Source organism: Neolamprologus multifasciatus, chromosome 23 (genome assembly GCF_963576455.1).
Source record: "Neolamprologus multifasciatus chromosome 23, fNeoMul1.2, whole genome shotgun sequence".
Taxonomy (NCBI): Eukaryota; Metazoa; Chordata; class Actinopteri; order Cichliformes; family Cichlidae; genus Neolamprologus; species Neolamprologus multifasciatus.
In genome coordinates this window covers 5,929,221-6,209,236 of record NC_140460.1, presented here as the reverse complement: position 1 = coordinate 6,209,236, position 280,016 = coordinate 5,929,221, and the positions used below count along the sequence as shown (strand labels likewise).

The 280,016-nt window shown below is 40.3% G+C and overlaps 3 protein-coding genes across 5 annotated transcripts; 2 read left to right on the top strand and 1 right to left on the bottom strand.

The window, feature by feature from the left end:
- The first annotated feature begins 6,709 nt into the window (after positions 1 to 6,709).
- tm6sf2b (transmembrane 6 superfamily member 2b) lies at positions 6,710 to 18,171 on the top strand. The gene is made up of 11 exons (XM_085152485.1): positions 6,710 to 6,806; positions 7,036 to 7,156; positions 8,508 to 8,611; positions 10,801 to 10,898; positions 11,380 to 11,483; positions 12,127 to 12,209; positions 12,635 to 12,759; positions 13,423 to 13,524; positions 15,345 to 15,437; positions 17,060 to 17,179; positions 17,826 to 18,171. The coding sequence occupies exons 2-11, from the start codon at positions 7,077 to 7,079 to the stop codon at positions 18,060 to 18,062; spliced, it is 1,146 nt and encodes a 381-aa protein (XP_085008611.1). The 5' UTR covers positions 6,710 to 6,806; positions 7,036 to 7,076; the 3' UTR covers positions 18,063 to 18,171.
- A 5,380-nt stretch (positions 18,172 to 23,551) lies between these two features.
- On the top strand, positions 23,552 to 35,881 carry hapln4 (hyaluronan and proteoglycan link protein 4). The gene is made up of 7 exons (XM_085152484.1): positions 23,552 to 23,843; positions 24,952 to 25,069; positions 29,965 to 30,154; positions 30,412 to 30,584; positions 31,891 to 32,006; positions 32,372 to 32,558; positions 34,125 to 35,881. Exons 1-7 carry the CDS (start codon positions 23,841 to 23,843, stop codon positions 34,514 to 34,516), a joined length of 1,179 nt encoding a protein of 392 aa, XP_085008610.1. The 5' UTR covers positions 23,552 to 23,840; the 3' UTR covers positions 34,517 to 35,881.
- A 17,114-nt stretch (positions 35,882 to 52,995) lies between these two features.
- Positions 52,996 to 255,124, bottom strand: ncanb (neurocan b). 3 transcript variants are annotated; one of them, XM_085152483.1, is made up of 17 exons: positions 254,748 to 255,124; positions 214,378 to 214,460; positions 197,694 to 197,923; positions 197,420 to 197,588; positions 192,724 to 192,898; positions 188,876 to 189,003; positions 184,060 to 184,353; positions 182,264 to 183,133; positions 174,411 to 175,610; positions 145,909 to 146,025; positions 115,745 to 115,858; positions 90,704 to 90,862; positions 81,633 to 81,715; positions 81,272 to 81,416; positions 71,034 to 71,216; positions 63,177 to 68,706; positions 52,996 to 61,601 (listed from the first exon to the last, which is right to left on the bottom strand). In XM_085152483.1, exons 2-16 carry the CDS (start codon positions 214,448 to 214,450, stop codon positions 68,570 to 68,572), a joined length of 4,077 nt encoding a protein of 1,358 aa, XP_085008609.1. In that variant the 5' UTR covers positions 214,451 to 214,460; positions 254,748 to 255,124; the 3' UTR covers positions 52,996 to 61,601; positions 63,177 to 68,569. The 3 variants fall into 3 exon arrangements, with proteins under 3 accessions (XP_085008609.1, XP_085008608.1, XP_085008607.1); XM_085152482.1 differs by having other exon boundaries at positions 254,754 to 255,124; XM_085152481.1 differs by lacking the exon at positions 254,748 to 255,124 and adding an exon at positions 220,291 to 229,898.
- Between the last annotated feature and the right edge of the window lie 24,892 nt (positions 255,125 to 280,016).

Genomic DNA, 280,016 nt, shown 5'->3' with positions numbered 1-280,016 from the left:
CTCCTTCAGCCTGGATCTTTAAGAGGATTTTTCCGTTAAAAGGGAGTTTTTCCTTCCCACTGTTGCCAAGTGCTTGCTCATTGGGGCATGTGTGATTGCTGGGGTTTTCTCTATGTTACTGTATTGTCTTTACCACACAGTATAAAGAGCCTTCAGGTGACTGGTGTGATTTGGTGCTATATAAATAAAACTGAATTCTTAAAGTATGCCACTTTAAACGGTCTTGTTAGGCACTACGTGCATTTGTTTTGTTTCAGCTACAGTTTTAAGAACTAGGTTTAATCAGATTCTTTATTTTCATATATTAATTAATTAACCTATTTTACAGTTTTTCCCTTCCATGGACCAACATTCTGTGCACAATCCCAAGTATTACTCCTGAAACTGCTGATAATCATAAATGTAAGAAAATTTATTGCTATGTTTTTATGCAGTAGTTTTTTGATATTCATATGCCTTTTTGTGAGGTTATTGATCCAGCCGTTGACTTTCTACAAACATGCTCTAATTTTGCATCTTTGTCATGAAATAACCTTCAGCGCACATTAAAGTTGAATGTTTTTTATCTCCATGGGAGAGTTCAGAGCTCTCATAAAGACTTCTGTAACCAGAGAGTGTAACTGCTATTTATAAGCCAGACCTTGTATTTGTGTTATTTTGACTGATTTGTTTTATTTTGTTTGATGTGTTTTGATGTTACATTTGATTTTTAACAGTTGGTCTCAAGGGACCTCCTGATTAAATAAAGGTGTAATAAATAAAATGAATAAGAAAAAGCACTCCAAAAGCAAAACACCTCTTCCACAGCAGCCAGCTCACTGGACAGAATTCACTTTTAGGGAAATAGTATTATATTTTTATAGACATTTTTTATATATTACATTCATTATATTAATTCATTTAGTTGTCTTTGTTTATTTTAAAAGCACTTTAATAAGCCTGTAGTGAAAACATTTTATTTTTTTAAACTTTAGTAAAAACTGCAAAAAACAGTGCAAAGTGCAGGTTTATAGTGGGGCAAAAAAGTATTTAGTCAGCCACCGATTGTGCAAGTTCCCCCACTTAAAATGATGACAGAGGTCAGTAATTTGCACCAGAGGTACACTTCAACTGTGAGAGACAGAATGTGAAAAAAAATCCATGAATTCACATGGTAGGATTTGTAAAGAATTTATTCGTAAATCAGGGTGGAAAATAAGTATTTGGTCACCTCAAACAAGGAAAATCCCTGGCTCTCACAGACCTGTAACGTCTTCTGTAAGAAGCTTTTCTGTCCCCCACTCGTTACCTGTATGAATGGCACCTGTTTGACCTCATCATCTGTATAAAAGACACCTGTCCACAGCCTCAACCAGTCAGACTCCAAACTCCGCCATGGCCAAGACCAAAGAGCTTTCGAAGGACACCAGGAAAAGAATTGTAGACCTGCACCAGACTGGGAAGAGTGAATCTACAATAGGCAAGCAGCTTGGTGTGAAAAAATCAACTGTGGGAGCAATCATCAGAAAATGGAAGACATACAAGACCACTGATAATCTCCCTCGATCTGGGGCTCCACGCAAGATCTCATCCCGTGGGGTCAAAATGATCATGAGAACGGTGAGCAAAGATCCCAGAACCACACGGGGGGACCTGGTGAATGACCTGCAGAGAGCTGGGACCAAAGTAACAAAGGTCACCATCAGTAACACACTACAACGGCAGGGAATCAAATCCCGCAGTGCCAGACGTGTTCCGCTGCTGAAGCCAGTGCATGTCCAGGCCCGTCTGAAGTTTGCCAGAGAGCACATGGATGATACAGCAGAGGATTGGGAGAATGTCATGTGGTCAGATGAAACCAAAGTAGAACTTTTTGGTATAAACTCAACTCGTCGTGTTTGGAGGAAGAAGAATACTGAGTTGCATCCCAAGAACACCATACCTACTGTGAAGCATGGGGGTGGAAACATCATGCTATGGGGCTGTTTTTCTGCCAAGGGGACAGGACGACTGATCCGTGTTAAGGACAGAATGAATGGGGCCAAGTATCGTGAGATTTTGAGCCAAAACCTCCTTCCATCAGTGAGAACTTTGAAGATGAAACGAGGCTGGGTCTTCCAACATGACAATGATCCAAAACACACCGCCCGGGCAACAAAGGAGTGGCTCCGTAAGAAGCATTTGAAAGTCCTGGAGTGGCCTAACCAGTCTCCAGACCTCAACCCCATAGAAAATCTGTGGCGGGAATTGAAAGTCCGTGTTGCTCGGCGACAGCCCCAAAACATCACTGCTATTGAGAAGATCTGCATGGAGGAATGGGCCAAAATACCAGCTACTGTGTGTGCAAACCTGGTAAAGACCTATAGTAAACGTTTGACCTCTGTTATTGCCAACAAAGGTTATGTTACAAAGTACTGAGTTGTATTTTTGTTATTGACCAAATACTTATTTTCCACCCTGATTTACGAATAAATTCTTTACAAATCCTACCATGTGAATTCATGGATTTTTTTTTTTTCACATTCTGTCTCTCACAGTTGAAGTGTACCTCTGGTGCAAATTACTGACCTCTGTCATCATTTTAAGTGGGGGAACTTGCACAATCGGTGGCTGACTAAATACTTTTTTGCCCCACTGTATGTGCAGGTGTAAGGCATTCATTTCATTGTTTAGTAAAATTAGTTAAAATTTTTAGTAATAATCTTTTTAATGAACAAAAGGTTTTGATCAAGGTTTATTTTGTTTCCTAAAAAACAAAACAAAATGTATTCAGCAACATCGTACATCTATTCAAATTGTCATGTATTTTAACAGTTATAACCTCGTTCTGTAAATTAACAGATTCATAATAAAATCAATAAACTGTACTCGAAATTATCCCATGCCAACCCATTCTTTTCAGTCTGAAAACCTATTGTCATTTTTCAGTAACATTTCGAGCGTTTAAGAAATGGGTACTTCATCATGCTCAGAATAATACACTTCAACAATGTGTGTGATGTGGGTAAAGGTGTGTATTGTGTTGACAATACACAGAACACTTATAAGAAACATATAAGGTTATACGTTTTTTTTGTCAATTTTGGACCAATAAATTATTAAGTTGACCATGAAGACCTTCTTGGGTATAAGGCAAATTTTAATGAACTGTTAATACAACTGTACACAGCTATAAAGTTTTAGCTGAATTAATTTAAAGCTTTTAAAGCTGTCTTCTTAACAGAGAATGGATGCACACAGATACTACCAAAAACGTAAACTCCTTGGCGCAGGTAAAAATGATAAATCAGGAATGCCGTGAAGGAATCTCTTGAAATTTAGCACAAACGTTTGTTTGTAATGTAACGCTGCCTAACTAGATTTTGGTATACAAAGGTAAAAGTGTATGTACTGCCTAAGACAACTGGAAAAGTTCAAACTGTCACAGGTACTCTTGCTCAGGTTCTACCTCACCATTCATCACAACAGCTTTCACCACTTTATTGTTTGGCTCCTGAAATACAGTAAACTGGGTGATGGGCAGTATAAATACTTGGTTGCCGGTTACTCCATTTAACAGATGTAAACTCTTCCCGGAAAAAGAGGGCAAGGGAAAGGTCATCAGAAAGTTGGAGCTCTGACAACACCTTCATCCTTTTTCTCCCCCAGGACATAACCATCATAGAGCACAATATTTAAACAGTTTCCATGTGTTGTTAAAACATTTATGCAATATAATCTAGGCTAAATACCTGCAGTCCTGCACTTTTATTCTCTTTGTTTCACTTAGACTGTAGGGTAAATTATTCTGTTTAGTTTATTTTGTCATAGCGTGCATATATTTTGCTTTTAACTTATCTCTTTGTTGCTCTTTTGTTTTTAACTATGAAATAAGGTCTAGGCAAATGCAGCTGAAAGATCAGCATCACTTCACATAACACGCTTTTAGCCTTTAGTCATGCACTGACTACTCATGCATTGTCATTCCTATATGTCAGAATCACCTTTATTAATCTAGCATAACCTTTAAATAACCTTTTTATTACAATCAAACAAAGGTATCACTTCATATGAGCCTGGACAGACATGGACATAAATTCCAACCTGACTGGCTGGCAAGTGGCATATCAACCATGATGTCACACCACTTTCATTTCAGCAGATCTATCAGACTACTTCCCCACGGACAGTTATTCTGTAAAAGCATGTTTCATTTAAGATGTGAAATGGAGTACATGCTCTTCTCCCTCCTGCAGGTCACTCTTTCATTTTGGTATCAGTCTGTCCATCCTGTGATATTGAACAACGGAGCTGGAAGAGATCCAGTTGTTTCCAGCAAACACACATTGCCACAGCCTTCCTGGTAAAACTGCCTTCCTCTTATTCCCAACAATAGAGGTTGGTGGGAAGCAAAGGGCGATGTGTATGTGTGTGTACATTTGTTTGTATTCAAATTCACTCTTCTTTTCTTTTCTTTTTTTTCTTTTCTTTTCTTTTCTTTTGGAAAGATACTGGCAGGGTGGTGCTCTTTTCTTTCTGTCAAGTATTCTTGTTCTCTCTTGTGTTAGCGAGGTGGTGGTTGATGATACAGTATGTGAAAGCAAAATAAAACCATCATGATGCATTCTAGGTGCAGTTTTACAGTACTTTAGCTCATCTCTGAAGGTGTTTCCACTTAAGACAGTTACTCATTCCTCAGCTGATTCACTGTCCAGTAACAATAACTGCAAAGTCCCCGTTTCTGCCATAATACTCTGAGCAAATGCTGACTGATGTGTGCATTATTAATAAAAATCTGCTCTATGTCAAAGTTCAAAATGAACTGTAGTTTCTCAGAGTTTATTTGCACACAAACATAGCAGGATTTTATTTTATTTTATTATTATTATTATTTTTAGCGTTTGGCTCACCCTAGTGGAATTTTTCTGACAATGCTTTCTTTGACGTGAGCTGGATTATAAAGTTCGAGACCTCAAAAGGCCAAGCCGTTGTGCAAAAACACATAAAACCAGGCCACGGCGCACAGGGTAGTGAGGATTTGGCTCTGTTGAGAAATTCTGATAATTAGTAGAAAAAGAACTGCGGAAACATTTCCTGTCTACAGTCTTGACTGTATGTCACAGATTAACGGTCTGCAGCAATCCTTCTTTGGACAGGACTATAGGAATGCTACGGCTCTTTTCTGTTCTTTCTTTCTTTCTTTCTTTCATTCTTTCTTTCTTTCTTTCTTTCTTTCTTTCAGTTTTTCACATGTTTCTTGAATGTACACGCCTTGAACCACTGTTTGTTATGTTGGAGTCTGTCTTTGAAAAATGTGGAGTGGGTTGGTCTCCATTGGCATTTCTCTTTGGTGCTGATACAAAAAAAAGAGGCGTCAAAATGGAAGCTGCTAAATTTTGTGGTGGGCCAAGCAAAATATTCTCTATATAAAAGTAGAAAGGATAAGATTGATAATTTTTCTGGGAAAAGGGTTGATACTTCTTTCATTTTGCTGGTTAAGTATAGAGTATAAAGCAGAGTTTCAGTTTTACTCGTTGATGAATAATTTAACAGAATTTTCTTCTCAGTGGTGTGTTAGGAATGTGGTGTGTTCTGTTATAGATGGCCATTTGTACTTCAGCCCTTTGTTCATGTGACAGTTTTGTTTTTTGTTTTTTTCCCTTTATGACAACACTTGTGATGTCTTGATGTTTATTTATTGGTAATAAATGTGTTTTTAAAAATCAAATCTTTCTTTCTTTCTTTCTTTCTTTCTTTCTTTCTTTCTTTCTTTCTTTCTTTCTTTCTTTCTTTCTTTCTTTCTTTCTTTCTTTCTTTCTTTCTTTTTTGAAAATATACAACTCGTTGAAAGCAGATGACTTACTTAAATAGAGCTCGGTGTATGCAGTCCTGTTTCAGCAGAAACGTGAATGTCACTCCCTATCTGATATGACGTTAGAACAATGTTAGAATCAAATGCGCAGAAGATACAAACCTCCCAATTAGGGTCTATTTTCTTGTGGGAAGTTTGCACAAGTTCTCAAATGCTATTTGATGTGCGGACATTTTCATAACTTTAGAGTGTAGAGGGTTCATTAATTGAAATCAAATTGTGATTTAGCTTTTGTTCATATTCAATTCAATTCAATTCAATTCAATTCAATTTTATTTATATAGCACATATATAGATCTAAAAAAAACAAAACAAAAAAACAACAACAAAAAAACATACTTGAAATGTGCAATTCACTTGTATTTTTATTTTTATTTTTATTCCTATTTATGATATTTATCCCCTTTGTATATTTTATCTATATATGTCTTTGTATTTATATATGTGTATATATGTATATATATATAATATTCTAACTCTGTAACTTCTGTCGGTGCTGTGCTTTTTTGGAAACCAAATTTCCCAGAGGAACCCACCCGAGGGATTAATAAAGTCTATCTATCTATCTATCTATCTATCTATCTATCTATCTATCTATCTATCTATCTATCTATCTATCTATCTATCTATCTATCTATCTATCTATCTATCTACCAAATCACAACAACTGTCGCCTCAAGGCGCTTTATATCGTATCAATTCAACACTGTTGTATTGTATGTCTGAGTATAGAGAAGGCATATTTCATATAACTAAGCATCACATAATCAGTATACGTAAGCTGAAAACGTTGCATGGCCTAATATGGAATGTAGGCCTATTCTCTAATACGACTTATGTAAATCTCTGACAAAACCAAATTGCCCAACTTTCCCCCCAAAAGCTTCTTTGTTACCACTCATTCTTTCCCCAGTAAATGCCATGTCTGCCTCGGGCCAGCAGTAATTTGATTAATTCACTAAACGGTAGCCAGACGGTAAGACCCTGCTCTCCTTCTTTTCCATTTATTTCACTATTAAGGTTTCATTTTAAACGATACTTTGTGGAACTCATTCATCTAACTTCGCTTAATACCATTTAATTTCAGTTTTCAAGTTAATAATGCACTGATGTTATTAATATTGGCTCAGTCGACTATTTGATTTGTTTTTATTGCTGGATGAGAATGCTATTCACTTATAATTGCATTATATTTTCATCCTTAGTGTGAATCCTGCAGCGAGGGCGCTGAACAGCTATCGAAGAGATGGAGATTTTTGTCTTTCTATTCTCATTTTCCGCCCTTGGCATCCTCTATGCCATGAACACCATCTCTGAGCTTCAAGAGTAAGTCATTAAATTTACTGATTTCTTATCACCTTAATACATACAGTCTTTCCCATGAAATCAGTGTAACACGTTATATATTATTCACTCACAACACATGGATTTTTAAACTATGAGAATATTTGTTAATATACAGTAATGTTAGAAATCCTTCCAGTATCACTGGGTGACAGCTGGTATACTTTTTTACCACTAGAGGACTCTGTAAGCTTAAAACTCAAACTACATTAGTACTGGTGACTGTTTTATACAGTATGTATAACAAGCTGAGGAATCCTTGACCATATTCAACCCCGTACATTCTATGACATCAGTTTAAAGAGTGTATATGCTAGTTGTGCAAACTCTTTCAAGCTAACATTTCTTGAAGGGAAAGGAGAAACTAAAAGGGAGCAAATAGAAGGCAGAGTTTGTGGGCATAATGATATGACTGATATGATGATGGGGGTAATTGCTTTTCTAAGCTCTAAGGAATCACGTTCTCATTCAAGGCGTATCTGTTGTGCCTGTTTATTAGGATACTGTCTTTATAAGATTGTCAGCAGCTGATGGATAAACATTATAATGCTTTAGACTGAATAAACAAAGATGGTGATAAAATGCATGTTTTAGTCTTCCCTCACCCACAAAGCATTTCAGCAGAATTTTTTATTCTTCCTATGTGAATATGTCTCCACACAGACATTTATTTATTTATTTATTTGCCCATGTGGACACTGACAGTCAATATGGACTGCGCAGACGAGTTTGATAAATTACTCTTGACATACAATACGCCTTGTGCTCTTCCACTCCACAAACAAACGGTATTGTGTGCATAAATCTTCCTGTACTGTTGAATTGCAGGGGTAGCTAGGGAGCTTGCCTTTGGTCTCATAGCATTTGTTTTCCTTCTGTGAGCACACACTGTGAGTTTTGTGAGGATGCAATGTTGTTTACTAGGAGATACCTTGAGCACATTAATCTTTTCCAGTGTAAGGCGAGGTACCTTTGACCAGTAAACATGGAGGGCAATGCTGAACTAACATGGCCTTAGCTTGCTGCATCCCACACCTCTGCCTATGATTGATTAAAGTTTGTAAAGATGTGCTTTTAGCTACTACACCAAGAGAAATGGCAGATGTATACTGACTGTGGGAAAGTACGTACGTATATATATATATATATATATATATATATATATATATATATATATATATATATATAGATAGATAGATAGATATATAGATATAGATATATAGATATAGATATATATCAAAGATAGCTTGCTATCTAAAAGTATCAGCAGTGAGATTGTGTTAAAAATATGGATATTTTCTTATGTAACAGTGACATTTCTCTGTTTCCACAGGCCTTATGTGATTCTGGAGATTGGTGTTGCTGTGCTGGTGATTGTGTTTCTGTTCTACTTCCTCATCACTCGTGGCAACGCACCTAAAGACTTCTTATTCTTTGGTAATCAACGCAAATATGTGCATTTCCCAACTTACTTGCGTTGCATTTCCAAATACACTATGGAATTTTAATGACTGCTATGCATTGTTCCAACTCCCACAAAAGGATTTACAGAAGCGTGAAAACATGAATTGTATTCAGTGTGATTTCACCTGATATGTTAAAAGCAGCTTAGACTGATTAGGCTCAGAGCAAAGGTTTACCAGGCTTTTCTAAAGCGTGACTGACCCAAACGCTCCCTGCAGACTGACAACCCTCACAGCTCTTGCACTTACTTAACCTTTTAGCTATTCTTTTGAAGTTTTTGATTGCTTCTTAAGAAAAAAGGTCACAGCTATTTCGTAATACAGGACACGGTCGTTGCTCCTGTATAGTAGAATCTGGATTGCCCTACTGACTCAGTCTGAACAATTTGAGGACCTTTGTATTCACTATGGTCATATAACAATAGCAGCTTGTGCACTTTTCCTGCAAGTTTAAAGAATTCTAAAATATTTTGTGCTGTAATGTGAATTAGTGTGACCGGTCAAATTGAGCTTCCTCTCTACCCCAGGGTTCCCCCCTCAAATTGATCCCTGCAGCAGATGCTAGGGGCTAGGCTATTTGGGCGGAAATTTTAAACTATTGGCAGTAGGTGCTCAAGGCAGTGCTGGTATTGTCTATAAGAGCCAAAACATTAAATGAAAAGAAGTGGCAGGCTTTTCTCATTGCTAGAGGGCCACAATCTCTCTGCTATATCACCTCTTAGATCTCAGAGATAAACCTAGTGGAGCTCCTCAGGATTACACGAGGGAGACAATATGTGAAACAGTGGTTTCTGTATAGAAACACAGCTTCTGCAGTGCCCAGGTGGTAGATCATTGCAATGGCTTTCACAGGTGTTCTCTTTTAATTGACTTAAACTGCAGACGTGTATTTTTTTCTATATATCAACGATTATACCCACTTTATCCTGTACAGGGGGCTGTAGCCTGCACATATTAGTACTGGGCAACATGGAAGTTTGTAACTGTGATCCAGATAGTCAGCTAACTTACAATGAAACAATACAATAAAGTAGAAAACCAACAAAAAACCTAATAAACTTGAGGCTGTTCATAGATGTTTGAGAACCTGGAGAATAACCACACAAACACAGAGACAATTTGGAAAATCCACACAGAAAGGCTCTAGTTGATCAGCAGACTCAAACCCACAAGCACTTGCAACAGTGCACAATGCATAAATGGAAGTAGCAATCTAATCAGCAGTACAGTATGTACAAACAGCAGTTCGCAATGTGTAGAAGTTGGCTGTTGTATTGTATAATAATTGCTATGCTGTGCTGTAGAATAGCAATCATTTATTCTGTCACAATAACTCTACCAGATGGTCTACCAAAAGTCATGCTGCTACTCAGTGGCATTCACAATCACATCATTTCCAAGCCAATTAGATCACACCTAAGATAAAATCTGGACATCTGGAAAGGGAGTTGCTGGTCAATTGTTTTATAATGAAACATACTGTGTGCAAATGATACTGAAGGGCACATTGCATTCTGTTATTTTAGTGCTGCAATATGGGTCTAAAGCAACACTTCAGACTTTGTAATTTCTCAAAGAGAGCTTGGATAGAATGTAAACTGTAGTATTAATAATAGTTCATAACAACAGCGTTATTGTTACAGTTTATATTAATAGTAAGCCCTCCATGCCAATAATGTGTATGTGTGGCTTCATTCTTAAATATTGTTTGCTAGACGTGACATTTCAGTTCTCCTGGGTCTTTAACCTAAGGACAGAAGTCTGTTCACCGTGGACTCGATTTAAGCACGCCTACAGTCTGCCTCGTTGGTCAAGACTTAATTTTCTCCCCAAGCTGTTCCATTAATCAATCACCTGCCATTTGAAGGAAAACCTTTTAAATAAAAAAAAAACAATGAAAAAGGCTCAGAAAATCTAGAAAGATTTGATGTCATGTTCTAATATACTTTTTCAGGTGTCAGAATATGCAAAAAGAGTAACTTTTAAAATTATAGTGCCTTCAAAGCGAGCAAAGCTGCTTAACCTTCCAAGTTTTTCAAGGTTCTAAAGATATTGTAACACTTACACACATACCCAGGCACAGAGCTGAAATAACAGGGCTTCTGGTATGAAGCACACAGGTTAGCCTTTTAAATATCCATTAAATCATTTTTTCCCCCACAGTTTTTGCTGAGTTTTCCTTCACGTGTATCATTGACCTAACAAGTGCTCTGGAATATGATGGCATTATTTCTGGCTTTATGGAGTTTTACCAGAAGACGGTAGGTTTTATTCTTATTCTTATTATTCTTATTTATTAACATTTAAAATTCTGAAATTCTAAAAAAAAAAAACCACCCAACAAACACTGATCAAAGCACAAATGGGGCGATCGTGACTCAAGAGTTGGGAGTTCGCCTTGTAATCGGAAGGTTGCCGGTTCGAGCCCCAGCTTGTCTCGGTCATTGTGTCCTTGGGCAAGACACTTCACCCGTTGCCTACTGGTGGTGCCAGTGTCCGGCAGCCTCGCCTCTGTCAGTGCGCCCCAGGGTGGCTGTGGCTACAATGTAGCTTGCCATCACCAGTGTGTGAATGTGTGGATGACTGGATATGTAAAGTGCTTTGGGGTCCTTAGGGACTAGTAAAGCGCTATATAAATACAGGCCATTTACAAATAACCATGCTAAGCAAACATGATAATGCATATGACATTTGCAATGCATGCTGTGAGGTATGTACTTATGTACAAATTCTGTGTTTCAGGGAGAGCCCTATCTGGGAACGTCGTATGGCATCATGATGTGTTACTGGGATGGAATAGCACACTTTATCATGTACCTGATGATGATCAGCAGAATAACAGACAGGTGGGTGATGCTAAAGTCACATCACATAATGTCTGCATTAAATGACAATAGAGAGAGATCTACAGGGTAGGGTCCCTTTCAAAATGCGAAAACACACACAGGATGGTATGAAAACTGTCTGTGTATACAGTCTAAAAGCAGTAGGAATGCATTTCAGTGCAAAGATAAACTTTTCTTTTACAGCATAAGTCAAGCTTCAGGCGTATCTTTTTCCTGTATTTGAGCTTTTCTAAAGAAATAGTAACTGAGCCAATGATGCGTTTCACTTTAGAAATTCATGGGTGGATTTATCACATAAATCCCAGACAACGGCTCGAGAAAAAAAGATTAAAAAAAATAAATAAAAAAGAAAGCCTCCTCTTGAGTGAGTTAGTCATAAAGTGCAGCCAGTGAGTTCAAGAGTTCAGGGGGAGCACTGCCTTGGGGATGGCGCTATCATGGATATTAAATCCTCTTTTAAACAATGTCAGCCTTTTGTCACTTTAGAAAGTGAGCTAGGCATTGTGTTATCTGTAGGATGGATATAAGAAGTTCTCAAATATCATTTATTTAAACTTACCCAGCCTTGAAATTTAACATATAACTTTCCATCTCATTTGATCTCTTTGGTCTTTTTTCCTGTATTTTTCTTTTTCTCTCACAGGAAAGCCTACCGCACTCTGGGCCTGTTCTGGGCTGGCTCTTTGTGTGCCAACATGAGTGTGTTTATTGTCGGGATAGTGGCAGGTGAGCCGCATCTTCAATCCGCTTTCTGTCTGTCCCACGATGACAAGCTTTAATCAGGCAAACATCTGCCCTGCCTTGTACCATCAGTGTCACAGTTCAGCCTGCCAACTAAACACACATGCCCCGTGTCTCGCCTGCCGTCACAACCTCACAGAACAAAGCAGCAAACAGACTTAAAGCATCTGTTGTTGGCATTTCAAACTGCATACATAAGCGTCAGAAGCCCAGACTTGTCTGGAGGCAACGTGATGTTCTCTCTGTTATGTTAGCATCGATACGCTGCACGTCTCTCTTTTGCCTCGAGTATCACAATTGAGGTTTTAATAGAAAGCTTAATTGCTCGTTTACATTAAGATGTTTACAGGCGGTGTTTGTATGGTTAAGTGCATGCTGACAATAAGTGTCTATCTTTCTCTTTGTGGCAGGTAAATATGGGTCAGAGATCCATCCAGCCTTCTGGCTCAATTTTCTCTTTCTTTTGATGCCTGTGTTGGGAGCAATCGTTCTATTCACTCGGCCAAAAGATAGACCGCTCATTGGTGGATACAATGTAAGTACAGAACATGAATAATTAGACATTTATACGATTGCGGAGGGCTTTAGAGGTGCATTGTTGCTCAGGTGAATGTGATCCAAACAATGAAAAATCAGTGCGACTGTTAGTGTAGTTAGAGTGGTGTGCTTGCTGAATCTGTTAGTGTTTTAAAAACAACTATAATTTCTATCATATTATCTAGTATTTTGTTCCAGTTGAGTCTTAAAGGGCCTCAGTTCTGCAGATTTCCAGTTCCATGTTATCATTGTTGGACTGTACTAGAATTACCTAGCATAACTCACAGTTAAAATAATGCTTCTTATTCTGATCCCCAGTGCATTCCTTCTGTGAAACGAGCTATTTTAACTCACTGGCACCATTCCTTTAACTCAGCTTTCTGCTTCCATGCTATCCTCACAGTCAGAGTTGATACAAAAAACATAGATGAAACTCAACATTTAGACACCTGAGCCATGATTGTTTGATTGCACATTTATATCTTAGCCAGGGGGAAGTTGTATTTGAGCTATAACTTGTTGTGGTCTTCATTTTAGTTCAAGTTAGGCTGACTTAATTTAAAGCACCTGCAATCAATACTTTTCATAGTGAAGGAGAAGGAAGTGAATATATTTGTTTTGAGTCCTCTTCACATATCGACAAATTCTTAACATTCCACAGGCCCAGCACGCTCAGAGCCTGAAGCTGATCTGGCGTCCTTTGGACATCATTCTGCTGGCTCTCCTGTTAGCCGCCATGGCCTTCACCGTCCTGAGAGGCTTGGTTAGTATGTCACATCTAAAATTCTAAAGAGATTTTAATGAAGGACTACAACTGTAGTTTTAAAAGAAAGTGAAAAAAGACAACAGGTGATAAGAAGCATCATCTTATTAGAAAAGCTGGAGTTAAAATAATAGTATTTTATAAGACATATATAATATGTAGGTTATGAAGTGCTTGTCAGGTCACATCTAGTCATATGATCTTTTCCCCTGGATTCAGTGCATCTCGTTTCTTTATTGGTCTTTTCTGTGACTGACTTAAAATAGCTCAGTAATCATACTCCTTAAGCCTGGCAATACAGCAACTACCTATGTAAATCCACATTAATTGACACTGATCACATTTCCTCCTTCACATAACCAAGAGTCCAGTTTATTTTATGCTAAAAGCTCTAAAAAAGTAGGCATATTAATATTTATAGAAGTCGACCAGCTCTTGTTATTACTGCAATGTCGATACTTCCAGGTCACTTCACTCAGTTGGGAAACTTTCTAAACAAAATTGATTGTTTTGGACACTCCTGCTCAAGGTGCAGTCAAACAACTCTGACAGCTTCTTCACTCCTGGAAGACAGACAGACTTAAAAAGAGGGTAGACAAGGGAGTGGGAGATTTAGAGACGGTGTGACACAGTGCAGGCAGAAACTCACGAACCCCTCAGTATACAGTGAATAAACATGTTTTCCAAAATGTCAAAGAATTCCTTTAACCATGCTCAGTGTGTTATTCCGTTTAGTCACATTAACAAATCTTCTCTGGATGTTCATTTTGTTATTTTGACAGGGGAAGAGAATCGTTCAGATCTACACATTGGTATTTTACGCTCAGTGTTGGGGAGTAACGGAATACATGTACCGCCGTTACGTATTTAAAATACAAAATATGAGTAACTGTATTCCGTTACAGTTACCGTTTAAAAAGGTGGTATTCAGAATACAGTTACTTTGTTGAAATAAATGGATTACACGGCGGTACTTCCCTGTTTCATATTGTCGCGGGTCAGGCCTGTTTTGGTTTTGTTTGACAGCTACGTTCTGTTGTTCCAGGTGGCAACGTTGCGGTTGCCATGGTTACAGGGTAACGCTCTCTCTCTGCGTGTTTCCTGGGTGAGAGAGGCCTTTTTGTTGTTGTTGTTGTTGTGCTAAGCTAACAGGCAGAATGCTACAGGTATAGCTCTAAAGAATGTAGCATCATGGGCAGTGTAGTCCGTGCTGCAGGGAGAATGGACTGCCATACACGTTATGTGTCTGTGAGCACGAGGAGGGAGAAAAAGGAAAAGCACGAGTTATTGTCGAGCAAAAACGGGAGCTGGAAGCATGTAAATATAATAATAACCACTGCAGCCAAGAAGAGTGCCCGACGAGCCCAGGTGTAAGCTATTAAGACTCGACTGTGTTGTGTTTTCAATAAGTTCCGTTGGAGCAGCCTTTCAACGTCTCTCGCAAGCAAAGTTGACCCACACAACAAAGTAAAGCTAGTTTTCGGCTACGAGCCCGACATGGAACCCGACGTATTAGCCAGAGGTCCCTTTACTACGGTTCGGAGCCGCGGACCTTCAGTAACAGTAATAAATCACAGCAATAGTACATTCATGTAGTTGTAAACAGCATGATAATATATTAAGTAATCCAAAGTATTCAGAATACGTTACTCTCATTGAGTAACGTAACGGAATACGTTACAGAATACATTTTGGGGCATGTATTCTGTATTCTGTAATGGAATACATTTTAAAAGTAACCTCCCCAACACTGTTTACGCTGTTCTCTTAAACTGAACTACACTGTAAGGTTTTTCTATCATGTTGTTTGCTCTCTGTAGGTGGCTCTGGACTCTCCACTTGAAGCCTGTTCCATATACCTGAAGCAGTATGAACCTTACCTGAAGGATCCTGTGGGCTACCCTAGAGTTATGGTGGGTGTTTTATTTTCTCACCACACTCAGCCTTTCTGCCTGCCGTTGCTGGAACACCTGAAAGCTCTTCTCCAGTCCATTTTAAATAACAAGCCACATAATGGACCTCTGCTTTCATGGATCTCACTATGAGCGTGCTGGAAGCTTGCCCTTATCTCCCCCCACTCTTTCAACTCGCAGCTGATTACAAGGCCCTTTTTCATCATTACAGCAATAACGAGCGTGGGTTGAGAGGCCAGCGGATCTTTGTGTCTGTCTTTCATTTGGTTAAGATGGATAACATATTATTACTTTGACGGGCATTGGTCTGCTGTCTTTTTATTTTCTTCCTCTGACCCTGTGTAGCCGTGGGTTTTGTTGTGCTTTGTTTGGCATACATGGCTTTGTCAATAGGTTATCCAAAGACCTTGTCTGGACTGCAGTCCAGGCACAATTGAGAGTCAATGATCAGACAGATGAACCGCATGCTGAGAACTTGATAAGGTAATCCCTGCCCAAAGCCTCCCATCAGCATCTCGCTGGGCGGGAGGAAGATGCGTGTGCAGCATGTGGAAGTGCGTCTTGTTTAGCAATGCTCGCAGATCTGTGTTTGTGTGTGACTGCCAAGGCTTTGTGGGCATGTGCAAAGAAATCAAATGAAGTTTGGCTCACTGGGCAATCCTGCTCAGTTTCTGAACTAACTGACCTCTTTATTCATTGATGATGATGAATGATATGCGACAGATTACTGTGGCTGCACTAAGAAGGCATTTTAACAAAAGACTGAAGGGCATATATGATTGGCTTTCAGGCCCCGAGCTCAACTCATTAGAATTCATCTGGACCTAAGACCGAGAATGAAAGGAAACCGTTCACTGGTAATTTGAGGCTTTTATAAAGTGGGAAACAGGCTTTCATGCACCAAATATTTTAAGTTGAAGGTCAAGACTCTCTCTGTAACGACCCTTGTGTGGAAATGGTAATTTGTGCTGAGGGTGAAAATTTGCGTTAGAGAGCATGCATAGCTGAGACGCAGCAAAACACTGCAGTGCTAAAGTTAACGATTTTAATGATTTCAGTATTTTCTTTTGATTATTTTTGTCTCTTCGTTTTAATTATTGAATTAATTGTACATTCATCCAATGTATGCAGTTCAACTGTGGGATAAAAGGTTAAATTAACCCCCAGGATATAACTGGAAGGGACAAAGCGGAGTATTTTAATTGTGATACCTGCCAATACTAATTCTCTTAGGTTTTATTTCGATTAGTGCTACTTTTCTGCAGCACATTAAAGGGCGCTCTGTGTTTGCATTTTGAGGCTTAAGCAGCCCTCTTTCTGTATTCACTGTGAGTAGCTGAAGTGCGATGTGGGCCAGTGGAGACTGAGGATGTACTGTATTAATTGTCTGCTGGACTGTTGGTCAGGGCTCAACAACAACACTGACTGACAGTGATGGAATAATCTTTCAGCTCTGTTGGGCACATCCAACCATATCCTGTGCAATATATCCTGGAATATACAAGATATTATAGAGAGAGACTACCTACTGTGAGAAAGATACATTTTTAGTATTGTGAAATATGATATGAAATCATATTATTAGACTAATGGTGCAAGCTTTTTTTTTTTTTTTACCCTAGATGCTGCACCTGTTCTTTTATGCACTACCCCTGCTGGGTGCTTCTGTTTATGGTCTCCTCAAGCCTGGGTGCACATGGATGCCGGACTGGACCATCTTTCTTGCCGGAGCTATGATCCAGGTAACGCCACCAGAGGACAGACAGTAAATAAAGAAAATTGCTATGAATACATAGGTCATACAGGTCTTTGCATACTGACGCGAGATTCACTGACAGTTTTCTGCATTGGAAGCTGCTGCGATAATTGCTGCCTCTGACCTATTACAGTTTTCCATCTGCCGTTTATGTTAAATAGGAAGCGGTCCAACACATGTCAGGGCAATTAACTCCATCTAGTGAGCTTTCATATTTCTAAAAATGACCTGGTCTACATTTATCCTTTGAAGCATATTCTCTGTAACAAACAAGCTGGTGGTGCTTTCTCTCCATATTGCTCTGACAGAAAGATTGGAGCCATGAGAAGAGAAACTACTAGATTAAAGCCTTTTTGCACACTCTCTGTCTTCTAAGCCAACTCCCAGTTAGACATAAAGATGGCATTTTCAGATGTCGTTTATCTTTTTTGTTAGTAGCTTTATCTTGTGTATTTTAATAGACTAATAACAGTGGAAAAAATAGTTTAGAATTTTTGGAAAGAAATACTGAGGCCTCAAGTTATCTGTCATGAGTGTGCAGAGAGAGTAAGAGACGAGTAAAAGCTGATATGTAAAGTAATGTCCTCCTATATGCAAACAGTTTGACCTCTTATTTCTCTTTCTCCTTTCAGTGCCAGTGGACCCACATCGGGGGATTCCTCCACCCTCGCACCACAGCGCCGTATCGCATTCCAAGTGATGCTTTCTGGTTGGTGCTGGCAGCTAACTTGGTCTATGCAGCCACTCCCGTCCTTGTGGCCCTGCGGGTCTACACCAACCCCTATTTCTTCCTAAAAATTGCTCCCTTCCCTGGGCAAACAGGTTTGCCAATCAGCGAAGAGAAAGACACCAAGTATAAACTGAAATGATCATTTTTAATCTTCTCTGACCTTTGGAGGTAATTACTTATCTGATGATTCATGAAGAACTTTGAAAGGCCATGTTTCAAAATGCCAAAATACAACTTATTTTGCTGAACGTCTGTGGATTTATTGGTTATTTCTTTGCTTTCAGCATCTTTTCCTCATATTATATGCATAAACAGTAAAACCACAAATTGGTCAATGTCAATACCATCATCTATACATTACCATGGCAGCAGAAAGCTTGTATAGGAAAAGCAGGAGTATTTGGAGCCACTTGGATGTATACTGAGACAACTCATCAGCTCACGTTTTTGGAGTGCCATAATAGGGGTTAACTCGTTTAGTTTATAGTAATATATTTAAGTAAGTAACAGGTTGAATTTAATTAAGATAATGTGCCTACATGATGAAATGCAGACTTCTTCTTCTTCTTCTTGTGTTGACAAATATTGCATAGAGTAAAATAAAGTGGAGAGTAGAGCAAAACGTCAATGTTCTGTCAGCTACTGAACGTGATGTGGCAGCTGGTGCATAGAAAGGTATCAAATGAGCCATCCGCTGATTTGAACTGTCACAGATCAGCCTGTGGGCTGAGCTTAACTACAACAGCTTGAACTAAAGCTTTATTCAGTTTGCTGAATTACACAAAATTAGGTACAGATATCCATGGCCTCAAAACGATGAAAATAATCGGCAATGACAATCATTCGAGTTTTTCTCAAAAAAAAAAAAAAGGAAAAAAAAGCCAGTTCATTAAAAATGTACAGGGTCCACAAGATCAGTGCACTACATCAGCCCAGCTTCTATGGACTTCTGCGCCCTCTGTTTACTTATATTTGGCTGGTTCTTTGAAAATTAGCTTTTGTAGAAAACTGATTTGATTTGTAATTCAGTTCAATTCAATTTATTTATACAGTGACAAAATCACAGCAACAGTCGCCTCAAGGCATTTTATATTGTAAGGTAGACAATACTACAATAACAAATAGAGAGAAAAACCCAGCAATCATATGACCTCCTATGAGCAAGGACTTTGGCGACAGTGGGAAGGAAAAACTCCCTTTTAACCAGTAGAAACCTCCAGCAGAAGCAGGCTCAGGGAGGGGCTGGTTGGTGTGAGAGTCTGACTCAATGCAGAGATTCAGTATCATATTACATCTGTTTACATAGATTTAATTTGACAGATTCACTGTCTACTCTGCACAGAATAACCGACATACCTCTTTCTTTACTGGCAGAGTACCTTTCGAAGGTTTGCCGATATGTTGCAATTTCAAGCACAGTTTCACTCCAAGCACCGTGTGGGTAGTTTTAAAGTTACGATTGGGAGATGAAGAATTAAATATTTGCTGCACCTGATGATTTTACTCATCGTTCTGGAGGGCATTTTTGCCATTTAAAAAAATGACACGCTATGACCTGTAAAAGATACAGACGTGCAGCAGGACAACGCTCAAAGAAAAACAGCCGACTCTTCAGAGAGGTGCAGAGCTGAGGCGTTGGAGTCATAACACAGTCCAATCTTAACAAACAGAAAACATGTAAATAAAAAAGACTTACATTTCCTGAACATACCATATTCCCTCACAAATACAAACCCTTAAATCTGCTTAAGATATCAGAGAAGAGAGAAGTTTCAAAACTTGTATAACAATAATATTTGATAGTATTTTTCAAGTTCCAAGTATTCCATATGGTACTTCTCTTTACATGCAGGGGCTGCTAAGAACTAATTTTTGATATTTTTATTTTGTCACAGATGCTAAAATACAGAGAGCAATGATACCTATTTGTGTGGACTGAATCTAAATAAAACCATTATGGTGAAAAGAACACTGCACCAGTAATTTAACTCATGTTTGGCTCTTTTATGAGATCGACTGATGATCTGATCAACTTTATACATGTTTCAAAGTATGGAAAAACTTTTTATTATATTTTCGCACAAAAGTGAGATGTCACACTGAGCTAACTGACATCTTGCAGTATGCTATATAACTGAGACTCCATATGCTCACCTTTTCCCACCCAGCGTCACTGGAGCCAGGGCAGATCATTACTCTGGGACTGAGTGGCAAGGATGTGCCGACAGCTGTTGTCACTCAGTCACTCTGGTGAATATACACAACTAATTTTAAAAAGACATTCGTTCTCTCAGAATAGCAGGAACACGAGACACGCCTCTACTGTTCTGCATTCTGTCTGATCCTCGGTGCCCAAATTGCCAGCTTTTCATTCCATATCTGTTTATGTTCCTTGATCCCCTTTGTTTCCTTTCTGCTGATTGATGCTGCTGTGTGTTGGAAGTGTGTGGGCGGCTCAGTAAACAGTCTACTCTCATCATTGTCTTTTACAAAGACATCAAATGAATGACTTATGATTCGTGTTGTTTTTGTTTTGGGGAAACAAACACACTTCAGTGACCACCGGGCTGGCTGGAGGAGGTTTGCTGACATTTAATTAGAAGAAAGACCATTGTTGAGGTCCCTGCCAGTGTTATAACTGTGGGTTCTCAGAATGAGAGGCTTAAGAATAATTATCACTTCAGCATGTAATGGAATTCACAAAACTATCTGCCAAATATTTTCAATAACTCGATGCTTTGAATGCAGTTCAGTCACATGAGCGCAATGAACAGCGTTTCTTGACAGAGATGAAGGAGTTATTTATGTGGCTAGATAAAGCTTTTTGAAACAGCAGTGCAACCTTTCTTTCCATCCCCACCCCATCAATAACTGTAGCCCACTCACAAGTAATTATCCCTCGTACTTTGCTAAGCAATAGGCCAGCAGATAGGGAGAGAGGCAAACTCATTTAATTCGCTCTCGCTCAGCAGCTTTTTTACATGCTGAAGTGTGGCATCGTTCCTGCTTGCACATTCGGTGCATTCTGTGTGTATGACACAGGCTTTAAATCAAATGCGGATACTCCAAACAGCCCTCTAATCCCATGATGGGCGTCACAGGGGATCTTTGCTGCAGATGTCTGCTCGGCTGTGCAGGAGGCCCAGGAGAGGTGTGGAGCAGTGAAAAATACAACTAAGCAATCCATACTGCAGGCATGGAAGGACTTCCAGTGAAGTATCGTGGTAAAATATAAATATAAATGTATATGAATGTTTTATGAATGCATGGCAAAACTTAAGTTAAATAACCAATTAATGCATGGCTTATGATAAAAGGAAAGTTTTACAGTTTACATAGAGCTACACAAATATTACCATGCCGAGTCAAAACACATCAAGTACATGATCAGCATGTGTTTCCCTAATCTGAACATGGTCCACTCGTTATTTGGTCCATGCATTTAATATGAACACAAACAAATAGGCTCTATTTGTCCTCATGACTCAAGCTCTCTGACTATTTATGAGACAGTGGTTGGTAACATGCTGCATACATGAAAAGGCATCAGTTAACTAACATATGCTTTGACTACGAACTTGATTTTTAGCTTAGCGATATCTGCCATAGCCATCCCTGCCATAGTAGGCACAAAGAAAACAGGTGACTCCTAACTTTGATAGTACTGATTTTCTTGAAATTGGTTTCAGAAAGTAGGTTTTAAATCCACAAAATCTAAGTCACTGAATCAATGCTGATGGACATTTTTAGCCAATGGTTGTTCAATTTCATTAGAGAAAATTACCTCCCCTCTAGGTAACAGTTAATCTTAGAGAAAACCTTTAGTGTTTTAACAGTATCAGAAAAAGAATGCCTGGAGTGTAGTTTCCAGATTTTAATAGATTTGTAGGAGGATCATTTTTCTCTTCTCTGCTCTGAGGTCCCCGAAAACGAATAACTTCCATGCAAAAGCCTTGTTAAAATTCCATGGATACAGGGCAGAGAATATTTTGTTCATTTGAGGATAATACATCATTGAAGAGCGGGTTAAAAAAAATGCATCAAACAGCCTGTTAATGCTTTTGGTAACAGCCAGCTGTTGGCTCATGGCTGAAAGCAAGCTGTCAGTGTTAATGCTGTCAACCTTCAATTTTCCCCATAAATCATTATTTAGTTGTTTGTGTACAAATTTCCCCTTTCCTTAATTAATTTATTTATTTTTTGCATCTTATACTGATGCGGTTTTGATACTTCAGGGAGTGGATGGGCACAAGTCATGCTTAAAAAAGACTTGAAAAATCCCTGATTCCAATAATGCGAGGTCATTTTGGAAGAAAAGAGACAAATTTATAACAAAACTCTGAACATTAAGAATTGATGTATTTTTGGTGGTTTGACTGTGATGAGAAGCTACCTCATAGAGTAGAATCCCAAATGAAGGCAGGAGACATTGACTGGACCCCCTAGAGCAGGGGTGGGCAATCTCAGTCCACGAGGGCCGGTGTCCCTGCAGGTTTTAGAGCTCACCTTGGGTCAACACACCTGAATCACATGATTAGTTCGTTACCAGGCCTCTGGAGAACTTCAGGACATGTTGAGGAGCTAATTTAGCCATTTAAATCAGCTGTGTTGGTTCGAGGACACATCTAAAACCTGCAGGGACACCGGCCCTCATGGACTGAGATTGCCCACCCCTGCCCTAGAGTCAAGACATGGGAGATGGTGGTTGAGCATAAGAAGCAGAAAGCTGAAGACTTTGGATGAGATCCTTTGGAAAACTTGGATGGGGTGGACATGAGAAGGGGGGAGGCTTACTCAGCAGTCTAAAAGGGACAGTCACCGATTACAATCAACATAAAGAATTAGCTTACAGAGACACGCAATTGGACTTAATTGGTGATACTGAAATTTTGAATTTGACAGAGGATATGTGGAGAGAATATGAGAGAACAGAGCTTCCTATGACAGACTTATGCACTTCTGTTCTTAACCAATTTATTCCACTGGATGAACAGAAAATTCATGCAAGTCTGAGGGACAAAACTTCTTCTTTGCAGCTGTCTGATAACCTTCATCTTCAAAACCTTCAAAATTCAGTCAATGGACAGCAAAGGCAAAAACTTTGCTTTCAAGTGAAGTTTTATACCGTCATCTGATTCGTTGCAATTTTGTCTTTAGATCATGCACAGTAATTTTAGAGAGGTCTAAAGCTTTTACCTGTGGGCCCGGTCTTTGAACCCACACTGTAAAGGTTTTTAAACTAATTTAAACCACCTTCAAATAGTTGGAGCCATATTTGAATTATATTTAATTATATTTCATGATATGCTCTGAATTCTGTAAGAACAATTCAAATTCCTTGTGTAATGGTATGTCATTCATGTTAATTAGTGGACCTTCAATGCAACAAGAAAAAACCCAACAACTTGAGCTCAAAGTGCGCTCTTTATTACCTTTCTCTTACTCAGCCATAAAGTTATCTAAGTGAATTTGATTTGTCTTGAATACAACAATCCATGTTAATTCTCAGTCAGCATTTCATGCAAACAGTTTCTATTATTGATATTGATCTTGAAAAGAAACATTGGTTTGCCTGAAAGTAAATAAGCTTTCACCACATTAACTGAATCAATGTGACAGTCGAATAAGTGACACTCTAATTGGCTTTATAATGCAGAGAAGACGTATCCACGCACAGTGCACAATCAAATATGTGCTGCGTCATCGGAGGACTGCGGGAACGACCCACAAACACTGGTGGTTCCCCTGCAGAGTGAGAGAACAGCAATGGGACTGGAAACAGAGCGAAAGGTGGGGGGTGGTGGGTGCAAGAGAGAGGTGAGTGCTGCTGCAGATCAGCGTTTAGCCTTGCTGAGGAGTTAAACGCTTCACAGCATCACATCGTCATCATCCAGGCATTAATCCTGTTGTGATAGCCATGGTAAGTTCATACACTTCTATGCTTGGATAGTATGGCTCTGCTCGGCAGTTCTGTGCGCTACGTTACCGTGCAGCTGCAGGGATGATCATTGGACTAACCTTGAGAGAAATGATGCAGCAGGGCTGTTTATAGTGTGCAATGTGCATGTAAAATAGCTGCTTTAGTTACTCTGCTTCACTGAGGCCTGAATTCATGTTCAGAATTTATGCGGTGCACCAGAGCTGTTTCATAGGAAGTGATTATTCACAGGTGACGGTGACATTGCAGACCTCTAGCAGTGCATGCAGTGGCAGCATTTGCCTTGACCCCTTTAAGATGACTATTATAATGATTTTATTCCATACACAATGAAGTGAAACTCTGACCTCTGCATATGCAGAGTGGTTTGCATTGCGCCATCCCCTCGACCAATCATGGATATATTGATGCAGCAGAAACACTGGTGTCACATGCTGGCTCTGTCCATAAATTACACACTCTCCTGTGCAACAATAGCATTCAGGGAGAACTGTGTTTATTATTTATTTATTTTTAGCAAAGTAACCCTTTTGTGGTACCTGCCAGAGAACAGGTAATAACAGTCCTTATGTCTAATGTGTATGATAACAACAACAAATACCACATTTATGTTTTTCTTCAGTAGCTGCCATGATTTTTGTGTTGTTCCTGTGTGTAGCCTTTTGTTTACTAGCTGGCTGCCTCTGATCCAGGGCTTTTCACTGAAAAAAAATATTTAAAAATACTTCCAGTTCTTAATTGAGACACATGGCAGTGCAGATAAAAAATAGCAAACAAGCTATAAGTTTAAACTATGCTGTGAGAACTATGCTTCTCTTTTATGCTGTGACTGTGAGCTAAAAAATTGATTAATATAATTGATTGTCTGTTTTCAGCCATTTGGTTACCAGCTTTAGTGCAGAGCATTTAAACAGGCAATATATGCATTTTCTGGTTGAGTTTTATCATTGCCAGAAAGTGCTAGGAAATGTTGATTTTATCCTACTTGTTTAGGATGTCAAGCTCAACTATTACCATACACCGCCAGCGAGTTGTACTAAGTTGTTTCTGATTGCGCTGGTTGTCATGTATGAGCTGTCCTTTCTTGCAGTTCTCAAAGGAGCTCCAGCCTCTGATCTTTGTGGCATTTATCCTGACTTCTGCTCTCTCGGTATTGTCCTCGCCTGCTGCCATAGAGAAAGGAAGGAGGAAAGTGGTGCATGTTCTTGGTAAGACCAGTTAACACTTTCATTTGCATGAACAATTACACTTCTCCAAGGTGAGGACATCTTTATTTGCATTTATCTGCTCAATAACATGAATGATATGTAGAGTTTCTTCAGGATTATTATTATTATTTTTTACTAAGGGAGTAATAAAAAGTTGGTGGAAAGGTTACTGGAAAAATCTGAACAGCATTCTCAGCTGGGTTATCTTAGAGTCCAAGCAAAATAGACTTCTTTAACTTTTTATGGGCTTTGGGATCCAGAGCTCTCCACTAACTCTCCAAACTCAGTGTACTGTATTCACATCAATATATAATATGTTCCACATCCCACAGTATTTTGTACAGAATTTCTTGGCAATTGCGATTTTATTCATTCATTTCTGTGACATTGGGCTGTGCAGATAAAACCTCCTTGGCCATTTTGTAACAATGATAATCTTCACAAGCAATGCTTTCACTTTTGTTCATTATCAGAACTGTGAGCACCCAATTAAACACTGCCCACCTGAGGACCGAGATAAACGTTTGTCTTGTCAGAAAAATAGAGAATGTCAAAGATTAGACTATTGACTGCAGTACTTCTGGTTGTCTATATTATCTTCAGAGTAAAAGCGAAAAGGATATATTTTCTCTTGAAATAAAACAGGTTAAAATAATTGAATTCTTGCTGTTGTTCAACATAACGTTTATAATTTTATTTATTCGTGTAGTTTATGTATTACAGACATGCTGGTACTTCGTGAATTTATCAGCTTCTAGATACAAATAGGTACAGGTATGTGGAGCACACTCACTCTCAGTTCATGACAGCAGTCATGGGGTGAAAGTGAGGGTACATCCTGAAAAGGTTGCTGTCTGTTGCAGTGCTAACACAGAGAGGTGGACAATCATTCAGGCTCACACTGATACCTACGGCCAAAATAAAATGACAAATTAAGCTAACAAACATGTCCTGGGATTGTGGGAGGAAGCCAGAGTACCTGAGGAGAACCCCCTAAGAGAGATCCACACAGAAAGACCACTGGTGACCTTTCTTGCTGTGAGGTGAGGGTGCTAACCACTGTGTTGCCCTAAAACACTTTGATACTCTCCAAGTGTTTCACCAAGTGTGGCACTGTGGATTATGGCCAGACATCTCCACTTTGGTCTTGTTTGTTCAAAGGACATTGTTCTTGCAGTCTGTTCACATGCAGCCCTGCAAACCTAAGCCATGATGCAACGCTCTTTTTAGAGCAAAGTGGCTTTCCCCTTGCAAACCTTCCAAATAGGCCATAACTGTTCAGTTCGCCTTTTCATTTAGTAATTGCCCTTTCACAAATTTTACATTTGACACGCAAACTGAAGCCTGTAGAGTTTGAGATGTGTCTTTTGTTTTGCACATTCTGACTTCGGGGTGAATTTGCTGGGATGTCCACTCCTGGGATGATTGACAACTGGCTTGATTGTTTTCTACTTCTGAATAATCTTTGTCACTGCAGAATGATGGACTTCAAATTGCTTGGCAATGGCCTTATTATTCTTCCCCGACTGATAGGTGATAACAATTGCTTCTCTCTTTCGTTCTTGGCATTTCGTTAACACACACCTGAATGTTCCAGACCAGCAAGGTGCCAAGATTTGATTTTATAGAGATGCTCAAACGTTTTGATGATCATTTAATCAAGTGTATTTTATTAGCAGCACCTTGTTGTGACTTTCCCGCTCAGTTCCCATGGAAGCAGTAACGGTGAATAGTTTTTCACACATTGCTTTTGCATTTAAACAAACAAATAAACGATTAATGACTATTTTTAAATGCAATATGCCACATTTTGTTGTTCATCTGAGGTTTTATTTACATAATCTTTAGGCCTGTTAAGGACAAAATGTTTCTTTTTTTCTGTCCTGACATGCAAAATCCTAAAACTGAAATATGACGTACTTTATGTTTCATCAATTCCTATTCCTTTTAGGTTGTTTCTAGACTGGACATTTTAAAACATGATGGAAAACTTAAGTCAGTCGGGTACTGGCTCCCTTGAGTCACACACTTGCTTTCTACTCTTTTTCTACACTGTGTTTAGACTAGAAGATGAATGAAATACTTAATGTTGAAATCCTCTGTAGGTCTAAAATCTGATCATCTCCAGAGGAGTGGTTTATTTGAAGAATTTCAGTCAGGCTTTTTCAGTTCATCACAGCACAGAAACAGCATTAGTGAAGTTTACAAATGATCTTCTTATGGAATCTGACAGTGGACTCATCTCTGTGCTTTTCCTGTTAGACCTCAGTGCAGGTATCACTCACCACATCACTGACCATAATGTTTTACAGGTTACGTGCTAAAGGTGTAATTATGTACTTCCACAGGATTCGGTACTGGAACCAATTCTATTTTCATTAAACATGCTTCCCTTAGAAAGTATCATTCAAAGGCATAACATACATTTTCACTGTTATGCAGATGATACTCAGCTTTATCAATCAATGAAGCCATACTACACAAAGCAAATCATTAAACTACAAAAATGTCCTAAATATTTAAAGATCTGGGTGACCTGTTTCCTGCCTCTGAATTCAGATAAAACTTAGGTTATGAACTCATCCCCAAAAAACTTAGAAACATGGTGTCTAACTAGATGCTTACTCTGGATGGCTTTACCTTGGTCTGCTGTAGCACTGTCAGTAACCATGGAGTTGTTTCTGACCAGGACTGCTTTTGCGTTTGTGCAATGTCTTTAAGATTAAAAACTTTTCTCGGGGTGATGCTGAAACTAGTTCATGAATTTATTTATTTCTAGGCTGTACTTTTGTAATTTACAATTATCAGGCTGTCCTAAAAATATCCTTGAAAGGCCTTCAGTTTAGCCAAAATATTGCAGTGAGAGTACTGACAGGACTAGAATTTCTTCCATATTAGCCTCTTCATTGGCTCTCTGTTAAATCTTTCTCCTCACATACAGGGTGTTGAATGATCAATAATCATCTTATCTTAAAGACCTCACGGCACCATATCACTCTATCAGAGCACTCTGCTCTCAGATTGCGGGTTTTCTTGTGATTCCTCTGTAATTAGAAGTAGAATGGGAGGCAGAGCCTTCAACTTTCTGTGGAACCAGCTCCCAATTTGGATTCAGGAGACAGACACCCTCACCACTTTTTATAGAGTAGGCCTAATACTTTCCTTTTTGATAAAACAAATAGTTAAGGCTGCATCAGGTGACCCTGAACCCTCCCTTAGTTATGGTGCAATAGGCCTAGGCTGCTGGGGGCTTCCCATGATGCACTGTTTTTTCCTCACTCACCTCTTTTCACTCTGTGTATGTTTATAAAACACTTTGCATTTCATCAATTGTCATTATTATTTTCTGGCTCTCTTCCACAGTATTGCCTGTACTGTCTCCTTTCCCTCATCCCCAACAGGTTGAAGCAGATTTCAACAGATGAAAAGCCATGCTTTCATGGCTGGCTCTGCCTATTCTTCCTGTTAAAAGCGAGTTTTTCCTTCCCACTGTTACCAAGTGCTTACTAATAGTGGGTCATCTGACTGCTGTGGTTTTCTCTGTATTATTGTAGGCTCTTTACCTTACAATACAAAGCGCCTTGAGGCAAGTGTTGTGATTTGCCACTATTTAAATAAAACTGACTTGAATGATTAACACATTAAATTATGATTTACAAGCATAAAGTAGCCAAACAATGTTAATTTAAAAAAAGGTGAAGTGAAGATGAAACAGCAGGAGGGTTAAAACATTTGTAGATCCCCAGAGTAAACAATGTGACCCTTTTTAAAAGTGACTGATGAATAATGCGCTTAAAGTTTTGACTAAACATCACTTGATGCTTTTATTTGTGATGGTGATAAACAACTTTGCAGAGACCAGTAAGTAGTGACAGGACTAATTGCCGGCTGGCAGGGATAATTGTAGGTGCCTTTATCTGGTCACAACATAGCAGAAAACCTTTTGCAGCTGCTCATTAAACATTTTAAATGTTTACCCCACACATGTTGCGAGTCTTTGGTTGCCTAGATGTGCGTGCACACAGAGCGTCTGAACAAATGTCTGCCAAAAATGCTAAACGGGTCTTGTTATTGTCCATTTGGAGGAAGAGGACTGTGGTTACCATTAGTCTTGGGTCATTTTGGTGAATCGCTCTCTGCAGAAGTGGAGGTTAAAATTGTAGAGTGAGTAATGGCGCGATAGAGGCAGACAGGAAGATGAGTGTGCTGCTTGCTGGACTCTTCGATAGGAAAAAAACGTTCTCCTCAGTTGATATGCTCAATTACCGTAGCAGTAATGTGATGGCACAAGTAAACAACACACGCTTTATTAGCCGATGCTGATTCAATTTTTGCAGGCATCTTAGAGAGATAAGCCTCACAAATAGATTCACAGACTGAATTTCATGATTACGGTTACAAGTATGGGTCGCATATTTCCCAAAATAGACTTCTGTTTAGTAATAAGAAAAACAAATATTAGCCACAAACCTGCATATAAAAGAATATATTACTAAAAATCTTCCATCAGTAGATTTTTAACGCCTTAACGCCCACTCACACCCTGGGCCATCTGACCTCAGGAATTCGCATGATAAGGTGGGGCCAGGTTTCACAATGAACTCACCCGAAACTCTGGCTGATTGGGACCCACACCCAGTTCCACACCTTGGCTCAGGCGATTAGAGGATCATCAGGGGGTCCTTTTGTCCCTCTGTGGGGGGACACTCCCACTAGGTTTATATCTGGGACTCTCCACCATTTGACCTTAGAACTGAAGAAGCTTCTCGGATGAGAGGTGAAACGTCTTCAAGTAACTTAAAGAAGTCCAGACGCTTTTCTTTGCAAGCTCCTTTGACCATCAGTAGCAGTGAAATAAACTGAGCCAATTTTCCCTGCTTCTTCTTTTCTTTCAGAGGACGACACTGGAGCCGTGATTGTGCAGACTGCCCCTGGTAAAGTGGTGACACATCGGGGTGGCTCCATCACTTTGCCCTGCAGATTCCATCATGAGCCGGAGAACGTCGATCCTGCTCGCATCAGGATTAAATGGACCAAAGTGACGGACACGCTGCAGTTCGAGGACGTCTTTGTAGCACTGGGAAAGTAAATTCTGCATCCTTATTCTCAGTTGATTCATCTTGCATTACTTTTGTTTTAACTAATTATGATTTCATGATTTTTTTTTTCTTCCAAATTTGCTTTAGTTGCGCTAATTTTATTTTAGATAAGATGCACTGACATAATAAACTCGGTCACACACAGTTTATCTTCCAAGTATTTTCTCAGGTTGGAGCATTTTTCAATCATTTTGCTAACAGCAGCTGTTTTGAGGACAATGAGCGTCTTTCAAATCTCTCCAGGCAGCAGCGTGTGTTTGGATCGTATCGTGGCCGCGTGTTTCTGGAGCAAGCGGGACCAGGCGACGCATCGGTGATCATCCAAAATGTCACGCTGGAGGACTATGGACGCTACGAGTGTGAGGTCACTAACGACATGGAAGACGATACAGGATTTGTCAACCTTGACTTAGAAGGTCAGGCTCCGGGCCATTTGTAGGAGATTTTGTTGAAATGTTCAGTTTATTTGAGTTCACCACATTGCACACTGTTATACTGTGAGACTTAAATGCCATCTTATATGTATGTACTCTTTTTAAAGTCACTTTAAATTATTTTTTAGTTTGCTTTGTTGAATTTGAAGATGAAGATTTTTGTTCTGTTATATAATGATATTATTATTAAATACTGTTATTTAAATGTATGCTTATCTTATTGATTTATGATTTCTAATTTGTTTTTGTCTTATTAAGTTAACTGTCATACTGCATTTTATTTGATTGATCTATACATTTTACTTATTACTTGTTACTCTTCTTTACAGCATTGCTTCAGCTCATTGTTTATGCAGAGTCATCTGAAGGTGCTGCCCCCCCCCCCCCCCCCCCCCCAGTCATTCTGTTGTAGATTTGCTAATATCCTTGGGATCACTGGCTCAGTTTTATTGTCCAGTTTTGGCCCACCTTCAGCTGCCACTGATCTTTGATATGCAGAAGTGTGCATGATGAGTGCTCGGGTCCTGTGGTTGCAGGTTACAGTGTCCACTCATCACCACTCCACTACCGTGTTTTACAGTTGCCGTTTGTTATGTTACGATGTGTTTGGTTTTAGAACACTAGAGACTTTCTCCTGGAGACCCTTCCAAACAACCCATTCAGCATACTAACCGAGGCCTGTAGAGTCTGAGATGTAGCTCCTTTTTTCTTCTTCTTTCTATGAACATTTTAGGGTCTGACCTTGTGGTAAATCTCCTAGGATTTCCAATCCTGGGAAGATCAGCAACTGTCTTGAACGTTTTCCAGTTGTGAATAATCTTTCTCACTGTACAATCATGGACTTTAAATTGCTTAGAAATGTCGTTATTATCCTTTCAAGACTGATGGACAGTAACAATCCCAGTGTGTTAACACACACCTGAATGCACCAGTACAGAAAAACTGCCAACACTATTTTTATAGAGGTCCTCACGCTTTCTCACGATCTGTTAATCAAGTGCACCTGGCTGCAACTTTGGCTTTTAATTCCCATGAAAGCATAAAGGGTGCACCTTGTGTTTTCCAGGACAGCACATATCTCTTCACTTTCTCTCTTCATTATTCATTTTTTCACATGACTTTATATGTCTGTGATGTTTAAATTAATTTTAATTGCTGTGACAAAGGAATTTGTTAACTCTGGAATAACTAAATACCTAAAATAAATCTTATAATTTTAATGTCTGTATGAAATTCAGAAAAAACTAAAGACATTTACAGCTTCCTACTTTGATTCTGTCGCCTGTAGGAGTGGTCTTTCCCTACTATCCCCGTGAGGGGCGCTACAAGCTCAACTACTACCAGGCTGAGGATGCTTGCAAAAAGCAGGATGCCATTCTAGCTTCTCATTCTCAACTGCACAAGGTGAATACACATACTTTAATTGAATTAAACATGGACGGTATCTCATACTGAGAAGGTATTGCTAGTTAAGATGCATAGAGATCACACCATCCAGAGTACATTAGTCTACAGGTACTTTTTTAGTTATTACAATATGCTTACTTACTGGTGTCATTAACTTTTTAGAGCAGTAGTAAATCTGGAATTAAGAATATGGGGATCAGGAATTTTACTGCAGGTCAGTCCTCCAACTCTTAGAGGCTTTATGGAATAAAGTCAAGTGCAATGGAGTTATGTCACAGGAGATAAACTGAATTTGTTCCCTTCTTTATAATTTCTTTAATCCCTTAGTTCGACCCACTGACCTACATTATCTTCTTCTGCAGGCATGGCTGGAGGGACTAGACTGGTGTAATGCTGGATGGCTGGAGGACGGCTCAGTTCAGTACCCGATCTCTCATCCCAGGGACGAGTGCGGACGTAAGGACGCCCCGGCTGGTGTTCGAAACTACGGCTATAGGCACAAAGAAGATGAGCGTTACGATGCTTTCTGCTTCACTTCCAAGCTCAACGGTGAGAGATGGAGATACACGACGTACATGACAATACAACAAATAAGCAGTGCTATCCAGTATCTGTGACATGATATTAAGAAAGAACAAAAGCTTTCAAGTGCTACTTTGTCATGCTGCTACTTTTAAAAATAGGATGTTTCATGAGTGGTAGACCAGGGGGAAATGAGATCTCTGAGCTATCCCTGTGATCTTTGAGGCCTTAGGCCATTGGTTTTAAATCAGGGTATGTTGATTCAGCCCTGCTAGGGCCACAGTGTCCTCTGGGTAGAAAGCCTTGCCTTTCATCTCCCCCTTCTTTGATTTACATCACATTCCCACAGAGTCTGCACATGCTACCTTCACGTTCACAAGCCTAAACAAAAAAAAAAAGAAAAGTAAAAGAGTTTTACTGGAGGAAAGGTATGTGTAGTCCCGGGTCAGTCAAAAGTTATTCCACAAAGACACCTTGGCTTAGAGTAGACAGTATATAAAAACCCCACGTTGATTATTATAAGAATAAACTGCTATACTCAGATTTGCAACTGGCAAAATATTTCTTGTTGGGGGAATAGGCAAACAGAAAGACTAGAAGTTAAATGTACCTGCCAAGGAATAGTATAACTTTCTAGAGTTTATGCTGGTATGTAGCCCCTAAAGAGTTATAGATACTGAGCTTCACATTTAACCCTTAGTGAGAAGAAGTTCAGCTTGTTGAACTATTCAGCTGCTGTGGTTTGAGTCTGCATCCATGTTTATGAAGTTTTAAAAACAGTTAAAAATAATTGTATTGAATCACAAACTGTTTTAAAATAACCAGTGCCTTTCCTTAGTGAGAAAAAGGTGGTTTGACAGAAACCTTAAACAATTGCTCATGGCTTCCCTTGTGTGTTAATTACTGTGGACAGTCTGTTGTGGGCAGGAGGTTTGAGCAGCGGTTGTGACCGATGCTGTGTCTCGGTCCAGCTGAAATGCATTTACTGAAAGTCCACTGGGGAAATATGAGACAATATTCTGCCTCTCTAATAGCCACCAGTCACATAAACAAGCATAAAATCAATAACTGAGCCAACTGCAAAGCTGCGCTCGCTGAGATGATTTTCATAAACCGTTGGCTTTAGAAACCAGCAGACGTTTATTCGTGGTTAGATTGTTTATTCTGCTTTCTCAGGTGAAGGTACTTGTGATTCAGCTCAGTTCAAACTAGTTAGCTTATCAGGATACCGATTTCTGTAATATACTGCCAGGCGAAAAGTCTCCTCAGAGGTATGATGAAAGCAAAAATTGAAGCATTTTAAGAGTAATTTTAGAGTTCTGCCTGCTGATACAGTATTGCCTTTCGATTTTTTGAGCAGCAGCCCAGACGGTTGTTGGAATGACTTGATATTCTGAACACAATCAGGCAGAGAGGCCAGGAAAACTGTGAATATCTACCCTCAGGGCTTAGCTTGTCTCTGGGGCTTCCTTCTCTCATTCGCTTCTCTTCTGCCCCCCTGAACAATGCACTGACTCTGTTTTCCTTCACCTTTTAACACGTTCTTACAACAAACAACTTTCCTTCGCCTCTCTCTTTTTTTTCCCGCCTTAGGCAAAGTGTATTTCCTCAAGCGCTTCAAGAAGGTGAACTATGCGGAGGCGATTAAGGCGTGCATTCGAGACGGTTCGGTGGCGGCCAAAGTGGGTCAGCTTTATGCAGCGTGGAAGTTTCAACTCCTGGACCGCTGTGAAGCAGGATGGCTTGAGGATGGCAGCATTCGGTACCCCATAGTCAACCCCCGTTCTCGCTGTGGAGGATCCCAGCCAGGAGTCCGAAACCTTGGCTTCCCTGATAAAAAATTCCGCCTCTACGGAGTCTACTGTTTTCGTGAAAACAAGGATGAAGCAGCGGGTGGAACTGGGAAGACAAAAAGCACTATAGAGAGTTTGACAAGGAGGAAGAGCAGCAACAGCATCCCCGTGAACGCCACAAAGGTGATTTAAAGTAGGAAGACTGAGAGCAGGAGGGGGATGCAATTTCGGATTTGACTGTCGCCTAGCAGCCAGATTTCATTCATCGCATTTTAAAAAAAAGCAAAAAAACACTCAGAGACAAGATGCACTCATTTGCAGAATTGCCAGAGAGAATAACAAGGCTGTGTAAAATTAAGGATGACATCTTTATAAGGGTGATTTTCCTTTCGTTTTGAGTCATTCAGCTATCACAAGTGACTGTTAGCACATCTGTACCCGGAAAACTGCAAGAATTAATAGCGGCTTGATCATCACTCAGATCAGAGAGTCTAACATAAATGATCTTGTTTACATGTGTGAGTGAATCATGCTTTGGACCCCGCTGTGATCCTGATGCCAGGGTGAAAATATTCATTACTGAGAGAGAAATGGGATGAGCTGCATGGCAGGCAGAGAAAAAAATATCCAAGATTCACAGTTTTTTTTGTACCTGCCTATATCTGATTGGTTGCTTGGTGAGCAACCCTCTGCACAATGTCATTAAGACCTCCCAATCTCATCCTCAGAGCTGAGGAACAAGTAGTAAATGCTGAACTAGAATAATTGCACTTTAAACACATAGTCCTTTACTTAAGGCAGCACCTTAAGGAAAACCTAAGCAAGCATGTATTGTTTGGCTGCGAGTAGATCACAGGGCTGAATTAACACAAATACAAGCTACAGTAATTGCTGTTGACTGCACAGAGCCACCGATTGCACTGTCATTGCTACATGCAGTGATCTTTATAACTGAGGATGTTTGCAACTGCTGAATGAATGGATATTCAAGAAGAAAATAAAAGTTTTGAGAGTCTCGGTTTGAACTTGTGTCGGTGCACTTCTTTCCCTCAATGATGAAATCTTTCTGAATTTGGGTGAAAACTAAAATGAAATTTTCAGACAGAAGCAATGTAGTAAACACTGTACATGTAGACTGCTTAGTTGAGTAGTGTGTGATACTCAGCAGGGCAGTAGTATCTTAAAATTTTACAAGTTGTGCATTCACCAGAAAGGAAGATGTCAAAATTTGAACATGGTTGTCGAACTCGCTGCTGTATTTTGCTTTTATATTTACAGCTTCTTGCCGTTTTAGCCACACATTAAAAACTTCTACTAAAGTGAGGGTGATAGTTACCACGCATGAATACCAGACAATAGCAAAACAGACAACAATGCTGATCCCTGAAAAAAGTCTGCTGCTGTTAACTAGCTACCTAGAATTGGCACTAAAATCTACATTACATGCAGTCATACCTGCCAGTGTAACACACTCTTTACAACTCAAAATAACAGACCCAGGCATAAGTATGGAACAAAGTCATTTAAAACATTGCTTAATAGCCATGATAGTGAAAAACATGTTAAGATCCCTCACAGCTACAATTCTCCCATATTGACATTTATTAGATGCAATATAGTTGTATGTGTCTTCACAGCTTTAACTCTTCTGAGAAGGCTTTCCACAAGGTGGAGTGTGTTTATGGGAATTTTTGTTCCAGAGGTGCATTTGTGAGGTCGCACACTGATGTTGGACAAGGAGGCTTGGCTCTCAGTCTCCGCCCTAATTAATCACAAAGGTGTTTTATCATCTTCATGTCAGGACCCTTTGTAGGCCAGTCAAGTTCTTGCACACCAAACTTGCTCACCCATGTCTTTATGGACCTAGCTTTGTGTACTGGTGTGCTGTCTTGATGAAACAGGAAGGGGCTGTCCCCAAACTGTTCCCACAAAGTAAGAAGCATGAAATTGTCCAAAATGTATCCAAAAATATGCTGAAGCATTAAGAGTTTCTTTCCTGGAAAACCAACCCCACACCATAATCCTCCCTGCACTAAACTTTACACTTAGCACAACGCAGTCAGACAAGTACTGTTCAGCAGTTTCGTCATTTGACTGCCAGACAGAGAAGCGTGACTCTTTGCTCCAAAGAGCACATCTCCATTGCTCTAGATTCTAGTGGTGGTGGACATCACTGCATCCAACGCATTGCACTTGGTGATGTAAGGGTTGCTCAGCCATGGAAACCCATACCATGGAGCTTTCTACGCACTGCTCTTGAGCTAATCTGAAGGCCAAATAAAGTTTGGAGGTCGGTAGCGCTTGACTCCTTGGAAGGTTGGAGATCTTACGCGCTATGTGGCTCAGCATCTGCTTACACTGCTCTGTGAATTTACATGGCCTTATATTTGTAGCTAGATGCTGCCATTCCCAGTCGCTTCCACTCTGTTATAACACCACTAACAGCTGACTGTGGAATATTTAGTAATGAGGAAATTTCATGACTGGACTTGTTGCACAGGTGGCATCCTGTCATGGTACCGCACTGGAATTCACTGAGCTCCTAAATTCCCAGTCTTTACAAATGTTTGTAGAAGCGGTCACATTCCTAGATGCTTAATTTTGAACACCTGTGCATATGAAAGTGATTGGAACACCTGGATTCAATGATCTGGGTGGCTGAGTGAATACTTTTGGCACTGTGTGTTCTGTCTGCCATTAAGACTAAACAAAGAAAAATAAACCTGATAGTGGTGGTGGAAGAAAAAAACAGAAGAGCAAAGTTCATACCATTAAATTTCCACCCAACTTTTCCGTTTCCAGTCTCACGTGAGACTTAAGATTTTGACTTTTGTGTTCATAATCAATTTTGTGGGTGTCACACTAATGTTTTTTGTGCTTTTGTCTTCCTCGCACGTTTGATTGTTTGCCAGTGACAGAAGCTGCTGAGCAGCGAACACAGCTCTGAGCGGAAGCATGTTGGCACTGCACCAACATAGCAGAACAAACCATGTCATCGTCATAGCAACAGGCAGCTTGTAATTAAGTCAAGTTCATGGCAAGTCCAGCACTATGAAATAAGTGCTGTCAGTGACAAGCTGGAGGTGTAAAAAAATAATCACCTCTGTTTGCTACATGTTGACGTCTTTGAGATGACGTCAATCATCAAAGGTGAAGATTCTAATGATTTGCTGAGCACTTTACCCAGTCCCATTAGTTTGTTCTACTTTTGACATTAGGCAGAGCCACTAAATTAATGAGCAAAGTCCTACTTGATTAACTGTGGCATTTATAATTTATGAAGGATTGCGCATTCTGCAAATCAGTACTGAAGTAATTCAGCTGGGTTTTTTTTATCGTGCTCGGGATTGTGACAGTAAGCCATTTGATATTTACAGTGGATGGCATTTAAACAGCATCTCGATTATGTAAGAGTGAGGTCACTGTAAATAAGAGGCAATATTTTAGACTCTGACTGCCAACTCTGAAATGAAATGTGCACACTATGCTTTTGTGAACATAACAGCAGTAACTGTAGCCACCAATCAAACCAATTTTGTGACACCAGCACAAACTACAGACACAACAGGCCAGGCAGGCGAAAGTTTGACGAGACAAAATGGCAAAGCTTTTTTAGAATCCCTTTATTTAAAATGAAAGAACAGAAGTGAGCTTTCAAAACAAACCAGAAAAAAAAAAACCCTACTCAAATTTTTGAACCGGTTTGCTCAGAGTATGACCGCCGTACTGCTTTCATTTCATAAGGTCCTTTCACCCCCTTTTCTTTTGAGCATGAAATGAAATTAGGTGACCCTGTAACAACAGAACTGCCACACAGTGAATACAGAGGAACGAGCTGGTGCTGGCTCTCATTTATCAGCCGGTGACAGAAGTCAGGGCCTCCGAACAGCTCTGAGATAGAAGCAGAAGGGTGGGGTCAAGTGACAGAAAAGAAACACGAGAAACAAAATGAAACGATATAGCTGACGTACACTGATATTACTGACACATGCGCCTCACGGGTGTTTACTTGTAAGCCTGATTACACTTTTCCCTGCACAGCTGTATTCTTCCACCTCGGACGTTTTAGACCTTTACCATTTCTTTAGGCCATTACATCAGATGTTCCCTTTCACTAGTGATGCAGGGGCAACAAAGCACCATAAACAATAACTCGTTTACATTTGAGTGGGCAGGCACGCAAAATACCTCAGCCCTGAAGTGCAGCCATAGTTAATATTCTTAATTACATCTCTGTTTGCTCTGTGTAAATATACACTTACTAACTACTTCATTCTCTCCACCCGTTCAGGTGCTCGTTTACATACACATCTAATCAACTACTCCCATGGCAGGAGTGTAATGCATTTAAGCATGTAGATATGAAGCATAAAGTTGATTCAAGTGACTTTAAGTGTATAATGCATGGTGGTGCGGTTGTTAGCACTGTTGCCTTGCAGCAAGAAGGTCCTGACTGACTTCACAATCTGGCCGGAGCCTTTCTGTGTGTGTGTTTGAATGTCCTCCTTGTGTTTGTGTGAGATCTCTCTGGCTTCTTTCCACAGTTCAAAGACGTGCAATTAGCGTGGCTAGATTAACTGGTGATTCTAAATTCCCCATAGATGGTGTGAATGTGAATATAAACAGTCGTGTTAGCCTTGCGACAGACTAGCAATCTGTCCGGGGTGTACCCTGCCTCTCACCCCGTGATTATGATAGCTCCAGCCCCCCTCCCTCCGCGCAACTCAATTAACCAGAAGAGCATCGCTTTACGAAAAACACGTCAAACTGTGACACAGATGGGTTACAACAGTCGAGTGTAATTTCTGTCATCTAAGAATTAAGGCTACACTTTACTTGGGCTCACCGAAATTGGACGGCAAAGATTGGAAACTTGATGAGTCTTGATTATTGTTGCAACATTGATATTGGAGTGTCACAATTTGGCATAAACAGCATGAAAGCATGGCTCCAGCTGGCCTTGTATCAACAACTCAAGCTGCTGTTGGTTGTGTAATAGTATGTGTGATATTTTCTTGGCACACTTTGGACCCCTTAGTATTAATTAAGCATCAGTTAAACAGCAGAACCTATTTCTTATGACCATGTCCGTCCATTTATGCCCAGAGTGTAGCCTTCTTCTGATGGCTGCTTCCGACAGGATAATATGCCATTCCACAAAACTCAGATCATCTCAAACTGTTTTTTTGAACTGTACTCAAATGGCCTCCACAGTCACCAGATCTCCATCCGTTAGAGCACCTTTGTGATGTGGTGGAGATTTGCATGATGGGTGTGCAGCTGACAAATCTGCAGCAACTGTGCGATGCTATAGTGACAACATGGAGCAAAATCCCTGAGGAAAGAGGGTTTCCAACATGTTAAACGTGTCCGGTGAGTGCATAAAATGTAAAAATGGTAATAAAAAAGATGACCTGTATCTTTTTCTAATCGCATTTCTTACACATCATCAGGTAAATGAATGATGTGACAGGATTTCATAAGCACATTTTAGATACTTACAATGATATTTCATACAGGCTACAGTATATAAACAACAATAATAATAATGATAAGACTTTATTACCAGTGTTGGGAAGGTTACTTTTAAAATGTATTCCATTACAGAATACAGAATACATGCCCCAAAATGTATTCTGTAACGTATTCCGTTACGTTACTCAATGAGAGTAACGTATTCTGAATACTTTGGATTACTTAATATATTATCATGCTGTTTACAACTACGTGAATGTACTATTGCTGCGATTTATTACTGTTACTGAAGGTCCGCGGCTCCGAACCGTAGTAAAGGGACCTCTGGCTAATACGGTGGGTTCTGTGTCGGGCTCGTAGCCGAAAACTAGCTTTACTTTGTTGTCTGGGTCAACTTTGCTAGTGAGAGACAGAGAGAGGCGTTGAAAGGCTGCTCCAACGGGACTTATTGTTTTTGGAGGAAAACACGAACACGGTGTACAGTCGAGTCTTAATAGCTTACTTACAACTGGGCTCGTCAGGCACTCTTCTTGGCTGCAGTGGTTATTATTATATTTACATGCTTCCAGCTCCCGTTTTTGCTCGATGACAGCTCGTACTTTTCCTTTTTCTCCCTCCCTCGCTCACAGACACATAACGTGTATGGCAGTCCATTCTCCCTGCAGCACGGACTACACTGCCTATGATGCTACATTCTTTAGAGCTATACCGGTAGCATTCTGCCTATTAGCTTAGCATAACAACAACAGGCGCTCTCTCACCCAGGAAACACGCAGAGAGAGAGAGAGAGAGCGTCACCCTGTAACCATGGCAACCGTAACGCTGCCACCTGGAACAACAGAACGTAGCTGTCAAACAAAACCCAAACAGTCCTGACCCGCGACAATATGAAACAGGAAAGTACCGCCGTGTAATCCATTTATTTCAACAAAGTAACTGTATTCTAAATACCACCTTTTTAAACGGTAACTGTAACGGAATACAGTTACTCATATTTTGTATTTTAAATACGTAACGGCGGTACATGTATTCCGTTACTCCCCAACACTGTTTATTACCAAGTCTGGATTTTATTAAAAGACATATAGGGTAATAAGAAAAGCTTGTCACATTGAGATTAATTGCTCATCTTGTCCACTGATATCTCTTTTTCCAGCTGCAGAGATGATCCATTGTACCTCCTTCCTTTATTAAAGCTTTCTGTGACTGAAGTTAAATTCATTATTCATAAACCTAAAGGCTGGCAGTGCAGCAGTTCTTAAACTGAAGACACAACTGACACAAATTGAATTATTTTAAACATTACAATAAATTAACGCTGATGATCCAATATAGCTCATAATCTTTATTGATAGAGCTTTTTAAAATATAAATGTTCATGCTGGGCAACAGCTTGATAAGAAGCAGAATTTATCACAGCAGCATGATGTTCATCGCTCACCTGTGGGTTACATATCAGCAGGTTGTGGCATGAAATAGAAATCCAATTACGTTAATCGTTTGTTTTCCAGAATCTTCTGCTGCTGTGTCACTTTCAACTGTAGGAAGGTATTATCACCTTTCCTCTCATAAAAAGGGGTATAAAAGAAGCACTGAAGCTTTTTTTTGTTACTTTCATACAGTGAGAATTTCACTGTCGCGCATTATCACTGCTGCACAGATATTGAGTCACTTGATTCTGAATGAAGCAACCTGGTAGTAAAATTGACTATTTGACAGAAATGTCAGTGAGTCGCAAACACTAAATGTTACAGGGTAAATACCATATTGTACTGAGGGATTGATTTCACCTGCGCTGAGGACGTTGGTGACCCTACCATTTTTTCACACTTGACTTTCCACATTATTGAAAGGTGTATTAATGGTGGCTGCAGTGTTCTTATTGGAGGTCCTGGGTTTGTGCATGTTGGTGCTGTATTGACTGTAACTAACACCTAACTTATAATAAAATCAGTTGGTTCATACTTCAGCACACTTCAATCACTAGTGGCCACTTTGGTATGGGGTTCATTACAAATGAGGAGGACCTTAACAAAGACTTGTACAGCTCCTGAAGTTTTTGAGGTGAAAAACTGGAAATGTAGGACTTTTTCTGGGTTTTGTGTGTTATCTATTTTATTGTGGCAGCATCAATCTGAACCAAAGCCAAGTGTTTCAATTTAAGTCTTCATCTGTGAGATCAGACATGCTGGCTTACAAGCTGCTTTATAACAGACCCATTGCACTCCATAGGTCAGTTACATCGCAGTTGATCAGGCTCATCTATATCTATATCACTTACCTTTACCTGTCCCCACTATTTTCCTCTCAAATTAGCACCATCTTGTGGTCTGCTTCATTGGCACACTGTGATGGACTCATCTAAAGAATTTTTGGTATCTATCCCATTTAAACATGAAAGTATAAGTTCATCAGTACAAACTCAGGTCATAACAAAATATTTGACACTACCTTTGTTAATACAGGGTGTTTCAAAAAGAATCACAAAGTGCTTTAAAGGGGTAATAACTGGAACACACAATGTGCTGTTAGAAAGAGATTTGAGTATTTCATGTGGTGTAATAACAGTAAAAAACATTTGGAATGTAAAAATATGGGATGAGTATGACTATCATACGGACATATGCTATGTGTCCAGAGGGAAACACATTTATTTAATTAAATTAATTTTTATTTATACAGCGCCAAATCACAGCAACAGTCGCCTCAAAGTGCTTTATATTGTAAGGTAAAGTCTACAATAATACATACAGAGAAAAATCCAACAATCATATGACCCCCTATAGGCAAGCACTTTGGCGACAGTGGGAAGGAAAAACTCCCTTTTAACGGGAAGAAACCTCCGGCAGAACCAGGCTCAGGGGTGGGCGGGGCCATCTGCTGGAGAGAGCCAGCGATTAATAACAAGTACTAACCCTTTAACACTTGTGCAAACTGTAGGTTTTTAGTGTAAAACTATATATTTATGTTTGTTTTTTTAATTTTTACATCAAGTTTCTATGTGAATTATTGAAAAAAGCCTTTTGATACACTCTCTATCTAGCCTTTATACTCCCTCCTTGCTTATGGGGGTCACATTTTTCAACCTAGCTTCCTCTTCAATAAGATATTTTGTGGAAAATTATCACACATTATCTACTATCTACAGAGCTCCACCATGACATGGGTGGATATAATAATATTCCATGGCTGCAAGTTCATAAGATGTGGGAAAGTGATAACTAAATTAGGATCCTAATAATGGTAGACCACATATAAAATCTGTTGTTTACTGACCACACAGGACAGGTTTCATAAAGTTTTTATTACACAAAGGATAAACAGAAGATTTAATCAACGTTTATTTAACACTGGCAGGAGTTTTAATGAGATATTTGAATAGTTATCATGTTGTGAGATTATTCTAACATACAGTTATTGAAGTCTTTACATGAGGCTTCAGCTTGACACAGACTTTAAGCTATGCAGTGCAATCCTGAGGAACTTCAACACAGAAACTGTTATTTTGGCAGGTCGGGGCTGTGAAAGAGTATACCTAAAAAAAAAAAACTCCACACAGCCTACAGGTGCCAGATGTTAGAATTGAACAGATGAGAAAAAGATCTGAAAGTACAAAGGAAAGGAAAATAAACTCAAGAGAGAAACCAGCCGTAATGACATCACAAAAACTGAACAGCAATGCAGCAATGAGACTGAGACAGGGATCCAAAATAAGATCACACAAGAATCCAACTCTCACAACAACACACAATCCAAAACAACCCACCTTAGGGATCATGTCATGTCAAAAAGTTGTCACGATAAAGAAAAAAAATGAAGAACCACAATAACCATTAAAAATCAGCAGACAGATATGCATATAAGCAGATGTTCATGGATGTACTAGAGACAGTGTTAGTCATGTTACTGATGCCATGAAGAAAAATCAGTTTAAGTTACGACCCAAATTCTCAAGCTGTAAAAAGAATGCAGTGTTTTATTCTCAATAAGACATAAAACATATTAAATGTTTAAAATGCAAAAAAAAAAAATAAGGTCACTTTGAATTTGGTGGCAGTAACAGGGCCATATTTACCACTGTGTAGCATCCTGTCTTCTTTTAACAGTCTTATTTGTAATGATGTCATGATACTCCAAATATTTTGGTAAATAATGTGGTGAAAGGTCTGGACCACAGGCAGCCCAGTTGTGCAGCTGGACTAGATGAAGCTATGCTGTTGGAATAGATGTACTATCTGAATTAGCAGCGTCTTGCTGAAATATGAAAGGCCTTCTATGAAAAAGATGTCACAAAATCTGTTTATATATTACTGATGTTGCATTTCCAGAAGTGTAAGCTGCCCGTTCTATAGGCACTAATGCCCACCCGTACCATGAGAAATGTGGGCTTTTGAACTGAGAGCTAATGACGAGCGGTACCATCCCTTTTCTCTTTCTGGACGATGGGATGTCCATGTTTGTCTGACCACAGAACAAATCTTCCCTCAACTGTTTCTTGTTAGCATCACTAACTTTTCCAGACTTTTGTTTCCCCACATCAACATCTCTGCTTTCTATGTTGTACTGTCAACAAAATATGGGTTTATGAGATGTACAAATGACTGCAATAATAATAATAATAATAATAATAATAATAATAATAATAATTAGAAGCAATCAATATGCATATTAGAACTTGTGCTTACTTGCCAGTTTTTACAGTTTGAATGCTGCTTCACCCCCTAATCGTTCAACTCTTCTTCTCTGCACCATTTTTGAAATTTATCCAGGCCTCATCTTTCATAATAACTGTGCAGATCTAACCCAGTGTGCTCAATAAATATGCAATATAAAGATATAGGCATAATTTAGTTATAATGTGGCCATAGCTTATTAACTCAAGGCTTATCAACTTAAGGCCACAACTTAATTGTCCATAATAACCTTCATTCCCATTCATAACTACTGTAATTATTAATCTTATAGCCAGATTATAATATTTTACTACTGATAGCATGTCATCACTGGGGCTCTGTGGACTACAGATAGTGTGGTTATATCCCTGAAAACGGCTTGCTGAAGGGAAAACTTGACCCTTCTGCTGCTGGCTTTCATCTTCCAAAGAAACTACAATCCTGCCCTGTTTTCTCACCATGTGCTGTGCCAGTGTCACAATAAATAACAAAGAAACCTCTCTACTCTCTTTGGAAGCTTATTAATGCTTTCGTAATATATTCCATGATTAGAGGGAATCTAGTATCAGAAATTTTCTACAAATGTGTAAAGACACCATTCATTTATTGACCTTTGACATTACAAGCAAAGATTAAACTGATGCAATGCCCCTGAGACGATCCCCTTAGGTGTTAGTTATATTTTTTATTAATCACTTCTCAACATTTATATGATTTAAACCAACATGACCCCATATTCGTGCAACATGAGCCCATGGGAAATAGATTTAGAAATTACCCAATCCTCCTGAACAGTCTCTCATAGTGCCTTGGGTGTTCTGTGTGTAATTCGGCAGGAGAATGCTGGTGATACGTATTATGCATCAGAAACACTTGGTTTTTGGAGATGGTTAATTGGCTAAATTGTGAGTGCTTTTCCTCGAGAGTGAGGGGCATTTTTAACAGGCAGCAGTGTTCAGTTTAATGAAAGCGTTAACCATCTAATGGAGTGCACTGCGGCTAATGAAAGGGAGAGTTTGCCCTGACATCTACAGATGCTTTTAAGGCTAGTGAATTTTAGTTTTACCACAGTCCAGCCTTCAACTTTACATTGGCTGCTCTCTGTGGTAGTGAGCTGTCAAGCTCAGTCATCAAGAAGTGAGAGTCATGCTGATTTACTTGCTGGGTCCTTTCAGCTCTCCCGGATTGGGTCGAAAGAAAATAGCAGGAGGGTAATGAAACAGTCTGAATGTGTGTGTGTGTGTGTATAGATGGACAGAGGTGAGGTGTTAGTTTGTGGGTCTGTTTGGAAGAGATGACAGAAAGGAGACAGCCTCAGCAGAAACACAAAGTCAGAGGAAATGACAGCGTGAATGGCAACAGAGAGAATAAGGGGAGTGGAAGAGAGATAGGTGGGAGGAAAAAAAAAGGTTTTTTGGGAATGAAATGGAAAAAAAGAAAAAAGACAGATAAGAGGAAAAGGAAGGAGAGGCTGAAAAACGTTTGGAATGCAGAGCGATGGGGAATGCAGGAAGATTCGGGTATCTGGCCTTGCAGTGGCATGCAGAAATTGGCAAGCCAGTGAGCTATTGTGGTCCTGCCTGAGAGAGAAGGACTTGAATGGATCCAAGTACACAAACTGCTCAGCCTTAGTCATGATGACGCCTAGTATTCACCCGAAGGCCTGCGTGCACTTTGATCTTTCACAGAAACTTTAAGTGACTTTCCTAAAGAGGCACAAAGAATCCAAACTTCTGAGCTAAAAGCTGGAGAGAAATGACTAAAACTTAAGTTTTGTTAAATATCATTTGGCATAGGTGCAGTTAGTGGGGTTAGGTTAACTGCTGATTCTAAAGTGTCTATAGATGTGAATGCGAATTGCTGTCCGTTTCGCTGTGTTAGGTCCGTGACAGGCTGGCAACCATGAACCCTGCTCCGGGTCCAAACGACACTGCGTTTATTAAGGCTCTTGGTTTTTAGCGAGTTTTAATGAACAAGCCCTGAAAAATAGTCGGTGAGCACTGCCGGCCTCTCTGGGTTTCTATTATCGCTATTCAGCTGCAGCACATTTTAAAGCTGTCGCTGCTGTTTAGCTTTTCGTCTTCATTTATGTCCGAAGTGGCAGCAGAGATGTACGTGTTAATGTTTCAGAAATCCCTCAGTCAGAATATGGTGTATCATCTTTAGCTAAAACTAGCAAGCTAACTCCCTGCTAACTTCTACCCATGTTAAACGTCATAAATCCTGCTTTTCATGAATGCTCGGATGTTAAACTTAATTGTTACACCTGGTAGAGCAGCCACACTGATCATTTTATTAAAGATGAAAGAGTTTTTAACTCTCAGTGATGCCGCAGTGTTTGTTTCAATTTGGGAACTGTAGAGGATTTTGGACCCAGAAATGGCTAATCATGTCAGACTTCAAAGGTTGGGTTGTCTTTTTTGTTTAACACCTTATTCTTCCTCATAGCACTGCTTATGGCAGTAGCTGTAACTGCAGGCCTTGGCTAGCCTTTGTAATGAAAAATTGTAAGACTGCTACTTCTCTGTCAAGCTGACCTTACTGAATGAAAGGCTTCATACTGTCTTACTTTGTCTATATGTAATCTTTCATGCTGATGTACGAGTTAAAGTGTTATAATGGAATTGTGACCACGGCAGACCACAAGTCTCTTCAAATATTCCAGGTTTACATGGTCAAAAACCATGCACACTTCCGTTATACTCTGTACTGTTGTTTGAACTCCTTGTAAAGACAAACTAGCTGTGTGCCCTTCAGTTTATCTCCACAACACCTTAAGCAGAGATCAGTAAAATCTGGTAAACCCACTTTTATTCAACCAGCTGTGCCAAGTGGCATCCCATGAGGCAGTTTATCAAAGTTTGAGAAGTAACCGTGAGCAGTGTTGGGGAGTAACAGAATACATGTACCGCCGTTACGTATTTAAAAAACAAAATATGAGTAACTGTATTCCGTTACAGTTACCGTTTAAAAAGGTGGTATTTAGAATACAGTTACTTTGTTGAAATAAATGGATTACACGGCGGTACTTCCCTGTTTCATATTGTGGCAGGTCAGGCCTGTTTGGGTTTTGTTTGACAGCTACGTTCTGTTGTTCCAGGTGGAAGCGTTACGGTTGCCATGGTTACAGGGTGACGCTCTCTCTCTGCTTGTTTCCTGGGTGAGAGAGGCCTTTTTGTTGTTGCTGTGCTAAGCTAATAGGCAGAATGCTACCGGTATAGCTCTAAAGAATGTAGCATCATGGGCAGCGTAGTCCTTGCTGCAGGGAGAATGGACTGCCATACACGTTATGTGTCTGTGAGCGAGGGAGGGAGAAAAAGGAAAAGTACGAGCTGTCATCGAGCAAAAACGGGAGCTGGAAACATGTAAATATAATAATAACCACTGCAGCCAAGAAGAGTGCCTGAAGAGCCCAGTTGTAAGTAAGCTATTAAGACTCGACTGTACACCGTGTTCGTGTTTTCCTCCAAAAACAATAAGTTCCGTTGGAGCAGCCTTTCAACGCCTCTCTCTGTCTCTCGCTAGCAAAGTTGACCCAGACAACAAAGTAAAGCTAGTTTTCGGCTACGAGCCCGACACAGAACCCACTGTATTAGCCAGAGGTCCCTTTACTACGGTTCGGAGCCGCGGACCTTCAGTAACAGTAATAAATCACAGCAATAGTACATTCACGTAGTTGTAAACAGCATGATAATATATTAAGTAATCCAAAGTATTCAGAATACGTTACTCTCATTGAGTAACGTAACGGAATACGTTACAGAATACATTTTGGGGCATGTATTCTGTATTCTGTAATGGAATACATTTTAAAAGTAACCTTCCCAACACTGACCGTGAGAGTAAGTAAGTAAGTAAGTAAGTAAGTAAGTAAACTTTATTTATTAAGCGCTTTTCGCAGACAGACAATCACAAAGTGCTGTACACAAATATTAAAATAAACAGTAAAATCAATAAACATTATATACAATGTAAAAGATCAAATATAAATAATGTAAAAATATAAAATATGTAGATCAACGAAAGGCTTGTTTGAACAGAAGGGTTTTTAGCTGTTTTTTTGAAAGAATCCACAGAGTCAAGCAAACGTAATTGTAGTGGCAAACTGTTCCACAGCCTTGGTGCAACAGACTGAAAGGCTCTGTCCCCTTTTGTCTTCAGTCGTGTACGGGGAACAACTAAGAGACTCTGAGTCTGTGAGCGGAGATGACGAGCAGCAGTGTATTTTATAAGAAGCTTGGATAAGTAATCTGGAGCCTGGCCATTTAGTGCTCTGTATGTTAAAACAAGAATTTTAAAGTGAATTCTAAACTCTATTGGGAGCCAATGTAAAGAATATAAGATAGGAGTAATGTGAACACGCTTGGTAGAGCGAGTCAGTAATCTGGCTGCTGCGTTTTGTATGGCTTGGAGGCGAGAAAGAGATGATTTATCCAAGCTAGTAAACAGGGAGTTACAGTAATCTAATCGTGATGACACAAAAGCATGAATGAGTTTTTCCAATTCAGCTGAGGAAACCATGTGTCGCAGTTTAGATATGTTTCTTAAATGATAGAAACAGGAACGAGACAAAGATTTTACATGGGAGTCAAGGCCCAGAGAAGAGTCAAATATTACACCGAGATTTCGAATATTTGACTTGACAGATGGACAGAAAGAGGCAAGAACCTGACTGATTTTAGAATGTAGCTCAGGAGGAGCTATGATCATGGTCTCGGTCTTGTTAGTATTTAGAACGAGGTAGTTGCTTGAAAGCCAATCAGAAACCTGGGTTAAGCACTGGACTAGGGTGGACAGCCTATCCAGCTGATGAGGCTTAAAGGACACATGGAGCTGAATGTCATCAGCATAAAAATGATAAGACAGGTCGCTAAAAGATTGAATGATACCAGCTAAAGGAAGCATATAAAAAGAAAATAGTAATGGACCTAAAACTGAGCCCTGTGGGACACCACAGGTCAGGGCAGCAGTGTTAGAGGAGAACCTATCAGTCCTAACAGAAAAGGTCCTGTCTGATAAATATGAAGAAAACCAGTCTAGGGCAGAGCCAGATATACCAGCCAAAACCTTGAGCCTGTTAAGTAGGATTTTGTGGTCGATGGTGTCAAAGGCAGCGCTGAGATCAAGCAAAATGATCACAGAACAGTTCCCTGCGTCAGATGCCATTAACAGATCATTATAGACTCTTAAGAGAGCGGTCTCTGTAGAGTGCTGCTTTTGAAAGCCAGACTGAAAAGGGTCAAGGATGTGTATTTTACATAATAGAGACCTGAACTGATTTTCAACAATTTTTTCAAGTAATTTACTTACAAATGGCAATTTTGAAATAGGTCGGTAATTACTAACAGAGGTAGGATCAAGATTCTGTTTTTTTAACAGAGGAGTTACCTCAGCATGTTTAAAATAAGATGGAACACAGCCTTGCCTCAGTGAACTGTTGATGATGGATAGTAATGTAGGACCAATGCTGGTGATAGACCCAGACAGGACAGAGGGAGGTAATGTATCTAAGGAGCATGATGAGGATTTCATTTTACCTAAAACTATAATTAGGTCATTTAGTGTGATTGGAGAAAAGGAGGTAAATGATCCAAGACAGCAAGGGGTATCTTCATAAGGGGAGGCATTGGAGGAAATTGTGGATTTCAAGTCCATCACCTTATTTACAAAGTAATTAAGGAAAGTATTACAATCTTCATCAGAAAGCAACAGAGCATGCTGGGTTGGAGGAGAAACAATACTGTTGATGGTATCAAATAGAATTCTTGAATTATTTTTGTGACGATTTATAAGCTTATTGAAGTAAGAGGATCTGGCCTCTTTGACTGATTCATTATATAGGTAAAGTAGTTCTTTGAAGTGATCACGATGGACAGTCAGACCGGTGGACTTCCACAGACGCTCTGCTTTTCGATAAGAGCGTCGAAGACCACGAGTCTGATTATCTAACCATGGTGTCCGGGAATTAACAGAGCAATAACTGGTTTTGAGAGGAGCAACCTGATTTAGAATGGCAAGACAGTGTTCATTAAAATAATTAGTTAAAAGCTCAACCTCGTTAGAGGAACTTTTAAAATTAAAAAGAGAAGAAAACTTTAAAATGACAGAGTCATCAATAAAGCGCCTGCGCCTAGTAGAACCTTGAGGATGGGACTCTGAATTAACAGATACAGTAAAAGAAACTGACTTATGGTCACTAAAAACAACTTCATTTAAATTCATGTGGTCAAGGGAAACACCATAGGTGAAGACCAAGTCCAGAGTGTGCCCAGCCGTATGAGTAGGCCCTGCTACATGCTGAACAAAGTTGAAAGAGTCCATAATGCTCAGGAACTCCTTAGTGGTACTGTTTGTTAAGTCATCCACATGAATGTTGAAATCTCCAACAATGATGACCTTGCCCATTTTAATAGTGGAAGTTAAAAAGTCTTGTAGGTCTGACAAAAAAGATGCAGCAGACCCAGGTGGACGATAAATAAGAATGCCGTATATGGGCTGTTCTCTTCCAATTTTTATCATAAGCATCTCAAAGGAGTTGTAGCAGCTTGAAGAAATCATCTGGCATAAAAAAGTATTTTTAAAAATTACAGCTGTTCCACCTCCTCGTCCAGATATCCGAGGTGCACAGAGAAATGAGCAGTCAGCGGGACAAAGCTCTAAGAGATGTGAGACTTCATTCTCACGCTGCCACGTCTCAGAGATAAACATGAAGTCAAGCTTCTCAGAGCAGAACAAGTCATTTAAAATATAGGACTTATTGGCGATTGAGCGGGCATTAATTAACATCCATTTAAGGCTGCGACTCACCAGGACAGGGGTAGAGTTTCCAAGGACAGAGTCCGCGCTATGCGGTAAGCCGCGCAGCAAAGCAGGGTTCCTGCCGCGATGAGGCTTGGCTTTCCAAGCTTTCAGATGACAGCCTGGGTGGTAAACATAGTGGGCTGTGGGGATTAATCCAGTTCCGACAAGTTCCAGCCGAATCTCACCGGTAGCAACCCAGGAATAAAGCCCCCGAAGGTCCATCTCTTTCCGAAGACGACGGAGCAGGACGTGAAAGCCGGCTCGCTTCCCTCGCTTTCTCCGACGAGGCCTCTGAAGCAAAAGTGAGCTGACCGGCAAGAGTGGAGGTAGACCTGGTGCTGCGTCGCGCTCTAACGGCGGTAGGAAAACAGCCTCGTTTCGTTGACTCTGAAGGCTATCCATTGCAGATTTGATCGCTAGCAACGTATGACGATCATAAATCCGAAGGGAGGTGACACCAGAAAAAACTGTAACAAAAACACATGCATAGCATAAAAAATAAACAAACACACGGACGAAGGCAGCGGCACAGCCAAACACAGGCGCCATCTTGACCTTCGACCTTCGAAAGTCTTACAAAAAACTTTAAAACACCCTAATGTGTGAAGTGGGTGCGCTTCCATCAGTTGTAAAGATTTAACATCAACAATAAAGACTGACGCAGATGTTATTAAACCTGTTCTAAAGAGTCTCAACTGCAACTTTACCAACTCAAATGTTAGGAGAGATGAAGCATAACAAAACCTACACGCGTTAGTCATGCTAGTAGTAGGTGGCCCCTTCAGTGAATGTGTCATGCTTATCAAAAAAAAAACAAAAAAAGAAAGAAAAAGAATACAAATGATGCGCTTTTATAACAAATATAGCCTGCAACCAACACAGTAAGCTCTAGGGAGAAAATGGTTAGCAACAGAAAGAAAACTTTACTATACTGATCAGAACTGAGCAACAGAAACTAGTTATGAGCATTTCAGGTCATCCATCCATTTATGCATCCTGCTAACAGAGGGCTGCGGCCAGCACTCGGTCGTAGAGCATATTTAAGTTGATGTTTAACTATTTCGTGATTTGATTCATTTTCATGGATTTTATTATAGGTTCTGGCTTCTTTTAGTTACACAATTATACAGTCATACAATACTGATTTTTAACAGTAATGTAGTAAGTGAATGTTAATGATAGCTCAACCCATTCATACCCATTAAAACACTTGTGCTGAAAATTGTCTTTCAATGTTTACATGTCTACAGTCCACCAGACACTGCTTTTGCAACTGTCGCTGCATTTTTCTGCTTATTAGATATAGGCAGTGTTGGGAAGGTTACTTTTAAAATGTATTCCATTACAGAATACAGAATACATGCCCCAAAATGTATTCTGTAACGTATTCCGTTACGTTACTCAATGAGAGTAACGTATTCTGAATACTTTGGATTACTTAATATATTATCATGCTGTTTACAACTACGTGAATGTACTATTGCTGTGATTTATTACTGTTACTGAAGGTCCGCGGCTCCGAACCATAGTAAAGGGACCTCTGGCTAATACGTCGGGTTTGTGTTGGGCTAGTAGCCCAAAACTAGCTTTACTTTGTTGTCTGGGTCAACTTTGCTAGCGAGAGACAGAGAGAGACATTGAAAGGCTGCTCCAACAGAACTTATTGTTTAAGAGGAAAACATGAACACGGTGTACAGTCAAGTCTTAACAGCTTACTTACAACTGGGCTCGTCAGGCTCTCTTCTTGGCTGCAGTGGTTATTATTATATTTACATGCTTCCAGCTCCCGTTTTGCTCGATGACAGCTCTACTTTTCCTTTTTCTCCCTCCCTCGCTCACAGACACATAACGTGTATGGCAGTCCATTCTCCCTGCAGCACAGACTACACTGCCTATGATGCTACATTCTTTAGAGCTATACCGGTAGCATTCTGCCTATTAGCTTAGCGCAACAACAACAAAAAGGCCTCTCTCACCCAGGAAACACGCAGAGAGAGAGCGTCGCCCTGTAACCATGGCAAACGTAACGCTGCCGCCTGGAACAACAGAACGTAGCTGTCAAACAAAACCCAAACAGGCCTGACCCGCCACAATATGAAACAGGGAAGTACCGCTGTGTAATCCATTTATTTCAACAAAGTAACTGTATTCTAAATACCACCTTTTTAAACTGTAACTGTAACGGAATACAGTTACTCATATTTTGTATTTTAAATACGTAACGGCGGTACATGTATTCCGTTACTCCCCAACACTGGATATAGGCTTCTTTACAAATAAAGACTGTAAGACCAAACAAAACATGTGCAGAGTTACAGATTAACCAACCCGACAGTGGAATAAACATTTCGTTAATTAGAAAATTAGAGAGGAAAATACATAAAGTTTGCTTTGTAGCGATAATTAAATATTGTGGACTGTTATAATGTTGCCGTTTTTGGCACACTTTTCTGTACACAAGTACATTGACTAGAGCATTACTGCAGGACTTTCACTTGTAATGGAGTATTTTGTCACGACCGGTGTTGTGCCAAAGTAGGTATCCCCGACAGAATTTGTTTCCCCTGTGCTGGGAGCACCAAGAAGTACTGATGTTTTCATTTTGTGAAAAAGTGAAAAATTAGTATCGTTACATTACCATTCAGTTTGAGAGTTACAACAGAAAATTATATATTTATTGCTCACGGGTATCAGATGGGATTATTTTTAACAAACCATTAACGTTTTGGCTGATAACTATTTTTATTCTCCTATAACTTTACTATATAAAGAGCTAAATCCTCCAAAGTTTCAGGAGTAATGCGTCATAATAAGAAGTGTTTGTGAACGAAAAATCAGCAATGTGGGATACTGTTTGTCCGTGATTTACACAGGGGGAACAAATTGTGGCAGGATCAGCCTGATATTATTTGTATCCCACTATAACTTCGTTGTATAAAGAGCTAACATCTCAAAAATGTCAGGAGTAGTTAGTCATTATAAGAAGTGTTTGTAAACTAAAAATCAACAATGTGGGATACCATTTGTCCGTGATTTGGACAGTCCAGCGTGTACTCCCGACGCAGGGGAAACAAATTCTGTCGGGGATACCTAATTTGGCACAACACCGGCGAGGAATGTTTGAGAACGCTGGTCTTAAGAGCCTCCCAGCAAATTACACACAGGTGCCACAAACGAGGGGTGTGATGACTCTGCCCAGTGATGGATTTACTGGCACGCAGGAAAATCCAGCACTCACCCGGACCATGACAATTTTTTTTTACTTTACTATAACTACAAATACCAAACTAACTTGCTGAATATTAACCATAAAAAAAGGTAACAGATCACCCTTATATTATGCGCAGAGGGATTAAGTTTTGAATATTCATTCTGAATTATAATCAATATAAAAAATGGATATAGCTTCTGGGTCTGAAAAATAAAGCCAACTGGAAGTGCACTAAACCTGCAGTTTTTTCAAAAGCCACCAGGAGGTGTTAACTGTGGCTGCAAAAACAATCTAAGTCCTGCAGAAATGCAGGGACAAACAGCCCTCTGCCCAGAACTCTTTCCTGTTGACTTTATGGGCCTTTCTAGGTGTCAGAAAGGAGGTTTATCCAGAATATGCTCACTGGTTAATGATTCAAGAGTGAGATGTGATGACAGTGAAAAGGCTCGTCTCGAGGCTACAGACCCAGTGGGTGATGTCGCAGTAGCTATGCCTATCTATTATACTTTTCCATGGTCTTAATTTGCAGCTAATAGCTGTCAGAGAAATATAATGAGCTACATTACATTGGAGAAAATGCACTTAGTTGCTTCCCATGTTTGATGAGAGTTGAGATGTGCTAAAACAAGCTTAATCGAGCCAGATTTCCCGATCATCAGATGGGGTCATATAACAAAACACCGCACAGCGTATACACAGCTGGTAGAGCAGAATGCGTGGTCGCCGGTGTATGAAAGACCTGGCTCAGACTGATGATTTTGCTGGCATTGCTCCTCGGCCCGACTTATGCACACACACGAACACACAATCGCACACACACAACTGTAAAAGAAGCCGTTAGAGAGCTGACGTGCCGCCATCTGCGGCGCGCCATCATTAAGACGGGCCTGAACGCAGATTCATGAGCAAAGCTATTCAACAACCTGGCCGCAATAAAGATGAGGAAGATAAACAGGGTTAAGATGCACATTAATCTTTTTTTGATCTGGATAAGCAGTTCGGTGTTCATGTATATGTGCGTTCTTGCCTCGAGCCTTTTATGTTAATGTGTAAGATAAAAACAGACAGTAATTATGGGAGAGGCGGGGTGGAGACGGAGTAAGAGACTGTCAGGCCTGAGATGATGCTAAACCCCTTGTTGCTTTTCATAATCTTCTTGAACTTTGGCAGTGTCATTAAGCGATAATGCAAGATAATGCCAGAGATCCGCATCGATTCGCCATGCCTGCCAGATGAGGCCAATATCGACCCAAGAACAAGGTTAGGATGAGAAGTCTTTTCATGCCTTATCTGTTCATCTCAAAGCCAAGTTGTATCGCTAGAAATAGCACAAATCTGACCTAAACAATAATGCATTTTAATGTCTTTTCGGAGAAAAATCTTCTTGTAGGACCCTCTGTATGTTTTTATAAGCCTTATGGACACTCGGCTCAGAGTGTGTAGGTGCATACTGGTCCTCGGAGCCAAACATTCGAGGGCTTTGGATGAAATTTAAGCGATTTTTTTGGAGCGCCGCTCCAAGTGCCTGTAACCAATCTCTCACTACTGCACAGCAACAGAGGAGAGCTGAAGGTCATTTTTAGCTTTGAATTGAACAGAAATTCCCGGTAAGCACTCTTAATGAGCACTGTCCTTGGAACTTGAGCTGAGTGAAAAACATCAGCGAACGCGCCTGAGCAGGGAGCGTAAAAGAGACGCTACGTTCAAAGTGACTGATTGTCGTCGGGAAACCGAACCCAGCAGTGTGGATTCTTCCGGTGTTTCGGAATAATAATGAAATGAGTGAGTCACATATCAAAAGAGTTGAGAAAAATGAGAAGAGCAATGCAGGGAAGAAATGCAGAGAAAGAGACCGAGGGAGCGAAGATGAGATTGGCTTCTTACACAAAACAGTGTTGTGAGGCAATGAAACCATGCATTGATAGGAGAGCACTCATCAGAGGAAGTTCAGGTGAAGTGAAGGTCTCCGAGGTTAGATGGTGCAACAGTAGAAGTATTCACAAACTGCTTCCAAAACAAAATCCCTCCCACTCATTCGAATTCCCCTTTCACCTTCTTCCTTCCTTCCTCCTACCTTTGATCCTCCTCACTCGTCTGTCTCCTCCTTCTTTTCGTCTTTTCCTCCTACGCTTTTTCACTTGTGCCACTGAGGGATTCGCCCTTGGCAGCCTACTCTGTTGCCTCAGCCAGAACTGAGTTGGAATATTAAGAAAAAAAAAATGAGGCCAAAATTGTATTAGTTTTATTTGTGTCTTGGATGTGAGGAAAATATTTCGTCTCATCTAAAGATATTTGGAAAGGATGTCCTGAGCACATTATGGTCAGCGAGGAGCAGATGGAGCTTAGAGCAAAACTGAATCTCTCACATATAAACGAACACAATGGTAACTGGAGAGGACACACTCTGATGACACACAAGCAAAAACGTTCAGTTTGGTTTTTCCAGGAATGAATTGGACACGGTTGAGACCGTGGACGATAAAATAATTCGACAAAAACCGAGGTTACAGCCATTGGATACATTCGTTTTTCAGCACTTAAATATTTCTTACAGAAGGCTTTTACATCAGCACAGGTTTTGGACTGAAAAAGCTTAAAAAACTCCCATTTCCATTTTTAAAGGACAGCATCATCTACTAAACATTCACCTTCTCTGCTGTTGACCTGTGACTCAGTAACGATGTAACTGACACAATCTCAGTCTCAGTCTCCAATTGTTAACAAGCACAACCTCTTGCAAGCCTGACTGAACAACTGAAACCATCCTTGTGTGTCAAGGAGCTGCCTTTTGGAGAATGTTGTAATTATATGAGAGATACCATAATTTACTTAATAGCCTATCCAGAAAGTCTATGGCCCAAATTTTGTGAATGAAATTCTGGAAAAATCAGGAGCCACCCCTCATTTCTTTATTAGTATTTGCAATTATTTAAAGTGGTCTGGAGCCACAGTTCTCCAGGCTTGTTGGAGGGTTTTCAAATGTCTTTTTTGGACATTAGCTATTTTTTCCATTTGTTTTCAGTGGATCTTTATACATTAAAATTTCAGAGCAATGTTTTTTTGTTTGTTTTAGGTTTTTTTTTTTTTGTAAAGCACTTAACACTGAATCATTCAATCGTAAAAAGGCACCTAACACAAATGACGTTCATCTTTTGAACCATTTGTTTCTTTAGCTGACTCTACAAAGAAAAGAAAATAGACAAAGATAGCATAGTGTGACAGGAATAAAATAGTATTTTTGTATCAACAATGTGATTTCCAAAGAGCTAAAAGTAAAACCCTGGCACATCTCAGCATGGTGTGGAACATTTTGGTTCAACTTGTTAGTCTTGGTAATAATGTCAAACACACTGCCAGTTAGGGATGGGTATCGTTTAGGTTTTATCGATACCAGTACCAAATCGGTACTTTTGAAACGGTGCTGGAACCGGTGCTTAAAGAATGGAGAACACAAACTTTGTCCAAAAACCTGTCATGTTTAGCTGGTTTGTTGTAAAAAGATAACAATGTTAGCCTTTTCTGCATCTATAGGGGATATATGGTATCACTCTTGGCTGGAAGCAGTGCTTAATCAATGGAAAAAACACAAACTTTGTCCAAAAATCTCTCATGTTTAACTGTTTTCCACTTTTTCTTTGGTCATTTTAGCCTTTTTGGCCAGGGTGAAGGGAGTATCTGCCATCAAACAAGAAGACAGCCGCATGTAACTACCACGGTGTTTGCTAGTTCACCTTACATGCGTAAATTTAATAACGTGGTTAGCCTACTCAATGTAAATTACACACGAACAACATTAAGCTACTCACGCAGAGAAGAACGGCTGTTGCTGCATCATCATCCTCATCATTTCTGCTACACTGGCAGGGCTAGGGGCCAGGACTCTCCTCTTTGGGTTTTTGGGGGATGTTGCTAACTCCGGGTCCAATAACAGGCACCACACCCACAGTAGATGTGCCCGGTGTGAGGTCTTGCAGCAAGCTATCAAATACGGCGCATTTCTCGGCTTTTAAAAAAAAACGCTATGCGTCGCCAGGTGTTTCATCAGATTTGAGGTGTTACCTCCTTTGCACAGTATCACCTTAAAGCACTTGTTGCAGGCTGCTGAGTTTGCATCTTTTGCTGTGAAGTACAGCCAGACTTTTGACCGCTTCGCCTTGGGCATTTTTTATCTGTAGCTCTGCTCTAAAAGAACGTACGTACCTGGGCCCGCCTACTACGCTTGCAAAGGTAAAATGATTGGCTAGAATCCAAAGTGTGTAACATTTCAGGAAAAAATAAAGCACCGAAATAAAGCACCAAAATAAAGCACCGAAATAAAGCACCAAAATAAAGCACTGAAATGTGCACTGCTTTTCGGTCTGGTTACTACCGTTTACCCATCCCTACTGCCAGTACAGTAAAAGTATGCATGGATATATAGAAAAAAAACTGTTGAATATTATCAGTCATGGATTGGCCTCCCCAGTGAAGCAGTTTGAGATCATGTTGAGAGAGAACGTAACAAAAGGCAGTGAACATTAAAAGAGGAGTTCTGTTGAGCTCCTCAGAACTTCACAAACTCTGTCTTATATAAACGGCATTTCTATTTACGTTAGCAGATATTTCAATAACTTACCTTATGTATTCCTTATTTTCCAAGGAAAATAACAAAGAAATAAAGGGTTACTCAAGACTTTTGCACATTACTGCACATGAATGCGACAGTGGGAAGGAAAAACTCCCTTTCAACAGGAAGACGTCTCCATCAGAACCACGTTCAGGGATGAGTGCCATCTGCTCTCTCTGGTGAAGCAAGAGAGAAGAGAAAAGAAAAAGGAAAGCACAGAGAAACAGGAGAAAAGCACAAACAACTGGAGAGAAAAGACTAAATTTGACACGCTGCAGTGGTATGCGAACACCTGGACAGTCATAAGAGGTGAGTGGACAAGACATGCTTGTCGTATCGCCGTATATCACCTCAAGTTCTGCAGCAGTCTGAGCCTGTTGCTCGCAGGATCATCGCCAAGGGATGATTCAGGGTCACCTGATCTAGCCCTAACTACAAGCTTTTTCAAATGGTAGGTATACGTGTCATCATAGATAAAAAGAAGCCCTCCAAAATAAGACGCTGGCTTTTTACATTTATATATAGTCTCTTCCTCTACAGCCATTTAGCTCTCTCCCCTTTTTCCAATATAAACCAGCCAGTTTATGGCTGCTTCATTCACCAAACGACAAACTATTTTTTAATAAACATATATATGTTTTAGGGCTGGATGGCTCATTTGCCACATCTACCTTCAAAGGCTTTTTCCTTTAATATTTGTTAGTTTTTAAAAATGAATTTACAGTTTTTAAAAAAAATCTTACTTATCACCTAATGTTTTACTTTTTATTTTGATTAGTAATTATTATACGAACAAAGCGATTAATATAATTTGTATTAAATCCTCTTTCAACACATCAAGGTGGCTTAGAAAGATTCTGATTCTGGTCATTTGCAGTGATGAACAGTGTACTGCACATAAATGACAACATGCTAATAATAATGCTAATAATAATGCTAATAATGCTAATAATAATAATAATAATAATAAAGAAAAGCTTGATTCAATGCAAAATAAGGTGCATACAGTTTTTTAGTAATTCAAACACAAATAACCACGCTGAGCAAGAAGTTAACGGATCCAAACAAGGGTTTCCTTTAATGATCATTTGTCTCGTAAAGAATATAATACAGGGACAGGACTGGAATTCATAAGAACATACATCAATAAATATGGATAAATACTTGTGGACCACATTCACACAGCTGTAGATGAGCCCAGCGTCAGCGATATTGTGTCTGTGCTCACAGTCGACACGAACACACACAGACTGAAGTGTTGTGCAGGGAACGAAGCCAAAGAAGTGATGTTTGTCAGTTTGGCAAACTATTACTTTGCTTCCATCTCTCCCGTTGACCGAGCGCCTCTTGTTTTTCTGTTGCAGCGGTATAAACCAGCAGCGTGTGAGCAGACGAGAGGAACAGAAAGCAGGCGATGGGTTTTTCATCCACAGAGGCTGTGTGAATATGGCCCAGAGAGGCTAAACAACAAACACACCCAGAGTTTAAATGGATTGTTCTAACAAAAAACTTTGAGTATTTATATCACAGAGGAGAAAAGGGAGCATTTTCACTGCTTCCTGCTTTGCGTTTGTCATAATCCCACTGTAACATATCTCCATTCATCCATCCGTCCCAACCATTTTCTTTACAGTGATAAATTGTCTCAACTCAGCATCAGACAGAGCTGCGATGTTATACAAATACCAGCAGTGCGGTTTCCACTATGTTAGATAAGTGATGCAGCAGTCCTCAAGAGGGAGGCGAAAGTTTAAAAAAAAATCCTCATGAGATAGTTATGAGAGTAGTAGTATGCATATGGGACAGGATACTACCTGGAGTGTCTTATGGACACATAGGAGTGCTATAAGCTACACCAGTCTGTTTTCCTGTCATTTAAAAAACGCTCAGCAGTCAGTCAATGCAATTGTACCGCCGATGCCATCGACGGACTTAATAAGAACCCAGGACAGACAGCCTAATCACGAAATCAATAGTCTGTCTGCGTGTGATTGAGGAAGGACAACAGCCTCTAATGCTCTTATCAGGCTGTCATGACTGATGAGTGTCCTGTTCAAATGCATCAGGTCCAGAGAACAGAAAGATGTTACAATACATGCGGGAAAGAAGAGTTCTTGGTTTCCTTCATCCCCACAAACATATGCTCTTTGTTATTGCAAACAGGCGGTAGACTTGACTTTGACCTCTGGCTGCTTCAGTCTGCAGGTCAGGGTGTCCTAGCCGTAGTCTCGCTAGTGTGTGAGTGCAGATGTGTGAATGCTTTATGTATGGAATGAGCACTTTATAAATGTGTGTTTGAATGGGTGAAAGCAGCCTGTTGCACAAAGCGCTTTAAGTGAAAATCGCTGCAATATGATTAATAGCTCTGATCATTCCTCAGAAAATTCATTTGTAACACTAACAGGCATCACAGTACTATTAGGCATTTAACTGATTAATCCTCGAAGTATGTGCAAAGTGACTGATGCTTTCCATTTACACTATGAGTTGCTTAATTTTACAGATGTTAAACTCTTAAACAGTTTCTTAAACCTGCTTCTTAACTCAGATAAAACTGAGGTCATTGTACTCGGTGCTGAAAAGCTTAGAAATATGGTATCTAACCAGATTCTTACTCTGGATGGCATTACCTTGGCCTCCAGTAACACTGTGAGGAACCTTGGAGTCATTTTTGACCAGGATATGTCCTTCAATGCACATATTAAACAAATATGTAAGACTGCGTTCTTCCATTTGCGCAACATCTCTAAAATTAGAAATATCCTGTCTCTTAGTGACGCTGAAAAACTAGTTCATGCATTTATTACTTCCAGGCTGGACTACTGCAATTCATTATTATCAGGATGTTCAAAAAACTCACTGAAAAGCCTTCAGTTAATCCAAAATGCTGCAGCAAGAGTACTGACAGGGACTAGAAAGAGAGAGCATATTTCTCCTGTTTTGGCTTCCCTTCATTGGCTTCCTGTTAAATCCAGAATTGAATTCAAAATCCTGCTCCTCACATACAAGGTCTTAAATAATCAGGCCCCATCTTATCTTAATGACCTTGTAGTACCATATCACCCTATTAGAGCACTTCGCTCTCGCTCTGCAGGCCTACTTGTTGTTCCTAGAGTATTTAAAAGTAGAATGGGAGGGAGAGCCTTCAGTTTTCAGGCCCCTCTTCTGTGGAACCAGCTTCCAGTTTGGATTCGGGAGACAGACACTATCTCTACTTTTAAGATTAGGCTTAAAACTTTCCTTTTTGCTAAAGCATATAGTTAGGGCTGGACCAGGTGACTCTGAATCCTCCCTTAGTTATGCTGCAATAGATGTAGGCTGCCGGGGGATTCCCATGATGCATTGAGTTTTTCCTTTCCAGTCACCTTTCTCACTCACTATGTGTTAACAGACCTCTCTGTATTGAATCGTATCTGTTATTAATCTCTGTCTCTCTTCCACAACATGTCTTTATCCTGTCTTCCTTCTCTCACCCCAACCGGTCGCAGCAGATGGCCGCCCCTCCCTGAGCCTGGTTCTGCCGGAGGTTTCTTCCTGTTAAAAGGGAGTTTTTCCTTCCCACTGTCGCCAAAGTGCTTGCTCATAGGGGGTCATATGATTGTTGGGCTTTTCTCTGTATCTATGAAGCGCCTTGAGGCGACATTTGTTGTGATTTGGCGCTATATAAATAAAATTGAATTGAATTGAATTGAATTTAACATCACAATCACAGTATTGTAAGATCGCCATCTTACAATACTGTGATTGCAGCCATTCCCCAACTCTCTGTGAATGGTACTCATGGCCATTGATCAGCGGTCTTTGATCAGTGGGTTTTGGTCAGTGGTTGTTGATAAATGTTCATGAGAATTTGCATAACTATGATTAAGGAACTGACCTCACAGCCCATTGTTCCTTCACTGGGCTGGTTTCAGTCATTATGCAAATGTACTGTTTATAAGATTGGGGAAAACTGCAGTCAGCTGAGACTGAAGAAGTCACTTGGATGAGTGTACGAAACGTTTCTCCCAGAAAACGCTACGTCCAGATGAACAGATTCAGCTTTTGGAGATTTATTTTCCTGGATGATTGAGAATGCATCAAGACTTCTTAAACAGTTGTTTTTGTTTTCTCGACTATAACAGAACTACGATGGCGTTGGTTTTGTAGCGCTTGAAGCGTCTTGAAAAACTAAGCTTCAATGTCTTTTCCTCAGAAATATTTTTTCTATAATCAAGATAGCCCTGGCAGCAGTATCACTGTGCAAAAGGAAGCACGCATATATCTGTGACGAGAGGTTGTGCCCATGACACTGTGACAGGATGTAAACATTAGTGATCCTTTAGCTGAATACTAATGCAGCTTCCTTTAATTTAGAGGTATAGTTTGGCAGACAAACTGATACAGGATGTGTTTCTTTTAAGTAATTAACAGGCAGTGACTTCTGCAAAGAAAATACATTGCTGCCATGTTTTTCAAATGCATAGTTTGTCATTACAAGTTCCATTTAATTCTAGAGAGAGAAGGCAGCCATCTCTCAGTTGCAGATAACTACAGAACTGGGTAAGTCAGACCATATGCAATCTGAGAAGGATAGTGGAAAAACATGTATATTTGATAATGGGGTGAACTATGCCTTCAAGTCATCATCCTAGAAAGATTTTCTCTCGTAACGTTGTTTTATTATCTGCAATTTCATGCTGGGATATTAGATTTTTTTTCCTCCACGTACACTGGAAATTACATTGGTGTTTATGAAGGCTGCTGCACCCGCCTCGGTCACACTCTTCCAACTAGGCACGTGCTTCATCAAAAACATGTACAACAAATTTAACCGAGCTGCGCTCCCGCTGTCAGCATTCAGACAGAGGGCAATCAGACAGTCACAGCCACAAGCACAAGAAGATGCCACTGCGCTCCCATCAATCCAATGCTTATCTCATGTATGCGGAACTCAGTAAGTGGGTAACAATTACGATAGGTGGCTACGCCTGAGAAGAGGCCTTCTGGCTGCGAAGACGTTCAGCGTTTTCCCCCCCCCCGAGGCGTGGTGCTGAGCCAAGAGACAGCTGGCAGAGACCGCTGTTAACTCATTCATCTTCATAATTAACACTCACAATTATAAGAGTTTGTCGCTTTCTGTTTGCCTGCCCTCGGGGCGCTGACTAGAAAGCCCGACGAGGGAAGAGGAGAGGAGTGCGAGTGGAGGAGATTAAAGGAGGAGTCAAAAGCAAAGAGAGACAGACACTGTTTGAAATTTCAAGAGGGAAAGTGTGGCTGTTTGAATTCATTGAAAGATTTTTTTTTTTTCCTCCTCTCTGCCGGTGAGAAAGGTTAACCACCTTTAAAAGACCAGCTCAGTCCCAGCGGATGTGCAAAAGCTAAATTGTTCATTACCCTCGGTCCAGAGGGCGAAGCTCTGCGTTAAATTCAAACGGATCTTTTATGTGCTGTCTATTATACTTTTGACTTCTCTCTTTTTTTTTAATAAAAAATGGAACATTATCAGTAGAAATTCCACACACATCAACCTATCAACTCATGTGGGATAGAAGATTTAAATTTGTTTTCTGCATCTCGTTTGGACGGCCTAAAAATCTCTGCAGAGGCGATGAAAAATTGACAGTCAGACTCTCCTTAAACACAAACGTCTAGTCTTATTAACCACTAGAAGCTAGCTTGTATTCATTTCCTTATCACTTTATCGCATTAAAATTTAGTCCTGTCACACAGCTCAACCTTTACGCAGCTGTAATTAAACCGTCCCTGTGTGTCAACTCTGATTTGAATTAGGTCTTCGCTCTGCCCTTTTATTCATCCGCTTTCTTTTATCAGTCTATTTTACAGGAAAGACAGAAAAAAAGAAGTTTGTGTCAGTCTGACATTGTCGAGTGACAGCTGTTTGACAGCTATGACAGTTCTTTGGGCTTCCTGTCTGTCACTCTTTACTTTCCACTCGCTGTCCGTCAGCAAAACCCTCCCCTTGTCATGGCTGCTCTGGGGTTCTGCAGATAATGCAACTTGTTAATTAGGCATGCAGCAGATTAATTAAACTGATACAGGGATCTACCATCACTATTCTTCTCCATGTGGAGGAGCGTTGTCATTGCCAAGGTGAGGGGAGATAAACAAAGGCGGCGGGGGGGATTTCTGTGCGCAGGATAGATTTTCTTACCTCAAGTGACTTTATATAACCCGATCCTGGTTTAGTGTTTTCACAAGATGCGCGAGATGCTGCCGAAAACCCTGAGTCTACGCTTTCTCCACTAAAAAACAAGTTAAACTGAATTTAGGTGTGCTTATTGTCCACTTCCCGACAAAGATGAAAGGTACTAAAGTGTATAGGTGGCGATGATAAAAGTATAACGAGATAGCGAAACGAGGGATAAAAGTGCTGGGGTGTAATCCCAGAAGCTCTAACCCCAAGTGCTGGCTTTAAAAAACAGCAATTTAACCTGGCAGTAAAGGGGAAGAAAAAGGGAGCAAAGTGCTTGTTCTATCCATTTCAATCCCCTCTTTAAAAGAGGAGACACGACAGGGGCGAGCTCAGGTGTGAGCGGCTGCGAGACTCCAGAAATGGCAAGCCTTAATCTCTGCTGATCCTTTATATCGTCATCCACTGGGACCTCAGCCATTGTCGGCGTCTTCAGCCATAACGCACACATGCGGCATCCACATAGACAGACACGAGACGAGCAAGAGCCTGTTGTCTCCGTCTCCTCTGCATCATATTCATCCTCATACTCTGCACAAAGCTCTGATTCATGATGCAACAATCTCAGCTTGTTGTCGTGCTTGTTTCCCACTACTTGCTCAATTCTTCCTGCTTCAGAGGGCTGGTTAAGGTTGAAGACCACACTACAATTTTATCTGTTTTGATTTTATATAGTTTTGTTTGTTTGTTTGTTTGTTAATTAGTTAGTTTGTTTGCTTGTTTTAATCAATTTTAAATCATGCTTTTTATTTGTTTTTGTTTCTAATGTCTCTGTAAAGCACTTTGAATCACCTTGTTGTTGAATTGTGCTATACAAATAAACTTGCCTTGCCTTACAAAAATCTACATCTTCAGTCCTTTAATCTTTAAACCTTGTTCTGAATGTCAGTATTATGGCAACGGATCAATTGATGATTGCAGTGACAAACACAGACAAAAATCACTAATATTTTCAGAGCATCTGGGAGATTGAATCTTTGTAGACCCTAACTTTACTTTGTGGTTCAGTCTCATCAGCACTCTTTCCACAAGCAGCAACTGGCTGTTTTCAGTAAAGTAATAATAATTAAAAAAAAAAAAACCTAATGAAATGATACAAATCTAGCAGACAGACATGTTGTTTTGCTTGACACGTAACTTTTAACTAATCACTGCTAATAATGCCCTACAAAGGCTGGATGTTTAAAAATTGAGACAAACAAATCCCGAACTGTTACCAATGGACTGTTGTCTCACTGCAGTATGGCTCTTGATTTGAACCTCATAGTGAGCGTGGGTGTCTACGTGCAGTTTGGATGTTCTCCCTGTGCCAAACTGGTGTGGATGTGAGAGGGTGTGGCTGTCTGTGTCTCTGTGTTAGCCCTTTGATGGGACATGTGCTCAGAGTACCCTGGCTCTACCCATATAACACCTGGGATAAGCTTATTTCCAGTTTATCTCTGTCTTGTCAAACCAAAGTTACTTTGAAGATGGCAACTGAGTGCAAATGGTCACGGGCCAGATTTCAGTCTTCGAAACAACTGTTTTAAAGGCAGCGAGGTTGCAAGTTAATTGCAAACTGTCCCAATAATTTTGTTGTCCCTGTTTTCCCTAGTGTGACTGTAGCATAAGCTGGACAAACAGTTAAAAAAAGTGGATGGTTTTAAAACATATGTTTTAAACTACCTGGGAGTGAAGATTTAAGTTTGTTTCTATAGCAACATTTTCCCATGTATTAATGGCCAAATCAGCGTTTTACTTTTCTCGACCTGTTGTCCTGATGAGCTTGATCAGGATGCACGTTGGCAGATTTACGAAGAAGATTTAAATAAATAAATGTTAGTTAAAACAGATTGATGGCGAAAATGAGTTGGGATCTGAAACAGTCCACTCTGATCTTCTGTGCACTGTGTTTTTGTGATATATAAAAGTGTGATCTCACTGCCATGTTTGCTAATCATTTGCACGTCTACATAAAATTCCATCCATCCATCTTCATCCACTTTATCCGAGGCCGGGTCGCGGGGGCAGCAGCCTAAGCAGAGAGGCCCAGACCTCCCTCTCCCCAGCCACCTCCTCCAGCTACATAAAATTAACTGCAAAATTGAACAATAGGACAACATCACTCAGAGAGGGACTGAATAATACTTATGCACCTAGCTAATGCAGTCCTTGGTCTGACACACCCCAATATGAATGTACCCATACTTTTGTTGAATACACAATGCAGTAAAAACAGCAGTAAACCTTCAAAATAAAGGCGAAGCAGATACGTGAGAGGCTCTTCACCCTGCTGCATCACCTTGATTAATTCACAGCACACAATCCCACAGCAGCTCAAATTGTGAAAAAAAGACAAAGCAAATGCGGGACTGCTGAGCTGAGTTGAGACAAGCTGACATCAAACGTTCAGATTCGCCCTCTACAATGACAGGTGTGGATGTATGACGCAGCAGGAGGTGTTTGATATTGTTCAACACTTCTGAAAAGTGACTGATGTGTGATGCGATGTGCTGAAACTGCAATGGGAAGGGATGCGATTTCCATTTTCCTCTGGGGTCAAGCATCTGATCTAAAGTAATGGTCTTACACTGACAAGAAGATACAACGCTAACAATTAAAAGAATTCAATTACAACTGCTTCTGAATGAAAGAAAATCAATTAAATCTGTTTCGGAACAACTCGGCGTCGCTTTAAGTCAAGTACAGTGCCTTACAAAGAGCGAACCAAAAGCAGCAGAGTCAAGAAATAAACACTGAGTGTTTGTAAAAAATAACTATGTGTTCAACAGACAAAAGGCTCAAGTCAACAACACAATGTCTTCCTTGACTCGTCTGATTTTGATACAGCAAATTCGATGATGTAATCCCTATTTAGGAACTTCTCTCTGAAGAATGTTCAGTGTGGCTCTCAAAGATGTGTTTTTTTTTAAAAACAGGTCAGCGTAGCCCCATGTTTCAGGTCATCGTTGAGCTCGAGGGGAGAGTAAGTGGGTCAAGAAAGAAGGTAGGTAAGAGACAGCGAGGGTATGACCAGAACGTCGGACCGAGAAAGGAAAGTAAAAAGAGTACAAAGGGATTTATTATTGTCCTGTTGATGCAGTTGACTATGATACAGGCTGACTTGGAGAGCTAAGGGTAGGACAATGCAGTGCGGGACAAGGCCGGAGGGAGGCGGCTTGGTCAGAGAGTTTTGGGCTGTTATTGTGACGAACTGTTTGGGGAAATGGGGACGACAGGGAGACAGGCAAACTGCAGCTGGCAGCAGAGGAGAAAAGGGGGGGAGGGGATGATGGTTTTTTTTGGTTCAGAAGCGGGCGTGGTTGTGACCCTGGCCTCCCTCTCTGCCGTGGTGGCCTCCCTCTCTGTGGCTGTGCCTCTTGTGCTTTCTGCGCTCTCTCCTGGTCTTGTGGTGGTGGCGCCGGTAACGGTGAGCTCGCCGGGCTGGAGGAGCAACCAAAGTGGAAGAGAGAAGTACGTATTAAAGGAGTAATTCAGTATGTAATGAGATGAAAGTGAAGGGTAGAAAACTGATGCAAGCGGGAGATGAATCACTGACAAGCATCAGAGGTTTTGGAAACCAGGTAAGATGCGAGAGAACAGATCAAAACGCAGGAAGGTCAAAATGTGCAGATGGTTTAACTGTTTCCACCACACTGAGGGAATCTGTTTTATCTCTCATTGAGTAGACTGGGCGCCTTTAGCAAGGGCACAATGAGCTAGCCACCCACTCACTGCCTCGGTATAAGCTTGTTCCTGGTGTGTACTGCCAAATTAGATTGCGCCGTCTCTTTCTGGGTTTGCCAACAAAGAAATGTCGTCTGCAACGAATGATAACAACATCATAACTCTGGGCCATAAAAACAACTCTGTCCAAAGATAAAGAGTCATAAGCGAAGGAATCTTTATCGCTTTGAACAGAAGTTACATTATTTCAGTATTTCATCATTACTGTCACACTGCGAGCAAAGCGAAGTGAAATACAAGGCTCAGTTTGTTGAATATTTCATATAGACCAACCGGCCTATGAGGAAGAGAAAATGATGGCGAAAAGTTATGACTTCAATTCGGTATATTCTGTCGTGGTTGGTGTGAGCAGTTTAAAAAATCGATAAAAGTAAAGTTTATTTTAAAGAAGATAAGGTATTTAGTGAAAGGAATACCCGGCAGCAAGTGTGATATCATCACAATGTCATCACTATCATCACTGTGCAGGATTATTTTGTGCAGATGTTTTACATGTGCAAAACAACAGTACTGTGGAAAAGTTTTGAGCCACTTGAGCCATTTTAAAGTTGTAGCTGTAATTTTCAGCTCTTAATGAACGTCCACCAAAATTTTTCTTTAGATATTGACTGTATTTTCTTTAATTTTCAGTATTGTCTTGTACCTGACCCTTTTTAGAGGACTGCGCTTTTGTTTATCAAACCACTTAACACCTAACACCTGACCTATTAATCATTCAAGCAGAAAAAGACACTTAACTCAAGGGATGAATCGGTGATGTGTCTACACACAACACGCAACTTAACAAAGATCCAATTTTAAATTACAATTTCAGACACCCTTTGTTACAAGCGGCATGTAACCTGTCCCTACTTCTTTAGTTTAATCTACACAAAATGCCAAAAATAAAAATTCAAGTTTTGTTTTGATTTGACCAACAAAGTGACTTTCAAAGAGTTTTAGCTGGAAAGCTGTCAGTATATTCTTAAAAAGTTGGGGAAATTAAACAAGTGGAGTACAAAGAAAAACTCTCACGTCTAAAAATTGTGAAACAATAGTATATGAAGGCCAGGTCCTTAAGAAATAGGAAGAATCCAGCAAAGACCTGATACAGGACCTGAAAAATGCACCGTGGCCTTTAACTGACACATCTACTGTTTACTGAAGCCTCATTAGAAATGGTCTCAACTGAAGGGTGGCTGTCAAGAAGTCTTTCTTAAGGAAACGACACGCTGGTATTTCAGCCAGTTGTGTTGGAGATCTTGTCAAAATTGATGGAATTATGAACAGGAAAAGTACCCCGAGTTCCCAAACACACTTCCAATGCAGTAAAAATATATGTGGGCCGAAAAACACATAATGGAAACCTTGAATTGGCTTCCCCAGATTATTAGTGAAGCAGTGTGGGATCAACTCGACAGGGGACGGAAAAAAAAGCATCCAACATCCAAAAAGGAGCTTTAAATGTCCTTCAAGAATCCTGGAGAGTTACTGCTATTTAAAGAAATTACAAGAAAGCTGGCTAATAGAGTTCAGGCTGTGTTGAGGAATAAAGGTGGTTACACCAAGTATTGACTTAAAACTGCATAACCGCTATTTTTGCATCATATACTGCGTTTCCTGTATTTGTTTGCAGATCAGTAAATGACTGGACCTTTCTTTCTTTCTTGCACGTGTGTTGATTTACATGAAGCTTCAACCTGTTAGAATTAGTTTTGAAAAAGTCAACAAAGGAAAAGTGGGAAAAAAAACTACCTCGAGCACAAAACACTTCAAAGAACACCCTGCGACTTCTAAGCAAGCCCAAGGGACTAAAAACTGCAATTATCAATAATGAGAGCGGGGATGGAAAGCCCGAGAATACACAAAGTGACAGCAGCTCCTGGGGGCTGTTGATGTTTGGGGTTCAGTCTTTTTTTGGTGTGCATGCTAAAAATATTAATAATGATTAAAAAACAAACAAAACAGAAATGTGAAAATGACCTAAAATATTCTGTAAGTCTTGCTGTTTACCAAGCAGCCATATTCTCTCTGTTAACACTCACATTTTATGCAGATGATTTTAGGTCGGTCCCACTTGCCGTTAGCACGACACTTAGCAGTGGGCACGTGCCGCTGCAGGAAGCCATCGGCGCACTGGTAACGCGCTACTGAGTGGATGTCATAGTGGGTACGCTTCCGACCAATCAGGAAGGCGTTATCCACAGTTGGAGGGGCCCCGCAAAGCACTGTAGAGACAGAGAAATACAGAATATTAATGAGGTTAGTTAGTTTTATTGTAATTACTTACAATTCTTGCTGTGTCATTAGTATTTATTAATCAAATAAGATTCTTAAAAGGTTCTTATCATTGTTTTCCTTGTTATTCTCTGACGTGATCAGCTCAAGTGATCCCTATGAGCAACAATCTCAGGCTTCAGAGTCCTCCGAACGTTCGGTTTCAGGCTATTTTTATTCTCTTGGCTCTGTATGACACCAGTGAGAAGAGATATCCTTAATACGTTCCTCTTAGGCACACAGCTCTGAGTGGGATCACAGAAACCCCCTACCTGCGATTCAATCCTTATTTTTAAGAGGAAGTTCAATCAAAAGAAAGTTGCCTCAAACGGAGGGAAAAGAAATGAAAACATTTTATTTTATTTGTTCATTCGGAACAGTGAAGCAGTAGGGATGAAGAACACGGAGCTGGAAATGACCATAATAAGTCGTCTTTAAACAGTAATGACTTTAACCTGGATTCACCCCATTAGTGTGCTTCACTTAAACATTTCAGGGTTCCAAATGGTGTTTACATTTAGATTTTACGGACACATCCCACACACGGCGGGACTATGACTTGGTTAAAACATTTTTTGAAAACCGCTTCGATCTGTGGATTTAGCATCTGTAGGATAGGGTGTCTGTCAGCGAGTGAGTAGGTGGGATTCAAAGTAACACAGCATTTTAGACACATAAAAGAGAGGAGGCAGAATCAGAAAATTGTTTACTCAAGCTGAGACAGACAGAGAACTGACACTCTGGTCAGAGACTGACAGGATGGACAAGCCTCAGGGAGCCACTCAAACAACTTCACCAGTTTTTTTTTTTTTAGCTCTCCCGTCGGGGTGTCAGTCTGCAGTGGTCGGGGCTGACTTCAGTCCTATCTTTCAACACAATGCGCAACAAAATAATGGAAAAACGATGGTTAGGTTTTAGTCATTAACTCCATCTGATCCATTATGTAAATTATTAAATTAACTAGATAAAATATAGACAAGCTGTAGTTTTAAACTTTTCCATTTACCACTGGGGGAACTTAATAATTTCTATGACAACTAATGAAAAAAAAAGTTAAATATAAACTACAGTGCAGCACTATTTCGAACCCCCAACTGATATTACTGGTACTATCAGTCCCCACTATGTCAACCTGCCTTCGTCCCAGAGTTGAAACCCAGCTTGAGGTCCTTTCAGACAGGAAACTTAAAGTCAGCTTTGATGGCCCCTGACTTCATCCTTGGATGCCATTTGCACAGTTCAGCAACAAACCAGTCAGGAGAGGACTTAATCAGCAATCAGAAAATGTTTACAGTCCTTAATTCCCTTGTCTGTGTCCTAATACCTCTTAAATTCTTAATAAGGGAAAGCAATGCCATTAACTGTGATGAAGGGTTTAACGTCACATTTACAGTTTAATACACTGTGGATGGAAGGGGCAATAAGCACTTCCCCCTCACTTGAGACTATTGCTGTCTTGACACAAATGAAAGGCTAAAAGGTAGCTTTCCATTAGCCGTCACCTATGTACGCTGTTGAAAGATTTCTCAAAGTGCAGACAAGCTAAGTGAGATTGCACTGAAGTAGGTATAAAATAAAACGTCAAAAAACTCAGGAAAGGGAAATGGAGCTGGAAAAGGTGTTTTTTATAGTGAAGAGTAGAGGGCTGCGAGTGAAAGGCAGCTGGGTCTTAGAAAAGCCCATCAAAAAAACCTATAAAAAACACCAAAAGCACCTGTTCAGTGTTTTAGGACGTGTGATTGGTAAAAGACTCATCTTTGCTTGCATGACAATGAATCATTTTAGAAACGTCTTCATAGTAAAATCCATATTTGAAGCATTGTTTGTCATTGCAACATCTAAAATACGCTTAGTGTCTTCACTAAATATGGATAAATGTAAAAACTGCCACCTGATTGGTTGGTCTGACGGCTCATACAACTACGTAGCATTAATTCAAGGTTAGGATGAGTAACCTTTACTATCAAATGCAGGTTTCCTCCCAAATAATATCACTGCGGAAGCCTATTAATTATTAATTAGCCTATCAACATTACTCGTGGGTGTAAATAATTAAAAGCTGCAGTGATTTTGGCTCTTTAACTTTGCATTTCCATTAAAATAATGTCATGTTTTTGCTGTATTTTAGCAATTACAGATAAAACAGAATGAAAATTATTTACTTTTTAAATGATTCTTATTAAAGATAAAACAGAACAGCTGTGAGATGAAGGGGGAAAAAAATCTTTATGTAGACACCGCTTTGCATCCCTTGAGTGCTGTTTGTATATCAAATTTAGAGGAGGCTACTTTGATTATAAATAGAACATAAAGAAGCCTTTTAGCTTTAAAACAGTTCAAATAGAAATAAACTATAATATATCAAATAAACATGTTGTTGATCATGTTTTTAACAGCATTTCCAATCAAAGCAAACAAATCTTTTCAATAAACGTTACATTTTCTATTTCCCCCTTATCAGAATGAATAAAACTATATGTAAAATCACCATTATTCATATTCATATTTATCAATAAAAGAGCCGGATGTGGTCCAGAGCCACAGGTTCGAGATCCCTGTTCTAAGTCAACACTGGAAGTTAAGAAGTTACGCAGTATATCTGCATGTGTGTTGTGAAAATATCTATAGTTATTTTCTTAGCCGATTTTCTTGTGTTGCAGGGGGGCAGTCAGTGTGAGTCATGCGGAAAGCTGCAGACAGCTGCTGGGTTCCTCTAGTTGGTTCCTTTATGGCCTCAACACATCCGCACACCTACTGGCAATCATGTGAAAACAAATCAGAGAGATGTGCAAATGTGTGTGTTTTCTCTGCACAACACTATGGGAATACGTCTCACACAGAGTTATGTTCAAACTCAGTTTTGTTTATTAAGAAAGTCTTAATAAACACTGACAGCTGCTCAGATCAACTGAGCTAATGGTTTTGTTTTGTTGTTCACTAAACAGAAATACACCACAGGTAACAAATCTCAGTCAAAGTCCACTTGGATTTACAGCCTGTGGCCTCGGAGAAGGCATTTGACTGCGTCCTTCAGGGTGTCCTGTGTGGGGGGGCCTTTTGGGAGTGTTAGGCCCAGTCGTACAGGCTATTCAATACCTGTAGAACCACAATGGCAGTAAGTGATGGCTGGACTTTACTAGGACTGCGCTTTGCCACAGATTATGTTTAGAATTTCTAGGCACACACAGCCAAGGAGTGAAGAATGTCAGGTTTGGTGGTTGCAGTATCTTCTATTGCTTTTTGCAGTCAGCCTCTGTTGGAAAAGGATGACTGTTTTGGGTTGGGAAAGAGTTGTTGCCTCTAATGGAAAATTCAAGTATCTTGGGATCTTCATGAGTAAGGGAAGTAGATTGGAGATTGACTGATGCAATGTGTGCAATAATGTGGATGCAGTATCTGTCTGCTGTGGCAAAGACAAAGCTGAGCGTAAATGATTTTTTACTGGTCGATCTATGTGCCGATTCCTCCCCTCACCTATGGCTACAAGCTTTGGGAGTGACCTCGGATGCATCTGACTAGGATGCATCCTTAACCTCCTGGCATATCCACATATGTGGATATCACATTTTGGGTTGTCTAGACCAAAATACTAAATGTTGCGCTACAAGGGCCTGATATCCACTTACGAGGACATTATGCTTCCACTGTTTTATCGAACTTTAAAACAAATGTCCTCATATATGGATCTCATTTTTCTCAGAAAGAAAAATCAGACAGTTCTTTGTTTTGTTTTTACATTCATCAGGTCCCAATCAGCCCAAATAGAATAGAATAGAATAGAATAGAATAGAATAGAGAAATTAAAAATGCATGCCATGAAAGAGTTCGGGTCTTAGGAGGTTAATTTCTCCTAAGTGAGATGTTTCGAGCACGCCCAACTCTGAGAGGTCAAATGCACTGCAACTTAAGAAAACACCAGGAAATAGAAAAAAGCTGCAAAAGCACACAAAAGAGAATAACAGTGTAAAAAGGAAGCAGAGGGTTCATTAGTGTTGTGTAGGTGCAGATAATGTGCGTTTTAATCAAGTCTGTGCATCCCAAACATACAGATATTAAGAAGCAAATAACACAAAACTGCAAGTAGGATTTTCTTTCTCCATTTTGATTTAAATTAAAAGGAGACTATTTGAAAAAAAGTAGCTTATAGCCAGTGTTGGGGAGTAACGGAATACATGTACCGCCGTTACGTATTTAAAATACAAAATATGAGTAACTGTATTCCGTTACAGTTACCGTTTAAAAAGGTGGTATTTAGAATGCAGTTACTTTGTTGAAATAAATGGATTACACGGCGGTACTTCCCTGTTTCATATTGTGGCGGGTCAGGACTGTTTGGGTTTTGTTTGACAGCTACGTTCTGTTGTTCCAGGCGGCAGCGTTACGGTTGCCATGGTTACAGGGTGACACTCTCTCTGCGTGTTTCCTGGGTGAGAGAGAGCGCCTGTTGTTGTTGTGCTAAGCTAATAGGCAGAATGCTACCGGTATAGCTCTAAAGAATGTAGCATCATAGGCAGTGTAGTCCGTGCTGCAGGGAGAATGGACTGCCATACACGTTATGTGTCTGTGAGGGAGGGAGAAAAAGGAAAAGTACGAGCTGTCATCGAGCAAAAACGGGAGCTGGAAGCATGTAAATATAATAATAACCACTGCAGCCAAGAAGAGTGCCTGATGAGCCCAGTTGTAAGTAAGCTATTAAGACTCGACTGTACACCGTGTTCGTGTTTTCCTCCAAAAACAATAAGTTCTGTTGGAGCAGCCTTTCAACGCCTCTCTCTGTCTCTCGCTAGCAAAGTTGACCCAGACAACAAAGTAAAGCTAGTTTTCGGCTACGAGCCTGACACAGAACCCACCGTATTAGCCAGAGGTCCCTTTACTACGGTTCGGAGCCGCGGACCTTCAGTAACAGTAATAAATCACAGCAATAGTACATTCACGTAGTTGTAAACAGCATGATAATATATTAAGTAATCCAAAGTATTCAGAATACGTTACTCTCATTGAGTAACGTAACGGAATACGTTACAGAATACATTTTGGGGCATGTATTCTGTATTCTGTAATGGAATACATTTTAAAAGTAACCTTCCCAACACTGCTTATAGCTTTAAGCAGGTAAGCAGTCTGGCTTGGTCAGACAGCGTTTCCTTGGAGGGCCGCTTGCAGGCCTTGACCTTCTGCTGTGTTCCTACAGGCATGTCCCTGTCGAGAATATGTGGGGAGTTTGGGGGAAGTTTGTTCTTGGTCAGGAAGGGTTGGCGAGGAGAGCTATCTTCTTCTTACCTTCTATTTTCTCTCTGAATGGCTAGACTCATCATCAGACCAAACAAACGAAACAAATGATATTACACTGGAAATATGTGCACTATTTTCCAGCAAAATTCATAAATATCTGTTCCTTTGAATTATTTGAAAGGCTTGTAGGTCTCACACTAAGGTGGAAGCTGGTAAAGCTTCTCTTGCAAATACAAAGTAGAATTCAGAAATAGCAGGTTTGTGTGTATTACACAGTGGCTATGTTACACCCCAGTGGACACATGAACTGCTGAAGGCACTGACATCAACCTATTATTTCCCAACGCGCTCACAGTGTCTGTATGTCATGCAAAATTAGATTTCCCCCCTCTGTAATAAGCCATAAAAAACTGAATAATTTTATAATACGTACATGTCTTGTTGTAGGTAAATTTCTTCTCATCCTTGCTAGAAGAGCTTAGAGGCAGATGACTGTGTGACATTCTTGTCACCGTAATCCAAATGTAAATGTTGAACTCAATCAGTTTTGCTTTTTTCCATTTTTTCTTTATCCCTTACTTGGATAACGTTGACCCAGCAATCAAATATTACATCTGAATGTTGAAACAAGTTGAATCAATCCTACAAAGAGCATCACTTTTAGTAAAAAAGGCCAGAGGTATAAAGATATAGATATATATATCCTTCTACAGAGGTGGCAAAAGCACAGACTTCCTTTAGTTAAGTAGCTAAGTAGTAAGGTAAGTGTGTTAAAAATACTCAAGCAACTTCTTTACTCAAGTAAAAGTGGGAAAGTACAGGCTCTGAAATGGCCCCAAAGTAAGAAAGTAAAAAGTCGTCCTTGAAGGACAAAAATTAACTGAATGTTCCTCTATAAAACTGTAAAAAATATTAGTACATGAGAAATAATATTCCAACCCAAATTAAAAAATAGAGTACAGTAAAATGAGTAGAGTCAAAGTACTAATACTGTACTGTCTTATGAGATGACTGCATCAGGTCTTTTTGCTTAAATAAAATAAATCATCACCATCTGTACAACACGCCACCCTAACTGACCCCCCAAGCAGCTGATCAAGATGCCCGATTGGCTCGTGTGATGAGAAGACAATCAGATCACATGAGCTGGGGTAATTAGAAATGAGTCTCAGCATGGAGCTGAGAACTCCGCTGATACGATCAGACAGTACATGGGGGTTACTTGAGTGAGTGAAAAAGAGGATGACAAGGAAGCAGGGGAAAGATGAAAAGATGCTGGTGATTGTAAGTGACTGATTAAGGTCAGAGGTGGGCTGTATGCCTGGGACTTGTGACAGTGAGCAGCAGAGGTGCTGCAACACCTTGCTCACAAGGGAAACAGCTCTCCTTTGATACACCAATATAGCAGCGGCCCGTTTTCTGTACGTGTCTCCACGATCAACTGGCTGATCCAACATCTGCTGATCCTATTTTCCAAAAGCACACATAAAGACTTGAAAAGAACAACTCAATCCAACTCCTGAGAAGACCGCAGACTCCCACGGTCATATATTAATACTCAAACTTATAATACTCAACTCCATGATGGGAGGAAAGATGACAGGGGGGACAGTGAGACGGATGATTTGCACAAAATTGAAATCACAGAGCAGAAAAAAGGGCGGTTGGCAAGATTGGTTGAGACATAAAACCTTTGAAATAATAGTGCGCTTACAGAAATGAATGTTGTTTACAGAATTCCCTTTTCTGCTACAGCAAAGCCAGCAGTTAAACCAAGAACAAAAATATACTCAATCTAAGGTAAGAGAGGTAAGAGAGCCTTTGCATAGGCCTCAGAGTAAAGGACAATACAGAAAAAGACTGTTGAGTATGAGGATCAGTCACAGACATGAAGTTTCAACCAAAAGCAATTAAATGTGACAAAGATGTTTTCTTTTGAAGTGCCACAACTTTGTAATTATCACTTTTGCACTTTTTCATTTATTCCTTAACATTTCAATCAGATACCAGCACATCATGTACCGGGGAACAGATTAACCAAAGAACTGTCTATCCATCAAAAAACACATATAATCAAGAGAAAAAGAAAGTACGAGTTTCAATTCTGTGAGGAAATAATAGAACAATCTGGTCCTTACCAGCTATTGAATTGGTTCTACTAGCTGTTGAATCAGGAAGACTTTTCACACACTGGTTTTGCATTTAGTATTTGTAAGATAAATGATGACACACTTCACAAGGCTATATTAAATTCTCTATACCTGGTACAAATAAGCACAAATGGTTAGGTTAATTTGATATGATGACCATCAATGAGGTTTTCATGTTAGGTTTTTCAGTTTAAAGTCAGCTTGTAGGAAGAGCAGGTGACAGGATCTAACAGAGGCAAGAGAATCCAGGTGTGAAACTCCAAAAGAAACGTAGGGACATGATAAAAACCGCGTTTCTAACAGAGAAGATCAGAATGCTTTAAATGTTGTAACAATGCAACTTAGAAGTAAATCAAGTGTGATAAAAAAAAAGCACAATCAACAAGACACCTTCATGTTTTCTTAAAGCAAAGCGTAAGCATTGCCTGAGATTGAGAGGCAATTAACACCTGAAATAAAGAGCAAGCCAACATATCGATGATTTGCAAACATATAAGAAGTACTAAAGTTATCAGTCTATTAACACTATCTGAAAGGGAAACGATAAACTCTTAACTCTAAAGTGTTTAATAAAAAAAGACTATCGCCTATCATGATTTATAAAATTTTGCACAACCACCTCGGTGTTCACTACTGTCTCAGTACTGCAGTCATCTTTAACCCATGATGTAACTTTAATAGTCGATGTGAAAAAGGTGAAAAAGAGCTCTATTTACATTTTAAATCTTCAAGTCACATAAATGTTCGGTAAATGCAGACCATTTGCAAAAACCTCCAGGATCATTTTTTTTTCAAATGCAGCTGCCAGTGTCTTCTTGTGCCCCAGTATTGCTCTAAACCAGCCTAGCTTACCTATTTATTAGGGGTGCAACAATACTCGATATTGAACCGTTCGATACAGTACTTTCGGTTCGCATATGTATCGAACAATACAATTTTTTTTATTTATTTTATCAACTTTTCTTCTGACGATGCTGTCTGTGTTAAGCGCTCAGTGGATCTGTGTTCGACTACTCCGCCTAGGCAGCACTGTCGATTGCAGATCCATTGAGCGCAGCGCAAGCTAGCAAGACGCAAGAAGCTAAGCTCATTGCAACATGGCAAATTGAACCTCCCCCACCCTCATTCAGATCTGGCGTTTGGAACTATCTTGGTTTTCATGTGAAGCATGACCCTGATGGTAAGCACGTCAAAAAAGTAAAACAGTATGTCGGATGAGCCACGCAATGCTCAATTGGTGGGAACTAGTGCCTTAGCGCAGTTAGCTTGTTAACGTGTTGATGCCATCCAGCCCCACGCACGGGGTGATCCGCGGTAACTCATTAATGGAGATTTGCAGCGTTATGGCGTTAATGTCATTTTAACGAGATTAACGCTGACAGCACTAGTGGGAAAACAACGAATATGACTGCACATTTACTCCGACATTATCCTAGTGCAAAGACAAGTGGAAGCAGACAAAAACAACAACGTTAGCACATGATTCTCCTTATGGGGACCTGATATGTTTAATATGCTGCTGAGAATATAGCCCAGAAGAAGCGTATAGTATAGCTTTTATTTTGGAACGAGCCATTTCTCTGTAATAAACTCTTTTCCAAAGATGAGTGATTTCTCGATCAGATAGATTTATTTTTTTTAATTATTTTGTTGTTTCAGCAACATTACATTTAAAAACTGTACTTTTGAGTTAAAATATATATTTATAATTTTAATAAATGACAAATTAAAAAGGCATGAACATTTTTTTGTATCAAAAAAATATTGAACCGTGACACCAAAGTATCGAACCGAACTGAACCGTGAATTTTGTGTATCGTTGCACCCCTACTATTTATATGTCAAGCCACCCGCTCTTGATCATAAGTTTGACCTGTATGAAAAAATAAGCTCTAATATGCTCTCAGAGGAACATGTAGAAGCCTAAACTTAGATGGGACAGCTGAAACAGGAGACATGAAGAAGAGGTAGCAGCGTATACAATGATAACTAAAACAGCACATGGGTAAAGAAAAAATCGAGTCAGGACATGAGCCGTGTGTGGAAAACTTGGTAAAGTTGATGCTGGTGGAGGATGACAGGACATCAGAAAGAGAGGGCTTGTAAGACGCAAGCAGTGTGACTCTAAGGTATGCAGAGTGACTGAAGAGGCTTGGTCTTAATCTCTTGCACCCCACAAAGATGTGTGTAATGTAAAGTATGACACAGTCAGGATATTCAGAATCACCTGAAGGTACGTGCGCTGTCAGTCTCTGTGCTTTGATAGAGACGGCGTGCAGCATTTTCGAGCTGCTTTACATAAAAAAACACAGTCTCAAGAACTTTTCATCACCTTTCTATTTTGTGATTCTATTTTAAAGGCTGTACAGGATTTGAAACTAAAGAGCTGACAGCAAAGCGCGGTGAGCTGTACATCCTCATTCTGTCTCTGCCTTCTTCAGTCCGATCCCTTGCCGCCTCGCACTTCATATCTGACATTTCTCACTCTTTGCAACCTCTTCCTCTTTTTCCAATTTACATCTTGCTGCTCTCTGCCTCCTCACCTCTTTTCTCAGTCATCTTTATCAACTGTTTCAGTTGCAGAAAACTCTCCTCTCCTCTCCTTCCCCCCGTGTTGTTCTCACCTGTTCCCTTCTTGCAGACGTAGGGCAGATTGTAGTTGCAGGGCACGTCATTCCATTTGCCATTCTCATGAGCAATCATCACCACGCAGTCTTCTCCTCCAGCAAAGAAGTTGTCTGGCTGGTTTTCACGCCAGTTCTCATATTGCTGCACAAATACACAAGCAGACAAGGTTAAAGAAACAAACCTGAGCAAACGTGCTACTTTTTTTTTTACTACAGGCAGTGGAGAAAACAGTTTGTTGGGAATCACGACAGCTGCTACAATGAGCACATAAAAATTTACTCTGCAACTCCAGAAGCTTTAAGTATGCTGGGATCAGCAGCTGACTACAAAACAAAACAAAAATAGCTGGATCCTCACCAGGTCCATCTTGTCAGTCCACTGAAAATCATCTTCTACTGTCCGATCATTTAGCCCAATCCAGGTGTTGTCATGGCTTAGACCTGAGTAAGAAATTGCAAACAAAAAAATAAATACAGAAAACAGTAGAGCACTACATACGGTATCCAAACAATAAAGACACATATGGGGCAATTCAATGTATTTCTTGACATCTATAGATAACTATTACAACATACTACAAAGAAATTGTTAGGAATGACTTGTTGTTCTATAGTTTACTGTATAAGTACATGATACGCACTCATTTCTCCCAAAAAATCCTTTAAAAACATTTGTCATGAGGCTGTGACACATCACAAACCCTGATTCAGGTGGGAAACTGATCACTTTGTTGTGTGGAGCAACAAAACACCTAATCAGCAGTGCTAAAAATCCAGCACCTAAAGAAGAGAGACTATTGCCAACTACTCGTCATATGACTTTATCTGCACTGGCCTCATTCTGAGGACATTACCTGCTGGAGAAAGTTTGTACCAAATAAGCTGGATCTTATATAGAGGCAGACTGTTCATTGGATAGTGTGAAAGTGTCTGCTGAGGTGATGAAGGGAAGCCATATGCTTTTTGTTTTTGAAAGAGTGTTGCAACACAAAACAAGCACACAACCCAAAAAAACGTGCTAGGTTTGGTCCAGATGTTGCAAACGGGGAGCCAAAAGTGCCTTGGTCCGACAATACAAGTGGATAGCATAGAGGGTATTTTGTGCTGATATAAATACAGGTGTTCCTTGAAAATCTGGATCTCCCTCTGCTGTCTCTTGAGCATAAAGAGTTTTAAAACCACTGGTCAGAGGTATCACGCTAAAAGAGATGAAAACTACAGCTATATAAAGTTTTTGCAATATTGAGCTGTGGATTTTTGTAGGGTTTCTACCATAATTATTAAGGACAGTGGAGCAACTGCTGTCATGAGTTGATGCTATATAAATAAAACTGAACTGTACTGAATGGATTGTGTTTATTGCATTAGAAATATGCCTCATCGGGGCCTTAGTTTAAATGACTATGAGATCATGCTGTAGTATAGGCATGTCCAGACCCTTGGTCAGAGCTGGACTGGCCATCGGGCATACTGGGCATTTGCCCCAGTGGGCCGATGGTGATTTTTTGTTTTTATGGTATTTTATGTTTTGTTGTAACGGTATAAACAATGAAAGCTGTTGGATTGGCCAGATGCTGGTCGATGTGTAAAAATAACTCAGTTGTTTGGTGGTGGCTATGGCGGAGCTTCCACAGAGGCCAGCAGGTGGATGAGGGAAAGGTGAGGCAAGAGGAGGAGAGACCCGAGGCGGCCGCCGGTCCGAGTGTCAGGTGAACTTCAGGTAAGAAGTTATGACCTGCAGTCTATCTGGGTCAGATATGAACCAAATTTAGGTGGAGTTTATTTTCGATGTGCTAAATTGTTATAGTCAGTCACAATTACTCGTACTGCGTACTAGTTAGCATGACGGAGTTTCTATACAGCTGGGTGGGTGCTATGATGTTAATGATAGTGAACTTTATTTTAGTCATAAGGTTAGTTAGTTAAGTTGCCAACCGTCCCGTGAAAAAAAACCCTTCCTTGTAATCGGAAGGTTGCCGGTTCGAGCCCCGGCTTGGACAGTCTCAGTCGTTGTGTCCTTGGGCAAGACACTTCACCTGTTGCCTACTGGTGGCCAGTGTCCAGCAGCCTCGCCTCTGTCAGTGCGACCCCAGGGTGGCTGTGGCTACAATGTAGCTTCCCATCACCAGTGTGTGAATGTGTGTGTGAATGGGTGGATGACTGGATGTGTAAAGCGCTTTGGGGTCCTTAGGGACTAGTAAGCGCTATACAAATACAGGCCATTTACCATTTAAAAACTGAATCATCCCGTATTCAGAGAAAGTATTACGTGTTTTGTATTGAGCTGAAAAGGAACACAGTTTGTCCCGGACTTCAGCTAGAATGGAAAAAGACACAAAGCTGGAGTTATTCTGCATCATTACGCTGCACAGCTGCCTCTTTTTTCTCATTCCCTCCCTCTCCTGTTGCTACTTCAATCATGAAACTGATCAATGATCAGCTGATCGGCTTTTCTCTCTTGTTTGTTTATCGCTCACTTTGCGCCAGAAAGAGGAAACCAGCGGAGGTCGCGTTAAACAACAGCAGCACGTTTAAGCTTGATCAGCTGTTGTTAGAATTTATATAATATTAATTTCTAGTATCAGCTGATGTTTGCTGGAGCCACAGCTGTAAAAGCTGCTGGTCATGATATCGGTTTGGATATGTGGTGAGAGGGAAACAGAAGAGTAAACCAGGAGAAGTCCTTACTGAATCATCAGAGCTGAACAGGTGATGGAGAAACAGGTTTATCTTTTAGGTGACATGAATGAGTTGAAGGGAAGTTATGAACTGTTTCTGAGAGACAAAAAACACCAGGATCCTTTTCTACGTAGCTGACAGCTGGTAACTGTGCAGGGGCGGGTCTAGCAAAGTTTTGCCAGGGGGCCAGGTAGGGTATTAACAGGGAGAGGGGGGCACAAAGAAATACTTCTCTTTCTTATTCTCATTTAAAATATCTAGTTTTTAATAAATAATTATCAGAATCTTACAACCAAAGTTTGTATCTGATGTAAAATCTATAGAAATCATACATATACCAACAAGGCAGTGTACGTCACCGTCACAACAGCGTTTGTGTCACGGTCCTGGGTCGGTTCGACCCAGCATTTTGAGTTTCTTATGTTTTGGTTTATTTTTGCATTATGGATTAGTTTTTATTCTCTGGTGATACTGTTTTGATTATAATTATATTCTGATTCTTTTGTTATCCGATGATGATGATGATGATGATGATGTTGATGACGATTATTTCTGGTTTAGGTTTTGTTATCTTGCCCTCATGTTTGGTTTAGGTTGCCTGTGCTTATTCTTCTCTGCCCGTATGTCCCTCTGTCTGTCCGTGACATCATTATGCCTGTTTACGAGTCTGTGTCTCTGTCTGTCGTGTGCTTCCTGTTTTATTTTGTAGGTCTGTGTCCTATGTCAGTGCGTTCAGCTTTGTGCTCTCCCTGTCTCGTCAGTGTAATCAGTGTCAGCCGTGCCTCCCAGCTGTTTCCTCTTCGCCCCGTTCACCTCTCGTATTTAGTGTCTGTGTCTTCCCTACTCGGTGTCGCGTCGTTAACGTCTGTTCACCCTTGCTTCCTCTGAGTGTTCCGTTTGCCAGCCAGCCTACCTGCCTAGTTATTCTGTTTTTCCAGTTTAGTTAGTGTTTTTCTGTTCTGCTTCTTACCAGCAATAAAGCTGTGTGTTTTGACTTACTTCCGCCTCAGTGAGTCCTGCATTTTGGGTCCTCTCTTCCTGCCTGCCTACACACAGACATGACAGTTTGTTTTCATTCAAAGGCTTTATGGCTTTTCTTATAATACCTGGTGGGCCGGTCTCTAGTCAAAATGCCCGGGCCAATTTTTTTGGTGTAAAACAGTGGAGGGCTTTGTAGTATAACTCAGGGTACTCTTATTCTTCTTAGTGCAGGTTTCACACATGAGCTTGACTCAAGCTTGACAGTCCTGGAGCTGGCTGACCTCAGATGAATGATGACCATTAATAGAGATATATTAATTCTGTCTACGGTGTACGTGAGATGAGATTTTTGTTTGTGTGAAAGGATATTTCCCTAATGGTGTTTTGGGTTAATCTCATTTGTGTGTGTGTGGGTGTCTCTGTGCGCAGTAGGCCAGCCATGTGCATGTGCACATACTGTATGTAATGGAATTTCAATCATGGTCAATCTGATTAACATCATTACCAGGCCCATTAATCTTCCTAATGGCTGTGATCCTCTTATTGCAGGGGTGGAGACGTCCATTTTCGAGGCAATTAAACACACTTTTTGGTAATGGTGAGCAAATAGGAGAAAGATCAGTTCTAGGTGGGTGGTACTGTCTTTTCTTGGCATCTGCTCGGGACAGACGGCTGATCCAGAATAGCTTGCTGCTGCTGATCAGGTCTTATTACAACACAAGTGGCTGTGGAGCTTGCCAGAGGGCAAAAACTTAAGAATAAAGAGATGAAGCTTTATGGGGTACCAAAGAAAAACTGAATGGATATTAGCATGGTAATGCTGACTGGCACTAATTAAACTGCTCTATGTGGCCAAATATTTAAGTCCACAATGAACATGAGTGGAAGAGCCAAGGAGCTGTATTTAGCTCTTCAACTGTTTGGCTTCATTTAAAATAGGATTTGCAAACAATTCAGGACAACAGGAAAGGACACCAAACACCATAATTACATACTAAAACAACCACAGCAACACATCTCGGGTTCTCTGTTCATATTACAAATATAGAGCATGATCATTAACTTCTCAGCTGACCACCTGCACACGTGGGTCTGTCATGTGCACTGGATAATGGGATGGATTTACCTGTTACTACCACACACCAAATCTGGCTGTTGGTACTTCGTGGCTTGTGTAGCCACTAGGTAAGTAAGTAAGTAAGTAAGTAAAACTTTATTTATATAGCACCTTTCAAGATAAAAATCACAAAGTGCTTCACAGAAGCTAAAACCTAAAAATAAAAATCAACCAAAAGCAAGTTTAAAAAGATGAGTTTTTAGCTGTTTTTTAAAAGCGACCACTGAGTCCACAGATCTCAGGCTCAACGGGAGAGAGTTCCACAATCTGGGGGCCACAGTTCCAAAAGCTTTGTCGCCTTTTGTTTTCAGTGTGTTGGACAGCAAGCAAGCCCTGGTCATAGGGGTGGGTTTTTATAATCGATTTATCGATTAAAATCGATTCTGCCTTGGATAACGTAAAATCGATTCATTAAAATCCTGAATCGATTTTTTAATATAAATTTATTTTGCCCGAAATGCCAGAATCTCTGGTGAAATCTCACAAAATTTCAACAACCACCAAACAGCTAAGACAGTAAATGAGAGCAGGAACACGGATTCTGCACAAAGACTTAAACACACAGCGCAACCCGCGGATCAGAATCAGTGATATGTCGCCTTTCTCACCTGACCGCACGGACACGGTCGGGGCTGAAAGCCGACAGCTCGCTGATTCTGATCTGTCGGTGGGTCCGCGCTTTGTGTTCACGCCCTTTATGCGCTGATTCTAAAGCTGTTAGTTTTATCTCTCTCCAAACAATATTGACCAAACCAGCAGCAAAAGAAGATCCAAACTACACTTCACATAAACATCGTCATGTATTCACTCTTACTTTTACTGTTTTGCTTCAACCACGATGCACAGCTCTCTCTCTCGCTCTCCCCCTCTCTCTCTCTGTACTGTTTTCTGCATTATTCGCTTGCTTGTTACGCACAAGTCTACCGTTGTTTACAGCGCTGTCGGCCAATGGTTTTTTTTTTCGTTTTATATACTTCCGAAAAGAAAACCTAATTTCTGCCGTTCAATACTGAACAAATTTAAACTTTTTAGAATTATGCAAAATGCAAAACGCTTAGCCGTGTCTCTAATAAAACCGCTGTAACTTCAGAGGTAATGTTCATGTGTTGATTAATGGTTTTCTTTCGTTTTTGATGTACTGCAGAATATTTTTATAAAATCCCAGGCCAGGAAAATCGCCTTCATGTTTTTCTATGTTTTATCCTCAACTACTTTGACACAAAGGCATCTGCTGTGACGCTCACACCTTTGATAAAGTCTTGCGTGTGTCAGCTTCCTTTTTATAGATACAAAAATATGTAACTGTACTGATCTGAATTATAATATTTCTGACTGTCAAAATTTCCCAGATTCAAATCGAAGTGAATTGAATCGAATCGAATTAAATCGAATCGTGGATCGAATCGATTCGGGACCTTGTGAATCGGAATTGAATCGATTCTAGAAATCAGTGACGATACCCAGCCCTACCTGGTCACATGACCTCAGGGACCTGCTGGGAATGTATGGATGTAAAAGTTCACTTATATATGTTGGTGCTTGTCCATGCAGATCCCTGAAAGTCAAGGTCAAAACCTTAAACTGGATTCTGAATTTAACGGGGAGCCAGTGCAGCTGAATCAGCAGGGGTGTGACGTGGGAGTACTTGGAGGACTTGGAGGACTTGGTCAGAAGCTTTGCGGCAGCGTTCTGAACAACTTGCAGACGCTCCAAAGAGGCTTTACATAAACAAGTAAACAAAGAATTACAATAATCCAGACGAGATGAAACAAATGCATGAATGACAATTTCTAATTCGGAGCGCGATACAATGGGACTCAGCTTAGGAATGTTTCCTAAGCTGCTCCAAGTGATAAAAACAGGAGCGAACCAAAGATTTTACAGGTAACAAAAGCTCAACACTGCCCCTAGCATCCTGGAGCACTTCCGTTGTGTTTTGTATGTGCTTCGGAGTTTCTACGTGTTTTGTCTCTAGGGTCCCCCATAAATATACTTTTATTTATTTACTCCACATAAAATGTAATAAATAAATCATATAATAGAAAAACCAACTAGTCACATTTCAACTTTTAACAATTTAAATTTTCAGCTTTTTCCTATTAAACAAATTTAAAGTGAAACAACACAAAACACTGCAAACCACAACACACTCTGTCATATGGGCCTACATGAATACATTTTCTGAAAATAGTTGTGGATGTGACGTTGTTGTCCCTGGCTCTCTTTCTCTCTCTTTCCCTCCCACTCTGTTCCTGTGCTACTGCGAGTGTAACTACCGCCCCTCCCCCCTCTAACCAGCGCAACCACAAGGCTCGCGTGCGGAGGGAAGCGGAAAAAAGTGCGAGAGAGAGAGGGTGAGAGAAAGAAAAAAAAATAAACAAACCGCGTCGTTCACTTCAAAGAGTCGGCTCTAAGAGCCGTTTTGTTCGCGACCGACACATCACTAGAAGCCAATTCTGGGAAGTAATGGCATGCACCTCAATACACACATCCTCCATTACGACCTCAGCCTTGACAGTCTTCAGTGGACAAAACTGTGAATGTCTATTTTGGACGCTGCAGATTCTAACCTAAGAAGCTGTTGCTTGGCCTCTGGATTGTACACTGAGATACAGAGCTAATCAACAGGGATGAACCTTGACACAAAAGTCACTCCGTCACACAAGGTTATGTTTGCTGTCCCAGTAGGTTGATGTCTGTGGTAAAAACTCAGATCTATATACCTGATTAGTCAGAATGGACCTTGTTTAAGTGCTCTAAAAATAGCAGCTATGCTGGAAGCTAACTGGAGGTGCATGAGGAGATGACCTTGAATAGATAAGTGCCCATGAAAAGAGATGTATGATGATATTTTGGTGATGTCACACACCTTTTTTGTATGCCATTCATGTAACTTAATGCTGTCTACCACCTAAAATCCTAAAAATCTTTATGTTAAAAGATATGGATCATACTCAGGTAGTCATAAACCTTTCCAAGGCATGTGCTTGTTTCACATACGTAAAACTCAGAAGTCCTAATAATTGTAATTAAATCAATTTTTATCCAGTTTTTTCCTATTAAGTTTCAGGTTATGGATTCATTTGCTTTGGTGAAGCTACCACAAAAGTTGAAAAAGATAACATTTGCAGAAAGAATATAGCACTATCAATATCACTTACTGTACAGACACTTATATCAGGGCCTGCAGGGTCAACTCACTGCAACAAATGGTGATATAGATTTATTTAGCTCAGACTTTGCTCCTTAAGGCTGTTTTCAACGGCAGCAAAATCAAGTCCTTTAAGGTCCGTCCACAGCTGAACTATAGCGATATTTAATACTGAGGTAGGGAAAACATAAAAGGGAAGGTCAGGTGTCATCTCCAAGTATGACAATAAAGTACAAAAGTAGATATCACTCACTGGCCTCTAAAAGCTTTGTGCAGGAGGCAAAGGCAGCCATCCAAGTGACAGCAGGTTAGGCTATTATTACTAAATCAGTACTATCATTTAAACTGAGCAATGTCTTCTTTAAAAGTGACTGGCGATTACAAGTGTCACCGGATATTTCTGACATATAGCGACGTGAAATAGAAAGCGTGAGGATGCCTATCTAAATCTTCAGATGTCCTCAACACTGAAACATAAGAATCTTCAGTTGAAAAATGGAAGCATTTTATGTCGATGTTACCACAAGTGGACAAGTTTAAGTATCTCAGCGTCTTGTTCACAAATGTGGAAGGTGTAGAGTGGATGATTGACAGACGGACTGGTGTGGCAGTGACTCAGAAACTGTTGATTGTGTTGAACACAGAAAGCGAGCTATCGATTTATATTCCTACCTTCCTCTATGGCCATGACCTCTGGTTAGTGACCAAAAGAACAAGATCGCAGATACAAACAGTGGAAATGAGCTTCGGCCAAAGGGTGTCTGGGCTCAGCCTCAGAGATACGATGAAGAGCTTGGTTATTCGGGAGGAAATCAGCAGAGAGCTACCTCTGCATTAGTTCAGTTGGTTTGGACCTCTAAATAGGATGTACTTCCTGGGCACCTCCTGGATGCCTCCTAGCTAAAATGCTTCCTGCATGTTCTACTATAAGGAGGCATACAGAGGATAAACTGAAGAAATTATATGTTTTGGCTGGCTTGGAAACACCTCACTGTCCCCTTGGAGGGGATGCCTAGGGAGAAGTAGGTCTTGGCATCTCTGTCCCTGTGACCCAGACTGTGGCAGAAAATAAATGGATGAATGGATGTGGGTATCATAAACAATCATAAACTAAGTGGACGGCTATGCTGCAAACAGAACTGCACATAGGCCTCAGCTCCTGACAATGAACATGGTAAACATGAGGCGGAAACACTAGGGAGGTGGCATCAGCATGGTGCTGCTGTTACTACGCTGTTGTTAGCATTTAGCTCCTAGAATGGCTGTGTCAAAGTTGCTAGAGTCTCATTAACCGAGCTTTCAACTTGGAGATTTTATATCCACCTAACCTCGGGCATGCTCAAGTGAGCTGTCATCTAACATTGCAGAAAAATAGCAAGACTCATTGGCCCTTGAACGTCCAAATTTGTCTTCCTAACTTTAGTTTTTCTGCAGAGTAACAACATCAGACAGAGCTGCACTCGGTGCCAAATCTGCTATTGTCCCGTTTCTCCTTACTCACCTCTGATGAAGTTCTGCTCAGCCACACTGTGGATACTGGCCAGGTGGCCATTGTGCTCCCTGCAGTCCTTTTCAGCGTCCTCCCAGGTGTGTCTGCGTGTGAAATATCTGTAGCAGTGGCCGTGAAACTTCCTCCATGTGTGCTCGCAGCCTTCGGTGTCTGCGGATATGTGGGAGGGTAGTGAAAGAGAAGGGGAAGATAATTGAAAAAGACAGTTATTAGTCAATTTAAATCCACATGGGAAGACAAGTAAGATTTTTTTTAATTGTTAAAACACCCACATGGTGCTGCACGGGAAAGAGGTAGGACGATTTGGGCATTAAGAGAGGGAGACCATCATTAATTTAGTGTTTATGTTTGCATCCACGCACAACATGTTCCTGTTCTGCAGCAAAAAACAAACAAACAAAAAAACCCTACATGGTGTTGCTGTTAGTGCCCTCTGTGACACCCCTCTCTGCCTCCTTGCCTCCATTTCTGGCTCTGCTGGTGTCTTCTCCTCTTTGATTTGCCTCGGACTTTTCATCTACAGCAGAGGCAAGTCGCTGGTGAGACAGCTTAGTCCAGTGAAAGGGCGTTTTAATCTATTCAAATGACAACAATCCTTAGAAATTGCTTCCAGTGTGCAGTGCTCGCTTGGTAATTAAGCCCTGTCACAGCCCTGTCAGCACAGTGTCTGTCCCTCCCTCTCATCCCCACCCCCCCAAACCCTTCCTCCTTCTTTCCCTTCATCTTTCCCATCTATTCTCTCCTCATCTCTCTGGGGGTTAGCTGTGCAACTGTGAGTTGTAATGCGGTGTGTGTTTGGCTTCTCATTTTACGCTTTGGACTGTGCACGCGCGCATGTGTGTCCGCGAATATACGTGTATAAGTTTAAATGTCATAGTTGATGTGGTTCAGGCTCGATCTGTCAGTTGAGCCACCTCCAGTTTTCCCTCATCCTCACCATCTCTCGTGCCCCTTCCCTCTTTGTGAGGATCAGGGAAATGGCCTCAGCTTCTCCCCCCAACAAATGTGAAGCGACACCAGTAAATTGGGCAGTGCAAATTGGGCCGTATGGGGCCCTGCTTAGTATGCAGAGAGATGCTGTCTTGGCCATGGAAAGAAGAGGGAGAGCAGAGAAGAGAGAAGACAAGAGGAAAGGAGTCCGTAATGAAAGCTTTTCTTTACAGGAATATTAAAGAAGGGCTTCCAAACCTTTGCCTTTTATACTGTTAAGCTCTCCTCCTTTCAGAGTGTTCAGGAACATTGAGGTACTCTGCTGTGAAGTGCAATGACGCAAGTTCACAAAACGCAATGCACTGGGTCACCGTAACACCGCCTCCTCAGGTAGAGCTACGTTTTTTTTCTGAAAGTGAAGTTTGGAAAAACTCTCCTTGAATTAATATAAAAGTCCAAACTTATGAAATACAGAACCATTGTTTCTTTTTTGCTGCTTAATGCATTAGGTGACTCAGAAGATGACAAGTATCTCTTCTGAGTGTTAGAGTGACAAACTTACTGTCAGTCAGCCACAATAACGAGCAAAGTATAAAACGGCTGCACAGTGTGCAAACTCCTACAGTCTACCCACCATGCAACAACATGTTACTGGATATTTGTACTTTAGGCTTAGAAGATCATTTCTTTATCGTGTCTCAAACAATAAACATAGAGCAGTGCTATGTCATTAAAATAATAGACAGATGATCATGTTGGCTGAATGCATGTGCACGTGGGGCCAGAAAGAGATGCAGAGAAACGATTAATGACAATAATGTTTGCACACAGTATGTCGGTGAAATTTGTCATGGCAAGTGCCTGTCCAATTATCTGACTCGTTAAAGCCCCGGTGGCACTCTCCACTATTTAAAATTCAACATACATCCACTGGCCTCTTTGACATGCATTCATTCAACCCCTTGCAGGAGGCCTGAAGAAAATCGGTTCCTACATAAAACAAGAAGTCCATTCTCTAAAATGAGTTGTAGTCACACAAAGGTCAGACACATATCTGGGCTGCTAACAATATGTTTTTACTGGGCTGAGTATAAAATGGCGTCAGAGCCCAAAAGCCTCCATCAAATGTCTGATCAGGTTCATCGCGTTGTGTTGACTTACTAATAAAACAGGGTCGGTTTTTTAAAGGATTTCATATGGGCAAGGCTGATGTTTTTGAATATTCATCATTTGAAAAAAGCCGACCCACTTTGTTCTTATTTTAAAGTCTAATATGTTGGTTACGGCAATTACGAAAAAAACCCCAAAAAACATCCAAAATCTTGTCACAGCAAAGCGCACATGGATACACTGGGCAGGATGACTAATGCCTAACCCAAAGCAGATCATCTTTAAGGAAGACAGACTAAAGGAAGTGAGATTTGAGCGTCCACAAGACATGGATCAACATATACTTATTAAAACGAGAAGATTTAGCACTTCCTTACATATGAAATGAGGTTTAAAATGCCAGCTGTTTGATGTGAATCATTAACCTACAAAAAACATCTCTATATAAATACATTTTAGTCACAAAAAGTACAGCAGCGAATCTTCAGACCACTGTTTTCCTTGAGTACTTGCTGGGAGAGTATAATTTAGATACTTGATGATTTATCCTATATTTGAGATAAAAATGGCCTCCTTGTCACACTTTGCAGCATCTTTTTACTATTTATGGGTTGTAGCATTACCATCTTCAAACTCAACCACTTGTTCAATTTTTTTCAATTTTTTTTTTTCAAATGTACAACTTTAAAGTTTTGTGGCAAAAGCATTGATTAAATCTGTCCACAGAAAGATATATTCACACCTGCAAAAGCACAACCCCTCCACAAGAAATGGATCTATAGCAGCATAGTCCCCAATCCCCAGGCCGCAGACCGGTCCGTGAGTCATTTGGTAACGGGCCGCGAGAGTTGAGGCTCGGGTGTGAAATTTATGGTTTTCAGGGTTTTCATTGGTCGTTATCATTATTTTTTTATCGTTAACTCAGTTTCACTGGGTCTTTTTCTAGTGTGTCATGAATACATCTTCTTTTTTTCTGGTACCGGTACTGGTTTTATTTTGTTGTTTTTATCCGTGACACCTTAAAGGTCGGTCTGTAAAAACATTTTCGGACATAAACCGGCCTGTGGCACAAAAACCGCTGGTCTATAGTATCTCTGGATGTGTCAGAGCCCAAAATCTTCCATCAAATGTCTGATCAGGTTTATCGTCTTGTGATGACTTACTCATAAAGCATGGTCATTTTATTAAAATCATCAAGAGGACTGCTTTCCAGATTACCCTGGTTTTGTTTAACACTGACTTCTGGGCAGTGGTGTAAGATGAGCACACATTTGGCTACTACTGTATTGTAAATGATGTAAATGTGGAGTATCACCTCATTTCTTTTCCTGCTCAAATGTCTCTTGGTAGTCTGGGGAATTAATCTGATGACCTCAAAACGCGCTAATGACATGAAACCCAATTAGCCATTTTAACAGTTTCAGCCTCCTCTGGGCAGCTCACTGGCTCTCTGGTCCGCCCCGCTGCTTCAGAACAAGATGAGCCCGGCTTTAACATCACGTTTGGATTTATGTGGAGGTTGTTGCTCATTTTAGAATGAATTGGCTTTCACATTATGGGGACTTAGTGCTGCTGGTTCTTTTCCTTTACAAACAAAAAAGATGGTAAAAATGGTTTTGTCTCAATAAGTGAAAACCCTCACATGTAAGCTCAGCTGACACTCTAAGAAACACTATTTAACCTAAAAATATAACTTCCTGGCTATCACTGATGAAAAAATAAGAATCTAATGGCTTTTGCTTTTGAGGCATCTTTGAGTGAAATCCACTTTAAAGCTCTTGAGAACAGAAATGTTAAAAATCACTAATGACTGCAACAGAGAGCAAAGGCAAGGGATAAAGGTGAGAGAACTGAAGTCCATTAACAGCACTCTTCTTGTTACAGAGCATGAAAAGGCATTGGCTGGTAGAGGCAAAAATAACTTGTTGATTTGCACAGACCAGTTGAAAGTGTTCATAAATCTGTCTGTATATAAAATATAAAGCTATCTCTGTCTTTTACTTTCATTCAAAATAAAGATGACTAATGTGGTCGTTTAAATTTTTTTCATGACTCATAAAAAGTTTCATTAAGTATTATGAAGCTCAATGAACTCAAGATCATACAGTAAAAACAGAAAAAGAAAAAAAGAAGCATAAAACAGCAAAATACCCCCGACAAACATTTGTCTTTAATTCTTGGTTCCCTAAGCCTGCATGTTTATTAGTGATAGGACGCCAATAGCCTTTCCCCCCCCTTAATGCTTGCTTAAATAATCTTCAAAGGAAAAAGAACAGACTGCTCAACCAACAGAAGGCCTGTGTGGAAAAGCTTTTTCATTTGTTTGGATATGGCTATGCTGTTGATGCTGCACCCCTGGGCTCCAGCCAAACAACACAGTTGAATAAGTTGAACCTGGCTCAACTTTTTCTGCAGTGCAACCCAGTGTCATCTATAATCAGCCAAATCCATGCAGCCGCACATCCCTGGTGCATTACTTTGTAACTGTATCTATATTTCTTACCACGTGGGTGAGACCAAAAGATAAAAAAGTTCCAAAAAGTTGCAAAATGCTGTCACAGAGCTTTCACATGACTGACTATGCAGTATTTTGCTGGCATAAAGCTACTATATGAATGTTTGATGCAGTATTTTATATACAGTCTATGATGAGCCCTAAGGAAGGAAAGGGATGGATTAGGGATGCTTCGCAGGGGACGTGCTGAATTCTCCAGCCGTCCTTCGTGCAGATAGTACACTTCTGAACACACAAAGTCGATTAGCATTTGCCAGCACAGTGTTATCTTTGGTCTTCTGGGACCAAAAATCAGTCACTGCTGCTGTCATTTCCTCTGCTGACCGCAAACACACTCTTTCACTCTGTCATCACATCCGCTAGCTACCTGCACAAAGTGTTTACCCACATGGCAGCTGGTACATTGTATTACAATCAGGAGTGAGTCCAGTTTGGCTCATGGAAGTGGAGAAAGGGTTGTTATCTACAGGAACAGGGACAGGAGAATCAGGGTAGGTGTCACAAAGAGAGAGACAAAACACACACACGCACACACACACTGACTGACTCACACACATTCTGCTATAGGGTCCACAGTGGGAGTCAGTGAGTATTTAAGGTTACCGTTGCTCCCAATTAGGCATTAACCAGTCATTTTAGAACAGGGGCTTTTCATAGGCTTCTACATAGGCTTGAGAAAAAAAGTGGAGTCTGAGGAGAACGAAAAACGGGAGCTAAGAAAGCAGTGAGCCACAGTGTGGGAGGGCAGAGAAGAGAGAGACAGAAAAAGAAATCGAAAGTAAAGCAAGACAGAGAGAAAGAAAAAGGAGAGATCAAAAATAAACAGGCATGTTTTCTCCCCCTCAGATCTTCAACCTAGTCTCTGCTGATTTCTTCTCCCACTCGCTGACAGTGAGGCTCAAAGCCAGACATCACATCAACCTCTTCAAATATTTAGACATTATTCAAGTCGTCTTCTTTTTCCCGTTTTCCCTCTGTCAGGAGGAGGGAGACGTAGGGGGTACATTTCAGCGATTAATATTCCCACAGACTTTAGTGAACAGCAGTTAGGAAATAAAAGGCCATACGCTTCCAAGTTGACTGATTGGGTCGTTTATCCACATCACCAAGTGATACTTCTGCTGCTACTCGCCTCTTTTAGATCTCCTGAATGATGAAACGCCATGTGCTCACGTTTGCGCGTGTTTGCGTGTGCTGCCATTTTGTGTTCTCCCCGTTTGAGACTTTGAAGGCTGACAGGCCAGTGTTGCCATTTGCAAGAGGGCAGAAGACAGGAGTCCAGAGAGAGAGGGAATGAGTGAGAGAGACGGCGAGAATCTGCTGATAAAGGTGAGAATGTGACGAGAATGTGCCACTGGCTGAGGAATTAATAATGGGCATTATGAGTGCTGCATTGATTAATGGAACATTCTAATAGTGTGATTCTCACAATTAGGAGTAATGGATGTTACAGTAAAAAAAGCTTCAGAGTGCAACATGAATGACTGATGCCAGTCTGAGCGCTCATTCTGCATAATTATCCCATAGATGTGTCTTTGCAGATTGATGCTGATGTAGGAGGCTGAGGTAAAAGAGAGGGCAGCAGGAGCCTTTAGACGGAAAAGGCAACAATTCACACAGCAGGCACACAGCTGGTCCGTTTTATACGGGTGGGCACAGTGTGCACTTAGCATATGATGTTAATATATCGGTGTACATCCATTGTCTGCATCTTTGCCAGTGTTATTCTAAGAGGAGTAGGCCGGTAATGGCTTTAAAGGCTTGCAGCTAATGTAAAGCTTAAGGTAGGTAAACACACCTATAGCAGGTGACAGGTCACATTTTATTACTGTATAATACACTTAAAAAAAAAGAAGTATGTACTGTGTAATTTTTACATTTTTGCCTGCCCAGGCTGCTGCATCACAACTGGTTGCCTGCTTAACTAGTGAATTAAACTGGTGCCCACATGCATTAATTAACAAAGTGTAATGTTTTGGGGTTTTGAATGCCTTGAGAATATAAGTGAATTTGGGCTTCTGTTGAGTTTCTATTGTTATTCCAAGTGTTTCAATTCTGTGTTTGTTGGGTTTTGATTTCTTTATTCTGCTACACTGTAAGCTTAATTCTCCATAAAACCTTTGAGTCCCTGACTCCTGTTTTGCCTTATGTTTATTATGGTCAGGGGTTTCACTTTTGCATCCTGTTTTAGTTTATGTTTTTGCTACGTTTAGTAGCAGCTTAAGTTCCCTCTGTGTTTCTTCTGTTGGCAACAATATCAACCACTTATGTAGGTTATGTTATACAGAGAGATTTACCTCAGAAGTCTAAATCAGACGTTAGTATTCAAATAAACAATGGACACATGTCAATGTTTAAATGAAAGAAGTTATTTGCAACTAAATCACTAGAGAGTTACCACCCTATCTAAGTTTTTTCTAGTTGTTTAAATTGTGAAAATTGCTACCTGACTGGTTGTTAAATCATGTCAGTTTACCTCTATCCGGTCGTTAAGTCTGACGTCACTAGCCGTGTCTGGGCCTAAACTCCGCTGCAGGTCCATATATCAAACAATCACTGTGGCATTACTGAGAGTTGAAAAACTGTCTAAAGTCTTTCATCTTTAATAAAATGATCAGCGTTCTGCTCTACCAGGTGTAACAATTGAGTTTCACATCCAGACATCCATGAAAACGGAATTTATGACATTTAACTGAGTTAGAAGTTAGCAAGAAGTTAGCTCGCTAGCTTCTATCTAAATACAATATAGCATGTCCTGACTGCGGGGTTTTGGAAAAAAATTAAAACGTACAGCTCTGTTATCACTTCCAACATAAATGAAGACAGAAAACTAAACAGCAGTGACGTTTGTAGGGTTACTGAAGTTTGGCTAGCTGGTATATAATGATGTGCTACGTGACCGCTAGCAACACAGCTATGTTAGCATAATATAAACAAGCTAACTTTTTTTCCACTCGATAAAAGTTAACGTGAGTGTTCTCGGTGGTCAGGAACAAATGTAATCGCATGGCAGGATGCTGTAAAAGGACCAAACTTCAGCCAGGAGAACAACTGAGATAATCCATCCACAATACGAGGTTAGTCATTCATATACTGCTGCATGGGCTGGGCTGTAGTTACATCCTAAGGTTTTAAAAACTGAGCTTAAATAAATGATTAGCAGTAATAAAAGCCGAGGGAAGTCAACAGTGATCACTGACTGTTTTAGGAGTTTTTTGAGATTAAATAGAAGAAAATACAAAACATTAAACATGTTAACAACACAAAAGCCATATTAAACGCAGACTACTTTAGGCCCGGAAGTAGGATTCATCACGTCATCACTTAACGACCGGATAGCAAATGTCAACAGCAGTGTTTCACAGTATAGCCTCTTTTCCATTACTACCTATTCGAATCGACTCAGCACAGTTCGCTACAGTTTTCAGGGTTTTTATATTACGTCATAGTACCTGGTAGCAGGTACTTTTTTAGTACCTGCTTGGCTGGGGCTTCAAGCGATCCAAACAGGTACTAAAATATGACCGACTGCATGCCACTGATTGGTTAGTCAGTAGAGTCACTAGATGAGTCATGAGTGTCTTGTTCATGAAAATCAAAACTGCCATTTCTGAAATCCGGCAATGAGGGAAATAGCTACAAAAAAACAACACCATGGTCCCCGAGTCTGACGAAAAGCCACAGACCGAGCAGATATATTCTTGCTTTTACGTCCACCTTTGTGGTAGTGTTTGTGTTGTATATTAATTACGTTGCGGGATGCTTATCCATGTTGCTATGACAATGACCATTAGGAAATACTAAACTGTAATGGAAAACCAGTCGATTCGAGTTGAGTTGTGGCGAGTCAATCCGAGTAGGTACCAAATGAAAAGTCCTTTTTAAGCATTCCAAACTAAATCACTGATTAAACATATTAGCAAAACGAAAATGTTAAAGACACAGCTTAAAAGAATAAAAAAAAAGTAACACATTGGGAAAACCTGAATAACTAACAGTGATTCAAATTGTACACACAAAGATCATCTTAAAAGTTTAGAATATTAATTAGAAATGGTATGTTTTAATCAAGACCTGAGTACTATTATTAAGGTAGATGACCTCATCTTGAGGAGAGGACTTCTAAAAGCTGCTGGTCAACTTACTTTAGCAGATTAACTGTGCTTAGAATTGTAGTTGAATTTCAACATTCTGATCAGCAGCATTCCCAGCAGTAGGAAGCAAAAAGCTCATCCAAACCCAGTGTTTAGACTAGAGAAAGAATAAAACATAGCCAACGTGATGTCATTGACTGGTTTTGGACTCTGCCTTTTTAAAGCTTCAATGCTTCTTTTTCTAGAGCCAGAAGTTACCTTATGAAAAGCTAGCATTAGTTAATCAGACATTACTAACAAGTTTGATTAGCCAGCTGCATCCATAAACCGTTTAGGTGCAAAGTACAGATATACATATAACTCTACAGTCAAAATAGTTGCGTCCACTTCAGTGACTCCAATTACTGAAGATAAGATGTGCCAATCAACGCTGCCTCTAGTATCCAGGTGAATGAGTTATAATTTTGTTTAATAGATCCCAAAGCCTTTCTTGTACCAGAGTGTAAATGTTTTTTTGAGTGCTGCAAAGCTGAACATTTTAACTTAGGCGGCTACTGTTTGGAGTGAACCTCCAGTGGCACATGGAGGAACTGCAGTTTTTGCCACTTTTTTTTTAATTAGCTCTTGAAGTTGCCCTTTGTCTTAGACAGAGAAAATTAGCACTGGAAAATTAGTACCGGAGAATCTCTCCTAAAGAGACAGATATTGGAAACCGTGGAGAGCCTGTACAGTGGCCACTGGGTATTTTTAATGAAGTGTCCTAAAACCATTAGCCGTGTCAGCTGGATGTATAAACAGGCATCTGTTTGCTAATCATTTGTTAATCAGCCTCAAATGAACAAAATAGAGTTTAAGAGAATTGCCAGGAATCACACAGCCAGAAAAATAAAACTCTACAACTGAATTATGACTTCAGCACATTTGTGTTTTAACTACCATCTGAAAAACCACATAAAACATTTTGGGAAATTAGACCAATAAAAAAACCAAACAAACAACAGATTGGTTATTATTGCGTACAACACAGGAACACAGTGACTGTCAGATGTTTGCACTGAAGTAGGGGAAGAGACCTGCCATTATGTTCACACTGAAAAGCACCCACCTGGCTCTATCAAAACAAAGATCTGATGATTGCTTTTACAGTGCAGGGAAATAATTGATTTCCTGCTGAATTTTTAAGCTTGCTCACTTACAAGAATATCATCAAAAATCTAGGAAAAAACCCACATTAAATAAAAGTGATAACATTATTTGCACATCAATGAGTGCAAATACGTATTTTATCCCATACAACCCACCCAGAAATCAATAAATCAATTGATTACAAATACAGCTGATCTCAGCCTATGTTTCTAAAAACACACCTGTTCCTAATATCTGTTTCTCTCATTACGATTTCTCCAGTACCATGGGCAAGACCAAAGAGCTGTGAAAGGATGCGATTGAAGACTTGCTCAAAGATGGAATGGGCTACAAGACAATCAGCAGGAAGATTGGGTGAGAAGGTGACAGCTAGGGATGGGTACCGGTATCCGGTGCCATGATGGCACCGGATACCGGTAACCAGACCGAAAAGCAGCGCACATTTCGGTGCTTTATTTCAGTGCTTTTTTTCCTGTGATACACTTTAGATTCTAGCCAATCATTTTACGTTTCCGAGGATAGTAGGCGGGTCCAGGTACGTACGTTCTTTTAGAGCAGAGCTACAGATTAAAAATGCCCAAGGCGAAGCGGTTAAAGTCTGGCTGTACTTCACAGCAAAAGATGCAAACTCAGCAGCCTGCAACAAGTGCTTTAAGCTGATACTGTGATACTGTCAAAGGAGGTAACACCTCAAATCTGATGAAACACCTGGCGACGCATAGCGTTTTTTTTAAAAGCCGAGAAATGTGCCGTATTTGATAGCTTGCTGCGAGACCTCACACCGAGCACATCTACTGCGGGTGTGGTGCCTGTTATTGGACCCGGAGTTAGCAAAATAGAAAATCCCCCAAAAACCCGAAGAGGAGAGTCCTGGCCCCTAGCCCTGCCAGTGTAGCAGAAATGATAACGGATGATGATGCAGCAGCAGCCGTTCTTCTCTGCGTGAGTAGCTTAATGTTGTTCGTGTGTAATTTACGTTGAGTAGGCTAACCACGTTATTACATTAATACATGTAAGGTGAACTAGCAAACACCGTCGTAGTTACATGCGGCTGTCTGCTTGTTTGATGGCAGATACTCCCTTCACCCTGGCCAAAAAGGCTAAAATGACCAAAGAAAAAGTGGAAAACAGTTAAACATGAGAGGTTTTTGGACAAAGTTTGTGTTTTTTCCATTGTTTAAGCACTGCTTCCAGCCAAGAATGATACCATATATGCCCCATAGCTGCAGAAAAGGCTAACATTGTTATCTTTTTACAAAAAAACAACTAAACATGTGAGGTTTTTGGACCAATTTTGTGTTCTCCATTCTTTAAGCACCAGTTTGAGCACCGTTTAAGCACCGGCACCGTTTCAAAAGCACCGGTTTGGTACTGGTATCGGATAAAACCTAAACGATACCCATCCCTAGTGACAGCTGTCAATTATTTGGAAGTGGAAGAAGTATAAATGACCATAGGGTAAGAATGAGAAAGGTGGTGGACAAGCCCAGAACTACATGGGAGGAGTTTGTAAAAGATCTGTAGGCAGTTGGCATCACAGTTGCCAAGAACACCATTGGTAGCACACTACACTGTAATGGATTGAAATCTTGCAACACCCGCAAGGTCCTCCCGTCTGTGTCAAGTTTGCCAGTGAACATCTAAATGGTTCAAAGAGGCTTGGGGAAAAGATGAAACTATAATCTAACTCGTTAGCATCAACTCGACTCATCGAGGAAGAAAAATGCTGAGTATGACCCAGAGAACACAGTGAAGCACTGAGATGAATTCTCTCTTAATTAAAATGTAACTATGATAAAATATGATTGTTCATTACATTATAAGAGAGAAAACTTACAAATTCAGCAGGGGATCAAATAATGACTTCCCCCATTAAAACCAAATTAGTTAATAAAATGCATATTACTTGAAAGTAATACCCCCAAGTGACTGGTTCTGTGTTATTACTCAAAGGTAATGCTGTGTGAAGAGGTACAAACCTGGAACCTGCATCTGTGGTTGAAATTCAGGGTAAATTCCTACGTGGAAAACTTTCTGTGCTGAAAATGAACTCTGAGATAGCAACAAATGAAAGACAAAAGAGATTGTAATACTGCAAGGCAGGCTTCAGAACTTCAATATCAGAGTACAATTTTCTTGGGAATATCAGAAAGAAGAAGAACAGAATCGCGGTAAACCTCCAGCGCACCTCAAAGTATTACTTTTTACAACCTTCCATCCGAAATGTTCATTAATGCACACCACTGGAACACACTTCCTCTCTTTTCATCTTTTCTTAGCACCTGTTCAGATGCTTCCTTTCTGTTTCTGCTCTCTTCTCCACATTTTCTTTCTCTTCAGCCTGAACTTTATTTCATTCGGGGAGGAGGATAATAGTTGCTTCAGGAACATTGTTTAATTAAGCACCCTGAATGAGAAAAAAATTACCTCTCATCTCTCAAGGTTTACTGCTTGGAGATAGAACTGGCAAGTGTTGAACACACTAGCATATGGAGTGAGAGCAAGCCTCGCTATTGCTCAATTTGAAAAGCCTCTGCCAGGATTAGGCAAAACCTCAGGGATATTCTATGTGAATACCTGCCTCTGTGTGCGTTCACCTGACTTTCTCACGTTTTCCTTCAGGAGATTGCTGTGGGCGAGGTAATCCAAGAAGCTTCAGCTCCCTCACTTCTCAGTCTTGCACACGTCTTGGTCGACATATTATTTGAACGCTTGGATCTTCATTAGCGGTAATCGCCTCTAAAGACCCACAGGATGCACAAAATTTAATTATGAGTCAAGCTTTTCGCCAGTTTAGACAGCAGCAGTATTGTCAGAATCAAAACAACGCTGTGTCCATTCAGACGTCTCTGTTCTCACCTGAACAAGAAGAGGCTGACCTTAAACAGCAAACCAGGGCTTGTTTACCACACGTCTAGCCAAAGTGCTGAGGGTACAGTGGCAGACCAAGACTGTAGAGACAAATATTCTCCAAGTTTCTGGAGGGCTTAGGCTCTGAAAATGCAGGTTGAAGATGGCAGTGGTTCTCTGCTTTAATATAGTCAAGGAAACACTATTAACCAGGTCTACAAATATAATATTATCTTTACTTTAGTGATCCCCCTAAAATTGTTTTTTTTAATACTCTGAATAACGAAAAGAACCAGTAAAAGTTTCCAGAGCAGTTTAGGGCAACCCTCAAAGTCACAAAATAATAACTCACCAGAAACAAATGCAAAATGTCAGAAAACTAAATCATATTTCTGACATGAAGTTCACTGAAGTTTAGAAGAAATGATGAAGACAGACATCCACTATCACTCATTTCTCCCCCTCCCTCTGCAGCTGATGTAGCAAGCACCCGCCTAATGCAGCTGAAGAATGAGTGGGGGTGGCTGCTGTTTTAGCCTGGAGCTAAGTTTAAAACAATTTAGAAAATTTGAAGCAGTTTAGTCACACACAGGCAGCTTTCATTTTAGATCGTTTTTTAACAGTTCGTTTTAACCTAGTGGTCTTTTTGAAACACGTAAGTGCAAGTTTGTGACCATTATGGGACTGGAGGAGATGCTGTAGCTACTGGCCAGCTTGAACTTGTTCACACAGACCAGTCTGTTAGGCAAACAATGTAAGCTCATACAATAAAAAGAGGACATTAAGTACTTGTTTAGAAGGGTAAATAAAGTTATCATTTGCATAAAGTCCATTACATTTATGCCTGTCACATAAATGCAGTGGAGTGGATGGCAAAGTAGTTAGAAATACAGTTCATCACCATTTGGATGAACATTTGGGTCTGGGTTTTACTCACAAAGGTTGTGATGATTGCACTCACAGTAACAAGTGTAGCTGTAAACTTTCAGTACACTCTGCTTGTCTCAGTCAGAGAAGAAAGGCTGCAGCTCCGCCACGAATTACACCAAGACACATTGTCTCTATTTGTTTGTCTCAGACGCAGTGAAAATACACCGCAACACTGCACTTTAGTGTTACAATAGTAGAGAAAACATCTGAATTGACCTACGGGATTTCCAGAATGGAATCATCTTGCCAAGAGGCCAGTTTGACGTGATGAAGACGAACTGGCCTGGGATGGGCAAAACCTGGCATGAATCTGACTCAGAAGAAATCTGAATGTGTGAATAACTTTATAGATTTTGTATTATTGCAGCACGTCAAAGAAAAAAATAGATATAACTGCATCACAATCTCTTATGCTGTGAAGGTCCGAGGCTTGAACCCAGGCCTACTACTCGTTAGTCATACAGCGTTTGGTCACCTGCTCACCACTGAAGCAAACCGTCGCTTCCCTGTGATTACTTTTTTGACTGACTTTTGCAACAATGCCTGACCTCGTCATCATACAAAGCAGTCTCCTTCATTTTAAACTTAGAAAATACTATACATTTCAGAGAGTACGGAGCCCCACAGGGGACATGGGAGAAAAAAAAATTAAGAGATCTCGCAAAAGTTTTAGCCACATTCTTTGGAGGACGCCAGCTCGAAGCCAACCGGGAGGTCGAGGCACGATGTGCTGGGAAAGTGGTGTTCCTCCCGGCTGTAGTAGGTCTCGGCCTCCCGTTAGCTTTGTGATAGTGGGTGTCAGATCTCCGAAAACATCGGAGCACTTTTGCAAATATGTGATGTCTTGTAAACCGAGCAGGTATCTGACGTTTACACAACTACATTCACGCCTCAAAATATCTTAAAAGTGTATTTTGTGACCCAGAAAGAGTAATATTACAACTAAGTAGCTGCCGCCATTGTTGGAATTCAACTTTTGCGAGATCTCGCAAAACTTTTGCAAGATCTCGCAAAAGTCCATCTTAATTTTTTTCTCCCATGTCCCCTGCGGGGCTCCGTACAGAGAGCACTATTAATAAAATTAAATAAAAATAAAACAAAATCTGAGATACTGGCTTTTAAGTTCCATGCATTCATTAGCCTTCAAAAACAATTTGCACTTACATAATTCAATTTAAATGCAGGAAGGTGTTTGGGGTGGAGGTATGGGAAGCATCAAAGCCATTAAACCAGTAGGAATGTAACTATGTTAAACATAAATAAAGTACTTGAGTGAATGTACTCAGTTTTACTTTATTTCCATCTTATGCTGCTTCCTGCTTTTACTCCACTTCATTTTGAACACAGTTACTGCACTTTGTACTTTTTCTTATTTTAAAGCTTTACTTAGTATTATGCACCATTACAGATCAGGTATTTAGAAATACATTAAAATCCTGTTTTTTGATTACACCTTTCATACAATAAATCTGAAAGAATGACCTAGAAATCCATTATACCAGTTTTCTACACTGATTTAAATATTTCTTAGGATAATGTTTGCAGTTATTGACCTTTTGTACATGTAACACACAGAAGGAGGTTTTCTGCATCTGACACTTTATCACAACTGTAAATACTTTTTATGTGAAATTGCTGCTTGGTCACAGTGTGCATAAAGCAGGCCACTCGCTCCCAAGGAATTCACTGGATAAAAGACAGTTTAATCATCAGTCTCCCAGATTCAGATTACACATTTTACACACTCACATACAGCTCCACTGGGAAATTCAGATTTTTAGTTTAGGGATGCAGTACAAGTGTAAAAACCAGGTAATATCTAATGCAGCAACCAAGATGAGGAGCAAAGGTCTCCTCTGTTTTTATCTCCAAACCATCAGAATATTAGTCATTTTCAGTTTAGCCCAAGTATGTTTTCTATACTTCTAAAAAATACTTTCTAGTAGTAATACTCTCCAAAAGCCCGTAAACAGACGAATGTATGAAGTTGCATGAAATTATGAATAGATTGTGCTTAAAGCACATTAACAAGAGGATGGGTTAGGCCACTGAGGTTAGTGAGGTGGTGATAGTGGACCTAAATCATTAGGTGCAGAATGTGGGTAGTTTTTTTGGGGACGACGGAGGAAAAATATTCCCCCCACAATCCTTGTAAAAAAGTGCACAAATAATTATCCCTCCTAACTCAAAATTACAAGATCTGTTTCAGTGTAAGGAAGAGAAAAAGGTAAACTGGTATAAGAGGAAATTAGTTAGTGTGAGGAAGTGATTTAAAAACTTGAGCAGTGACAGATCGACTGGAGGACTGCACCTGGTGCTTTCTGAGACACTTCCTACTATTAGTCGACTCAGACTGCTCTGCTCCTCATTAGCCGCAGTGTGTAGGCTTCACTAGATTGTCTGCTTCCAATCTGCAGCACTGGTGTTGCTGTTGGAATTGACATATTCAAAAGTCTTCATAGCTCTCTGTCCCAGATTCACCTGGCATCCTCTTTGCCAGGTTGTGCTCTACTTTGCTTCCCCTTCCCTGTAATGCTCTGAGTTTTTGTTTTCCTGTCAGAAACAACTTAGTATTTCAGGTCTGTGCTCGTATATGTAATGTATGCTTGTGTGTGTTTGACAATGTGTATGCCAGTCGAAAAGGTGAGCCAACCTGTCTGGAACAATTTGACTTCCACTGAATTTATATTGGATTTCAATGAATGGTTGTGGCATGTGATGTTTTTGCTGCACCTTCTGATGGCTGCAATCATCACCAACACACCTCTGGGAGAAACCTCTGGCATGCTCGTTTATGTGCTCAACCAGCACTCACCGGTCACGCTTTCCACTAACAGCTGTGCAGCCTACTAAGTTGTAGCACGTCCTTCCAAAAACAACACAATACATATTAATGATCTGGCGTACGAGGAACAGAAAGGGGTGTCAGAGAAGACGGATGACATGCGAGCCACTCCTTGCCGGCACGCTGTGTGTTTAGGGTGGCAGCAAACACATTTCTCAAAGATAACCAAGCAGTGACCAGACATCTTGGGATTAATTAGCAACACAATCCTTTTAAGGCAGGCTTTTTATTTCTAATTTGTAGATTATTGTTCTATAAAGGAACACTGAGAGGGGGAGGCAGAAGGTATTTCCAGTGGATTGGATTTTAAACTTATTAAGCTGTTGGTTTTGTAACTTTGTTATGTGTCACACTGACTTCACTGCCTGAATGAAAGTGTTCAGCTGCAATCTAAGCAGCCATTTAATGAATAGACATGCAGGAAAACATTGCATTTAGATGGATACAGGGATAGGTAGAGTGTTTTGGCTGTTTTGGGATGTATGTACACATTCATAGACTGTTGTCAGGATCCGGGCATGCACTGTTTTTGTTTTTTTCATTTTCCTTCCTCTTTCCTCTCTTTCCCTTTTTCTGACTCTGTGTTCTCAAGCTGAGAGGTGGGTCCATCTGTGCTTTGCCTACAGGTGGAGCAATCCGGTCGCTCAATTGCAACGCATTCCCTAATCAAACTTTGTGTTTTTAAGCACTGACCGTAGCTACTGCTCAAGATTGTGAGCAGTGGTGGGATATTGGTTCTCCCAGTTTAGTCTTTGCACTTGCATTTTTCTAGCATGTAACACTTTCTCCATGCCTGTTTTCCAGTTACCTGAAATGTGTATGCAGGTTCATTGGAGTTGTTTCCCACATTCCAGTAAGAAGTGCAGAATACAATGCAGCAGGTTACGTACCTCCATCCATGCTGGAATTCGTTCCACAGTGGAATCAAACTGTTTGTCAACTACCTGTCCACCCTCCAGCAAATTCACCTTCAGTCACTTGAAAACTTGACTGCTTGCTTATAAGCCTCCCAACACCACCTGCTTCCATCTTCACAAAAGGTCACAGGACTAATCATTGTTAGTCTTCAGTAACTGTTATAGTTCCCTGGTCCTTGCTAACTGCCTGTTTCCATGCCTACAGAAACCTCCAGAATTTCCTGACAACACTGTTCTTAGTTTAACAGTCCACCTGTCCATAGTTAACTCCTTCAGTTCTGTCAATAAATCTTTTAATCCTCCTAGCTGTGGTCTGTGTCTGCTCACTGGGACTGGAAAATGGAAAAATATGGCAAAAAAATAAATAAAAATAACAGTGTGATAGCACCCATTGGTTTGTGGACTTCATTTTTAAGGCTTCAAGTGTAGGATAGAAGCCATTTGCCATTTGTATTTTGTCTGGAGTAAGAGAGCAGCTACATGTAATGCTAGCATGCTTAATTGAGTCCAATGATCTATCAGGTGAAACCTAGTAGACTGTAATTGGCACCCATATGTCACACTAAGTGACCTGCCAGTAATATTGCGTAATTTCAGTCCTTCATAAAGTTTTAATTGGTGAGTTATGAAAATATCATCCATTGCTCGGATATATTATTTCAGCTTCAAAACTGGGAATCAATAATGATTAAGTTGCTTTGGGAATGCATCACTGTTTTGAAGCCATCACTGTGGCTACATCAGCCTTTTATATGCAGTCAATTAGGGAACAGTTTCAAGTGTGTGAAACTGCAGTGGGTTTTTTTTTTAGCACTTTGGCTTCATATTTACAGCCTCAGTCTTGGTCAGCATGTCAACAATGAAAACAACAAACAGAAAAAAAGAGGGAATCTGAGATCATTTATACTTTTGTGCGTTTTTTCTTTTTGAGGATTGATGTAATTTGTTTTTTTGATATGCAAAGTGATGACCATTTTTGGTCCTCATTCTCTTCAGAGGCCTGTTGATGGGTTAAGAGTAAAGTTCTGGCTCATGTTAAGCGAATGTGAATTCTGGATAATGTCAACGAGGATCCTCACAAAAGAAACGCTAGCACATGTGAGTGTTTGGTGGCTGAGTAAAGGTAGTTTAGCTGAAAGATCTGTAACTTCACAGCTCTGTGAAACTTCACACACACACACGCACAAAACAGCAGATGCACCCAAACAGACACACTGACAAAGATGCGCTCACACAGGCAAAAACACAAACACACACTCGCAGAGCGTAACAAAGACTCCTGTGGTGCACCGGAGATGAGAGGCGCAAAAGGATGCCAGAATCGCAGGGAGTGACAGCAGAAAGGTAGGGAGAGGAAACAACAAAAATGAAGCTGACATGAAACACAGGTGTGTGCTGTAGTGGAATAGTAAAGAAACAAATCCACACTCTCAGTTGTACACTTTATGTCGTTTTTCTCCCTAGAAAGATGTAGGGAAAAGAACCGTGGAGCGAATTAAAAAAAGCAGACAGCAGGAAAGAAGCTGATGGGAGTTAATTCTCTGCCCGTCACTTTTCACTTCAGTCAGGCCAAGCAAGATGTGGTTTCTGCCTCCGCTGATTAGGCAGTGAGCCAAATTACAGCGGGACAGACTCAACAGCGCAACGCGAGTGAAACAACTGACTGGTGTCTTTGTTAAGCTAAGCGCAAACCTCCTATTCTTTTTTATCAAATCTCCTTTCATTGCTGGCAACAACAAAAAAATCTGCATAAGTATGGATTGTTAAGTTATTACACAGCAAATCCTGCTAGAGGCTTTACGAATGACAAGATTATCAACAATGTCTCTGAAATCTAAGGCTCTACAATTTGTTTCAAGAAAAAGAAGTAAAATGTGAAATGTAAATATAATTGCTAAAATTGCACAGTAACAAGCCTTCTCCTTCTCTCTCGGCACATTCACTGGAGGATTTCAGCCCTGTCAACTTACTATTATTGACTCTCAGATTGGATCACCATGGTAACAGGCCGGAGGAAGCCTGCAGCTGACTGGATCTACCCTGCATCCAAGGCTGTGAGCTCACAACACATAGACCTGAACGTGTACAAGAACAGACACACGTATGCACACTTGCACTGAAGTACACACAACCAACGAGACAGAAAAAAAAAACTGGACCACTTTAGTGAGACGGGGACCAATTGGATGACATTTAAATGGATGGAAGCTTCGGCGGAACAAATGAGTTCATTTCTGCCGTTTCTGTCGCAGTTCAGACCTCCCTCTGGATATCAAACTGAGATCACGCTGAAATGGCAGAGCGACGCCTGTTGCGAATCGCACTTTTCACAGCTGAATCCCACATTTCTGCGAGTGCAGAGAAGCGAGAGATAAAAGCGACAGGAAAACAGAGACTTTAGATTTACACAATCAGTCCTGCTGCTCCCAATCAGCCATGAAGGCAGCAACGCAGCAGGTGAGGAAACGTACGCAGAGCTCCTGTGCATGTCAAACGACAGGTGCACTCAGGTACTCTCTGTGTGGCAAAGAAAAAAAACTACACTTTTTCTCATATGTCTTATAGATGTTGAATATTGAAGGATATCGAAGTCTAATTCGTGAGATCAATCAAGCATTTAATAACCAACCCTGATTTGAAGAAGCTCTGCATATTTATGGGACTTTTAAACTATGCCTAAATGTTTTTGTTTGTTTGTTTATTCATGATCTGCACCACAGGAAGTGAATGAATATTAAAGAGACAATCATAAGCTAAGGGAAAATTACAAAATGCTGTGACCAAAGTAACATTTTCTCCGGTTAAAGATCAAAAAGAGGCAGATGAGAACTAATGAAAATACAGGCACCAGTGAGATTAAAGGCAGCATTTAGAAGATTTAACACAGCTTGTGAATGACATTGTTGGACTTTCAAGAAATATATTCAAGTCAAAACGCCCTAATGTGGTATTGTAAAGGGTTTACAAAACTCATTTGAAACTTTCCAAAATAATCTCAATAACATCAAACATCTGTGACATTTATTAAAATCAACAAATATGACTTTATGTACAATGCCAGTCCTGGAACAGCTGATGCTTAGACTAATGTTAGCTAACATACTTATTTTTGACAACTATAACTGCACACAGTCCCAGCATCACTTCTCACCAAAGCTGCATCCTTCCAACCACTTTCATCCAAACACCAGCCTTCTGATTTTACTGTTTCTTAGTAAAGCAAGCTGTGGCACCAAAGTCTCCATTATTGTTTACATCTGTGTTGGTCTGAGATAATGCTAAGCTCAATGTTCTGTAGTGTGTGTTGCATTGCTTTCAATTATGCTGTGTGTGCTTTTTCAAAAAAATAAAAACTATAATAAGATTTTAAATCCTGGGCGGACTGCTTTACAAAGTAACGTGTTACTGTACTAAATTAACAATCACAGTTCTGTTACAATTATGCCAATATTCATTACAAATGATCTTCAGTTGTCTGCATGATAGGTAGCAAAAAAAAAAATGTCAAAGGTGCATTTTCTCCTCTGCACAATTACACTAAAATCAGCTGGTTTCAGTTTGTGTGAAAGAAAAAGGAACATGGTAGATCAGTCTATGACTTCTCAGGAGCACAGATATGGACAGTACATTTATTTTTATTCCACAAAAGGACGAGTGTTATGGTAAATGGCAAATCACACCCAGGGCAGAAACAGCTGCATTATACTAACACAAAATGGGCTCATTGCAAACATCTGCACAGACAGAATACTATAACAGTAGGTGAAGAACCCAGAGTGATGTTTAGTCTGTCTGTATGCAGACCCGAGCACAGCGGCCACAGCCCGATCTTCAACAGGTAACAAAGCCAGTGGTGAGTGACTTTGACACAGCCAACATATTGCAGCCTCCATTTTTACATAGTTCAACTGTAGAATTGCTGTGGCAACAACTTTGCTACATCAGAGTTGTTGCCACACCCATTTGCTCATAGGGGGGTCATATGATTGTTGGGTTTTTCTGTGTATGTATTACTGTAGGGTCTACCTTACAATATAAAGTGCCTTGAGGTGACTGTTTTTTGTGATTTGGTGCTGTATAAATAAATAAATTGAAGTTAGGGCTGGGCGATATGGCCTAAAATCTATATCGCGATATAATTTGAAGCACGTGCTGTAACGATATATATCGCGATATATTCTTTTCTTCTGTATAACGTATTTTCCACAGTATAAGGCACACTTAAAATCCTTTAATTTTCTCAAAAATTGAGAGTGTGCCTTTGGTATGAATTCTGGTTGTGCTTACTGACTTCTAACCGATTTCTGCGTGCAGAAATCTGTTAAAAAATGTTTTAGTACAACTTTGGTAAGCCACACTGCTTGATGGATTGTCAGAGCATTACAGCTGCCGTAGGAGGAGCTTTGTGGAGTAATCTGGGTCCAAAACTCCGTCTGTTTCAGGTCCCAAAGTCAAACGAACACAGAGTTAAAAACGGTCTAAATTCTTTCATCCTTAATAAAATGATCAGTGTTGCTGCTTTACCAGGTGTAACAATTAAGTTTAACATCCAGGCATCCATGAAAACAGAATTTATTAAATTTAACGGAGTTACAAGTTAACAGGAAGTTAGCTTGCTAGTTTCCACCTAACATGACATACCATGTTCTGACTGAGAGATTTTTGAAACTAATTAAAACTTTCAGCTCTGCTACCACTTCCAACATAAATGAAGACAGAAAACTAAACAGCAGTGGCGTTTGCAGGGTTACTGAAGTTGGACTACCTGGTATATAATGTTGTGCTACGTGATTGCTAGCGACACAGCTATGTTAGCATAACATTAGCACAGTGAAGCTGGAGGATGAACGCCAACTTTTTTCCACTCGATAAAAGTTAACGTGAGGGATTCTGGTGGTCAGGGACAAATGCAATCGCATAGCAGGATGCTATACACGGGGCAAACTTAAGTCAGGAGAACAACTGAGATTATTCATCCACAATACAAGGTTAGTTATTAATATACTGCAACAACATGGGAATAGAACAGCTGCGAGGGAATTCAACATTAATGAATCAATGTTACGGAAGTGGAGGAAGTGCAGTTTTTGGCTTTCCCCATATTTCCAAAGTGCTTCATCTCTTTGCTATGACTGTCGCCCGGCATAATTTGCAGATGATAATGGTTGTAACCGCTGCGATGCTTTCGACCAAAACCGGCGCAGCTTGATGACATCATCAACATGCGCTATCGCGATAGAGCGATATAGTCAAAATATCTATCGTTGGCCATATTTATATAGTTTCTATCGTATATTGTTTATATCGCCCACCCCTAATTGAAATTGAATTGAAAGTTAAATTGAAATCTCTTTGGGCTGGTTTTCAACTTTTATATTCAAACTTAAACACTAAAAGAAAGATTGTAAGCATGTTCTCATTGGGATAGGCATTTGATTCGGCATGTGGCTGTAGGCTTACATTGTTAACTTGTAATAATATGATAGTGCGCTTTAGGTTATGTTAAAGAGTGACGCACAAATAATGTCACATGAAGCGTAAAAAATGACTGCCTCTAGGGAGTAATTAAATAACGTAATGCATTCGTTTTCTTTTAATAATTATCTCAGTGCAGAAAAGAAAAGGGACTAAGAGTTTAATAGATAAACACCAGTGTACACTTTAAGTCTTACTTTTGATGTACAGAAAAGCACCTACATAAGAAAAGAAAAGAGCTAATTCGTGAGCAGAAATGTTACAGTATAAGTCAGTATACAGTAGTCAATATGTGTCAGTGAGGACTAGAGTGTCAAACTGCTGTGGAAACGAACCTGCACGCTGTCAAAGAGCAGAGCTAATTTGGAGCTTTGTGTTCTTGTTCTGCTTACATGTCATTACTTTTCTTTTTGCAACCTGCCAAAACCAAAACTAAAGTTTTCAACATTTAAAATGTCCATTGTGCTTCATTCTCTTCCCACTCTTTGCGCAGCATCGATTGTTGTTCCCTCAAAGTCCCAGATCAGAAAAGAGTAGTAAAAAGCAAAAGAGACCAGAAGCCAAACTTGTATTAAAAGAAAAGACACATCTTCAGAGACACAACTCTTCTTCTGAGATAAGGTCAAAGGTCAACCTGAATGTGCAGGAACTTAGCTTGGCTGCCTTTAATTAAGCACAAATTTCTAAGTGTCCCTCTACCTAAAACTCGTCAGCTCAGCTGTCTTCATTGGTTTCCACTTTTTAAATTTAATTGCGCTATCTTAAGGCTCATATTTTAGGAGATTCACAGTTTGCTTTACACAGTTATTGCCCACCTCAATATCTCAAATGTGTTTTCTTTGCCAATACTTGACATCCCAAGTTATTACATCATCACAAATGAGCCAATTTACCTATGAGAAATCCCTGGTTGCACTGTATCGAGTATACAGAGACAACTAATACTAGGTTATTTTGATGCTTAAGAAACCCTGAAATTTATCATGATTCTCAGGAAAGTTAATTGGGATGTCTTTCTAATGATTTCTAAGAAAATCAGCATTTGTTTATTTAGACAAGCATCTGCCTGAGAGACTACAAAGGGACTTATGCAATAACTGTAATTTGTTTTTAACCTGAGACATGGTGAAGGCCGTACACATTTCTTCTCCATTTTTATCTTCAATTCTGGTTTCATTTTCAGTCTCAACTGTCAGCATTATGTGACATTGACCTCTTTAGACTGCAGTGATTGTACGGTTCTTACATTAGAAAATATCCAATAATATGTCTGTCATAGAATCTGGGTAAAAATCTGTTCAAAGCAAACCCTAATGCAAACAGTAGCTGTAAGTACTCCTCAGTGCTGTTCTGCAGTGACATGTAGGCCACGTTTCCATGAAATGCCCCCTTTCTCACATGGGAATTCCCATAATGAGAAACAAAACCAGCTGGACGCAGGTGTTCTCTATAAACCCAATACATTATGCCACAGGGCTTCCCTGTCTCCGCCTCCTCTACTTCTTTGTCTACATTCACCCCCTCCTTCTCCGTTTCCTCTATCTCCTCTGTCTTCACTGACACATAACTCATTAACTCCATCTTCCTAAATCTACCTTTGTCTCCACATACTGGTCTTAAACCATCTTCTTATTCTCTTTTGCATATACACAGAGGAATACCCAGTCTTCTTTTTTTATTATCCTCGCTTGTTACCTTGCTTCTCCACCTTCATCATCTCTTCCTTTTGGTCCTGCACAGCCCTGTTTTTCTTCTGTATTTATTTTGCATTATCCTCATCCTTTCAACAGCACAATATTACTAACATTAGGAATATGCTGTCTTGAAATAATGCTGAAAAACTCCCTTTATCATTTTTACTACTGTAATTTTGTATAACCAGGTTGTCCCTGAAGCCCCTTTTAAAGTTTCCGGTTGATCCAAAAATTAAGGTAAGCTAAGAACTAATAGAAATTAGAAAGAGGGAATGTATTTCATCCCTGTTAAAGGCAGAATTAAGTTTAAAATTCTTTGCCTGAAGTACAGGCAGTACCGGAATGATCAGGCTGCACCATGTCTGAAAGCCATCAGGCTCCCACATTATCCCAAAAGTACATTTTATTTTAAAAATATACAGACTAAGTCTTTCCTTCTCCAATCTCTGCCACTGCTCCACACATGCAGCGTTTACTAAAATGAACTAATGAGTAAAAGGGGAAGCAGTCCCATTTGCCACTTTACCTTTTTCGCAAGTAGCGCCACCATAGCTGGGCAGACAAAGACACACAAAAGAGTTGATCTCATCGATGCAGGTTCCTCCGTTCTGACATGGATTCGACTGGCAGTCATCAATGTCTGCAGGGAGAGAGAGAACATGAGGAGCTGAGTGAGATTAGACAGAAACATAGACGTATAAACAGCACTTTCCAAATGGCTACTTTTCTAAACTACCTGCCACGGCTTGTTATTGAAAAAAAAAACACCCTGAGAGATCAAACTTTTGCAGAGATTAGAGCTGTTTCTGAGAAAGTTATAATTAAAGCGAATTGATTGAACTTCATCAGCGAGCGGTTTGGGATGCACTGAAGCGCATGATGCTAATTGCAATGTGTTTGCAGGACGTGCCGCAGTTCTGCTGTCAAACTTGAGCCAAAAGAGAGAGGGAGAGTACGGTGGAAGCTATGAAGAGAGACAAAGCGGCATGGAGGAAAACGGAGAAAAACAGTTAAAATGAACTTCCAACTTCAGCAACAACACTGCTCCCACTCAAAAGTTATCTCGCAAGCAGCTATGAAAACATGTATAATAATGCAATCTAAAATTTCTTAAAGTGACCAGAAACAAAATGCCGAAGCCATCGCTTAGATGTGATATTAAAACAAGTTTAGATGTTTGTGCACACGCATATCCAAATTCACACATATTTCACAGAGGCGTTGCCCGGGTGAGAGTTCCCATTCTGTTGAAAAATGGTAGCTGTATTTCTCTGGCTGATCTGTGCCTGGGGGCAAAATCATTAAAACTGCAGCTGGTATCCCACAGTCCACTGCCATCACAACAACTGAGTGAATCCCTGGAGCTCTGGCAAGAGGTCACAGGAGGGGAGGAAAGGTGAAGGGAGAGGAGGGAGGCAGCGGAAAGACAGAAGACTGAGGGAAGATGAGAGGATAAAGAAATACTGACAAACATGGAGAGGAGCAGAGTTAGAAAGGAGAGGTGATGAAAACAAGGCTGGGTGGAGAAAGCCATTCGGAGAGGTGATACGATTCTGTGAGTCTGGGAAGTTGGCAAGTTTCAGGGTTGGATTACAGCGGCTTTGCAGGCAGACTCTGTTTGGGGCGGAAGAGTCTGTTTGGATAAAACAGCATGACAGCTTCATTGCTGGTGCCCCGCTTTGGGCTGGCTGGTATCAAAAGCTGAATTTGATGCAGGAGGTAGAGACCCAGCCAGAGGAACCGGAATGAGATGCTCGGTTTAGTGTATCACTGGAAATCCGTGTATAACTGCGTCTGTCTGAGTCACGACGGGGTGGAAAAAGAAAGTACACGAAGAAACAAAATAACAAAGCAGAGATACGCAGAGAGTAAACACTTCCCACACCATTAAAATGAGCTTTAGGTCTGGCACAGATAATCTGACATTATAAGTGGGTGGCTGGTCCAAATTTTAAGGGGCAGTGAATGGAAAGGCTTTATCATTCTTTGGCTTTAAAGCAGCACATCGTTTATTTTTGTATCCTAAATGCTCAGGAACTTATCAAGAAGTTTGATATGTAAAAGCTTATTATAAGTGCATATGAGGGCAAATTTCATTGAAATAAAAAAACTGATGTCACAGTGATGTCAACAGAGTTGTCTTGGCTCAGCTCTTTTGCTTAAATTTCATTCAAATTGGAGGTTTGATCTTTTAAAACAAACAAACAAACACACCAGTGTCACTGGATTATAGTTCCATATATGGGAAAGCGAAAACCTATTCCGATCGATTCCTGGTGAAGTATTGCAAAGAGTTATCAGAGTTAGTTGTTATACAATTGATTTTACTGTGCCAGTAATCAAACTATACTATCATCGCTCATCTTCGCCGTTTTTGGTTTGAATATGTCTTTTATGACTCTCACAATCTTTAGAAAGTGCAACACTAAACAGCTGGAGACTGCAGCAGGACTGTTAAATGCTTTATAAACTGCTAAACAGGATAGGACGGATCGATACTAACAACCCGAATGGCATGTGAAGTACTGGACTAGCAATGCAACCTATGTTCAAGGTTCAAGGTTATTAGCTGTCAAATAACCTAATGTGAAATCAATAAAGTTAAAATTAACAGCAAGTACCCACAGCCACATATGCTTCAGAGAAATGATGATATACAATAAGATACTACGATGAAAGCCTCAAAGTATAATGATACAATATTACTGTATAGTCCTCTACTAAAAAAAAGAAGTTTATTTATATCTGGCTTGCTTTTACTGCATTGGCAGTGTGTTTTGGATGGCTGCTAAAAATAAAGCTGTTGAATTCATGGTGGATCAAAATCTGAAGAATGGCTTCTTGACAGCCACCCTTCCACTGAGACCATTTCTGATGAGGCTTCATTGAACACTAGCGCGATCAACTAAAGCACCAGATTTATATCTTCGCCCCCGTGTCAGGTCTCAATTGGATTTTTGGGGGGCTTTAAAATACTGTTTATCTGTTGCAGATTTTTCTTTTTTTTAGGCTTGCCGCATCTTTTTTCTTTTTTGTCCTCCAGTTTCCAAGTGTCCAGTTTCCTCTGATTTTATAAGAACACACTGCACAGTGTACTGAGATATGGTAAGTTTTTAAGCTATTAGCTCTTTGGGAATTATCTTACAATTTTAACAGTATGTCTGTAAAAGTGTGTTCTCGCTGGCATTTGTTTGCCCCTGGACTAAAGTGAAGGACTGGACTGAAGATGAGTGAAAAAGTGACCAAAGTCCAGCTTGGAAAAGCCCAGAGAACTATTGTTCGAAACCACATTTAAAAAATTAACGCTGTCTCCTTAGAAGCCAAAATATTAATAAATGAGGGGTGATTCAAGACTTCTGCACATTATTGTAAATGTGAGTTAAACAGACAAACAAAAAGTCAGCAGGTCTCTCTTTGCTTTCGCTGTATGAGATAGCAATACGCACAAGGCCTCAGCCATTGTGAACGGCAAGATAGTGAAATCAGTCATAAAGTAGACAGGGCCAACTCTCAGTGTAACACTCACGATCAACACTGGATCACTCATTTAAGTCACCTGGATGAGTGACAAACGTTTCTTCCAACGCTACATCCAGATGAACAGAATAAGCTTTCTTGGATTTCATTACCTGGATGATTGAGCATGCATCAAGATATTTCAGTGTAACAGAAATTCAAAAGCTATACCATTTGCTGTATCATAAGAGAAAATACAGGCAAAATGAAAGAAATGTTACAGCAGTATCTCTGTGCCTTTTCCTTCATCACTACAATATAATGCCCCAAAGTAAAGGTTAGTAATACGCTACCAAGATTAGCAGGTGAAATTTAGCTTGTATCTAAATGAGAGATCAAGAGAAAAGAGTGAGACAGTTAAAAGTTAACCTATAAGATATAGTAGGGGCGATCGTGGCTCAAGAGTTGGGAGTTCGCCTTGTAATCGGAAGGTTGCCGGTTCGAGCCCCGGCTTGGACAGTCTCGGTCGTTGTGTCCTTGGGCAAGACACTTCACCCGTTGCCTACTGGTCAGAGGGCCCGGTGACGCCAGTGTCCGGCAGCCTCATCTTGGTCAGTGCACCCCAGGGTGGCTGTGGCTACAATGTAGCTTGCCATCACCAGTGTATGAATGTGTGTGTGTGGATGAAATATAGGCCATTTTACACATATGATCTCTAAAGCAGCATTGGATATAGTCTGACTTTACCAGCTGGAAACTGGTATCATAAACACTAAGGCTAAAGGCTAAATATGGTTACACAGAACTGAAAACTGTTTAATTGAAAAACGTGAGTTTAAGTATCTTCAGTGTAGCTGAATGCAAACATAAAATGTATTTGCACAAAAAATGCTAATTTGAACTGATCTCTCAGAAACTCCAGAAAATGTCTCTCCTTCCACAGCCACATGAACCAATAGATGAGCAGGTTGCCAGTACAGCTGTTCAAAGAAAAAAAAAGCACCCTAATATGAGCCAGCATCTGGTCTCATTAAGCACTGCAGAAGAGAGCTAAGCCGAAGACTCAAGGCACCCCTTGGATTTTAGGAGCAACAGGGTCAATAAAGTACAGCTCTGAACATGAGCTATTAGTGGGGCCACAGTAGACGACAGATATTTTTCTCAGTTGAGAGCCAAGAGCACAGTGGATATTAATAGCTTCATGTTGTCAGGTTCACAGAAATCTGAAGAAATTTATGGACAAAATGCTTTTATTGTATATACACTCACTGGACGATTTATTAGGTACATCTTGCCAGTACCTGGTTGGTCCTCATTTTGCCTTCAGAACTACCTTAATTCTTTTGGCATGAATTCAACAAAATGCTGACTGTGGAGCTCATTTCAGTAGAGTGAACTAGCAATCATGGACAAGAAAAAAGTCTGAGATATATTGAGCTTAGTGACATGGTGTGTTATCCTCAGAGGTGGCAAACACAGACACCTAAACAGTAAAATTAGTCTAGTCAAAGGTTACAGTGGGATTCAGCAGGTGGGGAATACTAATATCTGTTTAGTGGCTCAGTGCACGGAAAAGAATAACATCTCACAGTTTCTTATGTGAGCCTCAGGAGGTTTTTGTAGTGTACTGGCTGTGATCAGCTAACCTTCTGCTCTTTGTGGATTTATCCAACAAGTTGTCATCAGATGTTTCAAAGCTAGTATCAAAGTCCGATGTCCACCCCCTACACTCACACTATACCCTTTATACTATCTTTATACTAGACCTATACAGTTGGTATGAAGTTGGAATTCAGTGAATGAATCTAAGCATCATCATCTTAAATACAAATTCATATCTGCTGCACTTAATGCAACCACTGTTCGCCAGTCCAACACAGTGCTTTATTGTGAATTCACCACAGTACTGCAAACTAACCTGTTTATCCTTCACATAACTACCCAGAATTTTCATTCAAACATTTGAATAACACACAACTAGTGTAGCTTTCTTTGTTTAGCAGGACGTTTCACAATCTATAAATACACAAATTCAATATGTGATTAAAATGACATGTAAGCTTTAAATCTGCAGTTTATCAGTGAGCAGTCTTTACCTTTAAATCTCACCACTCTTCTTCCTCTCTGTCTGTCTTCCTACATCTTTCTCCATCTCAGAGCGACGTTAGCTCTCATTCTCTTCTCTCCCTGTGAATCCAGCAGCTGGACCTTTAGCTAGCAGCAAACTGTGTGACAAACTCCACACAAACAGTTTGTGTGTTTTCTGATGTTTGTTCAGCTGATATAAACGTTGAATTTGAAATTACACTTTTACACTTAAAAAATGACACTCGCTTCATGCTTCGTCCTCCTCAGTAGTGCTAGCTAGATGCTGAAGTAGCACGTACACAACATACGGCTAGCACCTGCGCTCCCTCCGGCCAATTGGGTATAAAAGACGTAAATTAACCTAAAGTAACAAGCCTGCTTTGAAAATGTAAAGAGTACAAAGTACAGATATTTCTTTAAAAATGTAGGGAGTACAATAAAAAGTTCTCAGAAAAATAAATACTCAAGTAAAGTACTTGAACTTCATTGCTCCCCACCTCTAGTTTTCCTGTTGGAAATGCGGGAAAATGAGTACACTGGTCATAATGGGATGGACTGCCAGCAACTATATTCAGGTAGGATATGCCACATTATTACACCACCAACCTGAACTATTTATGCACGGCAGGATGGATCTACATTTTCATGTCGCTTACACCAAATTCTAAACCATAAAACCTAAATGTTGCAACAAAGATCATAAGACCAGGCAATTTTTTATTCAATTTTCTGTTGTCCAGTTTTGGTGAGCTGAATTATATCCTCAGGTTCTGGTCGCATCTGAGTGGTACGCAGTGTGGTCTTCTGCTGCTGCAGTCCATCTGCTTCAAGTGTTGATTTATGGTGCTGAAGCCAGCTACAAACAATCTGGCTATTTTCCTCTGACCTCTGTCACCAAAAAGCCATTTTCAACCAGAGCACTGCTACTCACTGCATATTTTCTCTGCAAATGATAAACTATAGAGATGGCTAACATCATTGAAATAAAAGCACTAAACTATGGTACTATCCAGGCATTGAATTGGTATCTGTGTATTTGTCACAGATACTGACAATATCCTTGACTTTGGATAATCATCTATGAAATATGCATATAATATCCTGATATTTAATCCACTGATGATCTTTTCACAGATCTCTTCACATACTAACTTCACCATTGATGTGTCCAGTTTTGAGACAATGCATCCCAGTGGAATACCAGCCGCTGAAATGCTCACAATAGTCCATATGGCACCAACAAAGCATGCCATGTTCAAAGTCACTCAAATCACCTTTCTTCCACACTCTGATGTTCAGTTTGAACTGCAGATTAATGCACTTAAAACACTGAGTTGCTGTCAAATGACTGGCTGATTAGAGATTCAAGTTAACAAGCAGCTGAATGGGTCCACCTAACAAAGTGTCTAACTAAATAAGCAGACAAACTTGATGTTCAAGTAAAGAAACATAATAATAAAGTGTTTGTAATCCACTGGTACAAGTCATTCAATATAGGTATTTTTCTGCATCACCCTGTTTAATTGTTTTATTATTTTCACAAAACCACCACTGTAGATACGGTTTCCTCTGATGACATGTTCACAAAAATATATGCACCTATTGACCAGAAAGAGTCAAGTATTAATTAAAAAGCTACACTTTTAGGGAATTAAATTGAAAGTGCAAGTGTCTCTGCATTTCTAATGGGATTTATGGATATGGCAGTATTCTGATTAACCTCTTTTCTTTTTTGAGGGACACACACACACACACACACCCAGACACACAGCGAGAGAGAGAGAGAGAGAGAGAGAGAGAGAGCGAGCGAGCATATTCTGTATTAGCAGTGGACCATCGCTGTACAATTACCAAGAGTGGATCTCAGTCAGACCAAATAAAAGAAGCAAAAGATTATGTAGGAAATGGGTTTCCTTTTCCTTTTTCACAGTAGAGAAAAGTGCACACACATGAATTAATTTTGGCCTAAAAATATGGAAGAAAGTACTTAAAAACATACATATATTTCTTACTTCATACCTGAGTATCTAGTCTTTAATGCAGTCCTAGCTCTTTTGTAAAAACACTTGTGAATGATGACTAAAAAAGGATAAGTAAATCCTCCTCTGTAGCTTCATACTTTGACCAACCTGTCTGCCCGTGAATATGAGCTTAACCCGGGTAATGCCGAGGTAATATTTGAAGCACTGTAAAAAAAATTACAAAATTCCACTATAAACACGAGTTAACAACCTGTGTAGTTTCTGAAGAGGTAATTTCATCTTCTTGTAACCAATTTAAAAACCTTGGGGAAAAGCACACTAGTCTTTTGACTAGATTTTTCTCAGACTTCTGTGACCTTGATGACACAGAGCTTTGGAGTAGGAGCTGAAGACCTAATAGAGCAGGTATAGATGTAGGCTTCCCTCAAATTCGCTGTCACTTTGGATTAAGCGAGTGTTTCTCAAGTGCAGAGCCACTGGAGGCATGGAAAACGAATTGACAAATATGAAGTGAAACTAAAGTAATATATATATCTATAGGGAAAATAACCAAGTAAGACTTTACACAGCCTTTATTTAAATAAAACAGTTATCAATCAAACATTTTGGGAAATCAGGCATTTGAGAAACACTACATTAAAAGCATAAAGAAAAAAAACACACCTAAAATGCATTTGCTATCACCTTGTCCCCCGAGTAAGAGTAAAATATCCCACATACACCTATTAGTCATTAAAAAATGAGGGGTCATTTGTAAAAATGTTAATGTAATCCTTAAAAGTATAATAATAACTGTGTGGGTATCACAGGACTTCAGTAAAAACCCAAAGAACAAGTCCAACTAAAATGGTTTGCTAACTACATTTTCATTGGTATAAAAGTTTAATTACATAGTTAATTTTTTAAACCATATTGAGTAGGTGTTACTTTATCTTCCTACTTATTCAAAAGAAGGGCTGTATGAATGTGCAGTGGCTGCCCTTTACCTCCTAGTCCATTCCCGGTGAATGACAGCTGGAGGCTAGGTTTGCGCTGTATACTTGTGGGAATTGCCTACTTGCCCATCACTGGTTTCCAAGCTGCTTGTCTTGTCACAAAACAATGCTAAACATTGTACCTGCAGCAGTCCGAACTATACACATCATTCAGCACAGTAAAGGTCAAACATTCAGGTTAACTTTTGATGCTAAATCTATAGCTGCTGAAAAAATATAATATTACCATTGTGCTCTATATAGCCATGAAAACACTGTTCCTCTCCTTAAACAGTGAGATGAGAGCCAAAGTGCGGTAGGGCCTATCCACTCGATGTCCGCCCGGCTGACTTAATGAGAGGACCATCCAACTTAAGCAGGTGGCAGCGTGTGTGTGGGAGACTGGATTTGAGAATTTGTATGTGTGTCCACACTCTCTGGCTCATTCCCCAGCACAACCAAATCAGGCCTGGGCACTAGTACAGTCTCCAGGGAGTTGAGGAGAGCAGTGCTCCACTTATCTACTGGCAGAGAAATGGATGGAGGAATAAACAGGTGCCAGCCACTGTGGTAATTTCTGTGTGTCGCTTACAAACTCGTGACCCCGCTAGCTTTTATTTGAGCCAGTATTTTAAATTGAATCGAGAGGAAGCAAACGAATGCAAAAACTTGGTAAGTTACTGTGATGAAAAACTATCAAATTAAGGTTTAACTACATCATTTGAAGGGGGCTGTTTCTGATTGCAAGATGAAAATTTGACCTCCACTTGTTGTTTATCCTCATCTTCCTGTGTGTAGCTGAGGAGAGCTGGTGAGTTATGAGGATGCAGGAAGGGGAAATAGAGAGAGGAATATGAGGGAGGATAGTGAGAGAGCAGCCAGACAAACTGGGGGTGGTGTCACTTGACAGAATATCTGGAGGCTTACTGCAGGCATGTGTCAAAACCATAGTATGAATAATTGAAAAGGGACAGAGAAAGAAACAGAGCGATACAGAGAGAGAATAAGAGTGGGAGTCAACAGAAAATGGGTGGGAGAATACCGTGGTCCAGCCTTTCCCCCTTTTCCCTTTCTGGATTATCTCTCAGTTCAATAGATCAGATTAAATTCCTATTAGCTGCTTACTCATCCAGAGCATTGTGACGCTAAATTTCAACTCCATCACCCGGTCGACCTATCTGACATGCTTGTGCTTCCAGAGGGTCTTTTTCTACTTTCAAGCAGAGAGAGTTACACTCTTAACACTTGCCCCAGCCTGCGTGTTTCTGAATATTGAGGCCAAATAAAACGTATAAAGCTCTTTTTCTTTTTTAATATAAACAAGACTTGAAAAACAATCATTATTTAATGGCTATGAATCGGGATAAAATAGGAAGAGTACAGCAAAGAGACAGTCCACTTAGGGGGCAATAAAGGCTTCGAGAAAGAAATCAATATTTCAGCAAAGGACTATGCATTAAAACATAGTATATTATTTTAGCGGTCTAGTAACTATGCTATAAAATATATACCACGGTTATACGATTGGAACTATCCTTCTATTAAACTCTTTAGTCTAACACGAGAAATGACATTAAATAAAACCTGTTTTTATAATTGAATTATAATGAGGATAGGCTCTGTTACATAACTTATAAGATCAGACTGAACACACATGACAAAGACAATAACAGTAAACATGCTAATTATCAGACTTATCAATGTCACAGCTTTGATTATCATTACTGACAGATTATAATCATGCACTTCATTAAATTCATATCCAAAAAAACAGTTTTAACATTAATTCTTCCAGCTGCAGGTCCACTGTTTTTTAATGGTTCTGTTTAAATAATAAATTAGTTCAAACATAGGCTTAGTGTATATGCATTTCATAAGGTCAGCAAGAACAATTAGGTGTCATATTTTATACATACATCAATGCAGTTGTTAAATTCTTTACAGGAATAGAGCTATTGAGCTATAATAGAGCTATATCTAAACATCAATATTTGCTGAGGCCCATCAGCGAAAGACGAAATCTTCAAATGATGTTTAAAACTTTATACTTCTGGAGAATGATAGATCAGAAAGAGGTGATTTTGTTTTTTAACCTGTTGATCTCTAATTTGGAACATAACCTTCTCTGGAGCAACTTAGGTAAATCATTAGTGTGGTAATGCACCACAGTAAGAAGTAATCCACCTGTGTTGTACAGGATTACCCTGAAGTTACCTGAATAACCCCAAATCCTGCTTCCTGGTACAGAACTTTGTGTTTAAAGACTGTTTGAAGATATAAAACCAATTTGGAAATAAATGCTAGGTCTTATATTTATTGCACGAAATTAGCCCCATTGTTGCTCTTTGAATATTCCAAATTATTTTGTCTACATATATTTCCTCTTTTTTCATGAATTTTTTAAAAAAGAAACATTTGAAAATTCAGTTACAGGTCCATTTCTCAGAACGTTCCAGTTGCAAGGAACATGATGTTACTTATAAAAGCATTTGCTTGCACAGAGGAAGCCCTTTTCATTCCACAGATGAAAGATAGTGCTTGAAATGTGTATATTCTTATCTGTCCCATCTCATTAAAATTAACTGAAGGGTGACTATGTCCTTTTTGGTCATCTTTTTTGATTGCATGGTCTGATTTTTTTTTTTTTTTGCAAATGTCCTGATCCCTATTTCAGACACTCATAAATATTCACCTACCACATCAAATGATAGCAAACATCAAAAAGAAAAGCATTTAAGACTTTTTAAAAAACTTTTCGTGGGCTTTGATATAAAAATAGTAACGATTCCCTCTGATCAACTTCTAAAAATTTCACTCAGAAATTATTTTAATGATCCTGCATCTGGGGTTTGCTTTGTAGCTTGAGAGGAGTGAGAAGGGAGTAAAGCTGCTGGGTGCCCATTCTGATTACCCAAAACCACTATAAACACCTATTGAGAGGGTCAAGATTGCAGCCATTTACCTGTCAACATAATGACTGTTTGAAAGAGCAGTAGGAGCTGTGAAATGTAGTGCTGCAGCTGACTTCTTTTTAAACCTATTTAACATTTAAGGGAAAATTCAGACAAAGAAACAGTGCCGTCTTTGCAAAATGGTGTAACTGCTTTGGTCAAAAATAATTACCCTTCCAAAAAGAGCTTTGTTAAACGATAAAAAAGAAGAAGAAGCAAACAAAGAATAAAGCAACAGAGAAAATTTGAAACATTCAGATAACAAAATAAAGCCATTAGTGAGCGTATATTTGCAGTATGGCACATCTTTTATAATTGTGTTGACTCATTATGTAAATACCTGTATGCTCACAAAAGGAAGCGATGGAAGGTGAGAAAGTGAAATCTCATTATGCTCTGTATACAATTCATCCATGTCAAACTTCTGTCGGTGGCAGGCGCTGACATTTGAAAGCAAGTTTATCCTAACAGAGCTGGAAAAGCACATTTTTCTGTGTGGACTAAATGCCAGCTGTACAGATCAAGTAGCAGTCTGATCAATTACACAGAGAACCTTTGAACCACTAAATGCCATCCGAGGACTTCTAAACCCGACAGTGTGGCTGGGATGAAAGGACAGTATTATTACCACAGAGGGAGGGTAACATGCAGAAAAATACACATTAATGCACGTTAACCATGACACACTCCCAATGACGCTATCGCCTTCAGACACCTATACACAAACCCATTCTTCTAATTGCCTAAGAACGACAACTGACATTATCCAAAAATAAACTGACATGCGATCCTGCAAAATGGAGGCTTTGACATTGAAATGTTTATGACAAAAAGTGCTTTTTGCTAAAAGGTTTTTTTTTTTTTGTGTTTGTCGTCTTTCATATTAAAAGACCCTAGGAGACTGGCTTCCTTTAGCTTGCTGAGGGGCATTGACATTTCCATGCCCTTCTACAAAGAAGGATACCTTTCTATTGAGCGCCCGCTCGTCCAAACAGCACACAATGGACCATGTTGCTTTGTGTCAATAACCATAATGTAGGTGAGTGCTGTGTGTGTGTGTGTGTGGGTGTGTACAGCGACATTAATGAGCATAAAATGAATTTTGTTATGTTTTTGTGAATGTGTGTTTAACGGCTGTGTATGAGTGTGTAGGAGAAAACAATTATATGGTTTTGTGTGCAGCTGCAGCCGGAGCCCCGATGTACTTGTGTTTCAGTATGTGTTAGTGCCAAGATGCCTAAATGGATCTCTATTCTCCCGCTTTTGTTTTGAGCAAGAGCCCTTTTCTCTTGCATTTTTGGCAGCACTAATTACCATTTTTATATTTAAAAATGGATAAAAAGACGTCTTCCTTTTTATATGTGAATATAAGAGAACTATCACCCGGCTCTGCAGTTTCACTGAACAGAAAGGGTTTTAGTGTCATTCAGCTAACTATTTTGGTTCATTTATTAATTTTTTGCATGCTGCTTTCATCATTTAATCCAGTTTCAACTCGCACATCATAAATCATCATAACATAATTTCCAGCATCACAAGTCAGCTCAGATTTTTTGTTAGATTTTTTTTTCATAATTTCACACAAAAATGTAAACGTTCATATATTATGTATTGATTTCATGTAAAGTGAAATGCACACAACAATCGTGGGGAAGATTGCTGATTTGACAGTTGTGCATATCACTGACAGGATAAGGTCACTGTTGAAAGGACTGACTGTTCACAGAGTGTTGTACTCGAGCATGTTTGCGTAAAAATGACTGGAAGGGAAAAGTGCGGTGGGAAAAGGTGCACAAGCCACAGGGCTGAACAGAGCCTACAGAGAACTGTCAAGAAACGTTGATTCAAAAACTTGGGAGAGAATCACAAGGAGTGCACTGAGGCTGGTGTCAGCGCATGAAGAACTATGACACACAAAAATCACTGTCGCATTTCTCATATCAAACCACTCCTGAAACAGAAACAACATCACAAGAGTCTTACTTGTGCTAAAGAGGAAAAGAATAGGACTTCCAAAATTCTCTTTTCAGATGAAAGGAAGTTTTTCATTTCATTTGGAAGTTCCAAGTGAAAGGACGAGTGGAGAGGCACAAAATCTAAGGTGTTTGTTCTCCAGTATGAAGTTTCTGCACTCGGTGATGATTTGTTGTGCCATCTGGTGTTGGGGTTGTTTGGTACGCTGTGTTTTACCAAATTCAAACTGCAGTTGTCTACTAGGAGACTGACTTTAGAGCACTTGCATCCATCTGCAGACAAATCGAGACCATTTCTTTTTCCAGAAGCACAGTGCCAAAACTACTATCACATGATTTACTGACCATGTTATTACTGCGCTTGACTGACCAGTCAACATGACTGTATTATCAAGAGGAAGATGAGAAACACTTAACGCAAAACTAGAGAATGTGAAGGCTGCTATCAAAGCAATCTGGGCTTCAGAGATGAGCAGCTTGTAATCCGATTACTTTTTTCAAGTAATGAGTAATGTAAGGGATTACTATTGCAAAAAGGTAATTAGATTACTGTTACTTTCCCGTAAGCATGCTGCGTTACTGCATTACTAAACTGTTGTGATTTTGTTTGTGAGAGTGTCTCATGACAATGACGTAAGCGCGTGCGACACACGTGGCAGCAACAGACCTGTGTAGATCAACAATGGACAATATGGAGTGCAGGAGAGAGTACGACCATGCAGCGTTTAAAGCTTGAACGTACTTACATTACTTTAAGTTTTATTCCGTAAAAAGTGACAAAAACATTAGCGTCCTCTGTACACTCTGCGTGGGAAGAAAACTTCTTTCCACAGTGAAAAATTTAACTTCAAATCTGAGCAAGCACCTAGCAAGCCGCCACGGGAATGTGAAATTAAGAGAGAAGCCCCAGGATTGCCCCACTGACAAGACCGCTGCGGCACTGGGCAAACCTCCACCCGCCCCACTCCTGCTAAACAGGTGACCATAGATTTAAGAGTGACAGGACTTAGTGCTACTGAATCTTAGATTTTATTTTAGTGCTGTCAGCATTAATCTTGTTAAAATGACGTTAATGCCATAACTGCATTAACGTGGAAAATCTCAGTTAGTGAGTTAATGCGGATCACCCGTGCGTGGGGCTGCATGACATCAACGTGTTAGCACGGTTAGCGCTGTGCCGCTCCACGCTGACAGCACTATTTTATTTATTTTTTGTTTCCTTTTTTTTCGTTTTTTACTTGCATCTATTTGAAAGAGTGAGTGTAAACACAAAACATTATTTTGTCTTGTATGCTGGAATATACAGATTTTTTTTTTGCTAAATAGTAATATTAGGAACTAATTACTTTTTTCAAGTAACTTGACCAACACTGCTAGGCTTCAGTAACATCTCAGCCTGCTGCAAGCTGCTCCTCTCCATGTCACGCCTTATGGAGCAGTAATTTGTGGTGAAGGAGAATAAAATGATCCTTTTTGAATTAATTTACCAAAAATAACTTCAACATGGGATTGTGATTTTTTTTTTAGATCACCAGTCCTCTACATTGTCCAACAGAAAGAGACAAAATTGGTAACAAACTGGTGAACATAGAAGTGTCTTCAGCAGCTAAAAATAGCAATAACACTAATTCACTGATATTTATCAGACAGCTTTAAATACAACAAATTTAACTTGTATGCCATGCTAACACGAAAGGGGCAATCTGAGAGCAAGGTCCTCCACCACTGTCACTGGCACTGCTGATGCAAGTGCAAATTCCCTATTTCCAACATTTCAAAGTCGTCCCAGTCTGCACCAAAACGTAACAATTTCTGTTGCCTGTGAACCACCGCTACACCAAGTGTCACAAAATTCTGCCTAGTGGTTTTTCTCTTGCAAATGTAGCTTACATTAATAGTGTAACCCAATTTCACCATGGGCTGAATTCAGTACAGCCACATTAACCAATCAGCGGACTATGTTGAGGGAACAGCAACCTCAAGCCTCATATATAAAAAACAGTTGCTAGTGTGACATTGTCTATTTATACAGTCGAGAAATATCTATCCATGTTCTTAGGTTGCACCTTTAAGAGTGAGGCAGACATAAATATAATAATAATAATAATAATACCTGTCATATGTCATATATCACAGCTAAAATTTTTGGTTGCGGCATTTTGACTTAAGGGAAAAACACAAAAACAAATTCGACGGTTAGTACTCGTAGGTCTCCTGGAGGCCAGTGAAATATAGACAGACAGGAGACAAAATAGCTGCAATCAGTGTAAAAATGTGTTTAGCTCATGGATGTGTATGAATGTATGTGAGATACGAATTTTGTGTGTGCATGTGTGTGTGAACCACCAGTACACAGTAGAGTCCTGGGCCTTAAGCTGTCTTTAGGTGCACTGAATTACAAACGGATCAGGATCAGCAGGGACAAGAGGAGACTACACAGCAGCTCTGGTACTGCCCAAGGCTCTGTGCTGCTCTCAAGAGAGCGTGCTCGGGCGTGATCAGCTGATCAGAGGATCCACAGTCTGACGATAACACAATCTCTTTTACCGTGCATTTCTGGTTAGAAATAGAGAAAAGTATTTCACCGCTTTTGAACAGGACTACATTACTTCACCAGTACATCATGTGGGAGCCCAGATGATGTACTAAGAGCTTCATGCAGGCAGGGATTCTGCTCGTCAGGGGTTACCAGATTTTCTTGTGCGTCAAAGGAAAGCGAGCAAAGTGAGCCTAAAGCCCTCCTTGTAGACATTTCCCCCCCAAAAAAATATGCAACGTTGAGAATAAAAACAGCAAAAGATTCATCTTAATTCAAGGCCTGCGATGTGGATGTGGCAATCCGCAGGCTGCGTCAGTGGCGTGTCTGTGAATGTGTGTGCCCACAGTATGTTTCAGACAGGTCTTCGCTTTGGTTGACAGCACTGTTGCAACATTCATAACAGCCTGGGAAAATGTAATGAGCTAAAGTGTCACAACATCTCAAATCGCTCTGCTAGCCTTCACTTCTGACAGTCTGACTCCGCTCCCCAGTGCTGTGTGTGTGTGTTTGTGTGTATTCACTGGCTTTATCTTCAGGGTCTGTTTATATTTTGTGTGGGAGGGGGCCAATGGCCAAGAAATGGAAGCCAGGGACAGGAGAAGCCAAGCAAGCTGCCACAATGCCACCAGTATCTTACAGCCTCGCGCTATTTTTGTCTCGCCACAGAAGTCGAAAGAAGGAAACTGGAGTTATTCAGGACTGTAAAGTGACAGAATATGCAGCACAGATCCAAAGAATCCTCTTCCTCTCCCTTCTATTTCTCCTCCCTCGTCGTCTTCGCTACTACTCTTATATTAGTCACTTCCGAGTCTCTTCACCTTCTATTTTCTCTCTCTCCCTCTGGAGATCTTTTAATGGCAAGTTTATCCTCGTTCACCCTGTGGCTCTTACCGGGCTGATTTCCTTTGAGTCTACAAGGTTTACAGGTGTCCCTTTAGGGTTCCTGGTGTTAGCAGTGGTGGTGTCCCTCAAGGCTGTGTGGTGTAAGGTCTGTTCTCTGACAGCTCTGTCTGCCCGTAACACCCAGGGTGCCAGGTGTTATCGTTAACACGTCTCATCACAGCTTAAAGGAGCCGCACGTCTAAATCTTACAATGGATTGCTCGTGATATCACTTTTCTCCACTTGCTTCCTCGAAGCTTTTTCCAGTCCTCCATCTTCAATCTGTGTTCCTCCTTTTCGTGCGTACTTTGTTATATTTTTTTAAATTTTTGTGCTTCCTTCCTTGCACGCTTTTCCATCCTTCCTTGCCTCCTTGTCTTTTGGTCCTTACCTCTATGAGTGCGCACACTTAAAAAGTACAATAACTTTAAGTAGAGCAGTTCCCTAGAGGGGTGAGTGACAGGCTATTCTTTGCCTCCCGTCGTTATTTCTGACATAGTTAAAGAAGAAATAGTAGACTAAAATTATCTATTTTTCCCTTTGTCCTGTCAGAATCAATTAATCACTGACAGTAAAATTATATAAGGATGTTTTCCGGAGTGGTGAGAGCTCTGATGTTGAATTCTTAAATCTATTTCTAGTAAGGAAAGTGAATGAAAATCAAAAAAACTGCCCTCTGGTAAATACTAAGAAGGAATTATTTACTATTTTTCAGCCAGTGTAGATCTGACAGTCATTCAGACACGAGCCTAGTGAAGGACTTTATCCCCTCAGTCATCTTTGCTCTGTCTCTTTCTCTTTCATGCTTTCTTGCTCCATCTCACTCTGCCTCATTCATCTCTTTGGTTATTTTCCCCTCTCTGAGTAGCTGCTATGGAGATATAACAAAAAAAATCCTTTACACTGTTGGGCCACCACAAGGTGTACAGTAATGCATTTGCTCATACATTTTAGTACAGTGTTTCTTGCATTTTATTCCTCATTAAAAATGTCAAATTTATGCAAAGTGTTTATACTTATATTTGTTCTTACACATGCAGCTCCAAAACTAATCTAGTCATTACAAGTGGTGAATGCAGATGCATGAATCAGACGTTAAATGGTCTTTACATTCTAGCACAAGTGTGTATCCATGGATACACACTTGGTAAGTGAATTAACAGCACAGAAGTGTGCATTGTTCAGACTACATGTGTAAAAATGTCCTATGCCAGGGCGATCGTGGCTCAAGATTACAAGTTCGCCTTGTAATCGGAAGGTTGCCGGTTCGAGCCCCGGCTTGGACAGTCTCGGTCGTTGTGTCCTTGGGCAAGACACTTCACCTGTTGCCTACTGGTGGTGGTCAGAGGGCCCGGTGGCGCCAGTGTCCGGCAGCCTCGCCTCTGTCAGTGCGCCCCAGGGTGGCTGTGGCTACAATGTAGCTTGCCATCACCAGTGTGTGAATGTGTGTGTGAATGGGTGGATGACTGGATATGTAAAGCGCTTTGGGGTCCTTAGGGACTAGTAAAGCGCTATATAAATACAGGCCATTTACCATTTTTAACTACTACATATTTGTCTTTTTTAGGTGTATTGCTACATTTGTTGGCTCCACCAACAAATTAATTTCCTTAATTAATGAAATCACTTTCATACAAATATGGTAATGACTGTCTGCATAGAGCCAACATGCCAACGCGGTGACAGCTAAATGATAACAGCTTCAAACTGTGAAGTCGAAACCAGTCGATGATGTCATACTGGCTAAGTCCATCTTATTTATACAGTTCCTGTCTAAACCATGCCATATGTTTTTATTTTCTTGCATGAGCGCACTGTGTTGAAGAAGTGTTTAATTCATATTTACAGCAGACATAAGTTTGAGTCTCAGTCTGCAGGTGCTTGTGGTGTCTGTACTTGAGTGTCATTGTGTGAGTGTTTCTGGAACACCGATAAGACCCTCCCGTGTAAAACCCAGTTTGCGGTCTTCATGGGAAATCAATTTGTCCCGCTTTCTACGTGGCCAGCCTTTATATGCTTCACTTCCTCCCACAGCTGTCACCCAATGTATACAGAACCATTTCCTCTCTCCATCCAACACAACGCACACACACTCACTGAGCCAAATCAAACGCATATCAGCCACATACATGCATATTCATTCGATTTCTATGCACATTCGGCACTCCAGCTGACAAGTGAATTACAAAGAGCGGCAGAAAAGATGAGTCAACTCAAGGTGGTGGTGAGTGTGTATGTGTGAGCTGGTGAGAGAGTGAAAAAGAGATAAAAAGAGAGAGGTGAATCCTGGCAACTTGGCCAGGAGCTCATTAATCTGCAGATGTGTTCACACCAAAGAGATACGGCGTGCTGCACTCACATGTATTCACACATGGACGCACGCACATTATGAGCCCTGTAGCTCATTCTTATTCAACTCTGCAGCCAGTGTGTCCTTTGTTTCTCATTGTCCTGAGGAGGTTTGAGAGGAGGGAGTGTCCATGGTGATTGAAAACTGAGAAATTATGCCATCACCTATCTCATATCTTCTGTGAACAGAGTTTGCCTACACTCCAGTACCCCTCTGCAGATGCTTGGGGTTTTTTTTTTTTAATTAATGTTTTTTTTTTTGTGGCGTTTTTTTTTGAATGTGTCTAATGGATGCACCACCAACTGAGTCAGCTGCAGGCGCAGCAGTGTCAATCAGCACTACAGGCTTTTTTTGGCATTCTTGGTGGTGTTGGGGTAAGAGTATGCATGTCAGTGGCAGCGGGGGTACAGCCAATCATAATGCTGATTGAGGAATCCGGCGATGTGGAGGAATTAATGAGGCATGGGGTACTGGCTGAGCCAGCCAATCATAGCCCTTTAAGAACTCATAAGCTGCTGACAAACTGTGAAAAACTGCCGGTCATCAATCACACCAAAAGAGACGTTCTCTGCCATTCGCACACTTGCCATCGCATGGTAGCTCATGGATTCTTCATTTTGACTCACAATGCTGAGTCATTTGTTGTTATACCACCTTCAAACCAAAAGAATTCGCCAAAAAAGTCTTATTTTAACCACAAAATGCATCACCACCCCATATTTTTCAGCAAAGATTGCTCTTAAAAGCATCGTGTTTGAGTTAAAAAACGTCTGATTAAAAAAAATCCAGGATCATTAAAGACCCGGACTGTATTTTCCCATGGTTGAGTTTGTCAGAGTTGTTGGTGGTATATGAATGACCTTTTCTTAATATCACTTTTTCCTACCTGGTGGTGATTGTCCTACTATTGCAGGAAAAATAGAAGCAAAGAAAAAGCACTAGAAACTCTATAACATATAGGCCTAACCTCTAGAACTAGAAGGATTTGGAGCCAAACACATAAATCCATTGCATCATTAATGATGGAATGAATGAGATGTCCTGAGGGGAGCAGCAGGGCAGCTCCTGCTCCTTCCATCTATCTTCCTATATGTAACCTAACAACTCACCTAGGATCTATCGATCTGCACATTTCTTTCTTACTTTTTTTTACACTTCTGATTATAACTCTTTGCTTTACTGCATAAATCACCTCTAGCTCTAAGAATACCAACTTTAGCTTCACACTTTGTTAATCTTGAGAGAATCTGCTGACAAATATCTGAACAGCCTGTGTGTATCTGCCATAGAACATCCACCATGTTCAGCTACAGTCTGTGCTTCCCGCTTTCACAATTGTCTTTGACCTCACCGCTTAGATGTATGGACCTTTGGTGAAGTGGGTATGGGCCGCTGATATTAATAGCCTCAACCTCATGAATCTTTCAGGCTCAATCATATGAGCTGATGTGAAAGGAGTTGGCCCTAGAGGATGAATTAGTTAATACATCAACCAGTGGAGGCATTTCTGATGCCCTCTTTAAACAAGAGTTGTGCATTACCTCTTCTTATAGTCTTGAGTACATATTAGTTTAACATAAGACAGGTGCAAACAGGTGTGTGTGTGGGGGGGAGGTCAGATCTGTGTGGAGGATAAAATGGACATAAAAAGGAGAATACATTTTGCACACGCCCTTGTGAGCATATTTGGCAATTCGAGTATGCAGGTGAGTGAGCGTGTGAGCTTGAATAAGTTTCATTTTATGCATGAGTACAGAGACATTTCGGTATGAATAATTGTATTGGCCTTTGACAGAAAAATACTGAGCAAGAGAGGGAGAAAAAAAAGGCATGGAGCCACAGAGAGAGAAGTGGGGGGAGAGGTTCGGGGTTGCGAGAGAGTGAGGAAGTGTGGCAGGAAATGAAATGTGTTATTTGGGAGAAATGGAGGTGGTAGTGTGGGGTGGAGGGTTTGTGTTCACCCCCAATCTCTGCACTGCAGCGCGATTTCAATGCAGCCCTACACTGCAGGCTTTGCCAAAGACCGATGTTCTGGAGGGGTCAAGGAAGGGAGGAAGGATGAAGGAAAAATGATGGTCTGAGCAGAAGAGAGGGAAGAAATGGGTGCAAAAGAACGGCAGAAGGAGAAGAAAAATACAGGAAATGGCAACTAGGAAAGAAAATAAGGAGATGGAGCGTGAAAGAGCGGCAAATGAGGTGAAGACATGGAGATGCGGTCAAAGTGAAAAATGTAAGAAAAAGAAAAAACATATTTGATAAACGGTAAAGAGCAAGCAAGGGAGAGAGGAAGGAACTGGGGGAAATAACTCCGATCTAATCACCATGATTGGGAAAGTTGGAAGAGCAGAGTGTGTGGTAAGGTGCAAATTAAAAAATAGTGCTTCCTGTCAAGCAGAAAACCAACCTGAGGACTCTGCTATGTGCAAACATACTGCAAAAGATGTCGCTTTTCAATTTATTGTGCTGATATTGACCAGGGAGTTCTTTAAACCACCTGTAAGTCTGAGCAAATGTGCTCCGTTAAATTGAAAAGGAACTCAATAGATGTTTATGCCTATTAGACTTGTTGTTTTTGACTGATTTACTTGAGAAATCTTTGGAAAGCTGAGAAGAAATGAGCAAGGCTGATTAAGGACAAGAAATAAGACGAGTTTATGAGGCAGGCGAAATTGGTGAAGTGACCCAAGAGGCAGAAAGAGGAAATCACAAGTCCAAGAGGAGTTTTGAAACATGAAACACATTTATTTGTTCCACTAGACGACATAAGAAACAATTCTGGCTAGCACTCTCCACAGACAGATCCCAACACCAGTTCAAACACAACACAAGTCAATCCCATCAATGACAATAACTGACACACTAAATGGCCTCTGCTTAAATACTACTGGATACTACTAATACTACTATAAGCAGATTCAAAGAGACTTCTTACATAAAACCCTTTCCTAAATTATTTAAAATCTCCATCCACATTAACAAACCACCATTGCCCAATAAATACAAATAAACAGCAATCAATAAATACATAAAGTTGTAGTTAGAAGTTTACATCAGACTGAATCTATGGACATTAATGATAAATGTCCCTTAGCAAGGGAAAACTTAACCAGACACTTGATGAAATCAACAGCTGGATGGTTGAAACTTGGACACAGTTGGGTGTTCCAACAGGATGATGAGCACAAGCACATAGCAAATGGTTTTGGAATGCATAAAGCAGCCTAACGTTAAGCTTCTGGAATGGCCTTCCTACACCCCCAACCTCAACCCTACTGAAACTTTGTGGACTATGCTTAAGAGCTTGGTCCTCGTCAGGTAACCAATTTAAATGAACCAAACTAATTCAGTAGGGAATTCAGAATCCATTCAGAACTATACCAGATGCGTGTTGATGACTATCAAAAGGTGAGGTGGCTGGCTGAGGTGCAACTTGCTAACCAAATATTAGTGGGAGTGTATGCATTCTTTTGACCCTGTCTGGATTAGAGAAAATCCTAAATAAATTAAAACTTGTGCATTTCTAATTTTTTAAAGTCATTAAAGATGTATGCTGTAATATAATTTTACCCTGGAAAAAGAACAGTTTAAAGAAATCATTAAAAGCCCAGACTTACCGTGACATTAATGCCCATAATAAATATATATAAAGCTTTGACTCCAATTGTACATCTAACCGGTAAAACCAAAGACCCTGCTACCTAGGGCTGGGCTATATCATACCGTTCACAGTAATACCGGTGTAATGCTGGGCAACGATAGGAAAACGAAATATCGCGATAGAAAATGGGTAAAACACACATGTGCAGTGCTTTTGTTTACATACGCACATGGCGGCAACGCAGAATGAGAAGAGCGAAAGTGGATCATTAAATGAAACGGATGAACCAGAATTGGTTTGTAAAAATGCTGCAACTTCAGTGGTGTGGAACTGGTTTGGCTTTCATCCGTCAGATACACAACAAAGCACTATTTTTGGTAGAGCATGCCCTCGTTATTACCGTGTTTTTTGGAAAATACGGCGCACTTAAAATCAATCCTTTGATTTTTCTGAAAATCGACAGTGTCCCTTATAATCCCGTGTGCCTTATGTTTGAATTCTGGTTGTGTTTACTGACCTCGAAACGATTTTGTGTCGTACACGGCGCTCGAAACTCAAATGTTTTAGTACGACTTTGCTAAGCTACGAAGCCGCACCGCTTGATGGATTGTCGGAGCATTACGGCTATCGTAGGCAGGAGCCCCGCGGAGTGATACGTACTGTGCTTCAACATAATGTTACCGTATTGTGTGTGTATAACCTCTTTTTAAGTTTTGTGGATATTATACATGGTTATGCTGAGGATATGCCGGCCAATCTCCACTGGAAATGCCTTTTGGTTAAACTGTCAGCAAGGAATTTGCATTTGCACTGTTAATTTTTTATATAACTTTAATGCACATAAAAAACAGCTGCTTGTTTAAGTGAAAATACATCGATTTTTTGGGGGTTTTCTTTGCACTACTAAAGTTGAGGAGTTGTAAAGTATTTTGTCTAGTGTCAATTATATCGTCAGTTATATCATTATTGCAAATTTTCAAATGTATATCGTGATAAATATTTTTGGTCATATCGCCCTGCTCTACTGCTACCTAAAACCCACTTGATGTTGTCCTCCCAGAATTAATAAAAGGTTGCAACCAAAGAACTATTTTGCCTGAACACCTTGGGAGTTAAGTTTCTTCAGTAGATGAATTAAAATATACAGCCTTTACTGGCTAATGTTAGCATAAGCCTTTTTATTCAGCCGGCATCTAGCAAACAATAAATCATACAATGTTTTACAGTCAAGTGGAACAACCCTGACCCGTATCACTCCCGTGATAATGTGACAATTCAACAAACAAACAATACATGTATTTTAATACACAGTGTATGAATCTTATTTACCAATATTCTATTACTGTATGTGGCAATTATAGTCGTCAGTTTCGACGATCAGTATTTGTGTAGCAGTTACTCAGATCATTAGTTGCACTTTATGAGAATGGAAGCTTGTCCTTACAAGGCAACTGTGACCGTGTCAGTTCGGCCAAACTGTTGAACTTTATGAAGCAGCACAGGTACTATTATCTCCTCCAATTCATCATGCAAATGACAGAGAAAAGGGAGGAGGGGAATCTACACCAGGCCATGAGAGAGATGGACAGAGATGAAGTGAGACAGGGGTTGAAACACAGGAAGTGAGAATAGGATGACCAGAGTAATTTCCCACTTTTAACACCACCATTTACCTTCTTCACCCTATAACACACGCTGAATATGAAATGCAAAAATCACAGTTCATTTACTAGCTTTTAGCTTTGATTTTCTCTCAGACTTCTATGTGTTGCCAGTAATAACAGTGTATTGTTGTTAATCTAGATGCATATGAGTGATTTACAGCCTGAAATTGCTTACCTGCCTGCTCCCTTTTTTGTCCTGATTGACGGACTGATGGAGTGATTGAGATCTTCTGGCAAAGCAAATAGCAGTTGACCTGAAATAATTTGCATAATTCGTGGTCTGCCTAGAATCACTGTGATTTGTTGGCTAGTCTTTAGAAATAGATGGAGATAGATTAATGCATTTCCTTCTCGACAAGCCACATTTGAACAAAACAGAAAAAGCTGCTTCTGTCAGAAAGAGTTGGATTTTGTTTTTATACTATAAATAAAGACAAACAACGGTCCTAATCTTGGAGGAATCTATTAAATTTGTGATTTATTGCTCTGGTTGCAGATTCTAAATCAAAAGAACTACAAATGTTGCACCATTACAACCCTGTTGGTGTTGCATGCCAGGAGTTTTTTTTAATATACTGTATACAGACTGCAGAGTACATTTGATTAGAAGCCACAGGGTCCTGAACTCTGACTTCTCATTCATGTTGATTTAAATTTAACACAACAACTGAATAAAATAAACCTGCTGGATTTGCCAGGATGTGCGGTACAGGCAGGAAGTACTGAAGGATGAAGTGTATGGCTGCTGCCATTTTCAAGTTCATGAACAAACGAAATCACTCCAACTAAAATGTAATGGTGGTGTTTTATGTGATGAATGTGGGAGCATTCCTTTTATAAAACACAGGAGTACAGGAAAGATACCACACAAAACTACAAAAAAAAACCCACGAGTGACACTGTGAACATACACGGATAAAAAAAATAGCATGACATAAAACTAAACATGTACTTGATTTTGCTGTATGAATTTATGTGCATAAGGCTGCTTTTCCCTCTCCAGTTAGATTGAAATGGGCATAAATATATTAGTTTGCAGTGCAGTTAATACTTAATAGACCTTTTAACAGAATGGATGACAATGAACACATTGTGTCACATGGGCAAAACCCTCCAAAAGCACCAGAGCGTTTGTCACTATGAACAACTGCTACATGTGGCTGTGGATATTCATAGAAGCTGTACCATTAATGTAAAACATTTGTAGCGCTCACACTTTAAAAGATCTCATAAAGTACTTAATACTTGATGATAAAATGAATGGATAGTTATCACTAAAACTAGGAAACTGCGTGTGCATGTCATGTATGTCCATGACTTGCACAAATTCTCACTACTACCTAATTCTTTTATAGAAACTGGATGATTTGTGGACTATCATATGCATCTGGTTTCAGGTTTTGCATTTGAACTGTTGCTTAATAGCATTACACGTGTATTGTTGAAAAATTAACACTGAGACAAGTTAATGATCTAGTTTACTCCATGCATTTAAGTGTCATTGTAAACTGGAGACACTCTCAAGTTGATTATGAGAGTCCAGTCAAGTCAAGTCAGACCAGAGAGGTGTACTAATACTAGTTTTGTAGAGGAAGGATTTCACAAAATTTTAAAACCCCATTGACTTGTATCACAGTTGCGGTTATTAACTTTTTCTGTCAAGCAGAGCTTCGTGCTTCTGGCTCTGTGCACACTCACATAAAAATGGGCCATTGGTGGGTCACATGACATTTCTTCCACTCAAAATAATCTCTGTGAGTGCTGCTTATTCCAAGCAGAGACATTATCAGATGATGATGATGATAAAAATCTATAAAGCCCATAAAAAAAATCTAAAAGTAAAATGTAACTGTCGCAAATAAGAGACGAGACTAATGCTTCAGAAAATCATTAATCTGGCGCTTTAGCCCACAGAGCAGTAAAATAAACAATTTCAATGCGAGTTAATCATTTTATTGCTGAGTGCGCTCTCAGCACTGCTGTCTGTTTCTACGGTGTTGGCTGCACATCAGACTTCTGAAACTTTAAACTGGATACGTTTGAACATTAAAGGTTACTGTCCCATAGCCCAATAAAGGAGACATGGAAATTTGTCAACAGATCAAAGTGAAATTACTTTCATTCACTGAACAGGTAATATTGGTGTGTGTTCTGTCTTCTAGTAGCTGCAATTCCAGCAGTGTAAAATAGACTTAGCAGCAGATTAGGATCAGTTATAAGGGCATTTATACATTTTTGGCATCGCTAAATTAATATATGCACCTTCCTGTGATAATGTGGTGTGCACTTCATTTGGTGGTGGTTTTAGTAAGGTGTGGCTTAACAACTTCCACATATAAAACAGATTTGCCCAACAGAGAATCTATAATGCACTTAATGTAAAACATGCTGTAAATGAAATGTTAAAGTTACCACTATGACTTAGTCAGGTGAGACAGGAGCCTCTTTCATGATACAACCCCCCCCCCCCCTCCCACCCCCTCACCCCCCACCACCCTGATTTTAAGACACTAATCTCACTTCATAGTACACCCCTCAGGTCTGTTCCATTAGGATTCAATCAGTGTTTACAGCTGGCAGATAAAGTCATAGCGTGTGTGAAATTTAGAGATTCTAGTATTAATAAGTATAGGAAAGATTTTTAAACAAGATTTAATATTTATTATCATGGTTGCTTAGGATACACTAATGCCTGGGGGCACTGGATCTGGTTTGTGTGTTTTTTCATAAAAAAGTAAATGGGGCTTTTATTAACCTCAGCTGTAGAAGGCTGGCAGTTCTCTGTTTTGAAAAGTAGATGTACGAAGTTGATGCTTGTTGTGCTGCCGTGCTCTTGTTAAAGTTGTTTGAGTCACACAAACTTAAGTCCTTTCATTTTTTTAATTAAAAGCACCCAGCATTTCGCACCCACACATACCTATCATTTCTCAACAAGCCTTTCAGTCATCACTCAACAATAATTAAGTGTGCTGTATAGTGGACTCCGTTAGTTATTAGGTTTGGAATGCATCTCAGAATGTGCTTCTTTTTTCTAGTTTTCAATTAGCCCCCAGTGTATAAATAGTCCTGCCCTCTTTGTCAGGCTTTCTGTGAATGTACCTGTTGTGTCCTACCTTTCACAAGCTCTTGTTTGTCCCCGCTCAAGTTGCATTTGTTTGGATAGCATTTAAAAGCTTTCTGTTAACTGTCAACTTTGCCTCCTTACCTTAACATTGCAATCCGCACACTTCATTGTTACAACAAGAATGATTAAAGATAATCACTTCAACAAGTCCTGCAACTAGGGATGCAACGATACCAATTTTTTCAAACCGATACGATACCGGTACTTGGATCTGAGTACTTGCCGATACAGAGTACAAAAACCGATACTTCTATCACACACACAAATACAATTAATTGGAAGACAGGTTTTATTATATTCCCTGCCGATAAAAAATAAAATCTTAATAAAAATGACCACAAAAATTTCAAGTGAAAAATAAGCACTTCTGTTAAATTATTGCAGAGTCTCCACATTGTAATTTTACAAAATATCACTGAACTATTGGCACTGTCTGGGCGGTTGGGAATTTCATATCGCAGCTCGAGTATGCTGAGAAGACGGTGCAATCCTATGTTTTCCACAGCCGGCATTGGCTGGTCATCCAGAGCGATAAAATGAGTCAGAGCCTCTGTTATTTTAACTGCCCGTGAATTTTCTCTTGACATTTTTCATCGCTTTTCCAAAACCTGAGTTAAAGTTGGCTGTTCCGGTCCACACTGCTGAGATTTTGTTTAGCCTAGCTACAGCAGCCTCCAGTTTCTCTTTTTTATCTGGAGTCGCCAGTCTCACTCGTCTAACCCTGTGCCTGTTTAGCGCGGGATGTCCCCCTAGTGGCCAATCTAAAAAACTACAACAGAAATAACAAGCCACCCTTGATTAATGAAATAAGTTAGTATCGGTTCATGGTATCGGTTAACTTTTACGAGTATGAGTACACACACATTTTACAGTATCGGCCCCGATACCCGATACCAGTATCGGTATCGGTGCATCTCTACCTGCAACTATTTTATTTGTGCAGTAAATTTTGATTAAATTATGCTGCATCTCCAACTCATTCCAGCTGTGGGATATGGATAATATAATTAATCACTGTGTACTTAGAGGCTTTGATGTGCCTCATCAACCACTTTTTCTATTGCAGCATTCTAAAAATTGGTTCTCATGATCAGTGGGATACCACAACTTCAAACAAGATTGTTAATGTTTTTTGATTTATTACTGCCCATATGGCTTACTGACAGCCTTCTGTGGGTTTAGATAAAGTTAGAGCCCTGAATAGAAGTTAGAGTGGACTTGGAAGATAATTTTTACACTGTCACACCTTCATAAATACTAACTACAAACTCACAGAGGAAACAAAAAGCACGAAGACACCAGTTCTTTAAAATGCTTTTTCCCAAAGAATTCCCAAAAGTTCCAGAGACAGTCCCTAAGGATGACATTGCATCATTTTGCCTAAATAATCACCTTGTATGGAGCAGGGCCGATGGATGGAATACTGGTTTATTGGATTTTATGGCTATAATATGATTGTATTGGCTGTCTAAAATCAATTTGAACCAGAAGAAAAAAGATGGAAGCTCTTCAATAAGCTGTCCATCAGTGACTGATTAAGGACACTGAGGCTACACATGTGAAATGAAACACTGTTATTAAAGCTGACTTTCTACTCCCTCTTCAAAATAGCACATATTTAAATTGTAGTCAAGCATGTTCTGTTATAGGTTGCTAACCTTATTTGCCTTTAGCGGTAAGTAATAGTAAAACACATCAGATATGCAGCTGCTCTAATTGCCATCACAGCAATTTAGTTACATTGGGAAATAACAACTTCAAAGAAAAGAAAGCCAAAGAGAGACACAGAAATGAAGAAGTAATAAGTAAATAACCAATATTTTGTGACTTTTTAGTGCTTTTCTGCCCAGAAATTTTAGCTAAAATATCACAATTTATTCTAGCTGCTTCTATAAACCATCAAGCTTTATGCAGCCTTAACCAAATCCAATGGCTAAAAATCATTACAAAGTGCATTCGTGGATGTTATACATTCATTTGGCATCAATTTTCATTGATCCAACAGAGTGTTGATTGATCTTCAATGACATTCATGCAGAGGCATGCCTAAATGTTGTATAATAGGTACTTTTGAGTCAAAGCATTAAAAGGCATTGAATAATCAGAGCCAGGTCAATATATTCACCCCTGATCTGTGACTCCTTTCCATAAGTATTGATCATTAAAACCACAGCGTGGCCGTGGACGACGGAACCACAACTGGAGATGTTTGTAATTCATCTGTTGGAGCTGTTACAGTGAGGACAACACAAAAACAGGACATGGCTTGATATGCACATGCTGCAACATAGCTGCACTCTTGTGCACAAGCTAACATTTACTGTAGTCTTCCCACAGAAATTTGGCCAGGACCCAGAATCAATGTCAGACTGAATGCTGTCAACAACTTTGCACCAAAGGTGACATGTTTAAGCTCAGTCAAAGTCTTCCACCGAGTGTTTCTCCATTTTTAAAGTGCCATTCAAAGTAGTAAAGTCACTTTGATATTTTCTACTACTGCCACATCTTCCTTTTTCTTTCCTGTATTTTCCCTCATCCACTGCGGCGTGCACTGCTTCGACAATACTTTAATCAGCTGCTCCACTGCTCAGTGAGCTCAGAGCTCCTCTGTGGCCTATATGTCCTTGTGTCACACACACAGTCTCATTCACCTAAATCACTGCACTGCCATTTTCTGACAGACACATTCTCACATCACATAGCTGAGTGGAAACATGAGCTGCCCACTGCTCTCAGGGCAGAAGGTGAAAACACACACACACTCGCACTCGCACACAGTTCAGGCACATACTCTATACTTCATCTTGAACAGCCTCTGGCACAAACGGCCGACTTGCAGCATTTGGAGATTCCATGTTCATTTTCAGTCAGGGAGCTTGACCCAGGCCTCTGAGATTGTAATCAGTTATTCAAACACATAATATGGAAACAAGGCCCACAGAGGCAATCTGCCATTTCCTCATGAATTCACCTCACAGTAGACTGCATATGTTAAATGTTAAGTCAGAATATGCCTGTCATGATTTCCCCCTATGCTTCAGGGACACAGCAGTTTGCAGCTGCTGACCTCTGAGGTTCCCTCACCCATACCTGACCTGGCAGTGACTCACCGATCTCACAGCTCTCTCCAGAGAACCCCTGAGGACAGTAGCAACTGTAACCATCCCCTTCCTGCAGGCAGCTTCCACCATGGAGGCAAGGATTGGTCTGGCATGGATTACTCTCCACTGTCAGGAAAAAAAACAAGACGAGGGAGAAGTTAACTGAATTTATCAGGTATCTTTCTATAGATAGAGAGCATTCTAAAAGTGTCTTCACAAACTATAACAGGCAATGTGCCCCTATTATGCCTCTGTCATTACCCTTACAGAGCTCATTTTTTGGCTCCTCTCTGGCAGGGACAGAAGAAGAGCATAGGCAGACAGTACGTAGAGCTGTCTCAGACACTATGACTTTCAACAAGGTGACGGATTGGCTGTTGTTGTGTCTGTCATGCCCCTATTTATCATGAATGATAGTAAACAGGGGCCCACCAGAAAGACAGCATGCTAAGTTGACTGTCCCACATCTCAGGTCTTACTGATGAGACAAGGTCCTCATAAATTAGCTGATCATACTCCAGTCATCCATACTGATGCAGGAACCTAGTTCTATGGCCCATTAGTGAGTTGCAGAGAAGGTAATAAACGCATTTTACGTTGGTGGGCTATAACTCCTGTGCCTTTTCATGGGAAATGTTTTGGCAGATGAACGGTGGAGATTGAGATTAACTTGTAATTATTGAACTTATATTTTAGTATGGGACAGAGGGAGGAGAAAATTTTGACAAGGACAGTTAGAGCACAGAACGATCATCAGGATTTTTTATTCTATGTGCAAAGGACTATAGGGAACTGCCTAGATTAAGTGTCTTTTTATTATCCAATCCTGATAGGATTGCAGGCCCTGACACAATCTGTCAGGGCATCTAATACACTGCATCTTCTCCATAATAACACCCAGGCTCACTTAATGATGTATGAGCATAGAGACGCTGTGCACAACACAGAGCACACTTGGTCTAAAAGTGTGGGAACACTTGCATTGGTGGGTGCGTTACTGTCTTTATACATGTGCACATCTGGAAGCATATGCGTGCGAATATCTGGATGTTTCTCTGACCCTGACTCATTGCATGCACACGAGATATAATGTGGCCGCGTGTTCAATTTTCTGTGAAACATGGTGATAAACTCCTGCTGTTGCAGAGGGGCTGCTGTTGATACAGCGGGCAGGGGCAATGATGGAAATGCTGGCTTTGAAAATACATAAAAGTGATTCGCCGAATGAGAAAAACCATTAGAGACAGGCTCATTTCTTAATTCAGTAGCGGGGAGGAAAAAGCAACACTGTACGTGATTTGAAAACATACATTGCTTAAAGGTTAATGACGTGCTGATGGAAATGGGGAAATCTCTAAGTACTAGTAGTGTGTGACAAAGTGAAAACACACTTAGGATATGGGCAATTTGAAGGCTTGGTTGGGTTTGAAAATGTCGGGTAAAGAAAAAATTGCGGAAACGAAGGAAAGAGGTGAAGGACAGACACCTTCTGAGTTGTTATCTGTCTATCAATTCATCCACCGTGGCTAAAGGTAAATTGGTAATGTGGAAATGGTGGTTAGCCGCCATTCTGTAAATACCAGTGCACATGTAACACACATGCATTTAGCTTCACAGCGAGTGACTTGAAAGTCAATAATGTTTCATACTTCAAATAAAAAAAAAAATAAAAAAGGAGAAATGCATAGAATTCTTTTTAATGGAAAATTAGGGATAAATAATCAGTAGATGAATAGTAGTGACGATAATGTTTTTATTTCAGCTCGGCACAGATTCTATTGAACTTTATTCTCTTGACCTCAGATGCAGACTAGGCAGGGTTTAGCAATAGAGAGAAGTCATAGTGCCTCAAAGCTAATATTAGCTTAACCCAATTCCAATTAAGTTAGGATGTTTTGTAAAATTTAAACAGAATGCGATGATTTGCAAATCTTATAAATCCACATTTAATAAAAAACAAAATGTAATTCATTGTAAAATCTACTTTTTTACATTTTACATTGTATAATATAAATAAAACCATTAACTGGAATTGGGGGTGAAGAAAATGTCCTTCGCAATGCTGCTGTGCAGTGTTTGAAGGTATCAGAATCAGCGAGATACCCTTATGGTATGCACTTCAAATATAATAGAGCTAATAAAAATAATTGTGTAATTCCCCATAAAAAGTATCGTCTGCTCGTATTAAAACCAAATTTATATGCTAAGGTAGAGATCAACCTGGCTGAAGCAAGACTTCAAGTATACAACTTTAAATTAGAGCACCAACAATTTACCGGTTGGCCCATATTGGCTATATGTTGTTAGTAAATGCCTTTCAGTATCAGCATCTATAATTGCTGATAAAGCAAAAATTAAAAAAGTAAAGAAGATACAAGACACATCCTTAAACTATTGTTAGTGCTGATGTTCCATAGTTTGAAGGTAGAGACTTTCTGCAGTTTCCCTGTTGGTAACACAGTTTGGAACGCCTCAAAAAACAACAACTTGCTGATCCCAGCAGAGATCGGCCGAGTATTAATGGAAAAATAAACATGCAAGACAAATGTTAGGGAAATCTGTTTATGTTTCATATGTTTGAAAGAAAAAAAGACAGTCTAATATGTTGGAGTTTTAAATATCTACATGGCTTCTTCGACAAACCTCTACGTGTTATCTTTTAAATGTTAACATTTAAGTTGCAATGAAATAAACCAATAGTCTCTTTCCCACTTTAATAAACTGCTTGACTCACACTTACTCAAACGTTACCACATGCTGCCAAAGATAAGTCTAACATTTGATTATCTCTGTCAGTTTTTGGGCATTCAATCAGTTACACAAATGTCTCAAGTCTTGACTGGTGCAGTAGAAAAGGCAGCGATGCACACAAAGTAACTGGCAGCTGAGGACCAGGTTATCAGTGAAAAAGGCTCCAGAACCCAAAAGGCAAACTCCTTATGACTATACCCCCATTCAGTCAAACCACACAGAGTATGACTATAGCTTTGGCTTGCGGTGCTGTTGGAATTAATGTCGCACAAGGCTCTTCTTTGCAATCGTGAAAAATTAGAGTGACAGATCTTCAAAAGTAATCCATAAGCTCTTTAAGATATCAGTGAATGGCATTGCCAGCTGATAGGAAAAATTAGAGCAAAGCTTGTGTGTGGCAGCTGTGTTTATTCATGTATGTGGGAACGTATGCATTTATGCCTTAAAAACCTCATAAATGAATTCCTATTGGTTCAATTTTTGCCACAAAAGAAATGATTTCTTGCTATAATTAAAGTAGTTCTAGCAAAATTGCATTAATAATGAGTTTAAAAGGACTTTTCCTCTACCAGCAGTGATAAATGGTGGCAGTGCCGTCTATGGTAATACACAGACAAGGAGCTGAGCTGTAGCAGCAAAGAACATTGATCCAATCTGCAGACAATTAGTAACGACTTATTACACACAAATGAGACCGTGTTCTTCACCATCTGTCCACAAACAATAGCCTGCAGACTTGGTGCTGATATCATAGGTATGGATTGTGTGAGTACAGGAAAGTTTCAGTACGCATCAAGGTTCTGCTTGAATGTTTAAGAAGATACAAAGCCAGCCCATTGCATCTAGTACACTGTTAAAAAAAAAATCTTAAAAAAACTGTAATATTCTGGCAGCTGGGGCGCCAAAATACTACCGTAAAATAACCGAAAATAACTTTCTCATAAAAATACGGTTATTTCCAGTAATGACAATACAGTTTGTTGCGCTAATTTTACATGGGATCTTGCCTTTTCAAGTGATTTTAAACATTAAATTAGGAACATGTTAATGTGATTAAACAATGAAATTATCTATGAATAGGAAAAAAAACGAATCCTAAAAAAACATGTAATATTCCGGCAGCTGGAGCGCCAAAATACTGCTGTAAAATAACAGAAAATAACTTTCTCATGAAAATGCAGTTATTTTCAGTAATGAAAATAGAGTTTGTTGCGCTAATTTCACATGGGATTCTGCCTTTTCCAAGTGCTTTTAGACATTAAATTAGGAACATTTTAACGTGATCAAACAATGAAATTACCTATAAACAAGGTCAATGAATGTGGCAATATGAATAATAATACGTAAATGTACAGAAATATACAGTTAACTTAAATAATAATGGATCGCATGCCCTGGGACAGACTGACAGAGGCGAGGCTGCCATATCGCACCATCGGCCCCTCTGGCCATCACCAGTAGGCGGTAGGTGAAGTGTCTTAACCACGGACACAATACCGAGAGTGTCCGAGCCGGGGCTCGAACCGGCAACCTTCTGATCACAAGGCAAACTGCCAACTCTTGAGCCACGATCGCCCTAAAGAGCAATGATAATAATACTTATTTGATGTTACACAAGCTTATAGGAATCATGTTATATACTTTTCCACACACTCATCCCCCCTCCCTTTCCAAACGCCTTCGACGCTTATTCCCTTCTGATGCTGACGGTGGATCAAGGAGACCAGCGCACAGGCTGCAGGCCCGGATGTACTGTCTAAATTGGCTGTCTCTCACCCTTTGCTTGTTGCTTGTCATGTGTTTCTTTGGTGTATTAAGAGTTTTTTCATGTGCTATGTGCAGAGGTGTTTTTTTCTGTTCTCAAACTGATCTCCCTGTTGGAGCTCAGTCTGGGGGGAGTTATTTTTTTCCTCCTTATCTTTCCTCATGTGGTGCATTTTCCATTGTTATACCTCTCTGACCTGTCTTCCCCATGTGATGTTTTGTGTAATGTATGTATGGTCGGAGGGTATGACGGCGCCACCATTGCGTGCAATAGGTCGGCAGCCTTATGAAATTTCCCCTTGTGGGACTAATAAAGGTATATCAAATCAAATCAAATCAAAAGCATTACATTTGAATTCAACAGTTCAATCTTTCAAATAACGGACAGATATTTGTGAAATCATGATACATTTGTGAATGTATTTTAACAATCTAAATATTAGGGGTGCAATGATTCACAAAATTTACGGTTCGGTTCGATACTTTGGTGTCACGGTTCGATATTTTTTCGATACAAAAAAATGTTCATGGCTTTTTAATTTGTCATTTATTAAAATTATAAATATATATTTAAACTCAAAAGTACAGTTTTTAAATTTAATGTTGCTGAAACAACAAAGTAATAAAATAAATAAATCTGTCTGACCAAGGAATCACTCATCTTTGGAAAAGAGAGTTTATTACAGAGAAAAGGCTCTTTCCAAAATAAAAGCTATACTATACGCTTCTTCTGGGCTATATTCTCAGCAGCATATTAAACATATCAGGTCCCCATAAGGAGAATCATGTGCTAACGGCTGTCTAAATGACTCGGGTAAAGTTTGTAGCATGCGTGCTTGTTGTTTTTGTCTGCTTCCACTTGTCTTTGCACTAGGATGATGTCAGTGTAAATGTGCAGTCATATTCGTTGTGTTCCCACTAGTGCTGTCAGCGTTAATCTCGTTGAAATGACGTTAACGCCACAACACGGCAAATCTCCGTTAACGAGCTACCACGGATCGCCCCTTGTGTGGGGCTGGACGGCCACGAGCTAACTGTGCTAACGCACTAGTTCCCACCAATGTAATTGAGCATTGCATGGCACATCCGACATACTGTTTTACTTTTGTCCATGACGGGCTTACCTTCAGGGTCATACGTCACATGAAAACCAAAATAGTTCCAAACGCCAGATCTGAATGAGGGTGGGGGAGGTTCAATTTGCCATGTTGCAAGGAGAGCTTAACTTCTGTCTCGCTAGTAGTGATGGGTCGTTCGCGAACGAAATGGCTCTTAGAGCCGGCTCTTTGAAGTGAACGATGCGAGCCGGCTCCTTATTGGGAGCCGTGAGTTGTTTTTTTTTTTTTTCTCACCCTCTCTCTCGCCCTTTTTTCCGCTAAACTCCGCATGCGCGGCCTGTACTTGCGCTGGGCAGAGGGGGGAGGGGCGTTAGTTACACTGGCAGTAGCACAGGAACAGAGCCAGAGAGAAAGAGAGCGAGGGACAACAATGTCACATTAGAAAGGTATAGTAATCATTCACTATTTTCAGTTGCAGATGATAAAGGATTCAGAAATCATGCAGGCCCATATGACAGAGAATGTGCATCTTCTTTTTGTTTTAATATTTTAATCTATATTTAATTGTGTTGTGGTTTGCAGTGTTTTGTGTTGTTTCACGTTAAATTTGTTTAAAAGGAAAAAGCTGAAAATTGAAATAGTTAAAAGTTTAAAATGTAAATTGTTGTTTTTTGTATTATATGATTTATTTATTACATTTTATGTGGAGTGAATAAATAAAGTATATTTATGGTGGACCTTAGAGATAAAGCACGTACAAACTCCAAAACACGTACAAACTCCTAAGCATGTACAAACTCCAAAACGCGTAAAAACTCCAAAACACGTAAAAACTCAGAAGCACGTACAAACTCCAAAACACGTAAAAACTCAGAAGCACGTACAAACTCCAAAACACGTAAAAACTCAGAAGCACGTACAAACTCCAAAACACATAAAAACTCAGAAGCACGTACAAACTCCAAAACACGTAAAAACTCAGAAGCACGTACAAACTCCAAAACACGTACAAAAGACAACAGAAGTGCTCCAGGTTTCTAGGGCGCAGTGTTGAGCTTTTGTTACCTAGTGGCTACACAAGCCAGGAAGTATCAACAACCGGATTTGGTGTGTGGTAGTAACAGGTAAATGAACTTTTTTTTAAAATTATTTGAATAAATATGAGTGCTTGTCTATAAATACACAAACAATACACACATGTTTTCAATTGTGTAATTTAAGTGATCTGGGTAGCTCTGTTTTGGAAGTTCAGTAAACGCTAGAAATGTGTTTGTACGTGCTTTTTGGAGTTTTTATATGCTTTAGAGTTTGTACGTGCTTTGTCTCTAGGGGCCATATATAAACACATATAAATAAAACCACTTTTTTTACATTAGTAATTCCTTTTCTGCATAATTTTATATTATTGTTAATGATTAAATAATTAAAGCAACAAACAACCTGAAGAGCCGGTTCGGAGCCGAAAGAGCCGGCTCTTTTTAGTGAGCCGAGCCGAAAGAGCCGGATCTCTAAAAAGAGCCGGAAATCCCATCACTACTCGCTAGCTTGCCCTGCGCTCAGTGAATCTGCGTTCGACTACTCCGCCTAGGCTGCACTGTCGAGCGCAGATCCACTGAGCGCTCAACACAGACAGCATCGTCAGAAGGAAAGTTGATAAAATAAATTAAAAAAAAATTATTGTTCGATACATATGCGTACCCAACCGAAAGCACTGTATCAAACGGTTCAATATCGATATGAGTATTGTTGCAATTTACATTTGAAATGTGAAATCACAGTCTATTTACGTAACTTTAATGATATTCTAGAAGAACAGAACAAAAATGTAAAATGCACAGTAAAGTACTTTTATATTAGGATTTTTTCCTACAGTGCAGCCATACCCGCGACCTTGTAGTTGTTAGTTCACATTCATTGGCCGATGCTTAGCGTCATGTTATTATGTGTCCCAACATCCAATGGCATGTCACATGGTTTTCACGGCCACACCCTCACCCCAGGTGCAGAGGCCTATTTCTGTTCAGGAATGTTGTGAATACTTTGAGATTTGTATTAATTGCAATTCCTACCTCTACATTTATTTTTTAAAATATAGAATTAGCACAGCGTGGCCGTGCAATGTTTTATAAGGTTTTTTTTGTTTGTTTTTATTCCTATTAATTATATTTTCACTTGTTACCTCTGAATTATTGAATCAGACCTAGATGACATGAAATTTTCAGCAAAATTATCATTCAAATACTCCTTTAATTATTGATTATTCTCATTAATTTTCGATCATTTTATATGTTTTTCCATAGTATTACATTTGAATTTAACAGATCATTCTCTCACATAACAGACAAATATTTGTGAAATTATGATACGTTTCTGAATGTATTTTTACAATCTAAATATGCATATGTACTAAAAAATATATTGAAAAAACAAGTAAATTGTGTTTTACTATATTTACAGTGATGTTATGTTATTTTACCTTTGACATGTAAAATCACAGTCTACTTATGTAAATTTAATGATATTCTAGAAAGACAGTACAAAAGTGTAAAATATACAGTAAGATACTTTGACATTACTATTTTTTTGGAACAGTGTACTTGTGGGCATGTCTGTACACGTATATTAACTGCAAGTTATTATATAAGTGGAAAACAGTTTTTAAAAAGTATGAGAGGGAGGAGATAAAGCCCCTGGTCCGTGACACAGATGGGAGGAGAAGACACAAATTCACATTTATTAAAGAGAAGCACAAGTATGAGAAAATGCCAACTAGAGAGGGACAGAAAGCCACAGAGAGAACTATCATACATTTCTTCCTCTCTTAATCCTGCTAGCTTATGATTAATTACACACTGGTCTTTAAATAGGTCGCTCCTTCTATCCTTTCTGTGTGTCTTTCTCCTTCTGTGCCAAAGACCGAAGAAGAAAGATAGGAGGCTAGAGTCTGAAAAAAGACAAGGGGAAAGATAGAGAAACTTGTCCCTGACATAGACACACGGAAATAGGCAGATACAGCAAAAGAGAGACATTTTCAGCCTTGCAGGGTTTCAACTTCCAGGGCTAAGGTCTGCGGTGTGACACAAATTCATACTCACAAAACAGATAATGTAAAGTCTTCATCCCTGACAATGAGCAGATATTGCAACATCTCTTCATTCCTCTGCAGAGTTTTATGAAATATGTTCTGCTGGGTGACATTTTACTGCTCCATTGGGTCATCTTTAGTTTTTTCTAAGCCTCTCAGGAGAAAGATTATCTTAGCGTCGTGGCATATTTGGGAAGCTACTCCTCAATGTGTGCTCGTACACACACAGGATTTAGAATGGACCATAAAAGAGGATTGCACTCGGGGAAATGTCTCAAGTCCTATGAAGTCTGAGGCTGAGTGGTTAGCAAATTCGTCTGAATGGAAGCCTGCTGAAAAGGTTGTGCTGACAGAAACACGGAAGTCTGCATGAATAAATGTGTGACACGCACACCCACACGTGGCAAAACTGCACACATATGCACTTACATTTACTGTATATACACCTGCTTATCACCCACCATTTAGCTGTGCTTGGACTCAGTGAACCTTGTAATAGCTTTGCTGAGACACAGATCATACCTCAGCCTGTTCAAGTGTTCCCCCTCTCTGAGTGTGATAAGCCATCACCTAGGCCCAAGCAAGAGCTGGCCCATAAAAATTTTATGCTACAATACATCCCGAAAAGGTACCGAAGCACACAGAAATGTTAGAGCCATATGAATGCCAGGGCTAAACTGCAAAGTATGGGCTTCACTAGAGTTGTTGTCATCACTGTGGCAGCTCATCTGTGTGCGCAGTGTGAAATATTTATATAGTCACATGTTCAATGGCCACCGTGAACATCTATTTTATCACAAGTTCATTTTTTGTATATGAAAGTGGCAACATCTGTGCTGTATAACTCCAAGAATTCCCCACACTTGGGGAGTGTAGAATTTAAAATAGAGTAAAATACGCAAAAAACTAGAAATGTTGAAACAATGCTGCGGACACGCAAGAAGAAGAGGGCAAAAACGTGACTTCCTGGGGATGTTTCAGAAACGATGTGCACGTCAAAAAATTAAAAACAATGTTTTTAATTTTAAAATGTTTTTAAAAATTAAAAAACAATGTTTTTAATTTTTCTTCTTCTTGAATTAAAAACAATGTTTTTAATTTTTAGGTGCAGACTTGCTGAACTTCATAGTCACACCTTTTATGGTATACAGACACACAGGAAATGAGAAAGCAATGAAAGCCCATTTAACTTTTAGGGATCTCACACCTTCTAATCATTCTTATCTTCTCCTTAATACTTCTAGTGTTTGCACAGCTCAGCATTGAGTACTAGGCCAGATTGTATAAAACGAGAAGTGCTCTTAAAGATAATTAGGTGCGGCATGACTTTCCCTGATGAAAAATACACCCATTGTAAAAAGTTGGCTCTACTGTCTGCTCTGCCAAAGTCTACGGTTCAGTCAATAATCCGTATGACCTATATGACTTCAAATTTCCATCTCGCCTCTGACAGGAATGACATAGAGACTCACATGTCTGAACATTAGCCATGTATCAGTGTCCCCTGGGCAGGAAAGTCACTCGGTGCATATCAGCCACAATTACTGCCACTGCAAGCTGAATACACACTGGGGAAATATAAAACCGCTTTGTGTTGAAATATAGATAACATGTCTCTCTAGCACAGAGATGCAGACCCCAACGCAATCTTAGATTACTTCAAAGTGATTGATTTACAGAGGTGAGCTACACAAAGGTGGAAAGGGAAGGGAAGAAAGTGGAAAAGGGCAGAAGAAGAGATAGAGTGAGACAGAGGTTAAGTTTACTTGTGGGTAGTGCAGCTCTCGCCTCTTACTGATGTCGGTGCCCCAACCGTCAATTTAATGCACCCAAGAGCTGTCAGTCTGCAGTCTGGAGCATTACACTAAACTTCTCAGGCCTACAAGTTAAGGGATCATGTACACAACAGCCAGTCTCAACTCCCTAGGAAAAAGCTTCTTCCTGCTCTCCCTTTACCAGTCTAAAGCAGTGGTACACAAGATATGTGTGAAGACTGGTAGAAGAAAATGAAATATGGTTTAACTGAATGCAATTCATTCCATCCATCCATCCTCTTGTATTTATCCAGTTTAGGGTCATTAGGGAGCTGGAGGCTATCACAACTGTGGTTTTCAGGTTTTAAAAATAATCTTTGTACATCCTCTTTCTTGGTGAAATGCTATATAATTACAATATTTTCACTTCCTATTGGTTACTCTATTAAAACAAGTGGGGATTTAAAAATATAATCTCATGGTTTTAACGAAAAGTCGGTTACATCTGTGCTACAAGCTGAAATGTAAATTTTGCACTTTACTCTTGCCAGCTACCAAGCTATTGCATACAACTATTTTCAAAACATTCCCTGGTAGACCTGTTCTGATCGTATGTACTTGTGTAATTTTACCATTGACCCCAAGCTCAAATACCAATTTTGTTTTCAAATGGCATTGACTTTTGTGTGGAGGATCATTGGTGGTAAAAAAAAAAAAAAAAATGCTGGATCTCCAGCTATGACTCAGAAACCAAACAGCAGTTTTTGCTTCAAAATTCTACTTTTTTCAAAACTTAGAGTGATGTGTCAAGTCAAGGGCTGGGACCAGGACCATTCTTCGCTATTTTTTCAACTTTCAAGATGTTGTGCACCTCCAATTTGTCCCTTGGTGAGATTATCAAAACTGACTTCTTGTGTAACATCCTGTGGAACATTCAGCAGAAAAAACCTGACCTGCTGCATATACCATCATTTTTTAATCATACCAACAACTTCTGCTTAGTGTCTACCTGGGAGGCAAATGCCCCAGTGCCCACACAGAGAGGCAAAGGTGATAAACAGAAGACATTTCAGTGTACAGAACAGATTCAGTGTAATACACCCTAACTGGTGCAAGGCAATATAGCAGGACTGCCCGTGGCAAACCTAACAACAGAAGCTGCTTAGTAAGCTGCTTGAACATACACAAAAAAAATGACCTTGAAGGGACAATGAACGTCTGAACGTCTAGTGTTGTTGTCCATTTGACCTCCAGGAACAGGCCAAAATGTGGTTGTTGTGGACGTTTTTTCAATGGCAAACTTCGACTCATTATAGAGATTGTTTTTATACTGCTTCTGAAGGCTCTGTAGTCCCATGTGTCCAAAGAGTGGAGGGCATGTTTCCTGTACACAAAAAGTTATGTGTGAAGGAATGCAGTGATCCGCGGACATCTCCAAGATTTTGTGGGCTCTTAAGCTAAAACAAAAGTGAGCAGCTGCATGGTGGATTTCGACCAGATACGTCCCCAGCTTCTCACAGACAGTTTGCAAAATGTGCACATCGATAAAGACTGTCGAGCAGATAGTCCAGTTCATACATACACTTGTATAAACTCCATCGCAACTTCTCTGTCCTGCTGCCGATCACAACAACATTGACTTCCTGTCAATGGAAAATTGTACTTAGTAGTCAGTATAATCTATAAGTTTGCATATGGTAGAATACTGCATGTAATCATTTGTGTTTAGAAGTATATAGTTGGTGGCATATTGAAAGATTGTCTCATCCCAGGAGGTCTGTAACATTCCAGGGTGTTCTGGCGTTCACCCCCACATCCTAGGAGCATGGGAAAGGTTGTACCTTGTCTTAGTGTTTTATGGTAGGATTAACGTAGCTATGTAAGTTTTAGTCTAAGTGCCTTTTTTACATATAGATGAACTGTTGGATTTTCCAGACCAGCAGGTTAAGGGAAGTCGTTTATGGGGTCACACTCTGACACACACACACGCACACACATACATATACACATCCACATTCCAATGTAAGGAACAAGCCCCCACTGAAGTATATAAATAAAGACCAGGGCAGTCATCAGTGCGAATCTTGGAGCCTCACTCTTGTGTGTGAGCTCTGGAGGCTGCCCTTGCTAGCAAGAAAATCTGTGTGTTTCTCCTCTCTGATTCTCTGCTGAAGAAGTGTTTTAGAATATATCTCTTAACACTTCCTCTTTCAAAGCTCTTCACAGTAAAACTCTTTTAAACTTAGTAAACACATTGTACTCCTTCTAAAAGGAATTTCAAAACATTTTTCTAAATACTAAATACTATTATTATTTTACATTTTAACATGGATCTCAACGTTTTTAATCTTTCAACACATTTTAATAAAGTTTTAGCCTGGTTACAAACAATTAAGTTGATTTATTCAACAAATAAATAAACCAATTAAGGAAAAACAAGAAAATGTAAAATAAGCACAAAAAATACATGTGCTGAATAAATAAATTGGCCAACACGTAATAAATTGTTTTTGTTTATAAACAATCTGTTCTTTTGTGTTATTTTTCAAACAATAATGTTGATATTTATAAATAACAAAATCCAATAAAAAAATGATCTGTGCGTCTATCCGACAGCCAATGTTTAGTGGGAAGGTAAGAAAATAACATTATCTTAGCTAAAGTTACATATTTCATTAGAATGAACTGATAGGGTTAGATTGTCTTGATGCATGCTCAATCATCCAGGTAAGTAAATCCCAAAAGGTTGAATCTGTTCATCTGGAGAAAGCGTTTTGGGATAGGGTTGGCTTATTTGAAATATCATCTTACCAACGTCAAGATATCGTGTTTCGAGTTAAAATAATATTCACTGACGGACGTTATCGTCTTACCCCGTTTCCCTGAAAGATACCATGAGGTTTTATATTAAAAAGTTTTACCCACACTAGACATTTGCGGCAATGGTAGCAAGACAACAACTTCTATAACCTCATCCTCCTTCACAACGCTGTCAAATTACCTTTTTTATTATCAGTTTTATTGAGAAACCCCTAGGGGTGGAAATTACACAATCTGCATTTAACTGGAAGACCAAGGGATAGCAATCAGGCAAATTCTGCAAAAAAAAAAAAGTCTAGGAGCAGCTGCCTCAGAAGTGTGTTCTCTATTATTTAATGCCATTGTTGAACGCCTTGTAAATGTACATCTAAATCTGTTTTCTGTCTCTCAAAAGTCAAAGGTTTCAATTGTCAGTGTTAATCTATAAAACACCAGAAAGTTCTCTGTGCAAAGTCACATTGTCAATGTAGTGATAAAACTGATTAGGGTAGGTGAATGTAAAGGCCAAAAAACTACAAACAGTGTGAAGTCATTTGTAATTCGATCGATCAGTCTCTTGACTACTGATCTCGTCAGGAGCTGATTAGATGATCAAAACACCTGATGTACTTCAAAAGCTGCAGACAGAAGCCTGCACCCTTTGGGAATGTGTTCATATCTTAGAGGCAAGGTTGTTCATAGAGCAGGTGTAGTGATGTGATTACTGTACTGAGTCTGACAAAATAGGATTTATGAGCACTGCAGGGGAGAGAGGAGCTTTTTCTGTCCATCTGACCACATATGATGTCCTTTGTCTAGTTGCAGCTACACACCTGTGTGTGTCTGTGAGAGAGAGAGTGTGTCCAGAGGTGAAAAAGGGTGAAAGCAACACTGGATGTAAACTGTAGTTCTATATGTCAAACACACTGCTCAGCCATTCCACATGTAACCAATAACAGTGCTCCATTAATTATTAATAAGAATGCTTAAAGTTGCAATCAACACTGGATTACTCAAATGACTCCTACTACCTTGCCAATATATTAAACTGTTCCAAAGTATTATTTATTTAAATCGTACGGGGATCGATTTCAGTCATATTTCAATGGGGTAAGTTAACCCTGCTGGTGTATGTGACACAAAACAGAGAGAGCTGTGGAGACGCATAAAGGAAAAAAGCCCAAATAACATGTATTGTATTACCAAATAAAAAATGAAAATGAAAAACAAGACCATATATATATATACATGAGTCAAAAGGTTGGACACACCTTCTCATTTAATGGTTTTTAAAGCCACGCTTTGCTTTGATCACTGCTTTGCACACTCTTGGCATTCTCTCGATGTGCTTCATGAGGACGAGTTCCCACAGATGCTGAGCACTGAGGGCTCTTTTGCCTTCCCCCTGTGGTCCATCTCATCCTAAACCATCTCGACTGAGTTTAGGTCTGCTGACTGTGGAGGACAGGCCATCAGGGACAGCACTCCATGGCTCTCTTACTTGGGTCAAACAGCCTTTACACAACCTGGAGGTGTGTTAGGGATCATTGTCTTGTTGAAGAATAAATGATGGTCCAATTAAATACAAACCGGATGGGATGTCATAGCAGGATGCTGTGGCCTTCAGTTTTGAATAGATCTCCATTGGTGTCACCAGCAAAGCACCCCCACACCATCACATCTCCTCCACGTTTCGCAATGGGAACCATGCAGAGACCATCCTTTTCTGAATCACACAAAGACACAGCAGGTGGAACCAAAGATCTCAAATCTGAACTCATCAGACCAAAGCACAGATTTCCACTGCTCTAATGTCCACTCCTTGTGTTTCTTGGCCCAAAAAAATCTCTTATGCTTGTTGCTTTTCCTTAGTCGTGGTTTCTTAGCAGCTATTTGACCATAAAGGCCTGATTCGCGCAGTCTCCTCTGAACAGTTGATGAAGAGATGTGTCTTCTACTGGAACTCTGTGTGGCATTTATCTGGGCTCTAATCTGAGGTGCTGTTAACTTGCAATTTCTGAGGCTGGTGACTCGGATGAATTTATCCTCAGCACCAGGGGTGACTCTTGGTCTTCCTTTCCTGGGGCAGTCCTCGTGTGAACCAGTTTCATCATAGCACTTGATGGTTTTTGCGACTGCACTTGGGCACACATTCAAAGTTTTAGCAATTTTCTCAACTGACCGACCTTCAGCTCTTAAAGTAATGATGAACTGTTGTTTCTCTTTACTTAGCTGATTGGTTCTCACCACAATATGAATTCTAACAGTTGTCAAATAGGGCTCTCAGCTGTGTACCAAACTGACTTCTGCACAACACAACTGATGGTCCCCACACCATTAAGAGTTCAAGAAATTCCACAAATGAACCCTGACAGGGCCCACCTGTGTAGTAAAAACTATTTCAGGTGATTACATCATGAAGCTCATTGAGAAAAGGCCAAGGGTTTGCAGCGCTGCCAACAAAACAAAGGGTGGCTACTCTCAGGAATCTAAGATATAAAGCATATTTAGACTTATTTATCAAATTTTCTTTGTGTAGATAGCAAGACAGCCCGAGAGTCCATTGCAGTTTTATTTTCAAAATATAACACAAAAACAAACCCAAAACAAAACAAACTTGCACTTCACAATACAAGAAAAATAATATATATATACAAAAAGCTGAAGTTGATGAAAGTTTACAAATCTAGTTTAGCCCAATCTGGCTTTTGGTCCATTGCAAATTTAAATAAAACTTTCCACTTTCAACTTCATCTCTTTTTAACTATATATTTTTTTTTTCTCCAAGCAAACATACACACACACACACACACAAGCGCGCACACACAACAACACAAAATATAAAAAAGCATGACACTTGCGATTAGCTACAGCACCAGCAGCCCGAGACAGCAGAAAGCAGCCGATGCACTCTTAGTGAGCACCTTGTGGGCCGAGCGTCACACCGAATCAGCCTGGATAGGACCGGGGAGGAGTAACATACCAGGGATTCAACACAACCCAATTCCACAGCCCTGTAAAGCGAGACTGACGAACAAATTGAGGGTCCATTGTTACAAGAGCAGCACTTGTAGCGTCTCCGATCGTGCTAAATAAATTGCATTATCTGGACTGTCAGAGTGGCAGCAAAATAATCCATCCTGGTTTATCATCACAAACACATTCGATCCACTTTGGGTTTCTTCCCCCTTCTCTTCAATTTGTCTTTGCTTTCATTTTCAGAGCTTTGTGAAATAGAATATTGAATCAACCACATCCTCCCATTTTTAACTGTCTAATAACATTTTATATACCCACAGAACTAAAAAAGGGGCTTAAACACTGCCGATGATTATGAATTATTTATATTTTGACTTAAAGAATTTGCACATGAAGTGATTGCACAATTCCATCAAGATGCACGGTGAATGAAAAATATGCTGTCAAATTAAGTGTGCAACGAGTGCAGTACGCTGTTTCACATTTTCAGTATTCAGTAAGCTGCACTGCAAAATGTGCCACATGAAGTGCAAGGAACGTGATGGTATGCTTTGACCTTGAAATCCACAGTCCTCCTCTGATATTTTTATGCCCTTGTAGCACATGTGGTGCAAAAGATTTACAAAGGAGTTCCATGCAAATCAGAAGCAAGAGGTTGGAAAATGGTTGAATTTTGGCATTTTCAGAATAATAAGGAGGTTTTAGCAAGAAAAAATGCTTTTGATGATTTGTTAAACATTGTTTCAAATAAGCTGTAAAACAAATTATCATTTATATTTCTGTTATATGTCATCTAATGCTGTTTGTACATGTTGACCACAGTGCTGGCATACATTGAGGATGTGCTGTCTGGCAAGGTGACAGCAGACAACAGCGTGGGCCGTTTCCTGATGGATCTGGCAAACGAAGTACCCGCTATCTCACCCGAGGACTTTGAGAACATGCTCAATTCCAACATCAATGACCTGTTGATGGCAGTGTTGGGAAGGTTACTTTTAAAATGTATTCCATTACAGATTACAGAATACATGCCCCAAAATGTATTCTGTAACGTATTCCGTTACGTTACTCAATGAGAGTAACGTATTCTGAATACTTTGGATTACTTAATATATTATCATGCTGTTTACAACTACATGAATGTTCTATTGCTGTGATTTATTACTGTTACTGAAGGTCCGCGGCTCTGAACCGTAGTAAAGGGACCTCTGGCTAATACGGTGGGTTCTGTGTCGGCTCGTAGCCGAAAACTAGCTTTACTTTGTTGTCTGGGTCAACTTTGCTAGCGAGAGACAGAGAGAGGCGTTGAAAGGCTGCTCCAACAGAACTTATTGTTTTTGGAGGAAAACACGAACACGGTGTACAGTCGAGTCTTAATAGCTTACTTACAACTGGGCTCGTCAGGCACTCTTCTTGGCTGCAGTGGTTATTATTATATTTACATGCTTCCAGCTCCCGTTTTTGCTCGATGACAGCTCGTTCTTTTCCTTTTTCTCCCTCCCTCGCTCACAGACACATAACGGGTATGGCAGTCCATTCTCCCTGCAGCACGGACTACACTGCCTATGATGCTACATTCTTTAGAGCTATACCTGTAGCATTCTGCCTATTAGCTTAGCACAACAACAAGAAAAAGGCCTCTCTCACCCAGGAAACACGCAGAGAGAGAGCGTCACCCTGTAACCATGGCAACCGTAATGCTGCCGCCTGGAACAACAGAACGTAGCTGTCAAACAAAACCCAAACAGGCCTGACCCGCCACAATATGAAACAGGGAAGTACCGCTGTGTAATCCATTTATTTCAACAAAGTAACTGTATTCTAAATACCACCTTTTTAAACGGTAACTGTAACGGAATACAGTTACTCATATTTTGTATTTTAAATACGTAACGGCGGTACATGTATTCCGTTACTCCCCAACACTGGTTGATGGTGACCTACCTGTCCAACCTCACCCAAGCACAGATTGCTCTCAATAAGAAGCTGGTGCTGCTCTGAGAGGGTTTCTTTGAAGTCATTCATATTAAATTTTTGTACCTGTGTTGGATATAACTCTTGGTGGGTGTATAAATCAGAAACATTTCACACCTAAAATACACTAAAATACATTCAAACTGGATCAAAAACAAAAATACTGCTCGGTGAAGCTTATTTCCACACTTGAAAATGACGAGCCATTTCCTCACTGCGATTGACACATATGCTTAAAAGAGATGAGGCTAATGCCGAGACAGGCTGAGAAGGCAATGATTAATCTCCAAAATACTTCAGTTTCTATTCTACTTCTCCCAAATCTTTTCTGCAAAACTCTACAAATATGCCAAGCATGCTTGGAAACACCCTCACTGACTTTGGGCACACAACATTTTTTATTTTTTGCTTTAAATGAAAAGCAAAGGCGACACGAGCACAAACACACAGAGTTCTATTTCTATTCCTTTAGAGGACATTGCACTTTTATTCGTTTCAGGGTTCTAAACCCTAAGGATAACTACTTCTTGCCTAACCTTATATTGAATGAGTTAAACTTTAGGGAGTTGTTTTTTGTCCCTGAAATCTAGTCAGGTCTCCACAATGTGACTATCTAAATGGATTTAGGTCAGAAAATTGGTAATAGAAGGGAACACACACACACACACACACACACACACACACACACACACACACACACACACACACACACACACACACACACACTGGTATGTGTGGTTAGGGAATCTCATCTTCCCTTGTGTGTATGTCTCTATCCCACTGTGGTTACCACGAGGAAGTAGTTCTGACAGCATTGCAGCACTATTACTACAAGCAAGCTGTGGGTGGAAGGGTTTGCCTGTGCAAATATTTAAAACTCAACAAAGAAGAACTACTTTAGATGACCCCAGAGTGCTGCTTGCCAGCAGAAACTCAGAAAATTGTATAATTTACACCTTCATATCCTCTACCCATTTAGAGACCTTCCCTCTCTTGTGACTTGTAATTTTTCCTCGTCTCTGAATCCTTCTCGCTGGGACAGATCCGTGGGTGTGTCTGACATGCCCTACATGAAGAGACCGCTCAGCCCTTGCACCCGCTGTGGGCTGCTGCTACATGATGCGTTGTGACTGATGCTGGGAGCCAAACACCGCTGCCACTGCTCTGCTCTGCCTTTAGCACCACTGAGAAGGAGCAAAGTCAGTCAGGCAATCTGGCAACTCAAAACCCCCAGCTGGGTGCACTCATCCTCTCTGCTGCCACTCCTCTGTAGCTAGAAAATACCTCAATTCGAAATCATACATTTCGCTGTTAACCTTGATGGCAGGCAGCTCCGTTTTTGACGGCGAGTGCAAGCGTGTGTGACTTGCTGAGCTCCTGACAGGTGTGCGAGCGTGTGTCTGACTGCAAATGGAGAGCGAAAATGTGAGAGGAACACGCAAGGATGCTGGTATTCAAATCATGTTTGGCAGCCATTGTTTTTATGCTCTGCCTAGTGACCTGTTACCATAAAATTAATGCCTACATGCTCCGCATCTGGTTGTAATAAAAGTAGCTGATATTTTGTCTCATTTCTCTGACCTCGGAGAGGACAGAACTGTTACCTGTCTCTTTCAGCAGAAGGAAGCCAATTCCTGACATCTAATCTGATGGCACTTGAATGCTCCACTGTAACCTACATCACGCAACCAGGTGAGTGTTTTCTGCTCTGCACAGTCACACAATGACTCCACATAAAGGATTTTATTCTGTCTGACAGCACCATGTCAAGCTCTCTGTCTCCATCCATCGCCCCTATCACCTCACAATTGGTGGCACACAGAGGTGATGTTGTTCTTTGCTTCACTGAAACTCTACAAACCAGCAGGATCCCAAAGTCTGTGCCTGACAACAAACACTCAGTTTTTCATTGGGTAAGAAAAAAAAATCCCCGAGTGAAATGCTCTTTGGTTTTTGTTCTTGTTTTTTTTTTTCTAAATAGGGTGACATACAACCCAGGAGGGGTCTTCATTCATCTTCTTTTGAGCAGCTTCAAAATGAAAATGAGTACCATAAAACAGGCAGAGATGAGGTTGCCTGAATGCTCCACCAAGCAGCTGATGGCTGTATCTGCTGGGAGATTTTACTTTTAGTTGTTTTACTCCTCATCGAGTCAGCTGGTTAAAATGTGACTCATTCATAAAGGCAACAGGAGCAAATGTTTGCCATATTTTGGCTGGTATGGGAGTAGGATTAATTATCGTAAACTTGCAATACAAAAATGCAAAGTTACTGAGAGCTGAATGGGAGAAAAGACCACAAATTGTCACACAAAGGGGCTTTGTGCATATGTGAGTATAAAGCTGAGTAATAAAAAGACAAATGCATGATTAGAAGACATATGTTGTGCCCAGGGACACAAAAAACCTGAAGTTTAGTATCGATTGTTACTGCATTACTAGAGCTAACGCCGCACTTTTGTCTGCCTCCCAACTGATCTTTAGAGGGCGTTGAGATGAGAAAATATTCATAAAAACAACAACAAAACTTGTTTATCAATTCTGTTGCGGATTTGCTACCAGGAACAGTCAAGAGATGCAGTCATTCATCTGCCATAATGGGAGCTCTGGGTCACACAATCTAAAAAATAAAATACAGCTGCCTGTGATGGGGCTCCTAGGCTGAATAATCACCAGGTTTTGTTGTGGCAGCAAACATAATAAAGCATTTTTATGATGCCGTAAAAACGCCTGTTCAAGACTTTTCTATGCTTTTCCAAGCTTGCTGCAGAATATTAAACCAAAATTTTCACAGAGTATTAGCTTTACCAACTTAAGTGGCATGTCATTGACTTTTACATGTTTAAAGAATCCTCTCCGTTCCCAGAAGACAGTAAACACTGATAACAGATATTTTTGCTGGAGCGTTTTGGCTGATGTAAAATAAAAAATTGCATGAAAAGCATGAAAATAAAAATTCCCTGGTGAAATTTACTCAGGATGGGTTTGAGTTTATTCATTGAAAACCAACAGTGCTTTGCAAAGGAGCAAGAATTTGTTTTTTATATCACTGCTGTTGATGTTAGATGATGATCTTGCCAGGCACAGCGTTTGTATCGCTGGCCCTTGTGCTTACCCACTTCTTGGACGTTGCTCAGCAAGTAAAGCTCAGCTTGACTTGGGAAAGGTTAATCATGTTTGACTGAGCTCTCTGTACTTCATCAAGGCTGCTTTTGTTTTATTGCTCTCTTTAATCTTTACTCTTCTTCTTATGTACTCGGTTTATGTTATTCACCGTGTACTTTATGGCAGCGGTCCCCAATCCCCGGGCCTCGGACCGGTACCGGTCCGTGAGTCGTTTGGTACCGGGCCGCGAGAGTTGAGGCTCAGGTGTGAAATGTGTGGTTTTCAGGGTTTTTATCGGTTTTCAGCGTTATTTTGTTATCGTTTTTATCGTTTACTCGTTTTTTCTTGGTCTTTTCTCGTGTGTTATGAATAAATTTTCTTTTTTTCGGTACCGGTACTAGTTTTATTTTGTTGTATTTATCCGCGACACCTTAAAGGCCGGTCCGTGAAAATATTGTCGGGCATAAACTGGTCCGTGGCGCAAAAAAGGTTGGGGACCGCTGCTTTATGGTATATTTCATATTATAAATTTTCAAAGGAACAAAACAAAAAAAATGAAAACTCTTCCAAGTTCAAATTAATGAATTATGCTCTTGCATAATGAAACACTTTCATTCTTACTATGAGTAAGAATGAAAGTGTTTCATTCTTACTCATAGTAAGAATGAAACACAGTATGAGGAGATGCATTAAGGGGCAGATCCAACCATAATTTTTTTTTTTAAAAATGCACCTAAGTTGCACGTATAGCTGGCTGAGCAATATAGAGTTTAAAAAAGGGCTTCATCCATCATGTCCATCCAGTCTATAGTTTGCTGGAGTTAATGCCATATGGATGGGATTAGTCTATGACTAACAGTGTGATAGCATTGATGTAGTTCTGCTCTGTTCTGTAAGAACAAATGAAAGAAGGTTTTGATACCAGCTGTACTGATTGTCCTGCTGTCCAACATTCTCTTGTAAACCGTGATTTGATGGTGAAACAGGGGTTATCGATTCACACTTGTAAGAGATCTTTCAGCTGACTGGAAATTGAGACCATCTTGTTTACCTGAGGATACGGATTCTGACCTAAAGGCTAATCTCAGAGTGGCAACACTGTGTCTGACCATTCAGGGAATACAAACTGACAACATAACAAGTAACTGTAGCAAGAATGCAAGACTGAAGGAAAGACTAGTTTGTCAGTAACACAATGGATTTGTTTGTTTCTTTTTGTCCCTGCTCTCCTATCCCTGAGGGGCAAATAACTGACTTTTTTTTTATAGCTGTAGTAATCAGTAATCCTTTTGTAGGCTAGTTTTTCATGCTAATTTCTGCATCTTACTGTCCTCTTTTTTTCCGTCTCCCATCCTCATTATTGTCTTAATTGAATTCACCTGCACCTTCTTACCCTTCTCCCTTTGTATTTATTTAATATGCATTTTCTCCCTCCATATTCGTCAGGTTGCTGTCACAAAGCCCTTCTGTTTCTGCATATAATTCATTTGTGATCTCAAGATAATCTACTACATTTGGTTGTTTTAATTGGGACTTTTAGTGTTTGTTTTTGAAAAAGAGACCTGTATTGAATGAAATTTTGTTCAGTCATACTTGTGTGCTGAAAATAAAGGTGTGAATTTTTTGTAAATTTCCATTTTGCCTCCGTGGTTTCTGTATTTGGGTCCCGGCATGATAATTTCCTCAAAGAATGACATCCTCTCCTTAGTACAGCGGTCCCCAACCTTTTTTGCGCCACGGACCAGTTTATGCCTGACAATATTTTCATGGACCAGGCTTTAAGTTGTCGCGGATAAATACAACAAAATAAAACTAGTACCGGTACCGAAAAAAAGAAGATTTATTCATAACACACGTGAAAAGACCCAGGAAAACCAAGTTAACGATAAAAACGATAACAAAATAATGCTGAAAACCGATAGAAACCCTGAAAACCATACATTTCACACCTGGTGGCGGCCCGGTACCAAACGACTTACGGACCAGTACCGGTCCGAGGCCCGGGGGTTGGGGACCACTGCCTTAGTAGACTTCACCTGAGACTAATCACTGAGATATCCTCAAAGTTATACATCTGTTTACAGAGAAACTGACAGTAGGATTTGATGGAAATCCAGTGGATTTAAGACTGGTCTGCATTAATATCATTAACAATTAATGATGTACACAAAAGGCTCAGCATAGTTGATCTGAGCTCATTTTCAACACTTTGGTAGCGCTGTTATTTCCCTGGTTAACGGGATACAAAGGGCCTATGGTCAGTCAGCACAGAGCGGTATGTAACACCATTTCATCCCACACCACGATAGAACCAAAAGTCCCTTAAGGCTCCTCTTTAACAAAGCCCATTCATTTAATAAGCAGCAGCCAGTGGCACTGGATTCGATTCGGCGAGGAGTGTTTGATATGGAAAAATGGTGGAATTACACCATGAAAAGAAAGAAGAGAAACTTGGAGATGGAAAGTAGAGGGGAGGATGACTGATTAGGCAATGAATGGATTTAAAGTGAAGTGACTTCTTTTTTAAACGCAAGTGATTTTGCTGAGGCGGACGATCCTACAGGGGACAGATACAGTTAGACAGCAATTGACTGCCTTGTGTTGTATCATGTTGGAGTTCAAGAGGCTATCAAAACATTATGCCAGGGAGAGTCATAACAATGACCAGCAGAGTAATAAAAGACATAAAGTCAGGGAGATGGGTAAGGAGGGAGATGAGAAAAGCTAGTAGGGCAGAGGGAAAGAAGGATAGTCAAGAAAAAAAAAAGATGGTGGAAGACACAGGGAGCGAGAGGCAGGAAAATCAATACACTTCTATATGCAGCATTGAGAATGTGCCCTCTCGCTGCTCCAGACAGCCTATCCAAGGACTCCAACAGCCAGCAGACAAACTGAACATCTATCCACAGACCCACACTCATAATATGCCACCCCAGTCTGTCCCTGTCTCCATTTATCTCCCCCTCCCATAAACACATACGCACGCACGCACACATGCACACACTTCAACCTACTGGCTTTTCTCCTCCAAATTTAACACTCTAATTTGGTAGAGGGCTGGCTGCCGTGTTATTGATGTTGCCAGAGGTCTGATCCATCTACAGCCTGGGACAAGGCTTCAGTCAAAATGGCTATAACTCAGAGGCATCCTGCTCCCTGTTTGCCAGAGTATCAGACCAGCATTGGTAATTTAAAGGTTGGATAGACAGCCAATATTACTGTATGCACCTGCCTCGCTTCATCACCCTAAAGGGCCGCATGCCAGTGCTCCGAAGCATTTGGTAAATCTCCATGCTTGTTGAGACACGTTGGATTGGAAATCAATTTTTGTAACTTTTCGCGGTTGCAAACTTCAACAAATGCCGTCTTTAGGATTATACAATATGGAAATTAAGATAAAATTAATTTTAAAAAGAAAATAAATGTCTCTACTTTTCACAGTGTTCACAGAGGGGGATTAGCACATATCCTGTGTGTGTGTGTTTGTATATGATGGTGTGACATGTGGGATGGATTAGAGAGGTTTACTTCAGAGTGAGCTCTGCATGCTGGTGCTCCTTCACATATCTTTTTCCCGGTTATGTATGTGTTTGTGTTTGAGTGTGTGTGTCCACCCATCTGTGTGGGTTTAGCTGGAGGGCAAAGCGACAAGGGATTGGAAAAGCTGGGTGTTTCGTTATATACCATTGTCTTATCACAGAGATATATAGCCAAACAGAACACAGAGGGGCTGAGCCCGATCAGACAGCGATGAATGAAGATCGGAAGGAAGCACAGACATGTAAAAGAAAAATTTAAAAAAGAAAAAGGAGGAGAGGAAAAAGAAAACATGGGGAGGAACAATGTGCTCTCTGGATGCCCACAGGACTATGGTTAGTGTAGTCTCTGATCAATGATTAAAGAGCTTTATGTTCTCCTACCCACAGCATTGTGGAGGACACGCTCACCTCTCTCAAGCTCTGCTTCAACCCTCCCGCCCCCTATTCTTACTTCCCAGGGCTGTCCATCCTCCTGCCCTTTCCCTTCTCTCTGTCTCTATCTCTCTGAAGTAATGGGCAGACAACCATTGCTGTAATTTCCTCTGTACTAAAAACTGACAACTATAAAAGGTCACACAGAGGAAGTGGTCTCATGCTTCTAATCACTCAACAAGAGCACGGCCACTCAGTCCATTCAAATATCACCATGATAAAGACAAAATGTCCTCTACTACTGACTGTTTTCTTTTATTTTTCTGATGTAATAAAAAGTTGAACACAGAGAATATAGTGTTTACATTCATTTTAAATGCCCTTGAGCTGCACTTATATAAACAGTTTTTTCCTTCTCTGAATAAAATAATTTGGCAGGATTTACACGTTCGCTAAATGAAATGATTGCGTAATGGGTCATGGTCATGCTCCATGGAAAGCATTCATAAAATGTGAAATATATTGAATGCATGCACCTCAAGCGAAAGACAGAGTTGAGCCTACGTTATTGGTTTGCTGGGGTGCATTTGACTGAAATCAAAATCTATCTCCTCCTCCTGTTGTTATTAAATGGATGAAAGCTCATCTCCTGCTTTACAGCTCCCTGTAAACTAGAAAACATCACTCGACCAAATCTGATTTCTCCTGTGGGGATGACTTCATTCGATATATTCAGACTTTTTATTTTAATATATATAATCATTTTTAAATGCATATACCAGTCAAAGGTTTGGACACACCTTCTCAATGTCTTCATACTGTAAACATCAAATATATTAAAACAAGATATATGGTATTGTGTAGCAAGGAAAAAAATGATCAATAACTCTAAATTTGGCTTATATTTTAGATTCCTCAAAGTAGCCACCCTTTGTTTTGTTGGCAGCGCTGCAAACCCTTGGCCTTTTCTCAATGAGCTTCATGATGTAATCACCTGAAATAGTTTTCACTACACAGGTGGGCCCTGTCAGGGTTCATTTGTGGAATTTCTTGAACTCTTAATAGTGTGGGGACCATCAGTTGTGTTGTGCAGAAGTCAGTTTGGTACACAGCTGAGAGCCCTATTTGACAACTGTTAGAATTCATATTGTGGTGAGAACCAATCAGCTAAGTAAAGAGAAACAACAGTTCATCATTACTTTAAGAACTGAAGGTCGGTCAGTTGAGAAAATTGCTAAAACTTTGAATGTGTGCCCAAGTGCAGTCGCAAAAACCATCAAGTGCTATGATGAAACTGGTTCACATGAGGACTGCCCCAGGAAAGGAAGACCAAGAGTCACCTCTGGTGCTGAGGATAAATTCATCCGAGTCACCAGCCTCAGAAATTGCAAGTTAACAGCACCTCAGATTAGAGCCCAGATAAATGCTACGGGTTCCAGTAGAAGACACATCTCTTCATCAACTGTTCAGAGGAGACTGCGCGAATCAGGCCTTTATGGTCAAATAGCTGCTAAGAAACCACGACTAAGGAAAAGCAACAAGCATAAGAGATTTTTTTGGGGGCCAAGAAACACAAGCAGTGGACATTAGAGCAGTGGAAATCTGTGCTTTGGTCTGATGAGTTCAGATTTGAGATCTTTGGTTCCACCCGCTGTGTCTTTGTGTGGCGCAGAAAAGCATGGAGGAGGTGTGATGGTGTGGGGGTGCTTTGCTGGTGACAGTGTTGGAGATTGATTCAAACATGGCAACCACAGCATCCTGCAGCAACATCCCATCCCATCCGGTTTGTGTTTAGTTGGACCATTGATTATTTTCCAACAGGACAATGACCCCAAACACACCTCCAGGTTATGTAAGGGCTATTTGTCCAAGTAGGAGAGTCATGGAGTGCTGTGCCTGATGGCCTGTCCTCCACAGTCAGCAGACCTAAACCCAATCGAGATGGTTTGGGATGAGATGAGAGGGAAGGCAAAAGAGCCAACAACTGCTCAGCATTTGTGGGAACTCCTTCAAGACTGTTGGAAAACCATTGCAGATGACAACCTCATGAAGCTCATTGAGAGAATGCCAAGAGTGTGCAAAGCACTAATCAAAGCAAAGGGTGGTTACTTTGAAGAATCTAAAATATAAAACATGTCTTGAGTTATTTCACACTTTTTTCCATATGTGTTCATTCATAGTTTTGATGCCTTCAGTGAGACTCTACAATGTAAATAGTCATGAAAATAAAGAATAACCATTAAATAAGAAGGTTCGTCCAAACTTTTGACTGGTAGTGTAAATCTATCTATCTATCTAAATATACATATACATATATATAAAAAACTGTACAGTATGTGGGCCACATGCAATGTGATTCCCAACAGCACCAACTCCATGTGATGACATAAAACTTTTAGAAATGCACTTTACTGAGCAGGATGACTCATAATCCAAATCATGATTTTAAAAATGCATTTTCAAAACCTAGAAGCACAGATCTGAGGATGAATATAAGGCATTAGTTAAGGAGGATCATGCAATAAATATTGCAATCCTTCCACATAGATTCATTAAACATGGAGCAAACACATTTTGGTTGTTAAAACCAGACAAATTTCAGAGACCTGAGTAGACTTATACAGCATGCAGCATATGCCGTGTTCATTTACTTTGAGGTTTTGTGCCACAAGTAGCAGGTGCATTAAGTATCAAAAGAAATCGATGTGATTGTGGCGAGACAAAGAGCACAGACATTGCAATTATTGTGAGTGTATAAGAAAACAGAGTTGAGCCAAAAATGGAAGCTCGAGTCAAATAAACATGAACACAAAAGAAAATGAGACAGAAGAAGAGACCACAGTCTATTACGAGTTCCATCTTGTAGTTTGTGTCTACATTGATTTGTTGGGGACTAGAATCTCTGCCTCTTCCCAGCTCACCTAATTGCACTCACTGTGACCCGCTAATTACTTCACTAAGACCTAGCTGGTCTCGCCTCACTGCACTACTTCTCTGTCTAAAGTTGTCTCCATAACAGCGTGGGAGGGTGGGACACGGAATGAAAGTAAATGTGAAGGCACAAAGGGCAAACGAGGCTGGATTAAGAATGCATGATATATGTCAAAGCAGGAGACAGAAACAAGATGTAGAATGAAACAACAAGTGACAGACAGACCAAGTTGGGAGCATATGTTTTATATCTGAGTTAGTTTTAAGGTGGAGGGTACTGATGCTTTTGTCTCCAACTAATCTGCATACATAATTAAATAAATCTCTGCTGATTAGACAATCACAATGATGAAGACACTAATGACAGTTAATTCACTGGGAACAACATGAAGCTAACCTACCTGATGGGATGAGCCCAAATTCCCAGCTGGGTACAAGAATGCCAAAAGGATTCTTTGTACCAGTATCTTCTGTTGTAGGCGGGGTTTTACGTTCCTCTGACTTTAAGCCCTTGAATGGCGTCCAGTGGCTTCCCACGACAAAAGACTCAGAAACGGCAGATCTGGATTCCATTTCTGTAGCAGCAACCTTGATGTCTGATACGGCAGTAGTCAAGTGAATGACTCCAGAAGTGGTTGTGGATGCTCCTTCGGGTGCAGGAGTCGATGAGAGGCCCTGCATGTTGGGGAAACTTGTAGCTTTCTCCTTGTCTTCCTGAGCCCACGAAATGGAAATAGATGGCTCCTCTGTATAAGATCTATTTTCTATAGTGGCTGCTGTGGTAGCAGGATCCACTGTCTGTGCATCTCTGGCCAGAAGCTCTGCCGTCGTCATTTCAGAAGTTGTCAGCATCTCTATCAAAGCCTCATGTCTGGTAATCATCACCTCATCAGTGCTTGTACCTTTACTGTCTTTTCTATAAACTGGGGTGAATCCGGAGTTTGAACTAACTTCCCCGCTGTGTGAGGAGGTAGATGAGAGCTTGTCAGTAGGCCTGTGAATGTAGAAGATCTCGCCCCTAGCCTCCTCTGTTGACTCTGTTTCCTGGGAGACCTGAGGTGGGGTGGTGGGCTGTTCCACCAGCTGCCAGTGGGACAGAGTTGTGCGCTCAGTCACAGTGGCAAAATCACTCTGGCTGAGTGAAGATTTCGACTCAGTAATCACTTTGATGCCACTGCTGTCCAAATTGTTGTCTTTCATTCCAAATCCATCCGGCACGTTGCTCCCTTCTCCACTACCCTCTATCACTTTCTCCTCTCCTGATGCGCTTCTGGCAGTTGGAGTATTGGCATTCTCTGTATCCTGCTCTTTGCCTTCACCTGAATAATTATCTGTGTAGTCCTGTCGAAGGAAGGTGGGCAGGGTCATCATCTCAATGGGTCCTGCTTTAGCTTCCATTGGCTCCCAGGTGGGTTTTTTACCCACATAGCCCACATTTTTAGGAAGGCCTAGTTTGGGAATGCGCATTGATTTGATGGCCCACTGAAACTGGGAGCTGGGAGCAGGAACAAAGGTAGGATGTTGCCTGAGACCCTGAAGACTGGAGAAGTTGACATGTTCACTGGATGGTGAGCTCTCAGTGGGATCCGATTCAGGGATTTCTATAGAAAATACAGAGACAGAACAGACTAATTAAGCAAAGCATCAGGGGATGTTATCTAGAATTAGCAATTTAAAACTCAAGCACAGACTACATCAAGCCCATGGAGACTGTTCAGGGAACATAGTTAAAAAATGAATGATAACAGCAAGAACACAGATTTGCTGTGGCCAGTGCTCTGAGCTGGAAATGGTGTGTGTTAACTGTATCTGATTTCTTTCATAGTATTTGCATATTTCCTTTATTCCTGCACACACATTGTACGCAGTTATGAGATAATAGAATTCTGCTTTTTTCCCAACCGAATTGGAATTGGATTCAATTTGTGGTAATGGAAAGGTTGAATATTGAAGAATGAGGTAGGTTCACTGGTTTGTGCAACCACTCACCCACTGATAAAGAACGAATAAATAACACAACATAAATGATGCAACTCTGCAAATAAAAGTTGCCCTACTTTACGGCAAATAAACCACAGAGCCATGAGCAACCTCGCGCCCTTAGAGAGCAGTTAAGAACAGTGGTCCTTGTTCTGCACTGCACAGCGTTTGGTTAGAGACCAACAGTGAACTTTAAAAGCAAAGAATACCATCATTTGATGCAACACAAAACAGTGGAGTTGGAGTTGGAGTCTATCCAATGGAGGATTTTAGATAAAGTGGCTGTAAGCCTGCCAGTAGGGAAACACAAGTCAGAAAGGGCTTGCACAGCCAGCCAGTCCTAGCTAAGTCTTGGTGAGAGAAACACTCAAATAATCAGGTCCAAATGTGTAAAAATAATCAAGTGTGTGAAAATGCATGTAAATAATGAAGAGGCAGTTCACCATGGAACAATGCAGGTTGAAATGCCATGAAGTCATTCCTTTTATGCCTCTCTTTATCATTTGATTCCTGATTACACAAGCAACAATTCGATAAGCTCCATCAGTAATATCCCTGTTTTTTTTTTTGTTTTTTTTAAAAGGAGTTAAATAAACAAAGAATAATTCTTGGTTGCTTGATCAATCAGGCTGAGTGGCTATGGTTTCAAACTGATTTCATAAACACTTATCATTCAGGATGCAAAAAAAAAAAAAAAAGAACAGCAAAATGTTCCTCGCGCTTGACCGGAGCACAGAAATATCCAAAACTGCGCTTTCCAATTGAGCTTGGAAAGTACAGTTTTTGTTCATCATATTTATCATGTAATAAACTAAAGCAGTTAATAATTTAAACACATTATTTCAGAATGAATTATATTAACCAAGATCAAACAAAGTAAACAATCTAGAGTTCTCTCAGATGTGTTTATTGCCTATGGAGCCCAAAAGCCCTCAAAGCTGCATTCTCGAGTAGAATTTACTCTTCTTAGTCTTGGTTTGTAACGCAATCACCTGCAGAGAATAATTGTAGTTTAGCCATGCCATGTTTTTCTATTATTTCCATAAAACTATATTTTCTACATTTTTATGCACTGCTGCAACAACCTAAAGTGTATTAAAATGTCTTTAAAATCTTAACTGTGCTTTTACACGTTTACTACGGACGCAATGTACCTGAGATGTAGGTTCAATTTTTCTGCTGTGTGTTCCTTGAAGCTGTAGTCAAATGATAATTTTGGCAAACTAAAAGAAGCAGTTAACTGCCATTTACTGTAAGCTGGATGTTTTGGATATTTTTCTGCACCTCTGGAGCTGATCAGTGTGGGTATTAAAGTTGCTGGAGTTTGTAGACAAAAATGGGAACCTCCTCTTCTGGAGTATATGCACACATGCCCACGAATAAATTCACACCAAAAGGATGGGAGGATGTATTCAAATGTAATTTCACACTTCTCTGTCCCTGTTTCTCCACTCCCTGTGGATTCTTTTACCTAAAACAAGCTCCTGCTGGTATACAGTTGCCTGTAGTGAGAGAAGCCATGTGGAAAAATGCTGATGCACTTGCAGCACGATAAGCAAATGACTGGCTTCACAACAAGCTCCATCTCGATCTGTTTATTTAGATGAAATGTTCCACTGTATGTTATCAGCTTACAGCTTTAAACCAGACTCTGTCTACACCATCAATAATTCATTCTGTCTGTGTGTAACTCATGGATGATTCGTGGGGATTTTTGTAGGACAGTGGTGCAGTCACATTACTGAGAGGTCTAGTTAGTGATCCCACCTTTATAATCATTCAGTCCAGTTTGGCTACCCTCAGTTCAGTTAACATGTCAGAAAAGTATAGCAATACAGCACAACAAATTACCTCAAGATGGACAACATGCACAAATATGTCTATGCATAAAATATTAAAGGTGTATGTAAATTATTCAAAAGGTTCGCTGTTGCCGTATGCCTAAGTGAGGTTTACGAGCCTGAGGTTCATTTCCATAAGAGCCATGTAGCCTGGCGTAATTGTCCTATTAATAATCCAAATAGCTAATTACATACTTTTACTACACACACTGATGGAAGTGAGAATAATTAAACACATTAATCTGGTTTGATCATCTATGTAATGACCCATGTAATAAATAAAATGAGACAATTAGGCATAGGTTTGGGTGATTTCATGGCGCTATTTAGAGCATGGTTAAAGTTCAGCTCAGCTGCTGTAAATCTGCTGGTGGAGGGCTTGGTGGAAATGGCCAGAACTCAGAGCAAAAATGCTGCAAAATAAACTTATAATGAACCTCATTCAGACAGTAATTGTGTGCTTCCACTGAGTGGTTCTGCTGCGTTGACTCCACTTTAGTGGAGTAAACGGGCTGAAAGAATCCCTGCAGGTCAGGCAGACATGATATTAAATTGCGAGCGAGGAGACTGACAATGATAGAAAGAGAAGGAGCGCGAGACAGAAGATGGTACGAATGCCAGCTCATTCCATCTACAGATATGGCATCTAATAAAAAAAGACTGAGGTAAAGTTATTGCATGGCCAGGTGAATCACACACTGAGTGTCAGTGTGAAGACCTCACTGTCTTCTGAGACTGGTATGAAGCTGGCAAATATTTCCTCAGCTGTGATTCTTGACCTGAATATAATTTGTTAACGTGCTGTTTCAGTTTATTAAAATGTTCAAAATACTCATATTTTCTTGGCAAATAATTTAACTGAATGCTCTTGATGCAAAGAATGTGAAATAAATGTGATCATTATATAAATTCCCATCTTAACAAATGTTTTCCTCCCCCTCAATCAAAGAGACAAAACAGCAATGTTAATCGCTATCAAGTGTTGAGCCCTTGATGCACAACAACAGCTAATTTAGCTCATTGGTTCTACTAGACATGAGCTGGGCAGTTTTCCATCACAGCAACATTAAAGAAAAGAAAAACTACACCTCACACTCCTTCCTCCATCTTTCCCTTTGTTTGCTTCTCCCTTCCTATACTCAAGCTCCTCGTGTGTTGCTCACCGATATTGTAGTGATCATTACTGCCTACCTTCAAAGAGCTGGGGCCTAATTGGCAGAGACATGGATGGTGGTTAGAGTGAACGGCATTGCAGCCCAGCCTCCATGTTAATTGGATAAGGTTGTGAATAATGCATGCGGACTAAAGGATGGATTTTCATTAATACCTTGGGATTGGGTTGCTATGGGATTTCAGGTAGCACAGCAGTGAGTATTTATATTAATAAAGCCAGCAATCGCTAGGTGAGAAAAGCCTTGGACCTTTATTGAATCATTCTTTTGGCTGCTGGTGTAAATGTTTGTCTTACTTTGGATCTTTCCTATTTAGCTGGCGCCATGGATGTGTTATTTGTGGCAGCCATTAAAGAAAAGCCTCCTGCTTCCATCAACCCAAGGTTGTAGTACACTTTCTTTTTAGCCTTGCTTGTTTACCTCTTTCTGATGTGCTCTAATTTAGTATTATAGTAGAATACACTATATAAGGCAATATATAATTTTGATGAGCTTTAAAGTCAGTATTTGGTAACACCATATTTATTTTTTAACACAGCCTGAACTCTCTTAGACAGCTTTCTTGTAATTCCTTTTACTATTCTTCAGGAATAGTTCTCCATTCTTCCTGAAGGACATTCAAAGCTCTTCGTTGGATGTTGGCTACCTTTTTGTTCTTTTCTTTGTCAAGATGAGGCAGCGTTGCTTCGGGAGTGTTGCTCTGGGGAGGCCAATCCATGACTGATAGTGTTCCATTGTGTTTTTCCATCCAGGTATGCTTGTATGCACTGACCTAATCAATTAACTAATTTACTAATCAAATACTTTAAAGTCGGTATTGTATGGTGGATCAAAATCTGATGGTACTTCTCTGCATTCATAATTCCATCAATTTTGACAAGATTTTCAACACCACTCGCTAAAATGTGGCCCCAAACCATGACAGAGCCTCCACCATGTCTTACAGATGGCTGTAGACACTCACTGTTGTGCCTGTCTTCTGAATTGCTCCACACTTGTTGATCACGGTTTCAACCAGAAATTTCACATTTAGAGCCATCACTCCATCAGACCTGTTGCCAACTGATTTTCAGCCCAGCTCTTGTGTAATTTGGCAGTTGTCAGGCGTTTCTTGCTGTTGTCTATCCGAGAATGGCTCCTTGACAGCTACACTTCCATAGAGACCATTTCCGACAAGGCTTCAGTGAATGGATGATGAATCAACTGAAGGGCCAGTTGCTTCTCTCAAGTCCTCTGTCAGGTCTTTGCTGGATACTGCTCTTCTGTTGCAGATAGTTTTTTTTTTTAGACCTGCCATTTCTTCTTTTGTCCTCTGTTTCTCCTGTTTCCTCAAAACTTTTAAGGACACACAGCAAACTATGCTAAAAAAAAAATGCCTGTTTTTGGCTAATAACTCTTTGAAAATTACTTTATTGTACCACAAACACTATTTTATGCCAATCAAACTGTGTTATTTTTGGCATTTCTGTAGATTCAACAGAAGAAATAGCAACAAATGACGTGCTTTTACAACAGGCTGCTATTATAAGGCTAGCTAAAGAAACAGCTTAAAATGTGCTCTTTGCTAAGTTGCCTGTTATGTGTGGACAACGCTGGCTCGTCCCTTGAGTTAGGTGCCCTTTTAATGCTTGAAGGATTCGAAGGTCAGTCTTAGGTGGCTTAACAAGCAAAGAGGCACTCTATTCAAAATGGCCACATACAGGGAGTGGATGGAAAATGTGTGAAAGAGCGGCCAATGATCAAAGACAAACTTTGAAAGACCTTGTGGAGATACAGAAATTCTTTTATTGCTGCCATATAATCTGCATCATTAGAATTGCATTAATAACATTCTTTACAGCATTATTTCATCTAATAATATTTCTCACAGTATTGATATTGCATTAAAGTTGTTTATCGAAGATGTTCATTTAAGGATCCTTCCATTATGTTAACTTTTATTACAGGTACAGCCAGAAGTATTTCATATACATTGCATATTTGTGCTTATTTCGAGTTGATGTTCGGTTCATTAAGCTTCACTGGCGTGACTGTCCAGGTGATACATGCTGAGGGAAACTAGAACATAGAAGGATGATTGCATGCACGCTTACAAATACATATAACACATATAATCTAGGAATGGGTCAGGCCTGAGGCCTTAACTCATTTGGTGTCTCACTATATTTTACTCTACTTGGCAACAGATGACCAGAGTCAATAATTAGCCCCTCAGGGTCTCTGGGGCTTGAAGTTTATTACCTTGAAGTTCTATGTCTGCTTATAGCCCTTAAAGATGTACAAGTGTAGTGTCCACAACATGTGTTTTGGTCAGAGGACATATGCTGATGTTTTCTCCTGGCTGTTAATAAACTCATCGTTTGATTGCACTTTTCTGGGGCCTCCGTGGTTTGTCTCACTGCTCTACATTGATCGATTTCGCAACAACCTTCAGACAGCTGAGAGAACTATAGCCCAACGCCACTTTAAAACAATCACAAGAAAATCTGGCTCCTTGGAATCAAAGCAAAAAGAAATGAGGGGCTCAAGACTTTAGCACAGTATTATATATCAGACTTTGCACTCCAGATTCTCATGTTTTCCTTTAAATCTCAGGATTTTAGGACTTGTATGTTTGGATTTTTTGTGTATCCTTGTTAATCACTAGGAAAGATGGATTTTGAAATGTTTCTATATTATTCTATATTATAATATTAGCCACAGGTATTCCCACTAATATAGTCTAATATAGCGCCATTTCCTAAAAAAAACAGGCAGTAAGTTGTCCTCTTTTAAACAAAAATACAAAAGGCAAAAAAAAACATTTCATCACATTCAAATAGGTTTAAAAAAGTAAGCATAGCTGTTACTCTTACAGCCTGCAATGTAAACAAAGCGCTTTTTCAATAAATATGAGAATGACGGCAGAACACTCCAACACCCTGCATTACTGTATGTGCTGTGCCCCCTTTGTTTGTTTGCAATTACTGTTTAATTAAATTTACAGCGATACTTCAAATTGCCCTGCGGAGGAATATATTATAGCATACTCGAGGGGAAAGAAGATAGAGTGGAATGGAGAGGCAGAGACTATTTAAAAGGCATGACACAAACAGATTCTATATTTACCAGAGACATTCAAATGCACCCCGCCTCCATTTGAAACAAAACAGCTTCAGTTTAGGCTCATTTCTGTTTCAATTTCACGTAGTTATTTGTTTTAAAGGGTAAAGTTGAATTGTAGATAGAAATATACATACAAATTAAAAGCTGAACTCATACCTTTAACAGCAGATTGAGTGTGGTCAGCGATGGGGCTCGTTGTTCTCTCTCCTGGAGGGCTGCTCGTACCACTTGCCTCTGTGCTCTGGACTGCAGGTACTAACTGAATCAATGGCATCACCTCTTTCTCCTCACTGGAAAGACCTTCTTCTGAGTTCTGCAGCTCAGTCACCGGACTCCTGAAAGAAAAAGTGCCACTTCTGTCCTCCATAATGGCATTATCTATGCTGCCCTTTTTCCCACTGGGTTTTGGAAAACTTGGGTTCCTGCTGGGCGCTTCCCCCTGTGTTTGGTTATTTGTTGTCTTTTCGTTTGGCACCATGGGTGTTTTCTCTGTATCATCACCTTCCTCACTCTGAGTCCAGTATCTAAAAGGCCTCATAAGAGTGTTAACAAAGTCAGTCAGAATACTATTACTGGTTTGAACTTGGGGCGTGGAAGTAGAAATTGAGGATAATGTTGGGGTCTCAGATCCAAAGTAGCTTCCATCTTCTTCCTCATGGGCAGAGCCTCCATGCTTCTCGAAGGTTTCAAGGTCAGAAACGCCCAAAGTATTGCTGTTCTTTAAGCTGTGTGACTCATTCTGGCTGGGTTCTGGCGTTCCAGGTCCATCCTGAGTTTCATCCCAACCCTCCTCAGGCCTTAAGTGGATGATCACATGCTCTTCGGAGATCTCAGACGAGTTGTTGATTCCGGCAATGGACGGGACTCGTACTTCATCTAAGTCAACAAGGCCAGTCCAGGTGGAAGTCTTAGGAATAGAGGCACTATCCTGGGCTTCGGTTAATAAGGACATGGCCTCTGCTGCCAGGTGAGGTGTCTGATACAAAGGTTGTGGCTGCGCAGCCTGCACCCCTGCTGGCTGGTGGGCTGAAACACACAATCACACATCAATTGACTTGTTTTGTCTTCTACGTTACAACACAGCCAAAAACCTCACATTCCTTATTTTTAAGAAGATTAAATCCAGAGTAGGTCACACATGTGTTATAGATATCACAAGTAGATCTGTTTTTCTACAAAAAATTACAACTATTTGAAATCAGCAAATATACAAATGTGACTGCATCCACAATATTATTCACACGAACCATATCTATGTTAATAAACGAAATCCATTACCATTTTTATCTACTTTTAGCTATCTGAAAGGCATTCTTGTAAATCTGCATTCAGCATTGTTGGTGCTATGAAGAGGTTCATCTGTCAGCTGTTTGTTTTGACAGATTCACTGCTGCTCTGCTCTCACGCTGTTCTTGTTTACTTTAAAATTACTGGGTTATGCAGATGTTTCACTTCAGTTACATTTTCATGGGCTGACAATGTGAAAGACGAAATTGTCATTCTTTCCTTTCTTCCTACCTAAATATTAATTTGTAGTCTTCTCATGATATCAATTCTTATTCTGTGTGTGTTGCTGGAAGAAGTTGGCTACTAACAGTGAACAAAATAGCTCATTCGGTTTGAAGATGAGCCCAACTTATTCGTGTGTCAGCAGATAAGAGGACAAGGCCAGACACAGTCACTGCAGACCCCAGCTAGACTTGCTTTAGTCGTGCTCTCACTCTTATTTGATCCATATTTCCATTCTGTCTTGCAAGCGCAGCAACCCACAAAATACAAGCCCCGATATCCATTGAGGGGAAGCAAATGTCGCACAGTCTCTTCACAACTCCTTCATGTGTGACTCCAACATCTCATGTTAATTAAAAATCAGAAGGGGAAACAATTCCCCAGATACAACGCTCGTTACCATGGCAATTACCACAATGTAACCATCGCAGAGGGCTTAGTACCTCGGTAGCAGTAGGCATCAAACAGAGCTGAGGTGTCAGGAAACCCAGTCCGGTTCGGGTTGTTGTAGACAGTCCGTACCCCAGGCTCGTCTCCGCCGCAGTTCTTCCGCGGGACGTTGATGGGATAGCGAACGCTGCCATCAGCGAGCCAGCCGGGATCACACTGGTCAAGACCAGACTGCCAGGCGAGGAAGAGCTGCCCAACAGTAGCCAGCTGGGCTCCCAGGGAATGGCAGTGAGTGGAGGCGGTGGCAAGGCTCAGCTTCTCTGGCACTGTGGAGTGAAAAACCTCACCTGGAAGGTGTAAAAAGAAACGTTGAGTTGTATTACAGAGCAAAAGCACTTCAGCCTTGAGAACATTTTTGTTTAGTTGGTTGGCAGTTGCAGGATTTTGAGTGCTGGTTGATTCTTGGATCATTTGGTATTGCAAACTGATGTTACGTGAATTTGAGTTTGTGTCTGTCTCTTCTTGGTTGAATCGTATTAGTATTTTCTTTTAAGGTGCTATAACGGCAATCGGTTCTAGACATTTTCTTTTTCTCCTTTGTGAACTGTAAAAAAAGTAAGAGGTGTAGACTAGAAGTGAGGAAGCAGAAGGCATTTATTGTTGCCTGCAATAATAAAAGGAAATCAGTAATTCAAAGTATTGACTAAAGCAAATTGTTTGCAATTAAAGACATTTAAAAAAAAAAGAAGATCTAAGTACACAGACAGCGAATAAAAGAAAAGAAGAAAAAAAGAGGCTGAAGAATGGTGCTGTTGATGCTGATAAAAAAGAAATTCAAAAACAGGCAAGACAGAGAGTGCTCAAGAAGAACATAGCACAAATGCATTTATATGATCGCTGGCAGCTCAGGGTGTGGTGATGAAAAATATATAAGCTGGAGGGTTGGACAGTAAGAATGAGGAGCAGAAAACAGAAGAATACATTTGATACGAGGATCTAGGAGATTTATGTCAAGAAAGAAGAATGTCACTTCAGTTTTTCTGAGCAGTTAAAAAGGTCAAGATCCAAGCAAAATAAAATGGGAAAGAGCCAGAAAGGGGATACATGAGGTGTTATTTGTCAGAACTATTATAGAAGATGCTTAAATAGGCATTTAAAAGGTGCTGAAAATGTGCTAATTTTTATAGATTGCAGATTAAATTAGAAAAGATTGACAAATCAGCGAAAGACCTATTTACTGTCATTTTTTTGTGCAAATCAAGCCCAGCTGAGCTTTTGTACATGTAGAGAAAGGTCTGCTGCTGAGTTTATTAATTCATCTTTTAGTTTTTGTTGTTTTCTTATTAATGAATGAAACACCAGCTATGTATCACCCAGGAATTTTGCTTTGACTGCAGACAATTATTCGCTGATTACTTCAATCAGGTTGTTAATTCCACCAAACAACATTCTTAACTGCAGGATACAAAGTGTAGAGATGGTCGTACAATTTTCTCTTCTCAGCACATCAGTCCCATACTAGGTGTTAATATTGTCTTTAAATAGTGGAATGGCTTTCTTACTACTATGATGCTTAATGACAGTTGCACACCTCATACTGAGAGACCTAGATAAAGTAACCCCTGTTGCAGGTCAGAATGAGGTGTTAAAATTATTAGAAAAACGGATGCCGGTTATTATAATTGCGCTTTGGAATTTGCACGAGGTTAAAGTATGACAAACACTTAATTTCAGTCAGGCGTAGATGTGATTATGGTGTGAATGACGAATATATGCAGTGTTAATATTTGCCATTTCAGCATTGAGCCCATCATTCCTCTAGAGGAAACACCACGCTCAGCACAGCAGGGAGGAGAGAGAGATGATAATCACTTTCCCCCCTTGAGGAACACATACTTACAATCTACAGTTGGATTTTTGGAGGTGATCTAATATTCTCTAAAAACAGCACTAACACTTGAAAGAATGGCTTTCGTAGAAGTGTGGCAACAAGAGAGCAATCAGAGCTCTGACAGCTTAAATATACTGCGTTACACAAAGGATACACCCGACGTACGGTAAAGTGCACTCATAGAGCTTGTCATGTAGTATGAGCGGTAGTGAACTTGTGATGCCTGAGCACACTTGCGCAGCTCTCATCTATCTAAGATAAGTAAGGAGTGGAGAGGCTTCAGTCACCAATTAAATCAAACGCGAGGAGCGAAATGTTAGATATGTTTGTTAATTTGACCTAAAAACAATAAAACTTATCAACTAGTTTGATTGATTTATATCCATAATTCCCCCCTGGTGTTTAGCCGCTGCTCAGTCCTCATCAAGATGGCAACAAATACTGTGTATCCAATGTTGAGATTAAAGAATAGAGGGCTAAAAATGTAACTGAGACGTTTGAGAAGAAAGAAGGCAAATCTCAAAGCACATCAATGACTGTTTAAGAGGAATAAGCATCATAAAGGTCACTGGCTGACTTGATGTCTTTCAAGCTGAGGTTGCATCATCTGTCACTGTGACAGACAGGGTCATAAAATGTCCATCATAATCTATTATTACCAGTCATTTTAATTTTAATTTATCCTGATAAAGGAATATATTCAATAAAAAGATAATAAAGAAACAACTCAGTCACTGTTTAATACAGAGAAGAGAACATGCATTTATCAGGAAAGGACAGACAGTTTCACTGACCTTGGGATCACTCCTCATGTCAACACCACAAGAAGCACGTAAGTTTTTACTCAAAGTGACACTAAAATACTCCAGCCATTGTTATTAAACAACCAAATGTGACGAAAACAGGATGCTCGCTTGATAAAGTAAGATAACTGATGGGGCCACTGTCAGTAATCATATAATAACCTCATTGTAACCTCATATACTGAAGATTGGCGACCTGTCCAGGGTGCACCCCGCCTCTTGCTCTATTATAGCCGAAGAGAATGGATGGATGGGATGGACGAGTCTAGAAACACTGCCCTCAGGGAGGCGATCAGAGGTCAGCAATACTGTTTTTACATGAGACCACGTGTGTTTCTTCTGTATCAGGGTGCAACAGAATCCATCTGTGACCTGCAGTGGTCACAGATGCACCCCAAGACATTGAGGGAGGATATTTCTGTATAATGTTTGATGTTATGTTTAGAAAAAGAGAAGTCGCCAATGCTGTGAGCACTATTCTTGTCACTATTGCATATGAATTATTTGATCTAATGGCAGGTCATCATCATTCTTCTAATCTGTCAAAAATGATGGACGGCCGTCTGATTTTTCTGTCATTCAGTCAAAAAGAAAAAGTCAGACAATGACAGAAAATATTTAATCAATATTTGATTTCAAGATGTAAGTAAAAATGTTTTCTTTAAATAACGTTTAAATAGCTTGATCATGTGGCCATGTTTCTTCTCTAATCCTTAAAAATGGTTTGAAGTTCTTGTAGATTTGGAGGACTTTCATTTTGCACAGTAGCAGCTTTATAAGGTGCATCTTACCAGCTGCTCTTGCTATAATCGTCAGGCTTTGAGGTGATGCAGTAAACACTGACATAATTGTCAGATCTATCATTCAAGATTTATGGACATTTGTGAAAGAAAACCAAAGCAGGCCTCCAATTTCTAGCCAACAACCACTGATTTTGATGTATGAAAACCAACTCTGTCTCCATCCGTCTTGCAATGCTTCCAGCTAACTGGCATTGAACAGAATACTCTGTAAAAATGCTTCAAACACGCATTCAATTGCTATATATTTTATATGATGTGATGCTAACAGATTTAGGCTATAGGCAAAAAGTCAGCCAACTTGCAGTTACTCATCCATGGAGAACAACTTAAAGGTGGAGCAACACTTGATGAAATCAGGATATGCCCTCTAACTTGCAAAGTAAATCTATATTAGGTCTCTAATGTGTAAAGAGAGCTTTCACCTACTTTTTTGCAGTTATAAGTGTGCTGTCAGGGTTCTGAGTTTTCTGTAAAATATTATTCTTTTGGCTTTTGACATTTTTCTTGTAATAGCATTTCCTGGTCGGTTTCTTTATATTTATATTGTCTGTTTTTACTTTTACTTCAAGTTCGGTATTTAAGTCACTGAGTTCCTGTGTGTTTCTGCCTCCCTTGTGTTTTCATGGCTTGTTTAGTCTCTGTTTTGTTCCCATTTTTATTTTTTTATTCCTTTTGAGTCATTATGTTAAGTTATCCTCAGCTGTGTTCTCACCCGTTACCTCTCCACCTTGTTATCATGTGAGTATATGTCGTCTGAGTCGCCTTGTTGTTTGCCACGTCGTCCCTCATTGCTTTGTGTTCCTTTGTTCCTTGTTGTCTTTTATTTGTATTTTATGGCCCTGTTTTTAGGCGTTGCTTACATTTTGCAAGACAGGATTAAGGTTGTTTTGCTTTTTCTATTGCAGTCCACCTTCGACTCCCACACAGCCGATCTTTGACACACAGTCCATGACATCTTTATTACGTCCTTGTAAAAATCTCACAATTAAAATGATAAAAATGGACACCAAATCTATAGATTTCCCGGTTTTATTGTGTAAGCTATTGAGTTTACAACATGCAGCAATTGGGGATGGGGTAAATAAGATTATGGACACATAAGATGTGCCCAGTGCCACCTCTTCTTGTGGCGCTGCAAATCAGAGCAAACTTTTATGATAACACTACTGACCCACTTAGCTTCTGCCTTCAGGCCTCTGCATCTCCCTCAGTTGAACAAACTCTCCTCCCTTTCCTCTCCCACTGCTCTTCTCTAGACTGTGCTAACAGAGTATTAAGGCCTGGTCACAGCCTTCTGGCACTGCGAACCCTCGGCTTAGTGGACCCATGCATGACTAAACTCAAATTTATGGTAGAAGCTCCTGACTCCTACCTTGAAGACGCTTAGCAAAACAGTAGACATCAAACAGCTCATCGGGGGACCTATTGCCGTAGTTACGAACTCCAGGTGAGTCCTCACAATCGCCATAGCAACCTGGCCGTGGTGACTGGATGGGATACCTGCAGAGGAACCCAAGAGATAGGGACAATGACAGAGAGTGTGAGAGAAGAAAAGAGAGTGAGATTAATATAGCCTGGCCATGAAAAAAGCAGCCAGAGACTTGGCTCCCCTGGGATGAGTCTGTGTTCACACGCATACAAAATAAGATAAAAGGTACACTTTTATCATTGCCTGCCCTGAAATACAATAAGTTTGAGTTGACCAAAATATATTTCCCAAATACTAATGAAAAATAAACACAGAGATGTCCTCCCTTGAATCTGGTTGGAAGCAAGAAATATAGTAACATTCACAATATGCGACAACAACCGCAGGAAAATAATTGGCAAGCACTTCAATGGATACACTATCTTGTTTGTTTTAATTGTTCTGCCCTCGGTGTGAGTTTCACAACCAAATAGTTTCATTTTAAATCATTTGAAAATGCATTTAGTGCTCTCGCGGTATAAGACTGTCAATGCTCAAGCTTTTAGAAAGAGAAAGAACGAGAGATAGAAAGTCAAGAAGAGGTTAAAAGAATCAGAGTGTGGTGGTGGCTTGGCATGCCTGTGGGGCTAAAAAGAAAAAGAAAAAAACAACATCAACAATCTATATTTAGGCTCCAACTGAGCAATTATTCCACAAGAACATTGTTTCCTGCAGCACCACAGCGCAAACAAAGAGGCTGATTAAAAGATTATGCCGGGCATACAGGGACTTTATGAAGCACTTGGAAAAGATGCGCAATCAAATATACATGGAGAAGACAGACATGCTTGTGATATAAGAAAAGAACAAAATCTTTTAGTGTCTCAGGCCGCAGCTACTTTCTTTTTGCTTGGTGTCTGATGAAATGGCGGTTGATGTCTATATTTTTTTCACCAAGTATTAATTGGACACTTTCCTCCTTGCTGATGTGCAGTCAGAGCCTCCTGGATCTGGACCAATTAGATAGCTCCCGAGTGAAAACAACAGGAGTGCGGGATGGAAGGCGAGAAAGAAAAAGGCAAGGAAGTCGTGCCGCAGGAAGTCTGCGAAAAACTGTCAGGCAGACAACAGTCAGTCTGCTTGCCAAGTGGAGCAACGGCAATTTGAAATTAAAACGCTGATATGGAAAACAATGTGGAGAGGCAGGCTCTGACTGGTAATGTAAAAAGGGATTTAACAGAAAGTGGCAAGCTGAAGTACATGGCTGACAGACAGCTCAGAGGGGGCTGATGTAGTTAAACTGCCTTTCCAGTGTACAAACAAGCTATTAGGTCCAATTATGTTGCACAGTATCAAGTCTATGAAAACCCCCAAAATATCACAATGACTTTCAAACTTTGATACTTTATACTTATAGATAGTTCATTAACTTGTGTTTTTGTAGACGGATTATTTAGAGATAGTCTTTTGTTATAATGTTTGATAGTGAGGAAAACAATCAGAAATATTAGTCTTATCTACTGCTCGAAAGAGGTTTTATACGATAACTCTCTTCAGCAAACCGTGTTAGTATGAGAACTAGATAGATAACTTATTTAAAAGTCAAGTTCTGCTGCAATCTATGAGTCAGTCAGTGTCTATAGGATAAATAATGTGTTGCCTGTAACTGAAGACAGTTTCCTCACAGATTCTCTAAAACTTGAAATTTGGCACACTGACTGATATTTTTCACCGAACCTCATGACTACACCTCGAGCATAGCAATCCCAACCAATGGGGTTGGGATTGCTGAAAGGAATTTTGTGCATATATCTTTAAACCACATAAATAAGGATTCAAAAAGGATCAAAGCATGTTACAAGGTCAATTTCCACCATACAAAAGTAATGGAAGACCTCTTCCAGTCATCCCCAAAAATACCTTCAGTCAAATGTTGTTGGGATTTTTTAAATGACTCATGTGCGTTCTTAACTCACAGCCAATGAAAAGCACCAATCAAGTGACATAGATGAACTTCAGACAAAGCCTTATGAAAGTGAAAAGACAGAGCTTACGGAAAGTGATTGTGATTTTTGGCACTATTAGATCATTATCCCACAGCGTCCTGCCTAACTGCTCACCACACTGTTTTTTCATTTCAGCTATCATTAATGACCTTTTAAAACTTACCCCAGGTTGGCTCAATTGGATTAGCAGAAAACAATTCAAATAAATTGAGGGTACCAATTCTTACACATGTTATGAAACTATGCATGAACCCATGCCATTTCCCATTACAGTGGTCCCTTGTTTTTCACGGGAGTTACGTTCTAAAAAAAAACCCGCGATAGGTAAAATCTGCAAATTAGCGAACTTTATTTTTTACAATTATTATAGATGTTTTACGGCTGTAAAACCCCTCATTACACACTTTATACACTTTTCTCAGACAGGCATGAACATTTGAAGCGCCTTGAGGCGACTTTTGTTGTGATTTGGCGCTATATAAATAAAATTGAATTGAATTTCACACTTTTCTCTCTTGTTTAAACACTCTCAAAGTTCAAACGTTGTAGAAAAATAAGTCCAGTGTTTTGTCGACATTGTTGTGTTCGTTAGGGAGAAAATTTACAGACATACAGAACAAGACTTCAGAGTCACACAGCTTAGCCCCTGTCTATGAAAAGCGCTTAATAAATAAACTTTACTTACTTAGTTGCCATTTCTAGCCAGAGGGAAAATATGTCTTTTTCCCCACATTTTTCTCCTGGATTTGCTGATGATACCCTTTATTTAATGGGGGTTTGTTGCACAGATTCCACAAAAAGACTGAGGAGTCACTTGGGTTTGTGAACTGGCTATAAACATCTTGTGTTATTTAAAGCAAACTCCACGAGTGTTAGGATGCCTGGGTCGTTGACCCAGGGTTTTTGAGTTTATTATATTATTTATCATTCCTAGTCTTTGGTTTCTTTGTTAGAGTTCTGTCTTATGGTTTATGTCTCTGTGTTCTCTAGTTGCTCTGTCTCCCCTGTCAGCTGTATCACCTTGTCAAGTTTGCGTCTCTGTGTTATGTTTCCTGTTTTACTTTGAAAGTCCGTCTCATGTAAATGCGTCTGGCTTTGCTTCCTTTGTCTCGTTAGGCCTGATTTGCCCCAGCTGTGTTTCCCTCCTGCTACCCATTCCCTGATTGCTCCCTCTGTGTACTTAAGCCCTGTGTTTCTCCGTGTCGCGATCTACTCTCATCTTGCTGTGTGTTCTGTCCGTTTGCCAGTTCAGGTTATTGTTGTCTTCCGTTTATTATTTGTATTCCCAGTTTTGCTAGTTCTCGGTTTGCCATCTAGCAATAAATCTGAGTTTAAGTTCACCTTTTGTCTAAGACTGTCTGCACTTTGGGTCCTCCTACTACCACTCCTGCCTGCACACAGCCTTCACACGACAATGAGTGGGGAGTGGATCTGAGTGATTTGGGGTAAATAAAAGGGTAATTAATGATCGAAGCAAAAAACACCTAATTTAGCAGCGGTGAGGTGGGCGGTTAGCCAGGCCATTCTACGTTGTGCCAGAATTTTAAAAAACGGACATTGTGAATAAATAACTTGAAACCAGTGATTTGGCCCATCACATCATAAGAAAGTAATGACAGAGGAGAAAGAACGCAGATTTAATGCACTTTAAGACCTGGAAGCTATTTACATTGTTTATATACAGTTTCTAAAATGTAGTAATTCAGCCAGTGTCACTATATTAACTAGTCATATTGAATAATGTATTCTTGAATTTTATTCCAACAAAACCCAAATAGCTCTTGTACCCAGCTTTAAAAGCCTCACCGTACAGTCTGGTCAGAAAGCCAGCCAGCATCACAGTTGTCATAGCCATCAGCAAAGGTAGCCTGCAGCTGACCAGGTGTTGCAATGGCCGCTGAGTTCTCCATGCACACCCTCTTGGCATCAGCAAAGGACAGGGCATAGCGGTCATGAGGGGCCCGGTAGTGGAATACCACACCTGGAGCAAAGAAATCGTGATAAGAAATAAAGAGGAAGCTCAAAAAACACGAATACATAACATGCAACCTTCAATTCACCAAAGTATTTATGAACTATAACCTTGCACCATCGAAACATGAGCATTAACATGCTCACAGGCATATGTGCACAAAGCCCCCTTGACATCCTCATCAGGTGTTGACATTGTTCCATCTGTGCGATATGAAACTACAGGATTCAGGTTCAGGAACCTCTGTACGTGAGTCTCATTTGCATCGGATAGTCGGTTGGCTTATTTGAGAAAAGAGATGTTGCCCTTGGATACAGAGATTGGCAAACAGTGGTGATGTTTATTTGACTGATTTAACAGTACAAACACAGTGTCACCCTGCTGCACGCCGCCTGCCTCCGAACCCGTGATGGAATGACAAAGAAGACAGACAAAGAAAAGGAAAACCACGCGTGCATTAAACCAAAGTGAAAAGAAAAATAAGCGGAGAATATGAAAAGATTGGTTAAAAAATTTGAAGTAGAAAGATATGACAACGCCACCCCCAATTTTTTTTCACTTGCAAATCTGTAGCTGATCAGTGCACAGTATATTCCATCGAACCTGGAATAGAACTGCATCAGAAGGTCTATCCAAGTTCAAGTGTTTATCCTTCAGTTCACACCTCTGGTTGCCTTTCACACAACACTGTGCCCCTGATGTGCATCCAGCGACATGAAAGCTAGTGGCTGTTTGGCAACTAATACATCGCCTTTATCTTCGCTGGCATTGTCTGGGAGAGTGACAGATATTCCTATGTGAGACGTAGGGCCCTTGTGACAATTTGAGCATTAACACTCCAGGCTTTAGCGCAGAGAGTAAGCAGGGCCATTTGTAGACAGACAGAGTTCCCACAGCACCAGCAGTGCATCTGCTGTTGCGGGCAGAAGAAATGTTTTGTTTCTTTTCTCTTCTCCTAATTTCTCAGCCTCCATCCCTTCTCTTTTGAGGCTGCGGGGTTTTGTCCAAACATAGATGCTACTGTAGCTTGCTGGCTAACACATGCACCAGAGAGATAAATGGGCTTCCTCTCAGCATGGGAAACCCAGTGCCTTTCCACAGGGAATGCACAATACCTCATCTCATCTATTTTTACCACGATGCATCTTTGTACATCCCCACACAGTCTCCTAAGGGAAAAACAGAAAGCCACCATATGATGCCCTCATTGCTACACTAATCAGGAGCTGGTGTCTCTTGACACTTGAATTATTACATGGATGTGCTTCAGTGTATAAAAATGTATAATTATTTTTCTTTATTTAACCCAACAAATACAATGAGGCAATTTTGAATAAATGATCAACCTTTTTGTTTAAATTACAGAGCGGTAAGAGCTGTTTCAAAGTGCTAATTTTTTTGAAAATACAATCACTTACTCGCTTTCTGGCCATGGATCAGAGAACCACTTTCATGTCTCACAATATAAACGCAGCAAATACAGAAAAAGCTAGTCTGACAGCATGTGAACATTTTGTGCCATTCCGAAAGGAGCAACAGTAACTCTACTACATTGGGCCAAGTGATATTTACATATCACATAAACACATATGTCTGAACTGCAAGCAATTGGATTAAAGGCACAACATGTAAATAATGAATGTGTCCCAATGAAGTTAACAAACTGAGCAATGCATTACAAGTCTAAAGATAGTTTACTCCCACCTCTTGGTTGTATCATCTTTCTGCAAACGATGTATTTTAAGTTCAGAGGATGACTTCTAAACCACACTTTAATTTGTAATTTGTGACAACGCAGAAAAGGTGACAAAGGAAACAACAGAACATAAAGTAAAATTAAACAGTCGCAGTGCTGACCTGTAAGTTACACAAGCGCTATATGAGGAAACATTTCAAAGCGGTGACATTTTACACTAATGTGTTAGACACTGCTGTTCGATGCACTACAATCATCAACTTCAATCTCTCCAGTAAACTTTCAGAAACTTACAGAGTTGATATCAGCTTTTCTAGATGATCGTCTTATAGCTGACATGATCCGGCCATTCATGTAGTTCCCTTCCATTCAGAGGTTACATTAACAATAGTCAGTGCAGATACACTATGCACTGAGCAGTGAGCTGCCATATGTCACCACAGAGATAGTCTGACAAACACAATCAATAGCACTGCGTTGTAATTGGTGAGACACAGCCAATTGGTCGGTTAATATGTGCCAGGAGAAAGGAAGACGATGGAGACAAAACAAGGAGGAAGAAAGGCAGAGGGAACAAGGGAGAAATAAAAAAAACAAACGGCAGAAGAGGACATCGGGGGGACATACAAATTACTCTATAAGAAGAGTGGTGTGGATTAATATGATATTAATACAGCTGAGCAGTATCAATACCTGCTAATTAACATGTTGAGCAGTTGGTAGAATTAGCGAGAGGACGGCTGTGGTCGGCCATGTACCGTGACTTCCAATTAAGACTAAGCCTTGGAGAAGGCTACTCCTCGCCAGCTACGTAATTGGCTTCTCTCTGAAGGAGTGGTTTTCATGGTGTATTAATCAATTGGCCAAGAACGGGAGGACACAGGGTCTCCCAAGCATAGTGGCAGGGGTCTCACTTATGAAATGTAATATTCTATGAGCACCTATTAGGTGTTCCTCATACTTGACAAAACCAGATGGCATCCTTGTTGAAGTACTGAAATTAGGCATTAGGCATAGTGGTCTTTACAAACAGGCACACACAAATTTCCCACAGACATTAACAAGCTTGCACATGTTCACATTTGAACCATGTGCAGAAACTGAGTGCAGTCTGTCTCTATTACTATGAAGAGTGAAAATGGAGCCAAAAGTCCTCTGAACTTTCACAGCTGCTGTTGGTTATGTTAGCGGTAGCATGGCTTCGTAGTAAGTGGTGGCGTGGTGTACAGTGCCTAATGCATCAATCAGTTCCCCGCAGTCATTATGATAGTAGGTTATTATTAAAAATAGTGAGTGACCCGACAAAAACCTATAATAGCTTTGCAGATAAAATACCCTGACACAGTAATAATGGTTCCACTAGAGCAAATACCTCCAAGTAACGTGGTATTCCACAAATATGGGTTTCCTGGACAGAGCAAATGGTTTGCCTATTTAGTTAAGCCACCTAGAGCCACACAGAGCTCTCGGTGCAATGCTATTTGACAACACTGTGCACTGCTGGGTTTCTACCTTATTGGCTTCATTAGGCTTTCAGTGCATGAACAGCACCTGAATGGCCCAGGTCAACGATGTTTAATGTGTTTGAGTTCCTTCACCTTTTCCCTATCATCATACATTCTACATAAACAGTAAACAACCCTTGCTGTAATGATTGTACTAGCCTGACACGGAAACAGGGTCATTATTATTCATAGTGGCAGACCTTGAGAGCTACAATGGAGCTATACACAACCAGTGCGGCAGTTATTTGCTGAGACAGTTCTTTGTGTTGGTTAAACACACATAACGCATACATAATGTAATCGTGTATATCAACACACACTGAATAGAAATAATCAGTTTTTATGAGGATACTTCCTGCTTTCTACCTTTTTTCTTTTTCTTACAAAATATTGAAAATAGTGTTAATAATTCGTCTTATAGCCATCAAATAAAACAAAACCTGGTCACGTCCTAAGTTTGTTACATGTACAAGCTCTGATTAGGATGAGAGGAGGCAGTGGTATAACTGAACACTACAATAATAGCACAAATAATTAATGAAGATTACCCCAAATATGCTGTTTGAGTTTTTGAATCTCTTTATTAGTTTAGTTCTTGATTTTTTTATTACTGGTAATTCTGTCTGCACTCCTAATGATGCTACATCTAACCAGATGAACTACTACTACTACTGCATATAGATACTACATCCTGAATCAGTTGCACAGATATTGTACACACTACTAAATAATGAAGTGTAAGCTTTAAAATAATTTTAAAATCAACTGGACCGTGACTGGGATCATTTTGAAATGAAACTGGAGCAGTTTTAAAACAGAATCAGTCATCCAGTCACAAATATTAGACTGTTGTTTTATTGTAATTCAGCACTGCAGATATATTTATTTTGCAACTGCTTAAAAAAAAGACTCTGGAGCCTACTTTTGCCTACCTCCCAGCTCACACTGAACGCAACATCAATGCCTATCCCTGCAGGTGGTGCATCCACAGGATGGGGTAGATACATGGACTTTGCTAGACAGGGGTTCGTGCTATTTCTTTCCACTGTAATTGACCAAGCATCATGGTTACAGATCTGGCCACCAAATGCTTGGCTCCAGGAGACCGCCTAGTTTTCTTCCTACTAGTTTGTGGATGAGGTTATCAAGCTCTAAATCTTCCACTTCTGGGGTTTCCTGCCTTAGAGGTAGGCTGAGGAGCGGGTGATGCTAGTGTGACTACTCACTATATTTTACCAGCAGTAATTTAAAAGTAGGTGAAATGTTGAAAACTTTACCTTAAATTTAAAATAACTATCACAGTGAAAGAAAAGTTTACATTTTATTCACCTGTGACCTCCAGAGGAACTGTGTCCTGCTCATCATTAATGCCCACCACTACCTCACACCGATATAGACCAGAGTCGCTAGAGCGTAGCCCAGTCAGAGCGAGGCTGGCATTGTAGCGGTTCTTATTATAACCAGGCAGTGTGACACGACCCTGGAAGGCCTTCTTCACCTGAGGAGCAGAGAGTGAGAGAAACAGTGAAATAAAATGTTTGAGAGAAATAGCTAAATTACAGGCGAGTCAAGCATTTACTAGCGGTAAATATGTTTACTGTACCTTGACCACATTGTCTTTGGCCACCAGGACCGACTGTTCCTTTTGCAGGCCATCAGAGCCTCTTTGACCCCAAACCTTAGTCCACTTGATTCTGGGCGGCTCATGGAATGAACCAGCACTGGGGCGGAGGGTGAAGAGGCAAGGGAGCAGAACTGTTTTAGAAAGCTCCTCACTTATGGTCTGATGGGTAACCTTCCGCATATTCACCACTGTATCTGCACTGGTTAAGCCTGAGAAGAGGAGAGGAGAGGAGAAATAAATCAGTGCTTTTCATTTGTAAATGAAGTAACAAAATGTTTTGTCTCATTAAGCAGGTTTCTCTTAGTTGCTTCTTTGACAGTCAACAGTGTTGGGAAGGTTACTTTTAAAATGTATTCCATTACAGATTACAAAACACATGCCCCAAAATGTATTCTGTAACGTATTCCGTTACGTTACTCGATGAGAGTAACGTATTCTGAATACTTTGGATTACTTAATATATTATCATGCTGTTTACAACTACGTGAATGTACTATTGCTGTGATTTATTACTGTTACTGAAGGTCCGCGGCTCCGAACCGTAGTAAAGGGACCTCTGGCTAATAAGGCGGGGTCCTTGTCGGGCTCGTAGCCGAAAACTAGCTTTACTTTGTTGTCTGGGTCAACTTTGCTAGCGAGAGACAGAGAGGCGTTGAAAGGCTGCTCCAACGAAACTTATTGTTTAGAAGACACGAACAAAGCGTACAGTCAAGTCTTAATAGCTTACTTACAACTGGGCTCATCAGGCACTCTTCTTGGCTGCAGTGGTTATTATTATATTTACATGCTTCCAGCTCCCGTTTTTGCTCGATGCCAGCTCATACTTTTTTCTCCCTCCCTTGCTCCCTGCAGCACGGACTACACTGCCTATGATGCTACATTCTTTAGAGCTATACCTATAGCATTCTGCCTATTAGCTTAGCACAACAACAACAACAACAGGCCCTCTCTCACCCAGGAAACACGCAGAGAGAGAGCTGTAACCATGGCAACCGTAATGCTGCCGCCTGGAACAACAGAACGTAACTGTCCAACAAAACCCAAACAGTCCTGACCCGCCGCAATATGAAACAGGGAAGTACCGCCGTGTAATCCATTTATTTCAACAAAGTAACTGTATTCTAAATACCACCTTTTTAAACGGTAACTGTAACGGAATACAGTTACTCATATTTTGTATTTTAAATACGTAACGGCGGTACATGTATTCCGTTATTCCCAAACACTGACAGTCAAGCATGTGCTTTCCCTCTGAGTTCCGTTACCCCATCAGATCTTTCTTGTAGTAGAGTAGAAGGGAAAAAACACAAGCTCATTGTGTCTCTATGATTATTGATTATCCGTCATTGATCCAACAGACCATTAGCTTGATATCTAACACTGGGAGGCATATATATAAAAGATTTCAAAGGTGCTTTCATGAACCATACATCAAATGTGGATATGAATTATAGGATCAATATTACACACCTCTTTTTGCAGTTTAAGTCACCACCATCCCCACCGTAAAAATAAAAATATTTTATCCTAAATGCAGGGACAGGATATTATAAAAATGGATGACTTTAAGAAAAGGTAGTGTGTTGAGCAAAATCCTGCAAAGTTCTGTTATTGATATTTGTTTTCAACCAGTGTAAAACTCTTTTTACACTGGTAGAGTTTCTTTAATACACATCATACATTATCTTTATGCTCTAATCCTGTGCCACGTTCACAGAAAAGATATAGGAAGCTCATTTACATTGTAGAGGGAAACAACACAACACAGTGATGCAGTTTATCACTTCTGAGCTTTATCCACTTCTTTGTTTCTCTTGTGCACAGTGTATGAATGAGGTTTACCTGTAAACACTTTCCCCTCATCTCACTTTTTTATAGTTCGCTTATCAGTCACTACTTCCTTTCTCTTATTTCTACGTACGCTGATAAAAAATGTTGCCGTCTTATCTAATTTGGCCCAAAGACAAGAAACAGCCAAGAAACACATTCATTTTCAATGTACAGTTGTGTGTATGCAGCAGCTGATGGGTGGCTTAATGATATTTCTTGCAGCCGTGCCTGGCTAAGCTCCATGACTCCAGGAGGGTTCGATCTTTTGGGAAAGCAATACTTACATGAAAGGTTCATTGTATTTTTTTGTTCGTTTAATTGAAGAGAATTGTTACCTCCAAATCTGAAGTCATGACTGTGAGATGGACAGGTGGGTTAGTGTAGGGCTGCAAGTGATGAGGGTTGTGTAGCAGACTTATGGTGAAGAAAGAGCTGAGCAAGAAAGAAAATCCTTTGATTTATTACTCATGGTCATGAGCTTTGGGTAGTGACCAAAAGAATTAGACTGCAGATACATTTAGATGAATTAATTCCCTCCGTAGGCTGGCAGGGAATAGCTTTAGAAATATAGAGCTGCTGCTCCCTTGTGTCAAAGAGAAGCCATACGATGTGGTGCAGGTCTCTAATCAGGATTCCTCCAGGGAAACTTCCCTTGAAGACCTCAGGGTAGACCTGGAACTTCAGGGGTGATATCTATCTGGCCCAGCATGTCTCTGGATTCCCCAAGAAGAACAGGAAACAATTAGGCTGACTAAAGTTTTGTTAGTTGCTGGAAAAATACATATGGGATACCCTGATTAGCTTTCTGCTCTTGTAATTGGTTTTTGTCATTAGCAATTGTTATCATGTATTCATGCTACCAGTGCTGCTGTGTGGAACCGAGGCTGCACAACCTCCTGCCAGAAGACTGGCTGACCGGAAGACCCGGCAAGCCATAGTGAGTGCAGCCAACAAGATTATTTGTGCCCTCCTGCCCTTCCTCATGGACATTTTCAACACCCATCTCTTCCACCCTTCACACTCCCTTTTCAGCTTCTTGCCTTCGGGAAGAAGATTTCTAGAGCATCCGGGCTCGCTCTGCTAGACTAATAAACAGCTTCATTCACCAGGATGTTAGAAGACTGAACTCTGTTCACTATCACCCTGCTCTGCCCTCTAACCTTAGACTGTAAAACTATCTCACACAAGTTGCATTTAAATCTTTAATGCTGCTTTCTGTCTTTGGTAAACAAAAGTCCCATACAAAATCCAAGATCCTTCAGGCCACATGAGAACTTAACACAGGGAGCTAAAAAGATAGTGAGACAAAGGCTGAGGAGAAGATGGGACTATTTATACAGACGGGGTAATCAGGGAAGTGGAAACAGCTGAGACACAAGTGTGAGTCACTTGAGTCACTTGTGAGGACAATCAAGACAGAAGAGACAAGTAACTATAAAAATAAAACATGTTAAAGTGTTCCTGAGTGAGACAGAGTTGCCCTTGATGCATCCATCAGAGTGTGAGCGTCTGAATGTTAGGCTAAAAGTCTTAGCCAGAGATAAAAGTGGTTGTATGACTGTGAATGCAATATTAAGGCTTGTACTACTAAAATGATTGGAATAGCAAAGCACTATATAAACACCAGTTTAATTTAAAACGAGGAAAGACACAGAGGGATTAATAAATTCATGAATGTAAACAGTGTCTATTGCTAGAAGATAACAAGCGTTATAATGGGCAGGAACAATTGAAAATAAAACCTCAGCACTAAACAACAATATACTAAGAATAAAAGAAACCTTAAAGCAAAGAAACAGAGAGTACCTAAAAATAAGAACCTAAAAAAGAAACGGAGACCTGAAAAACTCTTCAGCAACTGGGAACAGACCAGAGTCCACAGAAAGTTACTTTGTTAATAAAACATGTTTTAAAACTGGCCTGTAGTGTCAGTCAGTCAGAAAATAATTAGAAACAAAATTTGACCTGCAGAGAAGTTGAAGATCTATATCAAACGGGTACAGCTGCTGCTAAGAATGAGTGACAAAAGACAAGTAGAGAGAAAAAACAAATAAAGAATTTAGCACAGCCAAGGATGGTGAAGCAGACAGTGAGGTGGAGAAAATGAGCCTACCCGATTTCTTTTATTAGTGTCGGTTTCCGCTGTCGTGCTCCATTCCTATTTGTCTGAATCCATGTTAAAGTACTACACGCTATAAGGTCAGCCTGTCCTGCCTGTAATTAAATGGCATATTTCTGGAACAGTGCTTTCCCAGTGATCACAGACGCATCGCTGCGTGAGCTGCTCAACCCCCTCCGTCCTTCTCCCATCCCTGTCATTTTTCTCCCCATCTCCTGCCATTCTCTTTTCCCTCCTCATCCCCTGCAGTACAACCACCTGCCAGCTTTCAGATGAGTTTTTCAACTCACTTTTTCTTATGTTTGTATTTTTATTCCACTTGGATCTCCGACTACCTCACTGACAGACCACAGTACGTCAGGCTGAAGGACATCACGTCTGACACTGTGGCCAGCAGCACAGGAGCACCACAAGGAACTGTGCTGTCCCCTCTTCTCTTCACCCTGTACACCTCTGACTTCTGCTACAACTCTGAATTATGCCACATTCAGAAGTTTGCAGACGACACAGCCATCATGGGGTGTATCTGGGATGATCAGGAAGAGGAGTACAGAAGTCTGGTGAGGAACTTTGTCGCATGGAGTCACACAAACCACCTGCAACTCAACACCTCAAAGACTAAGGAACTGGTTGTGGACTTCTGGAGGTCCAGAGAAGGTCCACTCCCGGTTCAGATAGAGGGGGAGGAGGTGGAGGTGGTCAACAAGTACAAGTACCTTGGGCTGTGGGTGGACAACAAACTGGACTGGTCATGCAACACAGAGCACCTGTATAAAAAAGCCCAAAGCCGACTGTACTTCCTCAGGAGGCTGAGGTCTTTTAACATCTGCAGGAAGCTCCTGAGGATGTTTTACCAGTCAGTGGTCGCAGGAGTACTTTTCTATGCTGTGGTGTGCTGGGGGAGCAGCACAGCAAAGAAGGACTCATCCAGGCTGGAGAAACTGATCAGGAAGGCTGGCTCTGAAGCTGGACACTCTGGTGTCAGCGGCAGAGAAAAGGACACTAAAAAAAACTGCAGGACATTATGGACAATGCTGGGCATCCTCTGCACACGGCCATGAACAACCAGAAGAGTCTGTTCAGCGACAGGTTGCTTCTCCCAAAGACAAGAACCAACAGACTTAAAAACTCCTTTGTCCCACACGCCATCAAACTGTTTAACTCCTCTCTGGAGGGGAGACAGGAGGACGAAGGAGGGGGGAACAACTAAGCTGTAGTGCCTCTTCACTTCACTGTGCAATTACCTTTTGTGCAATACTTTTGTTAATAGTCAACGGTGCAATAGACTCCATACTTGAAATGTGCAATTCACTTGTATTTTTATTTTTATTCCTATTTATTCTATTTATCCCCTTCGTATATTTTATTTATATATGTCTCTGTATTTATATATATGTGTGTGTGTGTATATATATCATATTCTGCTCACGCTCTGTAACTTCTGTCGGTGCTGTGCCTTTGGAAACTGAATTTCCCAGAGGAACCCACCCGAGGGATTAAAAAAGTTTTATCTTATCTTACCTATGTATAAAGATATACTTTTTATTATTATTATTATTATTATTGTTTTCAGGACTTGATCCTCCTTAGCCCTTCTGTAAAAATTCACTTATTCCACCATTCTGACTCAACTTTGAATTAGTTGCCTTATCTTTGACAGCCACTGAATGCTTCCAACAGGGGAATATGATGTGCATGTGTGTGTACTTGCAAGTGGAAAAAAAAACAACTTATCTCTTATTTACTATTCATGGAACATCAAGTGCACACTCTCTGCACTGCACACACAGACACACACACATAACACACAAGCCTTGCTGCCACATTTCATCCCTTACTGGATAGTTAATGTGCCTTTGAACACACATAAAAAATGTGCATGATTAGCTGTCATCGCTCATTCCCGTAGCCCTTATCCTGTTGCAGTTGCTCAAGCTAAGAGGATGAGTGCCTCTTCCCTGATAGCTTAACATCAGCCCTCCCATCACATTTTCACCTCCCCACAGACGCATAAACACACATTAATACCCACTTCTCGGCTTCTCCCAGTGACATCGCCTTAGACAAATGCTACTTGTTTAACTCCCTCACCGACAGATCTGTGTTGCTTGGCATGGCAACATCAAACAGCATTTGTGCTCTGAAATGGCCTCTCGTTTTGCACTCGAGAGGCGTTCAGCCCGTCGAGTGAGGTGACCTGTGAAACAAAATGCATGAAGCTTTCAAAGCAGAACGATAAGACAAGAAGGGGAGGGGAGGAATAAATAAGCAAAGCGGTGTGGGTTGTTACCAGTGGCTACTTAGAGAAGACAACCTTTTCTCATTACTGTTTCTTCTCGCCTATGTATTAAAAAAAATGTTTTTTTAGTTAGATGAATGCTCATATTTATTTTCTGGTGGCTCAATCAGTAAATAGCAACACAAGTTGTTCCTCTTTAGCTTTAAGTGTTGCTGGAGTCCCTGCGTTGTTAGGCTCAATCTATAACAATATTGATTTTATTATCAAAATATAAAACATATATATGAAACCATACACCTCAGCTGCACCACAAGTCCATGTAAACCATGGATACCACTGTTTTGCCAGCATGGCTGTTCCAAATAGCCTCTTGCCATGTAATGAATGCTTGACTTTCTCAGTATTTAATGCTCACATTGGGGTTTATGTCAGGTGATTTTGTAGAAAGTAAAGCATATTCCCACAACCATGTTTGTTGAGGGTTTATTGGACTGTGATGTCATTCTCTCTTCTATTCATCTAACTTTCTGCTCATCCCATCTCTACCATCCTCCTTTGTCACACCACCCCTCTGCATGCCTTCCTTCACTGCTTCCATAAATCTCCTCTGTGGTCTTCCTCTTTTCCTCCTGCCTGGCAGCTCATGTGGTCACTTTTGGTCTGCACAGGGAATGCATCTGGTTAAGTTTTTGCAAAGTGTTTTAGAGTACTAAATAATAATTAAATAATTTTCTGTTTTACTTGATGGCAGCAACAATATCATTTTGCATACTTGCAGAAGTAATGTAAAAGATACACAACTGACTCAATCATGACAGAGTCCAGGATGATGAGTTTGGAAGGAGGTAAGGAATGGGAGAGAAACAAAGCCAATATCCAAACGAACAGAAAGAAAAGGGAAAAAGAAACAGGGGGTATGTGTAACAGAAAAATTGAAGTGATGTGATGTGGAAAGGGAGTCAAGAGAAGATGATGGAAAAAGTAGACATGCACTGTTATGATTCAGCAGGAGATGTGTAAAGATTGACAAAGTGAGACATTCATGCTCATACACACAAACACAAACACAAACAGAAGCTCACTTAAAAAACACATCTTTCAGAAGAGAGGCTATCAGATTCCACTCCCTGCTGTCACGCTCTTCGCTTTATCCCCCTTGAGGATGTGGCACTCGTCTTTGATTGTCACACACTCATGCACATGCCCCTCCACCCAACACACATGCCCGGACACACACAAATAGAGTGAAACGCGCTCCCAGAAGACAATCAACCTACAAACTTCCTTGCCTAAAGCGTGCACAGAACAAAAATAGGCAAATTTATTCTTTTAATTGGCCTGCCATTTTCTTGCCAAGTTCCACCCGCGTAAGCGTCATTTGGGTAACAACCCCAATGTTGCCAATAGCGATACAAAGCTTTAAATGTAGCCAACCAAGCTTAACAATCAAAATCTCATTCATATTCTCCCGCCCACTCTTCACTCTTTCTGTCCACTTTATTTGGACAAATGCTTATCTTTGTTACATGGCTCAGAGAAATTAAGTAAAATAAATTGCCGATTCACTTGTTGAAAAGCCTAAATTACATCTCGAAGGGGGCTGGGGGAATTTTGAAAGGAAAAAAAAAACAAGACAAACAACAACATTGCTCTCTTCCTCCATGGTATTGAATGTAAACAAGCAAGGGCGCCAGTGCCACCTCTATCTGAAATCTGCATTTAGATGGAAATGTTGTCACAGGCATAACCCACACAAGGCTCTTTTGTTTGGTTATCTATCCTTGTTTCATATTTCTCATTGTCATTCTTTTTTCTAAACAAGGCTTGGCTGGCTGTGAGGTGAGAAAAGACAAGAGGAAATCCTGAATGTCAATACAAAGCAGAAAAGTGCTCAAAAAGGGAGCATGTGCTCAGTAAAACTTGTCCACTGCCAACATTAGATAGCAAAACCCAAGGTGCTATGGACAGTGTTGGGAAGGTTACTTTTAAAATGTATTCCATTACAGAATACAGAATACATGCCCCAAAATGTATTCTGTAACGTATTCCGTTACGTTACTCAATGAAAGTAACGTATTCTGAATACTTTGGATTACTTAATATATTATCATGCTGTTTACAACTACATGAATGTACTATTACTGTGATTTATTACTGTTACTGAAGGTCCGCGGCTCCGAACCGTAGTAAAGGGACCTCTGGCTAATACGGTGGGTTCTGTGTCGGGCTCGTAGCCGAAAACTAGCTTTACTTTGTTGTCTGGGTCAACTTTGCTAGCAGAGACAGAGAGAGGCGTTGAAAGGCTGCTCCAACAGAACTTATTGTTTTTGGAGGAAAACACGAACACGGTGTACAGTCGAGTCTTAATAGCTTACTTACAACTGGGCTCGTCAGGCACTCTTCTTGGCTGCAGTGGTTATTATTATATTTACATGCTTCCAGCTCCCGTTTTTGCTCGATGACAGCTCCTACTTTTCCTTTTTCTCCCTCCCTCGCTCACAGACACATAACGTGTATGGCAGTCCATTCTCCCTGCAGCACGGACTACACTGCCTATGATGCTACATTCTTTAGAGCTATACCTGTAGCATTCTGCCTATTAGCTTAGCACAATACAACAAAAAGGCCTCTCTCACCCAGGAAACATGCAGAGAGAGAGCGTCACCCTGTAACCATGGCAACCGTAACGCTGCCACCTGGAACAACAGAACGTAGCTGTCAAACAAAACCCAAACAGGCCTGACCCGCCACAATATGAAACAGGGAAGTACCGCCGTGTAATCCATTTATTTCAACAAAGTAACTGTATTCTAAATACCACCTTTTTAAACGGTAACTGTAACGGAATACAGTTACTCATATTTTGTATTTTAAATACGTAACGGCGGTACATGTATTCCGTTACTCCCCAACACTGGCTATGGAAGACTCTTCTAAATGTCACCGGGTGATCTTTTATTGACCTCATCTTGTGTCTTTGCCTGCATGGGTACGAGAAGGGTAAGGTGTAAGAGGAGATCGTGCAACTCTTCCCCGAAGATCCACTTCCAGCAGGCTGCAGGTAGAGCTTAGATTTTCCCATTTTCTCTGTTGGTTCACAGAGGCATTTGCGTGATCGTCACCACTGACCCATCTGTCTTTCCATTAGAGGTGCTCTCGAATTATTAAACAGTCGGAGAGCCTTTATGTAGCTGGCACGGAGCTGCACACAGACACAGGGTGGGCGGTAATGGCATTTTCACTGTAATAGGAACACAATTGAGAACATCATTCCTTGTTCTCGTCCTCTCTTTCTTATTCTTCCTCCTTTTCTTTCTTTCCATGGGGCTTGCAACGGGTTTTCCAAAGATAAAGGCAGCATTGTCTTCAATTTGCCAACATCACAGCTGCCAACCTGCCAGTCAAGAGCTCCCGGGACTGATCGAGTATATCCCTCTGCAGTCGTCGCCACTTCGCTTCTGCTGGCTGCATGCCAGCTGATTATATGTTTGTGGAAGTGTGTGTGTGTGGACAAGTGTGTGCGGGTCATAAATCATGACAGACGAGCTGTCTGACAGAGTCACGCCGCTATTTGTTGATTACTGTGTTAAGAAATGACAGTCGATACAACACACACAACTGCACAGCAGCAGGCTCGGCTTGAACTCTTTTGAGATTTTGCTTTCACCTGGGAGGTGCTACATACAGAGACAGTTCACAGGAGGCGGTTTATATTTATTTAACTGCAATACTAATAATTCATATATGATTATCAGAAAAATAATTGTGTAAAAATAAACAGATTTGCAACTGTTGAGTTCCTAAGAAATTTTCTGTTGCACTTTTACTCAAGTATTTATTTATGATACACTTAGATTGCATTTTCTGATTATTTGTAGACTGTAACAGTTTTGTATGTTTAACTGGCCTCCTGTGCACTTGTTACATAAACTGGAATTTTTCCTAAGATGAGTATCAAATGAGTCTTTTCCAGCAGACCATTGGAGAGGTGCTCTGATACCCACAGAACTGGGTTAAATAATCTGCCAGAAATGAAAGTTCTGGGCGATCGTGGCTCAAGAGTTGGGAGTTCGCCTTGTAATCGGAAGGTTGCCTGTTCGAGCCCCGGCTCGGACAGTCTCGGTCGTTGTGTCCTTGGGCAAGACACTTCACCTACCGCCTACTGGTGTTGGCCAGAAGGGCCGATGGCGCGATATGGCAGCCTCGCTTCTGTCAGTCTGCCCCAGGGTAGCTGTGGTTACAACTGTAGCTGCCTCCACCAGTGTGTGAATGTGTGTGTGAATGGGTGGATGACTGGGTGTGTAAAGCGCTTTGGGGTCCCTAGGGGGGGCTAGTAAAAGCGCTACACAAATACAGGCCATTTACCAAAGACATCCGATAAAATGCACTTAATGACAAGTGTTTTAATGATGCTGTTTATTTTAGATGCACATTACCGCTCTGCATACTCAAATACTGCTCAGTTGTTTAATTAATAATAATCAGATTAAATATTATTTATTAACCATATACTTTGCAAGTTAAAAAAAAAACTAACAACAACAACAAAATAAAAAAACAGGTACTCCTGTTTAAACTTAAAAATCATTAGACCTCAAAGTGAACCTCAAAACTGACTATGTAGCTGCTTTCCCAAAACCCTAGTATGAGGTTATAGTTGCATTTAAATTTTTTCACTAGAAATTATTCAAATTAACACACAAGGAGAAATATTTATATGTATTTTACTGTGGTGAGTTTCTTTGGTAAACGGGGAAAACTAAAGAAAGAGGGTAAAGTCTAACTTTTTAGAGCAAGTGGAAGCTGTATAAGTTTTGTCTTCTGTGTGAATAAAACAAGTCAAGGGCAATGGTGATAAGTGGGGGTTAGTTTTGTTTTCCTGAGAGCATTTCGTTTGCTGTCTTTATTGTTTTTGGTTTTCTTTGTTGGTTGTGAAGAAATGCATCCTTTGAAAAAGACCTTGGATGATGCACAAAGACAAATGGAGAGAACGAGATGAATAATACGAAAACGGCGATGGCTGATCCTTAAGCACTGCCACAGTATCGTTTACGAAGAGCACAGTGAACGACGCTGAGGCTGATGCCGCCCTGTCCGAGCCAAGAAACCATAACCATGGCAACAGAGGCGCCACAAGTGCAAAAAAAAGGCGGGAAGAAGCTTCTGATTAAAAGCACACTCACGCGCGCCGCTCACGCATGCATGCACGCTTTAACTGTGTGCGTTGTGGGTGACCTCTTCAAAGAGCAGATCTGATGCTATGCACTGTATAATGTAAATTAAATGAAGGGCTGGTTTCCTCATTTTTCCATCGTGTTTGATCAGTGGTGTGTGTTTCGCTGCAGTGCAGCTGCGCTACCCCTACAGGAAGTACGCAGTCTCATCTGCAGAGACGCACACTGTAGATATACAAAGTTACACAAACAGTTGGATCTTCTAAACCAAAGACATTCAAAGACACACTAAGTTTTCTGTGTCTGTGTGTATGTGTGTGTGTCTGTGTCCATGCACATTCATGTCACCTCTCTAAGCACACCAGATCTGCCAGGCGGACATCATGCAGGGTTTGGAATTAATGTCTTCTTGCTGACATTCTCTCTCATGATATCTTCCACCAAAACATCCCTTCAACTCCCACTTGTTTCCAGGAGTCCTCCTCAGCTTCTTGATGTTTTCTTTCCTATTGTGCTCCCGTCTTTCTTCTCCATCCATTGGGTATTTTCTGCTCTTATTATATACCACCTATGCTTTTCTGCCTGACCGACTTCTTTCTCTCTTAACGCCTGCTCCTCATTTTTCTCAGTTTGGCTTTTCTTCATATAAATCCTAATCCTATTTCAAAGCTAGACTAAAACTAATGAAAAGTAGCCGTTGGAAACAAAACCTAACGTGACAGACAGGAGAATGTACACATGCACTAATTGCAAATTTTCCTGTCTTACTTAATTAACAGCAGCCATATGCAGACATGTACTTTGTTATGTTCCTGATTTGTAAAATGTATCGTCTGCAAAAGGATTTCTTTTTCACAAACTGTTTCTGCCACTTGACATGTCGCACTAATGAGCAGCATTTTAGCTGCTTTATGTCTCTGCCATAGATGTGCGCTAATATTACCAGTTGTGCGAAGGAGAAAAGATTTACAGATGGAAGATGGAGCGAATCCACAGTCTTAGCGAAAACAAGACAGAACAGATGAGACAAATCAGGGAAACATTTCTGATATTTAGACCGAACTGATGCTGTGCTATGTAACAGGAATATACAATGTGGCTATACAATAAAGTTAAGATTATGTTCAGTTTGATATGCTAGCTGAAATGAATGGCCGACTGACGTTGCGTCTCAGACATTTATTCCTTCCTCTAAATGTCACCTGTAGAAATCTTTCTACGTGAATCTTAACAGATATTTTATCTGCTTGTAACTAAACGCAGACAGTCGGTGCTTTGTTGAGCAAGTCAGCCTTCTGAATGATAAAACTGCAGCGGAAAGCAGAGTTGGCAACAATCAGATCAAGTGAGAAAGAATAACTGTGACTTGTGTTCGAAACTATAATAGTGTTCAAACAGCCAGAGTTTGGATTAAAGATGGATTTATTTTGTGCTGTGAAATTTGTAGGGTGGGAATTTATCTAATGCACGACTGTTATAATTAAGCCTTGATAAATTAACACAGTGCTTACTGACCTGGTTAGAGCCAGGCAAGTTTTTTTCTGTACAAGAAGCATAATCATAAAAGGCAAAAAACATATATGATCTAAATGTGACCAGTGTTGGGAAGGTTACTTTTAATATGTATTCCACTACAGAATACAGAATACATGCCCCAAAATGTATTCTGTAACGTATTCCGTTACGTTACTCAATGAGAGTAATGTATTCTGAATACTTTGGATTACTTAATATATTATCATGCTGTTTACAACTACATGAATGTACTATTGCTGTGATTTATTACTGTTACTGAAGGTCCGCGGCTCCTAACCGTAGTAAAGGGACCTCTGGCTAATACGGTGGGTTCTGTGTTGGGCTCGTAGCCGAAAACTAGCTTTACTTTGTTGTCTGGGTCAACTTTACTAGCGAGAGACAGAGAGAGGCGTTGAAAGGCTGCTCCAACGGAACTTATTGTTTCAGAGGAAAACACGAACACGGTGTACAGTCGAGTCTTAATAGCTTACTTACAACTGGGCTCGTCAGGCTCTCTTCTTGGCTGCAGTGGTTATTATTATATTTACATGCTTCCAGCTCCCGTTTTTGCTCGATGACAGCTCGTACTTTTACTTTTTCTCCCTCCCTCGCTCACAGACACATAACGTGTATGGCAGTCCATTCTCCCTGCAGCACGGACTACACTGCCCATGATGCTACATTCTTTAGAGCTATACCGGTAGCATTCTGCCTATTAGCTTAGCACAACAACAAGAAAAAGGCCTCTCTCACCCAGGAAACACGCAGAGAGAGAACGTCACCCTGTAACCATGGCAACCGTAACGCTGCCACCTGGAACAACAGAACGTAGCTGTCAAACAAAACCCAAACAGGCCTGACCCGCCACAATATGAAACAGGGAAGTACCGCCGTGTAATCCATTTATTTCAACAAAGTAACTGTATTCTAAATACCACCTTTTTAAACGGTAACTGTAACGGAATACAGTTACTCATATTTTGTATTTTAAATACGTAACGGCGGTACATGTATTCCGTTACTCCCCAACACTGAATGTGACCAATCGCTTCTTCAAGGCAACCTTCATATGCAATTCTGGACTGCTTATAGTGTTGCTGCTATTTTCTGAATGCTTTCTGGGGTCATGGTTTAAAAAGCTCTAATTTAACAGTCCCATCCTGAACCAGGCATGTGGTCTGAATACAGTTAAAGCCACGTGAGGGTAGGTTTGAGGCGCAGCCTGCAAGAGCACCACTTCTACTAATGTTAATGTACACCAATACATTAGGAGTGTGAGCGAGATAAAAGACAAAAACAACGTTACCAAACATGGCACCCAAATTCACGCAGCTCAAGGCTCACATGTCTCAAAAGAGGGCACTGTAGAAAAGACGGAATATGGGAATGTGAAGGCATTTTGGCTGTTTAATGTCCAGCGTTGAAAAAGACTATCATACACAGCAAACTGTGTCACTCCACAAATTGTTCTTACCATCTGAACCAGTGCCATCCTCTAGCGCTCGTGCAATGAAGGACACTCTCTCCCATGCCTTGCCTTACCATGAAAGCAACAGCTCAACTTATTGCACAAGTCACGATGCCAGCAAGCAACAATCAAATCAAACAAATCAATTTAAGCGGGTGATTAAAGTAAATGACCCTTGTTACCAACTCCCTGGGTATTTTGTGATCAGGTATATTCCACCATACCTACTGTAATCTTAAATCATGCCTCAAATCCTTTCTAAATCTGACTACATGCTTTGTCTCCTCCGCCTTCCTAGGTGACAGTTATTAACCCTCTCACTGTAGCTCTCTGTGCCTGAGCTGACTCTTACCAGGCCATGTCAGGCTTCACACTAACTTCCCCGAGGCTGCTGCCATGACTAATTTCGGACCTTCTGAGGCATAATGATACCTTTATCTTGCTTGGCACACTGCCGACATTTTAAAATTCATAAACATGCATATATACAAGTATATCAGCGTTCGTACAGGAGTGCAAGGCAAGCTCACACTATCGCCAACACACAGACAGACACATGTGCGAAAAGCTCGCACCTAATCTGTTCCTTCCCCACCATCTTTCCATTTCAGAGCTGTCAAGCAAAGTGTCACAGGGGTGAGCTTTAGTGCCACCCCTCCCAGTAGTCCTCTACCATTGACTATTTCCAGAGCCACTCAAGTGTAAAAAAGCACAAAATGCAAGGAGGAAAAAAAAGAAAGCGAGAACAGGCGATGTTGATGGCCTCAAAAACTCCTCCAAAACTCCAAAACAGAAGCAGGGAGTGTCTTCTCGCATGACATGCACTCTGAATTGTCACGAGTGTGTTATCAGACTCCTTGGAGATGCTCTGTGTGTGTGCGGGCTACAGTTCTCTGTAAGTTGGCTGCAACTACCTGGCAGATGTAACCTGAGGCTTTCACACAAACAAATACACACAGAGAAAGACAGAAGAGTTGGCTGCATTTTCATCATCTCTCTGCTGTGGAATCAGAGCCCTGAGTCACAGAAAGGCCCTGCTGCCAGGACAGTAGATTTTTTTTTCTCGCACAGAAGGCAGAAACAATGCAATACACTGAGCAGACGGTTGGGGAGGCCACTGAGAGCAGTGAGGGGGCGTGCAGTCTGTCCTACATACACACCAGCACATGCAGATACACACAGATACACAGCAGGAGTGTACAAGGAGAGTTTAGAGAGGGCAAAGAAGTACCGTGGGTTGTAGATCCTTGTATTGCATACTGTGTCCTTGTAATGGACAGATAACTCTACTAAACAGACAGATAAGATAGCAGTTAACCAGATTAGGCGTACAGACTGACAAGACTTAGAGTTCTGTCTTAACCGTATGGATGATTTCTTTTCATACACCCAATTGCATGTTTCTCTGTCACGATGTCCTTTTCTCATCCAAATCAAAGGTTTAATAAGTCAGTAAAACAAGCATTCAAAAGTTTGGATAACTCGCTGACACATAATGAGAGGATTAGGATCGGAAAGTCCAGCTTTTGAGCCCAATCAAAGAAAAGTTTAATGAGCTCTGCAAATTTATATTAGAAATAAATATCTCAGAGACTTATCAAATCTCAATCAAAATCATTTCAGTCTCTCTAAAAATGGCTGAGAGGGTGAAAGCGAGCTTTGGAGATCTCAGATGTGATTTCTGTTGTACTTAACATCCTTTCAAGCCCCTCTTGAATGAGCCATTGGGGTAATTACGAGCAGATGAAATGAAAGTGTGGGCTGGTGGTGAAGGTCTGCCAAGCATTCACATCGTGAGCGCAGCTACAGAATTAGAGGGAAATGGACACACCGACAAAGAAAATGTCAGCACGACCGAGAAGAGCTAACGAGAAATGTAAAGAGATGTGGTTTTTTTAATCTCCTTGAAGATAGCTGCGGAGGTCTACTGCTCACAACACGCAATAGTTCACAAATCGGCCACATCTAAATGACTATAGCTATTATCCATATTATATTATCCTTAGTTGGCACAGCTAGCCATTATCAGCTACTGCTAAGAAACAAAAGATATAAAACTCGGATAAAACTTCTGGGTCAAGAGTGGTCTGTGTATCAGAGAACCTAAATCTTGTGATTTAATTGTTTATAATTAATCTAATAACTGCACATTGTAGGATCATACATGTAAGAGAAAATTTGTAGAAACTTTAGCTTCTGGGAATATGTCCGAGACACCGGTTTAATGGCTTTGTGTGCAGATGGTTATCAGAAAGTTCTGTATTACATGCACTCTAGGTCAGACGATGGGGACTGCCCACAGTTTAATGAGGACTCACCCCAGACCGCAGTTTGAAGCAGAAGGAGGGCCAGCAGGAGCTGCGGTCCACAAACAGGCAGTAAGCCCTGCATCCTGCTGCACCTGGAGACAGAGATGAAGAGAGAGGGAGGGAATATAAGTACACAAAGGAAGCTGTAATCAACACATTGCCCTTGTGAAGTTCTTCTAATACACAAGACATGCTTGGATGAGTCATCATTAATAATTCCTTTTCAAGGGTTTTTTCCCCCCCCCTGTTGCTCAGTGAAGGCCTTAGGACACACATACAGTAGTTCATTCTTCAGTTTAATTTGCTGTTTCGTAATGTGGGTGGGATGAAGTCTTCTGAAGCCTTTTCAGACAATGGTGATTAAAGGCTTTTAAAGGCTATGTAATAAATACCTCGACTTGATGTGACCATTGTGCTTAATCCTTTTGAAGTACAATAAAGAAATAGGCGATTATCTTTACACTTCACAAATAGCTATTGCTCAGAATTAAATGTACAGGCTGAGATTTACCTTTTATCTTTAAATCTATCCCAATATGTGCTCATTTCTCAGAATATTTCATGGCATAAATTTTCACCTTATATCCAAGCTCTCAAAAACCATGCCATACCATCTTTGCGCACTAAGCCATCAACCAACTGGCAATAGATGAGATGAAAATTCTGGTAAAAAAAAAAATTAACTATATAATGTGCCTAATGGCTTGCTTGATATGGATGATCTGATATCGTCGTGTTGGTGTTGTTCCCAGATCATCATGAAAATGTTGTTCCAGGTTCAACATTGCAAGTGACCAATCACATTATTGTGACGTTATTCTTTTGAGCACCAACCCATTCGTGCATTTATGAAATTCCAATGTTGCAAGGACAATATCAATTCTGCTTAGCGTTTATTAAAGGGTTAGGGTCCGTTGATCGGCGGACAAAGGCGGTTTCTTGCAGCTTAAGTACAGTTTTTTGTTTTACGCCGGTTTTTCCTGAAGTCGCAAAAGTATGACATCATAACATTCTGATTGGTCACTTGCAATGTTGATCCTGGAACAACCTTTAGTATGACGATCTGGGAACAACACCAACACGACGATATCAGATCGTGCTGCTTGATATAGCAAGCTGTTCAAAGGTTTAATGGAGGGGGTGGGTGGGTGGAGGGGGTGGGTGGGTGGGGGGGGGGGGGGAGTAAAAGAGTCTTTTTGGGAAAAATGCTGAAAAAGAGGAAGAGATACTGATGCATTTCAAGAATAAAAATAGATAGATAAGGGTACTAGAGCCAAATCTAACATGATGGACCTCTGGGTTCGCTTGTTCCACACTGCCTGCTGAAAACTGCTGAATCAAAGCAGGGTCGAGTCTGCCACATTCAACAAAAGAAGCTATGTATTTGAGAGGTAGGTTGACAGGAGGTGTCTATGGTATGCCCGTATAAGTTTATCTGGAAAACATTTTTTTAAATAACTAGGGATATTTGTAACTTACACCGATGCTGGCTTAGCTTTCACTTTAAAATTCAAGGAGTATAGGAAAAAAAACCCCTGCTGATAATGACTACCCAATGCCAGTGTACATCACAGGACTGAATATTTTTTCTTTCTTGCCAAGATCTTTGCAACCTTTTGTATTTTTCACCGTAGTTGTCCGAGAGTTTACAGCAACCAAAAAGCAGAGATGGACGACCATACAAACAAGGCTGAAGTAACACTATTATCTGAGCATTTATTTATGTATATGTGACTATAACATAATGTCTTTAAGTCACAGAAGCCAGGGGATGGAGACCAAATGAGGTAAGTCGGCCTCCTGCTGTTGGGTCCCGGGTGTAAATAATGAGGATGGCATCTCTGGAGACATGGCAGGCCGAGCGGGGCCTGAGGGCAGGAGAGGAGCTGGGTGGGAGGGATGGAGGAGGATTTAGTGGCTGGTCGCAGAGATGCAGGACATAGATAACCAGTGTCAGTTACGGCAGCGCTGGTCTCTCTGACTCAATCTCAACGTTACAGCCAAGGACAAAAACACTGACCTTAAAACAAAATACATATGCTCTGCAACAGCTCAATGTCCACGGTGGCAGCACACGTCAAAACAGCAAGTTTGCAAAAAGAACATTTTTGAAGCTGAACCTTTGTAAAATCCTGCTTGATAGCAAATGGTTAAGGCAAATAAATGCAGCTATTTTACAAAACTCTCTGAAAGTAATTATTAAAATCCTGTAATGCAGCTTTAATTATGTGCAGGACAGGCATGACATCACAATACAAGTTCAATTTAACTGAACTGATCTGTTTTTTCTTATTATTATTATTATTATTTTTAGAAACGCTAGATCAGTATCAGGTATTTAATTCCAACTTTCATGAGAATATACGCAGAAGACTCTGCAAGTCCAAACAGCATGTATTAAAAATCTTAATTGCTATTTTGCCTCGGTGCCGTATTTTCTAACATTCTGAACTTTTTTAATTAATTCTAAAATAAAAAGCATATTGTTTTCAAAATTGCTTAAGTAATTACACAGTCACAGTTTAAGCTTCTGCCACAGCAGGTCATCTGCCTCCGTCTCACCCCATCTCTTGCATCCTCTTCATGTATACTGAGCCACATCTTCCTCCAGTGCATTCATGAATCTTCCTTTCCACCTCTGTTCCTTCTGTCTTGCAGCTCCATATTCATCATAGTTTGCTATTGTGCTTTATTTTCCTTCACTGGTTGCTAGGTTTGACTCTTTCTTGTGTCTTTCCCTCCTCAGTTTATCATTAGCAGCTACTCATGTGCACTCTCCGGTCACAGTTTTGTTTACTGTGACCAACCAATTTCATCGCTTCCTTTTATTTTACCCAACCATCATCTCTACATTTAGTCTACTATCCATCGTTCCTTCACTTTTTTCATGGTGTTTGCTTTTCATTCCCTTTGCATTTTAAATGTAAGGCCTCCACAAAGCTATAGTAAATAAAAAGTACAACCTTTTATCTTAGTATGCCCTTTTCTGCAAATTGTGTATTAAAGCTCTTCCAGGACGACGGTAATGCTTTGCGTTGGTACGTCACACCTCTCTATCGACCTCTGTGCCCTCCTTTCTCCTCCTCTCTCCTCTTTTGTGATGCAAGGTTATCTCTTGTATATCCACAATAGGACTCTGGCTGTTACAAGGATTCTAGGACAACGTTGTATAAGTGAGAGCGGTTTTCTACATCTGTATTATAAGTGCTTTCTACAAAGTATGTTCCAGACAACATGCTGAGACTGTCCTTTCAAAACATCAGCTCACTTGAGTCAGACCTGACATTAAACTCCCACATCGAGTCTAAACTCAGCAGCGTAAATTCTCCATCAGGAGTTTGGAGGATGCAGGAAAAATATTCTGATTCGTGTGAATTTGGCTCCATTCTTGGCTCCACATTAATATATTGAACTCGGGCAAATTCCAGTCAGAATCACGGCTGTTTAATTACTAAATAGGTGCAGCAGAGTTCACTATGTATGGAGCCTGAATATTAGCTGGTCTGATAGTTAAATATTAAAGACGTTCTGCTCCGCTCTTCATTTTTGATGAACTATAATACTGCAACATAATATACCATTTAACTGGCTCTGCCTCACAAGAATCATACCACACATGTTGATGTAGTTTTTTGATCTGCTTAGGTCTTTTATCTTGTACCAATTTTCTGATCCTACCAGTAGCACGTGCTTTTTAAGTATCAGCTGTGGATGGACTCTTCAGTATGCTAATCACTGACATCAGAGTAGGCAAACCATATAAGATCTGGTAGCAATATTTTTTTTAAGTCTACTTTTATTCTACTTCTGTCATGGTCCGGGTGAGTACGGGGTTTTTCCACTCCGCTGGGCTCCACCTTCAGGCAGAGACTCCAATCAGCTTCCACACCTGGTCCCAATCAAGTCACCAGCATATAAGACCAGCATTCACAACAGACCTCTGCCAGATCTTCTGCTAACTCACGTTAGTGCTAGGCCGCAAGCCCTTGTGAGAGCCCTTAACTACTGCTTTTCTCCTCACCGTGTTTTCTTTGTCATAGGACCCACCCGGCAGTCGCACTTCCCAAGCTAAACTACTCACATCTCCGCCTGGACGCTGGTTCTGTCATCTGGTTGCTTCCTTTCCATCATTGGACTACACCTGCCTGCCTCCCTGCCAAGTCCCTCACTCCAAGTATATTCTGGATCCTCTCTGGACACTCCTCACCCGGAACCCCTTGGACACCCCCTCCTCGCATGACACTTTAACCTGCAACACGTAAGCCCTAACCACCATAGTCCAATCCTTCAGCTGTGATTCACTAGACTGCCCCTTTTTCCATTCCCAGGATCCATCCATGAAATCTAGCACCTAGTCATAGCACTCAGAGTTTAATGTTCATAGTTTGGCCTCATAGTTCTCAGTTCATAGCTTCCACAGTTCATAGCATTCTCCGTTCACAGCATTCATAGTTTCCTGCTTTGTAAGTTAACTAGGCACTGTAAATAAAGCACTGTGTTCACGCCCGTTTTGCCTCCCTCTGTGTCTGCATTTGAGTCCACACCCACAGCCTGGCCCTCTCGGCCCTAACAACTTCTTTACTATTCTATTCTATATTATTGACATTAAGCTCCATTGTGCAGTAAATTGTAAGGATGTGCCAACATATTGTCAAAACATTCATAAAGGAAGATATCCACTTTGTTGACACCAACTGAAAAATAAGATTACAATTGAACCTACAAATACTACCTTAACCGCCCAGCCCCTCATCTATACAGTCTCAAAGCTGACACTTCACTTATCTAGGTCCCCCATAATATAAGTGTGAAGTGGATCAGGTGAATAGCTAATGAGATATGCAAAGTAAATAAAGACAGAAAAACATACAGAGATTCCTTGATTTATTAATGCTATTAGAAAGTCTTCCAACCGAAGCTGACTAATCGCAACTGAAAGTCAGTATGATCTCTCCTGCTGTGTGGTAATATCAGCAGGAAAGATTCAGCCAGATCTCAGCATGTCAGAGATGTGCCCTGTTCCCCACCATGCCTGTCACAGATACTGTAGATAAGACAGACAGCTAGATGGTTACAGACAGACGGACAAAAATACAGAGACATCCCGAAAGAAAGATACAGAGCCAAGCTGTCGCATTTTCCTTTCACTTCCAAAGACCTCGGTCCAACCTCAGCCTTTCATGGATGATGACTTGCTCAATCCATCTGTCGTTCCATCTTAATCTCACCTTCTACCTTTTTCTGTCCATCTATATTTGGATAAAATTAGCTGACAGTCTACGTCTGCCACCATCTGTACCCGTGGCTCAAAGAAGTCCTTTTTTTCTGTGTGTTTTTCTCGCAAATTTGATCTTGCTTCATTTATTTGCTTTTCTCAAATTGTCGCAACACTCTTTCCTCTCCATGCTGCATTATTAAGGAGGCACATTAATCACTCGGGCTGCCTGTCACTCCATCGCCACACACTTCTGTTGTCCCCGCAGCACACGTGCGCACACATTCACGCACACATTAATGCCGGTTTCGCAGGGGGAGTTAGTCCCATCAGTGTCTGTGTATAAGTCCCTTAGAGTGAAAAATGAGGCTACCCTTCGAGTGACAAAGGGCTGTTTTCCTTCCAGGAGGATATTACCAAGGTTTTAGCAAGCAACCTGTCACGCTGTGTCATACATAAATGGCTTTAGCACTTCACATTTTCTGCACAAAAGGGGACTGTTCTGTGTTCGCACCTGTCTCGAAGCATGTGTTATCCTTGGGTGGGTTTCTTTTGTTGCTGGCGAGCTACAGCATGAAACACCTAAATAAAAACAATGGCTGAGTGGGTGGCTATATTCCAGTTTATAAAACCTGTATGAGGCAAAACAGCAAGACCTTACGGCTCTTCAGACAAAAAAAAAAGAATGAAAGAAAAAAGGAATATACTGTGTGCTGGAAGAGAATAAGTTGTACAGCTGACGATTGAGATGACTCATTGATAACGCCTCAATTACCATCCAAATTGAGAGAGGAAGTAAAAGGGGCAGGTAGCTGAAATAAAAGCGAAAGGAAGTGAGGTAAACAAAGTGTGAAAAGGCACAGAGAAACAAAAACAGTACTGAGAAAGCCAAGGCTTATTTCAGCCCAACTCAAATGCCAAGCCTGAGTGGATGAGAGGGGAACTTGAATCTTAAGCAGCCATAAATTTCCCCTGATGCTTTGCTATGCCTGCACTCTCTGTATATGCTTGGAAGGGAACAGAAGCTCATAGACCAGGGTGAGGGAATATGGCAAGACTCCCAAAACGCAAAAGTTGCCATGAGATTAAGAAACCACCATATGGGCTTAGACACACAGGTTAACTCAGAGACAGGTTTATTCCATCTCTCACACACACACATGCACGTATGCATCCCAACAGTGCGAATACAGGCAATAACATTTTCCTTAGAACCTGAGAGTCTGAAGAAGGCACTGTTTATGAGGGAGGAGAACTGATCTGCATTAAAATGAAGCCTGGAATATTATGAACACTGAATAAGTAATGTTTAAAATACCTATGGGAATGTGGATATACCTGTGTGCTAAGAGTGTGAACGAAGTGTGGATGACATGAACAGATGCTTGCTCGCACGCACTCGGATGCAGACGTGCACTTGATATAAACTCATTAGTGCATACACCTGCGCATACATCTCAACTCAGGACACACTCGAATGCTTTTTGTAGATAATTTGTGCCTCTTTTTTTTTTTTAAACAAAGAGTTTCACGCTTTTGTTTTTCTTATTGTTCGCTTTTCTTTTGATACTGCAAGTGAGGCATTTTATTTTACAAAGAACTCTGTAATTGTTATATTTAAAGGTCCCACACGAACGCAGATTATTTTTTAATAGGCTCTGTAGGACATGAATGAGGAGCTCCTCGTACTCACATGAAAAGGTGCAGTTAATCAGGAGTTGGGACAAGAGGGACAAGAGGGATAAAAGCCATGAAGGAAGAGGGAATAAAAAGCTAAGGATGAGACTGCGCTTCCTCCACCATTGTGTGCCTCAGAGCTGAAAAGTGCTGTCAATTACTGTGTTTTATTGCACAAAACTGCGTGCGCACACTTATCCAAACCCAGGTGTTTTTATCAAGTCCATTTGTCTGTCTGAATGTTTGCATTTAGATGGTTTTCTGCTGCGATTCCTCAAATTTTCAATAAACACCTGATGGTCTGAGTGGCAAAGGACAGGTTTAAAAAAAAGAGAAAGAGCTTCTATGCTATAGAAAGCAGGGCTGACACTGCTGAGCACCCTGATGGTGCCGAGTGGGAATAGGCTTCAGGGCTGCCCACAACCATACAGAAAGCCATTACTTACAGCTGAAAGCCACCCTGGTCTCCCTCATTCATACAGCGCACCCACACACAAGCCACCACAACCTGAGCTCCTGTTAAAGAGTCAGCTGGAAGTGGAATATCTCCCATTACTTTCTCTGAAACATATTACCTTGCTCTCTGTGGCCAGAAAAGGCGAGCTCATCCTACATGTGAATAAAAAAGGGCAAGAGCGAACGATAGAAAGAGAAAGGTAACGAACAGAGGGAGGGAGGAACAGAGTGAGAGATTCTCCTGAAAAATGAGGTGACAGAAAGCTTTTTATGTGCGGGAAGGGTGGCCAGGCAATTTTCAAATGTCTGCGGCTTCTCATTGGTCGGCCTGCAAAGCCACTTTATATGGTGGCAAATGTTAAACTTGTTCTGGTGACATCAAGGTCCCCTTGGCTGCCTACTTGTCTTCGCCTGGAATAGTAAATGTAGCTTGAGGCAGGGTACAAGAAAGAAATAGTTTCAACACCTTGAACACGAGAGGCAAAGTTGCATCAGCCGTCAGGGCTTGTTTAGACTATCTATCTATCTATCTATATAAACCATCATCCTCTCAATATAGCTACTAAACACAGGCTCAAACATATTTTGTATACCACTGTACATGGCGGTGCTGAAAGGATGTTATCAGTTTATTACAGCAGGTCTTGGAGAAGGACATGCTTCTCTGGGAAAGCTGCCAAGATTGTTCCTCTCTTTACCTCTTTCACTCTCTTATTCTCTCTTTTCGACATTGTTTCTTCTCTGTCATCTGACTCCAGCTCGTACGTCTTTGTGTTTCCTCTCTCAATTTGTCCCTTTTTTTGGTCTGTTGTCAGGATCCAGGGACGAATGGGATACAGTAAATCCAGGATGTTGACTGCAGGTTGTAAAGACTCCTCAGTTAATCAATGTCAGCGGAGCAGCGGCACTAAATCATGCTGAGGCAAAGGCCAAGGAGCTGGTCAGTAAACCGGCACTATCAACTGTGCACCAGATTCTCCCATTAGAATAAATAGAGCAGCGGTCTACAGACCGGCGCGATCATACAGTATGTACAGTAGCATGAGTTGACTCGAGTTTTGCTTTTCAACCACCACACCACAGGCATGATGGGTTACAGAAAAGGGTGGCTGGTGTATTCTCCTCTATTTTTAGTATTGTGACTGCAAAAGTATGCAATGCATGTGAAGAGTTGTGGAGCAAAATTAGCTGTACTGAGAAAAAATTAGATCATTTTAGATGTGATTTTCTCATCTGATCAATATTCATATCAATACTTTAATGAACTAAACCCAGTACTGCCATCACAGTTGTTTCAGTTGTCTATGATGGATGAGTTTGAATACTCCATCCTTCCTCCCTTGGTGATACACATGCTCCTTCTCCTTCCTCCATTCCTCCACCTCCCTCATCATGCAATGCAGCCACACAGAGAGAGCAGACTAATTAACAGAGGGATGAGAGCTGCCTGTCGTTTAGGGACTTATCTAATTGTCCCTTGTATTTTCAAAAGGAAGCTGAGAAGCCATTCTGGGAGGGTTGACCAAAATAAGTATTTTTATAGAAACACCCCAGTATGACACAAAATCGGTGTACGTGTGTGTACGCGAGATCCATATAATCCACTTTTATATTTTTCATTAAACCATATCACAATGAACACACTGAGAAGACTATGCATAGGTGGTCTCTGTCTCTCTCTCTCTCTCTCTCTCTCTCACACACACACACACACACACACACACACACACACACACACGCCCTGTGGCAGGGGTAAATTTCTGCTTTGATGTGCAATTAAATCAGTCTACATCTCATCACGATCGCTGCAACTGCCAGACACAGACATCCATCTGAAACACACATACACAAACTTAACCGTCAAGTCACCAGGATGCAGATGGACAGATGGTGTGTTTGTATCATGTTCACAGGGGTTGGATGTTTGTGTGTATGGCTCAGCTAACACTGCAGCCCCCTGAGCAGGAACTGGACTGGACTGTGACCTTTGGTGTCACAGTTTCTGGCTGACTGACGGTCAAACCATAGAAGTTATAAGAGAGAGAGAGAGAGAGAGACATCACTGAAGGAACTGAATCTATGGGATAACAGCAATAGCAGTTATTATAATTAGGTTTTTTAGGATAAGCTAGTCAGACTTTTTCAAGAGCTTTTTCTTTTTTTTAAGATCCTACACGAGCAAATATAAATGTTTTTTTTTAATTCACAATAATATTTTGTAGTAAGTTAAAGATCATCTCTCATTTAAATAATTGAAAGTTGCTCTGCTATTAGAAAGAAGGTACACGTAATTAACTGAAAACGAGCTGCTGTGCGCCCCCTTTTAGACAGGTTTATATAACAAAACAGTGTAAGTAACAATAATGTGTCCCATGTCTTGTTACTTTCGTCTCTTCGCTTTGTGTTCCTTCTGTTCCAGAGTCTGTCATGTTTCCATGTCTCTGTCTAGTCTGCGTCTTTGTGAATGCCTTGTGCTTCCTGTTTTACTTTGACAGTCTGTGTCCTATGTTAGTGTATTCTGCTTTGTTTCCTTTGTCTCGTTATGTCAGATTAGCCCCAGCTGTGCTTTCCTCCTGCTTTCCATTCCCTCGTTACTCACTGGTATATTTTAGCCCTGTGTTTTTCTCTGTCCATTGTCATGTTGTACTCTCGCTATGCTGTATTTTCCCCCTCCGTGTTCTTAGTTAATTCACAGTTCTCAGTTCCTGGTTTATTTCCTAGTGTTTGAGTTTCTTGATTCTAGTTCCTCGTTTAGTTTTGTACTTGACGTGAAGTTTTTCCAGCAATAAAGTTGCCGTTTTGAGTTTATTCCTTCGTCTTGAGTCTTGCGTTTGGGTCCGCATCCTGCCTGCCACACATCGTCACCTTGACATTGGCGTACAGTGGGCTCTGAGCTGGATATCTATAGCTTTAGCCATTTCTCCTCTTTAAGCCTTTTAAAATGTGATTTAAGTGTCTGATTAGGTTTCTTGTTAGGAATGTTTTCATGGCTACCTTTGTGTCTTTGCCCACAGTGAAAAGCTTCCACACTAATAACCTTTTACCACATAGCTGTGATTGCATATGCAACCATTTGCTTGGTTTGCACATGGACAAAACGTATGATGCAGACTTGCCAGTCATGGTTAAAAACACTGAAAATTGGCCAATTCTGGTCCCCGCACAGTTGAAGAGTTCAGCTCTACTTTTAGAGCGTGAGCGTTAGCATCATTCTTTGCTAATCCAGAAGATAACATTATTTGGTCTGACAGTGTAGCAGATATACGAGGGCTTTGTAAAATATTAAAATATAAATATTCTTCTTCCTGAGTTGGACACTGAGTGTTTGTGACAGAAAATTTGAATTTAAGCCATACCTTTGATGTTATGGCATCACTAGAGGAAGTCGGGCATTGAGAAAGTATGCCACATGAGAAATGGCAAACAGAAAATATCATGGCAGGACTGACGACAAGCTGACACTATTAAAACACTACATTCAGGCAAAAACAAGGACGTGAAGCTAATGAGCTGCAAAAAAACATAAAAAAGATTGTGTGTTTAAGAATACACCCACCATTTGTGAATCATTAATAAGTAATGTCTGTGACTGCTGAATGAAACAGCATACCGATGATCCAATTTAATCTTTTTGTGGTGCTTCTTAAAATAAAATGCAATAAAGTCGGTTTTGTTCATCATTAGTTTTAAGAGTTTGCAGTAAAATCCGCACTAAAAATACATCCACATTCTACAACTCTGTTCTAAAAGCTATAGCCCCTAGAAGAAAATTCTTAATTGTTTTAGACAAATAATAAATGAGAGCAGTGAGATGTGACTGAAAATGTTCAGGACTAGAAACGTGAAGTTGTGTTAATCTCAGTCTAAAATTGAAGTGCGACTGAAAGAAACAGGGCTGATTAAACAAGTCCGAAGTCTTATAGGCAACTGAAATATAGAAGCGTGACAATGAGATTGCTGATAAGATTCTGACAATGAATCAGCTCTGACAAATTGTACCAGATAGCGGATATATAGGAAATAACATGGAAAGAAACTGGGGGAAGAAATGGAGGTTTAAAAAAAAACCTGAGAGACCAAGACAAGATGAAAAGTACAGTGAATAAATTGAGCAGAAATTGGAATTGGAGCATACTCGGGCCATGAAGGGAACCTGATTTTGACAGGGTAGACAGAGAGTGTTAGAAAAGAAACAGCATGAAGGAGAAAGACACTGAGCTGTGATAACTGTGTGAGGCGGAAGAATCGAAGTGTGAGAATAGAAAGGGGGAAAAAAAAAATCAAATACTCGAAGCACTAAGAAAGGAAATTCTGTGTGGGGGGTGGGGTGTAAAATGCAAGGTGAAAAGAAAGTAGGCACATAATAGTGGGAGTAGCTTCACCGCGCTTAAATGCATTAAAAAGTCACATGCAGAAGTGTTAATGAGTTGTAAAAATGTACAGATGTTTCCAGTCTTTCTTTAAGCGTGGCGAAGGAGTAAAATTGTTGTTAACGTGTAAACAAGCAAGGTGAGGAAGGTGTGAGGCACTGGTGGGAGTGAAGCCATGGGAGATGAAGAGAAGAATGGAACGTTTGGGCATCTCTGTAAAAAAAGTAGATAACAGGAACGACTGAGGATGGAAAAGAGTGATAGAGAGCAAGAGGCGATGGTGCAGTCTGGCTTATTTCAGGCTTTATTGCAAAGTGCCACAGTGCGGTCTCAGTCCAAGCACGAGTTCTCGGTTTGAGATGGAGATGGACCAGGATCCCCTAGGTATATCGATTCTCAGGCACACTCATTTGGGAGAATCAAAATTGATGAGACCTGCCTAAGGCAGAGGTTTATTTACCTATTTATCTGGTGTCTGCTCTAGCCCTGCTCCTGGCTGTCTTGGAATAAAGTGGCTACCTGCTGGGGCTACCAGCAGCCCTCCACGTCCAGGCATGACAACCAATTTCAGAACATGTGAGTGGAAGTGAAAGAGCGGGACACTGAGCATGCAGCAGAACACAGATTTAACCCATGAGCTGCATAAAGCAGAACCAGGCAGGCAACACAAATTGACATTTCTCAGAGGTGTGCGGTTCAATTTAAGGTTCGCTCGATTGTTAGCTTTAGGCTATTTGTTGTTAGGCTCACTTATCCTACATACAGACAAGTCGATTTTAACATGAGCAACATGTCACTCCCTGCTGCAAAGTTGATACTCCTTAAATTACACCCTGTCGTCATTTAAGTTCTTCCTCAACAATGAAGATATCTGGAGACTTCCTGTCCATTTGACTCCATCTTTTCTCTTGTGTACCTTTTTTTTCTCAAGAAGTAGTTCTAAATTTATACTACAAAGATCTCCAAAGCCTTAATTTTGTTAGCTTGTTACTTAATCTGTGGGGCTGCTGGTGCTATTCCTCAGTCTTTGTGTAAAAAAAGACAGTGTCTTAATTAGTGACCTTTAGAGGTGTTAGTAGATAGATATTGGATGTTGTTAAACAGAGCCCATGCTACTGTTTCACCCCAATTACAGAGGCTAAGCTAATCCAAGCTAACCAGCTCCAGGCAGACAAACTATTGCTTGAAGCCTTTTGCATTTATTTGGTAATTTGAAAAGCAAAAAGAAACACAGTCACCATTTCAAAGTAAACAAGCGTTTAAAAGCCTCGTATATAAAGCTCTGTGAGGTTCTTCATATCTCACAAGCAGACAGTGTTTCCCTTGTCCCTGTTTCTCTCCCAGCCCTCCAATTTCTCCCCTCCCCTCGTCGCCGCCCCAATCTTGTAAGCTACACAGACTGCCTGATAATTGGATTTCATCAGACAGTTCAAACGAAGGCATAAAATAATTAGCAGCAAAGACCAGAATTAATCAACAGGCGCGGCGATCATCTTTCTGGTCAGGCAGGTCTCTCTGGGAGGGCGACAGGAAAACATATGATATCATTCTAACGCAGTTTGGGGCATACCGTGCACCTGTACAGGCACGTAGCTCTGATGTGACAGATTGTCGCTAGCCATTCTCATGCTCGGGTGAGTCAATCTGTACGAATATGTCTGTGACTGTGCATGTGCGTTGGTCTTCAGCCATATGCATTGAATTTCTGTTTGCTTTCTGGTCTGGAGAGAAGCCTTTTGAATGTGAAGTCGCAGCAGAGCATCAATACAACCCCTTCCCCCATCCCTTGAGAAAGGAACAAAGAGGCCAGACTACATCAGGACAGCCTTTGATCAGTTCAGTTCTATCACGTTTTTGTCAGTAATTGACAGACTTTGGATCCCGAAAGCTTCCCGTGCAACCTGCAAAAATTTAAGCGTGGAAATACTTTATGCCCTCCAATATATAAGTGGCATTGCATTTCTCTTACACTACAGGTGGTTGTTTCAGTTATATCCTCGAGGCCGTTACTAATATGTAATTTTTTTAAAAGTGTAACATGCTGTCATTTGTGTTGCTTTTTCATTTTGCATGCAACACATGAAGAGTTTCGGGCTAGGTAAAAGGCTGTGCTGCAGCACTAAACACTCCTTTGCCAATTTCCCAAGAGGCCTTATCACCTGAGTTAGTGTAATGAAACTGATTAGTACCTGCAGCCTAACACTTGACCAGGGAAAATTAGAGCCAGCCATGAAGTGCTTATTCATCTCCGCTGAATACACCTTCAGAAAAAAGTCAAGAAAAAAAAAAAAAAACTAAGGCACTCCAGCCTGAATCTAAAGTAATAAAGCGATTTGGCTCCGACTGCTTCTTTATTGGAGACAAATTAACCTGCTTTACAGGAGAGAACACTGTTAGCAACCTGTAAATTTGATCAAATTTATTATATTTTTCCCTGTACATGAGAAGAAGTGGAGTAGGGGGGCTTTAGAGGTTTTACTCTGTGAGCTGACTAAATGAGAGCATCACAGAAGCAAAGCAATTCCATCAGAAAGATGCTTCTTGCTTATGAGTCAACAACGCCTGTGTTCTCCCCAGTAATATTCATTCCAAGCACACAGGCCCCAAACGAGAAATGCACAGCCTCTGATTTTTTTAAAATTTATTACAATACCAGCCAAACAAATAGAGAATAAACCAAGCTGTACTAATTTTCCATTACAGTCACTCATTTTTGTTCAGTTTTCTGACAAGCTGCCACTTTTGTTGAATTGTAACCTGTTCTTGTAATCTTTTTGATAAAAGCTTAATGGTTCTTATTGTTGTCCCACAGCTTTGGTGCTGGAATGGAGACCTATTAGCCTGTCATTTATCAAGCCCTCGGTGTCATGTGTAATGGCTAAGTGTTTTGAACCAACTAGCACATGGCAGCATGAATCTTTCTGAAGGCTGGTGATTATTAATGACAGTGGCAGCGCAGAGCAGCCACCTTCAATCACACTGCAGGTAAATCCCAGCTCCTCGACAAAGAGGATGGCAGGGAAGAACCCTTTAATTCCTTTTTTCCCAGGTATTAATCAGCCCCGTTTCTAATTTCTCACCTCACCGACGTTCCCGTGGGATACACTAAATAAGAGATGAGACGCAACGTACACAAACATGTAAGCGCATGCGCGTGCACGCAACATCGAACAGATGATAAATGAGGACGCAAAAGCTCATTTGAATATCAGAGAAAAAGAGTGCTGGTGTGGCAAACGTAACCTCCTCCAGCCTGTGCTGTAATTACTCAGCACTGGAACCCAAGAAGAAACACTGGATTTACAGAGCAGGCGCTGCCGAAGACAATGAAAGCAGGTGAAGGAGCTCTAGGAGCATTTTGAAAGCGAGGGAGGAATAAGAAAGCGATGAAGAAAGGTCAAGACAACTTGGGAAGTAGAGGAAAAGACTGTAAGAGTGAGAAATGATTTAAAAGTTGAGGTAAAAAGTTAGCAGAAACGTTTTTTTTCTTCACCTGGCTAGCTTTGCTTGGAACATCTGTTGCACGAAAACCTACTTGTACAGAACAGGCAGGGATGGAAAGCCTTTTCTGGATGACACCCCACTCACTGGGTGCTTAATTCCCATTGCTCTTTCTCTATCTGTACTTCTTTACCCAAATGCTTTACGCAACAACTCAAAAAATAGTCTGAATTTGTGAGAAATTATTGCTTTTGTTTCTTACAATCTAATGAGAACATCCATACCACTTTGGTCTCCATTGTAAAAATGAGCTTAAGCCACAAAGTGTGGTTATCTTATTGAAACGTTTCCGTTTAGACAGTGTTGGGAAGGTTACTTTTAAAATGTATTCCATTACAGATTACAGAATACATGCCCCAAAATGTATTTACTTATTACACTATATTACTCAATGAGAGTAAGACATTCTGAATACTTTGGATTACTTAATATATTATCATGCTGTTTACAACTACATGAATGTACTATTGCTGTGATTTATTACTGTTACTGAAGGTCCGCGGCTCTGAACCGTAGTAAAGGGACCTCTGGCTAATACGGCGGGTTCATGTTGGGCTTGTAGCCGAAAACTAGCTTTACTTTGTTGTCTGGGTCAACTTTGCTAGCGAGAGACAGAGAGAGGCGTTGAAAGACTGCTCCAACAGAACTTATTGTTTTTGGAGGAAAACACGAACACGGTGTACAGTCGAGTCTTAATAGCTTACTTACAACTGGGCTCGTCAGGCACTCTTCTTGGCTGCAGTGGTTATTATTATATTTACATGCTTCCAGCTCCCGTTTTTGCTGGATGACAGCTCATACTTTTCCTTTTTCTCCCTCCCTCGCTCACAGACACATAACGGGTATGGCAGTCCATTCTCCCTGCAGCACGGACTACACTGCCTATGATGCTACATTCTTTAGAGCTATACCTGTAGCATTCTGCCTATTAGCTTAGCACAACAACAACAAAAAGGCCTCTCTCACCCAGGAAACACGCAGAGAGAGAGCGCCACCCTGTAACCATGGCAACCGTAACGCTACCGCCTGGAACAACAGAACGTAGCTGTCAAACAAAACCCAAACAGTCCTGACCCGTGACAATATGAAACAGGAAAGTACCGCCGTGTAATCCATTTATTTCAACAAAGTAACTGTATTCTAAATACCACCTTTTTAAACGGTAACTGTAACAGAATACAGTTACTCATATTTTGTATTTTAAATACGTAACGGCGGTACATGTATTCCGTTACTCCCCAACACTGCGTTTAGATGTGCTTACAACAAAACAAAACTTAATTTGAGTTTAGTGGATTTCATGTGAGATTTTCAGTCTTTGCAACCTTTTGTTTTTGTACCGTTTAACCCACAATGACCTAGTTAAAATTACAGGGAATGTTATGTGGCCTCTATTGTGGCTTTATGTAACATGGCCAGTTTCTATACTGGAAATTTTTATAACTATTTGAGAAGCAGATTTTACAGAGTTTAAGTTTTTTTTTTTTTTTTACTTGAGGAGCTGAATTTAAATCAAGATTCCAATCAGGAAAGTCTCATTTTATAATTGCGCTTTTTCAGAAGCCTAACATTATATGTATTTTTTGTGCTATTTTTAAAAGTCTTTCTGCAGATTAACAGCTATGCCATCTTTTTTTTTTCCAACTTTTTGCCATTTGTTCTCTTTGCCTAGATTTTCTTTTGTACACATTTCTGCCTCTCCTCTAACTTTTTTTCTTTCTCTTTTGCCTTCCAATTTTCTGCTCTGTTCCTTCCTCTCCGTGGGATCACTGATGAGTGTCTTGGCAGAAGCAGAACCAGTGAAGGTGTCACTCCAGGGGCCTGTCAGATTTTACCTCAGTGGCCACAGACCCACACACACACACACACACACACACTCACACACACACGCACACATACAGTAACCACCTATGAACTGCCACTGAATTTTAAACTGCAGCCAAAATGAGCTACATAACAAATCAATACAGTTTTCTTCTAGTAATATCACTCAATTTACGAGAATAGGTAATTTGCATTCATTTTTAGCTTATATACTTCCCTTTATTTTTAAAACGATACAGTCACCAGCTTTCTCTTGTCCCTCCATCCCACTGTTCCAGTTCCCCCTATCATTTCTCTTTGTGACTCTCTCAGAGACCCTGCAGGTGTCAGCTATCGGTTCCAGCTCAACACTTAATGACTAAATTGGAGCAATTAATTACCCTGATCGGTGATGTTAACCTCCACCTCTTCCACCTGGACTCTTGGCAGTGCAAACAAAGTACCTGATTCATACTGTAGCCTTGATATTCATCCTCAGCAGTGATTATCAAAGCACTGTATTTCCAGACTGAATGAGAAATGCTTTGACTCGAGCACGTAGCAAGAGAGTATTGAATTCACTGACATAAAGACTAAAAAACAATATATCATTGCATGACTTCACCAAACTGGATCAACCTTGAATTTTGCAGGCTACAATAACTACTCCTCTCCTCTTTGCCTGACCTCTCTCCTGGCTCATTTCCTTTCATCTCTCATGCACCTGCAGCACTTTGTCAGGCTGCTTTGGATAATTACACATCTCATCACGACCACACACAGCCACAGGCTCTCAGCTGTCCTCCTGCATTACCACTGTAGTGGGACTTCATAGGCATGATCTGCAATTGCGAGGTGGAGTCATGCATCAAATAATAGTTCCCTCTACACCAACTGAGGCAAATTACGGACATGGTTGGTTATTACCTTCAGGATAAACAACCCACATTTCATATTTCACAAGCAATGATGGGTAAATATTGGGATAAGATTTGTGAATGTGTGTTTGTCAATGCGGCCAGCTCTTTCACTCTCTCTGGGCTCGTACCTGGTAACTCGCTGTCATCCATGAAGCCCTGATGGATGCTGTCCTGTCAGTGCAGCCAACTGTTCAAGCAGCGGATGCCTCTCATCCCCCCGACCGCCGCCCATTACCTGTCTTCCTCAGGATACAGCACTGGCAGCTTAGGGACACATTTGATTTTAATAGCTGCTCCACATCTTCAATTATTCTATAATTATTCTCTAACATGATTTTTTTTCAATAACTGAAAATTAAAAGTATGTATTTTCCATTCGCCTGTATTGATGTGTATTGCCCAGTTTTTGGATTCTCAGCTATAGAGGTGTCTGCCTTGCCTTGATTATAATGAAACTAAGGCTACGTTCACACTGCAGGCGAAAGCGCATCAAATCCGATTTTTTTGACCCTATGCGACCCATAACCGATCATGGTATGACAGTGTGAACGGCACAAATCCGATCTGGGTCACTTTTGTATGTGGTACTGAATCCGATACATATCCAATGTTTCAGAAAGCGACTGCTGTTTGAACGGTCATGTCACATTAAATCCGTCTTTTACGTCACTGACACATGACAGACGCCAATTATCAGCGCCGGAGAAGCGCCCGATAAGACATCGCGAACGCTTCCTGGCCATCCGGTGAAACTGCTGGGAAGACAACGTTGGAGAAACGTGAACATTTTATTTGTACTGCATAATCTGCAGATTCTGACAGAAATCTGCAGCTATCCTTTGAAGCACCGCTCCTCTAAAACAGCTGTTACGTTCTTAGTCTAGGCGAGTATTGAACGCAACAAGACGTTGGCCCACTCGCACACCACCCAAGCAAGAACACCAACAACAATATCTTTTTAAAGTGCTAAGCAGCCATTTATTTTCTTCAGCAGTGAGCAGTGCCAAAAATAACAAACAAAACTCCCTAATGGTCCCTACGCTTTCCTACACAAAATGAAAACCAAACAAAAGACAATTCACTTACCTAACCTTCTAAATGAAAAACAGGAGAAAACTTGCAAATCACTGGGCACAGACACTCTACACAGCAACGAATCAAACACACATGCTCTTTGTTGGATGGTGGAGGTTACACAGCAATAAGGATAATTATTAGGTTATCTACATTATTATGTAAATAACAAAATAACTTAAAGCAAAAATTGGGAAACGTGAAGTCCGAAGTCTTTATATTAAGACCTGCAGTGTGAACGTAGCCTAAGTCCCCTTGCTTTGTGTTGCTCAAGTTCCCAAAAATTAAAAGCTCAGCAACACTGTCTTCCGTCTTTGTGCAAAAGTTTAGCATTGCCACGCTTGTGTTAGCATGAGCTTCTTTTCACACTTTATAGTTTTCACACTAATAGTTCATAAAGCTAACATAACAATATTTGTGGATTTTTTTTCTTTTTTTGAGGAACACAAAACATGACTTTTGGTGCACTGACATTGCTGCCAGTTAGCTCTACTACATATCAGAGGGAGCACCAACATTTAAAAAGACGATATCTCCAATGCTGTACATCTCATGCTAAAACAATCTAAATGTAAATCTGGCACTACCACTCAGAGAGAAAACATTTATATTTGATTGTGGGGTGAACTCAGCAGTTCCTCAAAATCTCGTTCCAAATAACCATTTCTACATTTTCCCATTTTCCTCCTTTTTTCTTTTTCTTTTTTTACTTCTCCGTTGATGGTTTTGACCCACCGCCTGGTGAATGATAGCAGGTGTATGAAAAGTGGTGAAAAGATGAACTCAAGGGGGAGTTAAAGTTACAAAGAAACAAAGCTACTGCATTCTTCTGCCTTTGGTGGGAGTAATATGGCCGTGATAGCAGTTCAAGTTCAGCGACATCTCCTTCACACACAATTACTTGAGGAGAAAGTGTCACGACATATCATAACAGCTGACTGAGAGAAAGCCAAAGTGTTGCAATGTTGAGAGGCACAAGTGGAAGGAAGAGAAGAAAGTGTGATGCCAATAGGCTTGTGCAACAAATGAAAAGGAAGACTATAACATCTTCAGAATTTCACTCACAAGGTTTATGTATCTTATACTACATGTGCCCCATAAATACTGTAAATGCTCAAATAGTGGCTAGGTCTTTATGCAACCTATTTGCAGAAAGAGATCCAAGTCTTTATTTGGTACAGGTTTATATGAGAGACAGCATTTCATTTCTAATTTCACACGATTCCCAGTTGTTGGCTTCTTGATAAATTGAGTATTTTGCACATTTGAACAGCACTAATCCCATCAGAGTAGTGTCAGAACAGAAATCCTGTTTCATAGGTGGATGAATTTCTCTCAAAAAGAGTGACTCTGGGAAGCAGGTGGATGTTGTAACCGTGAAATAAGCACAGTAGAAATGTAAATTATGCACGAATTGCATCATATGAGCCATTATTGTTGGATACGTGTAATTTCATGCTGCTCTTTCAGGGTGTTTCCTACTAACCTGTATTTGTCAGGAGACAGAAATAAAAACGTATTCCGTCTCAATCCGAAGAGTTAAAAAAACTAAGTATATGTGGGATTTGCTCTTTGCCCATTATTTTGTTGCTGACCACTTATAGCTAGTGGGCATTCCAGGCTACAGTTGCCTGGGTAATCCTCTAATGTATTTACCACCTGCTCATGTCAATCATCAGTATCCTTGGGTTGAATCATATTTAGTTTAATCATTATAAACAGATTAAACATATGGCTACACTAGATATGTGGAGACACCTGAAGCTTTCCAGTTTCCACATGCAGTCCAAGTTCTTTTGGCCACCCAAGTTTAAGCCGCTGTGGTTGTAAGAGCTAAAAAATGATTATTTAGCATTTCAAATTCCTCATGCAATTCAATTCAATTCAATTTCTTTATTGTCCCACAAGGGGAAATTAGTTTAGCAGCAGGAGGATAAAAATAAACAGAACAATACTATAAAATAATAATAACAATAATAATGATAGAAAGTTCAAGGACAATTATTTGCCATTAAGGAGACAAGACGCAGTAGGGATAAGAGACCTGGAGTCTTTTAGTCCTCCTCGGAGGTACTCTAAAACGGCGGCCGGAAGGCAACAACTCAAACTCACGGTGAAGTGGATGGTTCACACAATTAATAATAGAATGAGCCTTTCTAAGCACATTTCTATTGTAAATGGCCAAAAGTCCATCACCAGTTTCATGCTTCATTTGTTTGGACAGAACTTGAAGTCCTAAATGAAATTTAGAAGCTTGTAGCAATTAGAGGTGAAATAACATTCAGTTAAGTAACTTAGTACAACTTTGAGACACGTCATTGAAGAAGCTACCAGTGAGCATTATTTAAGATATGAAGTGGTGGTAAATACATCAGAAGATTACATACATAACTGAGCCTGGACTCTCCAACCATCCCACATGTGTCATCAGTGGGTTTCCAGAATGTGTTTACCTGTACCTGGAAACAAAATATGAGGTGCAACCTTCTTTCAGTCTAATTGATTGTATCCTAATCAGTATTCTCATCTAACCTGCAAGCAGCCGCCTCAGGTGTATTTTCCAAAACACCACACTAGTCCTTTAACTATACTAAGCACGTTAAGTGAATTTGTAGTGATGCCCTGGACTCAGGAGTTATTTCTTTTGATGTTTCTCTTACTTAGTAAAACTGGTAGAGCAATATTTTTTTTCATCTTTTAAATATAATATTTATATGGAAAAGACTGTCCAGATACGGACTGGACATTTTCTACCTCAAACATATGTTTCACCTTATTCATTCTGACAGCTACAAGATGAATCTCTATAACCTGACAAAAGAAAAAGTCAAAGAGGCGGGATGTGCCATGCTGTCGGGCAATGAAAATACTACTTGTCTGAATTATAGACAGTGGTAAAAGATTGTGAAAACTCGTGGAAAGATGCGATATATGTTGCGACAATAATATTTATAGAGAAATAAGGTCTGAAAGAATGAAAAATATTTAGATTTTGGGAAAAGCGTCTTTTGAAGTTAAGAAACTATTTTTACTACATCATTTTCTTGTGTAATTTCATTCATTTACAGTGTATAAGAGGTAAATAACACAAGTGTCTTTCTTTATAACATTTTGTTTTGCATCTTGACAAATAACTCCCATATGGAACAGGAACAGCAACAAGACATTTCCATGTTGAGGCTGTGAGATAATTATGCACGGTACTTACGTAGGTACTGTATAATTAATGACAGTGAACATAAAAGTAGGCACTCCAGCAAAATGAGTCATAGTGGAAGCTGGCTGCAAAACCGAGGTTTGAGATCAAGGAAGGAAGATTTACATGTTACACAGTGGCCACAAAAAGCACTGAGGAAAGAGAAGTCCTAAATGAGACACAAGAGAAAATTCAAAGCTAATCAAAGGTGACGGTGATCTGTATGAGGGGAATTTAAAGCTTCGTGGAGGGTGTGTGACGCACTCTTGTTCCTGTGGCGTACCTTTGCTCTAAAGAAGAAGGCATGGCAAAGCTAATTTATCTCATCAAACAATGTTTACTGAAAGAGGAAAAACAAACACTTGGCGCTAATTCAAAGCACATTTCCATGCAGAGGCTGGGGGAAGTGATGGGGGGTCTGAGTAGGAGCTATGTTAAGTAAATGATCATGGGAGGATTTACTTGAAAGAATCAGAAGAGGGAGGGCAAATACAGAGCTGTCTATAAATGGATGAGTGGAGGATCGGTGTGGTAGAGAGAAGTAAAAGAATACAAAACATTTGCCTACTGAGAAAGATGTGCAGGCAGAAGGCACTGGCGTAATAAAGAGATTTAGTGTATTCCTTGAGACAGATTCGTGAGCTGGATACACTGGGCTTCGACCAGTCTGACCCATTAACAGAAAAGATATCCTCTAAACATGTTTGTCATTTTGTATATCACATTTCTTTTCCTTTTCAGTGTTCTGGGAGCTTTGAATCTGACTTCTGAAGCCAGAGACCGATGCTGCATGCCAGCTAACTGCAGTACATGAGCAAAAGAAAGCAAAAAGCACAGTTTAGACAGACATCTTACAGTTGAAATGATTACAGCAGAGGAACATAATTAGAGTTTGGCATCTAGGTGCCAAGCGTGTCGCTGCAAATATGTTACATATTAAATTGGGGAATGATGAGTAATTATTCACGTGGAGCCTGACTGGATGTTGAGGTGGTAGAGGAGCTGAAACAGCAGCCAACAATGGATGGTAGCAGCACTGGCATGTCAAAGGGAAATTTGCAGCTTTAAATTTGGTATGTTTTGTGTACATAAGGAGACTTAGACATGCTACCTTTGTCTGGGGTTGCTCAAGTTCTCTGCTTGAACTAGTTCACAGGGTTTTTTACGTGAATTACAGATTCACATTATCTATAACAATCTGTAATAACTGTAATAATATAATACATAATATAATAAATGTTTTGGTCTGTAAGACATTCATCAGACATCAAGGTAACTATCTCGAATCCTATCCTGAATTTTTTTCCTTTTTCTTTTAAAACTAAACACGGTTCATGTGCTTTAACGGGCGATCGCGGCTCAAGAGTTGGGAGTTCGTCTTGTAATCGGAAGGTTGCCGGTTCGAGCCCCGGCTCGGACAGTCTCGGTCGTTGTGTCCTTGGGCAAACCACTTCACCCGTTGCCTACTGGTGGTGGTCAGAGGGCCCGGTGGCGCCAGTGTCCGGCAGCCTCGCCTCTGTCAGTGCGCCCGAGGATGGCTGTGGCTACAATGTAGCTTGCCATCACCAGTGTGTGAATGTGTGTGAATGTGTGTGAATAGGTGGATGACTGGTTGTGTAAAGCGCTTTTGGGTCCTTAGGGACTAGTAAAGCGCCATATAAATATAGGCCATTTACCATTCACATTAAACTTCTTCCTAAACAAATACACCCTGTACTTTGCCATGGCTTTGCTTGTATGACTGTCAGAGCTTGCTATCATGCATTTCCCAGTCATATAAAAACAACAAAAAGCACACCCATCCATCCATTCGCTTCCGCTTATCCTTTTCAGGGTCGCGGGGGGTGCTGGAGCCTATCCCAGCTGTCATAGGGCGAGAGGCAGGGTACACCCTGGACAGGTCGCCAGTCTGTCGCAGGGCCAACACACAGGGACAGACAACCATTCGGGCTCACATTCACACCTAATGGCAATTTGGATTTTCCAATTAACCTATCCCCACAAGCTGCATGTCTTTGGACGGTGGGAGGAAGCCAGAGTACCCGGAGGGAACCCACGCAAACACGGGGAGAACATGCAAACTCCACACAGAAAGACCCCGGCCTGATGTTGGAATTGAACTCAGGACCTTCTTGCTGTGCGGCAACAGTGCTAACCACCGTGCCACCGTGCTGCCCCAAAAAGCACATACTTTTCTAAAATACTAGCAGCTCTGCAAGGCTGTTCATCAGCTGTGTTTTGAGTGTAACGTTGACACATTCACAAAAATGGTAATACTAGACTGCTCATGTTTGTGGGTATAATTTTTTCACCAGTAAAAGCATTTCCTAAATGGGACAGAATGAACAAACTGCCGCTGATGCCTGCTCTTGACGCCTGGTGAGAAATGTGAATACTTCAGATATCGAAGAAGCTTTTCATTTCCTTTCTTTTAACTGAAGTCTCCAATAGAAGCTCTTTTGACCTTGAAAACTTCACTTTATTGTGGGAAGGGACTACAAACTTGTGAGAGGGGTAGGGGATTAATCATTCTGATAAATTTGAGAGGATTGAGAATTCTACTGTATTTCTGGTAGTTTTCAGTAGCTACAAAATCTACAGCCTGCAACCTTCAACAAATGGAACAAAAGAGGTTGGACACAAAGAGGTTTCATGAACTTAATGCTCACCCAGATGGATTACTAACGTCAAGAAATATTCACTTTGCTGTGGGATAGGTAAAGCAAAGAAATTTATGTACAGTAAATACCTAGTCGCCTTTGGGAAATGGCTGGCAGTAACCTATATGATTTGTGTTTAATGGGCTAACACATTCAGAACTACTTGTCCTTTAATATCAACAGTGTTCACTTTCCCTGGTGAAATCACCCTCAATGACCTTCCAAAAGGTACTGATGTGCCAAAGAAAAGCAAACACCTCATTTATCTGGCAGCCAAATGCAAAGAGCAGATGTCACTGGGGGCCTGAGGAGGTGGCAGTTGGATCCACGGTAGTGACAAGATGAGCAGCCCGAGCTCCTGGCTTTAGGAAAAGGCAAAGCTGCTCGGACAAACACTGGTGTTGGACAGCACACAGGCAAGCAGTTTAAAACAGAGCTCGGCCAAAGCTTAAGGTCAGCCAGGTCAGGGGGAACATAAAACCCAGAATGAACTGGAGCAAGACCTTTTAAAAAAAACATAATTTAAAATTTAAAAAAAACCTGCAGCCAAGACATAATCTTGAGAATTCATTTACAGAGCTAATTTCAGTCTGCATTATGAAAAAGTGCTATTAATCCTGAGTGACTTCGTCAGCGGCAGCGGTAGCGGCAGCGTGGTCCAGGGAGATACAGCAGCCAATTAAGGGTGTTTGTAGTAATAGACAAGAAATGACAAATGCTGTGATTGCTTTGAGGTGTGATGATGGGCTGTTAAAGATGTTGGCCTTCCTGAGATCTTGATTGAGAATAAACACCCCAATCAGGAAGCGTGATTGCAGGATTGGCCTCTTAAACGTGCTAAAGTTAAAATGTGACCTTGATTCAGCGAGATGCAAAAAAAAAAAGCGGGAGGAGAAAGAAAGAATCAATGATTTCCTTGTGAGATGTAATATGTTTGCAGTAGTGGTACTAAACACAACACACATTATGCATAATCAGTTAGACACATTCTTTACAATATCCAATAGCTCTCCATCTATGTGAAAAGGATTATGGGAAATCAGCAGCTGGTTATAACAACTATTGTTCATAAATTGTGCATTGATAGTTAATAAAATATAAGTTTATATAAGACTTCTTTCATTTGTAAACAATCAAATGATAATTAATTATAAATAGCAAGCATGAGTCAATCTATGTTTATGTCATAAGCAAATCAGTAAACATTATTAATTATAATTTCATTATGTGTCAACAGTTTAAAAAAAGCCTTACTATTTATTTAATTTACAATGCCTGTAATAAGGTGTTAGCAATGTAGAGACTACAAAGACTGGGAATGATACCAGAAATACCAGCTGATACTCGTACAAGTAGAATTACACATTACTCAATAACCAATTCTTTTACCAGAATGAAATATAAAGAATCATATTATTCCATGTTCTTTAAACCACTTCAAGGTCACTTTAAATCTCAGTTGTAAATTGTAAAGCTAGACTGTGATTGATCCTTTTTAGTTTAAGTGCATATTGACTCCCCTTACCTTAGTCTTAAAGAGTATATTTATTTCTTACTCTTCCTATATTTATTGTTGTTTTTTGCACTGAATGGAACCAGAGCCTTGTAGTTTCGTCTCTTTATATACTGTACTGTATACAGTGTTGGGAAGGTTACTAAATAAGCTGTAAAACAAATTATCATTTATATTTCTGTTATATGTCATCTAATGCTGTTTGTACATGTTGACCACAGTGCTGGCATACACTGAGGATGTGCTGTCTGGCAAGGTGACAGCAGACAACAGCGTGGGCCGTTTCCTGATGGATCTGGCAAACGAAGTACCCGCTATCTCACCTGAAGACTTTGACAACATGCTCAATTCCAACATCAATGACCTGTTGATGGCAGTGTTGGGAAGGTTACTTTTAAAATGTATTCCATTACAGAATACAGAATACATGCCCCAAAATGTATTCTGTAACGTATTCCGTTGAATACTTTGGATTACGTAATATATTATCATGCTGTTTACAACTACGTGAATGTACTATTGCTGTGATTTATTACTGTTACTGAAGGTCCGCGACTCTGTAGTAAAGGGACCTCTGGCTAATACGTCGGGTCCCATATCGGGCTCGTAGCCGAAAACTAGCTTTACTTTGTTGTCTGGGTCAACTTTGCTAGCGAGAGACAGAGAGAGGCGTTGAAAGGCTGCTCCAACGGAACTTATTGTTTCAGAGGAAAACAAGAACACGGTGTACAGTCGAGTCTTAATAGCTTACTTACAACTGGGCTCGTCAGGCACTCTTCTTGGCTGCAGTGGTTATTATTATATTTACATGCTTCCAGCTCCCGTTTTTGCTCGATGACAGCTCATACTTTTCCTTTTTCTCCCTCCCTCGCTCACAGACACATAACGTGTATGGCAGTCCATTCTCCCTGCAGCACGGACTACACTGCCTATGATGCTACATTCTTCAGAGCTATACCGGTAGCATTCTGCCTATTAGCTTAGCACAACAACAAAAAGGCCTCTCTCACCCAGGAAACACGCAGAGAGAGAGAGCGTCACCCTGTAACCATGGCAACCGTAACGCTGCCACCTGGAACAACAGAACGTAGCTGTCAAACAAAACCCAAACAGTCCTGACCCGCCACAATATGAAACAGGGAAGTACCGCCGTGTAATCCATTTATTTCAACAAAGTAACTGTATTCTAAATACCACCTTTTTAAACTGTAACTGTAACGGAATACAGTTACTCATATTTTGTATTTTAAATACGTAACGGCGGTACATGTATTCCGTTACTCCCCAACACTGACTTTATATAGCAGAGATGACAATAAAGTTTACTTTGACTTTGATAAACTCCTTCAGTAAAAGGTTTTAAATGTTTAACCATTCAAAGTCAATGAGACGGTGATGGAAAGCCATAAAATGTTAACATTACATGGTTCCTCGATAGGCTTCCATTGGTTGATAAAACATTATCCATTAAAAACCTTTTAACTTAGGAATCATGCATGATTTCACAATGGCAATGATCTCTGCCTCCAACGAAATGGTAACTTGTATTTTGGGATACGAATGACATCCAGGCAGAGCTATTCTGAGAGTCCATGTGTAGTTTTTTTGATAGTCTCAATACCAACATTGAACTGGTGTCAGATTGATGCTAGCACGATAGGATCAATGCTTTCGTTTGTTTCTCTCAGCTATGTTCAGTACGTTGTTCCCATTTCATCAAACAGTACACATGTCTGTGCAAACTTCCCTTATGCAAGCACCCTTTCCCCTTCCCCGTCCTCCAGTCCTCGGCTGTGTTTTGCTCTCAATGTGATTCAGTTGCACTAAGCAGACAGATGCAAGCTTCAGTGAGTGAAAAAGAGGAGCATCACGTGGAGATATGTTGCAGCTGTATAAGAAAATTTCCTAAACGATGCAGAAAGAAATTCTCTACTGAGGCAGCAAAACCAATTCATAGAAATATACGAAAAAACATGAAAACTTTGGAACTTGTTTTTTTTGCTGGAGCGAAAAAAATCTGAGGAAATCTTTCAGATAAACCCAGGTCGACCCGAGAAGCAAAGAATAACCAGGTAGCTCATATAGTGGTGAAAATGATGATTCAGTCATGACTCATGTCAGATCTGCATTAATCACAGGTAATTTTCAAAGTGTTATTAGTCATCATAATTGGTACTTCAGCACACTGATTATAAAACACATTCAGAAATTCACACAATATATTTAGCGCACTGACATTTGTTAAATTAATTATTTTATTGGAACTGAAAACCATACATAAACGTGAAGTATGAAGATATCCAGATATAATAACCCTTTTGTGTTAAACCTAGTTATTGTTATTGTTATTTTTGCAGGAGACACACCACTCTCTCTTACATAAGCTGTCTTTACAAATTAAAAGTTTTTTTTTTCTTTTGGGGAGGGGGGGGGGTATCTATTATACTGGCCCTGTATTTACTTGGTACTCAGTCAGCCCAATTTTGCAGTAACAATCCAGCTTATCCCTGATTTGCAAATTTCCTTCTTCTTCAGGATGTAAAGTCAGACAAGAACACCTGTAAACATATGCTGCCCCCAACAGCTCTGGAAGGATTACAGACTTGGTATGTACACTGCTAATGTTCCCTACAGTACAAAAAACAGTAATTAAAAAAACAATGCTGAATGCTGAAATTTAGAAAAAAGTTATTGTAAGAATTGGTTGTGGTAGCATCTTAACAGACACGTGCTTGGAGTATTACCCAGCAGTGATGATGCTAGTTGGTCTAAAACTTGGAAAAGGAACAATCATAGTAGGAGTAACAATAAAGACAAAGAAGATAAAAGTAACAACAACAGAAAGATTAACAGTGGACAATTTTGACTTTTCAGTTTCACACCACTGCAAAGAAATTAATGAACATTAAGACATCTGTCTTCTCCACTGCACAGCAAAAGCTAAAGGATCGACAGACCAAAACAAGAGTAGCCCACATTAAAGGTTATATGATATATTGCCGTACCCCAAGTGGGAGTAGACAGCAAAGACATGTAGATATTGGCACAAGCAGCTCTGTAAAGCACCTACCAAAGGACTACGATGACAGGACATTTAGAGCTCAGAGAAGAGAAAATCTAGTGATTTACTGTGAATCTCCAACGGCCACTTAAAATCCGCCCCAAATTGCTCTCCTGCTACTTCAGCATGCGAGCTTGCGATTGTGTGCACACTCTGCATCTATACGTTCTAAGGCAGTGAAGTGATTGCGGGTGGTCTAAAGAAATGTTTTCCTAATAAATCACAAGGGAGCTTTTAAAATCAGTGTGCAGTGCAGTGGGGAGTATTTCTTTTCCCATTCCCTCTGAGAACACCTGAAGCATACCCAGCTTGACTGCTAATGGCTCAGTGGTAAATCACATCACGAACTCGAAAGCCGACTCACTATTTGAAACTTGCAATTCTTGGGTGCTTGTCTTGTTGCAGTCGCAGCCAAGACACACACAAAATGTGCATATAACAATCAAAAGGCACACACGCACACTGACTACCTACCAAGGAGAGTGCTAAGAAATAAACTCCAAAGCTTCAGACAGCGCTGACCCTTTTGGAGAAGCTTTGGGTGGCAGCTAAAGGTTGCTTTAACATGCCTCCTTACTGTTGAGCCTGATAGTTTGACATGAAGAGGAGAGGAATGTCTCTCTGCGATCTTTTCTCTGTGAAAACAATGAAGGTCAGACTAAGACAAGGTCCAATTAGAGCTTGGCCTCAAATACCTGAAGTGAGCAAAGAGAATCTCTGTGTTTTTCTTTGTCTAGAGGGTTTGCATGTGTGCTTCTGTCCACAGGGGGGGCGGCAGGCATTTGGATAGTCGAGCATTATCAAACCATATGTCCCAACACACATTAAAGCAAAAAGAGGACACCAGTGAGAAGAGACACTTTACTACAATTATTATGCACCGTTTTCCTGGCTGCTCTCCACAAAGCCAATGGACTCTAATGTAACGGCTGGAGCAAGTCAAAACAGATAAGGAGAGTCAGACTAAAATGCGGATGATCTGGTAATGAATGTGTGCACATAATCACACACAGTCCTCAGTGCAGCTGCAGCAACCCCTCTGCAGTGCAAACAAGAGTGCACACAGAAGGGTCCATCACAAATAGCAACCCCCAATCAATCTCTGCAGAGAACTGAACGCTTGGGGATACAGTGGCAGTGATCTCACACCAACCTTTCTATCACACACAGATCCACCAAGTCACGGGCATTCACAGTCACTAGAGGTGCCCCAGCAACAGCTCTGGGAGCAGTTGCCAAATTTATCAAAGAGGTCCAGGAGCAATCCGGAGGGCTCCAGCACTTCTGCACCAATGTGTAATTATTAGGACAGTTAGAAAGTCAGAGAGATAGCCCCTTTAATTACAGCTGTGGGGAAAAAATCCCAGAAAGAGTGGTTGGGGAGAGAACATAAGGGGCACAAACTGAATGTGGCCTTTTGTTGGATGCAAGAGGCAGGGATGCAGGAAGCCTCAATGACAGAGAAACCAGATGTTGGGGTTGAAGATTTACACTTTGACATAAAGAAAAACGGCTGATTAATGTAACTCCTGTCTGACTAAAGATTGAGTGACTGCAGCAAGGGCTCTTCATTTTCTGCATTTTCCATGCTTTATTTTCTTCTCTATTAATTTAGCAGTGTGACAGTTAATTACAAAACAGTACTGGTATACACCCCAGCAGCTCATTTTGAATTTGCCAGAGCAGAACTGAAAAGCTACTCTAAGCGCTGAGGGGAATTGGCCTGCAGAGAGTCTGTGCAAAGCCGCAACACGGTAATTGTTTAACAGCCTTGTACATTAAAATGTGCAACCACAAAAATGGACCTCCACATGTAGTGTGACAAATTGGACGACCCGGTGAGTAACTTGGTTTCGTCGTGATTTGGACAGCACACAACGGGGATTTTATTTGTTTGTTTGATCAGTGCTTTGGAAAAATAAACAGGAAAAGCTATTTGAATTGAAAATTGTTCTTTAAACAAGCTGTGATCTTGCTAGCAATCCCATGAACACTGGGAAAATGAGTTCTTCTCTTCCCAAAAAATTGATTAAATCAGTTCCTCTAAACCAGGAGTCCAAATGCCACCTCCTCATACCGTACACTTACTGTATAAACAGTATTATGCTTTCAGTGATATAGTAATGCCATGCGTTATGTTCCCTACTATCCACAACAACAACACAAGCCCAAACATGCCTAAGAGCGAGTCCAGCATTTCAGCATCCACTTACCTAAAATCCAAGTACCTAAAAAAGGGAGCTACTTCAATAACAGGAAGTGGCTGGGATACAAGAGGTCAGACCTCCAACAAAGTTTGATACTTTGCAAAATATGAAGGAAACTGTTAAAAGTGGAAACTAATCTGTTTCACCATGCAGGCATAAAAAAACCCAATTACAACCAAGCTGTGAAGGAGGAGATATGAGCACCAGGTGATGTGCAACCAAAAAGTAAGCGAATGACTCAACCGAGTTTCGTATCAGAAGAAGAGCAAATGGTGGATGCAAAATGACTAAATAGGGTTACATGGTGGGAAAAGGAGGGATTTAAGTAACTGGTACATCCCAGGTAGAAAGTATTTTTCAAATTCAATGTCATGATGTCACAATATAGTGCATGCATAAAATTTCCAGGGAAGGCACTACCTAAGCTGCTTTTTACTTACGTATGACTTATGCTGTGTCACTACTATTGCACTATAGGATGGAAAACGCCATTCATTTTGCTTGCACTACTAAATCCTGCGGGCTGCAATTGCTGATAAAACTTTATTTAGTAATTCTTTCTACATATTTATTTGAAATATCATGATATAATTTTGACACTGTATTGTCCACTCCTATTAGCCACAGTCCTTGACCAAAGGTTTAACCCCCTTACTTTCTTAGCCACGCACATGCACATGCACATGCACAGTTGCCGCTACCCCCACCATCACTTCTACCATCGACTCTAATACCTCAGGGCTTTGAAGGCAGCATGCGTCATAGCTCAGTGTAAAAGCCACTTTGGTGGAGCATTGGCAATCTTATTAAGAACTGCCAAATAACTACGAACTCTACTGGCAGGACATCTGACCCGTTATCTGCATTGCAAATTCAATATTAGGTTGGTGTCTCCAGCGTTTCGTTCAGCACCAACGAAAGAAACAGTGGAGATGTGAAACATCACCCTGGAATCTGACACTGACTTAGACATAGACAAAGACTTTATTAATCCCACCCTGGGGAAATTCACACAATATTACAGCAGCACAAGGGTCAGCAAGAGGAAGTGAATTAGAGATATATTAGAAAAATAAAAACTAGAAAAACAAATAGATTAGAAAAATAGTGTACAAGTAAAAAAGAGTCATGCAGTAAATCCAATTACAGAGAATTTTTCACATTTACTTAAAGTGCAGTGAAAATGATAATATATACAGGTAAATTATAGCAGGTTGCACTGTACAGTGTGACTGCTGTCGTGATGAAGGACCTGCGATGGCGTGCTGTCCTACACTCTGGCTGTAACGCCTACTGCTGATGGAGCTGCTCGGTGCCTCCATAGTCTCCTGCAAGGGAGTGAGAGGTGCTGTCCATAATGGACATTAGCTTCACTAACATCCTCCTCTCACGTTAGATGTTATAATTTTACTATCATATATGATTATGAGATAACTTGTAAAAACAGATAACAAACAAATTAGCAGAATAGATGTGTTGTGGTGAATGCCAAGAAGATGAACCCTGACCACATGAAGGGAGCTTGTGGTTTGACCTTTTCACCTACTTTCTAATCCTCTGGCACATTCTGTTTAGCTCAGCATATCCATGGATCCCACTGACCTATGTACACACACACACCTACACACACACACACACACACACACAGAAGTGCTTGGATACAGCTGCAATACAGACAGGTCCAAGCCTCTCCAGGAACAGATTTGCTCATGTCGGTGGGTAAACCGTCATGGACGACAAATCCAAGAGTCACCTGAAGGCTGACTTTGGACACAATTGACTAAATCCACCTGGTGAGGGCTGGAAGTTGGCCAGCTGCTGCTGCTCACGCTGACTGTTTCCCCCATTTATCTGTATCTATATCCCCATCTGTCTCATATCTCTCTGAATGTTCCTTGATAGTTTTAGTTTTGGTTTTTAAAGAGTACTTTACGAGCCAACTGGTGCACACAAATCTTTGCAGGTTTTAGCCACTCAGCAGGTGAATGCTGATTTCAGCATACACCAGATTGATTGAGACTTAGATATCTCAGCATCTATTACATGAATTATAACATATTGTATGGAAATGTATGTTCCCTTTAAAACAATTCTACTGACTTTGATAAGTCTCTAATCGCACCAACCTGAAGTTAACTTTAGTGGCCAGAGCTTGTGAGAAGAACATTATTGGTTTGAAACATGGATAAGATCAAGTGTGTAAAACTCACTGAAAAGCCTTCAGCTAATTCAAAATGCTGGAGCAAGAGTCCTGACAGGGACTAGAAAGAGAGAGCATATTTCTCCTGTTTTGGCTTCCCTTCATTGGCTTCCTGTTAAATCCAGAATTGAATTCAAAATCCTGCTCCTCACATACAAGGTCTTAAATAATCAGGCCCCATCTTATCTTAATGACCTTGTAGTACCATATCACCCTATTAGAGCACTTCGCTCTCGCTCTGCAGACCTACTTGTTGTTCCTAGAGTATTTAAAAGTAGAATGGGAGGCAGAGCCTTCAGTTTTCAGGCCCCTCTTCTGTGGAACCAGCTTCCAGTTTGGATTCAGGAGACAGACACTATCTCTACTTTTAAGATTAGGCTTAAAACTTTCCTTTTTGCTAAAGCATATAGTTATGGCTGGACCAGGTGACCCTGAATCCTCCCTTAGTTATGCTGCAATAGACGTAGGCTGCCGGGGGATTCCCATGATGCATTGAGTTTTTCCTTTCCAGTCACCTTTCTCGCTCACTATGTATTAATAGACCTCTCTGCATTGAATCATATCTGTTATTAACCTCTGTCTCTCTTCCACAGCATGTCTTTATCCTGTCTTCCTTCTCTCACCCCAACCGGTCGCAGCAGATGGCCCCGCCCCTCCCTGAGCCTGGTTCTGCCGGAGGTTTCTTCCTGTTAAAAGGGAGTTTTTCCTTCCCACTGTCGCCAAAGTGCTTGCTCATAGGGGGTCATATGATTGTTGGGTTTTTCTCTGTATCTATGAAGCGCCTTGAGGCGACTTTTGTTGTGATTTGGCGCTATATAAATAAAATTGAATTGAATTGAATTGAATTGAATTGTATATACATACAAATCTTATAAACATATTTGTGTCAGCAGGGTTTTTCTGTCTCATCTTACTTATATGACATAACATATGAAGTGTAATTAATAAAAATACTTTTTGAAGGAGATTACCTGATTTAAATGTGACCTTGAATGTAGCCCTTCACATATCTTCAAAAATTTCTTTTGAAGCAATTCAGTGATTAACACATTGGAATCAAGGATCTTTTTTGCTGTGAGGCAAAAGTGCTCTTTGTTTGGAGCACCTCTTATGCTTTTCTTAAATGGTTTAATCTCTGGTTTTCCCCACAAGTGCAAAACACGTTAGGTTATTAACTATCTGGGACCAGGGCAAGACCAGGACATTCTCTAGAAAGAGACATTTTTTTATTTTTAAGTTGAACATTCTCCCTCAGACACCTCAAAACATTAGATCAGAACTCCATGTTAACAGTGTTATCGTGATAATTCATGATAAAGACTATGACAAGCAGATAGGTTGTCATGTCACACATGTCACACATGCCCTCTGGCTTGGAAAGCATAGAGTCTTTCACTTAAAACTACTTGTGGAATGGAAACCCAGGTCTCATTACCAGCATGATCCTCCACACAAAATGTGGGTTAGTTTGAAGCAGAAGATGACGTTTAATCTCTGTGGAGGTCTGTAGAGAAATTGCAGAGTGCACAGTGCAAGTGCTCAGAACAGGACTTCCAGTAAGACGCTAATGATAGAAGCCACACTCAAGGCTCCCTGGACATGCCTGAAAAAGATGACCTTGAATTGGAAATCGGACAACTTTAAATCAGGTAAGGCTTTTGACTTTTATGGACCTGTTCTCTGAATTTTTGATCACACCCTATAAAATACGACATAAGAAGGCTTGGTTTGGTCTTTCTGTCAGAGTAGATTTACATATTAAAGTTTAGACTATATTTTTAGAGTGACTTTTATGTGATTGTCATAGTCCAAGACGGTTATATTTTAATCTATTTTAATCTAATTTGTGAGAGCGTCTGGATTCATTAAAATGAGCAGCGCTGCTTCATCAGAAGAACTGTGAACAAGAGTAAAAGCCAATATTACCACAACAATAAAAACCTTTAAGAAAAATATGATTCACAGTTCTTTGCCTCCAGGGAGACAGACAGGAGGGTTACAGAAACTTATTTTTTCCTGGATGGGGTACAGAATAAAAAGCGGAACTGATTTATTATTATTTTTTTACAATGACAAAATAAACCAACAAGAAACCTTCTGAAGCCAAAAAAATTTCCAGAAATCATGCACTAAGGACTACTGAACATAATGGTTTTTCAACATTTGCCATTCAACATTTGCCTGAATAACACTAAGCAGGGAAAATCACATTGTGTCTTATTTTGTGTGGCTCGAAAGTGCTAACCAATATCAACAGCTGCAGAACTAGAATAATGTGCTCCCCACCTGGCAGCAGCGTGCATGGATAAGCTTAACCTGGGTGCAAAGGTTCTGAATAAAATTAATTTGACTACTTTCCAATTCTCTCCCATAAATCCCTGTGATTGGTTTCAGGAACCCCAGAGCTAGATCTGTGATTAGCGAGGAGGGCTTTATAAGTATCATACTGGCGCCTCGGCTTCATAAATAGCCACACTGTGTAGAATCCAGGCGGCAGGCTAAAGTAGAGGAAGACAGACAGAAATCACTCTTGGTAGAAGACTTCCTTCTTATTGTTCTCCCCACTTATGTCTTGTGTTTCTCAAGCTTTAGTTATCTTCCTGTCTGGAAATCGAAGAGCAGATCCAGGGGAGTCCTCTGTACCGCTACACATTAAAATTGAACACGTAGTCACATACAACAAAAATGTGGGTTTCTCCTTTGGGAAATGGAGCACACATGAGTGGAAAACATTGACCATCTGTAGGCTTTCCAAGCATTCCCTGTTTACCAGCTCATCAGAGTCTGACAGATACAGTCTGTACAACGATAATTCCAGCATTTTATAGCTGATATCCTTCAGTAAGACGTCTTTCAGTTGTACACTATGTGCGTGAAGATGTGGGAACCCCTGTTGAGTTTGTTGTTAGGCAGGAAAGAAAAACAATGAGGTAGACAAAACAGGCAATTCTTCAGGCGCTGTCCAGTGCTGAAACCACAGAAAGAGCCAACAGGGAGCTTTTCATTTTCCGAAGATTAGCTCAGGCAAGGAAACGCAGACATAATGGTAAAATAAGCAGCTTCTCAGTATTTGCTTCTCCTCTTGGGTGTTTTAGAAGGTGAATGATAGAGACATGGGCCAATTCAGATTTACTGATGTGCCAAATGAGTTTAACAAAGAAGGCAACAGACTGAACTGGCGAGACAAAGGGGAAAGGTAGCTCAACAAAAATCCACCTTCAGGAATAATTTCTCCAATCACTGGATGATACGCAACTGTGCTCCTGTCATTAATTCAGCAGACAAAAACTGTTACCAGATGTCATTACTTATTTATAGTATTTAATAGTGAAAATGCTTCTTTTGAATAATACATTTGGTGAGAGCGCTGGATTTGGGGAGGTGGGGATGGAGGGGTTGACTGATGAATATTCACAAGCTGCGTCTGGAGGGATTGTGCTAAACTACCTTTTTTTCTGCCTCTGTGCCTCCTGGGCTTTGTCTGCTCTGCCACTTGCCATGATGGCCCAGCTGCGCTGCTCATTTGCTTGGCGCCACGCACAGTGGCTAGTTCAACATGGTTAATGCCAGGCTATTATATTATTAGCCAAGGCAAAGCTAGCAGCAGCCCACTTAGGCTCCGCTCCATCTGCTTGGTGGTGTCAGGTTGGAGGAATGGAGGGACCCAGAGCTGTCTATCAAGGAGACTGACGTCGACCAGCGAGCAAAGGTACAGCATTCATTAAACCAATGAAATGACCCTGGAGCTGGGGGAACAGAGGTGCCAAGTGGATCCTGGCCTAAAATGTGATCTATGGTCGTGTGTGCTCGGGGTTCTGCTGCGACACACGTGTAACTTGAACAGACAATAGCGAGCGCACACTCTCATGATCATTTATACAAACAGAATTGAATATGTGCGTAGGCTGCTGTGAGTGTTTTCACTGCCTAATTGGATCTAGGTTATGTACTGTAAGTGTGTAAATTAGTCTCTCACTGCAGGAGTCTTCCACTATCCCTCCTGGCCCTTCTCCCACCATGGGGGGAAAAAAAAACTACACCCATTTGTAACATACATCGTGAGCCTACAGCTCTGAACCTTTATCGAAAACACACAAAAGAAAAACATATTAATAAATGTTCCTTACCACTGTAAAATTACACACAGCAGGATCACAGCTGATTCATAGCACCACACTCTTCCAACTACAGGATTTCAAGCTGGAGGCCTTTGCCAGTCAAACAGCCTAACTCAAGCCCAGAGATCTTCTGCACTGATATTGTGCAGTTGCTTGGCAGCTTTCCCTTGTTTCATCCTGTGCCAGGGTGGCTTTGTTTGTTTTAAGCATAGCAGAAGGTTCATTGTAAGAATATTAATGTCTTACATTTGCGAAATCTCTGTAAAAATTCACAGTTTCCAATTTACTTGCTTGGACACTACTCAAGTGCAAAATTGAATTCTGGCCCATTCACGTCTTCCGCTACAAGTGTCTGCACTAAGCTGAGCGCAGCCAACCAGAAAAGACACATTATTGAAATATGTGACAACGCAACCTCATGCAAAGAGCAGATAATGCTGTAAAACTCCCACAGTCTGTTGCATCCCTTCTTCATTCTCTTTCTTTGTTTCTCTCTTTCCTCTTTCGTTCTGTCCATGCTCATGAGATGTGATGACAACATTTCCGAACTGCTTTTGGCCTTGACCGCAGTTGGAGAGGAGCCACTAAGAAGCGATGAACCACTCTCTAAAGGAATATTGTTCATCCATTGTAATGCCTCATCACACAGAAAACGTGAAAATGGGGGCAGTGAACTGGCAATGCCACAGAAAAAGAATACCTCTTCTGAGAACAATAGCGCTAACAGTAGAGCCTGCGATCCAGTGCAAGAGTGATGAGTGAGAGTCCAAACAGTGCAGGGCAAGAGAAAGAGACACAAAGACAAACACAGAAACCTTCTGCAATATGCATGAGTGCACAAGGCAGAAAGAAGCAGAGGGACTTAAACAGCAGTTTAATGTGCAGCCAGATACTAATAGTGCAACAGGAGCTGATGATGCCCACATCATCCAACAGCAAAACTCAGGAACTGGAAGCATAGGTGGCCATAAATGTACACACACACACGCACGCAATTATCAGATAGACAAAGACCTACACATGGCTGCCCAACCAGTGAGAGGAGAATGTTTTATCTACAATCAGTCACAGAATGAAAATGAGGCTGGTCAGTTTGTAGACCTGGAGCATCAAGGATCACATTGCCAATGCTAAGCCCAAACAGATTCAAAAGATTTGTGTAATTGCGGGAGATTTGGAGAGATGGAATATCAGATAAAAACGGTGCATAATCTGTTTGGCTGAAGACTGCTTAGACAAATTCTAGGTTGGCTGGCTGAGTGAATGTGTGCACGTGTATGCAAATACCTGAGACACACAATTATAAGACAGAATAAGAACCCAGCGAGAGTGAGAAAAGGGAGGGAGGGAGGCTAGTAACCATTTCACAAACAGTTTGGCTGAATTTCTGCTTAATTTCCCAGGGGGTCATGAGCAACTCCACTCCAGCTTCATTGCCGTTCTCTGACAAACATGAAAAACGAAACAAAACTTTACTTTCTTTTTCATCCACAAAAAACACTCCTCACTGCTACACAGTCAAATGAAAGCCGTGTTGCCACACAGGACTGAAATGTGGCATTCAGGGTGGGCTCGGACCTCCTCCTTTTCAGTCAGTTTGTGACCTAGAGCTCCTTCTGCTAGATGCCAGCCTTTCTTCAATAGAAATAATTGAGAGACCCTTTAGGTGGAGTACAAGTGCCATCCAAGATAATGTCTCAGGTTTCCCTCCTTTGCTTCGCTGACAGCGCTGACAGCCCTGCCTGCGCTGCCTATCGACTTACACCCACTCCAAAAGCTCCCTCTGTCCCCATCTGCCTCACCTGAAGGCTTACCAAAGGAGGAGAAAATGGGATTTTCACTACAAAGAAGTGAGCTCATGGTCATACAGATCCAAATCGTACAGTAACCGGCGCTGTCAAGCATCCTTTTGAACATAAGCAGCCTCAAAGGAGAAAACAAGAGGGAACGACGCTTTGCTACATTTATTACTTTTCAACAGATGCTGCATAATTGGACAATTACGACGTGATTCAAACAGACAGAAAACAGCAAAATCGCTTAACTTTTGTCAAAGTGCATTTTGGAGTCTTATTAAAACTAAATCACCAACACAACAAAACCTAAAAAGATTAATTGAAAAATAGCCTCATGGAAGCAGTAACTAGCTTCAAGCAGTGACTCGCATGCTTGCAAAGACTACTTTGCGATATAAAGCACATTTCTTTTGGTAACAGCCACATATCTTTGTCTTTGAATAGTACCGACAAGGACATTTCCAAATGATGTTCGACTTTAAGTGAACAAAATTCGTGAAACACCCATTTCGTTTCGTGGAATTAAAATAATGTTAAATTGACTTAATTTTATAATACAGTCAGACAAATTCAGAAATAAATAGATATACAAAAACACACAAGACTACTCGCCTTCACCTTTCAGATCAAGTCAGGTCCCGTCTACAGGAATGTAGAGCGATGCCGCAGCTTTACAGGAGCGTCTGTGTGATACAGTGCAGGTGGTAGCGCCACAGTCAGGGAAGCTGAACCATCCAAGACACGCGTAAAAGCCCCGCGAGTCCGAGGAATTTCTGTCAGACAGGGAGACGGGGTCTGTGTCGTTTCGTGTGCAGTGCGCCTGGATGCGGAGACGTGTCCTTGCGTCTTTCGGGGACTTGTCGAATCAGCAGCCGCGATGAGTGGATGAGCGCCAGCCAGAGTGGTGCTCACCTCTCCAGCAGCTGAGCGCTACTGAACAAAAGAGTGCTCCGCAGGCTCTCTATTCAAATAGCAGGAGAGAGGGATGAACGAAGATTGGGGGGTGCTGGTGGTTGGGTGTGCGGAACGAAGGGGAGGAGGAGGATGTGCTAGTGTGTGTAAGAGTGTTGGGGGGGGGGGGGGGGGGCTTTAGTGTTAAGGTTGATATAAAGATCAGAAGTTTGTACTTCGAGCATCTCTTGAAAGCCATCTAATGTAATGCACGTAGACCGCCTGACAAGACGTGTGGTTGCTTATAATAAACCCAGGCACACAACAATCACAAATCCATTAGTCATTATCGGTTCAAGGAATTTATGACAGGCGGGGAGGGAGAGGGTTTAGTTTAAGACGTGATTTGGCATCTCTGTCCTACTGTAGGCCCCCACAATCCCGTTTGGCCTTTGTCTGAGCGCTGTAATTAATGACCTTAGGGAAAGAATTACCTTGTTTGGCAGCGTAGCAGTGACCTCAACCTGAAATTTACTTGCAACGGAGCGAGCTTAGGCTATCAAATTGGATTAATGCCCAAATTGCCAAGGATTTAGTTGGCAGGCCTACACGGCAAACGTTGAATCAACATTTTTCACATAAGAGCGAATCTGACGTGGACATATAGCGAGGCTTACCGGCTTTCTACTCTGCACTGTATAGTCTGCGCAGTGGGAGTTTAACATTAGCATAATTACTGTGGTGCTTGTGAAATAATAAAAATAAAAACGGTCATTTGAAAAGAGTTTGCAAAAGTGGCGCTTGTGTACATTCACGGGCAGTTTGAAAGACCCACTGCTTTGTTAAAGAATAATGATCCCCCGTGAGACCCGTGCGGACAGGAAGATAAAGGCATTGCTCAGCAGAGTTGTATAATTTACGCATAACTGGGGCAGCTTGCATTTTTGTTGATTTTACATGTATATATTTTTTTTTTCTATAGGCAGAGTGCGTTTTTACCATATGCCTCCAGTATTCTTGGCTGCTGTAAAAAGGGTCGCTAATGGAGACCACACGGCTTCTAAAGACTAAAGGAGCTGTCCGTGGTGCTGAAGCTTTTGAGCGGCATAAAGTGTGAATAGCCCTGCGTTAAATCCCCACAACTGGAGGGACTTTGTTTCCATTTATACTTTTGCCCCGTGTCTGCCTTCACTCTGCCTTCTCAAGTGAAAGTGAGCAGCTCATGTTGGACCTGAAGGTAGTAAGTATTGAATGACGGTCGCTTTTACTGAAACATAAGAATGAGATAAAGTTTGAGTCTGTCTTGTGTAATGAGTACGATACATATAAATGTCACAAATTACATTTTGTTTATCCTGCTATCCTCGTGCTAATCAATACACTGTTTGCTGGTTGCCTCTGTGGAAATGATGCATGGCGGGGGTATGGTTTAGGCTTCTGCTTAGATTTAATGACATAATATTAAATCATTGTCATGCCACAAATATCAAATGCATAGCGAAATGATGTCTATCATGTTTGCTTTAAAATGTTTTTTCTAAGTTGGGAAGACTTAAATCAATATCGTTTTACAAGCAAAACAAGAAAAAGAAAATCTGTAAAAGGTTTCTCCATGGCTCACTTTTTTTTTTCTCCCATTCTAGTCGCACACACAGAAAAAGACACCTTGAAGTTCAGCTCTTAAAATCATCACACGATGATCAATAAATCATGAAACAGACTTTATATTTAATCTCATCAGACACAGCCAAAAATAAGGTCTTTCCTTTTACAGCAGACCATTACAGCTCTCTGTTTCTATAGCTAATGTTAAGTGTGAACGAACATAAGCAAAAGAAATCTTTGATTTATTGATAAATTCTATTTTTACGATTGCACATTACTTTTAACATTTCTTAGTTATTTTATTTTTCATCTTTGGGTAGCTGTGCCTCAGGAGGAAGAGTTGGCTATCCCCCAAATCAGAAGGTCAGTGGTTAAATGTGGTCTAAACCAGCTCCATAGTACTTCAAGCACATATTTAAAAACAAAATAGGCATTAAATTATTAATTATAGCAGAAGCATAACAAGACAGAGTAAAGGCAATAAGAAAAACAATGCTTCGATGGTACTTAAAAATACTTCACGCTGACCCCAGCTGCCGTTTGCCATTATGTAAATACTTTGTAGACAAAGTATAACTTGAAATTCTGTGGAGCTGTCAGCAGGTTCAAATGCCTCCAGGTCTTTTGGAAAGCTGCTTTAGAGGAAAGGGCCATGAAACTACAACTTGCCTCAACACAAGTGTTAGTCCTAACCAAGGGAGCAACAAAAAGGCCAGAGAACATAAAGATGCAGACAAGACTTATCCAATAACCACAAGTGTTATATATTTGGGAGCTAGCCCCCTGAGTAATTAAAAAATGTGCAGTATCATAAGGCATATCATAAAATATATTATAAAATAAAAGCCAGGAGTGAGACTTTGGAAAGTATATCATGTATTATCTTCTTTTGGCCAATTGTAATGCTGCAGGTTTGAAGGAGAGACCAGAAAAAGACAGCTAATCAAGAATTAGGAAGTTATAAAGTGACTCCGAGAGAAATGCTCAAATTAAAATTAAAAATATTTTTGATTGTGATGATGTAATTTTCATAATTCAAATAGGGATGACAAACTGTAAGATACCTCGTGAAATGCATAAGCCTTGTTTCTGTGCATCAAAGTTAGCTTGCTCACTATAAAATGAGCCTTACAATCAATGTCATTCTTTTTCTTGAAATTATTTTTATTTGCTCTCAACTTACATTTAAACAGGCATACGACAGATTTTATTTGCAGGCATATTGGGAATATCACTGGATTTCAGAGTTGATGAAAAAACACGAGAGGCAACTCTAATGATCACTGGCAGAAAAAGACTTAAACAACTCATCTGATGTTTACAGACAGGTTGCTGATGGCATAATGGCTGTACTGTGGGGATGGCTGAAATGTTTGTCCTGTTCAAAGCAGTGCTCTTCAGCTAATCCTGGCTAAGTGCTTGAGACTATCCTCAGCTTTAAAGAATGGTTGAAGCCAGGCGGAGTCTCCAGTGAGTTTGACACCAAAAGGACTGCAGCACCACCCTGAGCCCATGCTTATCAGATCTCCTCATATCCCAACTTTTCAAAAGGGCAGGATCCTTTGAAGAGTTCTGATGATGGTGGCGACGATTGAGATGATGACGAAGCCTACAGAGACAGTGCTTTCTTACTTCCTGTTTTTTTTTTTTGTTTTAATCTTTGCCTCTCTGTTTTTCCTGCTTCTCTGTTTCCCCGAAGGCAATCAAACTACAAACAAGAGAGTAAACAAAGAAATGGTTTATATCGATTCCTAGGCTTTATAGCTGTGGGTAAATGTGTTTATCTTCTGTAGCCACTACATTATACTTAGATTAAATACATATTTGATGGGGCAACTGGAGCAATGAGCAATGCACTGCTTTGAAGCATCCTCTGGCAAGAGTTTATTACATTTTGTTAATACCTTAATTAGGCAAAGCATGAGAGAAATTAATCCCTGGAGAACTGGCTTCTTAAAACATTGTCCAGCCACCCCTGAAACCCAAAGGAATAATTAGACAGAGCAGAGAAATGCGTTCATCCCTGAGAGGATTCTGGGATAAAGTTTACCTCCTAGTCTTTGACAGGAAGTGGGCTTTTGTTTGCACACAGACTTAACTCTGAGAGGCGTAACAATCAAGAAGCACACATCAGCTTTAATGACAACAACACTGCATTTTCTATCCCCAGAAACTCATTGAAAACATCTCACGGTACTGTACGTGGGTGAGTATCTCGAGTGAAGTCAACACAAAGAAAAGCCATCGTATTTCAGTTTTAATTAACAGAACGTACATTTGTTTGGCAATTAAAACAAACTGATTGAAGCTTGTTTTTCTGCCACTGAGGAAGAGGAAATCAGGAAAAAGGTCAGCAGACATGCAGACGCCCAGACAGACTTCTGCTGTTGAAGCTTTGTGCTCATTGTTGTTTTCCCATCTTACATAATCTGTCCTCTCTGTAGTCTCAATCAGACACAACAAATGTGTGTTTAAACTCTGACCCAGAGTGCAAAATTACCCAGTGAGCTACCCTCATCTTTAAAACAGTTACTTGAATGCATCAGTGACTCCATCTGGCTATAAATCACATCCCCTTTATAAGATAGCCCTGGCCATGCACTAGAACTGATCATACGAAATAAACTGTAGCATGTATATAATGACAATCCACAAAAAACGGCTATTTAAAATACAGCAGCCCCATAACAAAACCATCTTTTATGTCATTACTCATTATGCCCTTAATTTCAAAAATAAAAATTAATAGTATTGCAATGAAGTACTTAGGAGTTTTTGCTTAAAAAACAAAGCAAAACAAAACAAAACAAAAAACTAACATTAGGATGCAAATCATACTGCTTTGTAACTACTATAATGTTTACCATGCTCTATGTGAAGTCAGATATTAGCATTCTTTTTTTTAAAAAAATGTTTATTTATAAGATTTTAAGTTCAAAGTTACATAACAGCACACCAGACAAAGGACATAAGATTCAAAAACAATAACATTTAAGCACAGAAACCCCCCCCCCCCAAAAAAAACCCAAAAATAAATAAATAAATAAATAAATAAATAAATAAATAAATAAATAAATAAATAAATAAATAAAAATACACCAGTTAGCCAGTACAAATCAAAAGTTCAAAAGAAACACCATTGTCCAAAGAAGATGATCTTCTGTGTGAGGTTAGACAGGGCAACAGAGAGTTCACCAAGACCAGAAGATGTGGGAAACATGTCCAGGAAGGAACCAGGGTCAGGCAGAGGTGCAGTTTCACACAAACACAAAGTGCAGTCAAGTGGGTTAAAGTTTATGTTAAATTCCCATTGATATGATTGAGAAAAGGGCCCCAGATTTTGACAAACTTAAAATGGGTGTCAGCCAAACGATAACGAACCTCTTCAATATACAAACAAGCAATCATCTCACGTAGCCAAACCCTGAACAGTGGAGGAGATGGTGATTTCCAGGCTCTAAGAATAAGTCTTTTAGCTACAATCATGCCAAACATTAAGGCTTTCTGAAGAGGACGTCTGAGTGCCAATGAGGTTAGGGAGCAGCCTAGCACTGCAAGTACACCATCCGGCTCTAATTTTAAGTCATAAATCCGGTTATATATATTAAATATCTCTGCCCAGAAACTCCTGAGTGTGGGGCAAGACCAGAAAAGGTGACCAAGGGTTCCATCCATTGCTTTGCATCTGTCACACAAAAACGAAATAGACGGAAAAATGCTGCATAGCTTTGTTTTAGAAAAATGCAAACGATGAAGGACCTTGAACTGTATAAGTTGTAGTCTGGCATTAACAGAGCATTCTTTAATCTTCTTCAACCCATTGGCCCACAAAGCATCCGATATGTCTACTTCCAAGTCCTTAACCCAAGCATCCTTGATGTGATTAGTAGGTGGTATAAGTGTAAAAAGTGTAGTAAATTGGCTGATTAGGTGTTTGGAAGTGGGATTTTTAATCAAATAATCATAAAAGTCACTATGAGCAGGGGGCTTATCCAGATGGGTAAAAGAGTGTTTAACAAAATTCCTAATTTGTAAGTATCTAAATAAATGAGCGGAGGGGAGCATAAATTTTGATTGCAGCTGAGCAAATGAAGCAAAACAATTGTCGATGTAGAGATCCTTAATAGTGTGAAGACCTAATGCTGACCAATGCTTAAACACAGGGTCCATCAAGCCAGGTGAAAAAGAAAGGTTTTCAGTTATGGGAGCAAAAATGGATAGGTCTGGAAGGCACAAAGCACCCCTAACTTGCTTTAAGATCCTAAGAGAATGACCTAGGACAAAATCATTACTTAAAAGTTTGGTATGTATGTTGGGCTTAGAAAACAGAGTACCATCAAGTGATGTACCAAAAATTGATTTAGCATTGTGTGCCTCTATCAAAGGCCAAGAAGGACCGCCTCCCTTCTGAACAGCAGAAACAGCTGAAACACTGTTCCAGAAAACCCACGTTCTGGCATTGCAAGCCCAATAGTAGTGCCTGAAAACTGGAAGGCCTAATCCGCCCTCAGAGGAGGGTTTCTGCAAGTGTGCCTTTGAAATTCTATGGGGTTTATTTGCCCAGATGAAAGACAAAATGATAGAGTCGATAGTTTTAAAAAAGGATGAGGTGAGAAAAATGGGTATGTTTTGGAAAAGATGAATAAATTTAGGAAGTACTACCATTTTAATAATATTGACACGTCCAATTAAAGAAAGTGGGAGAAGAGTCCATTTATCTATCTTAGCTTTAATACTATCAATAAGTACCTGAAAGTTCAATTTAAATAGCAGCTTACGGTTTCTGGGAATGTTAATACCTAGGTATTTAAAGTGACTGCTGGTGGTTTTAAAAGGTAAGCTAGAGATGAAGCTAGAGTCGAGCCCATCTGCCAGTGGCATAAAAATTGACTTGTCCCAATTAATTGTGAAACCAGAGAGTTGTCCAAATTTGTTAATGAGATGAAGCAGGGGAGGCAAAGAGAGCCTAGCATCAGACAGTGTTAGAGCCACATCATCTGCATATAGAGTTATAGTGGATTTGACAGGACCACAAGATATACCTACAATATCAGAGCTGCTTCTAACTGCAATGGCCAGAGGCTCCATAGCTAGAGCAAAGAGCAGTGGAGATAAACAGCAACCCTGCCTAGTCCCCCGGTGGAGTAGAAACGGATGTGATCTATCAAAATTTGTCAGTACCGATGATCTTGGCCGTGCATACAGCATACGTACCAAAGTTGTAAAATTACTACGAAAGCCAAATTTCTCAAGTGTAGCAAACAGGTATTTCCACTCAAGTTGATCGAAAGCTTGTTGTGCATCTAATGAAATAACAGCTGAATTTGGAGGATTTATTAGATATTAGCATTCTAACAATCAGCTCTTAACATAGAGGGAACTGAAGAAAAGTGAAAGCAAATGCAAAAGGATATCTTCATCTGAAGGTGGCACTGGACATTACGTTAATGATCCATTTAAGTTGTTAAATTCATAATGGGAACATCATTTTCTTAACCACTTATTAAATGCAGGCTGCAACTGTTGTTGTAGAAACAGGTTGCACCCTGGTTAGACAGCCAGTATGTTCACATCAAATATTTTTCCAAACAATTCATGAAAAACCACAAAAGTCAACTTTATGGTGCCTTTAGAAAGTCAGATGTCCTCTCTTCTATCCTCGGTCCACCTGCAGCTGATCTGCCTGATTACCTGGCCGCTATTTAAGATGACGATTCAGCGCTTCTTGCCACTAGATCGTTGAGTAACCTGTCTTAGCGCAGCTCCGGCAAACCTGTTTATCCTGTGCGAATCTCTAGCTTGTTTCTGACCATGTTCTCCTGTATTTAGATTCCCCTGGACCTGTTCCATTTTCCTGTCCCTGGATTATCTGAGAGTGGCTGAGTGGCGAGATGTGTGTGAAGCGAGAGCCTGAGTGACTGAAGAGGAGCGTTGCGTGTGTGTGGGGACCTTTTCCCTTCCTCCCCATGGAACCCTGGAAGCCCCGGGCCCTGCACATTGTCTATATTGCACTTGGTGTTTCTGTAAATAAACTGTTGACTTTCATTTTGAAATAAACCTGGTCTGCGCTCGAGTCTGTTTGGACCTGTGACATCATCAGGAAACCGTGAATATCTGTACAAAATGATAAGCCAATCCATCCTGAACATGTTCGTTTTAGATCATGGGATAGCTTAATTTGATTTCAAGTTAGTCAGACTAATATAATTTTATTAAAAACCAATAAAACACCGTAAAATGTCCTTTATTTTGGTGTGAAGAACTACGTTCAGAACATTCATGAGCAACATGAGTATCATAAGAAAAATTATGCAGTTTCAACAATGTCTCAACAATGATTTTCCACATTCAGTCTACTATACTGTAGGCCAGAATAATCTTGTGATCAGAAATTTATATACAGTCATCAGGAGCATGAATGTGGTGGTAATTTTGGGCTTTTAATAATTTATTTGAACTGTTCTTTTTCCAAGTTGGAATAACTTTACAGCACACATCTGACCAAAGGCCTGTTAACCTCTTTTTCATGATCTTTATTGACTGCAACTGGTAGTTTCACTTTGCCACCGTAAAAAGCATTTGTTTGACAGCACTCATTGGATGACCAATACTACGAATGAAAAATGAAGTTCTAAGGAGATTCTACATTTTACAAAAATTGGGAAGGTCTGTTGGAGTGATTTCTAAATAATGGTATATTCCAGGATCATAACTTCAACAATAGTACATGAGTACAAGTTATTCGGATGTGTTACCACCAGTGTTGGGGAGTAACGGAATACATGTACCGCCGTTACGTATTTAAAATACAAAATATGAGTAACTGTATTCCGTTACAGTTACCGTTTAAAAAGGTGGTATTTAGAATACAGTTACTTTGTTGAAATAAATGGATTACACGGCGGTACTTCCCTGTTTCATATTGTCGCGGGTCAGGACTGTTTGGGTTTTGTTTGACAGCTACGTTCTGTTGTTCCAGGTGGCAGCGTTACGGTTGCCATGGTTACAGGGTGACGCTCTCTCTCTGCGTGTTTCCTGGGTGAGAGAGGCCTTTTTGTTGTTGTTGTGCTAAGCTAATAGGCAGAATGCTACAGGTATAGCTCTAAAGAATGTAGCATCATAGGCAGTGTAGTCCGTGCTGCAGGGAGAATGGACTGCCATACCCGTTATGTGTCTGTGAGCGAGGGAGGGAGGGAGAAAAAGGAAAAGTACGAGCTGTCATCGAGCAAAAACGGGAGCTGGAAACATGTAAATATAATAATAACCACTGCAGCCAAGAAGAGAGCCTGACGAGCCCAGTTGTAAGTAAGCTATCAAGACTCGACTGTACACCGTGTTCGTGTTTCCTCCGAAACAATAAGTTCCGTTGGAGCAGCCTTTCAACGCCTCTCTCTGTCTCTCACAAGCAAAGTTGACCCAGACAACAAAGTAAAGCTAGTTTTCGGCTACGAGCCCGACATGGAACCCGACGTATTAGCCAGAGGTCCCTTTACTACGGTTCGGAGCCGCGGACCTTCAGTAACAGTAATAAATCACAGCAATAGTACATTCATGTAGTTGTAAACAGCATGATAATATATTAAGTAATCCAAAGTATTCAGAATACGTTACTCTCATTGAGTAACGTAACGGAATACATTACAGAATACATTTTGGGGCATGTATTCTGTAATCTTTAATGGAATACATTTTAAAAGTAACCTTCCCAACACTGGTTACCACTTTGCCAAGGTCTGGAAGATGGCCCAAACTGTTACCTTTACATGAGGGGAAATTTGGTTCTGATGTTCAAGAACCCAGAAACCACCAAGGTTGAAGCCTGTCATAAACTGAAAACTGCTGGAATACTAGCAACACTGTCCACAGTGAAGCCAGTTTTTATCACCATGAACTGAGAGGGTGCTCACCAAGAAAGAAGCCCCTACTCGTCACTATGTATGCTGTACAATCATTCCATCCTAGAAAAAGAAAAGTTTAAAGAAATCTTTTAAAGCCCCAAATTACTAAGACATTAATGCCCATGATGAATGTAAATTCTTACCATAAATGTGTTAGGTCAGACAGCTGCTCTTATTATTCATTCTAAGCATCTTGCAACACAGTGTCCCTCTATACAAAATACAGTGTTAAGTGCAAAAATACTGTTGCATAAATGGTCTAGATTGACTCATTTGGGAGGCTGATTTTGGCCTATGGGCCATAGCTTTAACACCTGTGTGTTCAAGTAAAGTTGGTGACTGCACAGACCAAATTAGGGAATTACCAAGGTCAGCAGGCTGTGTTCTCCCTGCTGTAACAACATTTTAGTGTCCCACAGCTAGCGTGGTAACAAATCACAATTAATCCCCAATGGTTTTGTTGCATTGAGTTTAAACTTGTTTAAACTTCCAATTCCAATCCTGCTTCCAATTACTCCGAGAAATCCTAACATTTAAATGGTCATAGTGATGGAAAACAAATTTAATAAGTTACATAAGCATCCTGACAAACTGATGTTAATCTTTAGAATTGTAATACACAAACTCCCACCAGCTGCCTTCATTTAAAGAAAGCTGAAAGTGATTCACATCCAGCCTGGGTAAACAACCAAGTGAAAAGTGGAGGAGGCAGCAGTGGGTTTTATTGTGTTTCAAGGCATCTGTATATGTAAGAGAGCGCATGAAAAGAGACTTGATGCTGAGTGCATCCCACATTAAATAATTTTCCATCAACAAATTCAAACATTTCAAGATTTCTAAAACCTTATTCTTCCTTTAACTCAAAATACACACACACATACACAGACTAGCAACAGTACACAGGTAGCAACAGTGATTTGGCCTTAAGCTTATTTTACGTTTGTGCTTGTTTGTTTTGTTTTTTCAGGATAGCTTGTCTCCTGAGGGCCAAACAAGGTGAGAGAGAAAGCAACTCAAGCCTAAACATACAAATAAAGGGAGCACACGCAGGTAAAAATCCGATATAGCAAGGTTAGTAAATGCCAATCAAATCAATACTCTTTGGTCAATTAGCTTATTACTATTTAGACAGTACTACACCTTCACGTAGTAAGTATAAGTAGACTAAGAGAAATAAGAAGCTGCCAATAACTCTTTGTTCTCTTTTGTTTATTTGGCTTTGTCAAGTCATTAGACAGCTTTCTAGATAGGCTCATTGGTAAGCGGCTAAATAGAGGGAGGGAGTAACAGTGCATGTGTGTCTGACAAATAGAGAGGGATATTTGTGTGTGTCATATGTCAGGGTCACCACTGGTGCCAATCCAGGTCCTGCAGCTTACTGACCCAGAAATGAATGACACTAGCACTAAAAGGCTATCAGCAAACTGCACTCAGTCATTTGCCATCATTGCGAACGACTGCCTGCATGACGGTTTAAATTACCTAATGGATGAAAATGAGAACTCAGGATGGTCGAGAGAAAGGGATAGGAGGAGGAGAGGGAAGACAGACAAAGAGAGGGGTGATGCTGGCGGGGTTTGAAACAGCAGCACCAGGAGAGCTGTTAGGCACCGAGGAAAAAAAAGAAGAGTCAGCAGACCAGAGAAGCTGTAAATGAGGGAGTAATGAAGCCATGCAGGTGGGGGCAGGTGATCTATAATAAATGAAGGTGAGAGGGGAGGAGACAAGAGGCTGTTAGCTGGGCTTTGCTTAGCCTATTATAAACAGACAGCCAATCAGAGACTCTCTGACTGACCCTGATGGAAGGCAGGGAGCAAGAAAGGTTTGGTTTGATGTTTAATGATGTTCCCAGTATAGGTATAACACAAAGAATACATGTGCTTTTTTGCAGCCAGAATCTAGCGTTTTCCTGCTAATGTATTTTATCAGTATCTGTTTTTGTAGGGTCGCGGCAGGGAGGACATAATAAAGGCAAAGTGTCAACATACTAAAATCAATAAGAACTGGGATTAGAAACCATTATGTACAGATTCAAATTTCACTGCAGGGTTAAAACAAACACATCTAAGCCATCCTACACAGGTTTTATTTTTACTGACCTTGTATATTACTCAGTTTTTTGTTTGGTCAATATCTGCTTTTGTCTCTTTACTAACAGCTGGCATTGCTGGCTATAGTAAAAATACAGTAAACACAAAGTGTATAAGCCCTATCAGTTTACAACTCAAATCCAAAGAAATCAGATTAAAAATAGCAGCATGTGGTCCATGAAGACTGCCCCTTCAGCATTAAACCTTCAAATATCATAACCAGCAGGGGCCAACTCCTCTGCTTGCAAAAATACGTCAACTTGTATAGAAGCCTATGAGCAAAGGCCCTACTTTTCTTCTACTTCTTGATTTATTACCTCAGTAAACATTTTCCTAATGAGTTTATGGTCTCAGTTTGTAATTTCAAGCCTTCTTCAATACAGTTTTTTTAAATTTTTTATTCTATAAATAAGGGTCACACTGAGGGTAAAATAGACGATATAGAAGGGTATGCTTTGTCCTCCATCTGTTTCTGGGTTCCCATCAGACCTATTCCTTGCTGTTTTTCTTCTTCAAAAAAATCAAGATACTGACATTAAATCTAAAGAAACCTAAGCTTTAAAACTGAAGTACACAGACAAACGGGTGAGGTCACAGTGACTTCAATTCACTTTTGAATGTGTTCCTGTATGTTCTGCTCATGAAATAGGCTTTTATAAGGAGGACATCATGACCATGAGATATTAAGTTAAAATGCCTTTGCCTGGCAGCCAGAATCAGGCAGCAAGGCTAAACTTTTAGCTGTGAACTGGACCTTTGTCTCATTTCCTGTTTTTTCTCCTTATGTTCAGCACTGTAATTTCTTTTGCCTTTAGTGTTTATAGAGTTCTCTTTTCATGTTTGGACTTTGTTTAAATTGGATTTACTTCAGCATTAAAGCTTTTTCGTTTAAGTCAATCAGCCTTTAACTTCCTCCATTTGCGTCCTAACCTTTTTTTTTGACAGTTGTGAATTATGGAAATGTTATGTTTTGGGATGTTTCATCAGCAAACCAGTTTACCAGATTTGTTTTTGTCAAATTCAAAAAGTAAGGCATGTGAACTCCATTTGAACAGCATTATTTGTGAACCCATATTTTAGCTGTGTTTCTACCGCCAGCCCTTCTCCGATCTGCTGACAGTTCTCCCCCTTCTGATCAAAGGAGTGTGATCAAAGAAAATCACATCGTGTATATAAATATTATACTACAAATAAAATTAAGTCAAACACGAGGCACTGCCATACAGATTTTCTTCATATTTTGCATTACAGTGGGGTGAGCTGATATTATTCCTAACCTGTGTCAATGAGGCTTAACAGCATATTGATGATGCATAATTGTAACATTTCCATTAAAAAATGATCAAGAATGCATTTCCTTCATCATGTGAGCGCTTCTAAGTAAAAGGCTCAGTCAAGTGTGGCCAAAACTCTGTTTTCTTTACTGACATTCTGGCACACTGCTTCAGAAACTGCATGATTTGATCAAAGACTGTATCCTGGGACCGAATTACAAACTAACAGCACCATCAGCACTGATACCAGTGACTTTTTCTTCTCTAGAGAACACAATATCTTTAGTCTTCTTCATTTCTTTGTACATCCAGAACCTATGCTATCACTTCCTCTTGAAAAGGTGCCATGTCATCCAAGCAAGCAACCAAAAAGGGGGCAGAACTTCTCCAAAGCCGACATGCTGTACGGTTTTGAAGACTGACTGTTAAGGTGGAGATGACTGTTTGGTGAAAAAGCCTGAAGTAAATGTGTCTGCCATGGTCCAAGCTTTAAATCCAGGGAGCATGCACAAAAACAGTAGGTAGGTCAAATGCCAGTTTTACAGTTTCTTTACAAATGTCAGTATACTTGGCCACTAAGACCCTGCTGCCTGAAATAGAAGGTAGAATTGAATATATGTATAATCAATCAGCATTTTCGAGCATTTAGTGAAGTGTTCACAAGCACTTACTGATAATTTTCCATATTTTAGTCCATTATCTAGAAACTTACCAGCCATCAGGTACACCTTGTTAGTGCAAACACAAATCAGCCAATCATACGCCAGCAGTGCATTTAAGGATGTCCAATAGAAACGTCCAAGAGAACTGTTGAAGTTCATATCAAGAATAGAATAGTGAAGAGAGATGATTTAAGTGGCTATGAACGTGGCATCATTGGTGTGTCAGACGAGCAGATCCGAGTATTTCAGAAACTGTTGATCTGTTGGGATTTTCTTGCACCACCATCTCTGGGGTTTACAGAGAATGGTCCACAAAGCAGAAAACATCCAGTGATCGCCAGTTCTGTGGGAGGAAAATGCCTTGTTGATGTCAGAGATCAGAAGATGTTCTAAACAAGGTATGCAGAAGTACATTTCTAAATACACAAACATCAAATCTTGAAGCATATGGGCTACAGCAGCAGAAGACCATACCAGGTGACACTCCTGTCTGCTAAAATCGGGAAACTGAGGATAACATTTGCATGGGTTCATTAAATATAATAATAATCATCACACAGATGTTTTCTGGTCTGCTACAATATTTGGATGGTAGTGTGAGAGTTTGGGGTAAACAACATGAAAGTATGGATCCAACCTGCCTTGTATTACAAGTTCAGGTTGGTGGTGGTGTAATGGTAGGGGGAAAATATTCTGGGTACACTTTGGGCCCCTTAGTACCAACTGAGGATCATTTATACAGCCTACTTGAGGACTGTTGCTGATGATGTTCATCTCTTGACGATCATGCCGTAGTCATATTGTGATGGATGCTTCCAGGAGGATAAGCTAAGATCACCTAAAACTGGTTTCTTTAACATTATAATGAGCTCTCTGCACTCAAATGAGCTCCACAGTCACCAGAGCTCAGTCCAACAGAGCACCTTTAGGATATGGTGGAATGGGAGATTCACATGATGGGTAGCAAATCTGTAGGAACTGTATGATGCTATCACATCAATAGGAAATCTCAAAAGAATGTTTCCAGCATCTTGTTGAATCTATGAAACAAAGAATTAAAGCAAGTGGGCCCAATACTAGTACGGTGTATCTAATGAAGTGGCCAGTGTATTTCACATTATTGCCATTGATCTTTTGATATTTGGAGGCCTTAGATTTTTTTTCATCCATGCAATATAGATTAATGGACCCCATCAGTCCAACTTGCATAAAACTTGGTCATAAAAAAATAGTTCCTTAAAGCTCCTCTGATTTAAATTTACATATTAATAATCAATCAAATAATAAATTGTAATATTATGCTCTGACGAAGATACAAATAATGGTATCCTTCAGTTTTTCTCAGCTCTGCAATGTTGTTAAACATCTTCCATTCCTCTGGTTTTGATTTATGGTCTACAGTTTTATTGTTTCTGATCAAACTCAGCTCTGTCATTAACATATTTCATATATCTCTTGTTCTCGGGACATAAACAAAGCTAAAATGAGAGTGAATTCTGGAATTATTTCCATCACTTGGCCTGAACTATAAGTCAAAATAATGCTAATGTTGCTACATGTCTGACAAATGTGAAAATGGGCAACTTTTGGTTAAAACTTGTTTGCTATGACTTTTTATGAAGTGATAGTGGATCAGTTTTGTGTAGCTAATTAGTACAAAATGCTAGGTAATAATGAAAACTCGAATGTCATAGGCTGCCATAAAAGCACCGCCACTCCATATTTTAAAACTTTTAAATGAGTTGCCATGTATACAGTAAAAGCTATGATGGATTGCCTATTTCGAGTAAGCTTCAAGTCTCAGCAAGTTGATGTATGTATTTTATTGAAATGAGGCAAATGAATGAGTGACTCGAACGTAGGAAATCAAAGTTATGGTTTGGAAAATGGCCATCAGTAATGCAAAGTGTACATGATTTGCAGTTAATGGACTGAATCACACAGAGCTACAGTTTTGGCCCTTTAATGGTGCAGTATAAAAAAATTTATGACATAGATTTATCATGATCGCTCAAAAAATTATTCTAAGTGGGATTTTTTTTTAAGAGACACAGCTTCACCGAGCCATCCCGAAGACCACGCGAGTGATGCTAACATGTTTCAAACTGGAGTTTTTTTCCTGCAGTCAGTCAACAGCACTCTGGTAGCCATGTTATAAATCAACATAATGAGGCATAAATCAGCATTAATTAGCATATGGGTTACGGGGGCGCTGTAAGATACATAATGGCAGATGACATATATTCTCCATTATTGACTTACACAGTGCAGCAGCAATCACCACCTCATCTCTCACTCAGCCTTTCTTCACCAGCTCATCGTTATTTGCAATCACTGTAGTGGGTGACTTCTACAAATCGCAGTGTCAGTGCAGGGAACCAGAGAGACGATGCCTGCAACTGTTTTTTCACTGCAGAAGTCTCATCCACGGACACTCCAGTGTCTCTGATGAGGTGGAGGGCAGGAAAGCGATGACAGAAACAATCTGATAAAGGGCTGAGGTACGGAAGTCACAGTCGGCAGTATTGCTCACTACACTGAAATTAATACATTGGACCCCATTGAGAAGTAAAATCAAACATGTTTCTGGGCTTCTCAAAATTCATTACAATACAATTCATAAAGCATCTGTAATAAGTTCTTGTATTTATCCCTTTCTCTAAAGGTACACTTTTCCCTGTTTCTTCTAAATTTGTTTGTCCTGAGTGGTCTCTTCACCCATTTTCCTCTCATTCTTCCCACAGAGCTCATTCAGTCCAGGGGGGCCTTTAAAGAGTTGCCAGTCAACAGGGAAGCAGTACTATCTGTGAAGCTCGGCTACTGGACAGCAAACACACACCGCGCAGAGGCCCAGCAGTGATCTGTCTGCTGAAGCGTTTCCAAACGCCTCTCTCAGTCTGCCACTCTGCATAATCAAACCTCCAAACACAGCATGCCGTTCCGGCTCCCTTGGCTTGGCTTTATCTGAAAAGACAGCATGTGTAGATAGACCAGCGCAGAGAACAATTTGTACAATTGGTGGCAAGAAAATGAGTGTATATATTTCAGCCTAAAGGCCTGGTGTCCACCTGCAGGGTCCCTCATGTATTTGGAATATTGAGGCACTTGGTTCTTTTCATCTCTTCACTTCACAATTTCTAATTATCTCGTGCATATCATTTAACTCCAGCCCTCTTTTTACACTTTTCTTGCATGACACCTTTTTTTCTTTTCTCCAACCTCCAGCAATTCCTGCTGCTAATTTAAGCATGTTGAGTGCCTTACATTGTACTACATGAATTCCCTAATAGCCACACTGCCAACCACAAAATGTTATATATCTGTGATGTGATGGCTACTTGAAGAGTGAAAAATAAACAATCAACTATGTAATAAACCATCAAGAATTTCACATACTCATCTACCTTAACTTATAAAAAACTTTATACAGCAGCAGAACTACTCTTATATTAGGCATCCTCAGCTGTATTTTATGTAGAACCAAATAATCTTGCTCCACTAGTTTCCATAGAAAGAGGCACGCATAATAATCACAGCCTCTGATGCATATTTTAGCATGGAAAAGCATGCCGGGGGCAATATGAATTTGCTTCTTTTTCATGTTGATCTTTCTCTTGTCTTCTGGAGTCAAATGAAACAAAAGAGCAGCCAAGCTGCTGTTTAGTGCCTTCGTTATGTGACGTCGTAAAAGAAACGGTGATCGTGTTGCTACAGTAATGTATAATGTCAGCTATCATATACATCTGTGTAAATGTTGAATTTTAAAAGCTAAAACATTTGCTCACATTTGTTTTGCAAAAACAAATCATGGAATTTCTAAGCATTCATACGGGTTAATGATTCAAACAGAATCATGAGACTATGAACTGCTTGGATGTGTGTTAAAACGGTTTCAGGGGAAATTTGCAACAATTTTGCTGACTTTCAGATACAACTGTCTGTTCGAGACATTTCTCATAAAGCCGACTGTTCTGGATTTCAACAGTATTACCTGTCATTGTCTATCAGCTCCCAATATGATGTCTTACTTTTACGTTCAGTATTGAAATAAAACTCAACTTAAAATATACCATCTGAACAGGGACATTTTCTATAACACATTTTGTTCAAGTTACTGCCTTGCATCCTAGGTATGTGTTTGTGCCAGCAGATGGTGAAAGCCTACTGGTGGTGTCTACCAAGATCTGTATTTAAATAATGGACTGAGCTGAGCAGCATTTGTGTCCATATGGTTGCCTCCAGTTCCTCTCTAATGATCATCCTGAAGAATAAATATCAGGATTTGCAGACATTTGCAGGGAGCAAGTTTATTATAGTTTTATATAGCGCTGAGTATACTCGTCTTTTTACGACACAATGGAACTATGATGGCTCAATAGGCAGCAAAGAAGGTGCAAACCATTTATCTAAGCAGGAGATGACATTTTTAAAGAAACTCACTTTGCAAAACATCTCTGCTTTAAGGAGAAATCTGGGTAATCAGAACATACGCTTCAGATGTGCTTTTTGTCTGTGGCTAAAATGTCTCTAATTTTTCTTCCTTGCGTTCACGCACATGTACAAACATGCCCAGTATGTAAATACACTCTATTTACATACATGTGCTCCCCCACATTCTCAGAAGTGACATTTTCCTTTTTGTGCGTTATCTTCACAAGGCTTTTGTTCGCCTGTCGGTTTCCTTACAAATAACCTTTGAAACGTCCTGATCTTGATCCGATGTGTCTTATATATAAAGACGTGAGTGTGTTGGGAATAACATTTCTGTTACTGACACTGCTGGTTGCAAGAGTATTATGAAAGGTAGAATGATATACAGTGGGGCAAAAAAGTATTTAGTCAGCCACCGATTGTGCAAGTTCCCCCACTTAAAATGATGACAGAGGTCAGTAATTTGCACCAGAGGTACACTTCAACTGTGAGAGACAGAATGTGAAAAAAAAATCCATGAATTCACATGGTAGGATTTGTAAAGAATTTATTCATAAATCAGGGTGGAAAATAAGTATTTGGTCACCTCAAACAAGGAAAATCCCTGGCTCTCACAGACCTGTAACGTCTTCTGTAAGAAGCTTTTCTGTCCCCCACTCGTTACCTGTATGAATGGCACCTGTTTGACCTCATCATCTGTATAAAAGACACCTGTCCACAGCCTCAACCAGTCAGACTCCAAACTCTGCCATGGCCAAGACCAAAGAGCTTTCGAAGGACACCAGGAAAAGAATTGTAGACCTGCACCAGACTGGGAAGAGTGAATCTACAATAGGCAAGCAGCTTGGTGTGAAAAAATCAACTGTGGGAGCAATCATCAGAAAATGGAAGACATACAAGACCACTGATAATCTCCCTCGATCTGGGGCTCCACGCAAGATCTCATCCCGTGGGGTCAAAATGATCATGAGAACGGTGAGCAAAGATCCCAGAACCACACGGGGGGACCTGGTGAATGACCTGCAGAGAGCTGGGACCAAAGTAACAAAGGTCACCATCAGTAACACACTACAACGGCAGGGAATCAAATCCCGCAGTGCCAGACGTGTTCCGCTGCTGAAGCCAGTGCATGTCCAGGCCCGTCTGAAGTTTGCCAGAGAGCACATGGATGATACAGCAGAGGATTGGGAGAATGTCATGTGGTCAGATGAAACCAAAGTAGAACTTTTTGGTATAAACTCAACTCGTCGTGTTTGGAGGAAGAAGAATACTGAGTTGCATCCCAAGAACACCATACCTACTGTGAAGCATGGGGGTGGAAACATCATGCTATGGGGCTGTTTTTCTGCCAAGGGGACAGGACGACTGATCCGTGTTAAGGACAGAATGAATGGGGCCAAGTATCGTGAGATTTTGAGCCAAAACCTCCTTCCATCAGTGAGAACTTTGAAGATGAAACGAGGCTGGGTCTTCCAACATGACAATGATCCAAAACACACCGCCCGGGCAACAAAGGAGTGGCTCCGTAAGAAGCATTTGAAAGTCCTGGAGTGGCCTAGCCAGTCTCCAGACCTCAACCCCATAGAAAATCTGTGGCGGGAGTTGAAAGTCCGTGTTGCTCGGCGACAGCCCCAAAACATCACTGCTCTTGAGAAGATCTGCATGGAGGAATGGGCCAAAATACCAGCTACTGTGTGTGCAAACCTGGTAAAGACCTATAGTAAACGTTTGACCTCTGTTATTGCCAACAAAGGTTATGTTACAAAGTATTGAGTTGTATTTTTGTTATTGACCAAATACTTATTTTCCACCCTGATTTACGAATAAATTCTTTACAAATCCTACCATGTGAATTCATGGATTTTTTTTTCACATTCTGTCTCTCACAGTTGAAGTGTACCTCTGGTGCAAATTACTGACCTCTGTCATCATTTTAAGTGGGGGAACTTGCACAATCGGTGGCTGACTAAATACTTTTTTGCCCCACTGTATATCATTACTGTGTGCCTGGAGTAATAAATGTCATTCTGATAGCATTGTTATATTGTCCCTGGGTGACCGAATGTCCTATACATTTTAACACACTTTTAAATCTGCTTCAGGTAATAAGAGTGGTAAAGTGTGGGATTTTGCTCATTTTACACTCTGTTCTTGGACTCTTTTAAGCCTCCTCAAGCTAACTTTCCAATGACTGGCTGCCACTGGCAAACAAAAGATCTGATGGTAGGTGGGGTTTCTCTATTTGCAAACTAAGCTGTGTGTCTGAGATGACAATATTATCAATGTCTGGTCTCTATGACATCATGCAGAGCGTAGAAATTCTCTGCAACATAGTTAAAGCAAACTGAAACCTCAGGTTGTTGCTCACAGGGATTACCTCTATATAGGCTGATCTCATTATTTTATATATATGCTATATATATATGTATGCTTTTAAATATAATGTCATATTTATATTATAAATATGACAAAAAATAAGAAAAAGCATGTTAGTCCAATAATTTAACAGTATTCGGTTTTTTGGCTCTACAGTGACATGATAAAGCATTAACCAATCCTATGCTTTCATGGTCGTAGATATACACAAAAGAAGAGTTTGGTGAAGACTAGACCATCATTTCCACGGCAACTCTGCAACAAAGTAGTTGGGTGCACTTTGCCATTGTGACTGCTGTATAAGAAGGAAAGATCGCTGCAAAATTAGTGCAAAGTCCTTCCTTTATCCTATAAAAAGACAACTAATAGGGTCACTTTCTTTTGGGATTACAATACTTCATCCATAAGGCAGGTGCAGTCACTGAACTGAATCACTGACATCATCAAAACACCAAGTAAGGGCATATATTTGGGAGAATAGTCTTCCATCCTTCCAGTAGAGTCCGAACTACTTGGAGAATCAATGCCACGATGAATTAGTGTTCTGGTGGCATGTGTCGGCCCATCACCTTACTGGTTTTTCCTTCCTCTACCATCTATGGCAAATAGAAATTTTTATTTGTGACTCAAAAGACTAGATGGACAGAGACAGATAAGGAGACAGAAGGCTCGAGGGAAGCTGAGAGGGCAAAAAGGAGAAAAAACAAAATGCCTCTGGCTAAGAATAGTAGGTGAAGAGAAAGGATATGGCATAAAAGACAAGACAGGAGATGAGTAAGAAGCTATGTGCCAGGGGACTTGGTTTGGAGAAGTAGAGGGGGCGAAAGGGAGGTAAAAGGCAAAGAGGAAGTGATACAGTAATGGCAGAGGGGAATCCACACTGCAGGTCCATTGGAAAAAAAAAAATTCTTTATTGGCCTGTCCTGAAAAAGCCCCAGTCTTGTGAGTGTGAATTTCCCTGATTTGTTAAACTCCAGACAACCTCTGCTTGCTGACAAAAATCAACATAGCTTTAATCTTGCATGCAGAGCCCTCTCCTCGCACTGTGTTTCACCTCATTTTGGCATCGCCTATCAGGAGAGCCGTCTGGCATGAGGTGCTTGTCAGGGAGAATTAGAATGAGGTTAAGATTATTTTATTATTTTATGTCTTTACATCACAGTTTAAGTCCCGGGGCTTTTATCTGAACATCAGATATTAATTAAAAACACATCAAATTAATATAATACAACCAGCATTTTTTACACCCTTCAGATTACAAACAGTATAGAAAGTGGCAGGTAATAAAACAAGGACTTCAGATTTTTCCAGGTGAAAAGCTCTATTAGCTATATAGCCTTACAGACCATGAGTTTTTAATGTAACATTTTTTTAAACTGGTAGTAGTGGTTAACTTTAGGTTTTCAAAATGTGATCGTTTAGAAGTTATATTTTCCTTGTAGTAGATGTTGAAGGGAGGCTGGCTTGCTTTCAGTCTTAAATTGATTTCTCTTTCATCTTTATATTTAGACATGTTTTACCTATTACAATATAAGAAAATTCATTTTTAAATAAACCACCTTTTAGATTTTTTCTTGTAGAAAAGCTGCTGCCAATTAAAGATGGTACACATTTTGACTGAACCACGTAAACCATAGGTGTCAAACTTTGGCCCGCAGCCTAATTACATTTGGCCCGCGAAGCCATACGAAATTACTATTAGAGCTGGCCTACTGGTATTATACAGCTAATATATATATATATATATATATATATATATATATATATATATATATATATATTGTTTAGTATTAAACTTTGCTTGTTCCATATTCAGTTTTTCAGCAAAACATGTTTGAGTCCATAAGAAAAGATTCATTCTTATATCTGGAGGAATAAATATTAACGTTAGCCCGCGACTTTGTTCCAGTTTTGAATTTTGGCCCACTGTGTATTTGAGTTTGACACCCCTGACATAAACACACTAATATGAAAACCATCTCTAAATTACACCAGTATCTACAGAAACAGATACATGTGCAAATAAAACTAGATGTGTCAAAAAAAAATGGAAAAAGAACTAAATAAAGAAATATCTGAAGAAGATTGTCACTCCATGTTGGAAATACAACTTACATCTACTAGCTCATGCAAGTGGAGAGAATTTGGCTGGATTTTTTTTTTTTTTATTAAATTTTTGTATATTTTTATTTTTAAATTACATTTTTACATGAAAAGCAAACAATTCTAGTCATAGCAGCCATGCTGGAGACAGTGTGGACACACTCACTGGGTACTTTGTTAGATGTACCTTTTCAACTACTGGTAACACAGATATCTAATCAACCAATCACATAAGAGAAATTCAGTGCATTTAGGCATGTAGACATGGTCAAGAAAACCTATTAAAGTTAAAACCGAACATCAGAATGGAGAAGAAAGATCAAATAGACTTCTCTGAGAATAATCTACTAGCATTTCCCAAATAAACTATCTCTAATTAATCAGAAAATGAATGGCTTGTTGATACCAGAGGTCAGAGGAGAATGGCCAGACTACTTCAAACTGATAGGAAGGCAAAAGTAACTTGTTATAACCAAAGTATGTAGAAGAGCATCTCTGAATGCACAACACATCGAACTTTGGAGCAGATGGGCTACAGCAGCAGAAGACTCATTTGGAGCAACAGCCAAGAACAGGAAACTAAGGCTATAGTCTACACTGGCTCACCAAAACTCAGTAACACAATACCAGAAAAACATTGTCTGGTCTCACGAGTCCCAATTTGTGCTGTTACATTTAGATGGTATGGTAAGAATTTGGTGTAAACAACACAAAAGAATGGATACATTTTGCCTCATCTCAATGGTTCAGGTTGCTGGTGGTATAATGGTATGAGGAATATTTACTGGGTACACTTTAGGCCCATTCGTACAAACTAAGGGTCATTTATATGCCACAGCCTAGCTGAGGATTGCTTCTGAAAATGTCCATCCTTTTACGACCAGTGTACCCATTTTCTGATGGCTGCTTCCAACAGGACAATGCACTTTATCACAAAGCTCAAATAATCTCAAACTGGTTTTCTGAACTTCACAATGGGTTCTCTGTATTCAAATGGCTTCTACAGCCATAAAATCTCAATAAAATAGAGCACCTTTGGGATGTGGTGCAATGAGAGATTCGCACAATGGATGTGTAGCTGACGAATCTGCAGCAACTGTGAGATGCTGTCATGTCAATGTGCACCAAAACCGCTGATGAAATGAAATCCCCAAGATGTCATGATGTTGTACCTTGGGGTAATAAAAAGAGAACGTTGTTAAAACTCATTACTGCTAACGGAAAAAAAACAACCCAAAGCAATTACAAAGAACTCCAAATCTTAAACAATGGGAAGACTCAGAGATGGGAATATTTATGATGGAGAGAATCACTTTCTTGCTAAGAGATATCTTTTTACAAAAGTGGGAGCAATTAATTTGAAATTACATTTTAACTAAAGAGAGCACTACCTTTCTGTAACTAAAATGACAATGGACATTTGGGATAATATAGTCCAAGAATGAAATATTCTGTTCAATACACCAACTGCTTTTATTTATTTATTTATTTTTATTGCAGTAGTACTAAATAAGAAGTAAAAAAAAAAGACATGGTACCAAATTAAAAGAAGCTCATTATTATCATCTATATAAGCACACTGGCAGCAACCCAAGAGGGAAGTTGCCAGACGTCCATTAGTCTTGCACAAGCGGAAAAACAAATTCTCTGTTATTGGCAGGGAAATATTGTCTCTAGCTGCAGCAATGTGGTTGCATCGATTTGTATAATTTATAAATAAAAGAGTTGTTGAAAATCAGCTACTTAATACATCCATAAATTCTCAGCAGATCTTGGCAGACTTTCCGAACTCAATGACAGCAGGTTCAGAGGTCCAGCCATCATCAGTAACATGGATCTGAAAGTCACTTTCACTCACCAACACATTCACAGAAGGTTTACACATAGAAAAAGTCTGTTCAAGGCTGTCATGGTAGAAAAGCCATGGAGAGTAATTACACACGTAAACAATCCTCTTTATGAATGAATGTACTTATCACAGAGGCTCCTGTCTGTTTCACTTCATTATCTGATTTCCAAGTAAAAATTCACACTTAAGACTTAATTGAGTTTATATTCTTAATTGGCTCCACCACTGGGGGTAATTAAACAAATTATTTCTTTGAAAAAAATAATTTCCATTGGGTAAGTGAGAATGGAGCAATGCCATATCTGAGTTATTGCATCATACAGTGCTGCATAATGTTCCTTCACTAAATTTCAAAGTACAGTTTAAGGTTAGAAAATAAGATCAACCACTTCCATTCATCATTAGTTTAAATTTTGGTGACGGTTTGTAGCTGTAAGCAGTTGAGGCCACTCTTGAGCAGTGCCCTCATAACTTTTCCTTCTCTGTCTTCCTATCATGTTTCTTCTGCATGTTATGTGTATTTTTTTATTTATGCAAGTACACAGCACGTGGAGCTGCATTCAAAATTATGGATGAAGTCTCTTTCAAGATGCCACACACCACATACTGTTCTGTTTGATGTTGGCAGAGGAAGACAATTAAGGATGTATAAAATCTGCTTTCTCTTGTCTTTTATTTCCTCGCTCTCACTTTGTATCTGTC

Excerpts from the sequence above, each read along its gene's own strand:
- tm6sf2b (XM_085152485.1), top strand. The coding sequence starts at position 7,077 with ATGGAGATTTTTGTCTTTCTATTCTCATTTTCCGCCCTTGGCATCCTC. Across the intron at positions 12,210-12,634 it reads TATTGTCGGGATAGTGGCAG|GTAAATATGGGTCAGAGATC; the intron begins GTGAGCCGCATC and ends TCTTTGTGGCAG. Across the intron at positions 17,180-17,825 it reads TTGCCGGAGCTATGATCCAG|TGCCAGTGGACCCACATCGG; the intron begins GTAACGCCACCA and ends TTCTCCTTTCAG.
- hapln4 (XM_085152484.1), top strand. Across the intron at positions 30,585-31,890 it reads TGTCAACCTTGACTTAGAAG|GAGTGGTCTTTCCCTACTAT; the intron begins GTCAGGCTCCGG and ends TGTCGCCTGTAG. Across the intron at positions 32,559-34,124 it reads CTTCACTTCCAAGCTCAACG|GCAAAGTGTATTTCCTCAAG; the intron begins GTGAGAGATGGA and ends TTCCCGCCTTAG.
- ncanb (XM_085152481.1), bottom strand. The coding sequence starts at position 220,361 with ATGGTAATTGAGGCGTTATCAATGAGTCATCTCAATCGTCAGCTGTAC. Across the intron at positions 197,589-197,693 it reads CCAAAGACAATGTGGTCAAG|GTGAAGAAGGCCTTCCAGGG; the intron begins GTACAGTAAACA and ends TCTGCTCCTCAG. Across the intron at positions 189,004-192,723 it reads CTTTCTGACCAGACTGTACG|GTATCCCATCCAGTCACCAC; the intron begins GTGAGGCTTTTA and ends GTTCCTCTGCAG.